We start from the raw sequence: 252,120 nt of genomic DNA, 5'->3' as shown, positions 1-252,120 counted from the left end.
GGGGGGCTGGGAGGGCTCCTGCCATTTTTATCTCACATGAAAATATTGCCTGGGTGATTCCCCTGGGTGACCTCGATCAAGTCCCTATGGTTCCCCTGGGGATAGGGAGTGGGGGGGAGCAAGGAGCCCAAGTGTGTAACCCAACATCGGGTGTGTAATATGAAACTGGATGCAACAAGATCATTATCTCAGCTGGAACCAGCAGTGTATTCATACTCAGATAGCCTGGATAATGGTTGGGTGGATCCATCTACACAAAAAAATCATGGATAATAATTTATATGGGTCCACCCACATATGATCCAAGGTATCGTCTGATAGCCGATATGTCTGGAATATAGTTGGAAAGGAGCTGTGACGAGTAGATATTGGGATAGAGGTGATGCCACAAATAGCGATAAAAGAACATCAGACCATGACTTCTACAGGGCAGGAGATTGCCACAGAAACAGCAGTCTGATTGTGGACAACAATGAGGTAGTTGAAATAGTTCAAAGTGAATGACCTTCTACTGTAGAGCACAGATGTATCATAAATTTACTTGTCTGATCACAAGCCCAGACATGAACAAATTTACTGATAACCACCTTATAGATTCTATAAAGTGTCCAGACATGTAACTATGAGGAGCTTTTACATACTTCTTGGTCAAAACTATTGTGTTACTAGACTGGAGTCTGCAATATACAACTGTGGAATGGTTCATGTGGTCAACACAGTGTAAGACTAACGAACAGCATTTACAATGAGCTCCGCTGAACTCTCATCCATGTAAAGCCAGCTAACAGAAAACTTCCAGAACAGCTGCAGTTTGTCTACTGGAGGTGGTAGGAATACCCGGAAATTGCCGTAAACTGTCCTGAGACTCAAGACCAAGGAAAGCGTCTTAATTATGTTATTTCTGCATACAATTTTAATTATCACCTACATGGAGATTCTATACACTGGTTTGAACAAAGGCAACGTAAATCTTATACAGAAATCAAACAATGGAAAATCCGGGATGGAATGTAACATTACAAGAGAAGGAAAGTTGCTACTCACCATACAGTGGAGATGCTGAGTCACGATAGGCACAATAAAAAGATTCACACAATCATAGCTTTCGGCCACTAAGGCCTTTGTCAGCAGTAGACACACACACACACACACACACACACACACACACACACACACACACACACACACACGTCTGCAGTCTCAGAGAGCTGAAACTACACTGTGAGCATCACCATCAGTGCATGATGGGAGTGGCGACTGGGTGGGAGTAAACAGGAGGCTGGGGCGGGGAGGGGGAGGGATAGTATGGTGGGAGTGGCGGACAGTGAAGTGTTGCAGTTTAGACGGAAGGTAAGAGAGAAGGTGTGGAGGGGGGGGGGGGGGGGGTAAGTAGCGGAAAGGAGAGAAATAAAAATAAATTAAAAGACTGGGTATGGCAGTGAAATGACGGCTGTGTAGTGCGAGAATGGGAACAGGGAGGGGGCTGGATGGGTGAGGACAGTGACTAACGAAGGTTGAGGCCAGGAGGGTTACAGGAACATAGGATGTATTGCAGGCAGAGTTCCCACCTGCGCGATTCAGAAAAGCTGGTGTTGGTGGGAAGGATCCACATATGGCACAGGCTGTGAAGCAGTCATTGAGATGAGGGGTATCATGTTTGGCAGTGTGTTCAGCTACAGGGTGGTCCACTTGTTTTTTGTCCACAGTTTGTCGGTGGCCATTCATGTGGACAGACAGCTTGTTGGTTGTTATGCCTCCATAGAATGCAGCACACTGACTGCAGCTTAGCTTGTAAATCACATGACTGGTTTCATAGGTAGCCCTGCCTTTGATGGGATAGGTGATGTTAGTGACTGGACTGGAGTAGGTGGTGGTAGGAGGATGTTTGGGACAAGTCTTGAATATAGGTCTATTACAGGGGTATGAGCCGTGAGGCAAGGCATTGAGAGCAAGGGTTGTGTAAGGATGGACGAGTATATTGTGTAGGTTCGGTGGATGGCGGAATACCACAGTAGGAGGGGTGGGAAGGATGGTGGGTAGGATATTTCTCATTTCAGGGCACGAAGAGAGGTAATCGAAACCCCGGCAGAGAATGTAATTCAGTTGCTCCAGCCTCGGATGGTACTGAGTTACAAGGGGAATGCTCCTCTGTGGCCGGACTGTGGGACTTTGGGAGGTGGTAGGAGACTGGAAAGATAAGGCACGAGAGATTTGTTTTTGTACACGGATGGGAGGATAATTAAGGTCAGTGAAGGCTTCAGTGAGACCCTTGGTATATTTAGAGAGGGACTGCTTGTCACTGCAGATGTGACGACCATGGGTGGCTGGGCTGTACGGAAGGGGCTTCTTGGTATGGAATCGGTGGTAGCTGTCTAAGTGGAGGTATTGCTGGTTGTTAGTAGGTTTGATATGGACGGAGGTACTGATGTAGTCATCTCTGAGGTGGAGGTCAACATCTAGGAAGGTGGGTTGTTGGGTTGAGTAGGACCAGGTGAAGCAAATGAGGGAGGAGCTGAGGTCTGGAGGAATGTGAATAAGGTGTCCTCACCTTCAATCCAGATAGCGAAGATGTCATCAATGAATGTGAACCAGGTGAGGGGTTTAGGATTCTGGGTTTTTAGGAAGGATTCCTCTAGATGGCCCATAAATAGGTTAGCATAGAATGGTACCATGCGGGTGCCCATAACTGTACCGCAGATTTGTTTGTAAGTAATGCCTTCAAAAATTGTGGATGAGGATATAGTTAGTCATGGAGACTAGGAAAGAGGTTGTTGGTTTGGAATCCATAGGGCATCTGGAAAGGTAGTGTTCGATAGCAGTAAGGCCATGGGCATTAGGAATGTTAGTGTACAGGGAGATGGCATCAATAGTGAAGAGCGGTAAAGGGAAAGGAACTGTGGAGAGTCAGTCGAGGAAATGATTGGTATCTTTCATATAGGAGGATAGGTTCCGGGTAATAGGTTGAAGGTGTTGGTCTACAAGAGCAGAGATTCTCTCAGTGGGGGCACAGTAACTGGTCACAATGGGGTGTCCTGGGTGGTTGGGTTCATGGACTTTAGGAAGCCTGTAGATGGTGGGAGTGCAGGGAGTGGTAGGGGTAAGTAGAGAGATGGACTCTGGGGAGAGGTTCTGGGATGGGTCCAAGGATTTGAGTAGCGACTGGAGATCCTGCTGGATTGCTGGAATGGGATCATTGTGGCATGGTTTGTAGGTGGAAGTATCTGACAGCTGACGGAGTCCTTCGGCCATATAATCCTTGTGGTTCAAAACTATGGTGGTGGAGCCTTTGTCTGCAGGTAGGATTATAAGATCGGGATCAGTTTTTAGATGGTGGACTGCGGTTCTTTCTGTGGATGTAAGGTTAGTACGCAGAATCATGGTAGAATCTTAATATTCAATGTCAGCTGATATTATTGTAACAAGTACAACTATGGGGGGCGCAGAGGGGTGTTGTCTACCCTCCAGCACGCGACATGACTTTCAATGGTTTTCATGTGATACTGGATGCCTCACTTTAGAGGTGTGCTACAAATACAATTTCTTTGGCTGGAAGCATCATAATTTTTCTATGACTTCACATAATCTTGTAACATAGTGTAGTATTTATTACAGGTGATGTTCAAAAAGTCTCTCCGCAGTGCCATCTGATTGTTAGCCACGCGTGCCGTATGCCGCAGTGAATACACCGAAATGAAACTCAGTGAATTACAAGTTATTAATTTATTGAATATTAATTTTTACTTACAAATTTTCACATTAAATGTTGAATGTGTCCCCCCTGTTGTTGAATACACATTTCAATTCATCTAATCATGTTTCCACACACGAGCTGTAACATTTCTTCTGTAACTCATCTATTCATGTTTCCAAACATGAGCTGTAACATTTCTTCTGTAACAGAAGCAGTGAAAGTGGATATTGCAGTTTTCAATTCAGCAATGGATTTTGGATGGTTTTTATAGACAGTGAAGCAGTCATTGAAATGCAGGATATCATGTTTGGCAGCATGTTCAGCAATGGGCGGACCACTTGTTTCTTGGCCACAACTTGTCGGTGGCCATTCATGCAGACAGACAGCTAGTTGGTTGTCATGCCTACACAGAATGCAGCACAGTGGTTGCAGCTTAGCTTGTAGACCACATGGCTGGTTTCACAGGTAGCCCTGCGTTTGATGGGATAAGTGATGCTAGTGACTGGACTGGAGAGGGTGGTGGTGGGAGGATGTATGGGACTGGTTTCGTATCTAGGTCTATTACAGGGGTATGAGCCGCAAGGTAAGGCATTGGGAGCAGGAGTTGTGTAAGGATGGATGAGTATATTGTGTAGGTTCAGTGGACAGCAGAATATCACTGTGGGAGGGGTAGGAAAGATAGTGGGCACGACATTTCTCATGTCAGGGCACGATGAGAGGTAATCCTGGCAGAGTATGTAATTCAGTTGGTCCAGTTCTGGGTGGTACTGAGTTATTTGGGGAATGCTCCTCTGTGGCCAGATAGTGGGGCTTTGGGAGGTGGCGGGAGACTGGAAAGATAAGCCACGGGAGATTTGTTTCTGTACAAGGCTGGGAGGATAATTACGGTCAGTGAAGGTTCCAGTGAGACCCTTGGTACATTTCGAGAGGGACTACTCATCACTGCAGATGCGATGACCATGGGTGGCTCGGCTGTATGGAAAGGACTTTTTGGTATGGAACGGGTGGCAGCTGTCGAAGTGGAGGTACTGATGGTGGTTAGTAGGTTTAATGCAGATTGATATACTGATGTAACCATCTTTCAGATGGAGGTCAACATCTATTAAGGTGGCTTGTTGGGTTGAGTAGGACCAGGTGAAGCAAATGGGGGAGAAGTTGTTGAGGTTCTGGAGAATCCAGACCCTCAGATAGGAAAGATGTCACCAATGAATTGAACCAAATGAGGGGTTAAGGATTCTGGGGTTTTAGGAAGGATTCCTTTAGATCGCCCATGAATAGGTTGGCGTAGGATGGTACCATGCAGGTGCCCATAGCTGTACCCTGGCTTTGTTTGTAGGTAATGCCTTCAAAGGAGAAGTAATTGTGGGTGAGGATATAGTTGGTCACGGTGACTAGGATGGAGGTTGCTGGTTTGGAATCCGTCAGGTGTTGGTGAAGGTAGTGTTCAATAGCAGTAAGGCCATGGGTATTAGGATTGTTAGTGTACAGGGAGGTGCGTAATTAGTGACGAGTAGGTCACTGCGTTGTAAAGGGACAGGAACTGTGGAGGGTTGCTGGAGGAAATGGTTGGAATCTTGTATATAGGAGGGTAGGTTCCAGGTAATAGGTTGAATGTGTTGGTCTACAAGAGCTGAGATTCTCTCAGTGAGGGCACTGTTAACCAGCCACAATGGGGCGTCATGGGTGGTTAAGTTTGTGAACTTTAGGATGCATGTAGAAGGTAGGAAGTGTGGAGAGTAGCAGGGGTTAGTGTAGAGATTGACTCTGAGGAGAGATTCTGGGATGGGCACAAGAATTTGTGTATTGAATGGAGATCCTGCTGGATTACTGGAATAGGGTCACTGTGGCAAGATTTGTAGGTGGAAGTATCTGACAGCTGGCAGAGTCCTTCCACCAGGTAACCCTTGCAGTTCAAAATAACAGTAGTGGGGCCTTTGTCCACAGGTAGGATTATAAGGTCGGGATCAGTTTTTAGATGGTGGACTGCGGTTCTTTTTGTGGATGTAAGGTTAGTTTGCATGTTGAGGGATTTGGGGAATGACGATGAGGCAAGGTTAATTCTGGAAAGTTAATGGGGGGAGATCACAGTTGGATGGAGGAGTGAACTGAGTCAGGTAAGGCTTAATATTTGGCTCTGGTTGAGTCCGAACAGTAGGGTTGGTGGTGAAAAAGTGTTTCCACTATAGGGACTGGGAGAAGGAGAGAAGCTCTTTAACAAGTCCTGCATGATTAAATATGGGAATGGGGCAAAAGATGAGGCCATTGAAAAGGACTGATACTTTCGTGGGGCTAAGGCTTCTGAAGGAAAGGTTCATGACAGTATTGCATCTCTGTTTAGGTTCTGGATTCTGTGTGGTGGTGGGAGGGAGATTTGGAGAGTGTGGTAAGTGTAGTGGGTCTGTGAGACAGGGTTTGTCAGCTATGAGGGGACAGAGGGGAGGTTTTGAGCTAGTGGACAGTGGTAATCCAAGGGGTGAGTAGGAAGCGAGCAGGATGGAGAGCTTTCTGAAGTGGCATTGTGCATGTCACTCAAGCTCCTCCAGGCCAAGAGTTTCAATGTGTGTTACGGGTTCCAGGAATTTAAGTTTCCATAGCACAAGAACTTTGCGGATGGATAGAACGTACTGCAAGGAGGTTTGAGCTTGGTTGATATGGTTTTGCAGGACTATGTTGGTGAGGGCTAAGGACTGGCGGATTCTGAAAAGATGGAGGTCATTGTGGAAAGATGGGTGGCAGCCAGAGATGGGTAATTTGATGGTAAGGCCATCAGGAGGGATTCCACAAGCCAAGCAACAATGCAGGAACAGTATGTGGGAGTGAGATCTGACTAGGGATAATGAGACTTTTCTGTATTGATGCAGATGGAAGGAGCAAGGATCCACTGCAGCGGAAAAATGCGAAAAATTACATAAATAATGTAGAATTACGTCTAAAAAAAATTCACATAAATACACCCAGGTATGTGTGAAAATTCACGGAAAGGGTGAAATGGATGAAAAAGGGGGAAACAAGATGAAATCTGAGGGAGTTGACGAAAGCGAAAGGCGAAAACTCACTAAAATTAGTCAGAAGTCACAAGGATCAAAGTAAAGAATAACTAATAAAAAATATATATATTACTGTGGGTAGCAGTTCTGAGGGTGGATAAGTGTGAAGAATGGGGACTGAAGATGTGACTGGATGGTGGAATTAGTGGATGCAAACTGGGATATAGCGGGGAAAATCTGGGACGTGTCGTACTCAACCCAACAAGCCACCTCAAAGATGGCTTCATCAGTACCTCCATCCATTTCAAACCTACTAACCACCAGCTGCTACCCATTCCATACCAAGAAGTCCCTTCCATACTGCCTAACCATCTATGGTCGTCGCATCTGCAGTGATGAGCAGTCCCTCTCAAAATATATCGTAATTATCCTCCCAACCTTGTACAAAAACAAATTTCACATGCTTTATCTTTCCAGTCTCCTGCAGCTTCCAAAGCCACACCGTCCGGCCACAGAGGAGCATTCCCCTCATAACACAGTACCAACCAGAACTGGACCAACTGAATTGCATTCTCTGCCAGGATTACCTCTCATCATGCCCTGAAATGAGAAGTGTCGTGCCCACTATCTTTCCCACCCCTCCTACAGTGATATTCTTCTGTCCACTGAACCTACACAATATACTCATCCATCCTTACACAACTCCTGCTCCCAATGCCTTACCTTGCGGCTCATACCCCTGTAATAGACCTAGATACAAAACCAGTCCCATACATCCTCCCACCACCACCCTCTCCAGTCCAGTCACTAGCATCACTTATCCCATCAAACGCAGGGCTACCTGTGAAACCAGTCATGTGCTCTACAAGCTAAGCTGCAACCACTGTGCTGCATTCTGTGTAGGCATGACAACCAACTAGCTGTCTGTCTGCATGAATGGCCACCGACAAGTTGTGGCCAAGAAACAAGTGGTCCACCCATTGCTGAACATGCTGCCAAACATGATATCTTTCATTTCAGTGACTGCTTCACTGCCTGTGCCATATGGATCCTTCCCACTAACACCAGATTTTCTGAATTGCACTGGTGGGAACTTTCCCTGCAATACATCTTTCATAGTCACTGTCCTCAATCATCCAGCCCCTTCCCTGTTCCCATTCGAGCACTACACAGCCATAATTCCACCACCAAACCCACTCTTTTTATTCCTCTCCTTTTCTGCCACTTCTCCCCCCTCTTCACACCTCCCTTGCCCCCCCCCCCCCCCCAATCTAACTTGCAGCACTTCACTGTCCGCCACAGCCACCGTACTATCCCTCCTCCTCCCTGCCCCAGCCCCCTCCTTACCCTATCCAGTCCCCTCTCTCATCATGCACTGGTGCTGCTGCTCGCAGTGTGGTTTCAGTTGCCTGACACTGCAGTCATGTGTGAGAGTTGTGTTTGCGTGAGTGTGTGTGTGCGTGCATACGAGTGTCTATTGTTGACAAAGGCCTTAATGGCCAAAATCTATAATTGTAAGAGTCTTTTTGTTGTGACTATCTGCTACTCAGCGTCTCCACTATATGGTGAGTAGCAAGTTTCCATCTCATAATATTGTTACGTTCCATCCTGGATTTTTCAATGTTTGATATTATGTTCTTGAAATTGATTTCAAAGTACATCTATGCAAGATCAGCATGTTGTATCCTTAAAAAATTATGTTACAATATTCAAATGGCCACATAAACTTTATTCTAATGCCAATAATCTCAAGCTTTCAAAATGACAAAAAGCCAATGAGCCCCTTCATTTCTGATACTTTTTACATGCCAAGGATTATAAAAAGAAAGCTACAGTTTCATTCCTGAATCTAGATTTTTGCTCATTGTAGTTGTCAATTAATGTAGCTTATGATGTACTTTCTTCAGCTATATCGTCTATATTTGCACCGTTTGGACTACACGCAATCTCCACAGGGTCTTCAAAATGGCTCAACAACTGATTTCGAAATTTATTTTTCATATAGTTCATTTTTAAAAATGGAACTACACAAAGGTACGTTGAAGGACTGCCCGCCAACAAGTGAGCAGCCACCTAGGTGCAGCACTTTTGATATGTGGCTCGCATTGTTAGCAGATAGCATATGGGCAGTATGTTGATGCCATTAGGCACTGCAGTTTGCCAGAAGGTGGCTTTTTCTGCTTAAATATTTAATGTATATGAAAGTGATTATATTCACTTACCCTAAGTTCTTCCCCAATTTTTATCATAACTTTAGTCTTTAGTATGCAGTGCCCTGCAAACAAAAGTACCGCTATTGGCAGACAATTCTTCTGGCAGTAGATACTTAGTGCCAAAATACAGCTGAGAACCATGGGCCCATGAATACTTCAGGCCAAATGCGGCCAGGACCACAGTTTGACAACCACTGCTCTAGAGTTTTCATTATTCATGCCATGTTGAATAATGTCACAGTAGAGGAAGTTCACCAGATTAAATGGTCACACACTGGAAATACATCCAAAACTCGTTGAGGGCATAGAGGTAAGCAGAAGTCTTCCTGCACATAGCAACAGTATGATATGCCCAGTTAAGGTATTCATCCGAAGTCACACCCACATTATTTTCCATTTTGTGATGTGGTACTGGGGTACTGCCAAGAACAATAGGAGGCACTTTTCACAGAATTCAGAATAATTTAAGTTTTGATGAGCTACTAAAATTATTTGTGACGTCTTATTTAGTTTAAGTCCTAAGTTTTATGGCCATATGATCACTGAAGACAGGTCATCATTCATGTGGGTGATGGCAGCTGGAGGTAGTCGGTATTGAAATTATTTACAGGTGGACAGAAACGATGATACGCGTGAAAAAACATATTTCCAGGATGACTTTTCATTCCCATATCACACTGCTGTCTTCTGTTTTTTTCAAGTAGTTTTCAAACAAATACAGTGTACTGTCTAAAAATCTTAGCCGTCACATTTTTCTGAGCAGTCTGTGAAACATTTTGCTGCAGTCAAGTAGTTACAAGGCCACATCAGACAACCATCAACTTTAGCCCCAGGAACTACTTAAAACCCTTCTTTGTCTCTTGAGGAATTATATGTTAATTAGACCTTTTCCTTCGAAGTGGTTGCACCTATGGTACCATTACCCGTATTGTTACAGCATGCAAGCCACCGCACCTTGGCAACGTAAGTAGTCCACAGGCATTTTTTAATTTTATGTAGATGAAAAAGAGAGAGTGATGGATACTGTGTCCCTGTCTAGTACACACAATAGAGATTCTCAGGACTCAAAGAGTCTCACCAGTGACGAGTCAAGGAGGCTCATCAGTCAGCTAAATTATGAACAAATGAAGACTTCTGTTTGTATGATGCAAGATGATTGTTCTATATAATGAATCTGACAGCATATAGTCACATCAGTTTGTATGAGAGGTTGATTGAGAAGCTCCTCGTACAGAATCTGTCAGTGATGAGATATGCCAGCAATTATCTGATGCCATTCAGTCCAAGACAGTACTTTGTGTGAGGTGTAGCAAAGGCTGTGAAACTTAGGACCAGCCACACATTTCATTTCATTATCAAGAAAACAATGAGTCACAGTTTTGTCACCTACAAATCCTGCCAATAAGCTGAATCTCTAATGGTCTCAACGAAGGAGCCAAGCAAAGTATGCAACTACTAAATTTACTTGGTGATTCATTGGGAAACAATGTAGATTTAATTTCCCAGCAGTATTAGTAATAAAGCTTAGTATACAGAGATTAGAATGAAATAATTTGCATGTAACTGATTATTGCAGTTTGTTATTTTGTCCTTCAGTACTGCCTAACTGAATCCAATTATTGCTGACAATATTAGTCATCTATGCAACTGTCACACCTGATGCCTGTTCTCACTTGCAATCTGGAGTCATTTATATGTTGTACTTTCTCAAACATTTATGCCAGCTCCAATATGGACTGCTTCATCTGAGTTTGTAATATAGTGTTAAAAAATTCAGTGAAATCTTGCATAACATTTTTAGTGATTGAGTATCACCATTCTACCACTTAACACAAAGATCTAACTGCATGTAAAATTGTAAACAATTAATCAGATTTCTCTGTACATTATCCACATGGAAATGCTCATTTGAGAGACTAGCTTTGGAAGTGACAACAATGAAAAATAAAAATAAATTTTATTTCTCCATCAGTTCTGTATTTTTTCACATTATGGCTGTTTATACAATGGCTTCATTTCTCACCTGTAAACAACATTTTTCTGTGAATGTGTTGAGATATACTGAGTGTTAGATTTTAAGATTTTAGTTGAATATCAGATTTTAAGATTTTGGTCTAATGTTTTTGTTTGTAATCTGTATTCTCTCTTCTTTAAATATGAAACATTTATGTAAGTGCATAATAATAAAAAACTAGTTAGTATGACACATGAACAATAATTATGTCTAAGAGCTCAGACACTATACTGAAGACACTGACAATATTACCACTATAAAACAACATCACACTCCACAGAAATGTAAAAAGTGGTTTAGACTGGGCGGCGGAAATCCTTTCCAGCAAACCTAGCAGTGTGCCCCAGTTCCTCCTCAATGCGTAATAGCTGATTATATTTAGCTAATCTTTCTGAACGACATGGTGCACCAGTTTTTATCTGCAACAAACAATTTTAACAAATTTGCATTACATTAATTAAAATTAGTGTTGTTCAAGACAGTAAAACCATATCAAAATTACCAAACAACTTAAATTACAGAATTCTTCAATCAATTCTCTGTTAATTTTAGACAGAGACTTTTAGGTATATTTATGTATGTCCAGGCAACCTGAATAAAAAATAAGTACTATGGCAACAACAATACAAACCTGGGGCAACACACTTACCAGATGTCTTGTATTACTCAGATCATTCATTGCATTCCCATAAGTGAACTATGAACTGGTTCTCATGTTTCAGCTATATATCCTTATTTTTCAAAACAGTTCAGCTGTTTTAAATTTCAGATCATTGAACAAACTGTTATTCTGACAATGTATCTCCCAAGACGAATATTATACTGACTACTATGTTTCATCTATTTCATGGGTTTTTTCAGGCAAATTTCAGCAAAAAACTCAGTGATATTGAACTGCATTAACTGAATTTTGTTATGAAATCCAATTAATGCAGTTCACTGTCATGAGTTTTTTGAATCCTCTACTTCAGTTTGTCTTTGCCACTGTCACTTTCCTGCTAATTATATATTTGTTCTTTCTTCTTTACCTTCCTTCATCCTGCATTTCCTCCTTATGTAATTACCATCTCACACAACTTCCATTTTCTCTGCAGCTACCAAAAAAGTCACAAGTTAATTCCATGATTTGTTCATTTTATTCATTATCATGGATCCCTGTTAACCATGCCACATACTCTGCATTTTTTAAACAAAGTATTAGTGTCTATTTTCCTTCACACTTAGTAATTGTAATTTATTACAGAAGTAATTAATACCTTTTAGAGCACTACTATCATCAACAAAATCTCCATGTTCTTGCGTGCACTGATGAAGATGATTATATTTTTGTTTAATTGTGCCATTGTGGAATTGTTGCCATACTGCTATTTCCAAGTTATTTTGAATTTCACACCATTCTGAAGATACAATATTTTGTTAATCATTTGTTTTATTACTCCTTTTCTGCTGTTTCATGGCATATTGTCTCTTTTGTAGTACAAGTGCAACATAATTTCTGAGAAGTAATGGTTTGTGTTTTACATGTATTTGTTTCCTTTCAGAGCGTGCTGTGTAACAGTAAAGATTAGCTTCCTTCTACACAATTTTGTATACTTCTGTAGATAATCTGATATCTTTGCATAAGTGTACTTATCAAAAACATGATCTTCAGCTTTTGTAAATCTACACCTTCCAAGAACCATAAAAAAAAACTTTCTGAAAATTTGAACTAGTGTTAGTCCGGCTCATTTATTTCACACAACTGAGATACATCACTCTAGTGGCATAACTTACAATCATCACATCATTAGTGATTGTCCTGCAATGAATAGGAAAAAGCATTGAAACATCTTATGGTCAAAGTATTTTGATATCTTCACTTTCACAGGGCTAAATTAAAATAAGAACTGTGCACTCTCTTGCCGAAGTCTTTTTATTGCAAAATGCTGTACTTTGTTACTAGTATTCACACTTTTTAATGCAAGATATTTCCAAACTAGGGGACTTTGTTCATCCAATGAAAAGAATTTTTTCATTGATTTTTTAATTATAATGTTCAATGTCCCCCACTCTGTTTGTTCAGCAAGGTTTCCTTCTTTAAATAATTATTTATTTATTTGCCATGTCCACTTTAATTCTTGTTCTTCGTGTTCCTACTACTCCACGGACATTAATATTCTTCACATAATGACATTCACTTATATCTGATTGTATTCTATATTTGGAAAGAAAATTATTTATTTTTCCTTATATTCATTAATATATCAAAATTTATTCTATAACTTGTTATCAAAATTTAGGAAACACAAAACAACCAATATGGTTAATACAGCATTTGATAAAATATTGCTTGCTGTAAAACTGTGATTCATTGTAAAATTGTTGCACACAACTTGTGAAACTTGCTAGAAGAATTTTGCCATGCATTTCAGTTCCATCAGTAATGATGGGGCAGAAACAATCTTTATAGTGGGGAGGGAGACAAAAATATGGAAACACCAAAAACATAACAGATTACCATGGCTAATATAATGTAGGAAAACTGTTTCATTCAACAGCTTCCAGTAATCTTAGAATGGATAAATATAGGTCCTGCATAGTTTTGGGACAAATATTATACTATGCTTCCTGCAAAATGGTGGTCAAGCTCAGTTAACAATGACAGAGGTGAACAGCAATCACAAACCCTTCTCTCCAAAGTAGAATACAAAGGCTAAATAAATACTGAGATCTGGTGACTGCGAAAGCCAGGAGAGATGTGGCAATTCGTCCTCATGCTCACAGAATCAGTCCTGGATGATACGAGATGTGTGAACAGGGGCCCTGTCATCTTTGAACCCAGCATCACCATTGGGGAACAAAATTGTACCATGGGATGGACCTGATTAGTCAAAATAGTCACATAATCCTTGCACAGTGCCCTTGCAGGGTAATCATGGGGCCCCTGGAATACCTCAATATGGCTGCCCTAATCCTCACTGAACCCCAACCATGTTTCACTCTTGGGATGTAAACTCAGCCAGAAGTTGGAAGAAGTGTGATATAGGACTCATCCAACCAAATGACTTCACTCCATTGCTCCACAGTCCAGGTTTGTGGCTTCAGCACCATGTTTTCCTGTTATGAACACTTGTGTTGCATGTGTGGTTTTGGATTTTCCGCTCACCCTGCAATTCCCAGCTTATTTAGTTCCCATCGTATTGTTTTGGTTCTAGCAGTGTCCACAAGTGAAACATTCAGTTCTGCTGTGACTTTGCTACTGTTGTCCTGTTATTTTTTGTCACAGTCTTCTCCAATGACCATCTGTCACAATCACTTAGGACACACGTCTGTCCATGTTGTGACTTAGTAGATGAATTTTGTCCATTTTCCCTGCATGCACTACAGACATTCAATATGGTGCCTCTTGAAACACCAAACACTTTGACTACCTTGGTTACCGAAGCACTACCATATGAGCATCAATAATTTTCTCACATTTGAATTCATTTTGCTCTGATATAATGCATTCAAAACTGCACAGAACACTGATCTGACCATGATTGACACTTGGACTATATTGAGGAAACTGCATGGGTGTCGTTTGTGACCAAATACGGCAGTGCAACCTGCAGGCTTGGCTAACATTTGCATTTCTCGTGATGTTTCCAGGTTTTTGTCCAATCCCTGTAGTTAATTATGCTAGCAAGAATCATTTCCTCATCTTAGTGTACAAAATCATTGACTGAAGTATGGAGAATTAATACCTCAAGATATAATCTGATGTGACACCCTTGGTCTAGAGGTAGCATCTTTGACTATTGATCAAAACTTTCTAGATCCTTCTTTCGAATGTTGTTACTACTTAAATTTTGAATAATAATCATCAGCAATGGTGGCCAAAGATTTCTGGCATAAGAAGTCACCCTTGCTCTGTCAATGGCGTCGTCAAAGAGGGTGAAGAAGTGGACAGAGTTTAGGGCATTCAATTGCCCTTTGGGTAAGAAACTGCCCCTAAAAGGCAAAAGAACCAGCAATGATCAATGACACGTGTATAAAGAAGACAATAGGAACCACAGGCTTAAAGACACACAAAATTATCCATGTCACATATGGCCTTCAAGTGAACAAGTGAAAGAGAGTCATGATGATCCGTCCATAGGCAAATGATTCTGGATCAGACCCCATTTGGATCTTGGTAAAGGGCTGCCAAGGTGGAGGTGACCATGACAAAAAGATGGCATAACCAATGAAAGGGTAATGCTCTGTGAATCAGAGCATGGAAAGTCAAAAATTTGAATATGATAGAGAAGCTAGAAAATCTGAAAAGGGAAATGCAAAGGCTTAGTCTAGATATAGTGGAAGATGGATGAAGGAAAATGGAAAGAAGATAAGAATTTCTCATCGGATGAGTAGAGGGTAAAATCAAAACCAGCAGAAAATGGTATAATGGAAGTAGGACTCATTATGAATGGAAAGGTAGGACAGACAATGACTTACGGTGAACATTTCAGTCATCATATTCAACAGCAAATCAACACCAACTATAGTTCAGGTATACAAGCTGATATCACAAACAGGAGGTGAATAGACAAGAGAGAGGACATGGGGATACTGAACAGGTAATTCAATGGAAAAAGATAAATAAAAAAATCTACTCACCAAGTGGCAGCAGGGGAACACACACACAAAAGGGTTTAACTTTTACAATCTTTTTGAGCCAGTGGCTCCTCCTTCTGGCAGAAGAGTTGAAGGGGACGGAAGAGGGGTGAAGGACAAGGACTAGAGAGGTTTAGGGAAAGGGTATACAATTCAGAAAAGTCACCCAGAACCCCAGGTCAGGGGAGACTTACCGGACAGGCTGAGAAGGAAAGACTATCCATTTACATTATAGTATCAATAAATGAATATTTTCATTGTTATATTAGCCCAGTCGGCCATCATTTCATCTTATGTAACCCCCTGAACAGATAATTCAGTCGTAAAGAGAAGATGAGAATTTATTAATCATGGGGGGATTGGTGTACAGTTGTAGGGGAAGGAATAGAAAAAAATGGTTACGGGAGAATATGGGCTTGGTTTAAGTATAAGAGAGGAGAAAGACTGAGTCCTGCAATAAAATTCAGTTATAAATAGCAAATACACTGTTCAAAAATCACAAGAGGAATAGATAGATTTGGAAAGGCGTGTAGGTACAGGAAGATTCTGTTAGATTACCTCATGGTCAGACAGCGATTTCAAAAACAGATACAGGAATGCAGAGAGTCCCCAGGAACAGATGGAGACTCATATCACAATTTCATAATAATGAAGAATAGACTGAAGTTTAAGACAATCATACAGAAGAATTAAGTGTGACAGGAACTGGGATATTACAGTACTGAGGAATGATGAGACGTGTTTGAAGTTCATTAAAAATATGGATTTTTTCCGAGGGCATACAGCTTTACTGTATGGTTAAATGATGATGGCATCCTCTTGGGTAAAATATTCCGGAGGTAAAATAGTCCCCCATTCGGATCTCTGGGCCAGGACTACTCAAGAGGACGTCATTATCAGGAGAAAGAAAACTGGCGTTCTACGGATTGGAGCGTGGAATGTCAGATCCCTTAATCAGGCAAGTAGGTTAGAAAATTTAAAAAGGGAAATGGATAGGTTAAAGTTAGATATAGTGGGAATTAGTGAAGTTCGGTGGCAGGAGGAACAAGACTTTTGGTCAGGTGAATACAGGGCTATAATTACAAAATCAAATAGAGGTAATGCAGGAGTAGGTTTAATAATGAATAAAAAATAGGAGGGCAGGTAAGCTACTACAAACAGCATAGTGAATGCATTATTGCAGCCAAGATAGACACGAAGCCCATGCCTACTATAGTAGTAGAAGTTTATATGCCAACAAGCTCTGCAGATGAAGAAATTTAAGAAATGTATGATGAGATAAAAGAAATTTTCAGGTAGTGAAGGGAGACGAAAATTTAATAGCCGTGGGTGACTGGAATTCGAGCGTAGGAAAAGGGAGGGAAAAAAACATAGTAGGTGAATATGGATTGGGGGTAAGAAATGAAAGAGGAAGCCGTCTGCTAGAATTTTGCACAGAGCATAACTTAATAATAGCTAACACTTGGTTCACGAATCATAAAAGAAGGTTGTATACATGGAAGAATCCTGGAAATACTAGAAGGTATCAGATAGATTACATAATGGTAAGACAGAGATTCAGGGACCAGGTTTTACATTGTAAGACATTTCCAGGGGCAGATGTGGACTCTGACCACAATCTATTGCTTATGAACTGTAGATTAAAACTGAAGAAACTACAAAAAAGTGGGAATTTACGGAGATGGGGCCTGGATAAACTGACTAAACCAGAGGTTGTAGAGAGTTTCAGGGAGAGCATAAGGGAACAATTGACAGGACTGGTGGAAAGAAATACAGTAGAAGAAGAATGGGTAGCTCTGAGGGATGAAATAGTGAAGGCAGCAGATGATCAAGTAGGTAAAAAGACGAGGGCTAGTAGAAATTCTTGGGTAACAGAAGAAATATTGAATTTAATTGATGAAAGGAGAAAACATAAAAATGCAGTAAATGGAGCATGCCAAAAGGTATACAAACATCTCAAAAATGAGATCGATGGGAAGTGCAAAATGGCTAAGCAGGGATGGCTAGAGGACATATGTAAGGATGTAGAGGCTTATCTCACTAGGGATAAGATAGATACTGCCTACAGGAAAATTAAAGAGACATTTGGAGAAAAGAGAACCACTTGTATGAATATCAAGAGCTCAGATGGAAAACCAGTTCTAAGCAAAGAAGGGAAAGCAGAAAGGTGGAAGGAGTATATTGAGGGTCTGTACAAGGACTATGTACTTGAGGACAATATTACGGAATTGGAAGAGGATGTAGATGAAGATGAAATGGGAGATACGATACTGCGTGTAGAGTTTGACAGAACACTGAAAGACCTGAGTCAAAACAAGGCCCCGGGAGTAGACAACATCCCATTAGAACTACTGACAGCCTTGGGAGAGCCAGCCCTGACAAAACTACCATCTGGTGAGCAAGATGTATGAGACAGGCGAAATACCCTCAGACTTCAAGAAGAATATAATAATTCCAATCACAAAGAAAGCAGGTGTTGAGAGATGCGAAAATTACTGAACCATCAGCTTAATAAGTCACAGCTAAAAAACACTAATGCGAATTCTTTACAGACGAATGGAAAAACTGGTAGAAGCCGACCTCGTGGAAGATCAGTTTGGATTCCGTAGAAATGTTGGAACACATGAGGCAATACTGACCTTACGACTTATCTTAGAAGAAAGATTAAGGAAAGGCAAACCTATGTTTCTAGCATTTATAGACTTAAGAAAAAGTTTTTGACAATATTGGCTGTAATACTCTCTTTCAAGTTCTAAAGGTGGCAGGGTTAAAATACAGGGAGCGAAAGGCTATTTACAATTTGTACAGAAACTAGATGGCAGTTATAAGAGTCAAGGGACATGAAAGGGAAACAGTGGTTGGGAAGGGAGTGAGACAGGGTTGCAGCCTCTCCCCAATGTTATTCAATCTGTATATTGAGCAAGCAGTAAAGGAATCTAAAGAAAAATTCTGGGTAGGTATTGAAATCCATGGTGAAGAAATAAAAACTTTGAGGTTCGCCAATGACATTGTAATTCTGTTAGACACAGCAAAGGATCTGGAAGAGCTGTTGAACGGTAGGCAGAGTGTCTCGAAAGGAGGATATAAGATGAACATTAACAAAAGCCAAATGAGGATAATGGAATGTAGTCGAATTAAGTCGGGTGATGCTGAGAGAATTAGATTAGGAAATGAGACACTTAAAGTAGTAAAGGAGTTTTGCTATTTAAGGAGCAAAATAACTGATGATGGTCGAAGTAGAGAGGATATAAAATGTAGACTGGCAATGGCAAGGAAAGCTTTTCTGAAGAAGAGAAATTTGTTAACATCGAGTACAGATTTAAGTGTCAGGAAGTCGTTTCTGAAAGTATTTGTATGGAGTGTAGCCATGTATGGAAGTGAAACATGGATGATAACTAGTTTGGACAAGAAGAGAATAGAAGCTTTCGAAATGTGGTGCTACAGAAGAATGCTGAAGATTATACGGGTAGATCACATAACTAATGAGGAGGTTTTGAATAGAACTGGGGAGAAGAGGAGTTTGTGGCACAACTTGACAAGAAGAAGGGACCGGTTGGTAGGACATGTTCTGAGGCACCAAGGGATTTAGCATTGGAGGGCAGCATGGAGGGTAAAAATTGTAGAGGGAGACCAAGAGATGAATACACTAAGCAGATTCAGAAGGATGTAGGTTGTAGTAAGTACTGGGAGATGAAAAAGTTTGCACAGGATAGAATAGCATGGAGAGCTGCATCAAACCAGTCTCTGGACTGAAGACCACAACAACAACATGGATACTGCTATAAGGAGTCCACAGTAGGCAGTTCAATTGATGAGGAAAAGAAATCTCTAAACAGAGCAATCACAGATGACGGAAAGACAAGCATAGGTACTTGGAAGGTAACTGTGAAGAAATCTTGGGCAACAGATGAAATACTTCAGCTGATCAACAAGAGAAGGAAGTACAAAAATGTTCAGGGAAAAACAGTAATACAGCAATATAAATCACTGAAGAATGAAATTAACAGGAATTGCAGGGAAGCCAAAGCAAAATGGCTGCAGGAAAAATGTGAAAAAATCAAAAAAACAATTATTGTTGGAAGGACTGAATAAGCATGTAGGTCAGTCAAAACAACCTATGGTGAAATTAAAAGCAATGGTGGAATCATTAAGAGTGCAATGGGAATTCCATTGTTAAATGCAGAGGAGAGAGCAAATAGATGTAACAAGTACACTGAAGAGCTATATGAGGGAAGAAAATGTCTGATGACATGATAGAAGAAATTCAAGTTGATATGTAAGAGATCCCCCCCATGAACCATGGACCTTGCCATTGGTGGGGAGGCTTGCGTGCCTCAGCGATACAGATAGCCGTACCGTAGGTGCAACCACAACGGAGGGGTATCTGTTGAGAGGCCAGACAAACGTGTGGTTCCTGAAGAGGGGCAGCAGCCTTTTCAGTAGTTGCAAGGGCAACAGTCTGGATGATTGACTGATCTGGCCTTGTAACAATAGTCAAAACGGCCTTGCTGTGCTGGTACTGCGAACGGCTGAAAGCAAGGGGAAACTACAGCCGTAACTTTTCCCGAGGGCATGCAGCTTTACTGTATGATTAAATGATGATGGCATCCTCTTGGGTAAAATATTCCGGAGGTAAAATAGTCCCCCATTCAGATCTCCGGGCGGGGACTACTCAGGAGGATGTCGTTATCAGGAGAAAGAAAACTGGCGTTCTACGGATCGGAGCGTGGAATGTCAGATCCCTTCATCGGGCAGGTAGGTTAGAAAATTTAAAAAGGGAAATGGATAGGTTGAAGTTAGATATAGTGGGAATTAGTGAAGTTCGGTGGCAGGAGGAACAAGACTTCTGGTCAGGTGACTACAGGGTTATAAACACAAAATCAAATAGGGGTAATGCAGGAGTAGGTTTAATAATGAATAGGAAAATAGGAATGCGGGTAAGCTACTACAAACAGCATAGTGAACGCATTATTGTGGGCAAGATAGATACGAACCCCACACCTACTACAGTAGTACAAGTTTATATGCCAACTAGCTCTGCAGATGATGAAGAAATTGAAGAAATGTATGATGAAATAAAAGAAATTATTCAGGTAGTGAAGGGAGACGAAAATTTAATAGTCATGGGTGACCGGAATTCGAGTGTAGGAAAAGGGAGAGAAGGAAACATAGTTGGTGAATATGGATTGGGGCTAAGAAATGAAAGAGGAAGCCGCCTGGTAGAATTTTGCACAGAGCACAACATAATCATAGCTAACACTTGGTTTAAGAATCATGAAAGAAGGTCGTATACATGGAAGAACCCTGGAGATACTAAAAGGTATCAGATAGATTATATAATGGTAAGACAGAGATTTAGGAACCAGGTTTTAAATTGTAAGACATTTCCTGGGGCAGATGTGGATTCTGACCACAATCTATTGGTTATGACCTGTAGATTAAAACTGAAGAAACTGCAAAAAGGTGGGAATTTAAGGAGTTGGGAGCTGGATAAACTGAAAGAACCAGAGGTTGTACAGAGTTTCAGGGAGAGCATAAGGGAGCAATTGACAGGAATGGGGGAAAGAAATACGGTAGAAGAAGAATGGGTAGCTTTGAGGGATGAAGTAGTGAAGGCAGCAGGGGATCAAGTAGGTAAAAAGACGAGGGCTGGTAGAAATCCTTGGGTAACAGAAGAAATACTGAATTTAATTGATGAAAGGAGAAAATATAAAAATGCAGTAAATGAAGCAGGCAAAAAGGAATACAAACGCCTCAAAAATGAGATCGACAGGAAGTGCAAAATGGATAAGCAGGGATGGCTACAGGACAAATGTAAAGATGTAGAGGCTTATCTCACTAGGGGTAAGATATATACTGCCTACAGGAAAATTAAGGGGACCTTTGGAAAAAAGAGAACCACTTGTATGAATATCAAGAGCTCAGATGGAAAACCAGTTCTAAGCAAAGAAGGGAAAGCAGAAAGGTGGAAGGAGTATGTAGAGGGTCTATACAAGGGCGATGTGCTTGAGGACAATATTATGGAAATGGAAGAGGATGTAGATGAAGATGAAATGGGAGATACGATACTGCATGTAGAGTTTGACAGAGCACTGAAAGACTTGAGTCGACAACATTCCATTGGAACTACTGACGGCCTTGGGAGAGCCAGTCCTGACAAAACTCTACCATCTGGTGAGCAAGATGTATGAGACAGGCGAAATACCCTCAGACTTCAACAAGAATATAATAATTCCAATCCCAAAAAAAGCAGGTGTTGACAGATGTGAAAATTACCGAACTATCAGTTTAATAAGTCACAGCTGCAAAATTCTAACATGAATTCTTTACAGATGAATAGAAAAACTAGTAGAAGCCAACCTCGGGGAAGATCAGTTTGGATTCCGTAGAAACACTGGAACACGTGAGGCAATACTGACCTTATGACTTGTCTTAGAAGAAAGATTGAGGAAAGGCAAACCTATGTTTCTAGCATTTGTAGACTTAAAGAAAGCTTTTGACAATGTTGACTGGAATATTCTCTTTCAAATTCTAAAGTTGGCAGGGGTAAAATACAGGGAGTGAAAGGCTATTTACAATTTGTACAGAAACCAGATGGCAGTTATAAGAGTCGAGGGACTGAAAGGGAAGCAGTGGTTGGGAAGGGAGTAAGACAGGGTTGTAGCCTCTCCCCGATGTTGTTCAATCTGTATATTGAGCAAGCAGTAAAGGAAACAAAAGAAAAATTCGGAGTAGGTATGAAAATCCATGGAGAAGAAATAAAAGCTTTGAGGTTTGCCAATGACACTGTAATTCTGTTAGAGACAGCAAAGGACCTGGAAGAGCTGTTGAACGGTAGGCAAAGTGTCTCGAAAGGAGGATATAAGATGAACATCAACAAAAGCAAAATGAGGATAATGGAATGTAGTCGAATTAAGTCGGGTGATGCTGAGAGAATTAGATTAGGAAATGAGACACTTAAAGTAGTAAAGGAGTTTTGCTATTTGAGGAGCAAAATAACTGATGATGGTCGAAGTAGAGAGGATATAAAATGTAGACTGGCAATGGTGAGGAAAGCTTTTCTGAAGAAGAGAAATTTGTTAACATCGAGTATAGATTTAAGTGTCAGGAAGTCATTTCTGAAAGTATTTGTATGGAGTGTAGCCATGTATGGAAGTGAAACATGGATGATAACTAGTTTGGACAAGAAGAGAATAGAAGCTTTCGAAATGTGGTGCTGCAGAAGAATGCTGAAGATTAGATGGGTAGATCACATAACTAATGAGGATGTATTGAACAGGATTGGGGAGAAGAGAAGTTTGTGGCACAACTTGACCAGAAGACGGGATCGGTTGGTAGGACATGTTCTGAGGCATCAAGGGATCACCAATTTAGTATTGAAGGGCAGTGTGGAGGGTAAAAATCGTAGAGGGAGACCAAGAGATGAATACACTAAGCAGATTCAGAAGGATGTAGATTGCAGTAGGTACTGGGAGATGAAGAAGCTTGCACAGGATAGAGTAGCATGGAGAGCTGCATCAAACCAGTCTCAGGACTGAAGACCACAACAACAACATGTAAGAGATTTGGATTTTCAGTATTAGAGTCAGAATTTAAAAGAGCTGTGGAAGACTTGAAATTAAATAAGGCAGAGGGGACAAATAACATTCAATCAAAATTTCTAAAATCACTGGGGGACAGAGGACAGGAGTTTGCAGTCAAATGACTATTCAAGTTAGTATGTAAAATCTACGAAACTGGCAACTTTCCATCAGATTTCTGGAAAAATATCATCCACTCAATTCTGAAGATAGCAAGAGCAGATAAGTGCAAGAACTATTGTACAATCAGTTTAATAGCTCATACATCCAAGATGGTGAAAAAAATAATACACAGAAAAACAGAAAATAACATTCATTACATGAGGATCATTTTGCCTTTAGGAAAGGTGAATGCACCAGAAGCGGTTCTGACATTGTGCTTGATAATGGAAGTAAGACTGAAGAAAACCAAGATGAGTTCATAGGATCTGTTCACCTAGAAAAAAATTCAACAACATAAAATGGTGCAAAATGTTTGAAATTCTGAGAAAAACAGGGTAAGTTACAGGGAAAGATGGGTAATATACAATATGTCTGAGAACCAAGAGGGAACTACAAGACTGGAAGACCAAGAACGAAGTGCTTGGATTAAAAAGGGTGTGAGACAGGGATGCAGTCTTTCACCCCTACTGTTCAATCTGTACATCAAAGAGCCAATGGCAGAAATAAAAGAAAGGTTCAAGATCAAGATTAAAATTCAGAGTGGAAGTATACCAATAACAAGATTTGCTATTGACATTGCTATCCTCGGTGAATGTGAACAAGGATTACAATATTTGTTGAATGCAATGAATACACTGATGAGTACAGAATATGTATTGATAAACTGAAGAACAACAAAAGTAATGAGGAGTAGCAGAAATGAGAACAGCGAGAAACATTAGAATTGGGGATCAAAAAGTGGACAAAATTAGGAATTCTGCTACCCAATCAGTGAGGGGCGAAGTAAAGCCAACATAAATAGTAGACTAGTACAGACAAAGCAGGCATTTCTGGCCAAAATAAGTTTACTATTATCGAACATAGGCATTAATTTGAGGAAGAAATTTCTGAGAATGGATGCTTGGAGAACAGCATTGTACATTAGTGAATCATGGACTGTGGGAAAACCAGAAATGTTTGACATGTGGTAGTACAGAAGACTGAAAAATTCCAACAAGAAGAAGCAACAGAATGATTGGTCATGTGTTAAGACATCAGAGAATAACTTACATGGTACTGGAGTGAGCTGTGGTGGTCAAAACTGTAGAGGAAGACAGAGATTACAATATGTCCAACAAATAATTGAGGACCTAGGATGCAAGTGCTACTCTGAAATGAAGAGGTTGGCACAGGAGAGGAATTCATGGTGGGCCACACCACACCATTCAGAAGACCAATAAAAAATAAGAAATAAATAAATAAATGAAGTATTACCAATCTCATACCAGGTTATGAATAAACCCAACACCACATAGAGTAATTCATTCCAACTACCACTAGATTACCATTCACACTGATGAAGGAGGTAATCACATTTGGAGATGTTTACTTGGTATGAAACTGAATAATTAGAACATATTCCACGACTCTCAGTGATAAATGCTACAGGAACTGGTGCACAAGAATTATCATTTGTGGACATCTACTTGATATGAAATGTGGCCCCAGTCATGTTACTACCAACTCTCACCGGCAAATTATACGGGATTTATCATCCTAATAGGTGTGTGTGTGTGTGTCTGTCTACAGCACTCCTCAAGTTACTTGTACTTACAGAAAGACACCGCACTACTGCATCAATCCAGAGTTGTGAAAGAATATTCCTAGGAACATTCTATGCGTATTAGAGTGTTTACATGGCACCTCAGATCACATGACCTCCAGTCTGTTGAGCATATCTGTGATGACATTAAGCAAGATGTGTGTGTCTTGGATACAGCTCTCACTAACCTGTGTGTTTAGAAAGTGGAAGTTTAATAGTTTTGTATTAGAATGGCTCCTGATGCATGGGCTGTCTCATGAAGTCCTTGCAATGACACATTTCCATTATCATCATGGCTTAATGGAGTGCTACAGAATATGGGGTCTCGCACTCATAAATTTATATCCTACAATGTAATCAATTAGCAAAATAGCATACATTTCCAAAAGCTTTGAGATTATGACAATTATGCTGCATAAAATAAAGGGAAAGAACCCTTCAGAAGTAGAATGAATAGTAAGAAATAGATACTTACTGTTAGAAAGAGAACTACATGGAAATCCAGGCTTTCTTGATGAATTTCATCAATGAAATCATGTTGGGTTAGCAGATGAGTCATGACATCATGTTGTCACAACATTCCGATGAGGTCATTACTCCTCACCTTCTGGCAAAGTGTTGAGTTCATGTGTCATGACATCATGTTGTCGCAACATTTCAATGAGGTCACTACTCATCACCTTCTGGTAAAGTGTTGAGTTCATGTGCAATCATTGTTTTACTGCCTCTGGACTGCAGACTCCTCTGTCGAGGGCCCAACAGCTGGCCAATCACAATTCTCTGGAAAAGATCTAAATCTACATCTGTACTATGCAAAGCACCGTGAAGTGCATCACAAAGGATATGTCCTATTGTATCAGTTGTTATGGTTTCTTCTCATTCCGTTCACATACTGAGCACAGGAAGAACAACTGTTTAAATGTCTCTGTGTGTGCTGTAATTAATCTTGTCCTCATGATCCCTACGTGAACAGTAAGTAGGGGGGTTGTAGTAAACTGATGGAAAAAAGTTGGTATCCATATTTCTACATCTGAAAGATGATGTCTATTCACCAGTCAGATAAGAGTGGCACTAGTAGCACAACTATGAGGATGCAAATCAGGTTTGCTTTAGATACACACTCTAAAGGTCATAAGAGTTAGCTACTTTTGAAATTGGATGTGGTGAGTAGATGTTAGCCAAGAATGTCTTTAAGGCAACAAAGATGTCATTATCACTACCTCGCTGAGTTTGACTGAGGTCCTGTAACAGGGCTATAAGAAGCTGGATAGTCCTTCTGCGATACTGCACAAAGACTCAGCAGGAATGTAGGTACTGTCCATGTTTGCTGGCAGCAGTAGCCATGAGAAAGTCCGGACACAAGAAGATTGGGCTCTAGACACACACATGGAAATACCAAAAGGGAAGACCATCGTGTTTGGCGTATGGCTTTGACTCATAAAACTCATCTGCAGCAGCAATTTGAGCATCAGTTGGCACCACAGTCTCACAATAAATTGTTAAAAATTGATTACTGCAGAGACAGCTCCAACCCAGATGCCCTGTAGCATGCATTCCACTGACCCCAAACCACCGACATTTCTGACTCCACTGGTGTCGAGCGAGAGCTCATTGGAGGTCAGGGTGGAGGTCTGCTGTGTTTTCTGATGAGAGCTGGTTCTGCCTAAGAGCCACTAACGGCTATATCTTGGTGGGAATGAAGCCAGTTGAGCACTTGCAACAACCTGTCTATGGCCTAGACACACTATATGTACTGTACACCTGGAGTTATGGTCTGGGGTGATATTTCGTATGACTGAAGGAGTGCTCTTGATGTTATCCCACACACCTTGAATGCAAATTTGAATGCCTATTTGGTTATTTGACCTGCTGTGCTGCAATTCATGAAAATCATTCCAGAGGGTGTTTTCCAACAAGATAAGGCTCACCCACATACAGTTTTTGTTAAGCCAACATCCTCTACAGAGTGTTGACATGTTGCCTTGGTCTGATTGATCACCAGATCTGTCTCCTATTGAACATATATGGGACATCAGATGAATCATTTCAAACAGCATCAACTGTCCCTGTATTGACCGATCAAGTGCAACAGCCATGGAATTGCATCCCACAGACTGACATCTGGTACCTGTACAACACTGTGCATGCATGTTTGCATGCTCACATTCAACATTATGGAAGTTACACCAGTTATTAACGTACCAGCATTTCACATTTGCAATGACTTACCTTGCACTTACATTGGCCTGTGATCTTACTATGTTGATCACTTAAATATATTACCTAGAAATATGTATTTCAGAAATTTCATTACTCTAAGTTAATTATTTTTTGGGGGGTTGTGATTTTTTCCAACAGTGTATATTCTTAAAATCATCATTTAAAGCTGGTTCTTGAAACGTTGTAAGTATGTTTTCTCAGGATAGTTTACATCTATCTTCAAGAGTCTGCCAGTTCAATTTCTTAACCATCTATGTGTCACAGAGATGTGATTTTTCTCCCACAGATGAAACAAACTTATGACCATTCGTGCTGCTCCTCTCTGTGTACATTCAATATCCCCTGTTAGTCCTATCTGGTACAAGTCCCACACATTTGAGCAGTATTCTAGGATGGGTCACACAAATGATTTATAAGAAATGTCCTTTGTAGATGGATTGCATTTTCTTAATATTCTGCCAATAAACTGAAGTCTACCAGTTGTTTAACCCATGACTGAGCCTATGTGATCATTCCATTTCAAATACCTACAAAGTGTTACACCCAGGTATTTGTATGAGTTGGCTGATTCCAAGAGTGACTCACTGATATTATAGTCATAGGATACTATAGTTTTTCTCTGTTTTGTGAAGTGCACAGTTTTACATTTCTGAATGTTTAAAGTGAGTCGCCAATCTTTGCACCGCTTTGAAATCTTATCAAGGTCTCGCTGAACATCTATGCACTTCCTTTCAGACAGTACTTCATTATACATAAGCATCACCTGCAAATAGTCTGAGGTTAATATTGCCAGCAAGATCATTAATACACAACATAAACAGCAAGAGTTCCAACACATTTCCCCGGAGCACCACTAAAGTTACTTCTACATCTGATGATGACTCTCCATCTGAGATAACAAATTGCATTCTCCCTACCAAAAAGTCCTCAATTCAGTCACAAATTTCACTTTATACTCTATACAATAGCACTTTTGGCAATAAGTGTACGTGTGGTACTGAATCAAATGCTTTTTGGAATTTAAGAAATACTGCACCTACTTGACTGCCTTGATCGAAAGTTTCCAGTGTGTCACGTGAGAAAAGCAAGTTGGGTTTTACATGACTGATGTTTTCTGAATCCTTGATGGTTGGCTTGGAAGATGTCATTCTTTTCAAGATATAGCATTACGTTTGAGCTCAGAATATGTTCTAAGATTCTACAGCAAACCGATGTCAAAGATAATGGACAGTAGTTTTTTGGATCACTTCTGCTACGCTTCTTATAAACGGATGTGACCAGTGCCTTCTCCCAATTACTCGGCATGGTTTTTTGTTTGTGGGATGTACAATAGATTGTAGTTAAGGGAGGGGCTAACTCCACCACAAATTCAGTACAGAATCTGATAGGGATTCCATCTGGCCATCGAGCTTTGTTCAGTTTTAATTATTTCAGCTATTACTCAGCTCCACTGACACTAACACTTATTTGACCCATCTTGTCCATGATACAATGATTAAATCAGGAGGGTTCTCCTGGATTTTCCATTGTAGAAGAAAATTTGAAAATGGAGATAAGGATCTCAGCTTATGCTTTGCTACCCTCAATTCAGTTCCTGCCTACTGAGGCCGTGGTCAACTATTCTTTTAAACTTGAGCCATAGATCCTCTACAAGCTCCTGTCCTGTGCTGAAAACTACTGCTTTTTATGCTACATTACTGAACATATATATGTTGCTACTTGTTTTAATTGTCCTTTGTACTTTGGTGATCACTATTGCCAAAACCACATCATTGTCACTGTTATCAGTTTCAATGTGGGCACCCTGAAAGAGGTTAGGTCTACTTGTTGCCATTAGATCAAATCGTGGATGGTGGTGGAGGAGCCCCCTGGAGGGGTAGAGAAGGGTCTGGGCATTGACGCCTTGTGCTGCCCATCTGTTTCTCTTGCTGCCCATACCACTTTCACATCAGAGCACTCCTGACACAGTTTTGCTAAACCCACATCCTATGCAGACGTTGGATGGAAATTGCTGTCCTGATTGCAAAGACCATAAAGTACTCTTTTTTCCAATGCCTCTTTGATAACTGAATTTCAGAACCTGCTGTCACAGCAGAATACTCTTGTCTGTTCAAAACAAACATACAGTACTGGCCATTAAAATTGCTACACTAAGAAGAAGTGCAGATGATAAACGGGTATTCATTGGACAAATATATTATACTAGAACTGACATGTGATTACATTTTCAAGCAATTTGGGTGCATAGATCCTGAGAAATCAGTACCCAGAACAACCACCTCTGGCTGTAATAACGGCCTTGATACACCTGGGCATTTAGTCCAACAGAGCTTGGATGGTGTGTACAGGTACAGCTGCCTATGCAGCTTCAACATGATACCACAGTTCATCAAGGGTGGTGACTGGCGTATTGTGACGAGCCAGTTGCTTGACCTCCATTGACCAGACGTTTTCAATTGGTGAGAGATCTGGAGAATGTGCTGGCCAGGGCAGCAGTCTAACATTTTCTGTATCTAGAAAGGCCCATACAGGACCTGCAACAGGCCGTTGTGTATTATCCTGCTGAAATGTAGCGTTTCGCAGGGATCGAATGAAGTGTAGAGCCATGGGTCGTAACACATCTGAAATGTAATGTCCACTGTTCAAAGTGCCGTCAATGCGTACAAGAGGTGACCGAGACGTGTAACCAATGGCACCCCATACTATCACGCCGGGTGATACGCCAGTATGGCGATGATGAATACACGCTTCCAATGTGCGTTCACCACGACGTCGCCAAACACTGATGCAACCATCATGATGCTGTAGTCAGAACCTGGATTCATCCGAAAAAATGACGCTTTGCCATTCGTGCACCCAGGTTCGTCATTGAGTACACCATCGCAGGCACTCCTGTCTGTGATGCAGCATCAAGGGTAACCACAGCCATGGTCTCCGAGCTGATAGTCCATGCTGCTGCAAATGTCGTCAAACTGTTCGTGCAGATGGTTGTTGTCTTGCAAACGTCCCCATCTGTTGACTCAGGGATCAAGACGTGGCTGCACGATCCGTTACAGCCATGCGCATAACATACCTGTCATCTCGACTGCTAGTGATACAAGGTCTTTGGGATCCAGCACGGCTTTCCGTATTACCCTCCTGAACCCACCAATTCCATATTCTGCTAACAGTCATTGGATCTCGACCAACGCGAGCAGCAATCTCGCGATAAGATAAACCGCAATTGTGAAAGGCTACAACCCGACCTTTATCAAAGTCGGAAACGTGATGGTACGCATTTCTCCTCCTTACACGATGCATCACAACAACGTTTCACCAGGCAACGCTGGTCAATTGCTGTTTGTGTATGAGAAATCGGTTGGAAACTTTCCTCATGTCAGCACATTGTAGGTGTCGCCACCGGCGCCAACTTTGTGTGAATGCTCTGAAAAGCTAATCATTTGCATATCATAGCATCTTCTTCCTGTTGGTTAAATTTTGCGTTTGTAGCACATCATGTTCGTGGTGTAGCAATTTTAATGGCCAGTAGTGTATGTCTTTTGAGGATGCTGTGCTCTTCTGCCGCACCCTTGTTGGTTTGGCCAAAGTGAAGGCTCCTTTCATGTTCTGAAAAGTATTGCAAGATTCTTCACTGAGTCTGGCCAAAGTACTGCACGCAGCACTTGAAAATTGAGCTGTGATGTTGTAAGCTGGTAGGCAGACTCCCATTGTCGCTTATAGCTCGTGCTCTATGTTCCAAATCATCAGCATAGATTGTGCTGGATGGTAGCAGCTGTTGGACTTAAGGTACAGATCTTCTGTACATGGAACATCCCAGCATAGCATCAAGGTTCTTCTTTATCAGAATGTCTAGGAATGGTAGGCATCTGTTTATCTCCACCTCCATGGTGAACCTAATTCTCTTGTGTATGCTGTTAAGGTGGCACAGCAGTTCTTGCATGTTTTCTTTGTAAGTAACCAAACCACAAATGTGATATCCACATATGTGTAGAGTGGCTCTGGTTTCATGCATGCAGATTTGAGAGGATTCCTTGAAGTGTACCATATATAGGTTAACAATGTCTGGTCCCATGGGGACTCTTATCTGTTCATAAAACTTCACACTTCAATGGAAGTAGGCAGCAGTGAGCACATGTTTAGACAGTTCACTGTGTTGCTGTCAAAGAGACACTCTAGTAACAACATGAAAGAGAGATTGATGTTTAAACTGACTAGAGCATCTTTGTCCAGACATATCTCTTTGAAGCACTTTCACAAATTCCATCAAGTCCCTGACATTCTGTGGACAGTGGCTAACAAGAGGTTTTAGCAGCTTTCTCAATTTTTTAGCTATGCTATATATTGGCAAATTTATAGTGTTCACTATGCAACACAGTGGAACTCCTTCTTTGTTTATTTTCAGGAAGCAATAAAGCAGTGATGGTGCTGGTGCAGTGGGGTACAGCATACTGATCTTACATTTGTCCAGTCCTTAGTTGTTAAGGAGTGTGATGGGATTGGGTGGATGTGAATCCCTTCACAACAAGTGAACTCTGAAAGCAGAAACCTACCGCAAGAAAAAAAAAATGCAAAAAGTTTAACCAGACTCCAGGGACTTGCCTGCAGTATATCAACACTAGTAATCCAAGGATTTTCATCAATCTGACTGGAAAGGAACTGGATGAGATGACAATATCAGTGGTGACAAATTGTCTGAATTAGGCACCACTCCCAAGAAAATTACCTAAATGAGAGGTCAACAGCAGCACCAAAGAAGCCATTCATGAGGTCCCTCTGATACTGCTGAAGCCTGCTTAGATTGTTTGAAGATAATGCTTTGATTAGATTAGCTTAGATTAAATTAGTTTTTCGTTCCATAGATCCATGCTGAGGAGATCCTCGTGGATGTGGAAAATGTCCATTATATATGATGAGTATTCCCGAGTAGTGGACTCCTTTTTGAACTAAAGATCCTCGTGGATGTGGAACATGTCCATGAATAAAATAGAAAGAAACATTCCACATGGGAAAAATATATTAAAAACAAAGATTCCATGACTTACCAAACGGGAAAGCGCTGGTAGATAGGATGGATATGTGTGTGTGTCTGAGTGTATACCTGTCCTTTTTTCCCCCTAAGGTAAGTCTTTCCGCTCCCGGGATTGGAATGACTCCTTACCGTTTCCCTTAAAACCCACATACTTTCGTCTTTCCCTCTCCTTCCCTCTTTCCTGATGAAGCAACCTTTGGTTGCGAAAGCTTGAAAATTATATATATAATAGAGGGAAACATTCCACGTGGGAAAAATATATCTAAAAACAAAGATGATGTGACTTACCAAACGAAAGTGCTGGCAGGTCGATAGACACACAAACAAACACAAACATACACACAAAATTCAAGCTTTTGCAACCAATGGTTGCTTCATCAGGAAAGAGGGAAGGAGAGGGAAAGACAAAAGGATGTGGGTTTTAAGGGAGAGGGTAAGGAGTCATTTCAATCCCGGGAGCGGAAAGACTTACCTTAGGGGGCTCGCACACACACCCATATCCATCTGCACATACACAGACACAAGCAGACATTTGTATATAAACAAAGATGATGTGACTTACCAAATGAAAGTGCTGGCAGGTCGACAGACACACAAACAAACACAAACATACACACAAAATTCAAGCTTTCGCAACAAACTGTTGCCTCATCAGGAAAGAGGGAAGGAGAGGGAAAGACGAAAGGATGTGGGTTTTAAGGGAGAGGGTAAGGAGTCATTCCAATCCCGGGAGCGGAAAGACTTACCTTAGGGGGAAAAAGGACGGGTATACTTAATAAACTGATAGTAATTTTCACATCTGTGAATGCCTGTTTTCTTTGTGATTGGAATTATTATATTCTTCTTGATGTCTGAGGGAATTTCGCCTGTCTCATACATCTTGCTCACCAGACGCTAGTTTTGTCAGGGCTGGCTCTCCCAAGGCTGTCAGTAGTTATAATGGAATGTTGTCTACTCCCGGGGCCTTGTTTCGACTCAGGTCTTTCAGTGTTCTGTCAAACTCTTCACGCAGTATCGTATCTCCCATTTCATCTTCATCTACATCCTCTTCCATTTCCATAATATTGTCCTCAAGTACATTGCCCTTGTATAGACCCTCTATATACTCCCACCTTTCTGCTTTCCCTTCTTTGCTTATGACAGGTTTTCCATCTGAGCTCTTGTTATTCATACAGGTGGTTCTCTTTTCTCCAAAGGTCTCTTTGATTTTCTTGTAGGCAGTATCTATCTTACCCCTAGTGATATATGCTTCTACATCCTTACATTTGTACTCTAGCAATTCCTGCTTAGCCATTTGCACATCCTGTCAATATTGTTTTTTAGACATTTGTATTCCCTTTTGCTTGCTTAATTTATTGCATTTTTATATTTTCTCCTTTCATCAATTAAATTGAATACCTCTTGTGTTACCCAAGGATTTCTATTAGCCCTCATCTTTTTACCTACTTGATCCTCTGCTGCCTTCACCCATTTTATCTCTCAAAGCTACCCACTCTTCTTCTACTGTATTCCTTTCCCCTGTTCTTGTCAATCGTTCCCTAATGCTCCCTCTGAAAGCCTCTACAACCCCTAATTCTTTCAGTTTATCCAGGTCCCATCTCCTTAAGTTCCTGCATTTTTGGAGTTTCTTCAGTTTTAGTCTGCAGTTCATAACCAATAAATTCTGATCAAAATCCACATCTGTCCCTGGAAAAGTATTACAATTTAAAATCTGGTTCCTAAATCTCTGCCTAACCATTATGTAATCAATCTGAAACCTTGCAGAGTCTCCAGATCTCTTCCACATACACAACCTTCTCTCATGATTCTTAAAACAAGTATTACCTATGATTAATTACGCTCTGTACCTACCAGATGGCTTCCTTTTTCATTCCTTTCCCCCAGTCCATATTCACCTACTACTTTTCCTTCTCTTCCTTTTTCTAGTATCAAATTCCACTCCCCCACGACTATTAAATTTTTGGTTCCCTTAATTATCTGAATAACTTCTTTTATCTCATCTTACATTTCCTCAATCTCCTCCTCATCTACAGATCTAGTTGGCATATATACTTGTACTACTGAGATGCGTGTGGGCTTCATGTATATGCTGGCTACAATAATGTGTTCACTATGCTGTTCATAGCAGCTTATGTGCATTCCTATTTTTTTACTCAGTATTAAACCTACTCCTGCATTACCCTTATTTTATTTCGTATTTATAATCCTGTACTCACCTGACCAGAAGTCCTGTTCCTCCTGCCACCAAACTTCACTAATTCCCACTGTATCTAACTTTGAGCTATCCATTGCCCTTTTTAAATTTTCTAATCTACTTACCAGGTTAAGGGATCTGACATTCCACCCACCGATCTGTAGAACACCAGTTTTGTTTCTCCTGATAATGATGTCCTCCTGAGTAGTCCCCACCCAGAGATCTGCATGCCCTCAGGAAAAATTATGGTTGTAGCTCCCCTTGCTTTCAGACACAGCAAGACCGTTGTGGTTTATATTACAAGGCCAGATCAGTCAATCATCCAGACTGTTGGCCCTGGAACTACTGAAAAGGCTGCTGTCACTCTTCAGGAACCCCACATTTGTCTGGCCTCTCAGCTAATACCCCTCTGTTGTGGTTACATCTAGGGTGCAGCTATTTGTATTGCTGAGGCGTGCATGCCTCCCCACTAACAGCAGGGTCGATGATTCTTGGGGGGTGGGGTGGGGGAGCAAAGGGTACTATAGGTATTAGAATCTGAACAGTGTAACATTGAGTGAGACAGCGCAGTGGCCAAGAGACCGCTGTATGAGTGAAGTCAAATCATGTCTAGAAACCTTCTTTTACATTAGCATGCTTAAAAAAAAGTAGGCTTGTTTTTCTGTCTGTTGATCACTGATATTCATTTGAAAATTACAAGTTTTGAGCAATATCTCTCCTTCGATCTGTTAAACAATAAAAAAAATTACAACTGGTTTCTAATCCTATCCTATGTGACTTGAATTAAATTTCACTCTGCAGTGAAGTGTATGTTAATTTGGATCATCCTGGCAGGTGAAAACTGTGAGCCGGACTGAGGTTCAAACCTGGGGCTTTGCCTTTCAATGGCTAATGCTCTTCTGACTGAGCTATCCAAGCTGTCAGAGCAGTTTTTGAGTTGTGCATTGATAGCTCAGGAAAAGCAAAGGCCCCAGGTTTGAGTCCCAGTCTGGCACACATTTTACTGCCTGGAGATTTCAAGAAATGATCAGTTTCACGACTTTTCAGACCAAGTGTGTATATGCTGAGTGTTTGTTTTAATGGATGTCAGGAAAATGATTAACTCCAACTTTCTGCTTGGAGAGATTCTACACTGGACAACAAAAAGTAAACTTGAAAATTCGAACAATGGTAACTCCAGGTTGGATTATAAAAAATATAATGAAAAAGACATTGATACCGCAAAGATGACACATGATGTTACCGATATGTACAACTAAAAGAAACTTACATTAACTTTCAGCCACAGTCTTTATCACAAAAAGAAAGAAACACATACCCATAGACATTCATTCACACAAGTAAGCACACTTCCCGCACACATGACCACCATCTCCAGCAGCTCGGACTAGTATGCAACTGTCATGTGGAATGGAAGCAGCAATCTGGAGAGGGTGGAGAATGGGAAGGGAGAGGAGCATGGTCTGGCAGAGTGTGTGGGGACTAGACTGCCAGAAGATGGAGTGTCAAGAGGCTGTAGGGCAGGGAGGTGGGGAGGGTGGAAATGGAGTGAATAGAGGTTAGGAGTGGGGAAGATGGGTGGGTGCAACAGAGGAGTGGGGAAGATGGGTGGGGGCATAAGCAGAGATTGTCACACAAAGGGGGTGGGAGGAGGTGATAGAAGAGAGAGGGTGGAAACTGTTGGGTGGAGGGTGTGGAGACATTATGTTACCATAGGTTGAGACTCAGTAATATTGGGAATGGAGAATGAGTTGTAAGGATAACTACCTTCTGCTCAGTTCAGAAAAGCTAGTGGTGAAGGGGAGGGAACCAGATGGTTTGTCTAGTGAAGCAGCCATCAAAGTAAAGCATGTTATGTTAAGATGCATGTTGTCACACAGAGTGGTCTACTCTGCTCTTGGCCACAGTTTGGTGGTGGCCATTCATCCTGGTGGAGAGCTGCTTGGTAGTCACACCAATATAAAAAGCTGTATAATGACAGTAGTACAGCTGGTATTTGATATGACTGCTTTCACAGGTGGCCCAGCTTCTGATGGGGTACAATAAGCCTGTAACAGGACTGGAATAGGAAGTGCTGGTTGGGTGGAATGAGTAGGTCTTGCACCTGGGTCTTCCACAGGGATATGATCCTCGTAGTAGGAGGCTGGGATTGTGAGTGGCATACGGATGGACAAGGATGTTGTGGAGATTGGGTGGGCAACGGAACACCAATTTAGGAGGGTGGGAAAGATATTGGGTAGGATGTCCAACATGGTGATAGGTAATCCAAGTTCACGCGAATGATGTGGTTCAGTTGTTCCACTCCGGAGTGGTACTAGGTGATGAAGGACGGACTCCCTTGTGGCTGATTCTTGGGGATGGTGGTCGGATTGGGGGTGTGAAGGGAAATGGCACAGAAGATCTGTTTGCACCCTAGCTCTAGTGGGGGAGAGTGCCTGTCTGTGAAGCCCTTGGTGAGATACTCAGAATACTGGGCAAAGGAGTTCTTATCACTGCAGGCTGTATGGGAGGGATTTTTTGGTATGAAAGGGCTGACAGCTGTCAAAATGCAGGCACTGTTGGTGGTTGGTGGGTTTAATGTGGATAGAGGTGTGTATAGAACCATCAGAGAGGAGGAGGTCAATGTCAAGTAAGGTGCCACACTGGGTTGAGGAGGACCAGGTGTAGTAGATGGGAGAGAAGGTGTTTAGGTTGTGAAAGAATAAAGATAGGGTGTCTTGCCCCAGAGTCCAGATAAGGAAGATATCATCACTGAATCTGAACCAGACTAGGTGTTTGTCACTTTGGGAGGCCTCCTTAGATGGCCCGTAAACAGGATGGCATCGAAGGTGTTACGCTGGTGCCCATGGCTCTGTCATGGATTTGTTTGTGTACCTTCCCTTCAAACGAGAAGTAGTTGTGAGTTACAATAAAATTAGTAAGATGTATGAGGAATGAGGTAGATGGACATTAAGAGAGCTAGTGCTGGTGTACAAGGGTGCAGTGTCGACAATGACAAGCAGGGATCCAGGAGGTAAAGGTGCACATGGTGGAGAGTCAGTGAAGGAATTAGAAGTAGCTGGTATCTTTGAGATGGGAAGCTAGATTATGGGCAACTGGTTTGAGGTGTTGATCAATGAGGGCCGAAATTCTTTCAGTATGGACGCAAAACCATCCACAATGAGGTATCAAGGATTGTTGGGTTTGTGGATTTTGGTGAGCATGTAGAAGGTGGGTGTGCAGAGTGTAATAGGAATGATGAGGGAAATGGGCTCAGGGGAGAGTTTGGAATGAACCTAAGGCTTCAAGCAGGGACTGGAGGTTGTGTTGGACTTTTGGGGTGGGATCTTTCTGGCAGAGTTTATAGGTGGAGGCCTTCGACCAGGTGGTCATTGTGATTTATAACAACAGTGTTGGAAGCTGTTCCTGCATGTAGTATGATTAGGTAAGGATTTGTTTTGATGTCGTGAGTGGCTTTGGTGTTCTGAGGAAGGGTCCTGGGGAAGGATGGTGAGGCCAAGTTGGAGGTAAGGAAATCCTGAAAGGTGACCACCAGTTGGTTAGGAGGGAGGAGGGGGGGGGGGGATAACGATGGGATGGCAGTACGAACTGGGAAAGGCAGAGTTCTATGTTGGAATTAGGTTGGCTTTTGGTTGAACAACTGGTGGCAAAATAGTGTTTCCATTGCAGGAATCATGAAAAGGAGTGTAGGACTAAAGGTGAGGCTTTGGACAGGACTAAAAATTCTGTGGAGCTGAGGGTTTCAATGGAAAGGTAAACAACACATCCCCACCCCCACACCTGCGACCAATCTGTCTGTCTCCTCTTGCTCCCTGTCTTTGACTCTGACCCTTGTTTGTTGTTATTGCAAACAACAATGACTGAGAATTGAAGTCACTTAGAATGTATGGGCAGATCAGTTGGGATCAGTGGTTTCACATTGTGAGAGAGACCTCCACAGCTGCTGCATCTGTGAGGACAAAGGCTTGAATGACAGTATTTTGCATAGTTTTCATCTGTGAACACATACGATTACATCAGACAGTTCCGATTCCATAGTGGTATTCTATTCAGATGGTGATAAACCATAAATGCAACTTCCCTGTATCCTGTTAAAAGTGATTGTGATGAAGAAAACAAAACAGTATGTTTTTTTAATGTATCTTGCTTAAAATTATATGTAATGAAAACAAATATGCAGGATGATTATAATTAAAATTTCTGTTTCAAAAGGCTCTAAAATAAAGAAACATTGTTCAGAATGACATCAAATTTGAATAGAACATTATCAAAGAAGGGGGAAATGTTATGAAAATAATTGATGCTTTAAGCAGCAGAATATGCAAAATAAAAGACGTTGAGCACGTGGTTGTTTCTGTTGGCATTTGAGAAGCTTGGCATGACTCTCTCAATGCAGGAACATATTCTGCTCATAAAGCTCTTTTACAAGAACAGTGTCTGTGCACCAGTAGCTCCGCAGAAGTTCTGTACAATCAAGAGTATGAAAATAAAGGCACTGGTCCAATGACTGCTAAGGATCTGGAGAAAATGAGTACAAAATCTGAAAAGTCAGGTTCTTTCAAAATGCAATGTGGCAATTGATACAATGTCAGTAGAAGGTGTGCCCACAGCATTGCATGATGGGTCGAGCAGTGGTAGGCAAACATGCAGTGCATGAGAAATTGCCAGAACTTGAGACATACCTGTGAGCAGGGTGCATAAAATTCTGCAAAACATCCTACATTGCTATCCAAACAAAATTACCCATGTTCAGCAGTTGCTTCACGCTGACCTGCGAGTAAGACAAATGTTTGCTCTAGAATTTCTTGCTCACATGGAAGTGGACCTTGAATGGCCATGAAACGTTCTGTGGACAGACGAAGCCCACTTCCATATCCAAGGACATGTCAATACACAGAATTGCAGAATAAGAGCAATGGAAATCCACATGCTCATCAAGTGGCATCACTTCATTCTGCAAATATAACTGTAGTGCAAGTTGATGGCATCGTTTATCGTGGGGCCTTATTTTTTTGAGGAGTTGGATCCTGCAAGTCATGTTACCTGTACCATCACTGGTAAATGCTGTAAATGCACTGGTGCACACCATCATTCCAGCCTTCAAACAGCATGGATATGTGAGTAGGATCATATTTTTTTGAAAGATGATGTTCCTCTGCACACTGCACCATCAGTTTAGTGGTTGCTGCAGAGGCAGTTTGAAAATACTGGACTTATCAGCTGTCATTTCCCACAGCCTGGCCTTCCGGATCACCTGATCTTAATTTCTGTGACTTCTGGCTGTGGGATTATGTGAATGATTCTGCATTCAGTACTCCAATTACAAATGTAGCTGAGCGGAAGGCACACCTCCACAACACATTCTGAATGTTACCCTTGAGACACTCTGACCTGTTGTGGAATGTTATTTTTTTTATTTCAAGTTGCGACGGGAAACAGCTACAGCATACTGAACATGTCTTGTGCCAGTCTCATGATAATTAAAAATTGATTTCATTGTTGCTTTTTATGCAGTTTTTGGTCTTGGGACAGTTAAAAGCCAATTTTGATATTGGTTTTTATGCAGATTTTGGCTTCTGGTCAATTAAAAACCAATATCATTATTGTTTTTATGTGGTTTTCAGCCTCAGGACAAGTAATTCGGATGTCATTGTTGCTTTTTATGCAGTTTTTGGCCTCAGAACAATTAAAAACCATCCTAAGTGATATGACCTTGCCACAGTGGATGGGCTTACCTAACTAACAGTTAGTTAACAACTGCTAAATGCCAAACTTGTAGTCATACACATTGCACAGAAAGGTCGGTTTAATGTGCAACTCACACCATAGCCATCCATATGTCATTTGTAGCTGAATCCATTTACGTTAAGACACTTACAGCACCATGTAGTACGAAATTTTTCATTAATTTTTTTTTGTTCCTTAACATTTCCCCCTTCTTTGATACACACATAAAAAAAGTTTTGCGTCCCACCAGTTCCAAGAATTCCGGACCCTGTACAGAAAATTACAATAGAGATTAACATAAACATCATTCCCGCTCTTTTTATTGCTCATGAAAACCACACATTGCATGTTGTACCACCGTACAGTGAGACCTTCAGAGGTGGTGGTCCAGATTGCTGTACACACCGGTACCTCTAATACCCAGCAGCACATTCTCTTGCATTGATGCATGCCTGTATTCATTGTGGAATACTATCCAAAAGTTCATCAAAGCACTGTTAGTCCAGATTGCCCCACTCCTCAATGGCGATTCAGTGTAGATCCCTCAGTGTAGTTGGTGGGTCACATCATCCATAAACAGCCCTTTCCAGTCTATCCCAGGCATTTTCAATAAGGTTCATCTCTGGAGAACATGCTGGCCACTCTAGTTGAGTGATGTCATTATCCTAAAGGAAATCATTCACAAGATGTGCAAGATGGTGGCGTGAATTTACATCCATGAAGACAAATGCCTCGCCAATATGCTTCCGATATGGTGCCACTATTGGTCGGAGGATGGCATTCACATATCGTACAGCTGTTGCGGCACCTTCCGTGACAACCAACGGCATACATCGGCCTCACATAATGCCACCCCAAAACAGCAGGGAACCTCCTCCTTGCTGCACTCACTGGACAGTGTATCTAAGGTGTTCAGTCTGACAGGGTTGCCTCCAAACACGTCTCCAACGATTGTCTGGTTGAAGGCATATGCGACACTCATCGGTGAAGAGAATGTGATGCCAATCCTGAGCGGTCCATTCAGCATATTGTTGGGCCCATCTGTACCGTGCTGCATGGTGTTATGGTTGCAAAGATGCATCTTGCCATGGATGTCAGGAGTGAAGTTGCGCATCATGCAGCCTATTGCACACAGTTTGAGTCACAACATGATGCCCTGTGGCTGCGCAGAAAGCATTACTCAACATGGTGGCATTGCTGTCAGGGTTCCTCTGAGCCATAATCCATAGGTAGCAGTCATCCACTGCTGTAGTAGCCCTTGGGCGGCCTGAGCGAGGCACGTCATCGACAGTTCCTGTTTCTCTGTATCTCCTCCATGTCCAAACAACATCACTTTGGTTTACTCCGAGACACCTGGACACTTCCCTTGTTAAGAGCCCTTCCTGGCAAGTAACAATGTGGATGTGATCGAACCATGGTATTGACTGTCTAGGCATAGTTGAACTACAGACAACACAAGCCGTGTACCTCCTTCCTGGTGGAATGACTGGAACTAATCAGCTGTCAGACTCCCTCTGTCTAAATGGCACTGTTCATGCATGGTTGTTTACATTTTTTGGCGGGTTTAATGACATCTCTGGACAGTTAAATGGACTGTGTCTGTGATACAATATCCACAGTCAACATCTATCTTCAGGAGTTCTGGGAACTGGGATGATGCAAAACTTTTTTTGATGTGTGTAAATATTCTGTTCAGATTAGATGACATTCTGATTTGAGGTTCTTTTCTACAGTGTTTCAAAACTGAAACTTTCATTATAATCACCATGTACATGGAAGAAATAATTTGTCAGATGGTTTAAATGCTCTGCTATCATAGTTAAAACTAACTGCAAGAAAGAAAAGAAAATCCCACATATTCTTGGCACAGCATTTTCTTTCTTGTTGTTGGTTTTAACAGAAAACCTGTAGATTGTTGCTTAAAAAAATATACAGCATCTATCTGTCTGATTGTTTATTAGAGTGTTGGGTAAATATGCGAAGTAAGTCAAATAGAGTGTTTTAAGATTTCTGCTAACACTGTTTCTTTGTTATATAATGTTCAACAGATGGCACTCCAGTAGGTATAAAAACACACATATATTCAAATGCAACATTGTGTTAAAATTTTAAAGCAATTGGTGAAGAAATTTCAGAGATTTAAAATTCTGAACAAATAAATAGTTACATTTTTATTTATATGATTGTTTACTGCTTATAAGAGGTCCATATGATAACTTTAATTTATAGTAAGACAAACTGTTATTGTCACAGGTGGAAAAGAAAACTGAAATAACTTTTCTGAGAAAAAGTTCTAGTTGGTGACTTGAAAAATAGAGAAGAACATTCTATCTACTCTTAAGTTCAAGCTAAGAGAAATAAAAGCAGAACCTGTATGACAGAGTGATTAGATTAGAAAGTATAATCACAAACAGCTGTGGATTCTGAGCATAGTGGACAAAGGGTACAGGTTCTGAAGATTGACTTAAATGAACATTGTGGGAAAAGTGAAATTAGTAAATAAAATGGATTTAGCTGAGAAATAGAAATAAGAATGAAAAAACTGAAAAAGGCGACAATGGTGAAGAAGTGGGATCTAGAGAAGATAAGGTCCAACAAAGAACAAATTACAGAAATGCTGTCTCGGGACTTTCTAAACACCTTACGAGACGAAGAAGCACTTGATAATGCGAACAAGTACTGGAATATGCTGAAAGAAGGAATCATTTAAGCAGGACAGCAAAATATAGGATATGTAAAAGGGAAAAGGCCAAAAAAACCATGGGTTACACAAGAAATGATTTCCAAGATGGAGGACAGAAGAAAATTGAAAAACAAGAACACTGAAGATGCAAGAAAGATATACCGAAGGTTAAATAACAAACTGCGAAGAGAAACAGAGCAGGCTAGGAAAAAATGGCTAAAAGAGGAATGTGATGAAATTGAAGAACTGGTCAGGAAGGGAAGATACGACTTACTATACAACAGAGTAAAGACTATGACATGGGAACAAAACAGAGCAGGAAGTGCTACTATGGAAATTTTGAGTAAAGACGAAGAGGTAGTGTACAAAGATCATGACGATGTCCTCCAGAGATGGGAAGAATATATAAAAGAGCTATATGACACAAATAGCAAACCAGAAACTCTGGAACTTGAATCACACAACAGTGTAAGTGATGAAGAGAAAGGACCGACCATCATAATGGAAGAAGTAAAGTCTGCCATTGCTGCAATGAAAAATGGCAAAGCAGTAAGTACAGATACAATACCGGGAGAAATACTAAAATGCTTGAACCACATTGGAATAAGAGAAATATTGACGTTATGTAATAAAATATATGACAGTGGTGAATGGCCTGAGGACTTTTTGACAACAGTAATGATTCCATTACCGAAAAAACAAGGAACCAAGAAATGCAGCAAGCACAGGACAATCAGCCTCATTTCACATGCAGCCAAAGTGATGTTAAGAATAATTAATAAAAGACTTGAAAAAGTAATAGAGGAGAATCTCGGCGAGGAGCAGTTTGGCTTTAGATGGAATACGGGCACCAGAGATGCAATAGGGCTCCTACGAATCTTGGGAGAAAGGTTTATTGAAAAGGGAAGAGACCTATATATGTGCTTCATCGATTTAGAAAAGGCATTTGACAATGTGGTTTGGGACAAGCTGGCGACTATTATGAGGGAAAAGAGAGTGGACTGGAAAACCAGAAGACTTATGAACTCATTATACCTTAATCAAAAAGTTTCAGTTAAAGTGAGAGGAGAAAGTACAAACTGGATCAGAATAGGGAAAGGAGTAAGACAAGGATGCTGTTTATCACCTACTCTTTTCAACCTGTACTTGGAAAATATGATTGACCAATGCTCATTAAATGACAAAGCAGTAGAAATTGGAGGAAGAAGAGTAGGGTGCTTGAGATTTGCTGATGACATGGTCCTTCTAGCCACAGGGGAAAAAGAATTACAGGATTTGGTGGACACCATTGCAACTAACGGAAAAAAATATGGAATGAAAATTAACACAAATAAAACAAAAGTATTGGCAATAGGAGGAAATAAGGAAATAAAAATTGTGCTGAATGGAGAAACACTAGAACAGGTGCAAAATTTTAAGTATCTTGGAAGCAGGATAGACACCGACTGGAAGTGCACCACAGAAATTAAAACAAGGATAGCAATGGCAAAAGAGGCGTTTTATAAGAAAAGGAGAATCTTCTGCAGCGGTCTGGACAGAGAACTCAGAAAGAGACTCATAAAATGTCTTGTATGGAGTGTTCTTCTATATGGTGCTGAAACATGGACTGTGAGGAAAAAAGACGGAGAAAGGCTGGCGGCTTTTGAGATCTGGACATGGTGGAAGATGGAAAGAATAAGTTGGATGGACAGAGTAAAAAATGAAGAGGTACTGAGAAGAGTGGGAAAGAAAAGACAGTTACTAGATGTAATAAAGAGAAGAAAAAGAAATTGGATTGGGCATATATTAAGAAAGAATGACGGACTGATAAAAACAGTTTTAGAAGATTATGTAAGGGGAAAAGGAAGCGAGGAAGGAAGAGATTCCAGATACTGGTTGACATGATGGATGATACAACATACAGCAGCCTTAAGAAGGAAGCAATGGATCACAGAAAATGGAGAGGTAAAGGACCTGCTAATATAGCAGATAACTGATGATGATGAGCTGAGAAAGAATTTATAAGATCTAGGTGGTAAACTTTTGGAAACTGTACCAACAGAAGTACTATTGAAAAGTGAGGTTAATATTTTGAAAATAGTTAGCAAGAAGGCTGGATGAGAGCTAAGAAGTGAAGGTGCACCCTGGGAATCCAAGTAAGGCTGCAAGTATAAAGTGAGTCTTGTATAAAAGGCTTTTTGATACCCAACTGCAACTCTAAAATCTAGATTTTTTATTTTAATGGACAAAGTAGGAGAGATACATCAGGAAGTTCTAAACATGGATATTAGTTTAAAATGGCCTTTAGTCACATACTGAAACGCATCAGGTGAAAACAGATTATGTGAAGAGTTAGAGAAAACTTTAACCAAATAAAACTGATTCTTAAAATTCAGAAGGTAAGTGCAAGTCAAATGATACTGGTAACAGAACCAGTTTTTAAGTATTTGTAATGTACCTCAACACTCCCGTAGCAACCACCTGAGGATCACAATCATTTTCATGAACGTACACTATGTGATCAAAAGTATCCTGACACCTGGCTGAAAATTACTTACAAGTTTGTGGTACCCTCCATTGGAAATGCTGGAACACAATATGGTGTTGGCCCATCCTTAGCCTTGACGACAGCTTCCACTCTCTCAAGCACATGTTCAATCAGGTGCTGGAAGGTTTGTTGGGGAATGTCAGTCCATTCTTCATGGAGGGCTGCACTGAGGAGAGGTATTGATGTCAGTTGGTGAGGCCTGGCGTTCCAAAACATCCCACAGGTGTTCTATAGGATTCAGGTCAGGACTCTGTGCAGGCCAGTCCACTACATGGATGTTTTTGTCGGGCAAGCACTCTGCCACAGGCCATGCATTATGAACAGGTGCTCGATTGTGTTGAAAGATGCAATCACTATCCCCAAATTGCTCTTCAACAGTAGGAAGCAAGAAGGTGCTTAAAACATCAATTTAGGCTTGTGCTGCGATAGCACCATGCAAAACAAGAAGGGGTGCATGCCTCCTCCATGAAAAACATGACCACACAATAACACCACTGCCTCTGAATTTTACTGTTGGCACTACACTCACTGGCAGATGACGTTCACCAGGCATTCGCCATACCCACATCCTGCCATCGGATCGCCACATTGTGTATTGTGATTCGTCACTCCACACAACGTTTTTCCACTGATCAATTTTCCAATGTTTACACTCCTTACACCAAGCGAGGTGTCCATTGGCATTTACCGGCATGATGTGTGGCTTATGAGCAGCCGCTCGACCATTAAATTCAAGTTTTCTCACCTCCCGCCTAACTGTCGTAGTACTTGCAGTGGATCCTGATGCAGTTTGGAATTCCTGTGTGATGGTCTGGATAGATGTCTTCCTATTACACATTACGACCTTTTTCAACTGTTGGCAGTCTCTGTCAGTCAACAGATGAGGTTGGCCTGTATGCTTTTTTTCTGTACATGTCCCTTCACATTTCCACTTCACTATCACATTGGAAACAGTGGAACTAGGGATGTCTAAGAGTGTGGAAATCTTGTGTACAGACGTGTGACACAAGTGACACCCAATCACTTAACCAGGTTCAAAGTCCGTGAGTTCCCCGGAGCACCCCATTCTGCTCTCTCACGATGTTTAATGACTACTGAGGTTGCTGATATGGAATATATATATGGAATATATATATGCACAATGCACCTAATATGAAAACATATGTTTTTGGGGGTGTCCAAATACTTTTGATCACATAGTGTATTTGATAGGAATTTACCGAAGTCCCAGGATGATAAACTTAAGAGTTAGATTGGTCTAAAACTGATCTGATGAAGCTCTCTACACCAGTTGTCCTGTACATGCCTCTTCATCTATGCATAACCCATATGACCTACAACATCCATTTGAAACTGCTTACTGTAGTCAAGCCTTTGTCTCCATCGACAATTCAGAGCTATTATTAGAAACAGGTGATGCACAATGGAGTGTCCTCCATTTTGAAGATTTACAAAACAAGGTAGTATTTGAGAAAGGTTTAAAAAGAAATCTTGGTCTGAAAGTGCTCAGTCGAATCTGGGTTTAGACTTGCTTAAGCCTGGCACTTTTAGATTTGTGTTAGATACATAAACTTCTTCAGGTGGTACTTAAAACCAAGTCATGTATTTAGATGACTCAGCCAGTAAAACCTACCATGTAGGTATATTAATAAGTCGTTTACCACTGGAGTAATGGAAAAATTTATTCAGATTCATTGAAGTGTTGTAAGTTGGCTTTCTTGAACAAAGAGATTTCTTGAACCATTCAAGAAGTTGAAAGAAGAAAGGCAGAAATAGCAAAAGGGGAAGACTGCAGGCAAAGCATGAATAAGAATCAGGGATCAAAGTTTGGAAATGGAAGCTGGAGTTTTAAAAGCAACTACACGAAGGAGATGATAGGAACTGTAAAGATTAATCACAATGAAGAGAATACAAAGAACACAATACAAACAGATGATTCTAAATGACAAAAGGAGAAGGGAAAGAAGGTGGAATTGCCTTGGATCACTTTGGTTAGTTGGGCTCAGTAACACAAAACCCAGAGCATTTTATAATGGCTTAATCCATTATCAACAGGACCAAGATGTAAGGGACATATTATTGAAATTAGAGATGCAGAGATTGAGGGCTATATTCCAATATTTTGTTAGCAGTTATGTGTTTGAGTATTTCCTCACTTCCTGTGTCACCAGAAGATATTTTCTGAGCTGATCTTTAGAGGGCATATCATCTGACAGAAGAGAAAGCTGTACAACCAGTGGAGGCTGTAGAAATCATTTTGTCTTGATAAATGTGGCAGAGCAGCGAGTGTGTGAGTATCATCTGTATGTTCACTCCTGAACATTCACTGTTGACCATCATCTCAAATCTGCTACTACTATCTTGCTGGCCAACCATTGTCTTCTCACATCACAGGAGTCACTAAGGAAGAAAATATGGCAAATCTGGAATAATTAGCAAGAATGCAATATTTGAAAGTGCAAATTTTTGCATGCTTCACACACATTGTGGACAACACAAGAATTAGGCTGACTTCCCCAGCCTTTCATGAACCTGATTAATTATCCATAAATTCACCATAGATACAGCAACATGTATCGGCTCCAATGAAGCAACTCTGCAAGAAGACATTCCAAGCAAAGCCTTTGACTGCATCTCACACACAACACTAATTGCCAAGTTAAGATGCTATGGTGTTGGAGGTGTTGTCCTATCAACACTCCAATCGTATTTGGAAAACCGAAAGCAGGTAGTATCAGTGCACAGAGCAACTTCTCTTGAACAAAAACTGGAACATGGAGTGCCCCAAGAATCAGTCTTAGGACCTCTCCTATTCCTCATATATGTCTATGATATGAGCTGTAATAGTCAAATGTTGCAGTTTGCAGATGACACTACCATTATTGCCAAAGGACATACAGCTGTAGAAGCTCTTGGTGCATCAAATTTGATGTTTGAAGGAATAAAAGAATGGTTCATCATAAACAAAATGAAGATCAATGAAGAAAAAACCCAACATTTGATATGCACTCTAACCAGCATTGAAGACCAAGAAAACATGGAGACTGTCAGACTACTGGGCTTCAAGATTGACAGCAAACTCTCCATGAATGATCACACTGCATATGTATGCACCAAACTTTCTCATGTGATATACCTCCTGAAGAAGCCGAAGAGGGTAATAACTGACCAGTTTCTCACAATACTCAACCATGCACTCTTTCACAGCCACTTTAGCTATGGACTGTTGTTGTGGGGACGCTCCTCATGCTGCAAAGATGTGTTGCTATTACAAAAAAAAAAAAAAAAAAAAAAAAAAAGCCATCAGGATCATATCCTCTAGCAGAAGACTGGACCACTGTTAGCCTATTTTCACCAGGCTAGGCATAATGACTATTTTAACCAGTATGTGTTTTTCTGCCTCAATTATGTAAAAGAAAATCAAAGGAATTTTAGCATAAGACAAGAAATACATAATCATGACACTCGCTGTAAGAGGAACATTGAAGAGGCAAGGTGTTGCCTATCAAGTACACAAGACAGCTTTCCAACTGTCGCCCTAAAAATGTACAATCAACTGCCTCCAGAAGTGAAATCCCTGCCACCTGAATTATTTTGGAAAAAAATTGCTCAGGACCTGAAACAACTTCCACTATATTCCTTGGAAGAGTTTTCCAACAGTGGTTCTAGTGAATGGACAAAATAATAAATATTGTTATGTTTTATATAAAATTTTGCCTAAATTTAATCTTCTTTTTATGTTATCAGTTAAATGCACATTTAATTTTGTGTTTTACTTAAAGTACATATTTTGCCAAAATGAAAGTTTATGTGTGTGATCTATGTGGTTTTGTAAACATTTTGCTTTATGGTATTTTCATTTGCTGCTACAAAGTTTTACTTTCCTGTTTCGTTATATTTCATTTTCTCTATGTTCTGTGTGTTTTTGTGCACTGCATAAATATTTTCTTTTATGTGTAATATAAATTTTGTATATGGTGTTGTATAAATGTTAGTTGATAAACATTGCATTTGTGATGCAGTGTGTCCAGCCATGGCTGGTAAACGACAAAGATATAGTAATACAGTAATAAAGTGCCTAATGGATTCCATACCTGGGAAAATTCTCATGTTTGCTGCAGAGAATTTGATAATTTGGTATCTCTTGGCAAGTGTCCAGTGAAAAAGAAGAGACTGGTAGAGAAAACATATGCGCAGAAAAGGTTTGAGCACGTGTCTGAGGTATTCCAAAGTAAATACATACCTAGTGTGGAAAAATGCAGATTATGAAACAAATGTTGAATCTGAAATGACAAAGCAATTGAAAGGGAAATTCAGTAACAGCTCCACAAGCCATGAGAAGATCCAAATTTTGATACTTCTTCCAAAAAGTTTGAGCATTTGAAGGATTGAAAATGAATTTGGAGCCTCTAACTATTTAGTGAGAAAAGCAAAACAATTAGTCAAAGAGTGTGGCATTTAGAATCTCCAAACCCAAGACCTAAACCAGTCTTAAGTGAAATAATTGTGAACGGTCTCATAGAATTCTACAACAGAGATGATAAAAGCTGATGTTTGCGTGCGAAGAAGGATTTTGTTTCTGTCAAGGAAACTGGTTCCAGGATTCACAAACAAAATAACTAGTGTTCAGAAACCTGCATGAACTCTATCAGGCATTCAAAGATGAAGACCCAGGACTGAAAACAGGATTATCAAAATTCTGCCAGTTGTGACCCAAGAACTATTTTTGACTGGTGCAACCCATCCCTATAGTGTGTGTGTTTGCAGTGTTCACCAAAATGCGAAGCTTGTGTTGGAAGGTTCCAGATCAAAAGAGTTGACACATGATGTAGAATGTCAACTTAGCACCTAGAAACACTGTCTTGCTCAGATAATTTGTAATCCTGTACAGCCAAAATGCTGTATGTCCACATTCAAAAACTGCCAAGGTACACATTTTATCATGACACACATGCAAGTGTTGTTTGCTGAAAATGAATGTTGTTTGCTGAAAATGGAATTACTGAAATAACATATTAACTATGGACATGCACAGATATAACTACTCTATAGACTTGTGTATCATCAGTGGAAGACTCCTTGGAAAACCTTGCAGGCAAATTAAAGAGGTTTCTGTTGCGTTCCTTCATAGCCACCCAACAGTCTGAATTTCTCCAGCATCTGAAAGAGACACTTCGTGCCAAAGAATACATTTCAGTATGTGATTTTGCAGAAAATTATGCACTTGTCCTACAGGATGAGGCACATTCATTGGAACAACATCCAGAAAACTATACAACTGATCAAATTTCCTTTGTTATAATATCAGAATGCCTTCAACATGACACAGTGAGTGTTCATCTTTTACAGTGTCATTTGATTAGCTTCATGACATGCCATTTTCACAGAACACCCAAGTATGTATACTACTTCCCAGGTGGTGCTGCAGCCCAGTAAAAGAATCACAAGAATTGTGCCTTCATAACTTTACATCAGGCTGATTTCAGTTTCTATGAGAGTGGCATTTCTGTGCCACATCACATGGCAAAGAATCATGTGATGCAGTGCATCTACTACTGTCAGATAATGACAGATAGACAGTTGTTAGAATGATGCTCCAAGAACATTGCACTTTCATTTTACAACTAAACTGTGAGTATGATGAAGAAGAATATCTCCTTCAAGAGTGATTTGCACAAATTCATGCAATTATAGGTACCCACAATTTACATTGTGTTATTCATGCTGGCCATTACAATATCAAAACAGAAGTTTTCTCCAGTTTGCCAGATGTCAGGAATGAATCTCTTACTACGGCCCAGCAAGACTCGTACCTCAGTGATATCACAGCATTTGTTGCATGCATGTATGAAGGTTAGTGATGGCTTGGATGTGTTTAGAATGTTAATGAAGACACCAATGAGGTTTCAGTTAGCTTCCTCTATCCTTATGGGCCTTCACCTTCATGTGTACACCCTGAGAAACCTGACAACTATGAACAAGAAGGACAAAGGTTGATGTGAGAACAGCAACAGGATGAATGTACTTCCTTTCACCAAAAGATGCACAAACAGTGTTGTATGTTGCTTCCCAGTATTGAGGCAAAGTAAGTCTAGATGATACATTTGCCATATTTGTTTTTGTAAATCTGAATCTGTTTACCATGCCTTCCAAGCATGTATTTGGCTGGCCTTCCAAGCGTGTGTTTGGCTGGGATGGCTATATCATGTTTTGCACCACTGAAGGTGACCTTGCATATTATAAATGCTTAACATGTAAAAAATGTGTGCTAATGGTAACATCTATCTGGGAGTCTAAGACTACCAAATTTTAATGAACATCAAAAATTAATAACAGTTTAAAAGTGTGATGAAATATTAATACTAACATTTTTATTGTGTTTAACTCATAATTTGCCTGACAGCGTGAAAAATTACATATCCTTTGCTCATGAAAGTGTTTATAAACTTCATTATTCTTTTGCAAAATTCAAAAAATTACAAACTAACATTTCCAATGAAATAGTTTGGAAAGTTGACATATTTTTTCAGATATATTGACAAATATTGAAGTAAAGAAAAAAATTACAAACTTACCTTATAGCGGAGATGCTGAGTCGCAGATAGGCACAACGAAATGACTCTCACAATTAAAGCTTTCGACCATTAAGGCCTTCGTCAACAACACACACACACACACACACACACACATGACTGCAGTCTTAGGCAAGTGAAACCACAGTGAGTGAGTGTGTGTGTGTGTGTGTGTGTGTGTATTGCTCATGCAGGACTTAATCGCCAAAAGCTTTAATTGTGACTGTCTTTTTGTTGTGCCTATCTGCTGCGACTCAGCATCTCCGCTGTATGGTGAGTAGCAACTTTCCTTCTCATAGTATTGTTACATTCCATCCTGGATTTTGAAACTTACTAACTTTCTGCACATATTTTACAAATTTTCATGGAATACTGCAAGCAGTAGGGTTTATCACATTTCATGCACTCATGGAGGCAAAGAAAAAATTACAAACTCTCTGCACATATTTCACATATGCTCATGGAACACTGTAAAGAACTGGGTTCATCAGATTTCACACACTTGTATTCCATTGTTCTGTTCAGTTTGTATGGATAGTAATGACAGTTTTTTCTCTTTCCTAACTTCTCGTTCTTTCTCTTTTTACTGAATCACCATCTCACTGCTCTTCACTCAAAATATCTGAAATAGTTTTCCTAATTTCATCTGGTGACTTTGGAATCTGGAGCCTTCTTTGTACATGTCTTCTGATTAAATTTATTCCTATGCTCTTCATTAACTCAAATCTTCACATTGTACCCTTGTGTTAATACATAACATAGTCATTTTTGCACTTCAATGATATTAGAAAGTAAAATATTGCCATTGGTCACCTCCTCATTTGCCGATTAGCAGATTACTAGCTGCACTTCATGTCCAGAACATCTAACCAGATTTTGTGGCATTATAGAAATTAATAATTTCTGGTTTGCTCACTTTTTTGATTGGCATATGCAGAGTGTTGCATTGAAGAAAGCATTATAACTGTCCTAGGTTTTTTTGGAAGAAAAGATAATAGTGTAAGATCCTTACTGAAACCATAAACACTGGAGCCCAGTTCTTTCTTTGGGATAGAAAGAAACTCTTTTGGGATTTCTCTTTTGTTGGATTTTCGAGTTACAACATACATCAACACACAATTAAATGGAGGGGAACCAATTGTCTGCTGTGATATTCCTGTTTGTTCCATATATACGAGGTGTGTTTTTTAAGTAAGGTCTGTTTTGTTGTAACACTAGTAGTTCATGTGCATACTGCAACGAGCGCATGCGTTGTGTACTGGCATGCCTCGGGAACAACTGTGCTCAGTTTCAGCTCTGTAGCTAACCTGTAAAGTTCCGTTCTGTGCTTTCAAAATTTTTAAGACTATCAACTCGCCCGCTGCGTGTGAGGTTCGCTCAGTGATACAGTTTTTGTCAGTAAGGAACCTGTCTGCTGCAGAAATTCATCGACAGATTTGTAAAGTGTACGGTGACACTGTTATGAGTGAAAGCAAAGTGCGTAAGTGGGTACGAGAATTCAAAGATGGCCGTGACAACATCCATGATGAGGACTGCTCTGGTCACCCTTGTTTGATTACAGATGATTTGGTGGCTTCAGTTGGAGTGAGGATTCGTGAGAACAGGTGCTTCACAATAACAGGTCTCTCAAATGAATTTCCTGACGTGTCGAGATCAGTGCCTTACAACATTGTTTCTGAACACCTAAAGTTTAGGAAACTGTGCTCCTGTTAGGTGCCGAAACTCCTAACAGAGGACCACAAAAACCAAAGATTTAAGTGTGCGATGAAGTTCTTTACTTGTTATCACAAAGAAGGTGACAGCTTCTTGAGTCAGATTGTAACTGGAGACGAAACATGGGTTTTGCGTATCACACCTGAATCGAAGCAACAGGGCATGGAATGGAGACACACACACTCGCCTGCAAAGGTGAAAGCCAAACACTCTGTCCCAGTGCAAAATCATGACGTCAGTGTTTTGGGATAGGCACGGTGTTTTGTTGGTCAACTTATGTAACAATGAACCACTATGAATGCAGAAGCATACTGCCAAACCCTGAGAAAGCTATGCACACCGATTCAAAACAAAAGACGTGGCATGCTGACAAAGGGAATTGTCCTTCTCCATGACAATGCAAGACCTCATACTGCAGGTCAGACCCACGGTTTATGGGAAAGTTTTGGCTTGGAAGTTTCAGACTACCCACCCTACAGTCCTGATCTTGTGCTGAGCAATTACCATTTGTTCCTCCACGTCAAACACCACCTCAGTGGCAACCGTTACAATGATAAGGCCGATGTGAAAATGGCAGTGAACTCTTGGTTATCGGAGCAGGTGGCAGGATTTTATGAAGAGGGTATTTTAAAATTGGTTGAGAGATATGATACATGTTTGAACAAACTTGGCAACTATGTCAAAAAATAGAGTGAAATATGTACTTTCTGAAAATAAATTTACTTTTTTGAAATAACCTTTTGTTGTGTACTTATGTTCAAACAGACCTTACTTAAAAAACATGCCTCATACATTTGGAAAGACAAATCATGGACTGAGTTGGCTTTTGGAACTTTTTCTCTTCTTCTGTTATTGTTGCTCCATCACTATCTTTCCCCACATAAATATAAGCATTATATAAATATGATGAGTATGCATCTGGGAGACACAAGACCTTAATGCCATATTTAGCAGGTGTCTTGGGCATATATATTTTGAATTGGTATCTGACTCTAAATGGGTTTAGACTCTCATAAATACAATCATAAACTTCAATGAATTGTACCTTCTTACAGTTAGAAATAAAAGTGTTGAAAATGTTGGACATAGCTGCTGCAGGATCATCTATTTTCCTTTGTTCACGAGTAGATGCATCATCAAATCTGAGAGCCACCAGTAAAACTTCACATCATTTGAGAGACATGGTTGCATGAAAAATGGGACGTTCAGTACAATTATTTCCAAAAAGTGATGCCAATTTTTCATACTGAGACTTGAAAATGGAACATAGAACCATCAGACCAATCAATGCTTCAATTTCCCATGACAAGCTATGTCAGTTTTGGTGTCACCATTTCCGCTGTTCTGACAGAGTTAACACTGTCTTGTTCATTCTCAGATGAGTTGAGAACTCATTCACACCTGACCACCTGACTCAGAATCTGAATGATAATCTCATTGCTCTCCTTGAACTGCTCTAAAGCCACCAGCATCATTCTTTTGTTTCTTTTGTGACACATCAGGTATCCCTCCACTAGTAGCCACCTCTAAAGAGATATTTGGAAAGTTTTTCACTTAAAGTAATATCTGTCAATCAGATGGAGGCAAACTATTCCCTTTACAGTAATATCTGCCCGTAGATGATATGAATGTGTGAGTAAGTAAAACAACAGAATTGTGGAAATGAAACAATTACGCCCACACAATAATAAATTCAACTCATAACTGAAGCATAGTCAAAACATCAGATCAAATTAATAATGCGTGTGTGCCAACAATGCGTTGAAAAATTTTATATCTGCTTATGAGATCACTGTTACCAACTAAAGGATAATTTACTGTGCTATGTTATAACACCACTTTTTTAACAATGAACATGTTCTTCAGTGCTACATGTCATACTGTGGGTGCCTGAATACAATTTATTTTGCATTAATGCAACACTTTGCTGAAATAATTAATTTATATCTCCTAATCCCATTGATATCCCAACTTGATATTTTTCTATGTTGTACAATGTAACATCAAGAAGCAAATATATTTTTACTGTCAGTTTCAAAGGTGACATGTTTTGATATATTCAAGGTGAAAGGACAAGGTCACTGACCTTAATTGTGTACAATCTGCGACTATGACAAAGTTTTATATCACTGAAAATCTTGTTTCAAGATCTTTCCACAATTACATGGCTCACTCTTCTATCCTTATTAGAATAGAAGTCGCAGCCATTTTTGTCAGCAGTGTTTGTCAAATTTTCTGCACATTTTTTGAACTTTGAGTGGACATTACTCTTGTCTTACGTGCACTAAAAATCTGTAATCTGATAGTTTTCAGTCTCTTGTCAAGTGCAATGAACACATGCATTTTATGAAAATCAAAGAGGGTCAGGTTGGCATCTACATTGATTTGACATGGAATAACTCATATACAAGATTATGACTTAAGATATAATATGCAAAACAACAGAATAATGTTGGAACTAATGTTCTTACATGACTTTCATAAGGGGTGGAAAAACAAAAAGGGAAGAAAATGGAGAACATTCATAAAATTGCATTTCTGAAAGCGGGTTGCTTTGAGTTTCCCTCAAGCATTAATTCTGTCATTTGAAATTAGAAGTTACTTTTCCTTCAAATGAGTCCACAGTAGTCCTCACTAATCCGAATGGAGCCCATAGCAGTCCCAGTACCAAAGTAAAATTACTTAACAGTGCAAGAAATTGAACCTAGTTGTTTATGTGGCAGTTAATCACTATAACTGCCAACTGACAGAGCTAAGCATTTTACAAATAAGCTGCACAACAAAATTAAAGGGTCACTTTTTTAAAACCCTATCATCTTCTCTCATTGCACCTTAAAGCCTGAAATTTGGCTTGAAGGTGCCTACAACTTTCCTCTGTAATATGCAGAAGTGAGGTGTCTTCCAATGTCACCTCAGACTCAGCGATGCTTCAAACAGCAAGCTGTTAGAGCTCAGAAGCCCATTTGAATTTTAAGGTGGGTTATGATGTTGCATTGGAATCACATTTTACCACAATTCTCCCCAACACCACTGTGAATGTTTCCACCATGGGAATGTCACCATATCTCCCCTTGTCCACTTTTCACCCCTTTTCGTGATACCTCTGAGATGGTCAAAACCGCAACGTCCAGCATGTATTGAAATCACACTGTTTTCTTATGTCTTGCTGAGGAATCATACACATTGCTACATAAAATTAACACCAAAAGGCCTCGGGAGTTGTCATAAAGGGCAGGAGTGACACCATCTCCTCTGGGATGTTCATTTTCAAACATATCACTGTCAAATATGACAGGCTGGAGCATAAAGTGCAACAGAACAGTGTTCTTGAGAACCTTTGATACTGCTGACATGTTGGATATTCAATCCTTCTCTAATGATACCATGGGGCTGCAACCCCCTGAACATGATCTTACACCTTTGGGGTATAGAATGACTGGAATTTTAGCTCTGATATACAGGATGGACCCACTCTGGACCATTCAAAACCACTCAAACAAATCTGAATGTGATCTAGTTCAGAAAATGGTGCTCATGTTTTTTCATCCCTCCTTTTTCACACTCACCTATAATGTGTGCATGGCAGTATGGGGGGCTGCCACACTTACACACCCATCAATGAAACAGCAAACAGTCCCTCTAAGACCCCACATTTTAGTGACACCCTCAGATGTGCACCTTAAAATGTGCATGAACAAGGACTCTCATTCACCAATTCCTAGGCACCGGCAGGATAGGCAATTTTTTTGGCACCCCTCACACTTTGAATGCAACCAGCAGGCGATAGTGCAGTGGCATAGTGCCACTCAGCTGAGGAGTGTCATGTGGTGCCACACTTTCGTATCACTGCAGAGGAAAGTTGTAGGCACCTTCAAGCCATATTTTAAACCTCCATATCACAATGGGACAGTTTTTAACAGCATAGAATTCATCACAGTCAGATTGTTAAATTCTGAACTCTGTATACATAGCCTAGTGTGTCTGTGTGTAACTCTTAATGAGAGAAGATTCATCTTTTCAGTCTTGAAATATCAATTACATGACTAAGATGTGAGTTTGTAGTTACGCACGCTTGATATGTCAACAACTATTGTAAAATTTCGCAGAGCATAACAATATTCTCAGCATTCAACAGCTGTGAATTTCAATCTGGGTCACAGTGTTTCTTGTGATTCATACTTTATATCTCCAATACTCTGTTTATTTACCTCCTCTATTTAACTGATTTAAAAAAAATAGAAATTGTGAGAATTTATCATACCTGTCCAGTTCCAAGTCCTACAACAAGATCAGCTATGAAAAAGTCTTCTGTTTCTCCAGATCGATGAGACACCATTGTACCCCAGCCATTCGATTTTGCCAAGAGATGGGCTCGGATGCTCTCTGTCACAGTACCAATCTGATTCACTTTTAACAACAAACAGTTGCAGGCTTTCTTCTCTGCTGCTAGTGCAATACGTTTTGGATTGGTAACAGTGAGATCATCTCCAACAATCTGAATATTTACTTGTGATGTAAAGGTGGTCCAAGCATCAAAGTGATCTTGATCAAATGGATCTTCAATAGACACTAATGGGTACTCTCTAATGAAATCAGAATATATATCTGCTAGTTTATCCATACTGGCCCACTGGCCCCTGTCTGAGTTTGGATTTTTAAAATCAAGATCATACATGCCCTCCCTAGAAGATTAAAAAAATATACATCAGAATGTTATTGCGAGGTGTCTATACGAATACACACATCAGTAATCCATCAACAGCAAACAGTAATGTAAAAATACATAAGCTTGAGGATATATTATGGAATAGAGTCTTTTTGTGCTTCAAGCCACATCAAGTGGTTCAAAGTCTGTGATTTTTGGAGAAGTACTCCCCAGGCACTTAGATTAGATTAGATTAGATTAGTACTTGTTCCATAGATCATGAATACGACACTTCGTAATGATGTGGAATGTGTCAGGTTAATAAAAGGTGTCTATACAAGATATTACATTACATAAAATATTACATGACACTTAATATTTTTAATTTTTTTTTTTTTTTTTTTTTTTTTTTTTGTGGGGGGGGGGGGGCGGGGGGAGGGGGGAAATTACCCACTTAATATATCCAAAAATTCATCTAATAAGTAGAAGGAGTTGCCATTAAGAAATTCTTTTAAATGCTATATGGCTATATGTCAGACTTTTGATGCAATTAGGTAAGTGACCAAAGGCTTTTGTGGAAGCATAATTTAACCCCTTCTGAGCCAAAGTTAGATTTAACCTTGAGTAGTGAAGATCATCCTTTCTCCTAGTGTTGTAGCCATGTACACTGCTGTTACTTTTGAATTCGTTCAGATTGTTAATAACAAATTTCATAAGGGAATATATATATATATATATATATATTGTGCGGCAACAGTGAAGATCTCTAGCTCTTTAAATAAGTGTCTGCAGGATGATCGTGGATGAGCTCCAGCAGTTATTCTGATTACACGCTTTTGTGCAATGAACACTCTTTTACTCAGTGATGAGTTACCCCAGAATATGATGCCATACGAAAGCAGAGAATGAAAATAGGCATGGTAAGCTAATTTACTGAGATGTATATCACCAAAATTTGCAATGACCCTAATAGCATAAGTAGCTGAACTCAAACGTTTCAGCATATCCTCTGTGTGTTTTTTCCAGTTCAACCCCTCATCAATGCATACACTTAGAAATTTTGAATATTCTAGCTTAGCTACCGATTTCTGATCGAAGTTTATATTTATTAATGGTATCATTCCATTTACTGTGTGGAACAGTATATACTGTGTTTTGTCAAAGTTTAGTGAGAGCCCATTTGCAGAGAGCCACTTAATGATTTTCTGAAAAACATCATTTACAATTTCACCAGTTAATTCTTGTCTGTTGGGTGTGATAGCTATACTTGTATCATTGGCAAAAAGTACCAGCTTTGCATTTTCATGAATATAGAATGGCAAGTCATTAACATATATTAAGAACAGCAGAGGACCCAAGACCGAACCTTGCGGCACCCCATTCTTGATTGTTCCCCAGTTTGAGAAGTCACCAGTTTTTTGCATATTATGTGAACTGCTTATTTCAAGTTTCTGCACTCTTCCAGTTCGGTACAATTTAAACCATTTGAGCACTGTCCCATTCATACCACAGTACTTGAACTTATCTAGAAGTATTCCACGATTTACACAATCAAAAGCCTTTGATAGATCACAAAAAATCCCAATGGGTGACTTCCAGTTACTCAGAACATTTAATACTTCATTAGTGAAAGTATATATAGCATTTTCCGTTGAAAAACCCTTCTGGAAACCAAACTGACATTTTGTTAAAACTTTTATTTTTACAAAGGTGTGAAGCTACTCTGCAATACATTACTTTTTCAAGAATTTTGGATAAGGCAGTCAGAAGAGAGATTTGGTGGTAGTTGTTGACATCAGACGTATCCCCTTTTTTATGCAGTGGTTCTTGTTAGCTGCTAGCTACTAACTGCTACAGGGTTCACAGTACTGATCTTATGCAGTTATACTGGTCATGCTATTAGTGGCGCCTATTAAATTTTCATATAAGGCAATGTATTCACTATATAATTGTTCTGCCCTTTTTGACTTCACAATTGCTGAGTCACACACAATACTCAACTGCAGCCCATCCTATTTAATGAAGATAATAGATGTAATTTTGATTTATATTACTTAAACAGCATACATTTCATGCGCTGTCATCTTATTTAAGTGTTCTGTGATGGTTTTGTAATAGGAAGACCATTAGTTCCACCTTTGTTAATTTACATTTCCCATACTATCTAAGAAAGGATATACAAGATAAAAATATCACCAAGAAGCACATCCCTCCTCTTGAGTGCTTAAGTGATGGTAAAGATAAACCATCAAAGTCAAAGCAATAAAGATCACCTCCAAATCTTTATCAAAAATTTGACATATTCCAAGTCCTATGAAGGATGACATCAACCCACAAACTCAGCCCTTATAAAATACTTTGTGATAGTGGGTATTCTTACAGCAGGTAGACTATGCACACTGTTTTAATATACGTGAATACCGGAAAGAATATTGGGGGGGGGGGGGGGGGGGGGAGGGGGGCGGGTTGTGCCTAAGTTACCCACAAGTGAATTCATTAATAATAATAAAAATGACAGTACAAAAACAGAAAAAAGGGAACCACACAATCAGGCCATGAAGCCCATGTGATAGTCAACTAACTGTCATGTCATCCTCAGTCATTCATCATGGAGGGGTATGGGGTCAGATGCAGTCGTTATTTGTGCATCATTTGCTAGTTAAAGACTAGCCCTTCTCAACACGTTTTATAGTTCCTCCCAAACCATCACACACAGATTTACCGTAGCTAGTAGCAAAAAAGGAATGCTCAGCATCAATAAAATAATCATATTTGTGCTGACACATATTTTTCAAGCTTTTTCTATTCTTATATTGAGCAGCACATCCATCAGTCAAATAATGCACTTTTTTCACTTGTGTGTAATGGGCTGCCAGCCACTTAACCATTTCTTTCTGCACAGCATTTACAAATCCTACATCATGTTGCATATCAGCACTTATAAAGCAATGGTTCACTATTAATGAGTTACTTTCTTCATTTACCACATAAGCACACACAGGATGGATTGTACAGCTGCTTTTTGTCCAGTGGTAAATCTGAATTTCATTCTGAATTACAAAACTGTAGTTTTCAGCAAAGTCCATTAACAGAATTGCTTTTTCCAGGGTTAGATTTTCAATTTTTTCAGTGATTTTGATTCACACTTGGATATAAATGAGTGTGTTTTAAGTACCTGTAATTTTGTTACCAACAAGTCCATGTACTCACCAACAGTTGCAGACTGCTTTATCAGTTCACTGGTTTGTCATTCAAGTACGGTGATGATATCCTTAGCTTTCCATTGGCCGGTACCTCTCAAGCTTATCTGCTGAAATTCTTCTCTGGTAGGTCTTGAATTTCAATTCCTTCAACTATTTTTAGCAACTGTTCATTAACTTTCAACTTCACTGTAAACACTCACTTTGCATAATGTCTGCTACTTGAATAATCTTCTGGTCATTTGTCTGTTTTACTGAGATTATGGAGTGCACATAAATAACAGTTCTTCAGACAATGGCCACCACATGTAAGCTTGCATACCTAGAACTCTGTCTTCGATGGTTCCATAACACTGAATAAGATCTTCCCAGTTTGTTAGCTTCGGATTCGGCAAGGAAAAACTGCAAAAGCTTCAAGTGCCACCGATGAAAGACACCTTGTGAATCAGTGAAGGATGCTAAGCTGTTGCATTCCTTCCATGCTGTGGAGCAGTGATTAGCAAAATAGTATGCATGCAGAAATGATGTGGACTGGGACCAGTGTACCAGCCTGCCTCCAAGCCCATGAGATATGTTCTGCTCCGTTAAAGACAACATAAGTCTTTGAGTTCCTGGCATGTATAGTGTCTGGTGCCCTCTGCAAATGTGGTAGCATTTAGCACAAAATTTTCCACTTGCTGATTTCTGTGCAGAGCACCCATGACATATTAGGCAAAGGGAACTAGAGAATTCAGATGTGGCTCAACAAATGCCTACAAAACGAACATAAAAAACAATTTGAAAAGATGACAGTTTTGGCTCTAACATCATCAAATTGGGATTCAGATATAAAAGGAAGGTCTGAAATTAGAGTAAACAGCAATAATTTTAACAGAGGTCAGTAGTACACACTTAGTAAGGCATTTGTCAGGCTTTGGACATCAATCAAAGCACAGATGGTGGCCTGGTACTTGTAGGGAATGGGAGCAGCAGTTTCAAAAGTTTCACCAGCCCCTCACGCCACATGACATCACTCGGTTCCATGGCAGGATGCAGCTGCTATGAGCTGCCCTACTTGCCTTCTGTGCATATGTAACTTTAGTCCTCTCTGGAAGGTTCTAAACACTGCTATTGCATCTATGTAAGCATAACACTGACCCAGCACCAACAGTCAGTGATTTTGACTCCTGATGATGGTGGCGGAGTCAGCTGTCAAAAGCTTGAGTATTTTTCTCAAAGTGAAGAGGGCTTGTAAACCAAAATGATTTTCTTGAAGCATGCCATCACAAAAGACTCCAAGGGCAACACAAGCCACAAACTGTTATGTTGAGCCATTCTCCTGCTATATAGGATTGACGGATGTTTGTAAAAGAAACTACGCAACACTACAGCAACTGATTTTCAGTCTCTTAATATTTATTGCCACCAAATGTTCCCTTGTTGGTGAACAGCTTTGAAACTTTCAGGAGTCTCAATATTTGACATAATCAGTCACTTACACTGATTAACAAAAATCTACAAACTTCACAGGTGGCAGACTAATATATTCCTTTACACAATGTTGACGGACATAATGCTTTCACATTTTAACAGTTTGGCACTAGCTAAATGAAAACTACATGATACTTATGAATGTTATCCTTCATATTGTCCCATAGATGGTTACATCTTGGTCACAGAACACAGACCACTTACATGATATTTACGAACGTTGGAACTTTGGAACTTTAATAGTGGCAAATATTTTTTAACAACTTATACAAAATAGATAAATGTTTCAAACTTTTACTGTCCTTCAGAGTATTCACCAGAATTGTGTATAACCAGTTGTCAGTGATGTGGAACTCGTAGGATAGCTTTAGCAGTGCCAGTTGTGTTGATAGTTCGAGAGGAGACGTTTACTTCCCAAATCTCTGTGACAGTTCTGAAACGAATGCAAAGAAGTGCTTCCTTCATCTTAGGAATCAAGTTGTAAGCACAAGAGCTTAAGTCCTGAGACTGTGGTGTATTGCATGCTGTGTTCCAAAAATGAACAGCTTAGAGAAAGAACCAGTGACACTTTCTGTAGGATCCGCCCATCATTTTGTAGGACAATGCCAGGTCTCGTGTGGTACTAACTTGCAACTGCTTTGGTTGATCGGTGGGGCTTGATTCCTGAAATGAAGGAACCACTTTATGGAATTCATTTCAGAACTGTTACAGAGATTCGTCAGGAAGTAGACTGCTCCACTTGATGTATCAACACATCTGGCACTGCTAAATGTGTCCTACGACTTCCACATTGCTGGTAAGGAGTTATACACAATGCTGTGAAACTTTGAAACATGTGTCTTCTTTGTGTAAGTTGTAAATAAATATTTGCTACTATTAAAGTTCCAACCCTCGTACATAGTGACAGCTAACATGAACTGAAAATTACATTTTCTCCCTTGAGCATAGACTATGTGAGACTTTGCATGCTATACTTACTTTTAGATGAGCATAATTTGGAAAATTACAATTTATGAAAATTACAATTTACTGTAATACAAGATTGTTACAGTGAGACAACTATTTCATGTTTTTGTGTGATCCAGACTTAAAAAATGCAAAAACATGGAAAATTCAGAATCAAGGAAAATGTTATAACCCCAAAAATACGGGCAAAAGCATATGTAATTGACACATATGATTGAAAACTGTAATCCTCACCATTACATTGTACAAAATCTGTAAAAGTGAAGGAAATTAAATGTATAACACAATGTTTAAACAATAATTTTAGGTAATGAATTTCATGAGTTCTTAAAAATCACAAATGTTTAACAGCAAGTAAAACTTGGCAAAAAACTGTAGTTGGTATCTGGGTACAAGATAATTGAGCTATTTTCTGACGTGCTACAACTACAAATTATATGTCAAAACACACACTTTTGAGAGCTCTTTCCTTTGTGATCATCCAGAAAAAAGCAAAAAATGATGAACATGGTGAATTAAACTGAAAGCTGTAAAGTATGGTGAAAACTGTCGGAATCTAACACGGGGGTGTGTATGTTCCTTCTGTAGCCAATGGCAGTGCAGTATACTCTGGCAATGTGAGCGTAGTAACCTCTAGTGTATTGCATGTACACTTTCCTTGTTCACTGTGCTGAGTAGTCGAAGTGGAGCAATTTGCAGTGTTGTCAATGTGTGCCATTTGCACATACGGTACTTTTTTATATCAGTGAATATGAAACAATATAACAAAAAGGACAGATACTACTCACCATGTAGCAGAGATGCTGAGTCACAGAAAGGCACAACAAAAAGACTATTGGAAAGTTAGCTTTCACCCAACAAGGCTTTTATCAAAAATAGACAGCATACACACCTATATACAAACAAACATAACTTACACACATATGACAGGCTGGCAGCTGGAGCCAGTCTAGCTGCCAAAGACTGTGATCAGGTGTGTGTGAGTTGCGTTTGCATGAGTGTGTGTCTGAGTGTGTATGCTGCTATCTTTGACAAAGGCTTTGTTGGCCAAAAGTTAACTTTCCCACTGTCTTTTTGTTATGTCTTTCTGCGGCTCAGCATCTCCGCTATATGATGAGCAACAACTGTCCCGTTCATTATATTGTTTCATTCCACCCTGGATTTTCCAATGAATATGAAATAAAGTTACACCTGCTGTGATTTCACTGTTTCTCTGTCACAGCAACCTGTTACTTTATAACATTCTGTCTGCCATCACAATGCATTAAACACCACTGAAGACTGCAATAAAGACACACAAGCCATCGCAGAACTGTTCACTGAACATGTCCTGTTAACTGAGCTGCTGAATGTAGCATATGGAGTAGCCTACGATGGCTGCAATTGGTAGAGGCATGATACATTCCAGATTCTGTTGACAGGCTCTGACCAGAAAGACTGAAAGTAAAATTAGTTATGATAGTGAAGGGTATATGAGGTATAACTACTGAATTGAACCTAAATAGAACCCGTGGACACTTCATTTGCTATACACTGATCACATCAGCTGTACTTTGCAACAAGCTGCCAAGTAAGCTTGCTGTTTTTTACCTTATATGCTAAAAGCCACTGCACTAGAGTGATGTCACTGTGCCTTACTGGTTGCTAAACATCCAGGATGTTGTAATCTGGCAGTTTTCACTATATTTCACAGTTTTCAGTTTGTTTCACCATGCAGCCTATAAATTTTTGCTGTTTCTAAGGGGAATATAAAATGAAAGAATCCTCAAAACTGAATGTTGTAAGGTATAATTTGTGGCAGTAGTGTGTTGGTAAATGGCTCAATTACCTCATACATCATAAACAAAAGTGTTAGTCTTTCCAGTTTCATATTCTACAGTATCACTAGTGGCAAAACCCGCTTTTTCCCTAGTGGGTCTATTACATGATGTAAAATTTTGAAATTTCTTTCTTGTTTGGTTATGGATTTGTGATTTGGTTATGTCAGTTGACATTACGAGTTTTGGTAAAATTGCTACCTAGGAGAAGAATGAAATTCTCACAGCGACTTTGATTTATAGCATCTGTGCCTGTTTACACTTTATAATCCAGTACTTTAGGAATTTTGAATGTTTCATAGGGTATGTAAACTTATTATGTGTGTTAGTGTGGTGTGGTGGCTGTACTGGCTGTTGGGTGATGTAACAAGTCCCCAGTCAATAAAAGCTCACTAGCTGTAAATGACTGTTCCTTGAGTCTGACCGAGCATATTCTTCGAGCCTCAGTGTTTGAATTTAAAAGGTTGATGATCAATCTTGTTGCTGAATACAGTACATTGCAAATACATGCAAAAAATGGATTGAGTTATATGTGGCACAAGAATAGGTGGCAGCTAGGCCCCTTCATCACATATTGGATCTGTCCAGAACATTTTGAACACTTGCTGTTTGCATGTCCTATTTTCCTATAGTTGCCGCAACCTAGCAGTAGCTGTATCAATACTGCCTAGTTAAGTGAATTGTTGCAAATTGTGTTGGCAACACTGAACGTGGATTTTGTCAGCATTTCCTCTCTCATGTCTCTCCTCTCCAAAACAGCCTACAATATTCCCTTAACTCTGCCACCACTCGCAGTGTGAACCATCTGTCTTTCATGCCACTTATGACTTGTTCAGTCTCAACACATATTAATAGGAAGAAAACAGGATGAAGTCAAGCAAGATGTTGAGTAAGAATGTAAAATCGAGGCAATCCTTACTAGGAAGAAAAATAAAATTGAGGAATTTTCAGCAATTATCTCATGGGTTTTTCACAGTGGTTATAAATTTATGGTGTACAATCATGAAAAACGTAAAATCGAAATCCCACTGCAGGTATGAATATAAAAATCACGAAAATTAAACGGAACAAAGGCACAATATGCAGCTAAAAACAGAATAATTAGAAAATGGCAAAATTATTGCTAAGATACTATGTTATAGGAGAGCAGTTAACTGTAAAAGGGGATTCCCAAATTTTACATGAAATTCTCAAAGCTAACATGTCATTTTTGAGAAAAAATTACATTTTTGGAAACTGAAAAATCGGAGCTGTCAAACTGTGGTAATGCATTTTAGATAGAACTACATTTTAACATTCAAACATTCTAGAAAACAAAATTTCTGAATACAAATAACCTTTTAAATACAACGTTTTTGGAAAAAGTAAAATGCTTGTTAAAAGAGGGGAATGAGGGCTTTCAAATGAGCTATACCAATTAAGAACCAAACGCCTGCTTGCTCGGTGAAAATTTCTCCTTCATGTGGTTTCCTCAATAGTAAATCAATAACATTTCATTAAATCAAATATTTTTAGATAAACTAACTATAAGATTGTTGTTGTTGTTGTTGTTGTGGTCTTCAGTCCAGAGACTGGTTTAATGCAGCTCTCCATGCTACTCTATCCTGTGCAAGCTTCATCAACTCCCAGTACCTACTGAAAGCTACATCCTTCTGAATCTCTTTAGTGTATTCATCTCTTGATCTCCCACTATGATTTTTACCCTCCATGCTGCCCTCCAATACTAAATTGGTGATCCCTCAATGCCTCAGAACTTGTCCTACCAACCGATCCCTTCTTCTAGTCAAGTTGTGCTATAAATTTCTTTTACCCCTAATTCTATTCAGTACCTCCTCTTTAGTTATGTGATCTACCAAACTAATCTTCAGCATTCTTCTGTAGCACCACATTTCGAAAGATTCTATTCTCTTCTTGTGTAAACTATGTATCGTCCATGTTTCACTTCCACACATGGCCACATTCCATACAAATACTTTCAGAAATGACTCGATGTTAACAAATTTCTCTTCTTCAGAAACGCTTTCCTTGTCATTGCCAGTCTACATTTTATATCCTCTCTACTTCAATCATCATCAGTTTTTTGCTCCACAAATAGCAAAACTCATCTACTACTTTAAGTGTCTCATTTCCTAATCTAATTCCCTCAGCATCACCCAATTTAATTCGACTACATTCCATTATCCTCGTTTTGCTTTTGTTGATGTTCATCTCATATCTTCCTTTCAAGACACTGTCCATTCCATTCGACTGCTCTTCCAGGTCCTTTGCTGTCTCTGACAGAATTACAATGTCATCAGTAAACTTAAAAGTTTTTATTTCTTTTCCATGGATTGTAATTCCTACTTTGAATTTTCCTTTTGTTTCCTTTATTCCTTATTCAATATACAGATTGAATAACAATACGGATAGGCTACAACCCTGTCTCATTCCCTTCCCAACCACTGTTTCCCGTACATGCCCCTCGACTCTTATAACTGCCATCTGGTTTCTGTACAAATTGTATATAACCTTACGCTCTCTGTATTTTACCTCTATCACCTTCAGAATTTGAAAGAGAGTATTCCAGTCAACATTGTCAAAAGCTTTCTCTAAGTCTACAAATGCTAGAATCATAGGTTTTCACTTCCTTAATCTATCTTCTAAGATAAGTCTTAGGGTCAGTATTGCCTCACTTGTTCCAAACTGATCTTCCCCGAGGTCAGCTTCTACCAGTTTTTCCATTTGTCTGTAAAGAATTCGTGATGGTATTTTGCAGCCATGACTTAATAAACTGATAGTTCGGTAATTTTCACGTCTGTGAGCATCTGCTTTCTTTGGGATTGGAATTATTATAGTCTTCTTGAAGTCTGAGGGTATTTTGCCTGTCTCATACATCTTGCTCATCAGATGGTTGTTTTGTCAGGGCTGGCTCTCCCAAGACCATCAGTAGTTCTAATGGAATGTTGTCTTTCAGTGCTATATCAAACTCTTCACGCAGTATCATATCTCCCATTTCATCTTCATCTACATCCTCTTCCATTTCCATAATATTGTCCTCAAGTACATCGCCCTTGTATAGACCCTCTATATACTCCCACCTTTCTGTTCCCTTCTTTGCTTATGACTGATTTTCCATCTGAGCTCTTGATATTCATACAAGTGGTTCTCTTTCTCCAAAGGTCACTTTAATTTTCCTGTAGGCAACATCTATCATACCCCTAGTGATATATGCCTCTACATACTTACATTTGTCTTCTATCCATCCCTGCTTAGCCATTTTGCACTTCATGTCGAGCTCATTTTTGAGACGTTTGTATTCCTTTTTGGCTGCTTCATTTACTGCATTTTTATATTTTCTCCTTTCATCAATTAAATTCAATATATCTTCTGTTGCCCAAGGATTTCTATGAGCCCTCATCTTTTTACCTACTTGAACCTCTGCTGCCTTCACTATTTTATCTCTCAAAGCTACCCATTGTTCTACTGTATTTTTTTCCCCCATTCTTGTCAATTGTTCCCTAATGCTCTTCTGAAACTCTCTATAACCTCTGTTTCTTTCAGTTTATCCAGGTCCCATCTCCTTAACACTTAGGTGCTGACGCCCGTAAAAATACGGGCATGCGCGACCTGCCCGAAAGTCCGGCGCCCGTAATTTTACGGGCGCGTGTTCTTGTTCTTCCCCTTCTTTCCTTTGTGTGTTCTTACGGCTCCCGCTTGTCTGGGAGGCACTGTGTGGACTGTAGTTCGAGTATTGGTCACTATTGGTCACTATTGCAAATAGTACTCTTCTGATAGACTAAGAAGAGGAGAGCAGATGTCCAAGCACTTCAGCAGCAAGTAATCCCGTCAATATTGTGTCTGAAGAACGAGTGAGACTAACTGCGAGGGGGAAGCCGACACGTGCGCGCTGCACCGATTCTGAGGAAGGTTGGACGACTACTGATCGTGCACCAGATATCGATCTATTCTCAGGACAATTTAGAATATGCAATGTTGTCAGTTTGGACCAGAACAGTGCACCTCTAGAATTTTTTTCATATGTGGAAGGGTGTGCTTCCCTTTTTATTTGTCGGGTTTTGTGAGCAGTGATTTTTTCCCACGCGGTCTCAGTAGTGTCGACATGGTGGCTTGATGGACGAAGAAATTGCTCGCAAGTTATATCGTGATTTAGAAGAAATTGACGTTGATTTGTCAGAGGAAGATATTGTAGATGACTCTGATGATGATGTGGACTATGTTCAAGAAGAAGTTTCTGACAGTTCAGGTAAAGAATTCTGACAACAAATCATCTATAATTTTTGTTCAGATTTTCACTGAAAAAACTCTCAGTATGTAATTATGATTTTATTTGCAAATAGTACTCTTCTGATAGACTCAGAAGAGGAGAGCAGATGTCCAAGCACTTCAGCAGCAAGTAATCCCGTCAATATTGTGCCTGAAGAACGAGTGAGACTAACTGCGAGGGGGAAGCCGACACGTGCGCGCTGCACCGATTCTGAGGAAGGTTGGACGACTACTGATCATGCACCAGACATCGATCTATTCTCAGGACAATTTGGAATATGCAATGTTGTCAGTTTAGACCAGAACACTGCAACTCTAGAATTTTTTTCACATTTCCTGACAGACAGTATGATGAAACATATAAAGGAACAAACTAACCTGTATGCTCAACAATGCATCAGGAAATTATGAAGCACAAATTCCCTTTCACCCACCTGCTCATTATCAAAGTGGAAAGGAGTTACACTTATGGAAATAAGGAAGTTTCTGGCAAAGTGTGGCGAAAAGACACAAGCTACCAGTGTAGTGAATGTAAAGTAGCACTGTGCAAAATGCCGCGCTTCAAATTTTACCACACAAAGAGCAAAATTGCATCCTAAAATAGTTACAGGAGGTTACTGTAGATAAGACATACTGTATCCATCATAATTACAATTTTTGTGTAAAATAAAAAAAAAATCCTTCTAGAAAATACAGGAATATACCTTTGACCAATTTTTCCTTTTTTCAAAAACAATGTTATAATAATAACACTTGTCAAAAGTATGTATTAATTCAAGAGAAAGGTATTATATATGGTTTTAAACAAGAAAGTCTAGGTTTTTCAATAAGAGTAATTTTATTGCTATAACTGAAACCTTTCATGAGTTGTAGTAGTTTAAAATCAGCCAGTCTTTATGGTAGACACCCACGCGCAATGGCTCAGGACCCAAAGTGTTAAATTCCCACCTTTTTGTAGTTTCTTCAGTTTTAATCTACAGGTCGTAGCAAATAGGTTGTTGTCAGAGTCCACATCTGCCCCTGGAAATGTCTTACAATTGAAAACCTGATTCCTAAATCTCTGTCTTGCTATTATATAATCTATCTGAAACCTTCCAGTGTCTCCAGGCTATTCCATGTATACAACCTCCTTTCGTGATTCTTGAACCAAGTGTTAGCTTTGATTAAATAATGCTCTGTGCAAAATTCTACCAGACGGCTTCCTCTTTCATTCCTTATCCCCATTCCATATTCACCTACTACTTTTCCTTATCTTCCTTTTCCTACTATCAAATTCCAGTCACCCATCACTATTAAATTTTTATATCCCTTCAATATCTGAATAATTTCTTTTATGTCATCCTACATTTCATCAATCTCTTCATCATCTGCAGAGCTAGTTGGCATATAAACTTGTACTACTGTGATAGGCATAGGCTCCATGTCTATCTTGGCTACAATAATGCATTTACTATGCTGTTCGTAGTGGCTTACCTGTTCTCCTATTTTTTTATTCATTATTAAACCTACTCCTGCAGTACCCCTATTTGATTTTGTATTTATAACCCTGCATTCACCTGACCAGAAGTCGTCTTCCTCCTGCCACCGAACTTCACTAATTCCCACTATATCTAACTTTAACTTACCCATTTCCCTTTTTAAATTTTCTAACCTACCTGCTTGATTAAGGGATCTGACATTCCATGCTCCAATACATACAATGCCAGTTTTCTTTCTCCTGATAACAATGCCCTCCTGAGTAGTCCCCACCCAGAGATCCGAATGGGGGACTATTTTACCTCTGGAATATTTTACCAAAGAGGACGCCATCATCATTTAACCATATAGTAAAGCTGCATGCCCTCGGGAAAAATTATAGCTGTAGTTTCCTCTTGCTTTCAGCCGTTCGCAGTACCAGCACAGCAAGGCCGTTTTGGTTAATGTTACAAGGCCAGATCAGTCAATCATCCAACTGTTGCCCCTGCAACTACGGAAAAGGCTGCTGCTCCTCTTCAGGAACCACAAGTTTGTCTGGCCTCTCAACAGAATACCTCTCTGTTGTGGTTGCAGCTAGGCATGGCTATCTGTATCGCTGAGGCACGCAAGCCTCCCCACCAATGGCAAGGTCTGTGGTTCATGGGGGGGACTATAAGATTATCATTGCAATTATTGTAACGTGTATGTACTGTGTATGTATTGTTAGCAACCTGAGATGAAATGAGGGAGTGTTATAAGAACGAACTGGATAGTCACTTCTTGCTGTTTCACAGCTCATTAAAACATTTCTTTGTTAACTTTGGTTTATGAACCAAATCTAGAATGGATTAAGACTGACTATAATGTATTAATTGAATTAAGAGAATGAAATTTTAGTTTCACAATTACAGGTCATTTTCCTCTTTTAAAACATGATGCTGCACAGAGAAGCAGCTCATATTCTGCACACTAATAAAATGTCTCTTTTCAAAGGCCTTTCTTGTGTGGCTGGCAAAAATTCTGGAAAATATCTGGCAGTAATACAAAACACTTTCAGTATTCAAGGTAGACATCCAAATGATGACCTTCATTGTGGAGAGGATATGGGCAACTATTCTCCAAGACTAATCATGAATTCTAATCTGCTTTTTTCATTACAATATTTTTTGTACAGAGTGTGTGCATTGAAGCATGTTTCTTACTGGTTTATCCCTCAGCCCTTTTTTCAGAGACTAGTAAACAGTTATTGTGCATCTTACATCAATATGGTCAATATCTCTAAATTATGTACAGATACCTTAAAAAGATTTTATTTATGATAATACAGCAAAGCTTACTTATAAAACTCTGATGCAGCAACATCCATTCCAATTTCCACAAGTCCAGTATATCCAGCTTTTGTAATAGCCTCTGATATAAGAGACAGAGCCTCCTTATTGTTCTGTATATTTGGTGCAAATCCTCCTTCATCCCCTACAGCAGTAGCATCAAGGCCAAAGCGACTCTTTATCACACTTTTTAAGTTATGATAAACTTCACTACCAATTTTCATGGCTTCTGTGAAGTTTTTTGCTCCAGTTGGTAATATCATAAATTCCTGCATTGCTAACTTGTTACCAGCATGACTTCCTCCATTAATCACATTAAAAGCTGGCACAGGCAGTATGATGTTAGAATTCCCTGCCAGATCTGCAATGTGCCTGTAATATCAGAAACAGATATATTCTAATTATATTCTTCCATTCAAGAATAAAAAGTTATTTAACTCACATTTGATTTCCTACTGGAAGTAGTGAATGCGCATACACACACACACACACACACACACACACACACACACTGTTTCTATCACAAAAGAATTTATGAAATACAGTATTTCACTGACCTTGTTAAAGCTAACAATAAATGCACTATTAAAGATTACTTCAACAGTGTGGAAAGTAAAGATTACTAGTCACCACATGGCACATGGGAGGGGAGGGGGGGGGGGGGACACTGAGCCACAGACAGGCACAATGGAAAAGAACAGTAGAAATATTTTCTGCTTTCAGACTAAGTCCTTCTTCAGAAGTAGAACTGTAACACCTTTGTACTACAAAAACTCACACACACATGACCACTGTCTCTAGGCAATAAGTGCTTTGCATGAAAGCTGAAAATATTTCTATGTTCTTTCTCATTGTGCGTATCTGCATCATTGTGGTGAGTGGTAGTCTATCCTTTTCATATTGTTTTTATTCAATTGTGGTCTTTGCACTGTTTAAATAATAATTAGGTAATTTAAAATAATTAAGCACAAAGCATGTTTATCACCATTTATTACCATATCTACATCGTTCACCAGTCACAAATGGATAGACTGTGTAAGTCTTAAAAGATTAAAATTGCACAAGCATTATAATATGAAAACGAATTAGCACAAGTATGCATAATAATAAAGAACAAATTTGCGTAAGTACAGCATAACACATAATGGCATACACAGTGAGAAATTTTAAAAAAGTATATGTTCACTTCATTTCATATAGCAGTGAATTGTTTAGGGAGTTCAATTTGTTGTTTGACTGTCAAAGAACTCTTTTAAACTGTACAGTGTTTTTGGAGTAAATTTTGTGACATCTGTCCTTGAAATTTCACCACCTCCAATGACTGAATTTTAGTACATAGATGGTTTGAGACTTAATGTTAACAGCTACTGCTGGACAACTGTCCTGTGTCATGCATCATGCAAAGCATCTACTTGTTCTTGAGCCTTACTGACACCAATGCCTTTCGAGCACAGAACTGTGTCTTCTGCGAATTGCAAGTCCTGCCCATGAGAGCTTAAATCATTTATAAATATTAGGAACAGGAAGGGACCCATTACTGATGCCTGTGGCACACTGTATTCCGACTTCAGTTCATGTGATAGTGCTTCTTGAACTGATGCAATCTGTCTTCTGTTTTCCAAATAAGATTTGAAGGTTGCCAGAACAGTACCACCCAATTCCATATTTACTGAGCTTGTTTAGGAGTACCTTATGAGGAATGCAGTGAAATGCCGTAGTAAGGTCACTAAGTGTCAGTGCTACAGATTCTTCATTCTCAAAACTACGCTTTCTTCTAGTAACCAGACCTACTGCTGCTGCTGTTGCAGATTTGCCTTTCCAGAGTCCATGCTGTGCATGTGTGAAGAGTAATTTGATATTTGGACTTTCACTGCAGTCTCAATGACTTTAGCAAGGACCAAAATAATTGAGATTGGTCTGAAGCTTGCTGCCATGGCTGGGTATTCCTTTTTATAAACCAGTACTGTCCATGCAAGTTTCAGAGAGTCTGGAAAGACACCAGCAGTAAAACATTTGTTAATTACCACAGTTTATGGCTCAGCAATTTCGTACATCATTTCCTTGAGGACATTAGTGGACATCCCGTGTATATCCTAATTATCAGAAGGTCTATAAGATTTTGCAATCTTTATTATATCATTTTTGGTAATTCTCTCCAGTTTATCATGGTGTATCATTTGTCATTTATTACCGCAGCTGCAGGACCTACACTATGGTCTGGGATTGGATTTACAGCGTTTTCCACAATGTCTATTAAATAACTATTAAAGTCATCTGGTCTATACAAGCTTAAGGGACATAGGATACTCCAATATCACTGACGTGCACAAGGAGCAAGGGATATACAAGAAATAACAGTCTTTGAAATTGTGATCTGTGTAATGAAAAGATTATGTGTACTTTTAATAATGTGGCAAAATAACTGTTCAAAATCATTAACAATTTATGCAATGTCCCGAATAGTCAAAATGATGCAGATGACAGTTTGTAGGCCATCAACAGCAAAACTTTTTGACTTCATCAGACAAAGATATACACTCCTGGAAATGGAAGAAAGAACACATTGACACCGGTGTGTCAGACCCACCATACTTGCTCCGGACACTGCGAGAGGGTTGTACAAGCAATGATCACACGCACGACACAGCGGACACACCAGGAACCACGGTGTTGGCCGTCGAATGGCGCTAGCTGCGCAGCATTTGTGCACCGCCGCCGTCAGTGTCAGCCAGTTTGCCATGGCATACGGAGCTCCATCGCAGTCTTTAACACTGGTAGCATGCCGCAACAGCGTGGACGTGAACCGTATGTGCAGTTGACGGACTTTGAGCGAGGGCGTATAGTGGGCATGCGGGAGGCCGGGTGGACGTACTGCCGAATTGCTCAACATGTGGGGCGTGAAGTCTCCACAGTACATCGATGTTGTCGCCAGTGGTCGGCGGAAGGTGCACGTGCCCGTCGACCTGGGACCGGACCGCAGCGACGCACGGATGCACGCCAAGACCGTAGGATCCTACGCAGTGCCGTAGGGGACCGCACCGCCACTTCCCAGCAAATTAGGGACACTGTTGCTCCTGGGGTATCGGCGAGGACCATTCGCAACCGTCTCCATGAAGCTGGGCTACGGTTCCGCACACCGTTAGGCCGTCTTCCGCTCACCCCCCAACATCGTGCAGCCCGCCTCCAGTGGTGTCGCGACAGGCGTGAATGGAGGGACGAATGGAGACGTGTCGTCTTCAGCGATGAGAGTCGCTTCTGCCTTGGTGCCAATGATGGTCGTATGCGTGTTTGGCGCCGTGTAGGTGAGCGCCACAATCAGGACTGCATACGACCGAGGCACACAGGGCCAACACCCGGCATCATGGTGTGGGGAGCGATCTCCTACACGGGCCGTACACCACTGGTGATCGTCGAGGGGACACTGAATAGTGCACGGTACATCCAAACCGTCATCGAACCCATCGTTCTACCATTCCTGGACCGGCAAGGGAACTTGCTGTTCCAACAGGACAATGCACGTCCCCATGTATCCCGTGCCACCCAACGTGCTCTAGAAGGTGTAAGTCAACTACCCTGGCCAGCAAGATCTCCGGATCTGTCCCCCATTGAGCATGTTTGGGACTGGATGAAGCGTCGTCTCACGCGGTCTGCACGTCCAGCACGAACGCTGGTCCAACCGAGGCGCCAGGTGGAAATGGCATGGCAAGCCGTTCCACAGGACTACATCCAGCATCTCCACGATCATCTCCATGGGAGAATAGCAGCCTGCATTGCTGCGAAAGGTGGATATACACTGTACTAGTGCCGACATTGTGCATGCTCTGTTGCCTGTGTCTATGTGCCTGTGGTTCTGTCAGTGCGATCATGTGATGTATCTGGCCCCAGGAATGTGTCAATAAAGTTTCCCCTTCCTGGGACAATGAATTCACGGTGTTCTTATTTCAGTTTCCAGGAGTGTAAAATACTAATAAAGCTTATTAGACAAAAATGGGGTGTCATTTTAAGTGGTGATTACAAAATAGATTTCATTTCCAGCAAGAATATTATGACAAAGTGGAACTGCAACTGATAATTTATTTCTAAATCCATTTATCTTTCATGAAGAAGATGAGAGCCTCGTAATGAATTGTTTGTCTGCAGAAATAAAATGTCCCAAATGATCTGGTTTAGCTAAAAAAAGTGAGAAGTACACACTCACAGAATCATAAATGGCAACTCAGCCACAGCATTCACAGATGGGTGAACAATGGGTAGAAATTTTCTTAGAGGTCACAGCAGGAGATGAATTCTTTCTTAAAATTGTTCTTTCAACATTAAGAGCCCATTGTTCCCCTGTAGTTGTTTACGTACAAAACCAAAGAAGCTGAGAAAAAGGGTTGCTAACATCTGGTATCAAAGAACCTCTTGCCAGGATGAGAGAGCATTATGTAAAGCAGAGATTTAGCTCCAAACAAAACCTAACTGTGATTTACAAAGTCACAATACAAGACACAACAATAATTTTCATGTGTAAGGTACAGAATGGTTGTATGTATTCCTGTGAGAAAATACTCAAAAAATTTCTAAGTAATGTAAAGTAAAAAATTGGGAATTCCAACTCGTTCAAAAGAAAATTAAAAATGTTCACCATAAGCAACCATTTATATAAATTATCTGAATACTTAGATTCAAGGATTGAAAAGTTCTGTTATCTGCATGTCAAATATCAGTGTTGTAAAGCTTCATGACAACTAATGTACTGTAAATAGGACTCAATAAATACTGATGCAGGTAAACTTTGCTTTGAAAAATACCATTGCAATCAAGTATATACTAAGCTGCCAATAGCAGACAAACGGCAGCTGTACAGTATAACTGAGGAGACTGCAGCTTTTTTCAAAGTAGCAGTTTTCTTCCTAAATTCCTTCTTTAAATAAGGATGTTTTAACCATTAATAGCACTTAGCAGTATAGTGTTAGTTTGCTGTTAATACAGTATATAGATTAAGTTTCTATGATTTCACTGTCTTTTTTAAATGAATAAGTTGACTTATTCTACAATACTGACAGTTCTTATCCTTTACTATATCATCAGAACACAATGGATGAATGACAATGTGTCTCTTCATATGAGGATAATACTAGCTGCTGGAAGTCTGCTGTGTGCATGTGTTCTGTGATACATATTCTGTAGTTTAAAGGCAACCGTTCTTCTTCAAACTAGTAAGCTATGTTATTAATTACCTGCATCTGTCGAGGGATCACTGTTAGACATTGTAAATTGCAATGCTACTTGTCTTTGTGATATCTGATACCTAATGTGGATAAGTTTTCGTATTCTGATGTTGCCAGAGATGTTCCTTAACTGGTGGAGATGTTCCTAAGTAGGCACCTATTCACGTGATTTATCTTTAAAAGGCTATTTTTCCTACCAATGACAAAAGATATTTGATTACACATGCCCAACAACCCACTCCATAAGTTTTAAAAATCAATTAATCCAGGCTCCCCTTCTCAGTTCTGTTCAGGTGCAGTACATACTTTTCCAAACCCATCATACTCAATGTCAGCCACTACAGCTTTGGTTTTGTGATAAATGTCAAATTACAAAAATTTTCTGTTTGTATACCAAACATAACATCATGATCTGAATAAGGAACATTTTTAGCTGAACACTTATTGTTTTTATTTGTTCCACACATATGAGAGTGCTTTGTACAGGAGAAACTAAGTTAAAAAGAAAAGTTAAAAATAATCCTCTAAACAAAAAAATTGACAAATTTTATATCATAAATACCCCTGTAAATTACATAAGTCACATCATTTAAGTAAAAGTAAGCATTCTCTATTAATTCCACCACCAGTTGCTTTCAGTACCATAGTGAAAGTGCATTTTACCTGTAGAGAGGTACACCCTTCTTGGCTGCTCCTGCTTTGCACACAGCAAGTGAAACCCCCAGGATAGCATTGGCTCCTAGCTTTTCCTTATTTTCTGTTCCATCCAATTTAATCATAAATTCATCAATGTCTTCTTGCTGAGTTGCTTCAAGGTCCTGGGGAAAAAATATTCAGAAACTGTGATTGGACCAGTCAAAAATATTTAGTTTGTGTATTGTTTTATAACAAGTTGTTAACATTAACAATTCTTAATAAATCAACATTGCAAAAGCTGAACTGACATAATGGTCATAGTAATAACTGATCCCTTGTGGTGTGGTGAGAGGCATGGACCAGGATTAGTCTCTTCACTGATTTAAAACAGCAGAGGTGTACACTTCTGAATTCCTACAATTTGTCATCTGTTCCACGAATGTGCCATTTCCAGAATATTTACAAATGAATTGCAGTTGAACTCTCAAAGTGCTGTCTTGTGTTTTGTGTCCAACATCTTGAGACCAAGATGGGTTCTACAATTCAACATACGGACAGGGGGGATCCAATCATAGCTGTATATTCTGTAGTACAGTAGTATTAAGATAATCTTCAATCCCTCATTTTATGAGTAAAATTTCTGAAGATGGTCAGAAATATGTTCCAAGGGCAGTAAACCCACTTGAAGTTAGAGATAAAAGGTCTTTGACAGTTTCCACCAGTAAACACCCAATTCTTTGAAGAGTCTAACTCCAATGTATAAAACAGCTTCAAACGTCTGATTACTTTACAAATGAGTTAATGTGTTAAAAATTTGATTTTGAGCACATAAGCAAGAAAAAATTTGGAAGAGATCTGGCAGTGTATTTAACTTTTGTTGAAAGTTGCCAAAAGTTCTCATTACAAAAGACTGGATGAATATAATCTCGATAATTTGCACTCCATTTTAAGCAAAAGCTAGTTTCTCACAAATCTCAATGTTAATGACGTCATATCTCTGAATATGAGTCATATAATGACACGAAGTCTCATATAATGACACAAATTTGCAGCTATAGTCAATGATTTACGTAGATACTGTTAGCAGTGTGAGTTACAAATGGAGTTAGTAGTAAATAAGTAATAAATTAAAATCTAATGCATGATACTGAAGTTTTACTGTATACCAGTTAAAGCAGAAGCTAGTTTTTCACTCAACTAAATGACTGTGATGACGTTATCTACAGAATTATGTGTTGCACAGTCATATAATTTTGCAAGTATACCCAATGGTATATGTGGATACTATCTGCTAACTGTGTTGCAAATAGAGTCAGCAGTAAAGCATAATAAATTAAAATATCATGGCTGACTCTGAAATTTTAATGCATGAACACCAAAAATCTGCTAAGTGATAAACTTTTTGCTTCCTATCATTTTGTGTGGCATTTACATTAGATTAGATTTACTTTCATTCCAACTGATCCATAGTGAGGAGGTCCTCCAGGGTGTGGAACATGTCAAAAAAACAATAATTCATGACAAATATTTACAACTAAAACAAATAAGCTAATGTACCTTCCACAGGTCCCAAGTGGAATGATCGTCATTTTTTTAATGAAAACTATAAGAAAGAATCATTTTACAAACACTAATGCACTGAATTTAAAATAAATATATGGTTATTTTTTTATTTATGAGGTGATAAACATGTAATAGAACTACTAAAATACTTATTTATAATGAACGCATTACTGCACTGAAATGGTGCAGAAGTTAGATTGTACTTACACACACACACACACACACACACAAACACACACACACACACACACACACACACACACACACACACACACACATACATTTACAGTGAACACATTACTGCACTGAAATGGTGCAAAAGTTATATTGTATACATGGTAGTTCTAGGCTTGTTCCTCCTGTTGCCTGTTGCCACTTCCCACCCCTCTTTACCCTTCTCTCTCCTTAACCTGTCAAGATCTCCTTTGGCCTTGTCTAATTCACCCTGAAGGGCGGAAATTTTCCCCTCCTGTTCTAGTATCTTCCTATCTCTACTACGTATCCTACAAAACCACTGATGAGTCTCATTTACTTCCCCTATTCCCATGCCACTATAGTCACCCACATGGAAAAAAACTACAGCATTCGTCACACCAAAGCCCCGACCTAACAATTCTACGGCAAATCAAGCACTTTTCATTCATGATAAATGTAATAGTTTATTAAGAATAAGTCAGTTAAATTAACAGATAAACACGAAAATATGTTCCACAAATTTGGCCTATACGTAACTGTGTGCAAACAAAAACAGCAGTGCAAAGTTTCTGAAACAACAACTTAAACTTTATGCTACTTTACGGAAATGTGAGTTAAATAATTAAGAGGTACGCTACAGTTAAATTGCTGGAGAGAGTAAATAACAACTAAACGAAATTCTATGATTTGCTGTGGAAAAACGTAAACAGATAATACGACTGTACGATCTTTTTGAGTTTTTTGCTATATTACGTAAAGTAAAGTGAAACCATTAATGGTACGCTTAAAAGGCAGACTAATACAACTATTTACCACATAATCAGTACTAAACTATATGTTTTTATAATCTAAAATGACTTATCTTTAAGAGAACACCAAAACTCACACTAGTTGCCTGGCTGCAGGGCTGCCAGCGAGAAAGTTTTGCTAAGGTTAGAAATCAAGTGTGAAGTTTGGTGGTAGTTGCTAAGTGCTCTCATTCTCAAATACTGGATGAATTAAGTCCATGTATCTGCAAACCGTCAGTTATGCTGCCTCAGGACAAAAACTCACAGTTTTAACAGTAACAACATGTCTTATTGTGTTAAAATTTTAATACAAGAATATACTTCTTTATGAGTAAATTATGGCAACTTTTTAAATTTGATCAATAATTATGCAAAATAATGAAAATAAAAATTTTGTTGCTCCTGGAAGCTATAAGATAAGAAACTTACAACTGGTACAAGGTCCTGGGTTCTGGGACAGTGGCTTAGTAATACAGATGATTGAAAGCACAGTTGAGGACACACTTGTGTGTAATAGTATTGTAGCTCCACATTCAAAGAGGACAGTGAGCTGGAGCACCATCATGTAGTAGCCACATTACCCTTCATACCACCAAAGGCACATCTTCCATCAGCACAAGCAGGGTCACTGAGTCACGCCAGCATATCTTTGGGAATCGATATTGGAGAGGTCTGCCATGAGAGCATTGTGCTGCTTTTTGTCTCTGGTTGAGGTGGACAGGAAGCAGTACTGGCTGGTGTGGTATCACAGTCACAAGTCAGCCTACAAATGAGGAAGGGAAAACAAGAAGGAGTGCTTTGGGTAGCAGCCAGCCTGTCAAATTGTGTTCTTGCTGATTGCTTGTAAATGTCTTCCATAATTCACAAGGAAAAGGCATCACTCATTCCAAAAGTATGGCCAAACTTTCAGGAAACATTCCTCACACACAAAGAAAGAAAATATGTTATGTGGACATGTGTCCGGAAACGCTTACTTTCCATGTTAGAGCTCATTTTATTCCTTTCTTCAAATCACATTAATCATGGAATGGAAACACACTGCAACAGAACGTACCAGCGTGACTTCAAACACTTTGTTACAGAAAATGTTCAAAATGTCCTCCGTTAGCGAGGATATATGCATCCGCCCTCCATCGCATGGAACCCCTGATGCGCTGATGCAGCCCTGGAGAATGGCGTATTGTATCACAGCCATCCACAATACGAGCACGAAGAGTCTCTACATTTGGTACCGGGGTTGCATAGACAAGAGCTTTCAAATGCCCCCATAAATGAAAGTCAAGAGGGTTGAGGTCAGGAGAGCGTGGAGTCCATGGAATTGGTCTACCTCTACCAATCCATCGGTCACCGAATCTGTTGTTGAGAAGCGTACAAACACTTCGACTGAAATGTGCAGGAGCTCCATCATGCATGAACCACATGTTGTGTCGTACTTGTAAAGGCACATGTTCTAGCAGCACAGGTAGAGTATCCCGTATGAAATCATGATAACGTGTTCCATTGAGCATAGGTGGAAGCAAATGGGGCCCAATCAAGACATCACCAACAATGCCTGCCCAAACGTCCACAGAAAATCTGTGTTGATGACGTGATTGCACAATTGTGTGTGGATTCTCGTCAGCCCACACATGTTGATTGTGAAAATTTACAATTTGATCATGTTGGAATGAAGCCTCATCCGTACAGAGAACATTTGCACTGAAATGAGGATTGACACATTGTTGGATGAACCATTCACAGAAGTGTACCCATGGAGGCCAATCAGCTGCTGATAGGGCCTGCACACGCTGTACATGGTACGGAAACAACTGGTTCCCCCATAGCACTCTCCATACAGTGACGTGGTCAAATTTACCTTGTACAGCAGCAACTTCTCTGACGCTGACATTAGGGTTATCATCAACTGCACGAAGAATTGCCTCGTCCATTGCAGGTGTCCTCATCGTTCTAGGTCTTCCCCAGTTGTGAGTCATAGGCTGGAATGTTCCGTGCTCCCTAAGACGCCGATCAATTGCTTCGAACATCTTCCTGTCGGGAAATCTGTCTCGATACAAATGTACCGTGCCACGGCTATTGTCCCGTGCTAATCCATACATCAAATGGGCATCTGCCAACTCCGCATTTGTAAACATTGCACTGACTGCAAAACCACGTTTGTGATGAACACTAACCTGTTGATGCTACATACTTATGTGCTTGTTGCTAGTACTGTAGAGCAATGAGTCGCATGTCAACACAAGCACCGAAGTCAACATTACCATCCTTCAATTGGGCCAACTGGCGGTGAATCGAGGAAGTACAATACTTACTGACGAAACTAAAATGAGCTCTAACATGGAAATTAAGCGTTTCTGGACACATCTCCACATAACATCTTTTCTTTATTTGTGTGTGAGGAATGTTTCCTGAAAGTTTGGCCGTAACTTTTTGTAACACACTGTATACACTCACACTCACACATACACAAATCAGATGGTCCTATTGAGAAATTCATCAACGGAGTAGAAGGAGTTGGCCACCAATAAATCCTTTAGGCTTCTCTTAAACTGAATTTAATTGGTTGTTAAGCTTTTTATGGCTGCTGGAAAGTTATTGAAAATGTGTGTTCCTGAATAATGCACATAATGTACAAGAGTAAGTGACTTTAAATCCTTGTGAAGATTATTCTTATTTCTAGTATTGATCCCATGAATTGAGCTGTTGGTTTGAAAAAGTGATATATTTTTAATGACAAATTTGATTAAGGAGTAAATATATTGGGAAGCAGTAGTTAGTATCCCTAGTTCCCTAAACAGGTTTCTGCAGGATGTTCTTGAGTTCACACCATATATAACTTTTACTGCACGTTTTTGTGCCCGGAAAACTTTAGCTTGGCTTGATGAATTACCCCAAAAAATAATCCCATATGACATTATGGAAGGAAAGTAAGCATAGTACGCCAGCTTTTTCATTTTTATATCCCCTATGTCTGACACAATTTGCATTGCAAATAGAGATTAAGCGTTTAACACTGTCCAATTCTTCTATCTGCTTGTCATTGTATGTTAGGCATATACTCGTGGGACACCCCTTACAAGTTCTGAACTGCGTGTAGTGTGTTTTTTCAAAGTTTAGTGACAAAGAATTGGCTAGGAACCAGTGATTAACGTCCACAAATATTTTATTAGCCGATCTTTCTAAGACTACACTTGATTTGCTATTAATTATTGCAATGTTTGTATCATTGGCAAACAAAATGAACTTGGCATCTGATAATGTGACTGATGAAAGGTCACTGATATACACAAGAAAAAGCAAGGGCCCTAAAATGGAACCTTGTGGGACCCCACATGTAATTAGTTCCCAGTTGGATGATGCCTGATAGCTTAATATTTATTCAAAGGGTACCATTACCAGTTTCGAATTGTTGTGATTCATCCTCAGATGGTTTACACGCTTTCTTTATGACATGTGGTGTGTTTTTTACAGATTAAACCGTCTGAGGATGAATCACAATGATTCAAAACTGGTAACGGTACCCTTTGAATAAAGGAACTGAAAGTAAATTTGTGGCTGGTTGCTGTCCCAACACCATCAACATTTGTCTTCAAACAACAGCCACGGTCTTAATCATGTCATCATATGATAAAATTGCACAGAGCTGAAATACCTGCTGATTGTTGAAAATTCTTAACCAATAGCTGTTTATGCTGGTGTAATAAGCTAGAGTTTTTTTTTTTTTTTTTTTTTTCTCAAACTGAAGGTTTGTCTCAGTCTTAACCTCTCTTAAAATTTGGTTTCTTTCTGTCCTCCCTACCCTAAAAAAGGGTCTTTTCTGAACCCTATAACCACTGGTATTTTATCACTCATGACAGTGCCTCACCCCTTTAACTTTCCTGCTATTTTCCCAGCCAGTTTACCCTTCCCTTTCCTGTTGAGGTGAAGGCCATGCCTAGTATAATCCCACCTACTGAGAGAATCAACAGGAACCACACCAATGTGTGACCCTGCACCCAACATAAGCAGCCATTCCAACTTCAAATTAACTCTCTTGACAGAAGAGTTCAAATGAGGTCGGTCATGGGGCCCAAGAACAGATACAAACTCATCACTAGTATGCTTCAATACTGACACAATCTTTGTACCCCAGATCTGTCAATACTATTACCTGGCCCACCCACTATAACCACAGTGTCTTCCTTAGTGAAATCTTTGCAAAGTGATCCTAAATCCCCTGTAACCTGCTCCAGACCAGCACTAGGTTTAAAAAAATTGCTGACATGGTATTCTGATCCTAGTTCATCCTGCAAAAGTTGGCGAACACCACTTCCATGGGAACTGCCTAACAACAACACTTTCTTTCTCTTTACTGATTTCCCTACATTCTTACTTTTCAATTTGCTGCTGAAAGTTTGTTGTGCCCTGTCTACACCTGCAACTGCTTGAGGCTCACCAGCTTCTAACTGAAGCAACTGGTCAAATCTATTTTCCACATTCACCACGAAGCTGTCAGACAAAGTTCTAGGCCTGTTCCTCCTGTTGCCTGTTGCCACTTCCCACCCCTCTTTACCCTTCTCTCTCCTTAACCTGTCAAGATCTCCTTTGGCCTTGTCTAATTCACCCTGAAGGGAAGCAATTTTCCCCTCCTGTTCTAATATCTTCCTATCTCTACTACGTATCCTACAAAACCACTGATGAGTCTCATTTACTTCCCCTATTCCCATGCCACTATAGTCACCCACATGGAAAAAACTACAGCATTCGTCACACCAAAGCCCCGACCTAACAATTCTACGGCAAATCAAGCACTTTTCATTCATGATAAATGTAATAGTTTATTAAGAATAAGTCAGTTAAATTAACAGATAAACACGAAAATATGTTCCACAAATTTGGCCTATACGCAACTGTGTGCAAACAAAAACAACAGTGCAAAGTTTCTGAAACAACCACTTAAACTTTATGCTACTTTACAGAAATGTGAGTTAAATAATTAAGAGGTACGCTACAGTTACATTGCTGGAGAGAGCAAATAACAACTAAACGAAATTCTATGATTTGCTGTGGAAAAACGTAAACAGAAAATACGACTGTACGATCTTTTTGAGTTCTCTGCTATATTACGTAAAGAAAAATGAAACCATTAATGGTACACTTAAAAGGCAGACTAATACAACTATTTACCACGTAACCAGTACTAAACTATATGTTTTTATAATCTAAAATGACTTATCTTTAAGAGAACACCAAAACTCACACTAGTTGCCTGGCTGCAGGGCTGCCAGCGAGAAAGTTTTGCTAAGGTTAGAAATCAAGTGTGAAGTTTGGTGGTAGTTGCTAAGTGCTCTCATTCTCAAATACTGGATGAATTAAGTCCATGTATCTGCAAACCGTCAGTTGTGCTGCCTCAAGACAAAAACCCACAGTTTTAACAGTAACAACATGTCTTATTGTGTTAAAATTTTAATACAAGAATATACTTCTTAATGAGTAAATTATGGTAGCTTTTTAAATTTGATCAATAATTATCCAAAATAATGAAAATAAAATTTTTGTTGCTCCTGGAAGCTATAAGATAAGAAACTTGCAACTGGTAGAAGGTCCCGGGTTCTGTGACAGTGGCTTAGTAATACAGATGATTGAAAGCACAGTTGAGGACACACTTGTGTGTAATAGTATTGTAGCTCCACATTCAAAGAGGACAGTGAGCTGGAGCACCATCATGTAGTAGCCACATTACCCTTCATACCACCAAAGGCACATCTTCCATCAGCACAAGCAGGGTCACTGAGTCACGCCAGCATATCTTTGGGAATCGATATTGGAGAGGTCTGCCATGAGAGCATTGTGCTGCTTTTTGTCTCTGGTTGAGGTGGACAGGAAGCAGTACTGGCTGGTGTGGTATCACAGTCACAAGTCAGCCTACAAATGAGGAAGGGAAAACAAGAAGGAGTGCTTTGGGTAGCAGCCAGCCTGTCAAATTGTGTTCTTGCTGATTGCTTGTAAATGTCTTCCATAATTCACAAGGAAAAGGCACCACTCATTCCAAAGGGAATGCTGTCATAAATTTAAATATTTGTCATTGCAATTTGGATTTCAATATCAAGTCATTAGTGCTAAGTTTATCACCTTTTTTGAATCATTGTGCCTTAATAATGCATGTATGTTTGTCATAATTATTATTAAAATAATGGGGATGATATATTACAGTCATACATTATTCTAATCAGTTTTAAGGTCAAATATTTGTTGTATTACAGCCAAATGTGATCAAATATATTTTGAGATAAAACTGTTGTGATGCACCAGGGTGAATCGCTCTTAAAATGTGTAGTTTAGATTCGGTTGCTATTAATAAATTACGAATAGGGATTTGTCCAGTAAAACTACTAGTGCCTTCCGCCTTCTGCCTTCCACCACTACCCCCCCCCCCCCCCCCCTGCTAATGCTCCCTGTCATTTCAGTCATCTGCAGGAAGTGCAGATATGTCTCATCTGTGAGACATTATGGAAGGATGACTGGTGCAACAAGGCAGTATCCAATAACTCCTGTCCACACGTTGAGGCCAAACTGGTACTGACAGTCTGCTGCCACCATATCATGGGGATTTTCCGTAGACTACAGGTTGGTGTTGTGAAGGTTGATGATACCACCCCTCTGTGGATAGGATGGATGACAGAAATCCCAGCACGATGGGGGCCTGTGTGACATAACTGTTTCCACAGAGCAAGGCCTGTACATGTTACAAGTGATGCAGAAAGTGGCAGTTCTCTTGGAGAATGTACTACACAGCTGCCTGGTTCACACTATGCTGGCAGGCCAGCTACCTGTTGTTGATACTGGGGTCACCTTCAAAGATACTTTACTCTCATCCTTCAACTTGGTATACCTATCTGGAAATGCCTTTCCAACCATATGACCTTTTTTATCCTTTTTCTCTCAGGGACCATTTTCTGCACATTGTCTCCCCCCCCCCCCTTTTCCACCACCTTCAGCAAATCACTCTGCATAATCTTTCACAATTTTAGCATGTCTCAGTTGGTTAAAACTGCAGCTTGGGCGACTAAAATCTCAGTACTGGTGGTCAGATACTTGAGAATAAATGTACAGGGTGAAACAAAATGGTACTTAAAATTATAAAAGGATTTTATGGGGTGCATTCAAGAACAAATTGAGGATAGGAAACCCCCTCTGGAAGTACCACTTACAGGTCACTGAAGTTAAAAGGGTTCAACATCTAATGCTAGCTCATACCTTCGGCAAAATATGTATGTACATTGATGGACAACAAGCGAAACTCCTCACAATGGGCCTGACAGCATTCAGGACATTTGGTGACATTTAATGTGGCCTGCCCATTATAACAACACTGTGTAGAGCATGTAACCAATGGGTGGCCTATCAGTGGCACTGGCCTCTGAAATTTTGATGCTTTGTAGTATTGTTGGGTGAGATTTTAAGAGAGAATTCTCTATTCTCAATTTCTTCTGCAGACACACTCTACAACATCTCATTGAAGTATGTCAGTATTGTTTTGTAACACCTGTAAACAGGTTGTGTATCTCTAAAAGATATTAAACACTCAAGTCATTACAACAACAAAAAAAGTTGGTTTGGAAAAACCCACCTAACCATAAGCCTGAAAAAACACATTTTTCAAAACCCAAAAAGTAGGTTTTTTCTTGTTTGTTGTGAAACCAGAGGCTTAAGCACATATTACAAGGAAAAAAGCAATTGCAACCCTCATCATAAGTCATGTGTCTACTGACCTGGTTAAAAATCACCTCTACACTTTCCCATCCAAGTTGTTTGTGTATGTTTTCTTATGCTATCTACACATCTTTCATTACCTCATCACCACTTGGAATCCAGCAAAGAACTACTACGGCTCACCTATCATCCATTCACTTGGTTGCTTCACTACTTCCTATCATCTGTTTATTTCTTTACACCCAGTCTAATTATGTCTTCATCTTGTGTGTGCCCTGGCCCTGATCCACTAGTTTGTTTTCATGTCTCACCTAATAATTCCCAACATAGCTTACTAACAAGACTTAGTTCTGAATCAGTTTCAAATTAAAAGTTAATGTCTCACTGTCGTAAGTCAAAAGAAGAAATAAACACTGCCTGCAAACTTTCAGTTCCATACTCATAAGAAGCTTATTTTAGAAAACTTAGTTTAGTTTGCCAAAAGCACTCCAGGAGAATTCTTCACTTTGGTTCTCTTAGTGCCCAATCAGTTGTTGTCTTCAATCAACAGAAATTCATCAACTGATTGTATCATGGCACAGATAATCTGTAGAGTTACATCTTTTATGGGTTAGCTGTACATTACTTAGTTTCACTGTAATTCGTTTTCAGGACAGGCTTCAAACTTGCCCTATTAAGTGCTTCCATTAGTTGTTGAAGTTTATTTACACTAAAAGCAAACAGTACAATGCCATCAACAAATTGAAAGCAGACAGTCATGTTCCTTCATCTTTTTTTCTAGTTCAGGGATCAGAAAATTCCCTCTAGGACGGTTAACAATAGTTTTGGTGACACAGAATCTCCTAACCCCTCTCAATTCTGAAATCCTGCCTAACCTAATGAAGTCTTTGGAAGCTGCTGATGAATATGTTCTTCAGTATACAAATAATCTGAGTCCTTGTCTTGTTTCACAAGAGCTGGAAGTACAGAGTTTGTTGATTCAAAAGCTTTCTTAAAATCTATGAATTCCAGAGAAAATGGTATTTCAAACTTGGTGCTCTATTTATAATCCATTCATATATTATAAATGGCCCACTGTGGTATATATTTGTAAAGGCTAATTCTACCTTTCTCAGATTAAAATCCAATCATTTTGCTGTGTAAATGGTGATAATTTAAAAGGTCCTCTGACAAGCATATGTCATTCATATATCTTTAACAAAGGTTATAGAGAAACATAATGAAAACTCTTATTAAAGTGATCTGGAACACATTTCTTGGTTGCAACATCCAGATTTCTTGTAGTAACAATCTTGTTCACATAATCAGTTTCCTCAAATAAAAAGATCATTTTGTGGCAGGCATTTTCAGAATGACAACAAGGTGATTTTTGAGGTGGAATGTTTTCTGAACAACTTAAATGCAGTCTTCTACAGCCAAGTCCTCTATCACTGGGGAAAATGTGTTGCATTGAAGGATGAATATATAGAGAAAGACTAACATCATCACCTAGATCATCACCTAATTTCATGGTTACAACTTGATGTTTTCAAGGCGATAATTAAAACTTTATGACTACCCCTCATATTGGAAAAAAGGTTTCTGATAAAAAAAAAAACCTTCACAAACTATGCAGATTGGTCTGGGGAAAAATCTTTTTGGACAGTTATATTACAAAGTATAAATTTATCAAGACGGTGTAGCAAATGATGGGATAGTGGTATGCAGATACACAGATGCAGTTATTATTTTGTATAGAAGGTATAAAAGGGCACTGCATTGACAGAGCTGTCATTTGTACTCAGTGATTCATGTGAAAAGGTGTCTGGCATGATAATGGCTGGATGACAGGAATTAACAGACTCTGAACGTGAAAAGCTAGTCGGAGCAACATGGGTGGGGCATTCCATTTCAAAAATCATTAGGTATTTTAATATTCTGACATCAACACTGTCAAGAGTTTGTCGAAAATAGAAAATTTCAATCATTACCTATCACAATGGAGAATGCAGCAGCCCCCTGCCTTCACTTAACAACAGAACTGCAGAGTTTGCATTGAGTTTTCAGTGCTAACAGACAAGCAACACTGCATGAAATAACCACTGAAGTCAATGTGAGACATACGACAAATGTATCCGTTAGGACAGTATAGCAAAATTTGGTGTTAATGGGTTACGGCAGCAGATGACGACATGAGTGTGTTTGCCAACAGCTGGTTGGTTGCTTGGTTTGGGGTATAAAGAGACCAAACTACAGAACCATCAATCCCCTTTTCCTCATGTAAACAAGGCTCAAGTTAAAATAGTTCCCAAAAGGCGTAAGGGAAAGGAAAATGGTGGAAAACTAATGGAGAATCACACGGAAAGAAAACACAAAAGAAGCTAGCCAAAAGGGGAAAATGTGCTCTAAAAGGAAAAGTAATAGAAGGTATTAAAACTATACAACAGTTGGCCAAGACTGGCTGATCACAAGAATAAAAATGGATGAGCCAGCCACTATGCAACACACTAAAATCTCCAGCCTAAAAGAGAAGGCAAGATGAACATACGTAGGAACAAGAACACCAAGGCAAACAAATAGTAAAGAAAGAGTGAAGAAGAGTTAAAATGGAGGAGGGGGTGGAGGTCTGGGAGAGAAGGCCAGACTCCCAACCTTAGATTGTGTTATAAAAACCCCCCTTACGAATAAAACGTAAAACAACTTCAGCCATTGAGGTGTTGTCGCCCAAAACCTGAGGCAGGGTGATGGGAAGGTTAAAAGTCGGTCACAGAGTGGTTAAAATTGGGCAGTCCAACAAGATGTCAATGACAGTCATATGGGAGCCACAGCGACACAAAGGAGGGTCCTCATGATGAAGGGGGTGACTATGTGTTAGCCAAGTATGGCCAATGCGGAGCTGGCAAAGGGCAATGGAGTCTCTGCGAGTGGCTTGCATGGATGATTGCCACATATTAGTTGTCTCCTTGATAACACATAGTTTATTTGGTGTACTGAGGGTGCACCATTCAGTATCCCAGATGCAAAACCTTTGCAGCCGAAGACCAATCAAAGATCAGTCGCCGGCAGGGCAATCTCCGGAGTTGGTTTATTGGTAGCCGGTTTGGCCAGGCAGTCAGCAAGTTCACTGTCCAGGATCCCAACATGTCCTGGGGTCCACAAATGAAGGTCACTGAACGTCCACTGTTGCTGAGGGCATGAAGAGACTCCTGGACAGTCATTACCAAAGGATGAAGAGGGAGGTGCTGGTCGAGAGATTGTAGGCTGCTTACAGAGTCACTGCCAATGACAAAGGACACCCCAGTGCAGCAGTGGATATGCTCAAGAGCGTGGTAGATGGCTATCAAATATGCAGCGAAAACACTGCAGCCAGCTGGCAAGGAGTGCTGTTCAATGTATCCAATATGAGTGTTGGTGAAACCAACAACATCTTCGAACATTGAGTGATCAGTGCAGACAATTTCTGAGCCCTTAAACATGCCAAGAATCAAGAAAAATTGCCGATGGAGAGCCTTAGGTGGAAGTGAGCCTTTTGGGTGTTGCAACAGGACCAGACGAAGCTGTGGTTGAGGTATGGACCATGGAGGGGTATGTAAGTGGACCCACATGTAAGGTGGTAGTGAGAAAGTGTCGAGTTCAGTAAGAAGCGACCAGACACAGACTGGAAGGGGGTGCCCTGTTCTGGGCCGCCATTGTGGGATATAGATCGCGATATTAGGAAAAAGGAGACGGTAATTGGGATGGTGAAGTGAACTATGAATATGGGCATTATGATCTGCAAGCAGTAGGTTCCATCAGAGTTGCAATGGAGGAACGCCAGCTTCCATGAGGAGGCTGTTCACTGGGCTCATTCAGATAGCTCCCATCGCAAGCCCAACTCCACAGTGGTGGATATGGTCTAGCACCTGCAGCAGAGAGGATGATGTTGAACCATACACCAGGCTCCCATAGTCAATACGGACTGCACAAAGGCTCTGTACAGCTGCAGCAGTGTAGGGCAATCAGTAACGCAGGCAGTGTGGCTCAGACATTGAATATTATTAAGATGCCACCAGCACTTTTCCTTAGGCTGACAAAGATGCAGGAGCCAAGTTAAGTGGGTATCGAAGACCAGTTCCAAAAAGCGGTAAGTCTCCACTACATCAAGTAGTTGCTCATCGACGTAAAGTTCTTGTTGTGGGTGGCCAGTACGATGACGACAGAAGTGCATGACGCAAGTCTTGGCGAAAGTCATGAGTGAGGGTCCATGACTCTGCCTTTTGTATGGCTACCTGCAACCAGCATTTAGCCACACCAATAGGTGAGGAGCAGAAAGAAATATGAAAACTGTCAGCATATAGGAGGAGAGATACTGAGGACCCTAATGCTAGTGTGAGACCATTAATAGCAATTAAAAAGAATGGGACACTCAGGACAGAGCCCTGTGGGACCCCATTCTCTTGCATATGGGGCGAACTGTAGGAAGCACCGACACGAACTTGAAAAATCAGTATAAATATCAGGGACAGGCCCCAGAGACCCCACTCATGAAGAGTAGCGAGGATGTGGTGTTGAAAAGTGGTCTCGTAGACCTTCCTCACATCAAAAAGGACGACAATAAGGTGCTGTCACCAGGAAAAGGCCAATTGAATGGCAGACTCCAGGAGAATCAGGTTTTCAGTGGTGGAGCACCCTTGACAAAAACCACCCTGGGACAGAGCCACAAGGCCCCAAGACTGCAGCAGCCAACACAATCAATGGTACACCAAATGTTCAAGCAGCTTGCACAGAATGTTGGTGAGGCTGATAAGACGATAGCTATCCACATCTACCAGGTTCTTACCAGGCTTTAGCACTGGAGTGGTGATACTTTCCCACCATAGCAACAGGAATTCGCCTTGATGCAAATGCGGTTGAAGAGGGCAAGGAGGTGGCACTGGTAATCTGCTGACAGATGCTTACTCATTTGGGAATGGATACGGTCTGGACCAGGGAATGTGTCAGGACAGACAGCAAGTCCACTGAGAAATTCCCACTCACTGAAGGGAGTATTATATGGCTCAGGGTGGCATGGACAGAAGATAGGTGTTGTCGTTTTACCCGCTGTTTGAGGATTCAAAAGGCGGTGAGGTTATTCTCAGACGCAGAGGTGCAATCATAATGCTTGGCAAGATGCTCTGCGATTACATCTAGATCAGCAGACACAGCTCCAAGTGTGGAAATTCCAGGTACACCTGCAGGGATCTGATAGCTGTAAGGTCATCGGAGCTTGGTCTAAACCCAATGATGGAGACGTATCGTTCCCAACACTCCTGTTTCCATCGTTTGATGAGTAGGTGGACTGGGCCAGAGCTGATTGAAGGCAATGAGGTTCTCCATGGACAGGTGGCCCTTGTGACATTGGAGGACCTGCCTATGGTCTCGAATGGCCACAGTGATTTACGATAACCACCAAGGCACTGACTTCTGCAGCAGGTAACATGAGGAATGAGGAATTGCCAATTCAGCTGCAGCAACAATGGTAGTAGTGACACTGTGGATCACTTTGTCTATGTTGCCATGCAACAGAAATTCAACAGTCATGGCAGCAGTGAAAGTGGTCCAATCAGCCTTTGTAAGAGCCCATATGTGCAAGTGTTCAGATGAGTGACGCTGGGAGAGGAACAGGAAGAGTGGAAAGCGGTCACTGCCACACAAGTCATCATGAGCTCTCCAGTGGACAAACAGGAGAAGGCCGAGACTGCAGATCAAGAGATCAATGGCCGAGTATGTGCCATGTGTCACACTGAAATGTTTGGAGGCACCTGTATTGAGGAGGCAAAGGTCGAGTTGAGTTAGTAGGCCCTCAACATCTTTACCATAGCCGGTAATCTTGGTACCACCTCATAAAGTGTTATGGGCATTAAAATCAACCAGAAATAGAAACGGTGGGGGGGAACTGGAAAATTATTCAGCCAATCTGGCTGCGTTGTCCGCACTCTGAGAGCCACAGCTTCTAAACGTGTTTGATGGGGCACAGGTTCGCTATAGACAGAGGTAATGACATAGATACAAATGCCACCTGACAGTCTGTCACAGTCAGTATGGTTTTTGTAGTTCCTCTGATGGCCACTAAGTGCAGGAGTCCACATCACAGGAAACCAGGTTTCCTGAACGGTATTGCAAAAAACAGATGTAATGCTTGAGTTGTCATAACTCAGACAGGTGGGAGAAGAAACCACTGCAATTCCATTGGAGAATGCCGCTTCCCTCTGGGAAGGCATGAAGTGACCAAGGAGGAATATTACACCTCAGGGTCACCTGCCACCACTGGCTGAGTATTTGCAACCAGTACCGTTGCATCCAAGGTGTCAGCAAGATCTAGGTTCTCAGGGAATCCCAGAATCTGTATCTCGTTCTTGGACGCAGAACTGTTAGGGCGTGGTGGTGTGGGGGCCACCAAAGTCTCCTGTTTCGTAACAGACTTCTTCTATGTTTGTTTGCTCTCTCACAACTCCATAGGCGCTTGTTGCTTCTCAAAAGTAGCTTCAGGGGCAGAGGAAGACTGTGAAGCCCTTCGGCTAGCAGCTAGGGGCTCTTTCAGCCACCGGCTGGTGTCCACTTGACCACAGGGGAGACTATGGAAGGTAGAGTCCAAAGGGATGCCTTCCATGTGAGAGGAGCCAGGGAAGGCTGTTGCTTCTCCAACTGGGAGGAGGGGACTGATGTCTCCGGCATTTGGTGGGGCAATGCTCCCGAAGTAGAAGATTTGGGAGCAACAGAAGAAGACATGCCCCCAGTCAGCAGGAGAGAGGATGAAGATGGGCAGCCTTGAGTGCCCACTGGAGTAAGCTTAGATGAGGAGTGTAACAATGTCATGGCAGGTGATGCCATCGTAGAGGCAGCATAAGACAAGAGCATTTGAACAGCATTCAACCTTTCATATTTTAGTTTAGCCTTGTGGTAAGACAGCCTGTCCAGGGTCTTGTACTCCATAATTTTCCACTCCTTTCGGAGTACCGCACAGTCTGGCAAGCAGGGGGAGTGGTGCGCTCCACAGTTAACACCAGTGGGAGGAGGTGCACATGGAGTATTTGGATGCAGTGAACGTCCACAGTCTCTACACATGGCACTGAAATTGCACTGGGAGGACATGTGCCCAAATTTCCAGGATTTGAAGCACCACATAGGGGGAGGGATGTAAGGTTTGACGTCACATCGGTATACTATCACCTTTACCTTTTCAGGTAACGAATCACCCTCAAAGGCCAAGATGAAGGCACCAGTGGCAACCCTATTGTCTTTAGGCTTCCTACAGAGGCGCCGAACAAAGAAAACATCCCATCATCCCAAATTAGTGCATAGCTCATTGTCGGATTGCAACAGGGGGTCATGATGAAAAATAATTCCCTGAACCATGTTGAAGCTTTTATGGGGAGTGACCAAAACAGGAATATCACCCAGCTAGTCACAGGTGAGTAACACCCAGGACTGGTTTGGGGATGCCACCTGAATCCAAAACCAACCCATTACACATTTTGGACAGCACTGTCATTTCCCCAAACTTTTCCTCGAGGTGCTCAACAAAAAACAGAGGCTTCATATCCAAAAAGGAGTTGCCGTCAGTTCTGCTGCACGCTAGGCCTAAATAATGAGGTGAATATGGCACTTTCATTCTGTAACGCTACATTCCTCCCATGGTGTTGCTAGGGAGGAGAATGATTTAGGGTCATACCTATCAGCAATGTAATCAACCTTCCCTTTCTTAGAGACTGCTGGGGCCATTCGGTCCCCAGCAAAAGATGACTTGGTCCACTTCATTGTGTGTCAGCCGCCCAGGTGCCACCCACTCCAATTAGGGGCTCTCCCCACAGGCATCGCCCAGCCACAGCAAAGGCCACCTGGCACGATGGCCGTTGCCAGGAGTCCTGATGCCCCAAGAAGATCGGCATTTACTCCTTGGCATACGTGAAAAGTTTGCAGCTCAGGAATCGGTAGTGCGATTCCTGTGTTGTCAATGGACCTCCATCGAATGGGTAAATGATGGCCCCATGACAACTGACGGACTACTGTGCTAGATATTGGGTGCGGAGAAATCCAATAGAGTCATGAGGGCAAAAGAGGACAGTAGACAACAGAAGAAAATGACATACTCTGGAACATGTCCTCACCCAGATTGTTGAATTGCAGGTGGAGATGCAAAGCCACGACAATAAGAAGTGCAGGAGATCTAATCTAATGGCACTATGGATAACTAGTGCAACAAGCAAGGCATCCTCCCCCAAATGGCCCGCACTTTGGATAATGAAAGATGTGTAGGTCGAACCTTTAAAGGGGAGCAGAACTGATTAGGCTGAAAAGTGGGAGACAGCTTTTAGTCACCTCTTATGACAGGCAGGAATACCTCAAGCCTATTCTAACCACTGAACCTGCAGGGGGTTTTGCCAACACCACAACATCACCTACAGTGCCTCTCCTGGGCTTGTGACCATATCAGTTGGGCCCTAGATGACTGAAAACTGTGTCCTGGTTAGATGAGTCATTTCAGTTGGTAAGAGCTAATGTTAGGGTTTGAGTGTGGCACAGACCCCAAGAAGCCATGGACCCAAGTTGTCATGGAAAGCACTGGCTCCTTTGGTCCAACTGAACTCATCATTGACTGGGAATGGTTTAGTATGTCTTAACCAATAGGAATGGCCCACTAGTGCGAAGACCCGAATTTCATGAGCATCAATGAAATGGAACTGCTGTTTACAGATGATATACTGCCTTCCTTGATGAGTCACATTTTCTACTTTATGGGACAAATTAAAATCATTGTATCTGGTGGTAAATGTTGAAAAACAAACACTTTTCAAATATGTTTGGAAGATAAATTTTATGGAGGCACTATTGTTGATTGCAAACTTTTATTTTGCCTCTGAACGAAAGATGCTGGGAGGGGGAGCTAGCATCCGGCTCAAGTGCTATGCTGTTGGGGCAAACCTGCCTCTATCTCCCAGGGCAGCCAGCTTAAAGCTTAAGTACTCTTTGAATGACAGTCTTCCTTTTTCACACAGGAGTAGTTGGAATACATAGAGTTCATGGAGAGCCTAGAGAAGGACCATGTACAGTCTGTTCACTCATTTTTGTAAATGATATTGTAAATCATAACAAACAACACTGCAGACAAATCAACAATGGATTCATAATGGATTGGTGCACAATACTGTTACAAAGCCAAGATAGCCAAAGAGCATAAACATTCCAGAGTCACACAAAGTGAGCAGATCTCTCCTGACCACAGAGGAGCCAAGATAAAGTGTGTGGGCAGTATGGTTTGAGAAATGATTAAAAAGCATGTTTTAGGCCTGTTAACCCACTCTTGACCGATTTATTTACATATCCAGCCTTGGATATCACACTGACCCATGTATGATTATTTTCTTACCTAAAGGAATAACTCCTTCAGCAACATAATACATTTTGCCACATGGGTAGAGGATTTCAGAAAAGCCTGGATAACCATGATCAGAATTTCATTGTACTTCGCTTGGTGCTTGATTCCCCAGCTGAAATTTTGTATGATAATTTCTATCATCTTGTTTGCTCTGTAAATCCTCTACAAACCAGTCTTCAACAATTGTGAGAATCACTACACACAGCGTGGCTCTAGGTATCTGTGGAGGCCTATCAGCACCCCAATGCTTCACTTTCAGCTAGCTCATCTTCAGTTCGCCCCTAAAAGTTCACTTGGGTACAAGTATATGTATATAATAAAATGACTGCAAACTATAGTAAAAGATAAAGCAAAGTGAAATTAGAAATATACTGAAATTACATGAAGCAATCCGGTCTTTGATATTTTGTCGTGAGACAACACACTTCTCCAACATTTAATAATATAGTTATTGCAGTATGTTTTGTTTCAAATTCAATAATCAAGACTGCATGTGAAAGTGTTAAAGTATTATCTTTCATGGTGTCTTCTTTTTCTCTTCTATCTCTTTGGTATCTCACCTGATACGGGTAAAGAAAATACATCGTAAATTTGTGTAACTGTTGCCAGCATCTCACAGGCATCCTGTGATCCATGTGACATGACGTCTGTGTCAATACAATATGTGATCCAGCTGCTGGGGTTACAAAAGGGTAGTCACAGCAGGCTGTAAGCCACTTCGGTATTCACCTATGCTACCTTTCCACAGTGGTCTCAGTGGTCTTTTACAAACAACTGTGTAATTCTTTGGATTAATTTGGCTTGCTGCTCTGACTTTGCCTGTATCCATTGCATAAGACTTGGACTGTGATATGTTTTCTTCTTGTGGCTTGTCTGCTTAAGCTTCTGCTGAACGTATTCACTGTCCAGTTTATGATGCCCCATTTATAACACGCTTGTGTCAAGTTTACTGTGGAAAAAATATTGAGTGCTGTCTACGAAAACTGAACGAGAGGCTGGACAAATCACATCAGATGAACTTCTGTCTAAGAAATGAGGAAGTCATTCAAAGTTACTGGGACTGCAGTAGTAGCAGACAGTATAAATATTGCACTTCCTAGAGCCCATCACGGAAATTTCAGCAGTGGCATCATTTCCAGGCATCTCGGTGTTCCCATTATTTTACAAACCCAATGAGAAATCAGACATGTGCCATAGATGACTGACACCAAATTTTCAGGCAAGTCAAATTACTGACCCTCAGCAACAATGGATTTTTGCTGTCAGCAAATCTGCATCTGTATAGTTGGTGAAATGTTAGTACGATTCATGGCATCAGCACATGCTATGGTCACGTGGTGGTTTTATGAGGTGAGGGAAAAAGTTGGCTTACACCTCAGTGTTCATATCGCTTGTATGACTCCATTTGGAAAACATTTAGTGAATTGTACACATAAGGCACTGAAGCACAAAGCTGATGTAAATCAAGAAATTAATTTGAAAATCTTTGAATCATATGTCACTGATGCTTTGATGCATACCTTAAAACACAATGTGAGTGTGGAGAAACGAAGACATTCACACAGAATGGCTTCAGTATTTCCAAGTCACTGAGAAGAACAGCAATGGTGGGATTTCTGTTGTATATGCTAATATTTATGTGCACTTGTTACATGCTAACTGTAATTTTTTGAGTGGTGGTAAGACAAGGACTTCGTGCACTGGTTTCTAAGGGAAATTGAACTATTATGATGAATGCTGGAGTTGAAAATCACTTTGTGCCAAATGCAAATACAGACAACTCTCATAATTGCTATATCTGTGATTAGCCAGATATCAGCACACACAACAGAACTCCCACCATTGCTGTTCTTCTCAGTGACTTGGAAATACTGAAGCCATTCTGTGTGAATGTCTTCGTTTCTCCACACTAACATTGTGTTTTAAGGTATGCATCAAAGCATTAGTGACATATGATTCAAAGATTTTCAAATTAATTTCAGATGACAAAATGGTAGATATCGAAATAGACGACAGAGGGATAGAGAAACAATTAAAATCGCTCAAAAGAGGAAAGGCCTCTGGACCTGATGGGATACCAGTTCAATTTTACACAGAGTACGCGAAGGAACTTGCCCCCCTTCTTGCAGCGGTGTACCGTAGGTCTCTAGAAGAGCGTAGCGTTCCAAAGGATTGGAAAAGGGCACAGGTCATACCCATTTTCAAGAAGGGACGTCGAGCAGATGTGCAGAACTATAGACCTATATCTCTAACGTCGATCAGTTGTAGAATTTTGGAACACGTATTGTGTTCGAGTATAATGACTTTTCTGGAGACAAGAAATCTACTCTGTAGGAATCAGCATGGGTTTAGAAAAAGACAGTCATGTGAAACCCAGCTCGCGCTATTCGTCCACGAGACTCAGAGGGCCATAGATACGGGTTCACAGGTAGATGCCGTGTTTCTTGACTTCCGCAAGGCGTTCGATACAGTTCCCCACAGTCGTTTAATGAACAAAGTAAGAGCATATGGACTATCAGACCAATTGTGTGATTGGATTGAGGAGTTCCTAGATAACAGGATGCAGCATGTCATTCTCAATGGAGAGAAGTCTTCCGAAGTAAGAGTGATTTCAGGTGTGCCGCAGGGGAGTGTCATAGGACCGTTGCTATTCACAATATACATAAATGACCTTGTGGATGACATCAGAAGTTCACTGAGGCTTTTTGTGGATGATGCTGTGGTGTATCGAGAGGTTGTAACAATGGAAAATTGTACTGAAATGCAGGAGGATCTGCAGCGAATTGACGCATGGTGCAGGGAATGGCAATTGAATCTCAATGTAGACAAGTGTAATGTGCTGCGAATACACAGAAAGATAGATCCTTTATCATTTAGCTACAAAATAGCAGGTCAGCAACTGGAAGCAGTTAATACCATAAATTATCTGGGAGTACGCATTAGGAGTGATTTAAAATGGAATGATCATATAATGTTGATCGTCGGTAAAGCTGATGCCAGACTGAGATTCATTGGAAGAATCCTAAAGAAATGCAATCCGAAAACAAAGGAAGTAGGTTACAGTACGCTTGTTCGCCCACTGCTTGAATACTGCTCAGCAGTGTGGGATCCGTACCAGATAGGGTTGATAGAAGATATAGAGAGGATCCAACGGAGAGCAGCGCACTTCGTTACAGGATCATTTAGTAATCGCGAAAGCGTTACGGAGATGATAGATAAACTCCAGTGGAAGACTCTGCAGCAGAGACGCTCAGTAGCTCGGTACGGGCTTTTGTCAAAGTTTCGAGAACATACCTTCACCGAAGAGTCAAGCAGTATATTGCTCCCTCCTACGTATATCTCGCGAAGAGACCATTAGGATAAAATCAGAGAGATTAGAGCCCACACAGAGGCATACCGACAATCCTTCTTTCCACGAACAATACGAGAATGGAATAGAAGGGAGAACCGATAGAGGTACTCAAGGTACCCTCCGCCACACACCGTCCGGTGGCTTGCGGAGTATGGATGTAGATGTAGATGTAGATCATAACCTAGGAGAAAATGGGTGAAGCCACAAGACAGAATGGCTGCCTGCAGAAGAGAACACAATACCAAGAGGTAGTCGAACTAAACAAAACTGACTGATGGCAGACAAGACATAGACTAGGCCAAGCCCAAAGCAATCAGATTTACTTAAAATTTTTACCCAGTACTCTAATGAGCATTCAAAAAGATGTAGGCTGCATATTTTTGTAAAATATATAAAATATAAATATATAAGTAATACATAAAGTCCATCATCCCAGCTGAGTGTGTCCGAAGGTCCGTCGGATGGTATGGAAATCAATGACGGCTGCTAATTTTCGAAATGTTTGGTAACAAAAATTCCAAATTACATGCTAAGTATATATTTATATAATATGTATATTAAGAAAATATATAGCTTATATCGTTCCATGTGTTTGTTAGAGTACTGTGTAACATTGATCAAGACCATTTTGTGATTTTTGGTAACAACTTCTCCATTTTATATATTATATATGCAGGATGACCAGAACCGAGGTGAAAAGTTTGCAAGTGTGTTGCAAGAGATGTTTGCTGAGAAACAATTACTAAGATAAAAATTTGATATGTTAAACTTCCTGGCAGATTAAAACTGTGTGCGGGACTGACACTCGAACTCAGGCCCTTTGCCATTCGTAGGCAAGTGCTCTACCAAACTGAGCTACCCAAGCACAACTCATGCCCCGTCCTCACAGCTTTACTTCCGCCAGTACCTCGTCTCCTACCTTCCGAACTTTACAGAAGCTCTCCTGCAAATCATGCAGGACTAGCACTCCTGAAAGAAAGGATATTGCGGAGACATGGCTTAGTCACAGCCAAGGGGATGTTTCCAGGATGAGATTTTCAATCTGTAGCAGAGTGTGCGCTAATATGAAACTTCCTGGCAGATTAAAACTGTGTGCCGGAACGACACTCGAACTCGGGACCTTTGCTTTTTGCAGGCAAGTGCTCTACCAACTGACCTACCCAAACAAGACTCACGCCCAGTCCTCACAGCTTTACTTCCGTGAGTACCACGTCTCCTACCTTCCAAACTTTACAGAAGCTCTTCTGCAAACCATGCACCACTGGCGGAAGTAAAACTGTGAGGACGGGGCGTGAGTCGTGCTTGGGTAGCTCAGTTGCTAGAGCACTTGCCCGCGAAAGGCAAAGGTCCTGAATTCAAGTCTCGGTCCGGCACACAGTTTTAATCTGCCAGGAAGTTTCATATCAGCGCACACTCCGCTGCAGAGTAAAAATCTCATTCTGGAAACATGCCTTAGGCTGTGGCTAAGTCATGTCTCCACAATATCCTTTCTTTCAGGATTGCTAGTCCTGCATGGTTTGCAGGAGAGCTTCTGTAAAGTTTGAAGGTAGGAGACGAGGTACTGGTGGAAGTAAAGCTGTGAAGAGCGGCCCTGAGTCGTGCTTGGGTAGCTCAGTTGGTAGAGCACTTGCCAACAAAAGGCAAAGGTCCCGAGTTCGAGTCTCAGTCCAGCACACAGTTTTAATCTGCCAGGATGTATTGTATCAGCGCACACACCGCTGCTGAGTGAAAATTTCATTCTGTAAACATCCCCTAGGCTGTGGCTAAGCCATGTCTCCACAATATTCTTTCTTTCAGGAGTGTTAGTCCTGCATGGTTTGCAGGAGAGCTTCTGTAAAGTTTGGAAGGTTGGAGACCAGGTACTGGCGGAAGTGAAGCTGTGAGGACAGGGCGTGAGTCATGCTTGGGTAGCTCAGTTGGTAGAGCACTTGCCTGCGAAAGGCAAAGGTCCCGAGTTCGAGTCTCGGTCCGGCACACAGTTTTAATCTGCCAGGAAGTTTCATATCAGAGCAAACTCCCATGCAGAGTGAAAACTTAATGCTGGAAACATCACCTAGGCTGTGGCTAAGCCATGTTTCCGCAATATCCTTCCTTTCAGGAGTGTTAGTCTTGCATGTTTTGCAGGAGAGCTTCTGTAAAGTTTGGAACGTAGGAGACGAGGTACTGGTGGAAGTAAAGCTGTGAGGACTTGGGGTGAGTCGTGCTTAGGTAACTCAGTTGGTAGAGCACTTGCCTGTGACAGGCAAAGGTCCCGAGTTCGAGTCTTGGTCCGGCACACAGTTTTAATCTGCCAGGAAGTTTCATATCAGAGCAAACTCCGCTGCAGACTGAAAACTTAATTCTGGAAACATCACCTAGGCTGTGGCTAAGCCATGTTTCAGCAATATCCTTCCTTTCAGGAGTGTTAGTCCTGCACAGTTTGCAGGAGAGCTTCTGTAAAGTTTGGAAGGTAGGAAACGAGGTACTGGCGGAAGTAAAGCTGTGAGGCTGAGGCATGAGTCGTGCTTGGGTAAATCAGTTGGTGGAGTACTTGCACGCAAAAGGCAAAGGTCCCGAGTTTGAGTCACGCTCCGTCACACAATTTTAATCTGCCAGGAAGTTTGATATCAGTGCACACTCTGCTGCAGAGTGAAAATCTCATTCTGGATTTGATATGTTGCACCATTTCCAATTTATTTAACACTGAAATTAGCCAGTCGGGTTGAAGTGCGCGCATATTCAAGCAGTCTGCCAAAGGTGGTGCTGCCCATCTTCATTCGGATAGTTGGAACTTGAATTTGCATGCATGATGAACACTGATGATGACTGACAACCGTTCAAAATTAGATCAAAATAAATTCACTGAATGCTAATAACTAAGTCATCTGTATTCGGTACAAACATTGTACCTGTTGGTGATGTATGAAAATTTGTGTCAGATCAGGACTCGAACCCAGATTTCCCCCTTATTGTAAGTGGTCCCCTTACCATTAGGCTATCAGTGTATGCCTCTGGGAGTTCCCCTTACTTCCACGTGTCATACTTCTTACTCTCTATACGACAGTATCTTACATTTATCACTAAATGCTTACAGCCTAACTCTGTATTCTCGCATTAATGAGAATAAGACTGTGGGGAATCAAGACATATGACTTATCATCTAGTGCCAGCCTTGGAACATAATATTTACACTGACGATAACTGACAGCCATTTGAAATGAGGCTGAAGTAAGTTCACTGACTGAGAGTAAGTTGGTGTCAGTTGCATTAGGTACAGATGTTCTAGCTAATGGTGACATGGAAATTTGTGCCAGAGTGGGACTCTAATCTAGATATCCCGCTTATCATGAGTGCCATTAGACTATTCGTGCACAACTCCCCAACCGACCCAGACTTCCACAGGTCACACTGTCTCCAACTCTGTAACATGTTAGAGTCACAGACTGGTACAAATTTTCAAATGTCATCAACAGGTAGAAAATCTGCACCTACTACAGCTGATGCCATGTAATTCACATCCAGCAAATTTATTTTGAACATCTGTCAATAATTATCAACATAAATATTGTATGTTAACCGGGGGCCTAGAAATGACAGAGAGACTCCGTCCCCAACGCAGCCACAGTGGTCCACAACCCCACGACGACTACCACAGTCCACTTCACTCCTCTGCTGCCCAACACTGAACAATTCTTTCAGGGTTATTGTGCGGTTCGGTCCCCGGTGGACTCCCCCCCAGGGAACATCACACACCAGACGAGTGTAACCCCTATGTTTGCGTGGCAGAGTAATGGTGGTGTACGCGTACATGGAGAACTTGTTTGCGCAGCAATCGCCGACATAGTGTAGCTGAGGCAGAATAAGGGGAACCAGCTCGCATTCATCAAGGGAGGTGGAAAACTGTCTAAAATCCATCCACAGATTGGCTGGCTCACTGGACCACAACACAAGTACACTGGGCGGATTCATGCCGGGGACCAGGTGCTCCTTCCCAATCCGGAAAGCTGTGCGTTAGACCGCACGGCTAACCAGGCAAGCAACGTAATTATTACATGATCAGGTGGGAACTGATTGATAATTCATAGGTCTCAATTCCCCATAGTCTTATTCTCACTAATGCAAAGATAATATGGTATAAGGATGTAGACATTAATATAAATATTATGTGCCGATAAGGGCACTAGATGATAATTCACAGGTCTTGATTCCCCATAGTCTTGTTCTCACTAATGCAGGAATACAGAATTAAGCTGCGATCATTCAGTGATGAAAGTAAGAGATTACAACATAGGGATGTAGACAGTGTGACATATGGAAATTTAGGCAACTGCTCGCGATAAGCAGGAAATCTCAGTTCGAATCCTGGACCCCAAAAAATTTTCACATGTCACCAACAGGTAGAACATTTGTACCTAATACAGCAAATTTACTTTGATCAAAAAGTTTCCACTTGAAAGCATTGCTGCAGTGTATATGCAACATAGCCTGACTCCAATGCGGATATATAAACACTGACGTGCAGGCAAAAGATTAGTGTGGCATTCATGTCTTTATGACATGCACACAGTAAATGTGGAAATGTGATCTATGGCAATGTTACTATCACACGTGTCCAAACAGGACCAAAAGACTGTTATTCTTTTCCTGGCTGCTGAAGGACAAACACTTGTAGGCATCCATCAGAGAATGAATAATATGTATGGAGCAGCATGTCTGTCAAAAACCACTGTTGTGGAGTGGTACATCAAGTCCATGCTGGGTGCTTTGCACACCATAATGCACATACCCATATCGCAAATGTCATAAACCATAAATTATACCAACTTAAGTGGGGGACACTCAAGCACCCATCTCACAGTCCATATTTATTGTAATGCAATTATCACACCATCAGTTCCTTAACAAAGGCATTGAAGATTTCACAACTCATCTCAGATGAGGATGTGGAGCAGGCATTTACAGACTTCTTCACAAAACAGGACCTGGTGTTTTACTAAATGAGTATCATCAACCTGGTTCACCAGAAGGATGATTGCCTCACTGCTCTCAGCAGTTTTACCTGTTATGCTTACCAATTCTAGACTGTACAGTCTTTGAATGGTAACTTTTTATTGCCCCTTATAAATATTAAAAAATATACGGGGTGATTCAGCTGCACCTACTGATGTCATTTTATGCAATCCCACATGACAGAACAATGTTGTTGGCCAGTTTGCTCAGCAGATGTGAAGCACACTGTCAAAATGACAGAGAGTAACGGATAAAGTATACAATGTGTTATACCTATTGCACAATGTTTATTTATGATACTGCTTTAGCACATTAATGCAGTGAGGCATATGTTATTCTTTTCACTGGGTTATATACTGGAATGTTGTCACTTCCATGCTTCCTTTTGATATCTCCTGTTGTTTCTGATTGTGTTACATACTGTATACGACAACATTTCTGAACCGTCAGCAAAAGATTAAGCACTGTAAAGAGAGACATTCAAACCCCACAACTTTTTGAGGACAACTACTTCCTGCATCAGTATGAGATTAGACGTAGGACAATGTGATGTTATACTCAGTGCAAGAACGACGCTACACAGCATCTCCAAGGCAATGATGAAGTGGGTATTTTCCCGTATGACCATTTCAGGAGTGTACCATGAATGTCATAAATCGAGTAAAACATCACATCTCCGGCATCTCTGCGGCCGGAGAAAGATCCTGCAAGAATGGGACCACCAATGACTGGAGAGAATCATTCAACATGACAGAAGTGCAACTGTTCCGCAAATTGCTGCAGATTTCAATGCTGTGCCACCAGCAAGTGTCAGCATGCTAACCATTCAACAAAACATCATTGATATGGGCTTCCAGAGCTGAAGGCCCACTCGTGTACCATTGATGACTGCCCTGCCCCCCCCCCCCCCCCTGTCCCCTCCCCAAACAATGAAACTGAACTGTTGATGATTGGAAACATATTTCCTGGTCAGACAAGTCTCGTTTCAAATTGTATCAAGCGGATGGATGTGTACGGGTATGGAGACAACCTCATGAATCCATGGACCCTGCATATCAGAAGGGGACTGTTCAAGCTGATGGAGGCTCTGTAATGGTGTGGGGCATGTGCAGTTCGAGTGATATGGGACCCCTGGTACATCTAGAAATGACTCCAACAGATGACACGTACATAAGTGTCCTGTCTGATCATCTGCTTCCACTCATGTCCATTGTGCATGCTGACAGACTTGGGGAGCAATTCCAGCATGACAATGTGACACCCCACACATCCAGAATTGCTACAGAGAGGCTCGAGGAACACTCTTCTGAGTTTGAACACTTCTGCTGGCCACCAAACTCCCCAAACATGAAAATTATTGAGCATATCTGGGATGCCTTGCAACGTGCTATTCAGAAGAGACCTCTACCCCTTTGTGCTCTTACAGATTTAAGGACACCACTGCAGGATTCACCAGCACTACTTCCGACATAAGTTGAGTCCATGCCATGTCATGTTGTGGCACTTTTGCATGCTCCTGGCCCGCCCTACATGATATTAGGCAGGTAAACCAGTTTCTTTAGCTCATCGGTCTATATGAAAAAACCCCACACCACATGGGCATGAAATTTATAAATAAAATCCAAGCAGGAAAAAGTGACTCAGTTCTAAAAAGTATTGAAGGAAACCTGGAAAAATATTTTAAAAGTAAATGCTGTTATAGTGTAGAAGATTTCTTGAATGATGACCATGTGATATAGTATCTCTCTAAAGAGTAACACCATATATACTATATCCATAGATTTTAATAAATGATATCCATGTTAAGGTACATATATCTATTGTTACCTTACATTAGTTTATTAGTCTTAAAATTGACAAGTTGCCCATTATGATTCCATTTGCTAACACTCATCCAAAGCTTTGAGAGGGAAATTACACCAATTATGTGGCTGTTGCCTGTATGGATACTGTTCCTGATACAGATGTAGTGCAGATTGCACAAAACGACATCAGTAGGGGCAGCTGAATCACCCTGTATAGCATATGTCCACCTGAATATTCATTAGAACCTCATGTAAAAAACTGAGATAAATCAGATAAGAACTTTTCGTGATTTTTGGATACAATGTTCCCGTTTATATGTTAAATATATATTTATAAAGTGCGCAGGGTGATTAAAATTATAGTTAAACTTTCAAAATGCTGTAGAAATAACACCACTGGATAGAATAACGTCAAATTGCAACGGAGTGTTATCGGAGAAGGGAGAAAACTTATGGCAGTAAAAAAAAAATAGTGGGAACATTGATCAATAGATGGTGCTGCAAATGTCAGAATACATAAATGAAGACACCTGTCATGCGCACGGCCCATTGACGTTGGTATAAACACGGCAGGTACATGGCTTTTCCTCCTTTCGCTTCAGTGACTTTTGCCATTACTGTCTCAATGCAGGATCGCGCTCTGCTTGTAAAGTTGTATTACAAGAATGATGAGTGTGCACACATCACTCTGCAGAAGTTCCAGACACAGAAGGGTTTGAGGAAAGGCATTGGTTTGATGACTGCTGTAGGTCTGGAGAAAATGATTCGGAAATTTGACAAGACGGGTTCTTTTGGTGTGCAACCTGGTAGAGGGAGGAAACAAATTGATTCGACGTCTGTGGAAGCAGTGGCCACAGCAATGCAGGAGGAGACGAGTGGTGGTGTGTAAACATGCAGTGCATGGAGAATTGCCCGAACATTGGACATAACCGTAAGCATGGTGCATAAGATCCTATGAAACATCCTTCTTTGATATCAATTCAAAATTATCCATGTGCATGAGCTGCTTCCTGTTGACCAGCCAGAAAGAGAGACCTTTCCTTTAGAATTTCTTCCTCACATGGAAATGGACAATAATAAGCCATGGAAGATTTTGTGGACAAACGAAGCCCACGTTCATCTGACAGGATATGTCAATACACAGAATTGTTGAATATGGGCAACGGAAAATCTACACACTAATCAACCAGTACTACTTCATCCTGAAAAGGTCACTGTGGGGTGCGGGTTTATGGCATCATTTATCATAGGGCCATATTTTTTCTAAGAGACAGGTGCTTCTGGTCCTGTTACCTGCATCATCAATGGTAAGCGCTATGGGTGTCTTTTGCCCAACCACATCATTCTAGCTCTCCAACAGCGTGGATGTATGGATGAGATCATTTTTATGCAAGATGGCACACCTCCACACATTGCAAATCCAGTTAAGCAGCTGCATTTCAGAAATGCTAGAATTATCGGCCTGGCCGTCCCGATCACCTGATCCTAATCCGTGTGACTTCTGGCTGTGGGACTATCTGAAAGATGTTGCATTCAGTGTTCCAAATGCAAACTTAGGTGCATTGAAGGCATGCATTGTGCAACACATTCTGAATGTGACCCTGGAAACACTTCTATCAATTGTGGAACATGCTGTTTGTTGATTTCAACTTGCTGCAGAAAACGATGGACAACATACTGAACATGTTTTGCGCCAGTCACACATAAATAAATATCTGAGTTGATTTTGATTCACACTTTTTATGCGGTTTTTGGCATCAGGATAATTAAAAACTGACTTTTCCCATGCGATGTCATATGACTTTGCCGTGGTGGATGGGATTACGTAACTAACAGTATCACACCTATACACTCATGCACACTGAGTAGTGCAGTTTGTTTAACGTCAAATGTACACCTTAGGCATTGCTGCGTGACTCATTTGTCATTTGTAGTTGACCACTGTTAAATTATAAAGCTTACAGTGCCATCTATTGCTATATTTTGTAACTATTTTTATTTATTTATTTATTTATTTATTTAAATGTCAAGTTCCGTAGGACCAAACTGAGGAGCAAATCTCCAAGGTCATGGAACGTGTCAGTACATGAACTTACAACATAAAAAGTAATAACAGATAAAAATAAATGTTCATGAACCTGAAAGAAAATCAGTCCATAAGTTTAAGCAAACGCTATCAGCAGTACAATGAGAATCATCTTAATTTTTCAAGGAACTCCTTGACAGAATAGAAGGAGTGACCCATGAGGAAACTCTTCAGTTTCAATTTGAAAGCGCATGGATTACTGCTAAGATTTTTGAATTCAAGTGGCAGCTTATTGAAAATGGATGCAGCAGTATACTGCACACCTTTTTGCACAAGAGTTAAGGAAGTCCGATCCAAATGGAGGTTTGATTTCTGCCGAGTATTAACCAAGTGAAAGCTGCTTATTCTTGGAAATAAACTAATATTGGTAACAAGAAATGACAATAAGGAATATACATATTGAGAGGCCAATGTCAAAATACCCAGACTCATGAAAAGAGGTCGACAAGAGGTTCGTGAACTCACACCACTTATTGCCTGAACCGCCCGTTTCTGAGCCAAAAATATCCTTCTAGAATGGGAAGAGTTACCCAAAAACATAATACCACACGACATAAGTGAATGAAAATAAGCAAAGTAGACTAATTTACGTGTTGAAATATCACTCACTTAAGTCTTTGAACAAGAACCTGAACGTGGGCTTTCCACGACAGCTTACTATCTATCTGAACACCTAGGAATTTGAACTGTTCAGTTTCACTAATCATATGCCCGTTCTGTGAGATTAAAACGTCAGGTTTTGTTGAATTGTGTGTTAGGAACTGTAGAAACTGAGTCTTACTGTGATTTAACGTTAGTTTATTTTCTACAAGCCATGAACTGAGGTCATGTACTGCTCTACTTGAAACCGAGTCAATGTTGCACACAACATCCTTTACTACCAAGCTAGTGTCATCAGCAAACAGAAATATTTTAGAGTTACCCATAATACTAGAGGGCATATCATTTATATAAATAAGGAACAGGAGCGGCCCCAACACTGATCCCTGGGGCACCCCCCAATTGACAGTACCCCACTCAGATCCCACATCACAGCCGTTATCAACATTGTGAATAATGACCTTTTGCTGCCTGTTGCTAAAGTAAGAGGTGATCCAATTGTGAGCTACTCCCCTTATTCCGCAATGGTCCAACTTCTGGAGCAATATTGTGTGATCAACACAGTCAAATGCCTTTATTAAATCAAAAAATACGCCAAGCCCATCCAGTACCTCACAGAGAAAAGAGAATATAGCATTCTAAAGCCGAACTGTACATTTGATAGCAAATCGTGTGATATAAAATGATCAATTAACCTTACATATACAGCCTTTTCAATAACTTTTGCAAACACTGATGGCATATAAATAGGTCTAAAATTATCTACATTATCCCTTTCTCCCTTTTTATAAAGCGGCTTTACTACTGAGTACTTAAATCGTTCAGGAAACTGACTATTCCTAAAGGAAAAATTATAAATATGGCTAAATACAGGGCTAACATGTGCCGCACAGTACTTTAATATTCTACTAGACACTCCATCATAACCATGAGAGTCCTTAGTCTTCAGTGATTTGATTATTGTCTCAATCTCCTTCTTGTCTGTATCACAGAGCAGTATTTCAGACGTCAATCTCGGAAAGGCATTTGCTAAGAAATTTATATGATTTCCTGTAGATACTAAATTTTTATTTAATTCACCAGCAATGCTCAGAAAATGGTTGTTAAATACTGTAAATATATCTGATTTATCAGTAACAGAAATATTATTACTGCAAACTGACTTTATATCGTCAACCTTGTGCTGCTGACCAGACACTTCCTTCACAACTGACCATATGGCTTTAATTTTATCCTGTAAATTAGCTATTCTATTTGCATACCACATACTTTTTGCCTTGCTAATGACATTTTAAGCACCTTACAATACTGTTTGTAATGGGCTACCGTAGCTTGAATGTGACTACTTCTAACATTTTGATATAATTCCCACTTTGTTCTACATGATATCCTTATCCCACTAGTCATCCAACCGGGCTGTCCATTACTGCTAGTACTCCGTTTAGAATATTCTAATGGAAAGCAACTCTCAAAGAGCATGAGAAATGTGTTATGGAAAGCATTGTATTTATCATCTATATTATCGGCACTATAAACATCTTGCCACTCTTGTTCCTTGACAAGTTTTGAAAAACTCTCTATTGCTGTTGGATTAACTTTCCTACATAGTTTGTAATTAAATACGACATTGGTTAGAGTACAAAAACCTTTTAGTGTTAAAATTTGTGCATCATGGTCTGAAAGACCACTCACCCTTTTACTAACAGAATGCCCATCTAGTAATGAAGAATGAATAAAAATATTGTCTATGACTGTGCTACTGTTCCCCTGCACCCTAGTTGGAAAAAACACAGTTTGCATCAGATCATATGAATTTAGGAGATCTACCAACATTCTTTTTCTTGCACAATCATGTACAAATTTAATACTGAAGTCACCACATAGAACTACTTTCTGGTACTTCCTACAAAGTGAATCAAGAACCCTCTCTAGCTTAAGCAAAAATGCTCTGAAGTCGGAGTTAGGGGACCTATAAACAACAGCAATTAGAAGTTTAGTTTTACTAAATTCAACTAATGCTGCACAACTTTCAAATATCTGTTCAGTGCAGTGTCGTGATATGTCTATGGTCTCCAATGAAACACTGTTTTTTACGTACAGAGCCACTCCCCCACCCCGCAAGGAACTCCTTGAGAAACAGCGAGCTAATCTGTAGGCTGGTAAAGGAAGCCTCTGAATTATCAAATTATTTAAGTGGTGCTCAGATATACCAATAATTTCAGAGTTAGCATCTATTAGCAGTTCACTAACTTTATCTCTAATACCTCTTATATTTTGATGAAATATGCTAATTCCTTCTCTACTTGGAAACATTACATCCTCTGGAGGTGAGCCCTTAGTTAGAGGCACTTCCTTTAAGCAGGTATACCTATCAGCTGACATCAGTCTAAAAAAGGTGCAGCTCTAACACCAACTACTATAGGAATTTTTCCATGAGTGATGCCACTACCACCACCACCCACTACACTGTCACCTATAAGCTTAGCCAGCCTCCCCTTCCCATACCTATTGGGGTGCAGGCCATGCCTAGTGAAACCCCATCTACTGATAGACCCAACTGGCACCACTGAGATGTGATCCATGCCCTCCGCCATCAGTGCCCTCCCCAGCCCCACATTGACGCGCCTAACAGCCGCATTAAGGTGAGGCCGATCATGACGCTGAAACAGTTGCACGAAATGCACATTAGTACCACCAGTTTGAGTAGCTATCTTAACCAAGTCACCACTGACATCATATTCCCCGTCCCTATCGAGACTGTTCCCTGCTCCACCCACTATCACTACCTGATCCTCTTTCGTAAAATTCTTACATAACTCCCCTATGCTTTCAGTCACCTGAGCCAACCCTGCACTAGGCTTCACAATGCTGATGACCTGGTACTCACTCCCCAACACTTCCTGCAACTGCTGGCCCACACCTCTACCGTGGGAACTACCTAGCAGCACAACCTTCTTTCTGCTAGACTTTGCAACTAACCTAGGCCTCCTAATTGCTGAGGACTGCTGCAAGTTACCTACATCTACGGCTTTCTTCTGCCATACGTTTTCCCCCTTCTCCGATAGTATTCCGTTGCAGTTTGACGTCATTCTGAAAAGTGGTATTATTTCTACAGCAGTTTGAAAGTTTAACTTTAATTATAATCACCCTGTATACGCTACAAAGATATACATCCTATGTTAATTCAAATGTTCATTAGAGTATCATGTAAAAATCTGAAGTAAACTGGTCAAGAACTTTTCGAGATTTTTGGTAACAATGTTCCACTTTACATACTACACATACAACTACATTTTATATGTATTAAGACAAAATAAGCCTCTATCTATCCAAATGTTAATTGTAGTATTGTGTAAAATTTTTAAGTAAATTAGTAAAGAACTTTTCCAGATTTCTGGTAATGTTTCCCCATTACATATTACACATATGTTTATACATTACATATATTAGAAAATCATAGCGTATGTCCGTCTGTATATTCATTAGAAAACTGTGTAAAAATCTGAAGTAAGCTGGTCAAGATTTTTTCGAGATTTTTGGTAACAATGTTCCACGTGAGTCAAAAAGCACTTAACAACTTTGGAATGATATAGAAATTTACTGAGATTACTCACAGAACTGGCAGGTGTGTCATTTTGTACCAAACAATCTCAAGTTTCACATAAAAGTTTCAAGTGCCATTTTGCTTTGATGTAACTACCATTTGTGATACAGCAAACATCCCACTGGTAATCAATTTCTTACCACATAGACTGCAGAAAATCAGGTGTAACTTGTGCGACAGCAACGTAGATTCGATTTTTTAGGTCCGCTAAATTGGTTTGGTAGGGGAGAAACATACACATGGTCTTTAATGAAATCCCACAGAAAGAAATCCAGTGGTGACAAGTCTGGGGAGCAAGGTGGCCATGTAATTGGCCCTTGATGGCCAGTCCACTGAGCTGGGAACCAACTACCAAGGAAACGTCAAACTTCCATGAGAAAACGTGGTGGTGCACCATCTTGCTGGTAATAAGCTATCCCATCTCAGTCATCTTCATTTGTCTGCAGAATTAAAAAAAATTCAAACATACCCAAATACACACTACCAGTGACAGTTTTCTCCAAGAAGAAGAAAGGGCCATACACTTTCAGTATGCTAATGGCACAAAACACATTAACTTTGGGGTGTGCTTTCACCATGCCACTTATATGAAATGTTGACTCATCACTGAAGAGTTCTGCATCCAGGAATGTCTATCCAATGCAACATTTTGGCATGGAATTTCCCACAAGTAACCTTACCTGCATTACTAATGTGCTGTGCCTTTGTGAATCTGTATGGTTTCAAGTCTAAACAACTACACAGTACGCACCAAACACTCTTCTGTGGAATGCTAGCCTCGCGAGACAAATGTCATGTTGATTGTTGAGGAATGCAGGCAATGCTCTCCCTAACCTGTTCAATATAATCAACATGCGGGTGACCTGTTGATTTATCATATCGTAGTGAACAACCCACCTCAACAAATTTCTTGTGCAACAGTACATTGTAGGCCCACTTGGAGGTTCTTTAACATATCTGGTGCAAAATTTTGCTGAACAGTTATTGCAGAGTTCACTTCATGAAAACTAAAACGCATGGCAAGCATGCTCCACAGCAGTGAAAGTAGCCATTTTAACTGTGCACTACAATGGCACTTCTGGTGGCTGAATGTCATACTGATGCACTTCGTGAAACAAACTTGTTGTTTGCTACATAATGACACATCTACCCATTCTGTAATTTATCTCAATAAATTTCTATATCATTCCAAAGCTGTAAAGCACTTTTTGACTCACCCTGTATATGAAGAACATATATAGCTTACATATGTCTGACTGTTTATTAGAGTATTGTGTAAGAATTGGAAGTAAAAAGTATTTTTCAACATTATTAGTTATAGTGACTTGTCTTTATGTAGAAGTAATAGATATACTTATGGAGAACACACAAATCTGTATGTACCAGCAATAAATAAAACATTTCCTTACAGGAAATGTTGAGAATATCCTCTTGGTTATGTCTTGTTAGAATGTACAGTGAATGGTTATTCTTAGATTCACCACCATTGTTTGTTGTTCCTATGCAACAAAGGTAATGTTCACACATTACTCACTTCTCTGCTTCTGTTTACATGTGACTAACCTCACTGATCTACTTGCATCAGCTGTTTAGTGTCCATCATTGACTTAGTTTCCTGTACACTTCAATGGAAGTATACTCAACCGTGGAGTTGGCAGATGCTCATTTGCTGTTTGAGTTAGCAGATGGCAGTGGCTGTGGTGCTCAATGTTTGTATTGGGAGTGATTTCCAGAACAATGGTACCCTAAGAGCAGGACATTTGAAGCAATCTTAAGGAGAATGACAAGTTTAAGCCTACAGCTCACATCTGCGAGAGGCCTAAATGGATGAGTATACCTAACTGGAGAAAGAACTTCTTCATGCAGTTGATAATAGCCCTAGTGTCAGTGCAAGATAATTAACTGAAAATAATGCTGACCACATGACAGTCTGGAGAGTGCTATAGGAGAACCTGCTGTATCCCTACCATTTACAGCACATGCAGGCACTATGTGTAATTACTAGTTTATTTTTGTAAATTCTTGCATGTTTGACTGCTTCCTAGGCACAACATCTTATTTTAATAACATTGTAACACGGGGCACTGCTGTTGTCATCGACTCTTGTATTGAACCTCGTATTGTACAGGCTTTTGTTTTGTTTGGTTAGAATACTTCACTGTTGGTTAGACCATCAGTGAGAGAGCACCATGAGTTTCTACTGGTGATAATTCGAGTACACCATTCATTTATTACATATTTTTATGAGCTTCGAACAGGAACAGCTTCAGTAATGGATAGGAACTGTGATTGCTGTGTACAGATGTGACCTGAGTTGTTGATCCTTTGCTCAAAGATCCAGGCTGTGTTGGCTTCTGTCACACACCTTGAGGCTACTGCCAAGGGGCATCGCTGTGGGGGGTCGGAGGCAGGTATGCAAGGAACATCAAGCACATCCCACATGTCCCCCGATCAGTACACTGCTGTGGCCACTCAGGGTACTGCATGCACTGAGGTTGATCCCTCAACTGTGGTCGACTGGGAGATCATTCCAAAGTCTGGCAGGCAATGAAAGACTTTCTGAGGGGCCGATTGTAGGGCCTCCCCGAATTGTTTGACGAAGAGGTTTCGGGCATTATATGTGGCTGATGAAGTCTCTGAGCCGGATGCAGTCATCCTCCCTGTTCCAGAGGAAGCTTCTCAGCCTACAAGATCTGGGCATTCACAGAAGGTGTGTTTGCTGGTAGTTGGGAGCTCCAATGTTACACACGTGATGGGGCCCCTTAGAAACATGGCTGCCAAGTAGGGGAAGGAAGCCAATGTGTACTCCATGTGCATACTGAGGGGAGTCATTCCAAATGTGGAAAGGGTGCTTCCGGATGCCATGAAGAGTACAGGGTGCAGCCAACTGTTGGTGGTGGCCCATCTTGGTACCAATGACATGTGTCACTTTGGATCGGAGGAGATTCTCTCTGGTTTTGGGCAGTTAGCAGAAATGGTAAAGACTGCCAGTCTTGCTTGCAAGATTAAGGCAGAGCTCACCATCTGCAGCATCATTGACAGTACTTACAGTGGTCCTTTGGTGCAGAGCCAAGCGGAGGGTCTGACTCAGAGGCTCAGGCAGTCCTGTGACCATGTAGGTTGCAGATTCCTTTACTTGCGCCACCGGATAGTGGGTTTCCTGGTTCCACTTAATAGGTCAGGAGTCCATTACACACAGGAAGCTGCTACATGGGTAGAGGGGGCTGTGTGGAAGGGACTGAGTGGTTTTTTAGGTTAGAGGGTCCCGGGAAACCACAGAAAGGGCGTACTTCTAAAAGGGGACAAGTAAAGCACAGTAAGGTAGTTGTAGAAACAATCGGTATTGTAGTTGTAAATTGTCATGGCTGTGTTGGAAAAGAACCAGAGCTCCAAGCTCTGATAGAAAGCACTGAAGCTCAAATAGTTATAGGTACAGAAAGCTGGCTAAAGCCAGAAATAAGTTCGGCCAAAATTTTTTTAAATAACTTAACAGTCGGTGGCGACATCAATCTATGCTCAATATGCTGGAAAAACTATACATTTAAAGGCAGTGACAGGCATAAAATGTCATCCGAAATTGTACTGAATTCTTTCTCAGAAAATTATTTTGAACAATTAGTTCATGAGCCCACTCGAAGTGTAATTTGTTCTGAAATCATACTTGACCTCTTAGCAACAAATGATCCTGGACAAATAGGGAGTATCATGACGAATACAGGGATTAGCAACCACAAGGCAGTTGCTGCTAGGCTGAATACTGTAACACCTACAACCATCAAAAAGAAACGGAAAGTACATCTATTTAAAAAAGCTGATATAAATGCTCTTAAGGCCTTTTTAAGAGACAGTCTCCTCTCCTTCTGATGTGATCACATAAGCATAGAAAAGATGTGGAATGATTTCAGAGATAGTATCAACAATAATTGAGAGATATATACCACATAGATTAATAAGTGGTGGTACTGATCCCCCACGGTACACAAAACGTGTCAGAATGCTGTTGCAGAAGCCATGAAAAAAGCATGCCAAATTTAAAAGAATGCGAAATCCCTAAAACTGGCAAAGTTTTGCAGAAGTTTGGAATATAGCGCATGATTCAATGCAAGATGCTTTTAATAATTTCCACAATGAAACTCTGTCTCAGAATCTGGCAGAAAACCCAAAGATAATCTGGTCATATATAAAGCACATCAGTGCTAAGACGCAATCAATACCTTCACTGCACAATAACAACGGTGAATTCACTGATGACAGTGCCACCAAAGCAGAGTTATTAAACACAGTTTTCCAAAACTCCGTCACCAAAGAAGATGAAGTAAATATTGCCGAATTCCAATCAAGAACAACTGTGAAGATGAGAAACACAGAAGTAGATATCCTTGATGTAGCAAAGCAGCTTAAATCACTTAATAAAGGCAAGGCCTCTGGTCCAGATTGCATACCAGTCAGACTCCTTTGAGAGTATGCTGCTACAATAGCTCCATATTTAGCAATTATATACAACTGCTAGCTCACAGAAAGTTTTGTACCTAAAGACTGGAAAATCGCTCAAGCCACACCAATAGCCAACAATGGAAATGGGAGTAATCCGCTGAATAACAGGCCCATATCACTAATGTCAATTTGCAGTAGGGTTTTGGAACACATACTGTGTTCAAACATCATGAATTACCTTGAAGAAAATTATTTATTGACACATAGTCAGCACAGATTCAGAAAACATCGTTCTTGTGAAACACAACTAGCTCTTTATACCCATAAAGTAATGAGTGCTATCGACAGGGGATATCAAGTTGTTTCCATATTTTTAGATTTCAAGAGGCTTTTGACACTGTTCCTCATAAGCACTTTCTGATCAAACTGCATGCCTATTGAATATCGCCTCAGTTGTGCGACTGGATTCATGATTTCCTGCCAGAAAGATGACAGTTCATAGTAATAGATCGAAAGTCATCGAATAAAACAGAAGTAATATCTGGCGTTCCCCAAGGAAGTGTTAAAGGCCCTCTACTGTTCCTGATCTGTATTAATGACATAGGAGACAATCTGAGTAGCCCTATTAGATTGTTTGCAGATGATGCAGTCATTTACCGTCTTGTAAAGTCATCAGACGACCAAAACGAATTGCAAAATGATGTAGATAAGATATCAGTATGATGTGAAAAGTGGCAATAAAGATGAGTGTGAAGTTAATCACATGAGTACTAAAAGAAATCCACTAAATTTCGATTATGCGATAAGTCACACAAATCTTAAGGCTGTAAATTCAACTAAATACTTAGGGATTACAATTACAAATAACCTAAATTGGAATGATCACATAGATATTGTTGTGGGTAGAGCAAACTAAAGACTACGATTCATTGGCAGAACACTTATAAGGTGCAACAGGTCTACTAAAAAGACTGCTTACACCACACTTGTCCACCCTATTCTGGAGTATTGCTGTGCGGTGTGGGATCCGCATCAGAAGGGACTGATGGATGACATCAAAAAAATTCAAAGAAGGACAGCTCGTTTTGTATTATCACGAAGTAGGGGAGATTGTGCCACAGACATGATACGTGAATTGGAGTGGCAATCATTAAAACAAAGGCATTTTTCGTTGCGATGGGATCTTCTCATGAAATTTCAATCACCAGTCGTCTCCTCCAATTGCGAAAACATTCTGTTGGCACCCACCTACATAGGGAGAAATGATCAACACGATAAAATAAGAGGAATCAGGTCTTGTATGGAAAAATTTGAGAACTCGTTTTCCCACATGCCGTTCGAGAGTGGAATGGTAGAAAGACAACTTGAAGGTGGTTCATTGAATCCTCTGCCAGGCACTTTATTGTGAATAGCAGAGTAATCACGTAGATGTAGGTGTAGATGTAGATCAGCAGCTGATAGTCCCGTGTGGGTACACTTCTGTGAATGGTTCATTCCACAATGTGTTAACCCTCACTTTAGTGCAAATGTGATGTTCATGGATGAGGTTTCATTTCAATGTGATAAGACTATGAAATTTCACAATCACCATGTATGGGCTGTGGAAAATTCTCATGAAATTGTGCAACTGCATCATCAACAAAGAATTCCTGTCAACAATTGGGCAAGCATTGTTGGAGACTTTTTGTTAGGACCTTGTGCTCTTCCACGCATGCTCAGCAGAGAAAGGTACCCTGCTTTCTTAGAGAATACTCTTATCTTTTCTGTTAGGGCACGTGGCTTCATGAGTGATGTACTTCATACACAATGGAGCTGCTCCTCATTTCAGTATTAATTTTCGTAGGCTTCTAGATAACAGATTCCATGACAGAGGGATAGGAAGAGGCAGACCAATTCAGTGGCGTATATGCTCACTGGATCATAACTCACTAGGCTGTTAGTTGTGGGGGCATTTGAAAGCTGTTATATACAGAAACCCAGTATAAGACATACAAAGTCTTCATGTCATACTGTGGAAGATTGTGAAGCAATATGCAGTTCTTTAGGGATATACCATCACATCAGGGATCAATGATGAAGAGGCAGATGTAGATCAGCAGCTGATTGCTACAGGAATCCTTAAAAATAGAGGACATTCTGAACATTTCATTTAGGAAAGGGTTACATAATGTGCTGAAATGTTCTTTTCCTCTGTGTCAGAATGTGGAAACTGAGCTATAACATGGAAATAAAGCATTTCTTGACTCATCTCCATGCAACATTTTCTACCTTTACACATCAAGAATGATTCCTGAAAGTTTGGCCACACACTTTTGTCGCGCCATTTAGGTAATCATGGTTTGCTTATTTTTGTGTCAAGTGCTTCTGAAGGAGGGAAATATTGTAACATCTAATATAAATTTACATGCTAGCTAATCTTTTCAGAAATTATGTCTGGAATGTAGCCTCATATAGAAGTGAAATGTGGATGGTATGCAGTATAGAAATGTGGGGCTACAGAAAAATGCTGAAGATTAGATGGATAGATCAGAGAACCAATGAGAATATACTGGATTGAACTGACATTGTCTGAAAAGGAGAACTCCCAGATTTTAGTTTATAGATTTTATGAACAACATATGTGCTTTAATTTTCATGTCTCATTTCTTCATTACATTTGTTTTACAATTTAATTATACATATCAGTTGTGAGTTAAACAAAATCATCATCAACTTCATACTACCGCATGGATCATTTGCTGGATGTAGATCTCCAGTGGCAAGAAAGCAACACCACCATCAGCAGTCAGTCACAACTCACAATATTTTGAAGGAGTAGGCCCATTTCCTGTTGCTTCAACTGGAAGGCATCACTCAATATCATTGAAAGATACTGACCCATTTGTACTTATATTTGGTTAACTTAGTTAACAATTTCAGTTCTGAGTAGAGTACACAAAATTGCTATTGTTTGGAACTTATTTATTTTGAAATTTACACACATGTTTTGGTAGCTTTTGGTATTTTTGAAAACTGTGACTATTACAAATCCTTAAGAAGAATTTGAATATTATGTCAAATAATACAAGATTTTTCTTGTCATGAGACTAATATCTAAAAATATAATCAAAACTACTTCAATTTCTAGAAAAATTTTCGAGTTTTTATAAAACCTGTTAAATTCAAAAGTAGAAGTTCTCATTTTCAAGCAATCTAGGGATGTATGGTATTGAACAACAGGAAAGAGAAAAAAATATCTTTTAGGATTAGCATTTCTGAAAATAAAATAATATTTTTCATTCAAAATTATGGAGAGCAGCAATTGGTTGTTTCCTTTCTGGCTTTATTAAAGCAAATCCAGATTTCAGTTAGTAACTCATCATTATCAGTGCAGTAATTCAGGTTTTGAACACACTATGGCATGTATCGAAAATCTGAAATACTGCATTGATAATGGCTAGTTACTAGCCAAAATCTCGATCTGCTTTAATAAAGCCAGAAACGAAACAACTGATCACTGCATTAATTCGGATTTTGAATACACCATGGCATATACCAAAAATCTGAAATACACACTGATAATGGATAGTTACTAGCCAAAATCTTTATCTGCTTTAACAAAGCCAGAAAGGAAACAACTGATTGCTGCTCTCCATCATTATGAATGTCATCTCACAGTTGTTGAGTGCATTCCACATTCCCAAAGGAAGGTAATTTGATAGTTTTCAATTCTCACTGAGGTTATCATTTTAATCAGAAAATTAAATCAAGCAATGGAAAATCCAGGATGGAATGTAACAGTATTATGAGAAGGGTGATGATGATGAGGTTTGGTCTGGGGGGTACTCAACTGCATGGTCATCAGCGCCCGTATAAAGTCCCAATTTTTACACAGTTCAATTTTTTTACACAGTCCAATCTAGCAACTGTCACAAATAATGATGATGATGAAATGATGAGGACAACACAAACACGCAATCCCCAGGCAGATAAAAATCCCCAACCCGGCCAGAGACAGCAATGCTAGCCGCTAGACCACATGTTATGAGCAGGAAAGTTGCTACTAACCATACAGTGGAGAAGCTGAGTCACAGATAGGCACAACAAAAAGACTCTCACAATTAAATCTTTCTTATAATCAGATAATTATTATCTTTAAAATAAAAGAGCAACGAAATATCTAATATTTTACATATGTAACGAATGTTGCCCAAGGCACCCCCTTAGTGGCCTGCACCTTAGGCCAGGAATTTTATGATGCAGAACAAAAAAATAAGGATCTATTGCTTTGTCCTGAATGTTAACACATTTTTAGTTCAGTAACATCTGAGACTATTTCTTGGCCTGCCTAAACCGAAATGGGCAATGACAAAGACACACCGAACAATCTAACAAGGTATTCCACAATGTGTAAATTGCCTAGATAATATTATCATCACATGTAAAACAAACATTGAACATCTGTGAAATTTGCAACTTCTGTTTCACAGACTTTCACAGTGTGACCTTAAATATAGTCTTTCCAAATGTTCATTATTTACTTCCAACTGACAGTCACTCACACAGAAAGCAAGAAAAGTCTCCAACTAAACAAAGACTTGTGAGTGTCTGTGGGTAAAATCAGTTATTATCCTTGAGTAATCCTTTTGAGCACCAAGATCTCACGTCCTTTTAATTTATTAGAGAAAAGGCGCCAAATCCGATTGATCCCAGGCCTGTCAACAGGCATTTAAGCAACTAAAAACCTTAGATAAGCACCATGTCTAGCAACATATCAACAAGGTGTGATCTCAGTTATAGCAACTGACACCTCTGCATGTGGAATCAGCCCAGCTATGCATACTATCATGAGATCCAACACTTTACTGAAGATGATATCCACTGTACCCTTATTACTGACAGTGGGTCACAGTTCATGGTAAATATCTTTAAGCACATCAGTATCCACAGTGGCATCAATCATGTAAAAAAGCCTATATTTTAGTTTGCTTGCCGGCCAAAGTGGCCGTGCGGTTAAAGGCGCTGCAGTCTGGAACCGCAAGACCGCTACGGTCGCAGGTTCAAATCCTGCCTTGGGCATGGATGTTTGTGATGTCCTTAGGTTAGTTAGGTTTAACTAGTTCTAAGTTCTAGGGGACTAATGACCTCAGCAGTTGAGTCCCATAGTGCTCAGAGCCCCCCCCCCCCCCCCCCTTAGTTTGCATTCAATGGCACTATGGAAAGATGTCTGCATATTTTTAAAACTCAAAAGCTTAAACAATTATGTGTGGCTACTTCTGAAGGGTATTTCAATTGTTTTCTAGCAACAAAAATAGCAACACTCATCAACAGCTGCAATCTAGCCAAGCTGCTTCATGGCCCCTCTCAGCTCTCAATGGATGCACCTCACTCTGCTGTTCCTCCACTGGAGCTAGGTGAGGACAAAGTTAGCACTCCAATTAGGGCAGCATGTTTGGTGGCACAACAGGCTGGATCTGAAAACCCATAATGTTTCATCAGTCCATCAAATGGTGATGGTTACAACAACTGGTGTCAATTACAAAAACAGTGGAATCAGCTATATTGGAACTGTCTGCATCAGATGCCACCAGCTCTTGCCACCACATTCCAAGAACAACCATGGTCAGCACCACCAATGAGCCCTCAGGGCAACCAGGAACTGCCCTTCCGAGGGTTTCTGACCAGCTGTCCAAACATCCCACTCTGAGACAATGCCCACACCAATGGAAATGCCCTACTTTGCCAGCGTCTCCACTGCCTTCTCCCTTCAAGGGATGACATGGAGCAGAAGATGGTCAACCACTCACTATCAGCAGCCTACCTGTGCCGTACAGTGGCCAGCCACTCACTATCAGCAGCCTACCTGTGCCGTACAGTGGCAAAAGCACTTTGACCTCTAACACCAAGTATCCTTCCCCGTATTGGCCAGGAGAGGGGGAAATATATCATCAATTTGGGCAATTGCTGTGATGCCTGGCAGGGAAGCTGCAAGCTACTGGCAGGGATGCTTTGCTACTGGCAGCAAAGTTTGGAGCAGCATATCACATCCACCGATAAAACGCTGGCTACGGCGGCCAGAGATAGTGGTCATATGTGCATGAAGTGTGTCTGCTTGTGTGAATGTGTGTGTTTTTCTTTCTTTTCTGAAGAAGGATTTGGCCGAAAGCTCAGTGTGCAACAGTCTTTTCATTGTACTTGTCTGTGACTTGATGTGTCATCTTTAAGGTGTGTAGAAATCCATTCTTTTCATAATTGTTAATATTCCAACCTATCCTTTCCATTGCTTATGTCAAGTTAAGTGTTGAAATAAATGTTCAGTGGGGCTTACAACATCTCTATCTATTAACTGCATAGCACACCTTCACCTAACACATCAGAGAAGAACATATTAACCATTTATTTGGTTAATTCAAATCATATACATGTGGCGACATGCTGCAGTGCATGCATGCTCGCCACCTTTTAACTTCAGCAGATAACAACAGCAGACGACTTGGATCGGCTTTGAGCAAAGCGGACCGACATAGTGAAATCTCTCTCCACCATGCACTGCCTTGTGGCAGCTCTGGGGTTTTTCCTGGAGAGAAGCATGCAATGGAAACAACTCCCTGACTAGCACTTTCCATGCCAACGCTCAATGATTGACGTGCTCATTTAACTGATATAGTGTTTTACAGTGAGTGTCCTTTATGTTGTTTGAACTTGAAGATGAGACTTGCCACAAGGCACAGTGACTGCATTCTGGACATGTACAGCTACAGAGAAGACGACACTGCTGAGTCTGAATCACACGCTTCACCTGAACAATGATTCCAGGCACCTGCAAAAGCCTTGCTGAGCGCTAGTGGTAGAGCATTAGAAATTTGTTCATATGGACCAATTTTAGATTGATGTTTTTCATGCCATCCCCAACAGTTTCACAGGATCAGTAGGCTACTTTTGTATCACAGAATTCTCAGGAATGAGTGCATCACAGTGGATAGTGTGCTGTATGTCACCTGATTGCCAGTCCACCACTCCCATGCCCGTAAGTTTTCCTTCCTTGTATTTGCAAGTTGGGGAATAGTCGTGCATAACTGTTGACACTTTTACTTGTCACTTGCTGAAACTTTAATTCTGTGAGGTTACTGTGTGCTACTGGAATCATATCAACTGGGTCCATTTTTATTGCTATGTGATTTTGCTTTGGTAATGTCCCATGTTAATTTTTATGTAATTGTGTCCTGTTCCAATAAAGGAACTGAAAAATCAGAAGTACTTTCCATGTCATATTTTCCTTTTTTTCCCGCTAATGCCCACACATACTAATGTACCACTGGGTTACGTGTGCAAGGTTTGTGAGGAAAGTATTTCCCACACTCAAAACATTTGTAGAGAAAATGAGGAGGGTCTGTTGACAGTTCCTCAGTATTATGGGCAACCTTGATGAGTTGATCTTTTAATTTCAAGAGTCAGACTAACACTTCTTAACAGTTGTGTTTGTGTTCAAATATTAAATTTTTCTGCTGTGTGGATATTTATTGACTGATGACACTTTGAAAAATTAAACATAACACAATGGGAAAGTTCTATGGTTCAATCCTCAATTAGTCCTAGGATTTTTCTGTGATTTTTTGCTTCCTTCACCTCTGACAATGATCTATTAATATGAAAAATACCAAGTTGTAACGTGATTTGTAGCTCACATCAAACTGTAGGTTCTCCCCTAAATATCCTGACAGATCAGTTCAAAGGTGATAGGAGGCAACAGGAACATACAATTTCCAATAAGATCATACCTGTGGTGTCCATGACAACCTTCAGATTGTTTATACCTCCTTTTTCACCCCTATGTTTGGAATACAAGCCCTCATTTCTAGTGATACTAAACAGCAATTAGAAACACCTTCCACAACTTGTCTGGCCAAGGTTTTTTCTTTCTCAGAAAACCATGAATTGACTGAAAGCTGGTAATATGTCACATTGTATTAGAATAAGGGCTACAACAGTACCGATTTAGAAAGTGCAGGCCAAATGATTTTGTTGATGTTGTCAACAGCAGTCCTAACTCCTTTGCCCATGTAATTGTTTTTCTCCTCATCTCTAAGTTCCAAGGCTTCATGAACACCTGTACTTGCCCCTGATGGAACAGCAGCACGGAACAGGCCTTGATCTGTCAACAAGTCCACCTATTACAAAATAAATTGAAAAGAAAAATGTATTCAGTAACATAAAAATGCATAATTTCTTCACATTCAACATAAAGGCAATAACTAGCCTACAAGATTAATCCACAAACAAAAATTATTGCAAAACTACCTCATTTCATGTACCTCAACTGTAGGATTTCCTCTTGAGTCAAAAATCTGTCTTGCATAGCAATTCTGAAGAGGCATACTGATGCAAAATTTATTTGCTTATGTCAGTAAACAGCTGAAACAACATCATTCTGCAATCAGATCACACAAATAATATTCAAAAATATACAGACAGCTGCTGTAATGTCAAATGAAATATTCACAAATGTGTAGGCTCCTTGTGTAAAGACAGGTGCAATTCAAAACTCTAGCTTCTTACACTTTACCATTCGTGTCATTTGTCCTTCACATTTCACTGAATATGTTAAGATATTTGTCTACTGCCATATATAAGGGAATCTGGGACATTTTTGAGTGACATGCAAAACTGCTACTGTATTGTCAGTCGTAAAATACATCTGTGTTTCCTAGAAATTTCGGCAACAGCATCCTTGTTTAGATAACCATTTCCTCTAATTTCAGTGTATATCTTTGTGAGTAAAGGTTCATTTCTGAGAGTTACTGGAAGCTTACAAGGATTATGCATAAGGTATTTCATAGTAAATCAACAGTTGTGTGCTGCAGTTGTGTATTCTGCAAACTTTGACTTTTTGGAAAATCATTTCCCTTATTGGAGTGTAGGTACTCATGCAATAGTGCAATAGTTTCACCTTTTCTGGCTGCCAGCCTTTCAGCACTGTTACATAAGTCTGCTAACAAACACAAACCTCCTAAAAGTCAAGACAAAAAGTAAGCTTCGAAGAATCAGTTATCCCATGTTTTTCTCTCATTATAACGTACACCACTTTCTTGAGCACTGCTGCTTCAGCTATGAATGGGAATTTGCAATCCTCATTAATGTAATGTGTCATGAAATTAAAAGGGAATAAGCAAAGTTAATTTAAAGTTGCCAGTATTTGTTTACTACCCAGATCAAAATTGCACCAACCAAATGAATTAGTTGCTGTTTGCAAGTAGCTAAAAGTCACCCTGACTGTTGACAAGTGAATGGAAGCTGCAGTAAAAGGGTGTGTTGGGCAACTACCAAGAGTTTTTACCAGAAATACCAAAATTATCTCAGGTACTATCCTCTCTTTGGATACTACCTCCTGACTAAAAAAGATCTGGCATTACTTGACAATTAGACTGTGAGGATCGAGTCAGTGGTAGGGTTAGGGGGTTCAGTACAAAGAGCCAAATCCAGGACCTTGATCTGGAGGGGCTGAGCTCATAGAAATTTTGTTTTGAGATTAAGAAGAAACAGGTAAGCAGCAACCAGGAAAAATTCAGAGTACTACATTCGCCCCACTTACCAACAGATCTGAGGCGCTATTTCCCACTGAAAGTGACGCAGCAATTGGGTCACACTTAACCTGCAGAGAAGTCTGCTGTGTCCCATGGCAGAGGGAAGCAAACAGAAAAGTACAGGTTCTGTCAGTCATTAAGAATTCAAACATTTCTTAAATGGTATATAATTTTTATTTTGGCTGAAGTGACAGTCATGGTGAATTTTTTTAATGATGCTGTCACCATTTGACTGTAATAATTTTTATTTTATTGTTAAACAATCCAGATTTTAGCCTTAGGCCATTTTCAAATACAAAATATTATTGATATGTCAAGTACCAAATCTTATTTGTATTTTGACATATAAATAATTTTGACATATAAATAATTTTATGATACATTACATTAAAGAGGATTGCAAATTATCTTTCAGAGCTGTAGCAACAGCACCGAAGAAAGTGGTGTATGTTACAATGAGAGAAAAGTCTGGGATAAATTTATTGATTCTTCGAAGCTTACTTTTTGTCTTGACTTTTATGAGTTATGTTTGCTAGCAGACTTATGTAGCAGCACTGAAAGGCTGACAGCCAGAAAAGGTGAAAATATTGCACTATCAAATTAGTACCTACACTCCAATATGGGAAATGATTTTCCAAAAAGTCCAGATTTGCAGAATACACAACTATAGCTCACAACTGTTGATTTACTATGAAATATCTTTATCTTTACATATAAATAAGTTTTTGTACTTGAAAAATGGCCTAATGTCAAAATTTGGATTGTATAACAATAAAATAAAAATTGTTACAGTCAAATGATGGCAACACCATTAAAATGTAAAATAGTAGTTTCCCTTAGGCGAATGGCAGCAAAGGATGGGAAGGATCATCTTCTACATTCTGTGTGTATTTCAGGAGGCCACATTCAGCTGTTCTGGCAGCCACTAAGGGATCAAGATGTAATAAACTGCAGGTTGTGGCACACACTGGAATGATCAATGCTCGCTGTCTGGGCTCTACCAACTACAAGAGAGGATGGCAATAGATCAGCTCATCTCAACAGAATTTCACTGAAGCTGCTACATTATCCCCAGAACTGATTGTAGCCCTCTGGTTCTGAACAGAAGCTTTTTAGGTTAGGTGACTCTTCATCCAGTCCGTGTAATGACAGCTGTAGGAGACACTATATTATTGGTGTAAGATCCAAAGAAATGCTATCCACATATGAGACAATTAAAATTCCAGAGTCAGAAACACCACTAAACAGTAGTGCAGCTCACGTAATGCCAGATACACAGAACTGTTTATACCTTAAATTCACAGCAATAATGTTTTTAGCATAAATCTATGTGAATATCAAAAGGATACACTGAGGGAAACTGTAGGTGTGTATTCATTTCACTAGACAAGAAATTCAAGTCCACCAACATAGAAACTGAAGCTACCATATAAGACTGTTAAGCAAAGTCTCAGCAGCAAGGGTGGACATACACTTAAAATTGGATTCTTCTATTGTCAAACATAACACCCCCAAATGTAACCAAAAGCTCTAGTGAAACTTTGTCTTTTTGATAGGCTACATATATTCACCAGTCATATTCTCATCATTGGAGGAGACATAAATCCTTCAACTAGTAATTGGGATACCATAAAATGAGATGAAGTTGACTGATTTTGGACTTTAAACTCAAATATTTCTGAAACCAATAAAATTTATGTATTGGTTTTTGTTTCAGAGCATGGGTACTGCATTGTAGCAAGAAAATTCTTGGGCTTTACTGCGTCATTCCATGACAAATCAATGAGAAAATAACAACTGACAGATATTGTCTCATGTTTTGATGTAACTTGGCGTATCGTTCCCTTTTTTGAATCTAATTAAGGAACCAAAATATTTCTATGCTGCCTCAAACCATTTAGATTTTGTAGTGTTTTGAAGTTTTTGGAATTTAACAGATTTTGGTTGTCAAGTGAAGAAAATACAGTGTGTCCAAATATACAAAATAATTTATTTCTTCCTTATTTACCAACAAATGCTGATACAATTTTATTTGTGTGTGCATCAATATATAGAGTTCAGAGAAATGTTAATTAAAACATCATGAAATTTTCATGGCTGGAAAAAATCTTTAATTGCAGTTTTCACTTTTTTTTAAACCAAATACAGAACCCATGCTAAGAGCAATATCACTGAAAGGGAAAAGGTTAATCAAGTAACTCTTTTTTTATATTCCTCTTCTAAAAGATGTACTCTATCAAATAAGAAACTAAAATTAATGAGTTTTTCACTCATTTGTTGTTTATTACTTCATAGACAAAAACTATTAACAAAACTCACATGTTTACCCACAGAGTGTAGAGTTGCTGAGTTTACTCTTCTTTTGTTTAACAATGTCCATCTTGCTACCCTTCGAAAGTAAAAGTAATGTGTAACAAAAATAAAATTAAACACTTTGCTTAATGTGAAGGCATTAACTCTGTTTATGTAATGCATTGAACACTCTACTGCTTCTTTCTGCATGAGTTATGGAATCAATAATGGCATCATACTGTTGTTACCTTATTTCTCTAAACTGTTGAATAACATTCCCTTGTAGTGTGTACAGGTGAGTATAGCTCAACTATTTTAATAAGTAATTCTTCAGTTTCTGATAGAAGGAAAAAGATGTTGGTCAAATTTTGTTTCTTTTCCAGATATTACAACAGTGTGAAAATAGCTGTGAATGACACACTTCACCCAACAATTTATCTCAGCTTCTAAATAATACAGTGGACAATAATTATTGTGATAAGTGTAACTAGCTATAGTGTTTTTTAACATTTTGCTGTGTAATGGAGAAATGCAGTGTCAGGGAGTTACTGACAGTAATTGTCATTTATTAAAGTATATCAAACAAAAAGCCATACACTCTATTGAAGAACTATTTGAAACTAATTTAAGTATCTTAAAAGTGCAAATGGAAGCTGGTGTCAATTTAAAAACTATTTGTGTTCACCATCAATGTAGGTTTCTGCAAAAGTATGAATTTTTACAAAAGATTGGTTGCAGCCCTTTGAAGAAATATAAACCACCAATTTAAAAAAAAAAGTAAAAAGCTTTATATTGTAGCCATAGAACAGAGCAGATTTCTTTTTTCCAAAGGGCTATAAATTAAAACCACGTCAAAAATTGTGAACATCTTGCAGGAAACAGCTACTTCAAATAAAGTAAAAAAATTAAAATTGATGAGTGTAGCACTGGAGCTATTTTAAATGCCAAAGATGAGGTAGCAGATGTCAGATTACCACCTGACAAAGTATTTCAATTACAGAAAAGTACATTTAGTGGTAAGCCATGTGCTCCACTCCTCCCATGAAAATTACAAAGAATACCTACATGAAAATGTAAAATTCAAATTGTTCTTGAAGTTGATTAATTATCTGAGGAAAAAATGACTTGGAAATAAGTTTGGGGGAAAAGTCTGAAGTTATGGACAAGCCTATTGATTTAATTAAAAATGAATTTAGTCACTACATCATGAAAAAAACAGATTCAGATGCTGACAATTCCTGCTGTGTTACAGTGGTCTAGGAGAAAAATATTCTAGACATTCAATGTATCTGATTATTCTGTTCATATAACTCAAAAATTATTCAAAGAGAAGGGTTTTACAGTAGAACTTGATCACAGACATGTGACAAATTTTAGCCCTTTTACAATCAAAATTTGAGGATAATGATGAACAAGATTCAGTCGAGTACAGTCAGTGGGTTTCAACTGACTGAACTCAAATGATACGGTGCTCAAGCTCACTTGGGGAGTTTGCTGGGGCATCTGAACAACTTAATACCACATTAGTACATAGCCAAGACAAAGATGTTTAAAAAAAATAAAAAAAAAAAGGAAAGGGGAAATGGCTTCATCACACACAGCAGTCATTTCGATAGATGTCAATGAAAACTATGCTTTCATAAAACAAGAACAGGTTCAAGGTTATGTACTGAATCATCCTCCTCCAACATTACCTTTTCTTTTTATAGAGATAACGGATATCTTGTAAGCTATATATGCTTGCATAGGTTAAAACTATCTCAGCTGTTTCACTAAAAGAATTCACAAGATTTTGTATGTGATGTATAATATTTCAGGCTAAAATGTATAAAAAAGAAATTAATGTGTTATAATCAATATGTAATAACAGTTAAAATTACTCTTCTTTTGAAAATATTTAAAACTACAAAATTTGAAACTAAAAATCCATATTATTAATTGCACAATATAACAAAAATGGTTCAAATGGCTCTGAGCACTATGGGACTTAACTTCTGAGGCCATCAGTCCCCTAGAACATAGAACTACTTAAACCTAACTAACCTAAGGACATCACACACATCCATGCCCTAGGCAGGATTCGAACCTGCGACCGTAGCGGTCGCGCAGTTCCAGACTGTAGCGCCTAGAACCGCTCGGCCACTCTGGCCGGCGCACAATATAACACTAATTATTAAATTCATTCCTGGATTAATTTATAAAATAATGAAATATTTTAGCGATGATTCATCTTGCTTTGTAAACTCTTTGGAATAATGTGAACACCGCAGAATGTAGGTACTGGTGGGCATTGCCTCTGATGGAAACAAATGTATTTTGCTAAACTTGTCAACAACAATGTAATTATTAGGTTTTTTTGAACGTGGAAATTGTAAAGTCAGTGTGATTTAGAAGAATGTGATAAAATAAAAAGATATTCATACTAACAGACAACTTTTCAGTGGTTATTTTGTCATCACAAACCTAAGAAACCGAAATTTTCAGCTGCAAGAAAATACTCCGAGACAAGACTTAGAGCCATTGACAACAACAATGAGATAATGAAGATAAGTAGAAAAGTTCTTCTTTTGTAACCTTACTCCCCTCATAATTTTCAAGATTTGTGCAAGGAATGTGACTTTAATGGTGATGTGTGGTGGGAGGGTAAGATTACATTTTACACTGCACTTCAGATTCATGCACTATTCATCCTGTCATGATTTACTGCAGGGATGCAAGCTATGAAAAACTTGTTTTACCTCTATGTATTATTTCTGATGACCTTCAACATGATGTGTCTATGGTATATGACATCCAAAACACAGTAACAACATTTCCAAAAGGAAACTACTCACATGTGACAAACATTCACTACTTCAGTAGTGGTTGTGCTTGCCAGTATAAAAACAATTTAATGATCTGTTTTTGCATCAGAAAAACTTAACTCAAACCCCAGTGATTATTTTTTGCAACCAATCATGGTAAAATAGAATATGAAGGTGTGGGGATATTGTAAAATTCTTAGCTAGGAAGGAAAGCCTACAGCAACATTTTGGCAGATAAATAACAACAACAAATGAACTATTAAAATGTTGAAAAGTCAATATTACAAATATTAATTTAAACTTATCTCCAAAGAAGTGGTTAGTTGAATTCGCCAGACTTAGCAAAATCACATGAAAAACATTGAAACTCTTCTAGAAACAAGAATTTTTCACAACTTCCAACCAATCTATGACTTGGGAATAAATGAGGCCAGAAGACTTAGTGGTGATGCAAAAGCAGCTCTCATGAGCAAACTTTATTTGTGAAACTAGGTCATTTATATTATGGATGTTTTATGGTTTGAATTTAAGATAAGTTACAGTATTTTGGTATGGTTAGTGATGTAAATGCCAAAGAGAGAAGATGTGTCTATAAAATTTTCCTCATGGGCCATCAGAGTTATTTTTCTAGCTCGAGAAAGAAGGTTCATGTGTGAAACCCATCCATCATGTCATTACAATTGTGGATCCTTCAAATGCAATGACTAGGAGGACTTACAGACTAACTCAAGAAAGCAAGTCTTATGTTAATATTCAAATTTCCAAAAATACTGAAGACACTTAAAGAACAATGACCTAGAATTTAAATGAATTTTAATATTGATTTTTGTAACAATATGTGAAATATAATCATATATTGATATGTGTTTGCCATGTCAGTTTTTTTCTTTAAAGTCATGTCCCCTCAGGCAATGTATTTAATCTTGTTTTAAATACTCTATACTGTTTACTTTTCAAGTTTTTAAAGAAAAATACTGAAGACACTTAAAGAACAATGATCTAGAATTTAAATGCATTTTAATAGCGATTTTTGTAACCATATATGAAATATAATCCTACATTGATATGTATTTGCCATGTCAGTTTTTTGTTTAAAATCATGTTCCTTCAGACAATGTATTTAATCTTGTTTTAATTAGTCAATATTGTTTACTTTTCAAGTTTTTAAAGCAAAATGGATACGGTTAAGCAAAAAAAAAATGTAAACACAACACACCGTAAGCAAGCATATAAATTTTCTTGATTATTTTCATCTATGAAGTAATAAACAATAAGAAGTAAAAAACCTCATATTTTGTTATTTGGGAGAGTGCATCTTTTGGAAGAAGAATAAAAAATATTATTTGAGTATTCTCTTCCTTTCAATGACATTGTTAGTGTTGTTCTCTGCGCTTGGGTTTAAAAAAAAATTGAAATCTGCAATTAAGGATTGTCTCCTTGCTGTGTGAACTTTCATCATGTTTTAATCAACATTTCTTGGAACTCTTTGCTTACTGATAGATAGGCTTACACAAAAAATATTCGTATATAAATAAGGAAGATATCAATTATTCTGTATATTTGAACACATTGTATTTCCTCTGCCTGACAACCAAAAGCTGTGAAATTCCAGAAACTTTAACTGGGTGTAAAACCCAAACCATTTGGGAGAAATAATATGTTGAATTACTACTTAAATCCATAAATGGAAGAAATATGCTCAGTTATATCAAAAACTCAGACCATGGTGGTTGGACTGACATGGAATGACCCCACTACATTTGCTCTCAGACACCGGAAAGAAAAGCTGCGTTATGGACTTTACCCCACCTGGGCGTGAATTGATCAATTACCTGTTATGTAATAATTGTGGATTGTTCATGACTCTTGGGTGACTTTAATTGTTCTGAAACTTTATCAACAATTGAAAAATAAATCTGGCATAGTACCAGTACTGGTAACTAAATTTTAATAATAATTTCAGAGTAACAAAGAAACTTTACGGACAAAAAAAATTTGATCTATGAAATTCCAGAGAAACGTACACAAAAAACATGTACAATGTATAGTCAACCCCAAGATGTTAACTTCAAAAGAAAAATCTCCCCCCCCCCCCTCCCCGGCACCCCCTTTTCTCCCAACTATTGGGTATGGCAATTTCTTTTTCTTTTGTACCATCTAAAACCTTGATCATATCTGTATTATCAATTACAGGTCACATAAAATGAGACACATTTCCACATAAGAAAGTAACATCTTGTTATCCTTGGCATTTCATAAGACCATCCCTCACATGGGCCTTCTATTCCAGGGTTTTTTTGGAGCAGGAATGCAAAGGAATGCTGTTGCTACACATCAAAGATCCATGGCAGAAAGCAAAAATCCCCAGTTTCCACAACTGAGCAAGTCCTATCAATAGAACCTCTTCTTCTTTAGGACTAAAAACTGCCTGACCACCTTGTGTTTTGCCTTGACAACCATCCTGTTTATCAGGGTCCCTTTAGGAATTGTATACGCTCTGTTAGCCTTGTTAATGCTTATCTTTCCATTTAAAAGCTCTATAAGACAGTTCTAAAACATCCAGGCTCTGTTTCTTTGAAGAACTCAATTTATGTCTGTATGCACAACTCTTCGATCTCACCTTTATGATGCAATAAATAGAACTGCGACCTACATGATGAATTCAGAAGTTAACAAACAACCATTTGCAACTATGACTTTCCCACTCCACTGTCAGATTGTTATAGTAGTAGTAGTAGTAGAGGGTTTTAAGGGCGCATGACAGCAAGGTCTTCAGTAGAGTCCTGCATGACCGAGTAAGCGAGCACAAAATACGAGATGGGGCGAGCACACCCTAACTGGATAGGCTGCCCGCACTAGTTCTAGTGACCGAGCATAGAAGCCGTGACCGAATACGTAGCGCGCAACTTCAAACACATTACAAGTGTCATTATCCATGTGAGACTGCAGCCAGTACGGGCTTCTCATTTGTGGTCTCTCTCTCTCTCTGCAATCATGCAGTGCGAGGAAACCAGTGCAGTAAGATGTAAGATTGAAATCAATGTTTGCACGTTGAAGAGAGGGGAAGGTCTAAAAAGCCAAGTACGGAGCATATTTTTGGTGGTTGTAGACGAAAACAGTGCGTCTACTGGGTACGTATCGTGCATAAACTGCTCCACATTATTGTGTTTCCAATCGCGAACCACTCTTTTAAAGAAACACAGTTGCAAGAAACCTCACAAAGATACAGCTCCTTCAGGAATACCGGCAGTAATAAAAAATAGTATTACAGCAAAGTGTGTTGCAATGTGTGCTAAAGATATGAGACCTTTTAATGCTGTTTGCGGTGAAGGTTTCAGAGAACTAGGGCAAGAATTAATACATCTAGGTGCGCATTATGGAAAAGTTAACGTGGCAGATGCCATGCCACATCCCTCTACTATAAGCAGACATGTCAAAGAACAAGCTGATGCAATACGAAACAGTATAATGCCTTCTGTTATTGCGGAAGTTATTAATAAAACATGTGCTGTGACAGTTGATATGTAGACTGATTCGCATAATCAGGTGCACTATTTGACGCTTACATTTCATTACATTAACACAGATTGGTCTCTTGTGATCAATGTTTTATTTACAACAAAATTCCTGGACGTTAGGAAGACGGGAGTAAATATTATAAAAGAAAGTGCTCTATGAATTTAGCTGTGTAACGTACCCGTTCTTGGAAACGTTACTTTTGTATTAAAAGAGAGAGAGAGAGGCGTTGGATTTGTACAGTACAGAGCAGCGAGCCGTGGCGAGGCGAGGTGAGACGTCAGCGGTGACCGGTCATGCTCGGTTATCCGCGTGTCCGGAATCCGGACATCAGACATGGGGCGAGTACGTGACCGAGCCGAGTCGTGTGGGGCCGGACACGAGAGGCTCGGTCCCCCTGCTCAGTAATATAATGAGACGGGTGTCAAGAAAAAACTCAGAACAGTAATATAAAACAGAACAGAAAACACAGGTATCAAGCTTTGAAAAATATGTGCATAGACAATTGTTGCTTCATCCAGAGTGTCACACTGTTGCTGCATTCATTAGATCACATACACAAACATTTGTTCACAAAAGAACATCTAGAGTCAGGTAGTCAGCCTTAGCCCACTTCCGCCAAGAAGTAGAAGAGTTTTATTTCCGTGTCTATAAATAGATAAGTCCCCCATGAACCATGGACGTTGCAGTCGGTGGGGTGGCTTGCATGCCTAGCTCTGCCATAAACACAACCACAACAGAGGGGTAGCTGTTAAGAGGTCAGACAAACATGTGGTTCCTGAAGAGGGGTAGCAACCTTTTCAGTAGTTGCGGGGATAGATGATTGACTGATCTGGCCTTGTAATATCAACCAGAATGGCCTTACTGTGTCGGTACTGCGAACGGCTGAAAGCAAGGAGAAACTGCTGCTGTAATTTTTCTTGAGGACCTGCAGCTCTACTGTATGGTTAAATGATGATGTTTTATGGATTGGGGCATGGAATGTTAGATCCCTTAATTGGGCATGTAGATTAGAAAATTTAAAAAGGGAAATTGATAGGTTGAAGTTTGTTACAGTGGGAACTGGTGAAGTTTGATGACTGGAGAAACAGGACTTCTGGCCAGGTGAATACATGGTTATAAATACAAAGTCAAATAGAAGTAATGCAGGAGTTGGTTTAATAATGAATAAGAAAATGGGAATGCAGATAAGCTACTATGAGCAACATAGTTAACACATTATTGTAGCAATGACAGATATGAAGCCCATGACTACCACAGTAGTCACATCTACATACCAATGAGCTCCGCAGATGATGAAGAAACTGAAGAAATCTATGATGAGATAAAAGAAACTATTCAGATAGTTAACAGAGATGAAAATTTAATGTAATTTGATAGTAGACAGAGGAAGAGATGTAAAAATATTAGGTGAATATGGACTGGGGGGAAGGAATGAAAGAGAAAGCCGCCTGGAAGAATTTTGAACAGAGCATAATTTAATGGTCGCCAGAATGTGGTTTAATAATCATAAAAGATGGTGGTATACATGGAAGTGACTGGAGGACACCAGAAAGTTTCAGATTATTATAATGTAATGGTTAGACAGAGATTTAGGAACCAGATTTTAAATTGTAAGACATTTCCAGGGGCAGATGTGGACTCTGGCCACAAATTGAAAAAAGGTAGGAAATTAAGGAAAAATTTGGAAATTTGTGGTAAGGTCTTATGGGATCAAACTGCTGAGGTCATCGGTCCCTAAGCTTACGCACTACTTAATTTAACCTAAACGAACTTACACTAAGGACAGCAAACACACACCCATGCCCAAGGAAGGCCTCAAATGTCTGACGGGAGGAGCCACGTGGACCGTGACAAGACGCCTCAGACCGCATGGCTAACCCATGCGGCTAAAATTAAGGAAATTTGACCCAGATAAGTTGAAAGAATCAGTCACTGTGGGGAGCTTCAGAGGGAGCATTAGGCAATGATTGACTATAACAGGGGAAAGGAATACAGCAGAAGATGAATGTGTAGCTTTACGAGATGAAATAGTGAAGGTGGTAGAGGACCAAATGGGTAAGAAGACAATGCATAGCAGAAATCCATGGATAAAACAAAGAGATATTGAATTTAACTGTTAAAAGAACAAAATTTAAAAATGCAGCAGGTGAAGGAGGCAAAATACAAATGTTTTAAAAATTAGATTGGCATGAAGTGCAAAACTGCTAAGCAGGATTAGCTAGAGGACAAATATATGCATTCAGAAATTTATTCCATTAGGGGAAAGATAGTTACTGCCTACAGAAAAGTTAAAGAGGCCTTTGGGAAAATGAGAAGCAGCTGTATGAATATCAAGAGCTCAGAGGTAAATGAGTCCTAAGCAAAGAAGGGAGAGCTGAAAGGTGGAAGGGAGATGAACTTGAAAGCAATATTATAGAAAGAGAAATAGACGAACATGAAGATGAGATGGAAAATATGTTACTGCAAGGAGAATGTGACAAAGCTCTGGAAGATCTAGATCAAAACAAGGCCCTGGGAGTAGATGATATTTCGTCAGAACTACTGATAGCCTTGGGAGAGCCAGACATGACAAGACTCTTTCCATCAGGTGTTCATGACATATGGGACAAGCGAAATACACCTAGACTTCAAGAAGAATGTAGTAATTCCAATTCCAAAAAAAGCATTTGCAGATAGGTGTGACAATTACTGAACTGTCAGTTTAATAAGTCATGTATGCAAAATACTAACATAAATTCTTTACAGAAGAATGGAAAAACTGGTAGAAGCAGACCATAAGGAAGATCAGTTTGGATTCCAGAGAAATGTAGGAATACGCAAGGTGATACTGACCCTATAACTTATCTTAGAAGATAGGTTTAGGAAAGAGAAAGTACATTTATAGCATTTGTTCACTTTCAGAAAACTTTTGACAATGTTGACTGGAATACTCTCTTTGAAATTCTGAAAGTAACAGGGGTAAAAAAACAGGGAGCAAAAGGCTATTTATAACTTGTACAGAAACCAGATGGCAGTGAAAGGAGTCAAGGGTCATGCAAGGTGGGCAGTGGTTGAAACGGGAGTGGGACAAGACTGTAGCCTATTCCTGATGATATTCAATATGTACTTTGAACAACTAGTGAAGGAAACCAAAGGAAAATATATGGTTGGAATTAAGGTTTGGTTCAGGGACAAGAAATATAAACTTTGAGGTTTGCCGATGACACTGCAATTCTGTCAAAGACAGCGAAGGACTTGGAGAGAGCCACTGAATGGAATGGACAGTGTCTTGAAACGAGGATATAAGATGAGCATCAACAAAAGCAAAACAAAGATGATGGGATGTAGTCAAATTAAATCAGGTGATGCTAAGGGAATTAGATTAGGAAACAAGAGACTTAAAGTAATAGATGAGTGTTCCTTTTTGGGCAGCAAAATAACCGACGGTGGTCAAAGTAGAGAGGTATCAAATGTGGAATGGCAACGGTGAGAAAAGTGTTTTGAAGAAAAGAAATATAGCCTTGTATGGAAGTGAAACATGGATGATAAAGAGTTTAGATAAAAAAAGAAGAGAAGCTTTAAAAATGTGGTGCTACAGAAGAATGCTGAAGATCAGAAGGGTCTATCACATGACTAATGAGGAGGTACTGAATAGAGTTGGGGACACAAGAAATTTGTGGTACAACATGACCAAAAGAAAGGATTGGCTGGTAGGATGCATTCTGAGACATGAAGCGATCACCAATTTAATATTGGAATGGAGTGTGGGGGGTAAAAATCATAGAGGAAGACCAAGAACAAATACAGTATACAAATTCAGAAAGATGTAGGCTACAGTAGTTATTCAGAGACAAAGAGACTCGCACAGGATAGAGTAGCAAGGAGATCAGGATCAAACCAGCCTTCGGAATGAAAACCCCAACAACAACAACAACACAAATAGATAAGTATAATAGAGTAACTTTTGTTATTGCTCTAGTTGTCATTGCGAAGGGTCAGTGCACAACACACATAATAGACATGAGTTGTTTTATGCCAGTCACTCGAATAAAAATTTTAGCTCATTAAAAAAGTTAAAAATCAGTCCGTCTGAAAATTATTGATATTCAAATGGAAGTTCAGGATACTAATATTTAGCCACTACCACGAATTAAATACTTTCAAACAGTAAGTATACTAACTAAAATAAAAGAAAACCTTAAATTTTTTTAAATATTATTTATTGCGCAGAAGTGGTACAAAGCTGTATCGCTTTTCAACATAATCTCCCTCACACTCAATGCAAGTCCTCTAGCGCTTACAAAGTGCCTAAATTCCTTTAGAAAATAATTCTTTTGGTAGTCTGCGCAACCACTCATGCATGCACCGTGTGGCGTACCTCTTCATCAGGGTCCAAACATATGGAAAACACTTGGGGCAAGGTCTGGTGAGTATGGTGGATGAGGAAGACACTCAAAATGCAGGTTTGTGATTGTTGCAACTGTTGTACGGGCAGTGTGGGGCCTTGCATTGTCATGTTGCAAAAGGACACCTGCTGACAGCAATCCATGACGCTTTGATTTGATTTCAGGCTGCAGATGATTTTTTACGAGATCTGTGTATGATGCACTGGTGACAGTGGTCCCTCTAGGCATGTAATGCTCCAAAATGACATCTTCTTTATCTCAAAAAAGAAGAACCTTCCCTGCTGATGGTTCTGTTCGAAACTTCTTTGGTTTTGGTGATGAGGAATGGCGCCATTCCTTGCTCACTCTCTTCATTTCCGGTTGGTGGAAGTGAACCCAGGTTTCATCCCCAGTAATGATTCTTGCAAGGAAGCCATCACCTACTCATTCAAAGTACTGAAGTTCTTCATATGCATCAAGACGTCGTTCTCTCATTTCAGGAGTCAATTGCCGTGGCACCCATCTTGCAGACACTTTGTGAAACTGCAGCACATTATGCACAATGTGGTATGCTGACACATGACTAATCTGTAAACATGCTGCAATGTCATTCAGTGTCACTCAGTGGTTTTCCTTCACTATGGCTTCAACTGCTGCAATGTTCTGTGGAGTCACAACTCGTTGTACCTGACCTGGACGAGGAGCACCTTCCACTGAAGTCACACCATTTGCGAACTTCTTACTCCATTCATAGACTTGCTGCTGTGACAAACATGCATCACCATACTGAACCTTCATTCGTTGATGAATTTCAATAGGTTTCACACCTTCACTGCGCAAAAACCGAATAACAGGACGCTGTTCTTCCCTGGTGCAAGTCGCAAGTGGGGTGGCCATCTTTATACTGATACTGCAATGGTATGTGTGCATCTGCACTATGCTGCCACCTGCAGGCCATTCTGCAAGCTGTTTGTAGCAACCTTACCAACTTACAGGATAACGGTGTGAAATTTCGATTTCTTATTACAAATTTAAGGTTTTCATTTGACTCACCCTCATATACCTAGTTACTTAACATAAAATCTTTTTTGAACTTTTCAGTCAATTTCACATCTGCTGTCAGCTTCACCTTATTTGAGGGTAATTACAGATTTTTAAGTCGTGAGAGCGATAAAGCTTTCTGCGAAACAATACTAAATGCTTTCTCTCAAAACTGCCTAGAACAGATAGTTCTGATGGAAATATGTTAGATCTAATGGTGACCTACAAACCGTTCCTCTTCGAGGATGTTCACCCTAAGCTGGTATCAGTGACCATGAGGCAATGTATTAAAATTGTAGATAAAATAAAAAGGAAACTAAAGGAAGTACAAAGGTAAACAAGACTAAGAAGTAGTGTCATATGACAAGAAGAAACTTGAAGAAATGTAGCTATACAGGTAGGTCATATAGAGGAACTATTCCTTAAGTTTAGAAGAACAGCTGGTGAATCTTGGATAGATACAACACACAAACTGGTAGTAGGATAACCATGATGGGAAGCATCATCCCTGGTATACAGTCTCTCTAAAGAAACGTCAAACAGTAGCTACTGCATTGCAGACGATAATTTAAATGTAGAGCTACAGATAGAAAAATGCTGAATGAAACATGTTCAGCTGTAAAAATGGCAATGTGTGCAGTCTTCAAGGTCTACGGTATTACAAACTTTCCAAAATATCTTCCACAACCCAAATAAATTCCTGGTCATATGTAAAGGCTCTCAGTGGTATCAAAGTTAATTTCGATATGCTCATGGATGGCATAGGAACCAAAATTGAAGCTATTAAAGCACAAGTAGGAATGCTGAACTTCATTTTCAAACAGTCCTCTACAAAGGAGAACAAGAAATACTACCTCAGTTTTAACTCTCACAGCACTGCAAAAATTAGTATAGATATTACCATCAGTGGTATTAAGAAACAGCTGAAATCACTAATGTGGAATCCCTGTTAGATTTTGCACAGAATTTGCAGCTGAGTTAGTCCCCACTGTAGCCACACTATTCAAAAAAAATGGTTCAAATGGCTCTGAGCACTATGGGACTCAACTGCTGAGGTCATTAGTCCCCTAGAACTTAGAACTAGTTAAACCTAACTAACCTAAGGACATCACAAACATCCATGCCCGAGGCAGGATTCGAACCTGCGACCGTAGCAGCCGCGCGGTTCCGGACTGAGTGCCTAGAACCACTAGACCACCGCGGCCGGCTTCAGTGTGGGGCAGTGAAGTGAGTGGACTGCTGTAGCCTGTTGTGGGGTTGTATACCACTGAGGGCTATGGCAGGGATGAAGCCTCTCCATTGTTTCTAAGTCCCCAGTTCCATACAGTACAACACAATACAGTACCACACTAACATTTATTAAAGACAGTATCATCATAAGGTGTATCAAATGAAATCTGGGACTGGATTGAAGATTTACTGGAGAATTATTGACAAAAATAACTCCAGGCATACCCCAAGAAAATGAAACTCTTGCAGTTGATGTTGTATGTTAATGATCTCATAGAGAATATTAACAGTATCAATAACTGCAGACTTCCTACAGATGATGCAGTTACCTATAATGAAGCACTACTTGAACCAAAAATAGCATAAATATCCAGGCAGACACTGAGAAGATTACAAGGTGGTGCAAAGACTCGTTACTTGCTTTAAATACCATAATCATAGTTGTAAAACTGGATGCAAAAAGCAGACACATGGAAATATCTTTAAACTTTTAGTCAAAAATGAAATGAGTCAACTCATGCTTGTGAATAAAGTAGGTGGCAGAATTTGGTTCATTAGCAGAATGCTGGGAAAATCCAACCAGTATACAGAGGATACTGCTCACAAAACATGCTTCTGAGCCATCCTAGAAAATTGCTTGTGTGTTGTACCCATGTAATATAGGTCTTAGAGAAAATATTGATTATTTTTAAAAAAGGGGGGAGCAGTACAAATGGCCACAGGTTTATTTGTATCCTGAGAGAGTGCATTGGACACTGGACACTGAAAAAAAAACAGTATTTTTCAGTGCTTGAAGAGAAGTCAACAACTACCATGCAAAACACTTTTTACAAAGTTTCAAGACCTTAGAAGAATCTAGGAATCTAGTACTGCACAAAGAATGTATCTATGGATTGAGCTCATTGTGGTTGTGATATGTGGGGGAATTCGCAATAACTACACTTTGAATAACAAAATAGTTTTGAGATTCTATCATAAAATGGCTCTTCCTACTTTTGCTGTTAGTCAAAATCCATTACTATTCTGGCTTTCTTAGCAGGGAGCAGGGACAAAGAAGATTACATATTATGTTTATATTAGATGTAAATGTATTACTCTTGTGTCTGTCAGAAATAAAAATTTGCATCTGTAAATCTGTAAGAAATTTTAATTGTTTGATGTAACAATAATTAACCTGATGTTTTAACACCTAGAAGAATGACAAAGTACAAGAGCTTGAAGTGCTCATCAAAAGCAGTGAAGCTCACATAATACTAGACCTAGTTCAGAAAGCTGTTGAAACCTGAAATTGACAGCAGTGAGATTTTGGGGGAAAATTTAAGAGTATATCAAAAGGATAGGCAAATGGGAAATGGAGGTAGTGTATTTGTCGCAGTAGACAAGAAACTCAAATCCACCAAGGTAGAAATTGAAGCTGCATGTGAGATTGTTTGGACAAGACTAAGTATCAGGGGTGGCCATAAAATGATTATTGGATCCTTCTATAGCCCTCCAGACTCATCTCCTGATGTAACCAAAAACTTTACAGAAAACCTCACCCCCTTGTACATAAATTCCCCAGTCTTACTGTAATCATCAGTGGAGACTTTAATTATCCAACGATTAAGTGGAAAAACTACACTTTTGTTAGTGGTGGGCACAATAAGACATCCTGTGAAACTTTACAAAACATCTCCTCTGAAAACTACATAGAACAGCTAGTTAGGAGCCCCACTCATGATCGAAATATACTGGATCTAATGGCAACAAATAGACCTTTCCTCTTTGATGAGGTTGACATCAATATGGTATCAGTGACCATGACACAGTTGTGGAAACAATGATTAACAAAGTACAAATGACAACTAAAACACATAGAAAGTTATATATGTTCAGTAAACTAGATAAAAAATCAGTAATGTCATATCAGAGGAACTCTGGCTCAGGTTTAAAAGAATAGTTGAGCATGCACTGGATAGGTATGTAACTTGGAGAACAATTATAGTGGTAGGGAAACTCCATGGTATACAGTCACTGTAAAGAAACTTCCAAGGAAGCAGAGATTGCTGCACAATAGGTGTAAAACAATGCATAGGGCTATGGCTTGAGATATGCTGAATGAAACGCATCTGACTGTCAAGAAAGCAATGGGTGATGCCTTTAATGACTACCATAGCAGAATATTGTCAAATGATCTTTCACAGAACCCAAAGAAATTATGGTCATATGTACAAGCTGTTAGTGGCACCAAAGTTAGTGTCCACCCCCTAGCAAATGAGACAGGAACTGAAATTGAGGGTAGTAAAGCAAAAGCTGAAGTGCGTAAGTCCGTTTTCAAATGTTCCTTTACGAAGAAAAACCCAGGAGAATTGCTACAATTTAATCCCCATACCACTGAAAAGATGAATGAAATAACTATTAGTGTCAGCAGTGTTGAGAAACAGCTGAAATCGTTAAAACTGAACAAAGTTCTCGGCCCTAATGGAACTGGTGTCAGATTTTATACTGAATTTGCAGCTGAGTTAGACCCCCTTCTAACTAGAATCCAATGTAAATCTCTTGAACAAAAAACCATACCCAGTTCCTGGAAAAAGGCACTGATCACATCCATCTACAAGACAAGAAGTATAAGGGATCCACAACACTACCGTCCAATATCCTTGACACTGATTTGTTGTAGAATCTTATAACATATTCCGAGCTCAAACATAATGAAGTACCTTGTCATGTCCTCCTCAGAGTTATACAGCATGGATTTCCAAACCATATCATGTGAAACACAACTTGCACTTTTCTCATATAACATACTGAAAGCTTTGGATCAAGGCAACCAGATAGATGCAGTATTTCTTGATTTCCAAAAAGCATTTGACTCAGTACTGTGTCTACACTTGTTGTCCAAAGTACAATCATAAGTGGGATCAAGTGAAGGACTTTTTGGTAGGGAAGACACAGCATGTTATCTTGGATGGAGAGTAATCATCAGATGAAGATGTAGCTTGTAGAAGTAACTTTGGGTATGCCCCAGGGAAATAAATTGGGATTGTGGGTGTTCATATTGCATATTAATGACCTCACAGACAATATCAATAGTAAAACCAGGCTTTTTGCAGATGATGCAATTATCTATAATGATCCAAAAGAAGTTGCATAAATATTCAGTCAGATCTTGATAAGATTTGAATGTGGTGCCGAGATTGGCAACATGCTCTAAATGGTCAGAAATGTAAAATCTTGCAATTCACAAAATGAAAAAAGTAGTATCCTGTGACTACAACATCAATGAATCACTATTAGAACTCATACAAATAGGCCTACCTGGGTGTAACACTTTGTAGGGTAATGAAATGGAACTACTGTACCTTCAGTCGTGGATAAAGCAGGTGGTAGAATTCGGTTTACTATTAGAATGCTGGGGAATTGCAATCAGCCTACAAAGAAGATTGTTTACAAATCACTCGAGCAAAGGCTTCTAGAATATTGCTCGATTGTGTGGGGCTCATTATACCAAATAGGACTAATGGGTGTACAGGGAGGGGCAGCACAAATGGTGACACGTTTGTTTAAGTCAGTCAGAGAGTGTCATAGAGATACTGAAGGAACTGAACTGGAAGACTCTCGAAGCTAGACGTGCTCTACCCAGAGAAAGTCTATTAACAAAGTTTCAAGAACCGGCTTTAAATGATTACTCTAGTTATATACTACAACCCCCTATGTATCGCTCACATAGGGATCCTGAGGATAAGATTAGAATAATTACTGCATGCACACAGACATCCAAACAATCATTCTTCCCGCGCTCCATACGTGAATGGAACGAGAAGAAACCCTAATAACTGGTAGTCTGGTATAATGGGTCGTACCCTCTGCCATGCACCCCACTGTGGTTTGCAGAGTGTAGATGTAGGCCTGGTCGATATGGCAGTAATTATTAATACCCAATAATGATCTATGCAGTATAAACCACATAGTTAATCTCAGTCAAACGTGTAAAGCAACTGCGATTGGATCTTCAACATATGAACACAGATTTCCACATAATTTTCGCGGGGACTGAATCAAAAAGACGATTTAATCCAGAAACTGTATTAAATTACGATCGAACATGGAAGCAGATCACTATACGAGTAAAATCCATTGCTTCTGTGGCAACGAGTTTCTTTGTCAACAATGAAATTATACGTATTTAGGCTACTCGCGCAATTACTGGCGAGTCAATACAATGGACAAAAGTTTGCGTCTTCTATTGCCATTACGTTTTATTATTAACTGCCAAGCCGCTTCATCGAACACACTGCATTGCCAACAGTCTTCTAGCTTTGTGACTCTTGGAATTAAGCACCGTTAACTGTGTGCAAAACATTAGCTCTAAGTAAAAGTACTTACCAGTAACAAACTAACACAAAACTGCTACACTATGTTTATATCTCAGTACTCAAGCAGGTTACTTCATTTGCCAATATTTTTCTTGTTTACTACTAATCACTCTCTAAACAAACTTGGAAACAGAAGAAGGGTTCAGAGACTCCGTCGATACAAAATCCGTGAAGTAACGTAACAATGTCACCATCAGCGGCACGAAATAATTTACTCTTTGCCAGAAAACGAGCAGTACAGACATTAACAAACAGTGCTTAATATGAAACTGGGGACGGCTTCATTGTACTTTGCTTATAGGCGAGTCTAGAACTTTAGCAGTTGTTTAACACTTACACGTGAATGATCAGCTTAGGTAGCTAGCAACCAGGAAAACAGAGATGCAGTGAAAACCCAAGCACATCGCAAACTCAGGTCTTAATAACGCACAAATAACAATATAAAATAGGCGGTGCTCAGTGACCAAAAACGTGCACAAGAGGCCCACCTGGAATGTTAAGCAGACACAAATTGATGAGCTTCGAATTTCTATAATTTGAGTGATTGTGAAACGAGAAACAAGTGTTTAGAATCCATGTCTGAATCCAATAATAAATAGTGAGCGGTATCGAGATAGTTTCTTTGGATCACGAGGAATTTATGCTAGGCCTGTTCTTTATCCATTTATTCAATACTGACACGCACGATTTGTTCACACATTATTCCTAAAAGTGAGCTAATGCTCCATTTCTAATAGACTGGCATTTATTACATCTATACCCTGCGAACTACTGTGAAATGCATGGCAGAGGGTAAATTTCATTATAGCAGTTATAAGTAATAGTAATAGTAGTAGTAGTAGCTTTATTCATCTGTAGATCTATTTTAGAAGGATATAGGACATGTCAAAGTATTTAGAAGTTTAGATCAATTTAAAATAAGCTAATTCGTATACACATATATTTACAGACTTCTAGTTAAGGACAATCATTAGATTTACTACTGGTATACAATAGTTTTTTTACAAATTAACGTACTTATTAAATAATGTAATGCCACACTTCACTCATATCGCACTATCAGTCACTGCACACACTATACACACATTGTTTCATAACACACACACAGGTGATCTCTGGGCCATTTTCTGTACCGCAACTTCCTATTTGCTGTCCTGAAATACCGAGTCAGCATCACTCCATAATGAGTGAAATGTTGAGCTCAGAAAGAGGAAGAGGGTTTAGTATTGTGCTATGCATTGGGTAAGTATTTCTAGAAAGGACATAGGAAGGAAAAAAATATAAAGTGAAGGTGTTACGTGGAATGTGGGATGTTTTATAATCATTATAATTAGTATTTATTTGTATAACATTTTTTTATCAAACCCCTACTCTGTTTTATCTATGTAATCCTTGTGGTAGGGTTTTAGTGAGGTTGGATTTGATTTACGATATGCGAGCATACCCGCTAGTACCAGGTACACAGGTAGGCATTGTTGCATGTTCAAATATGAAATTTGCGCTGGACCGAAATAAAAATTTGTTAATTTCTTTCTTTGTAGAGTTAGTGTGTTTGTTACTACTTCACGCTGAAGCCGCTGCACGGATTTGGATGAACTGTGGAACGGAGACAGCCTAATACACGGAGGCTAGGTTATTAATTAACACAAAGGCTAATTTTATTCCGGAAAAGTCACTTCGCACGTGATGGTCAAAGTGACTGCTGTTCCTGTGGGACGAATTCCTGTCATCCCAACAAACTCGCCTTTCCAGTTCGGATGCTTGCAGTTCCCTTTGTAAGTGGCCTTCTCGGCGCTGCCAACACAGAAAAATTTATTCCGCGAAACTGAAGTTAAAATTCCGCTAAAATCCGCTAAATGCTTATCATTGTTATTTACGGTACCCTCCTAAAAACGAAATTTCAATGCACTGATAATTTATAAAGAATTTTTTTGTTATCATCTTGGCATATTATTACTACTACTAAAAGGAAGTTCTCTAAGTTCAGATTTCACTCACCACATTAATGTAGTTCAAGCCACAATATTTCATTTTCCTCCTCATCCTGGTAGGTTGTGTGCTGAAGTACTGGGACCGAGTGAAGGTATTCCTGGGGCCGATTTCTGGGAGAACATTCACCGGCAGCTCGTAATCGTGACAGCACTTACAAATATGATTAAGACAAACTCTTATTGTAATTATGGCGTTTACCACAATAATAGTCTGTTCCGGAGAGATGTTTTTATCAAATTTAGTTGGCCAAAGGCCCAAACCTCTGCATCGGACCATTGTAAAACCAAAAGCATAATAGCCAGATCTGAGAGTTCTCGGAAAGGATTGAAGCCGCTGGCATCTCTGTATCACCTAATTTCATTCCAAAACGCCGCAGTATTGTTGATTTGTTTCCATTGGAAAGTAGTGAGCCTGTACCACTGAAAATCAATTTTTGTTACTGTACTGTCTGACAAGCCGATTTCCTTAGCCAGCGATACCATTGGTTCTTCTATCACTCTCAAGCATTCTCTTGGAGCAATTAAGGATACTTTTTGCAACACTTTTACACTTTGGGGCAAGCGGCGTTGCAGCTCAGAAGCAAGAGAAACAAGAAAATGTTCACATCTTTTCCTTATGGCCTTCTCGACCTCTGATGAAATTTTATTGGAAGTATTCATATACTGCAGTAATACTTCGACTTCATGTCGCAAGTACGAGGGTTGGATGAAAAGTAATGCCTCCACCTTCGGTAATTGGGTTTGGATGGGAATATTTTAATAAATCAAACCCAGAAATAATCCTTAGAATGTGATCTTTAATTACCAATATTCACTTTTCCACATAATCATCAGCCCATTGGACACATTTCTTCAAACGATAAACAAGTTTTTTGAAGCCATCACAGAAAAAGTTGGCACTCTATTTCCGCAACCACAGTCTCACAGTTCTCTCAGTGTCTTCATCAGAAACATAATGATGTTCCCACAGATCGTCTTTCACTATCGGGAATAGATGGAAGTCAGACAGTGCTAAATTTGGACTGTATGGAGGATGCCGTACAGTGGTGAGATTCAGTCTCTGAAGTTCTGCTGTAGTGGCACGTGAAGTGTCTGGTTTGGCATTGTCATGCTGTAGGAAAACATTTCTCTGTTCTTCTCGGACCCTTGTTTGCCGTCGTTCCAGAGTTCGCAGTGTTATGATGTAACGCTCTGAAATTATTGTTGTTCCACGATCAAGGGAATCAACATGGATAACACCATCTGCGTCCCACAATACTATGGCCATAATTTTTCCAGCTGAGGGCTGCGTCTTGAATTTCTTTTTCTGGGGCGCGTCCTTGTGTCGATATTCCATAGGCTGACGTTTCGTCTCCGGGTCGTAATGGTGTACCCATGTTTCGTCTCCTGTCACAACTGAATGGAGAAAGGCGTCACCTTCATTCTCGTAACAAGAGAGGAGTCCTAGCAAATTTCAAGTCTGTGCGTTTTCATTTCAGGAGTCCGCATCCGGGCTACCCATCGTGCACAGTTCTTCTGATAGCCAAGCAAAGCAATAATCTGACCCACACATTCTTGTGAAAAGCCGATTGTGCTTGCAGTTTCTCTCTGAGACATACGACGATCGTCCTGAATCAGACTGTCAACATTTTGGTTGTGAAACTCGTTGGTTTCTATCACAGGACGTTCAAGTCTTTTTTTGTCACGCTGGTCAGATGTTCCCGCCTCAACATCTTTAAACATACTCGTCCAATGAGGCACAGTACTCATATCAACACAATCACCATAAACTGCTTTCATTCTCTGATGACTCTCCTATGGGGTGACACCTTCTGCTGTCAAGAATTCAATGACAGCACGTTGCTTAAATCGCATTTACCGACCGTCTGCGCAGGGTTCCATACTTTACACTGTAACAACACAACCGTTCAATGCTTAGGCTTTCCGCCAACTGGAGCTGTAGAGAAGAGGATACGGAACAAGCCAGTACCTGCCGCGTACCAATGCTGCCTACTGTTGAAGAGATACGAAGGTGAAGGCATTACTTTTCAGGGATCAATTCTAGTGTCCGATTCTACTCGTCGGCTTTGAGCAATGACGTCATACCTAAGGCAGAGACATTACGTAGAGGCAATCTTTGAAAGCAACTGATCATATTCGTAAACAAACAAATGTATCATACGATAAAATTACAAACACAGTTCACATGATTTAATTTCTTAGCCACAAATTATACCGAGAAGAATTAAAGGTACCGAAAATAAATAAGAACAGAAGAAGAGAGTATAAACGTCTGAATAAAATTATTATCGTAATTTATGCGCGTAAGAAAAGCACATGATGAAGTCATGATATGGTGAAATAGCGTTAACTTTTAATACTAGTTTTAAACTAATGGGACTAGTACACAAGTAACGAAAATTGACAAAAAGTAGTGTGCAACAAACACGGGAATCGGTAGCCGGAAGTGACGTATATAGGTTAATTGTAGTTTCCGATTCCAACCATTCCACGGTTCGTTATTTAGACCGTTTTAATAACAAGTGTGTGCACTAACGTGTTACAGATGTTGTACGTATGGTATTACTCTCTTTACTGGTACGAAAAAGAGAAAAATTTGGAAGCTGTACCTACAATATTTATTTGTTTTTCGTAGTAGTTTTGAGAGCAATAAGAAATCTAGAAAACGTACAAAAACATAGTCTTTTATTTGTCCACAGATTTACTGCAAATATGTCCAAAATTATAACTCATCGAATAGTTGGAATCAGTAATTGGAATTGACCTCCTATATAGATCAATTCTAGTAATTGGAATTGACCTCCTATATAGGTCAATTCTAGTTACCGATTCCAGGCATTCGATGACTCATTAACTATATGTTTTTTCAGCACATGTTTGCAATAAAATGTAGGCTAATATGATTTCTGCACTTGTAATTATTCTCTGAACTACTGCAAAAAAAGTTACTAATTTTGGAGTCGGTAATCAGAAGTGACCTATCTAAAAGGTCAGTTCTAATTACTGATTCCAGTTTTTTTTATACAACACAGTAGCTTTAGAAAGCAATTACGAATGTACAAATGGTACTAAAATTCAGTGCATACAACTGCAAAACTAGTTTACATGTGAATCAAGAAGCGGTTGCAACCTGTGACCTACATAAGTTGATTCTAGTTATCTATTCCAACATTGAAAGGAAGATATAAGATGAACATCAACAAAAGCAAAACGAGAAGAATGGAATGTAGTCGAATTAAATCAGGTGATGCTGCGGGAATTACATTAGGAAATGGGACGCTTAAAGTAGTAAATGAGTTTTGCTATTTGGGGAGCAAAATAACTGATGATGGTCGAAGTAGAGAGGATATAAAATGTAGACTGGCAATGGCAAGGAAAGCGTTTCTGAATAAGAGAAATTTGTTAACATCGAGTATAGATTTAAGTGTCAAGAAGTCGTTTCTGAAAGTATTTGTACGGAGTGTAGCCATGTATGGAAGTGAAACATGGACGATAAATAGTTTAGACAAGAAGAGAATAGAAGCTTTCGAAATGTGGTGCTACAGAAGAATGCTCAAGATTAGATGGGTAGATCACATAACTAATGAGGAGGTACTGAATGGAATTGGAGAGAAGAGAAATTTGTGGCGCTGCTTGACCAGAAGAAGGGATCGGTTGGTAGGGCATATTCTGAGGCATCAAGGGATCACCAATTTTGTATTGGAGGGCAGCGTGGAGGGTAGAAAATCGTAGAGGAAGACCAAGAGATGAATACACTGAACAGATTCAGAAGGATGTAGGTTGCAGTAGGTGGTGGGAGATGAAGAACCTTCCACAGGATAGAGTGACATGGAGAGCTGCATCGAACCAGTCTCTGGACTGAAGACCACAACAGCAACAACATTCCAATATTCTTTATTTTTATAGATATTCGTTAGCCTTGTACTGGCTTTTCTTTTAGAATTTAATGTGTCATTTTCTCCACATTTCATGCTACTGTTTCGTATTTATTGTCATGCATTTCATTTTCCCGTTTTTCTGTTACATTTTAGTTTCTCCCCGCCCAAAACCCCAACTTTCCTGCACTTCTTCCGTTAGATTCAATAATTAATAGTAAAATTAATGCTATTTTATAACAATATGACTCACCATGCGCTTTACAGTAATGCAATTTAAAGGTTCTCTGTGCTTTTCTACTCGCGTAAATTAAGAGAATACTTCTTATCATACATGAAAGTTTGTTTTAAATTCTTGTTCTTAACTATTTTCGATATCTTCGTTTAGATATAATTCATGACTAAGTAAATAATTGCGTAAATGTGGTTGTAATTTTATGTTACGCTACACTCGTTTGTTTACGAGTATGATCCGTTGCGTTCATAGATTGACTATACATAGCGTCTTTGCCTTACGTAGGACGTCATTACTCAAAGCCGACGAGTGGAATCGGACCCTAGAATTCATCCCTTTTCAGTCAAACCTCGTATATTCTTGGCGACTTATATTTGCGAACATCTGCTGTTAAAAAGATTACCTCTATACCCTGGTACAACAATTCTCCTTACGAGCCCACTGATTAGTAAAACAACATAGTTTAGGAGCCGTCATTGGTCTGCAGAATTTGACTGAAATTTCTTATTTACTACCTGACATTCTTCCAATTAAGGTTTCAGAAAAGTAAGATAAATTTTGTTTACGTCATGACTGTACATATTATGGAGGACTCTGGCAGTATAGCACTTCTCATGAAGCGCTGCTATCTCAAATTGGGTTTTTAGTTCAAGCCACTGAGACAAAGCACGAGAAACAGCCTCTACAATAGACTTCCAATGTGTATTGCACTTATGGAAAGTTTCAGCTGCGGCAGAAGATATCGCCAGCTGCACGGAATGGCCGACACAAGGAATTAGGATAAGATGACGAACTTCTCTGCCTACCATAACTGCTGCATTGTCAATACCCAAACATTAAATGAATGTTCAAGCCGTACTCATTAAGCAAAAATTACGTTGCCTTCCTCTAACTCTTCCATTCCCAAGAATGTGGAAACAATGCGACCTTGGGCCTTAGAAAAGTATATCACAAACGCAGCTAACAATTTACTGGCACTAATGTCTGTAATTCATCCAAAAGTGCACTGAAATGGCCGTCTCCTATGTCCTTTTTCAGACTGGCCTATGAAAACGCATCTGTGAGACATTGTCAGCAACTATAGAACACCTTTTTGAAAGGCTGCAGAGTGGTCCACTGATCTTATTGCGTAATGGTTAGTCACAAATAAACATAATGCAGCTTCTGTAACAGAAACTTCATTGGACTGTCTAACTACATGTGCATCTAGTTTCAACTGGCCCTGTGAAGAAAAGGGTGCCGCAGCTTTTACATGCTTTTTGCGTTTTGAATGATTCAATAAATCCGACAGACGCGAATTTAAATTGCACTGGCAAAACCGATATCGCACACAGGAATGATCGGCGGGGATCTCAAGAAGCCAGTCTTGCAATTGTTTGTTGCTAAGCCACTCTTTTCTAAACTTTTGGGTGTATTTTTTGTCCTTTTGCTTCGACATTTTGATGAGAGAACTAATAAAAAAGTAAAGGAAATCACTGATTACAACGCGATTAACTGCGTCATAAACATTAACAATTCAACACTGTGCACTGTACCGACTTCGTCCACGGTAACTTGTAACTGCAATGCTAAAAGCAAAGAACTAAGTCTGGAAAGGATTGTTCTGTTGTGTTGAGGCAGGGGAAACACGACTTGCACTTGGCGACCGAACTTCCCCGGTTGTGGCCTCCTGGCCAACGATGCCATACGCTCATTTCATTTAGGGGAAACACTGTATCGAAGTCTAATTATTAAGAGTTAGCTGGAGCCATATTGTTGCCAGTTCAGGATTTTTCACGTTAAATATAATTTCAAATTGTAAAATGGAAAGACTGAATTAAACGGAAAAATATTGTTGCAGACATCAATCCACAAATCCGTTAAAAAATCCGTTGACCGCTAAATGCAAAATTTCACCCACTGACAGTGTGTAAAATCCGTTAAATTTAGCGGAAATTCCGATAATTTTGCAACCCTGGGCCTTCTCGATCACTATAAACAAAGAGTAATGGACAAACGTCGCAAGTGGCAGGTATTCATCTGGGTACAACGTGGTTTTCGCACCGACAGATCTACGTTGTCTGCTTGCGTGTATCGAGAGCTAGAGCCCTCTTTATATACACAGAGAACAAGAAATCTCGGAACGTTGTTTACAGAGACGTGCTAAACAGTAGACTTCTGGCTCTCCATAAACACCAGACAATTATGATTTTTTTCCGTTCTAGGCATGTCGCAAACAGTCGTGATTCCCGTCGTCTCAAAATTTGGCGTGTTTTCTACCGATATCGCCCGTTTTGCTGGGCCGCAAGTGGCCCACGCCTCAGTACCTCTAAGAGACGACTTTTGTAACGGCGCACACGCGTGGATACTGAGTTCCAGCAATAACATTTATTTATACATAACTATTTAAGAGTTGCACTGGCCTAATCCAATGGGAGGGGTCAGCGACTGACCCCACAACCATCACACATTCTCTATCTAGGATAAATCACATTACTTATGTATTTCCATAATTCTGGCGGACTAGAAGATCAAAATGTTGATTATTATTACTGGGAAAGGGTTTCTGGGACCTTTTTAGTAAAAAATAAATAGTTTTTATACATTTATTTGTATTAATTTCACAATTACAAGGATTGCTCAGATTCACATTCAGAACACCTTACAATACGAACTACTTTTTCTTTCTTGGTGTGTGCAGGGCAGGTATACATCCTGCAAGAAGCCTTCGTGTGCTTACGGTCTTTGCTTCTGGCGCATAAGTAACAACGTCCTATTTTTAGCAGATTATGCACAGCTGCACGTGTTACTTTCTGTCGCGGCTCCGTAACGTTGTTTCCTCTACTCACAGCACCTTGATTTTGATTACACTCATACCCAAAAGTTGATAACGCTGTAGTGTATTTTGAGTGTAGGCCTACAGCATTTTGAGGCCGTCTTTTCATGTTGAGGTCACAAAGTTCACGAGCAAGATCTTTCAGGTACTTCTTTCTTCCACAACTCTTTGTCGGGTATTTCTTTGCCCATTCCTTGTGTGTATCTTGAAATAGAACATATGAATTGCATGCTGCAATGTCAATCAAGTTGAATAACACCGCCATTGACCATCGACGCGTTGCTCGACGGCAGCTGTACGTTCTTACACACTTATCGAATGTATCCACTCCTGACTTTGTACAATTGTAGAATAGGATGATGTCTGGCTTCTCTTCCGTCACATTCATATCATGATGTTGGGTTGACAATAGTGTAACAACCTTTCCTTTCTTAGGCACGTAACTGACTAAAGTGGCGTGATCACTAAAGGCAAATCGGATTGTTCCCGGTGTAGCTTTTTTTAGAGAAACAGTAGGAACATCGCGTTTGTCACTTCGAATAGTACCAACTGTAGTTATTTTCTCTTTCAAAAGATCAGATGCAAGTGGAACGGTAGTGAACTTTCTGTCCGTGGTAACATTTCTTCCAGATTGTTTCAAGTTAGACATTTCAATCAATCTTCTAACTATTTCAGGGCCACTGTTATGGTTCTTCTCATTAGCGTGCTTTCCAGCGTAGGGATCCGCAGCGAAGCAGTATTTCGTACTGAATCACACAACAGGCTCACCTCTATTCCATATTTTCCTGGCTTTGTTGGAATATATAACCTGAATGGTCATCGCCCATGGAAGGTCACAAGTTCTTCATCCACTGTGACTGACTCACTAGGATTATGAAACTCAGGAAATTTACTAACTATTATGTTTCATATATCCCTGATAGGAGCAAATTTGTCGGTCTGTTTTCTAGCTGCTCGAGTTAGAGCATCATCAAAACGCAAGTACTTCTGTAAGAGCCTCAGTCTATGCTCCGAAAATGAAGCTCGGTATATCGGAAAGGTTTCTTTACTAAATATATCACGTAAACTGTCCTTGTTCTGTCTATGGACTCCACAATTCAATAGAATTCCAATTGCTGACACAATTTCTTCCCTTTCAAATGCTTTCGAATTTTTTATGAAAATATCTTCAGATGATTCCCTAAGATTTCCAAGCTTTTGATTGGTACACATCAAAATGTTATCCAGGATGTTATCATCGAAGTACATGAGAAAAGCTTTACCTGGTGTATCAGGTTTTATCCTTGGCTTAGTTCCTTTCGGGGTTCTCATTACGTTAGCAACAGACCTCCTCCTTTCTTCCATATCAAACTTGACGTGGCCACCATGTCTTTTCCAAGTTAATCAATTTGTGCTTTCGGCCTGGGTCGTCTTCTTGTTGGTTGGATATCTATAAAAATATGAAAACAGAACCGAACACTAGCAAACTAAGGACTCTGCTGAGACACACAACCCAATATACTCCAAAATGTCTGCAAAAAGTAATAAAAATCAATACTTACCCTGTTCACTTTCATCCAACTCCCTGCTGTCAGAAACTACTTGATCTGGAATTTCCATGACTACATCTTCAGTTTCACTGCTTGAGCTTTCGGATAGTTCACCACTAAATTCATTGTCTGAACTCTCAATCAAATTTCTAATTTCGTCATCTGCCAATTTCATCTTCTTGTACATTCTGTCAAATGCCACGAAGATATTACCTTCCACTCACCACACTGTTTACCGGTTGACTGCGAGTGGTGATTGTTGACCTGCTACACCTTCAGTTATAACAATCGCTATAACTCAACAATGAGTGTAATCCAAAGCTGTTCTTATTGTCGATTGTAGCAATTATAATTACGATAAATGTCATGTATTTATTAAATAAACTACTGAACACGACAGGAGTTTTAGCCTTAAAACTTCGTTAGGGTCAGTTACTGACCCCCCCCCCCCCCCCCCCCCCCCAATTGGTATGCAACTGTTAACGCGGGTGCAGGGCGCAGCTAGTTCTCTAAATAACCGAAGTTTGCTATCTGTTTTACCCACAAATGAGCCAATGTGATCGTTTTATTTCATGTCCCTATTAAGTGTAACATCCAGGTACCGCCGTATTTCTGTGACTCACTGATAGTGTATTCCTAGGATACTATGCTTTTTTTCATTTTGTGAAGTGCACAATTTTACGTTTTTGAACATTTAAAGCAAATTGACAATCTTTGCACCACTTTGAAATCTCATAAGGTTTGACTAGATATTTGCAAGTTTCATTCACACTACATACAACATGAGCAGCAAGAGATCCAACACCCAGTACACTTCCCTGGGGTACACCCGAAGTTACTTCTACATCTGTCGATGACTCTTCATCCAATATAACATGCTGCGCTATCCCTAACAAGATACTCTCAGTCAAGTCACAAACTGTGCGTGATACCCCACATGATCGTTCTATTCTTAATGAGAATAGGTGCAGTACTGAGTCAAATGCTTTTCAGAAATCGAGAAATACTGAATACTGCCTTCATCTATGCTTTTCAGATTATCAGAGTGGGAGTTTGGTTCCACGTGATCTATGTTTTCAAAATCCATTATGGGTGTTGGGGAGCAAGTCGTTCTGTTTGAGATGCCTCATTACGTTTGAGCTTGGAGTATGTTCTAAGATTGTACAACAAATGGATGTCAAGGATATAGGACAGTAGTTTTTTGGCTCACTACTGCTACCCTCCAGTGGACAGGTGTGACCTGTGCTTTGTGCCTGTGCTTTTTTCAATTTACTGGGCACGATTTTTGGTCCGAGGAATCTACAATAAATTATAGTTAGCAGAGAGGCTAACTCAGGCGCAAATAATTGGGTATAGAACCTGATAGGAATTCCATCGAGCTCTGAGGCTTTGTTTAATTTTAACGATCTCAGCTGTTTCTCTATGCCATTGGCACTAATACAGATTTCACTCCTCTTTTCAGTGGCATGAAGATTAAATTGAAGCAATATTCCTGAGTTTTCCTTTGTAATGGAACATTTGAAAAGCCTTTACATACGACCAGAATTTCTCTGTATTTTGTGAAAGGTCTTTCGACAACATTCTCCTACATAAGTCACTGAAGGCTTCACACATTGCTCTCGTGACTGCCAAACGTGGTTCATTCAGCATCTCTCTATTTATAGCCTTGTGCACTGTTTTATATCTATTACGGAGTAGCCTCTTTCCCGTTAGAAGTTTCTTTACAGTGACTGTATACCATGGGGATCTCTCCAATCATGAACTGTTCTACTGTGTACATATCTATCCAGTACATGGTCACCTATTCTTTTAAACTTGGCCGGCCGCGGTGGCAGAGCGGTTCTAGGCGCTTCAGTCCGGAACCGCGTGACTGCTAAGGTCGCAGGTTCGAATCCTGCCTCGGGCATGGATGTGTATGATGTCCTTAGGTTAGTTAGGTTTAAGTAGTTCTAAGTTCTAGGGGACTGATGACCTCAGATGTTAAGTCCCATAGTGCTCAGAGCCATTTGAACCATTTTTTTTAAAGTTGAGTCGTAATTGGACCACATGCTCCTGTCCTGTGCTACAAGATTTGAATTGCTCACTGAGATACAACACTACTGCTTCTTTGTCTAGTTTACTGAACACATTCATAAAAATCTTTCCACCTGTTTTGGTTGTTCTTTGTACTTTGGTATTCATTGTCGCTATAATTGTCTCATGCTCACTGATACCAGTTTCGATGGGGGCATCCTCAAAGATTTCAGGTCTGTCTGTTGGCGTTATGTGTAATACACAAGATGTATCAAAAAGAATCATCCGAGTTTTAAAAAATCATAACTATTATGTTATTTGAGATATGTGCTTGCGCAACGTACTGTTGGAAAGAATAAACTCTCGAGTTCTACTTGTTTCCCGCTATTTATAAGAATGTGCACCCGCTTCAGTTCTAGTAAAAATGGTGTCGGGACAACAGAAGGCGTTGTGTTCTACGTTTTGCTCAGTGCGGGCCAGTAACAACTGTTAGCGCGACTTTCGTACTAGGTATGGTGTGGATCCTCATACAGCACAGAGCATTAGACGATGGCATGAACAATTCCGAAAAACAGGTTGCCTGTGTAAAGGCAAATCGCCGGACCGTCCCCGAGTGTCTGACACTGTCACCGAAATCATCTGCCAGTTTCACAAGAAGTCCGCAGAAACCCGTTCGCCGTGCAGTTCGACAGCTCAATATGCGCCCGATGTCCGTCTGGTGTGTACTGCGTCAACGTTTACACATGAAACTATATAAAATTCAGCTACTGCAAGCTCTTCGTGAAGGTGACAACCAACAACGTGTGGATTTCCGTAATTTCGTTCTTGGCAACATGGAGGATGACAGTTTCTTTCACGCTTAGCGTTTAGTGACGAGGAAACATTCCATTTAAATGGAAAGGTGAACCTTCATAATGTGAGAACATGGGGCACAGAATAACCACATGAAGTTATACAACATGAGAGGGACACTCCAAAATTTAATGTCTTTTGTGTAGTTTCACAGGAAAAGGTGTATGGTCCATTTTTCTTTGCCAACAACACTGTTACAGGACCACATATCTCGATATGCTTGATAACGGTTGGAGACTGATACGAACGCCTTCATTTACCAAGCGGATTGGACACCGCCACACTGGCATCTGGAAGTGCGGGAATTTTTAAATCAAAGGATTACTGAACGATGGCTCGGTCAAAATGGGCCAAATGAGTCAGCCTTACATTGCTGGCCTCCAAGGTCACAGGACCTGACTGTATGTTATTATTTCTTGTATGGCTTTACAAAAGACTCTGTTTATGTGCCTCCATTACCAACAACAATGAATGAACTGAGACATCGCATAACGGCAGCTGTGGAAGCTGTAACTCAAGACATGCTCGCTGCAGTGTGGGAATAATTTGAATACCACTTTGACATACACCATGCATCTCAGTGGGGGCATATTGAACACATATGAAAATGTATGAAAAAACCTTTTTGAGTTTCCAGTTCAACAAAAAGGAAATTCATTGTATGTGTTTATTAGTTTCAGAAATATAGACGTGCCAAATCGGATGATTCTTTTTGATACCCCATGTATTTCCAACATGGGTGAGGTTCTGAACTATCTGTTCTAGGTAGTTTTCAGAGAATGCATTTAATAATTTTTCACAGGATGTCTTGTCACACCTCTCAATAAGGTTTTCTCTAAAATTTTCGGTTCCATCAGGCAGTGAGCCTGGTGCTTGATAGAAGGATCCTGTTATAATTTTAAGCCCATCCTTCATACTGAGTCTTTCCCAAACAATATCACATGCAACTTCAGTTTATATCTTGGTGGATTTGAATTTATTGTCTACCATGTCACATACATCATCTCTGTATCCCATTTCCCTAAAAACTTAAATTTTCCCCAAAGACCTCACTACTGTCAGCTTCAAGTTTTAACCAGCTTTCTGTGCGTAGCATTATGTGAGCTTCAGTGCTTTTTGGGGGTAATCAAAAAACGGGCAGTTTTTTACCAATGCTTTAGCAGTTAACCAATAGGATTTCAATACTCTCACCTATGAGGGGCTTTTCTTTGGATCTCACATTGATATTTATTGGTTTCTTACAGGTTTCGTTATCTGGATTGGATGGAGAGCTTGCCTAATCTAAAAAATCTTTATGTGCACTCCACACACAACAGCTACCTAGTTAGCTGCCTCTGATGTGTAGTGCACAGCTGGTCAATTTAGTGGGACCCCACAACAATCAATCCTACTCGCAAGTCTAGGAAATCACAGCCTAGCTTGTCATAGAACCTTTGCAGCCCCTCGTTCAAGCCTTCTGTTCGGCTTAGCATCATGGAGCCACGATCCATTCTCAGGATAATGCTACAGACCATGAGCTTTGTTGAAACTCTGTGAGCAAGAATGGTATTCTCATTCTCCTCTACTAGTCGCTGGAATGATCTAAGTAAGACCTCGGAGTCCAGATGACAGGCGTCAGTTATTCCAACGTGCACTACAATCTGCAGTTGGTTAAATCCTGTTCCTCAAGGGCTGCTAGAATAGCCATTCAACATTCTGAATGAGGCCCTCATGGTTACACATTAAGTGTACCTGGTGTTGCTTCCGATCCCGTGCTATCATTTCCCTTAGAGGTATCATTTTTCGCCACACGTTTAAACTGCCGACAATTAATATATCCCTGCCCCTTTGCGTTCGCTGCCGCCTGTCACAGGTCACAGAAGGTTTCCCAAAATGTGAAGTTGTTCTCATTGGCCCAGTTTCTGTTTCAGTGGAATATAGCATATCGAAGTTGTTGGTTAGTTGGATGGATGCAACATCGTGAGTTCTTCCTGATCTCCATCTCCCCTGTATAGGACCAAGACCTATCATTATCAGTCAAGCACATAAGTAAGGCGGGTCCTGTATTTCCTGCAGGAGAGACAGTATCCACAAGAGAACTCTTGGTCGCCATTCCAACATACCTTTTGCAGCAGCCTCTAATCGCTTGACAGTAGTCAGGGCGATTTTCAGCTTATTACGAATGGCAACCAACACGTCCTCTACCTGCGAACAGTAAACACAGTGGGGCTGCATTATGCTCGGTGCAATATTATAATGAACAGTAAACAAATAACTTATGTCTGGTGCAATGTTTTAAAGAGTAGCAGACATATATGAGTCTGATTGCTACAAGTATTTCCAGTAGCTTTTCGACACTAAAGCAATTTATAGCCAAATGCGAGATATTTACTACGCCATCAAGAGACTTGGTACAAGTTTTACTGTACTGATTCTCTAAAGCGTTTTTAACATTGTGGTCCCTAAGAAAATTCGGAGTAGTGTTAATTTATGGAATGTACAGACAATATACAGTCCTGTGAAAAGTGAGAACTAATATAATACGATATGTTACTTATTTACAGTAACTGTATATTCAACCACCGATTTATTACGAAATAGGTCATACAAAATACTAGCGATTTACGTAAAATCATTGCAAACGTCCAAAACTTCTCAAAAATAATCCTTCTCACGTAAATATATAATGGAGTTTGGGAACTGTTAGTTGTGAATAAGGATACTCTGACCAAAGTTTCTGAAAATGGCAATGGAAGGCCTGTCTCCACATGCGACATGTATGACCCCACTTGGCCGCCACTCGAATGGCATTGCCGAAGTTACCTGTGGAAAAACCCGAATTCCATTGGCATCACTCGAATGATGTAACGTTCAGCCATGCCTCAAAAGGTAAAAACGCTGTAACTTTGTGACGCCACTTTTCTTCTATCACCACCGATTAGCATTAGAAAGGGCCATGTTTGAAGCTGCAGGTTCTAGTAAAAACATTTATTTCGGATCACACAAAGGAAACTACCGAGAATGTGCACAGAATACATCGTTTTTAATAACAGTTGCAATGGAAACGATAAACAGATAAACAAAAGACTAATTACTTCAATATGTATCTATAATTTTTACAGAGTTTGCATTTCACCGTGTCCCTTACAGCAACATATTTCTCCCGCGCCAGTGACAATGCCGAGGTATTTCTTTGGGAAGTGCATTGTATGTCCAGAACATGAAGCTCATTGAGTTTGCTGATGACACACTGGAATTTTGGTGACTGGAGGTGGTTGTTTACATGGCTCTGACGTAGGCTTCTGGAACCCATATTCTTCAGCAGGAAGGCTGGCTTGAGTAGTTAATGGAGATGGTCTTCTGACCATGATGTGTTTCAATAACGGAGTGTACACTCCTGGAAATGGAAAAAAGAACACATTGACACCGGTGTGTCAGACCCACCATACTTGCTCCGGACACTGCGAGAGGGCCGTACAAGCAATGATCACACGCACGGCACAGCGGACACACCAGGAACCGCGGTGTTGGCCGTCGAATGGCGCTAGCTGCGCAGCATTTCTGCACCGCCGCCGTCAGTGTCAGCCAGTTTGCCGTGGCATACGGAGCTCCATCGCAGTCTTTAACACTGGTAGCATGCCGCGACAGCGTGGACGTGAACCGTATGTGCAGTTGACGGACTTTGGGCGAGGGCGAATAGTGGGCATGCGGGAGGCCGGGTGGACGTACCGTCGAATTACTCAACACGTTGGGCGTGAGGTCTCCACAGTACATCGATGTTGTCGCCAGTGGTCGGCGGAAGGTGCACGTGCCCGTCGACCTGGGACCGGACCGCAGCGACGCACGGATGCACGCCAAGACCGTAGGATCCTACGCAGTGACGTAGGGGACCGCACCGCCACTTCCCAGCAAATTAGGGACACTGTTGCTCCTGGGGTATCGGCGAGGACCATTCGCAACCGTCTCCATGAAGCTGGGCTACGGTCCCGCACACCGTTAGGCCGTCTTCCGCTCACGCCCCAACATCGTGCAGCCCGCCTCCAGTGGTGTCGCGACAGGCGTGAATGGAGGGACGAATGGAGACGTGTCGTCTTCAGCGATGAGAGTCGCTTCTGCCTTGGTGCCAATGATGGTCGTATGCGTGTTTGGCGCCGTGCAGGTGAGCGCCACAATCAGGACTGCATACGACCGAGGCACACAGGGCCAACACCCGGCATCATGGTGTGGGGAGCGATCTCCTACACCGGCCGTACACCACTGGTGATCGTCGAGGGGACACTGAATAGTGCACGGTACATCCAAACCGTCATCGAACCCATCGTTCTACCATTCCTAGACCGGCAAGGGAACTTGCTGTTCCAACAGGACAATGCACGTCCGCATGTATCCCGTGCCACCCAACGTGCTCTAGAAGGTGTAAGTCAACTACCCTGGCCAGCAAGATCTCCGGATCTGTCCCCCATTGAGCATGTTTGGGACTGGATGAAGCGTCGTCTCACGCGGTCTGCACGTCCAGCACGAACGCTGGTCCAACTGAGGCGCCAGGTGGAAATGGCATGGCAAGCCGTTCCACAGGACTACATCCAGCATCTCTACGATCGTCTCCATGGGAGAATAGCAGCCTGCATTGCTGCGAAAGGTGGATATACACTGTACTAGTGCCGACATTGTGCATGCTCTGTTGCCTGTGTCTATGTGCCTGTGGTTCTGTCAGTGTGATCATGTGATGTATCTGACCCCAGGAATGTGTCAATAAAGTTTCCCCTTCCTGGGACAATGAATTCACGGTGTTCTTATTTCAATTTCCAGGAGTGTATTTCGGAGTGTGAATGTACCAGATATGGGTCATCATAGGTAGGTTGCAGAGGTTTTCCTTGTGCGTCGTACCTGATGAATAGACATGAAGAGGCTATGCGTACAGGATGGATGAAGCCAGGTATTGTAGCATGATGTCGAGCATTAATTGCCTTAAGTGATGCCATGCGCTGTCTCAAGCTCAAAATGGAAGTTGGAACGTCATGTACACCTGGTATAGGAACAAAGTAATGGGCTAGAAGTCTAGTTGTCATGAAGTAAGTCATTTCTGCGCCAGGGGTGTTATATTCTGGAATCACACAGGCATCTGAAAGCCATGATCTTAATGCTGTCTTGATGTTGTGACACCACTGCTCAGCTTTGCCATTCTACTCTGGTTGATAAACATTGGTTTTAATGTGATGTATATCCAGGGTCTTTGTGAGGTGACTGAACGACTGAACAACTGAGACTCAAATTGCCGTCCTCTGTCAGTGGTACTAAGAGAATGCTGCGAACACTATCTGCAGAGAATTCCTTCAGTGGAACTGCCTCTGGCCAACACGTAAAACTATCTATCAATGCTAAGAGATAGGTGAAGCCTTGAGAATAAGATAATGGTCCCAGTAGATCAACATGTTTATGTGAGAAGCGACTGTTAACTTCACTGAAAGCTCCAAAAGCACTGGTTGTATGTTCTGAAATTTTTACTCATTGAGAGCGAACACATGTTTTTGTCCGTAGCTTTGCATCTTGTTTCAGTGAATGCCAAATGAGGCAAGTCTACTACGTCTTAGATACCAGAGTGAACCAAGTCATGTAATGCATGGAAGACTTGTCAGAAGGATGGAGGAACATAAGGTCAGAGTTTACTTGTAGAATTATCAAAAAGTAGCTGTTCTTCATCAAGTAACAACATTGTTACAAATACTAAGGAATAGGAACTCTTCACTTTTGCCAATTCTGGGTAATTGCTGTGTGCATTTGAAATGCTTCTTATGAAATGCTGGGTGGTAACATGATAACGGCAACTCTGGAACATGGATCAACAGGTATGTTCTCTCCTCCAGGAAGGTTTAGAATAATTATAGTGAATTGACTGAGCAATGCCAGATGGGGCAGTTGGCTGGGTGTTGCTTTTATCTATTTTTTTAAGGCAAATCTTAAATGTCTTGTGGTCTGTCGGTATTGTAAATATTCTGCTTTCCAAAAGATAACGAAAATACTTGACTGCCAAATATGCTGCCAATAATCCGCAATCGTACGCATTAGAATGACATTGTGTGTTTATGAGAGACTTTCACAAAAATGCAAGTGGTTCAGGTGTATCTTAACACAATTGGTGTAAAGAATCACCCGTAGCATAGTCTGAAGCATCAACCATCAAAATTATGGCAAGACCTATTGAGGTATGAGCAAGCTGATTTGCATTAGCCAATTCTTCTTTCAACTTCTTGAACAGGCGACAGGAAGGGCATCCAGCCACCCCTTAAAATTAACACGCGAATTCCGGTTAACCGTAACAGCAGACCCCGCCAGTCGGGATAAATGCTTTGAAAGAGAGAGAGAGAGAGAGAGAGAGAGAGAGAGAGAGACGGTTTCCTCGTTTCCAAAAAGAGATTGCAAAAGTGCTACAATATTTCGATCGACATATGTGCTTGAAAGACCTTCCTTCGATTATGAAACTAAATAAGTCACGATTACATAGCAATCTCAGTGCAAAAATCTGTCCATGTGTCGATAGTTTGTATCATATAAAAATTTTAATATGTCTTCGGCGCGCCAAAAATAATTACATATTATGAAAATTTGTTTTGATTGTGTTCATCTGCTGAAACTCACGTTTTGCTTGCGCTAATTTTCCTGGTGCAAGTGTCTGGTTCGTGCATGCAGTAGAGGTCCTATTTTTGTGGTTGTGTTTTGCACTTTAATTTCAGGAAGATCGTTATTAAGTTTCTAGTACATTTATTTAGCAAGTCTCTACATTTATGCTGTGGGTTGATCAAAAACAATGTCAGTACGTACGTCTACAGACTCTATACTAGCGATTATTTTATTTCTCGATCGGGTAACTTTTTCGACTTACCTTACGAGTAATAGACCACAATGGCTCAAGAAATCGTCATCTATGAGGGTAAGTCAATTATTATCAGCAATTTAGTTCTATTTTTGTTTATATTGGTAGTACTGTCGTTTTACGTTGTTGACGCAAGCTTTGTTTATTTGTTGTTGCATCATTGCAATTTTCAAGCTGCCTGGTTAGTTTCGTTATCGCTGCCGTGCTGGTAATTAAGGCTGCTCCGCTGTCTATTTGCACCAAAGAAGAGCAACATTCAGTGATACGTTTTTTGTGGTCGGAAGGCGTATCAGGGGCCGAAATTAATCGAAGACTTCCCATACACTGCATGAACAGTGTTTTGCCACAACGGAGTGTCTATGAATGGATTGAAAAATTCCGAAATGGTCGCACAAGTGCTACATGCGATGGAGGAGCCGGACGACCGTTTACCGCCACAAATGAAGAAACCATTGAGCGTTCACGTGAAATGATTCTCTTAGACAGACGATTAACTGTTGACGAAGTGGCACATCGTCTGCAAATTAGTCACGGTTCTGCCTTCGAAATCATCCACAACAGCTTGGGTTTCATAAAGTTTGTGCAAGATGGGTCCCAAAACAACTCACACAGTTGCATAAACAAACGCGCTTGGACATCTGCAGAAAACATTTCGATCGCTATGGTAACGAAGGGGACAACTTCTTAGAGAGGATCATTAATGGTGACGAAACATGGATCAATCATTACGAGCCGGAGGGTAAACGGCAGAGTATGGAATGGAAACATCCAAATTCGCCGAGCAAGAAAAAGTACAAGACCCAGCCGTCCGCAGGAAAACTGATGCTTGCGGTTTTTTTTGGGATGCACAAGGTCCAGTACTGGAAGATTGTGGGGAAAGGGGCACAACAATAAACAGTGTACGTTACAGTGAGATGCTTACTGCCAGGGTAAGGCCTGCAATTCGAAGCAAACGCCGAGGATTGCTGTCAGGAGTTGTGTTGTTGCATGACAATGCCCGTCCGGGATAAATTATAGTGTCCGATACCATCCGTCGGCTTTGACCAATGATGTCATACGTAAGGCAAAGATGCTGCAATGGACAATTTATGAACGAAACCGATTATACTTGTAAACAAACGAATGTAGCATGCCATAAAATAATACGTTTAACGCGACTATTATTTACGCGCGAATTTCATTTAATCGAGTTGCAGATGACTGAAATAAATCAGAACACGAGAGCAATTACGAGTGCATATATTATATTACGTTTTCCACACGTACTGCAAAACCGATGTAAGTAATGAACCGTCGAATAGTTGGAATCGGTAACTAGAAGCGACCTATGTAGGAGGTCATTTCTAGTTATCGATTCCAATATTACTGTTTCTTCCGCAAAAATCTTATAACATATCAGAAACGTGCTTAAAAAATGATCTTGTTAGTGAACTACAGAATACGACTAGACTTTCAAAAAATGAAAACCTTTACACGCATTAGTGTACACGCAAAGAAATAAAACGCAAAAAAGAGCAAACCTTGCAACCGATAATTATACTACCCGAAAGTCACACTATCTACAGTAGCTGGAAATAACACTCACTAAAATCGATATACCAGGAGTGACAGTAAAAATAAGACAAGTGTAGCAGAAACATCGAAAACGAAAACATAAAAGTGGCTAGATAAGAAGAAACTTAACGCATATGAACTTCCAAAGGAGTCAAAGATCGAGACTGACAAGAGCGAAATAAGGGCATACCAAGAAATAATAATGCTTGAACGTCAAACTGTAACGAAAGAGGCAAAATCCAGAATAACTATTGAAAAAAATAATAAGAATCACAAACTGCCAGGTACGAATGAGGTACCATTCAAATCAGTTCTTCCCTACCACCCGCCCTCAATCGGAAGCAAAATTTTAAAATAATAAAAAAAATGAAACCATGACTCAATCACATAAACCCTCCAGCAAAAACACAGCAATACCCCTTGGCCCACCATTGTAACCAGAAAATATTAAAATGACAGAGAAACCTATCTCCAGAGAAACCACTTGTGCACTCGCACAATACAGTAACATAAAAAAAACGCAACGTAAAACAAGAAAAAAGTTTCAGACCCACCAACACCTAGCTAACAAAACGAGGCTTGTACATTTTGCTGACTACTTTCATAAATGCAAGAAATAAACAATAACCTTTAGGAATACTCTTTCTCCAACAGTATTCATCTAAATGGCATTAAAAAACTGAAATCCTTCTCTTTCCCCGCCCGACAGATTTTGCATCCCCCCCCCCCCCCCCCCCCCAATACCCCACCATAGTATTAGTTCATGCCCCCATCTTATAATCTTTAAACTGAATATTGTGAATCACGACCATATGATGATAACCCCTTTCACCCAACCCCTTGTACGAAGCAAACCCATCCGACATGACTACAGAACCTTCTTCCAAATAATCTTCTATTAAAGATGTCAAGACTTCCTTTGTCCGATTTGGTACAACCCTAAATACAACATCAGCACAATCTCCTCCAGAAACTACTACTCCACCAAAGTCCAACAACCTCGTGCCCCCTTTCGTACTTTCTCTATGTGACTCATCTACTTCAACTATAACCCCTGCCCCCTTCCCTCCCCCAATGACCCACTATACTTATAAATTCCCCGCAGACACCTCTAAAAAACGATATCCAGTCGACTACAGTGCCACACGAAACTCCAGCTTCATGCATGACAGATTTGCAAGAATAATCATAGCAAAAATAGTAGGTTAGCACGACAATTACTTCTAAATTCAACCCCGATCTTTGGAACCACGTCCCCCTGCGTATGGATCTCAATATGTTATTTTTTCTGCACCTCCACATGTATTCGTCGGAAGTTCGTGATAACGTAACCTTCGTCAAAACCATATAATTTCTTTCCACAGACACTGCACTTGCAAAATTCAGCAATAACGCCCAATGATTGCAAAAATTTTGTAGTTGATTTACTGTCACTCATTTTCTGAAGCAAAATTTTCGCAGTAAAAACAACTGACTCATCCATAACAAACAGCGTGAGAAATCAAGACCTTATAAATCACGACTACTTATAAATCACGACTACTTCCATTAACAAAAGATGCCGAAAACAAATTACGAGGTGAAAACAAAACAATCTACATCGAATTTTTAGTATACGCGCGTAACGAGGAAATTCAGAGAAATCATTTAACGTTCATCGACAGCAATCTGCGGCACAAGCAAAATAACGTCACACATTACGTCATTGTCAAAGCCGACGGGTGGTATCGGACACTAGAATTGACCCCCCGTCCGAATACTGCTGGAATTGTTTGCAGCGCTGATATGCCGTTTCCGAAAATTTTTGCGATCTAGTTCTGTTGCTGGCAATGTGGAAACATCTGCTCCGGAATCGACTAAAAATCGAATATGTCAGTTGCGATCCGTTATGAACAGGCAGCAAGATGACTCAGCCTCCTGCCGGCGGTTGCGGCCGAGCGGTTCTAGGCGCTTCGGTCGCAGGTTCGAATCCTGCCTCGGGCATGTGTGATGTCCTTAGGTCAGTTAGGTTTAAGTAGTTCTAAGTCTAAGGGACTGATGAAAATTCAAATGGCTCTGAGCACTATGGGACTTAACTGCTGTGGTCATCAGTCCCCTAGAACTTAGAACTACTTAAACCTAACTAACCTAAGGACATCACACACAGCCATGCCTGAGGCAGGATTCAAACCTGCGACCGTAGCGGTCACGCGGTTCCAGACTGTAGCGCCTAGAACCGCTCGGCCACTCCGGCCGGTGGGACTGATGACTTCACATGTTAAGTCCCATAGTGCTCAGAGCCATTTGATCGATTTGAACTCAGCCTCTTCACTCTGTGCCGTGTCAAGTGAGTAGCGCACTAGTTTTTGGTCTGAGTGTTCGCGGACTGTTGAGAAATTAATGAAAAAACGCTGTGCATTTCAGCTCTATTATGTTTTAATTCATAGTGATACCAGCATACGAAATGTTCCTACGCACACCGCAGTGATCTCAATCTGCTTCCCTATCTGCTTATCGATCTTCTCCCAGTTCATAGTTTCTGAATATGTGCCGTTAGTTCCGAAAGCTGGCTTTCAGATCGAAACGTCTGTCATCTTGAGATGAAGCTGGAATAGTTTCTGTACTATATACAGAGTGACTGGGCGTCATAATCCCTACGATTTTGTCGGCCGTATAACCCTTTGCTACGACATTTAAATCTTGACTTGCTCCTAGTTCAGAACGTGCAATGGTCGGTAGTCTTTGAACAAATACAGTTCTTAAAAACAGTGGTTTCTTGCGTTCCGGCAAGAGGTTGAATCTCTCGGAGTAAAGAAGGTGGCTTTTTGTCTCCTAGTTCAAACTGTTGCGATGGTTTGGACATGAAATCTGAAATCAGATCAGCAACTTCACTATCAGGCGATCCCAATAATCAATGATACTTTGTCATCTCGTTGCTAATATTTGCAGTAATAAATAAGCGCTCCACAAGCAAAAACCATATCTTTAGATTTTTCCGCCAGAAAGGTGGTATTTTCGCTGCCCATGCGGTATTTACATACCAGTACCGTTCAATGAGTTTACCATAAAAAACGCATTAAATTGCTGCAGTAAAAATTGAAATAATGGTTGCAGTGATTCTTGTGTACTATCACACTGGGGTCACCAGTTGTGGCTTCTAGTAAAATTAGTTATTTATTTCTCACTGAACAGAGGAAACTGCCAAGAATGCACACATAATATATCTTTCTTAATAATAGTTCAGTGAAAACTAAACGCAAAAGACTATTTACTCCCATGGAAAAGTGAAATGTACTATTTACTCCCATATGCACCTACAATTTTTACAGATCTGACATTTCACTGTGTCCCTTACGGCGGCCATACAAGTAACTGTATGCTTGACAAGCACGCTTGCGCAAACTTACTTGAGCAAGCTTCCACAAATTCCTGGCGCCTATACATGGTTCACGTACACTCTTGTACAAACATTAGTTTGTTTATCAGAAAATGTCGTGTTCAGACGACGGTGCGCTGGCATTGGTAACCTTTATGGTTGTGTTAAAAAAAAGACAGATTGTGATATGTCGAGAAAAGATTGTTAAACGAATTAAAACATTATTCCCATATTAACGATACGTGGTAGACACGCTATGGAAACTGTCTCACAGTACTATTGACTTTCTTCTCTGTACCTACGTGGAATATGTGTTGTGTTCTTTGACTTGACCTACAGTACAGTACATTGTTTCTACAGAATGTAATTTGACAGTTGTTGTTGTTGTGGTCTTCAGTCCTGAGACTGGTTTAATGCAGCTCTCCGTGCTACTCTATCCTGTGCAAGCTTCATCAACTCCCAGTACCTACTGCAACCTACATCCTTCTGTATCTGTTTAGTGTATTCATCTCTTGGTCTCCCTCTACGGTTTTTACCCTCCACGCTGCCCTCCAATACTAAATTGGTGATCCCTTGATGCCTCAGAACATGTCCTAGCAACCGATTCCTTCTTCTAGTCAAGTTGTGCCACAAAATTCTCTTGTCCCCAATCCTATTCAATACCTCCTCATTAGTTATATGATCTACCCATCTAATCTTCCGCATTCTTCTGTAGCACCACATTTCGATAGCTTCTATTCTCTTCTTGTCCAAACTAGTTATCGTCCATGTTTCACTTCCATACAAGGCTACACTCCATACAAATACTTTCAGAAACGACTTCTTGACACTTAAATCTATACTCGATGTTAACAAATTTCTCTTCTTCAGAAACGCTTTCCTTGCCATTGCCAGTCTACATTTTATATCCTCTCTACTTCGACCATCATCAGTTATTTTGCTCCCCAAATAGCAAAACTCCTTTACTACTTTAAGTGTCTCATTTTCTAATCTAATTCCCTCAGCATCACCTGACTTAATTCGACTACATTCCATTATCCTCGTTTTGCTTATGTTGATGTTCATCTTATATCCTCCTTTCAAGACACTAACCATTCCGTTCAACTGCTCTTGCAAGTCCTTTGCTGTCTCTGACAGAATTACAATGTCATCGGCGAACCTCAAAGTTTTTATTTCTTCCCCATGGATTTTAATACCTACTCCGAATTTTTCCTTTGTTTCCTTCACTGCTTGCTCAATATACAGATCGAATAACATTGGGGAGAGGCTACAACCCTGTCTCACTCCCTTCCCAACCACTGCTTCCCTTTCATGCCCCTCGACTCTCATAACTGCCATCTGGTTTCTGTACAAATTGTAAATAGCCTTTTGCTCCCTGTGTTTTACCCCTGCCACCTTCAGAATTTGAAAGAGAGTATTCCAGTCAACATTGTCAAAAGCGTTCTCTAAGTCTACAAATGCTAGTAACGTAGGTTTGCCTTTCCTTAATCTAGCTTCTAAGATAAGTCGTAGGGTCAGTATTGCCTCACGTGTTCCAATATTTCTACGGAATCCAAACTGATCTTCCCCGAGGTTGGCTTCTACCAGTTTTTCCATTCGTCTGTAAAGAATTCGCGTTAGTATTTTGCAGCTGTGACTTATTAAACTAATAGTTCGGTAATTTTCACCTCCGTCAACACCTGCTTTCTTTGGGATTGAAATTATTATATTCTTCTTGAAGTCTGAGGGTATATCGCCTGTCTCATACATCTTGCTCACCAGATGGTAGAGTTTTGTCGGGACTGGCTCTCCCAAGGCCGTCAGTAGTTCTAATGGAATGTTGTCTACTCCCGTGGCCTTGTTTCGACTCAGGTCTTTCAGTGCTCTGTCAAACTCTTCACGCAGTATCGTATCTCCCATTTCATCTTCATCTACATCCTTTTCCATTTCCATAACATTGTCCTCAAGTACATCGCCCTTGTATAGACCCTCTATATACTCCTTCCATCTTTCTGCTTTCCGTTCTTTGCTTAGAACCGGGTTTCCATCTGAGCTCTTGATATTCATACACGTGGTTCTCTATTCTCCAAAGGTCTCTTTAATTTTCCTGTAGGCAGTATCTATCTTACCCCTAGTGAGATAAGCCTCTACATCCTTACATTTGTCCTCTAGCCATCCCTGCTTAACCATTTTGCACTTCCTGTCGATCTCATTTTTGAGACGTTTGTATTCCTTTTTGCCTGCTTCATTTATTGCATTTTTATATTTTCTCCATTCATCAATTAAATTCAATATTTCTTCTGTTACCCAAGGATTTCTACTAGCCCTCGTCTTTTTACCTACTTGATCCTCTGCTGCCTTCACTACTTCATCTCTCAAAGCTACCCATTCTTCTTCTATTGTATTTCTTTCCCCCATTCCTGTCCATTGTTCCTATTGCTCCTTTATGCTCTCCCTGAAACTCTGTACAACCTCTGGTTTAGTCAGTTTATCTGGGTCCCATCTCCTTAAATTCCCACCTTTTTGCAGTTTCTTCAGTTTTAATCTACTGTTCATAACCAATAGATTGTGGTCAGAGTCCACATCTGCCCCTGGAAACGTCTTACAATTTTAAGCCTGGTTCCTAAATCTCTGTCTTACCATTATATAATCTATCTGAAACCTGTCGGTATCTCCAGGCTTCTTCCATGTATACAACCTTCTTTTATGATTCTTGAACCAAGTGTTAGCTATGATTAAGTTGTGCTATGTGCAAAATTCTACCAGGCGGCTTCCTCTTTCATTTCTTAGCCCCAATCCATAATCACCTACTATGTTTCCTTCTCTCCCTTTTCCTGCTACCGAATTCCAGTCACCCATGATTATTAAATTTTCGTCTCCCTTCACTATCTGAATAATTTCTTTTATTTCCTCATACATTTCTTCAGTTTCTTCGTCATCTGCAGAGCTAGTTGGCATATAAACTTGTACTACTGTAGTAGGCGTGGGCTTTGTGTCTATCTTGGTCACAATAAGGCGTTCACTATGCTGTTTGTAGTAGCCTACCCGCACTACTATTTTTTTATTCATTATTAAACCGACTCCTGCATTACCCCTATTTGATTTTGTATTTATAACCCTGTATTCGCCTGACCAAAAGTCTTGTTCCTCCTGCCACCGAACTTCACTAATTCCTGCTATATCTAACTTTAACCTATCCATTTCCCTTTTTAAATTTTCTAACCTACCTGCCCGATTAAGGGATCTGACATTCCACACTCCGATCCGTAGAACGCCAGTTTTCTTTCTGCTGATAACGACGTCCTCCTTAGTCCCCGCCCGGAGATCCGAATGGGGGACTATTTTACCTCCGGAATATTTTACCCAAGAGGACGCCATCGTCATTTAGCCATACAGTAAAGCTGCATGCCCTCGGGAAAAATTTGACAGAACCAAATGAGAGTAAATTCAAGTGAAATCACTGACAAATGCTTGCACAAGCCTCCCTATTCTTGGTACACTCGCTCAAGCATACGCACGCTTGAACGCTTGCACAAGCAATCATAATCGAAATTCGATCAAGCATCCAGCTGCTTGTACAGTCCTGCCGCTTGCACACATTTATCCTACGCAGTCTCAAGCATGCATGGGCGATCACGCTTGCGCAAGCCTGCTTTTCAAGAATGCAATTACGGGTGGGGCCCCCTTTACAGCCACAAAGCTAACATGCCATATTTGATCGTTTTCATATTTATGCTTGTGTTTTACGAAAATATGTAGTTTCGTGATGCACTGGATTAAAGATCTCTCCTAAGTGCATTGTTTTGAATATGGCTTATAATGATACCATGATAATATGTGTGATTTTGGTGTATTAAGGTTTTGACATATCACAAATGATTGATTTATGTGGCGAAAGTATATGACCTTCTATTATTTGACGTATGAATAAAATTTGTGTGTGTGTAAGCAAGTATTGTTAAATTATTGAAAGGCGTTCTGTGGTTTCACAGCAGTTCACAGTATTCTAAAAAAAATACTGTCTGTATAATCAGATAACCAGATTCTAGTACTGGTAACCTCAATGCTGATTAAACACTTGCCCAGCAGATTTGAAAAACGAAATAATAAGGTTTCTGGTGGCAGTATTATTTCAAACTGACTGCAACTTTTAAAAAAGGCAATCAACTATATTACAGTGTCTTTTATAGTCTGATCAGAATTACTTGGTGGTTGACACTTCAAGCATTGGGGCTGGTTTCTTCCAATCAGAGAGCTAAACGTCATGCCCGAACTGTTCATTGTTGCCAAACTGCTACAAAAATTGGTCATTTTATTTCAAATTCCTTGCCCGGCATTTTTTCTTGATGTGTCTGAATCCCGAATCATGGCTCTGGCACTTTTATTTCGTATATCATCACACATGATAACCGCATCAAAAACAACTTACACACATAAGGATGTTAATGAAACACACACGTTTCATAACAGCACTAACTAAACACTACTCGACACTTCCACACAAGATGCGATTCAGAGTCACATATGCGGGTATCATAATCACACATATCGGCTTACATTAGATAAAAATTCGTACGACATTGCGTGAAACCGTCTTTTTGACTGGATGATCGTAGGGAAAAATCTAACAACTTGACTGGTTGTAGTACCTTAGCGCAATGGTTAACGTAGTTAACGTCCCATGTTGAAGGTTGTAGGTTCGAATAAGTTTCGAATGAGTTTGATTATCATTTTTATTCAATTAAGTGGTTTAAATGCAATTTTTTATTTCCAGTTCTTTTGCGAAGTTATTTTCATCATCGTATTGACTTTTTTATTCTTTTTTCGTCTGGAATCTGCCTGTGTCGTTTATCATCTGCATCCAAGTGCCAACGAGGACTGCTCATCAGCTAGTAACGCGGCAGCTCATGTAGCCGGTGAGAGGATGGTTTCAGGTAACCAACGATAGCAAGAAATTACGGTTTGTTTTAACGCTGAATTTAACTTGTTCTGTCTTGAGTTTGCTCATAGAGATTAACTTTAATAACTGTGAACAAAATGATTGTGATTTTAGTTCTGATGCAGATTGTTGATCACGGCTTTCTCAGGTACATTACACATCACGAAGTTATCGTTAGTTTAGGACATGTATTTGAATTCAGGGCTACAAAACGCGTCTCCCGCCGCAGTTTATTCACTTGTTACTTAAAATTAGCTGTGAACAGAGCATCTCGCATTTCTGACATACCTTGCGACGGGCACTTCCAACATTTGCTGCACGTTACACATTAAAAGCATTTGTGAAGTGAGTTGCCCCGTTTGTGTGTTATCTATAACCGAGTGGTAGCCTGTGGCGCACGGGACTGCTCAGCCTGTGGCTCGGGTTCGATCCTCACTACCGACCCATTTCCAATTCTTGTATCGCTCCCTTGTTCGGTTTTAGGAAACCAAACGAAGAATACGTTCAGGGACATCGTCTGTGGCAGGCCGCTTGTCTTTGCACACGCAACGGGCTAATTTGCTAACTTCAATGTTATTAACTTGGAAACAACGCAACGTATCGATTTTTTTTTCTTAACAGTTATTTCTCAGCAGAACCCGCACCACCCTTACAAGTTTCTCAAGCTGTTCCTCACCATCCTGTACAATGGTCTGTAATACTTTTTCGGGCATTACAGAAGCTACTTTTACGTCTGAAGATTTCTCTCCTTTTAGAGCGACATGCTGTGTTCTACTTGATAACTCTACAATCCAGTCACAGAGCTGATCTGATAGTCCCTAAGATGGTATTTTGTTCGTTAGGCGCCAGTGTGGAACTATATCAAATGCCTTCCGAAAGTCAAGGAACATTGCATCAACTTGGGAGCCGATATCCGCTGCCTTCTATGTTTATGGACGAATATAGCGAGCTGAGTTTCACAGCAACTTTGTCGATGGACTTCATATTGATTTCTTCAGGGAGATTCTTTTTGTCACCAGAAAGATCATAATATGTCAGCAAAAAAGGTGCAACATACTTACGTTAGCGATATAGGTCTATAGCTGTGTGCATCTGATCAACGAGTCTTCTGGAAAACAGGAATGACCTGTGCATTTTTCCAATCACTTGGAATGCATCATTGCTCCGACGATCTCCGATAGAGTGCTGCTTGAAGAGGAGTAAATTATTTCTGATATGCTATTTACAATAGAGTAGTATAGAGTAGTAAAGCTATCTCACCAAGTCCAGTCGCCTCTTCTTTGTTGAACGATTGTAGTCGATTTTTTGTCTCACCTTTTTTGTCTTACCTCGATATAAGATATTTCAGTATTCGTGCAAGCTAGATTTTCTCCAGTGACACAATTTCTGAAAACGCAAATTAGTATTTCGGGCTCCTCTCTGTCAACCTAGTTTCCGGTGTCAATATGGTCACTGAGTGACTGTGCATATGTCTTTGAACCGTTTACTGACGTCATGTAGGACCAAATTTCTTAGATTTTCAGTCAGATGAACGGACATAATTTTACTTCAGAATTCGTTGAATGCTTCACACATGTACACTGCTGGCCATTATAATTGCTACACCAAGAAGAAATGCAGATGATAAACGGGTATTCATTGGACAAATATATTATACTAGAACTGACATGTGATTACATTTTCACGCAATTTGGGTGCACAGATCCTGAGAAATCAGAACCCAGAACAACCACCTCTGGCCGTAATAACGGCCTTGATACGCCTGACCATTGAGTCAAACAGAGCTTGGATAGCGTGTACAGGTACAGCTGCCCATGCAGCTTCAACACGATACCACAGTTCATCAAGAGTAGTGACTGGCGTATTGTGAGGAGCCAGTTGCTGGGCCACCACTGACCAGACGTCTTCAATTGGTGAGAGATCTGGAGAATGTGCTGGCCAGGGCAGCAGTCGAACATCTTCTGTATTCAGAAAGGGCCGTACAGGACCTGCAACATGCGGTCGTGCATTATCCTGCTGAAATGTAGGGTTTCACAGGGATCGAATGAAGGTTAGAGCCACGGGTCGTAACACATCTGAAATGTAACGTCCACTTTTCAAAGTGCCGTCAATGCGAACAAGAGGTGACCGAGACGTGTAACCAATGGCACCCCATACCATCACGCCGGGTGATACACCAGTATGGCAATGACGAATACACGCTTCCAATGTGTGTTCACCGCGATGTCGCCAAACACGGATGCGACCAATATGATGCTGTAAACAGAACCTGGATCCATCCGAAAAAATGACGTTTTGCCATTCGTGTACCCAGGTTCGTCGTTGAGTACACCATCGCAGGCGCTCCTGTCTGTGATGCAGCGTCAAGGGTAACCGCAGCCATGGTCTCCGAGCTGTTAGTCCATGCTGCTGCAAACGTCGTCGAACTATTCGTGCAGATGGTTGTTGTCTTGCAAACGTCCCCATCTGTTGACTCAGGGATCGAGACGTGGCTGCACGATCCGTTACAGTCATGCGGATAAGATGCCTGTCATCTCGACTGCTAGTGATACGAGGCCATTGGGATCCAGCACGGCGTTCCGTATTACCATCCTGAACCCACCGAATCTATATTCTGCTAACAGTCATTGGATCTCGACCAACGCGAGCAGCAATGTCGCGATACGATAAACCGCAATCGCGATAGGCTACAATCCGACCTTTATCAAAGTCGGGAACGTGATGGTACGCATTTCTCCTCCTTACACGAAGCATCACAACAACGTTTCACCAGTCAACGCCGGCCAACTCCTGTTTGTGTATGAGAAACCGGTTGGAAACTTTCCTCATGTCAGCACGTTGTAGGTGTCGCCTCCGGCGCCAACCTTGTGTGAAAACTCTGGAAAGCTAATCATTTGCGTATCGTAGCGTCTTCTTCCTGTAGGTTAAATTTCGCGTCTGTAGCACGTCATTTTCGTGGTGTAGCAATTTTAATGGCCAGTAGTGTATATCCCTCGGCTCTTTGTGGCTTCGTTTTGTTTTGTTTGTCAACTAGGCTTTGACTACGTTTAAAGTTTTAGCCCTATGCTTCCGGAGTGCTCTATAACGTGACAGCGGAACCACGAGGCGTCTTTTCCGTCCAGCACAACTTTGTTCAGGATGTACCTTGTAAAGCAGTTTGTGTGATACTCCTGAATTTTGTTCGTTTACTTTCCAAATCTTCGGTCTCTATGAATGTTTGATGTTGACTGCTCATTTAATCTGAGATCTATTTCTTGTTGTGTTCACTAAGCAGAAATAGCCTCCCATCTTTTTTTACGTGCCTACTGGCAGCCTTAGTCAGTGATGCTATAATGGTCGGATGCTCAGTGATTCGAAGTTCTGCGTAAACTGAATGGAAAAGCGCGAGCCTGTTTGTGACCAGGAGATTTAAGACGTTACCCTATCGAGAACATTTTGTGACTGTTTAAGGTAATTTTCGGATAAGGCATTTAGACCAATTCATCTCATGAATCCAGTTCCATACCACTCTCCCAGATCACTTGAATCTCCCAGACTGCAGCTGGTAAGCTGAAATCTCTCTTATTACCGTAACTTGACCAGGAAATTTACGCGTATCTTTCTCCAAGTTTTCTACGAAATTTTTTGCCGCTATAAGAAATTGGATCTGTAGAAGCACCCACATTTCGAGGGCTTCCTCAAAGTTACATCACCATATCACGAAAGTGGGGTGACCACGACACTGAGGAAGATGTTCTCGCGCTATTCGGTCTACCTGTGCAGTCAGTTCCAAATGGTTCAAATGGCTCTGAGCACTATGGGACTTAACTTCTGTGGTCATCAGTCCCCTAGAACTTAGAACCACTTAACCCTAACTAACCTAAAGTCATCACACACATCCATGCCCGAGGCAGGATTCGAACCTGCGACCGTAGCAGTCCCGTGGTTCCGGACTGCGCGCCTAGAACCACTAGACCACCGCGGCCGGCAGTCAGTTCCAGCCCCGTATGTTGTATGACCCATTTTCATCAGTGTTTGTGACAGTCTTGTAATATCACTCTTTTCCTCTGAGTAATGTATCATGCCCGTATCTGTGTTTTAGGGGATGAATGTCTGTGCAGTGTAGTGTTATGTTTGTGTTGTTTTTGATAATCATGTAAATAAAAGAAGGGGGCAAGGTGGAACTCAGTTCTTGCACAAAGCATACGCATGTTGCGTAACACCAACACTTCAAAGTCCCAATCCGTGGGTGGATCGTTATGTATAGAGTCACGTTGTTGACACCATGGGACGAGCTTTGTGATGTAATCGAGAGTACAGAATTTTGGTCATGGTCGTCTGTTAAATGTAAATGTAAATGTCGTGTGACTAGGTGCATGTCTTTCGATTTGACGCTACTCCGGCGACTTGCGCGTCGAGGTCGTCTGTTGTGGACATTATACTCTGATCATAATAATAAACATGAAGTAAACATTACGTCAAGCATCCTTCTGCGTTTGCTTGAATCTCATTGGATTTCGTCTCACGTGGAGCGGAAACCTAGCTGTGATCAGTACAGTTAAGTACGATCATAAGGATACGTTATATGCTGTACTGCATGCACATTGCGCGATAATGCGGGACAACAGCTTTACCGGAGCATTAAACTTGGACGGTACTGGCCAGCCGGCGATCCAACTAACATGCAATGATGTAAGCAGTTGCAGTTCCGACGTAAAACGAGACGAGCAAAGAAACAATATAGCTTCGAATGTCATTTAATTCTTAAAGAGAATGAAATAATATTCAGCAAAACTCCAGACTACCGCGCGCTTCTTAAATGACCAGATTGAAAGCATAAAACGCTCTCGTTCTCACCTGACGTAGTATTCTAATTACAAACAAGAGTCATGAAAATTCCTCAGTTAAACACAGAGTAATTTTTCAGAGTGAACTACGTGCAATGAAAAAGCATACTGCAGGGATTGAAATCTCTGTACTGTTTAATACTGAAGGTATTGATTACAGTCAAATGTTTGATAATCTCTTAGCTCCTTATTATCCGAATCCGAGGAATAGGCCCTACATTTCAGTTGTGGAATTGTCATCTGGTACGTTGATAACGAGTCTGTCAACAACGGAGTCCACGAAGCCAACCAGGCGCCGCATTTTCTTCTCTTCTTTTATGACGTGCCTATCTATATCCCTCCAGCGTTCGGCAGTGACGTGTGAAAAAGCTGTGTGCGTTCGTTCCCGTACCTCTGGCACTGAAACAAACAGTCTTGTTATTTCTCGAGCCAAATCCCTCATCTTGGCTCCAGATCAGTTTCGTTTGGCTCATATCATAATGGTACAGTGGCAAACGTAAAAATGCAGCGTATGCTGTATTCGAGGCTGTCAAAATGATTGTTTTTCATATTTTTACGACACCTATCTACATTTGTATTTCCTTCAGAAACTAAATTGTTGTTTTATTAATTTAAGCAATCTTTATTAACAGTCTTTTATAAAATATCGATAAGTAAGGATTTATATTTGAAATGAAAACATGTATTTTGCGTGCTATATATAATAAGAAAAAAAGAAGACTTGCATTATTTGTGAGAAATAATGATGAATTTTACAAATACAAGATGTAGATATTTCAGATTGAATGAGAAAAAAAAATGACTCAGGCAACACTTTTTTATAACAATACGTAAACTTTTTTATTTCATTATTTATAAAATAAGTACAAGGTACGTTTTTGAATTCCATTACATTTCGTTTTCAATTTCCCTTTTACACAGTTTTTGTTTCAAAGTCATCATTGTGTATAGAGTTAGTTTGTTTCATTTCTAGGACGTTGTCCTCTTTTCATTTAACTTTTAATAGAAGTAGTCTTTGTTTTTATGCATTTGCCATGATGGTTGACTTGACCATTTTTACTTTTAAATGAGCTTTTTCTGGGCAATGATAAATGTGAACAAAGTTTCTACTACACACATCAAAAAAAGCTTGCATCATCTCAGTTCCCAGAACTTCTGAAGATAGATGTTGACTGTGGATATTGTATCACAGACGTAGTCCCTTTGACTGTTCAGAGATGTCGCTAAACCCGCCCAAAGATGTAAACAACCATGCATGAGCAGCCCCAATTAGACGGAGGGAGTCCGACAGCCGATGAGTTCCAGTCATTCCACCAGGAAGGAGGTTCAAATGGTTCAAATGGCTCTGAGCACTATGGGACTCAACTGCTGAGGTCATTAGTCCCCTAGAACTTAGAACTAGTTAAACCTAACTAACCTAAGGACATCACAAACATCCATGCCCGAGGCAGCATTCGAACCTGCGACCGGAGCGGTCTGGCGGTTCCAGACTGCAGCGCCTTTAACCTCACGGCCACTTCGGCCGGCCAGGAAGGAGGTACACGGCTCGTGTTGTCTGTAGTTCAACCATGCCTAGACTGTCAATACCGCGGTTCGATCGCGTCCGCCTTGTTATTTTGTGCCAGGAAGGGCTCTCAACACGGGAAGTGTCCAGGCGTCTCGGAGTGAACAAAAGCGATGTTATTCGGGCATGGAGGAGATACAAAGAGACAGGAACTGTCGATGACATTCCTCGCTCAGGCCGCCCAAGGGTTACTACTGCAGTGGATGACCGCTACCTACGGATTATGGCTTGGTGGAACCCTGACAGCAATGCCACCATGTTGAATAATGCTTTTCGTGCAGCCGCAGGACGTCGTGTTACAACTAAAACTGTGCCTAATAGACTGCATGATGCGCTACTTCATTCCCGACGTCCATGGTGAGGTCTGTCTTTGCAACCACGACACCATGTAGGTGTAGATGGGCCCAACAACATGCTGATTGGACCGTTCAGAATTGGCATCACATTCTCTTCACCACTGAGTGCAGCATACGCCTTCAACCAGACAATCGTTGGAGACGTCTTTGGAGGCAACTCGGTCAGGCTGAACGGCTCAGACACACTTTCCAGCGAGTGCAGCAAGGTGGAGGTTCCCTGTTGTGTTGGGGTGGCATTATGTGGGGCCGATGTACGCCACTGATGGTCATGGAAGGCGCCATAATGACTGTACATGAATGTCACCCTCCGACCGATAGTGCAACCATATCGGCAGCTTATTGCCGAGGCATGTGTCTTCATGGACGACAATTCGCGCCCCCATCGTGCACATCTTGTGAATGACTTCCTTCAGGATAATGACATCGCTCGACTAGAGTGGCCAGCATGTTCTCCAGACACGAACCCTATCGATCGTGCCTTGAATAGATTGAAAAGGGCTGTTTATGGACGATGTGGCCCACCAAACACTCTGAGGGATCTACGCCGAATCGCTGTTGAGGAGTGGGACAATCTGGACCAACTGTGCCTTGATGAACTTGTGAATAGTATGCTATGACGAATACAGCCATGCATCAGTGCAAGAGGACGTCCTGCTGCGTATTAGAGATACCGGTGTGTACAGTAATCTCGACCACCACCTCTGAAGGTCTCGCTGTATGGTAGTACAACACGCAATGTGTGGTTGTCATGACCGATAAAAAGGTCGAAAATGATGTTTGTTGATCTCTATTCTAATTTTCTGTACAGATTCCGGAACTCTCGGAACAGAGGTGATGCAAAACTTTTTTTGATGTGTGTGTATTAGAAAACGCAGATTTGATTATGGACTTGTAATTGACTTTTTTTTTCAAGTTAAAAAAGGGTAGTATTTGTGTTGTTTGTGTGCATCTGGTGAACGAGCTCGTATTTTTCGGCGGAATGGGGGAAATGTTTGCTCTTTGATTTCACTTGTTATTAACTAATCCAGTGGCGAGGGCATTGATAAAACACTGAACACAAACAACACGGCACTCAACACTGAAGGAAAACTTCACTGATGCACTTTGTCAGTTTTGCTGGGACGGCTGGTGGGCGGGGGGGGGGGGGGGGGGCGGTGCTGCAGCTTTGTGGGGGGGGGGCCTTGCCTTGGGCCGCCGTCCTCCCTCAAGCTGGGCTCCGTCCATGGTGGTCGGGCAGGCGGTGACGTCAGGGCTCTCTGAAACGCTGCATAGGGCGATTACGAAAATTCTGTTTTGTGCTTTTTGGATCTCATGGCTTTATTGTTTGCCTCCCATAAGTGCGAAAGGTATCCGATAACGTCTTTTTGGTTCTGTTCTATTACTGCATACACTGTTTGGCCCAAATCCATGTGGTGGTTTGTTTCTTTGATCTGGGGAATGATTTTATGTCTGAGACGGTTAATAATTCGATGTTTATCGGTTCTGGTGTACTTCTGTTTTTCTGTGCCAACATAGTTTTGCACACCTCTAATATTTGTTTACTTTTTCCACATTGGAAACCATGTTCCCAGGTGTCGTTTGGATTACAAATGTGACATTTTCGTGATAGTATGAGGTGAATTGCTGTTAAACTTTCATTTGTAGGTACAGTGTTGTTGAAAGCCTTGTAAGATGTTGATCTGGCATTCGTACTGAGTGCACCTTAGTGTAGATTGAGCCATACTTGTCTCCAATAGTGCTCGGGTTTCTTTAATTCTATCTTGTCCCGTTGCTCCTCTCCTCTCAATTCTGCATACAGCTTCTTGGTCGTTCTCGTTCTTGGATCTTCTGCTGTGTCTAATACTCAACCTTTTTGTACAAAGTATTCTCTCAGGTGTTTTAGTTTGTAGGGTATGGTTTTTATGTTCACTGGTGCTTTTTCTGAGCTGGCCGGTACGTATTTATCAGAGCGGCTGTCAGGCTGTTTTGGTTGTTCCCTGCTATGGTGTTCAAGCGGTGTATCAGCAGTGCGGCGCATTTTCTCTCGACGTCGTGGTTGCGTACCGTGCACGTGGAGCGCTGCACTTTGAATATTTTCCGACGCCAGAGGAGGTAATGTATTGCTACTTCAGTGGATCTTGCTATTTCCTTTGAGGGGTGGGGCACCTGCGAGAGGACCCATACTTTAGACAGAAGTTGCTCGTTAATGAGAATCGCCTTCTGGAATAGGTCCAGCTCTCTGTGGTCATTCGTTCTGGCGAGACCTCTAATTGTTTGCAACACTTCCCTCCAATTTTGTGCCATCATTTTCGTCAGGCACGAGTGTAGTTTCAGTCCTAGGCCCTTATGCATTTCGACAACTTTGTACCAGGTACTTCTCTCGTGTAGCTTTTCGCTGCCAATCGGTAATAGGGCAGTCTCGTTTTTAAATGATATTGCTGGCTTTCTCAGCGTGGTCCATTGATGGACTCTTCTCAGGTGATCAGCCGAGTGGTGGTGTCGTCTTGTCGCAACGTTTCGGTGAGTTTCGCACCCATCATTCTCAAGCGAGAATGATGGTTACAAAACTCACCGAAATGTTGCGACATGGCAACGCCACCACTCGGCTAATCATCGGAGAAGAGTTAATCAAATTTTTGTTCTTCTTTATTTTGGCTCCTGCTGATTGTCCGAATGGCTGAAGGAAGTAGTTTGTTTTGTTGAGGTCATCTTTGTCTCCCACAAGGAAACCGTCGTCGTCGGTGTACACATTCCATTTTAGCATAGTGCGACGTGATTCCTGGTGTGGTGTCGTCCATTTTTCTTAGCACAAGGCCCAGTGCGATGGTGGACAAACTCATCGAGAGGGCGGCATCCTTGCCTTACGATCTCTGTATTGGTTGGGTTTGAACCAGCGAACCCTGAACTGCAGTAAGTTGTCAATCTACTACGCTACCAATTGCGCTATACATCCAATGTGTATTTGTGTCTCAAGTGTAGCTATACAGTCCCTCGGAAAAACTTCAAAACTGATTATCTCCGGAAATTCGTGAAAAAAGTTATGAACAAACTATTTATCGGCACGTTTTAACCGTGTTTTACTACGGTACAGGAAGGAGCCTCAGCTATTTTCATACTGCGTGTTAACAGCGGGACAATCAAATCACAAAAGTGCAGAGGCCATGAATGAAAATAATTTTTGAAATAAAAACTATGTAGCTAAAGTGTGATTAAGAAAAATGTTGATGGCTGTTAATACATTTGAATATCTTAAAGTTTTATTTAACGTAACTTAGTAATAAAACACTTGTGGAAAATGAAAAAAGAACACTTTGACGCAAGTGACTAAAGAATGTCATACTTGCACAGGACACTACGAAAGGGCAGTTAACGCGATGATCAAATGCACAACGCTGCTTACAAACCAAGAGCCGCGTTATCAGTTGTGGAATAATCAAGCTTCGCAGCAGTTGTTCATCTCCAAAGCCAGTAGCAGCCAGTTGTCTCTGACTGTAACACTGTTAGCATCCCGCGACGGCGTGGACGTGAACCATTTGTGCAATTGACGGAGCTGGAACTGGTGCGGTCTGAGGGATGCTGGGTGGTTATACCACAGAATTGCGCTACACGTGCGGCGAGAGGTCGTTCTAGACGGCTGCAGGTCATCAGTGGTGGCTGTTCTTTCGGACATGTCCGAAAGGACATACACCATATCCATATAAGTATATAGATCTGGCAACACCGACCATGACCTTCTTCTTCTGTGCGGATGCACACATATTCCCCGAACACTTACGGGATTTGGTAAGAATGTCTTCCACGAGTAATGAGTGTGCTGGGGTGAGACACTACGAATGTAGTTTGTGGACATACAAGGTGAGAATGTGGGTCTCGCGGAAGGCGTGAGCGAGATAGTCCCTGCAGTCGCTCTATCCTCTGTGCCCTCGGTGGCTCAGATGGATAGAGCATCTGCCGTGTAAGCAGGAGATCCCGGGTTTGAGTCCCGGTCAGGGCGCATATTTTCACCTGTCCCCGTTGATATATATCAACGTCCATTTGCAGCTGAAGGTATTAATGTAATTCTAATTTCGTATTAGACACACCGTCGCTCCGGGTGTATCACCGAGGACCATTCACAACCATCTCCGTGAAGTAGGGCTACGATCCTGCATGCCTTAAGGCGTCTTCCACTCACAACCCAACATCGTGCAGCCCGTCTCCAGTTGTGTCGCGATAGGCGCTTATGGAAGGGCGAAAAAAGACTTATCTTCAAATGGGAGTCACTTCTGCCTTGGTGTCAATGATGATCATTTGCATGTGTGACATCATGCAGGTGAGTTCCAACCTCTGTAGTGTATATGAGAGTGGCATACAGGGACAACACATAATGTGCAGAGCCATATCATACAATGGCCATTCTATTGTGATAATTGTAGAGGAAACACTGTTCAGTGTACAATTCATCCAAAACAGTATTCAACGGATGTGCTACCGTTCATGCACCAACAAGGTGTTGTGGTTTTCCAACATGACAATTCACAGCCACATGTAACCTGTGCCACCCAACTTGCTCTCCGAGGTGTAGGTCAAGTACCCTAGCCAGCACGATCCCCATATCTGTTCCCCACAGAGCATGTTTGAGTGTGGATGACATGTCATCTTGCACAGTCTGCAATATCGCCGGGTATCTGGCCTAATTGAGACACCAGATGGAAACTGTAATGCAGGCCATTCCGCAAGACTACTTTCGTCACGTGCACGATCGTCTCCATGGGAGAACTACAGCTTGCATTGCTGCAAAATGAGGATCTAGAGGCTACCAGCGCCGAAATTTTACACGCCCTGTCCAATGCGCTCAGACGTTTATGGGGCTGTCGTTGTGATTGTTTGTTGTATATGTCCTCAAGAGTGTGTCAACAAAATTTCCATCTGCTGAGTCGACGAATTCATGGTGTTCTTCTTCCACTTTCCAGTAGTGTATATCTAATACACAAGTAGGATCTACTTCCAAGAGCGTAACAATACCACTGTGTGTGTGCTACATCTTCTGACCAATCATTGCATTTGTGTTTGTTTACATAAGGTTTATCCTTATGATGATCAGAGTATAGTACCTCTTCCCCCATTGATAACCGCAGCCTGCAGTTCGAGCGAGATTGTGGCTCCACATTGTAGCGTCTTTTACGATGGTGGTTGCTGAACTCAGCATTAGGAGGAAGGAATTTATAGAATAATCGTCTGGCAGCACTGAAGGCAGAGAGAAAGAGAGCCGTTTTACTCTTGTTCATTACCAAGGATGACAGTGAGAAGGAACACTAATGCCGGATACAGTGGCGAGATTGCCAAAGCTTAAATTAGGACGTGCGAAAACTTCAGGCAGAGGCGTAATAATAATGTGAAGAAACGTGAAGCTAGAAGCTGCATTCAGTTGGAGGGATTTGGGGGCGGGGCTCACCCAACTATTAGTCAAACGACATGTCATTGTAAAGCTTTACATATTTGTTAATAATTACCATTTTAGTCAGGAAAGGATAGGTATTGTACGGTTGAAGAACTGCTTTTTTTTCTTTAGCGGAACAATATTTATCGATTCGGAGACAACTGAATGCCAGCTTGAATGCCAGCAGTTTTCCTTCACCATATTAGGCATAGTAATGTGTTGTGTTTTTGGTGTTTCCGTATTTTTGTCCACTCTCTGTATATAACTATCCACTCAGCATTAACAGATATCGGGCGAGTCAAAGACATTGCACAGTAATGTAGAAAAACTGTAAAATGAAAACACTGTGAAATTTTATCACATGCTTAAATGGGCAGACGACGACAGAAGCTGAAAATCCGGGTTTTATTATTGTTCTGAAAATACGTTGTTAAAAATCAACCATTGGTGTGGATTTTTTTCAAGAAAATGGACGATAATAGCCATTTTGTGAAATGTGCCTTGGGCAACAAAGAATATAAAAATTCAGGGAATACGACTTATTTAAGGGACTACTGAAAAAGAAAGCCTGGGGAAAAACTAGAGAAGCTGTTTTTCATTTGAAACACCTGCTCAAAACAGCCGATGGTTTATCGATATATCAATCGTTTTAAGAAATAGTATCGATATAATCGGATCTTAATAATTACCGATGTTGAAGGAAGACGTAGTAGTAGTAGTAGTAGTAGTAGTAGTAGTGTAGTACACTGTTGTTAACAGACTAAATCCCAGCCGTTGACGTGAAGTGCTATTGTGCAAACATTCTCACAGACCAACGATGTCACAGCCGCAGGGAAGTGAGCTGCTTTTTTTGAAAGTTGGTAAAGGTATCACTAATGGCACTGTTATAACATGCAGAGTTCTCAGGAATAAATGAATTAATTACTGAGTACAGAGACATGATTACACAGTGCATTTCATACCATATCATGCCAAGTCTTAGTTCAAAGCTGAATATACAACCCTCCGCAAATGTGTCCAAAGACAAAATCCACAAGCACTGCCAGAGTCATTCTAAATAAAATGTCGGTGGGTGTGAAGTAAGACAACTTTTGATGACACAAGTACCCATATTTAAAGCTGGGTTTCGGGCAGTGTTTGGTAGGCAGAATCTCAACGACCATATGAAGTCAATGTGTAGGCCGCCTGTGTCGGGGTAGCGAGCTGCCCACCTTGTCTCTCTGCCGTGCGGCAGCCTCCTCATGTGGTGCATTTCACAGGCTCCACATCTGAATTCAGGCAGGGTGGGACATTGAACATGCTGGCCTCGCACTCCATATCAATGCCACTGTCTTATATACGCTTATTGGTCTGTTGACTGTGCTGCGGGATTTCGAAGTCAAGACCAAATTTATATCTTTGACAACCTCCCGTCCCTCCTCCCCGTGAAGTCATTGTTGTGGTGATGACAGACTGATCTGTAGTGCCACTGGAGATCTAGGTTATGTTGGAAGGTGATAATTCTGTTAAGAGCTGGCGAAGCCAACTGATTTGAAAGCAGAAACTGATTGTGGTAACAAACTGACCGATAGCGCAGCCTGATGTTCACGTCGGCATCATATTGAAAAATATGAGGTTGGTCCAGTACATTACTATAAACCGAATTCACTGCGCCAAATGCTGTGATATTCAGGTATTACTTACTGTTGTTCAGTCTTTGACTCCACCTCACAGTTTCAAGTGCCTCTTCCAACCTGAAATCCTAGGAATGACAAGTAGCAGATTTTCTCGTATATTTTTTGAGGGTATGAGCTTCATGCTGAGTTTTTGAATGAGGTCATACCACTTTAGGTTGTTAAATGTTATTTACTGTCATTGCTGTTTCGACACATCGTCACTGTCAAGCACAATATTTAACAGACTATGGCAGTACGACATAATTCAAAAATTACCAAGTCTGAGCACTTTGCATCTACATCTGTTACAGGGACATGAGCCATGAGGTACAGGGTTGGGAGCAGGGGTTGTGTAGGAATGGACAAGTGTGTGTATATATTTTGTGTAGGTTCGGTGGGCAACAGAATACCACAGTGTACAGGGTGGGAAGGATAGTGGGTTGGACATTTCTGGGCACAATGAGAGGCAGGCAGAACCCTAGCAGAGAATGCAATTCATTTGCTTCAGTTCTGGGTGGTACTGAGTCACAAGGGGATGCACTTCTGTGGGCAGATGGCAGGTCTCTGGGAGGTGAGTGGTGACTGGAGAGATAGGGTGCAGGACATCTTTTTCTGTACAAGGTCGGGAGGGTAATTATGGTCTCTAGAGGCCTCAGTGAGACCCTTCGTGTATTTCAAGAGGGAATGCTCATCACTACAGGTGCAATGATCATGGGTGGCTGTATGGAAGGGTCTTCTTGATATGGAATGGGTGGCAGCTGTCAAAGTGGAGGTTGGTAGGTTTGATATGGACAGATATAACGACGTAGCCATCTTCTGGGCTGAGGTCAACATAGAGGAATACAGCTTGTTAGGTTGGGGAGGACCGGGTGAAGTGAATGGAGGTCAAGGCCTTGAGGTTCTGGAGGAACATGGATAGGGTTTCCTCACCCTCAATTCAGATCATGAAGATGTCATCAATGAATCTGAACCAGGTGAGGAGTTTGGTATACTGGATGACTAAAAGGTTTCTTCTAAATGGCCCATGAATAGATTGGCATGAGATGGTGCCGTGCGGATGCCCATTGCTGTACCCCAGATTTGTTTGTAGGTGATGCCTTCAAAAGAGAAATAATTGTGGGTGAGGATGGAACTGGTCATGGGAACTAGGAAGGAGGTTGTAGGTTTGGGATCTGTTGGATATTGGCAAAGATACCGTTAAATAGTGGGAAGGCCATGGGCACTGGGGATGTTAGTGTAAAAGGAAGTGGCGTCAATAGAGATGAGCAGGGCATTGTGTCGTAAAGGAACAGGAACTGTGAAGAATCAGTGGAGGAAATGGTTGGTACTTATATACATTCCAATGAAGGTCTTTTTGGCCAAAAGCTTACTTCTTTGACAGTCGTTTTATTGTGCCTATCTGCATGTCAATATCTCTGCTACCTGGTAAGTAGCAATATACCCTTTTCGTAATATGGTCATTATTCCATCCTGGATTTTCCATTTTCAGATGGTATTCCAAAGCTCTTAAATTCTGATTCTAATACTTGAGCTCCTATCTCTTCTATACCGACTCCTGCTTCTTCTTCTTCTTCTTCCATCACATCATCAAACTAGTCTTCTCCCTCATATAGGCCATCGATATACTATTTCCACCTATTCACTCTCTCCTCTACATTTAAGAGAGGATTTCCCTTTGCACTCTGTTTTGACTTTTCTATATGTTGAGTCAGTTCTTTCGACAATCACATCTTCACATTTTTTATGCAGCCATTTAATCTGAGCTACCTTGCACTTCCTATTTATTTCATTTGTAAGCGACTTACTTATTTCTGTGTTCATGAACGTTTTTGTATTTCCTTCTTTCATTGATCAACTGTGTATTTGTTCTGTTACCCAGTTTCTTCCCTATTTGTATCTACTTTTTCTTTCCAAATTCTGTGACTACCCATTTTGGATGTGACCCTTCAACTGAACTGCCAACTGGGCTATTCATTATCACAGTATCTAAGCCCCAGAGAACTTCAGCCATATCTCTCCATTCCTTAGTACTTCCACATCCCACTTCTTTGGGCATTGATTCTTCCTGCCTAGTCTCTTTGAGTTCAGTGTTCTTTTCATCATTACTACATTGTGATCCAATTCTACATCTGCTCCTGGGTAGAGTTACAATCCAATATCTGATTTTGGAATCTCTGTGTAACCATTATGTAATCAAACTGGAACATTCCTGTACTTCCTGGCCTTATCAAGTATATCTCCTCCTCTTATGGTTCTTGCACAGAGTATTCACTATTACTAGCTGAAATGTATCATAGAACTCAGTCTTTCTCCTATCTCATTCCTTTTGCCTAGCCCATAGTCTGCCATAACCGTATCTTCTACGAGCCGGCCGCGGTGGCCGTGCAGTTCTAGGCGCTGCAGTCCGGAATCGCGAGACTGCTACGGTCGCAGGTTCGAATCCTGCCTCGGGCATGGATGTGTGTGATGTCCTTAGGTTAGTTAGGTTTAAGTAGTTCTAAGTTCTAGGGGACTGATGACCACAGATGTTAAGTCCCATAGTGCTCAGAGCCATTTGAACCAACCCTATCTTCTACTCCTTCCCCTACAACTGCATTCCATTCCTCCATGACTATTAGATTTTCTTCTCCTTTACATACTGAATTACTCATTCAGTATCCTCATGGTACTTTATCTGTCGATCTTCAACTTGCAACGTAGGCATGTATACCTGAACTATCATTGTCGGTGTTTGTTGTCGATTCTGATGAGGCTAACCTTATCACCGAACTGTTCACAGTAACCAACTCTCTGCCTTAACTTCCAATTCATAATGAATCCTACTCCAGCTACACAGTTTTCTCCTGCTGTTGATATTACCCTATACTCACCTGACCAGAAATCCATGTCTTCTTCCCATTTTACTCCAGGTTTATGCCAATGATATTGAAGAACAGGTAAACTCAGAACTAAGATGGCTCTTGGTGACAAACTAATTTAAAAGAAAGTAAACAACTTTGAAGACAGATTCTGGAGAAAGATCTATAAGCCATATGAACCTGGGTCCAGAGAAATGGGTTGTTGGCAAATGTGGGGATGAATCCTCTCATTAGATTCTGATATAGCAAGAGTGGTATAAGATACAAGTACAAGCCAATATCTGACATCATCTCAGTAGGCCAATAATGCCAATACCTGTCAGTCTGAGAAATTATGTTGGTGACTACAAAAGGAGAGACAGTAAATGAGGCACATAAATCTCTGTATAAGTGTATGAGGATTGTGAAGGGAGCAAGCTAGAGTCCAAAGCAGGAGGAGAGCCAACATGTCTCTTAAGAACCCAGTTGGAGTATGCTGCAAGGATATGTAATTCCCGGCAAAGATACCTATAAAATCAGATAAAAGGAGTGTAATGTAGGTCAGCCAGATACAAACAATAGAACAAGTAGTATTAATTGAAATGGGCAGGTATCACACGAAGAAGATCAAGACTTAGGCTTGTGGGAATTTAACAACCATATGTGGGTGAAGGGGCATGGGAAGATACAGAACAAAGATTGTTCACTAGTGAAGCATGTAACACAAGGAAAGACCATCAGTACAAAATAAATGTGCCATCATGGAACAACAAAGCACATAAATGCTCTTATGTTGGCAGAGTAGAACAAATTACCAGGGGATATCCTCAAACCCATTCCTAGTACACATCACTAAATTTAAATACCTGGTACAACAGTGTCAAAACATGAAAGATTTGGGCTATTTATTGCAATACTTTTATCATCTGCAAATAAAACAAAATCTCCATCTGGCGATGCAACTCATCAGAAATCACCAAAGCATGCAAGAGAAAGCAATGGCATTAAGATAGACAACTGTGGGACACTACATGTAATTACCTCCTAAACTGATGACACACAGCTTAATTCACTACTTTTTAGACATGATTGACTATTTTGCATCATAGCCAGTGAAATCTTAGTTTTCTAATTTATGCTAAAGGATGGTATTTGCAGTCAGTTGCCTTTAGAAAATCACAGAAACTACCTGCAGCTTGTAATTTATTATCTAACTAAGTACAGTCTCACTATATGTGCAAATAATGCTTTAATATCAGAACCCTTCAGAAATCAGAACTATCTGACAATGTTATTTGTGTTCAGGTGCCACTTGAACATTATCGATTCTTTGTTGTCCACAGTCCAACAAGCCTCCGACTTCGATTCTGAACAATACAATATTTTGACAACTTTTTTTGTTATGTTCATTTACATGTAGATTGAAATCAGGAAATATTTTCATTGCCTACCACAAGTTTTTGCAGCAGAAAGCAAATATCTTGGATTATGACCAAACATATCTGTAATTATACCCATCTATCCATTTATCTCTCTCTTCCAATATGAATCATGCAGGGGATTGGCAGGCTAATGTTGGAGTATAGCCATGAGGCTTGCTTAGATAAAGACTGTACAAAAACAGACATAATGTCTTATGGGATAACAGCAATCAGTGATTTTTATAATGTTACTTAATATCCGTCTTGATTGCAAATTTTTTTTTTATTATTCATATGACCGGTTTCGGTTCATTCAGAACCATCTTCAGATCTGATATTTCAGTTACAGGAGTAACCCGTCCAAATCCAGCAACTTTCACATGCTACGTCACATAATTTTTTTTTTTTTTTTATGTGACGTAGCATGTGAAAGTTGCTGGATTTGGACGGGTTATTCCTGTAACTGAAATATCAGATCTGAAGATGGTTCTGAATGAACCGAAACCGGTCATATGAATAAAAAAAATTTGCAATCAAGACGGATTTTAAGTAACAAAGACTAGCCTGTAAAATGCAGATTTTGACCCTAGTCCAGAAAAGTTTTAAGATCAGGTGGCTGGACAAATACTAGGTCATGATAAGTTATATTGGTGCATCTGAATTTTCTGAGTAATGTGACTAGTACTACATTTATTATTGTGACAACTGAGTCCACAGCTCCTTTTATGTGGGCCATAACAGCTCCCCCCTGTCCTCACTATAGGTGGGTAATGTGCCCCTCCCCAACTGGTGGGTCAGGTGCCCTGCCCTTCCTTCCTTCCTTTCTTTCTGAACTCAACCAATCCTCTCCTTGAGGAAGGAACTCAATTCTGAAAGGTAGGTAGCACATCACTTATGTGTCCGACAGCTGCTGCCTCATGCTGTCTCAGTTTATTGGTTTATCTTTAACATTCCACAATGTCACGGTAATGACTTTTAATGGATGCAGTGTTTCCCAACTACTGATCTGCATATCTGTGATAGCTGTTATTTATGAATAAGAAATCATAAATAGTTTTATCTTTTATTGTCAGAATTTCACATTCACATACACTTTAGTTTCTTAAGGGAGTGTACAAAGGAACACTGAGGTGTTATAAATATTGCCACTACAAATAATAAACATTTATCAACTTCTTACATTCAGTTATACACTTCTCACTGATGACATTCAAGATAGTATATTAATCTGCTCACTTTACAACAGAAAACTAGTTGTACAGGAATGAACACCATATTGCAACAAAATGTTCGAACATCTGACTTTGGAAATGTCAACAGAAAATGTTTTACATTCCCCTACAGATCTGAATTCTCACTCTAAACATACTGTTCAGTTAACAGTTTTCCCCATACAACTATTGCTAACACCTCAAGTTTTAGTGATTCAATAAATAGGGCAGTACATTTCCTGAAAGCCAACACATCAAATTGCTCGAACAGGCATAAGGAAACCTTTAGACAGGATTGCGAAAATTCTTGCCGGCATACTTTGCAGCAGATCCCAGCTCTTCTTCAATGCGCAGCAACTGATTGTATTTGGCCAACCGCTCCGAACGACATGGAGCACCTGTTTTAATCTGTAACGAAACAGAAATGTATAGCTCTCTGATATTTTTAATTATATCACAAATGTGCTCTCAGACTGTACACATACCTGTCCTGTGCAGAGACCTACAACAAGGTCAGCTATGAATGTATCTTCTGTCTCTCCAGATCTATGAGAGACCATTGTGCCCCAACCATTGGACTTTGCCAAAAGGTGTGCTTGTATACTTTCTGTCACAGTACCAATTTGGTTTACTTTCAGTAACAAGCAGTTGCAAGCTTTCTTTTCTGCAGCCAGGGCAATACGTTTTGGGTTAGTAACTGTTAGATCATCTCCAACAATTTGAATCTTGACTTGTGATGTAAAATGGGTCCAAGCTTCAAAATGATCCTGATCAAATGGATCCTCAATAGATACAATGGGGTATTCCTTGATAAATTCAGTATACAATGCTGCAAGCTTTTCCATGCTCAGCCACTGGCTTTTATCAGAGTTAGGGTTCTTGAAATCCAGGTCATAAGAGCCATCCCTGTAAAACAAAATTCATACAGACATCATAAAATGGTACTGCCTTGTAAAATCAGGCATGAAACAGCAGTATTTGTTATTACAGAATATCATTCCTGGACGTTCTTTTTACTTTGCGAAGGATATTAAATTATAAAGTTACGAGAAAATAAATTTACTTTGCACTCTTGCCACTTTTAAGTACTCTGTGTTTAATTTATTTAACAGGAAATTAATGTAATACAAGAGACCAGCTCTGTTGCTGAGGGATTGCACTGTTCCTCTACATAGTCAACATTTAGGACTGTTGATGTTTAGGAAATGGAGAGTTACAGAAAGTCACTCAGAACCCTTGAGCAGGGGAGACTTACCAGATGTGATGAGAAGGAAAGACCGACTGTTGCGGGCAGTACCAGTACTGCATGATATTTGAAAACCTGATAGCTTAAAGGTGGAAGATCCGGTAATAAACGAGAGAGAGAGAGGGAGAGAGAGATGACTGACAAAACAACATGCAGGAGTTGATAAAAGTGGAAAGCTATGTGCATTATACATGGTATATAGATGAGTTGTGGGGGAGGAGGGGGAGGGAAGAGAAAAAGACAAGTCAGAAAATAAGACATAGAAACTAAGATGAAAAGTTATGGGGGAAAAAAAAAATTGCGAGACTGATGAAATCAATGTAAATTAGGCTAGGTACATGATGAGAACCATGGACATTTTGTAATACCAGTTCCCACCTGCAGTTCTTAGAAACTGCTGTCAGGAGGGAGAATCCAGATGGTACGTGTGGTGAAACAGGCACCAAGGTTCATGACTGTCATATTGTAGAGGATGCTCTGCAACAGGATATTGTGTGTTGCTAGTATACACCCTCTGTCTATGCCCATTGGGCACAATGTTTTATTTACCAGGTGGCTCTCCCTTTTATAGTATGTGCTTTGCCAGTTACATAGTTGGTATAGGTGGTGGTAGGAGGATGCATAGGGCAAGTCTTACAGTGGGGCACACAGGGGTAGGAGTCACAGGGTAGGAAATGTGTGCAGAAGGGATCTGGCATTACAACATGTTCTTGGTTCCACCACCCACCTATTCTTAATTTACATTAATTTCCTTGGCTACAGCATTTCTTTTCAGTAATTATACCTTTTCTTCACTCCCTTTTAGTTTTCTATATCTTTTCATTATCTGATTTTTTCCCCACACCCTAGCTCACTGATCTACCATGAGTAATGTACTTAGTTTTCTATTCTGATTAACTCTTGCATGATGTTTTGCTAGTAATCTCCATCTTGGTTAATACCCATTTTCCACCTTTAAGCTCTCAGGTTTTCATCTCCCCTCCAGTGCTGTCCATAGCCATTAGTCTTTTTGTCTCATCCCATCCAGTAAGTCTCTCCCTCCTCTATGTTCTGGGTGACTATTCTGCAACACTACCCATTTCTCAAACCTCACTAGTTTTTTCCCTTCATCCCTTTTACATCCTCTTCAACCCTTCCACGAGAAGGAACCACTGGTTTCAAAAGCTTGCACAATTCCATAACTATTCAATGTTCTCTCCTACTGCCTGGTGGGCAGACAGTTTACCTATCCAATTATATCTTCAAAAATTGATTATATTGCTCATATATTTTCTAGTAAATATTATTTAAAAGAAAGAGTCAGCTAATTTGGATATTGTTAAAATGTTTACAATTTGAAAAAGATACTAAATAAAAGCTAAGTCTCCAATGAATAAATTTTACATGATTATTTGAACAAAATAACTTTTCTCTCATGATGAAGTCATTGAAATGGGGGAGGGGGGGAGGAGGAGGAAAAAGAAGTTAAAAACTAGAAGAAACATCATAAACCACATGCTTTTTGAAAGTAGGAAATTTAGTGTCCATGCCAACTCAAATAGTTCTAATGAAAATAAGTGAAAAGGAAAAAGGAGACTGAGAATCTACACACACTACTAAATTGAAGTCTCCCCTGACTTGTTTTTCTGTATGCATGTTTGTAAAGGCTAATCTCTGGAACTGTTTGTAGGGATTTTGATACTTTTTCACTAACAGACAACCTGACATATGAGGAAGGTTATGTATATAAATTTATTATCCTATTGCCAGACCAGTTGTCTGACAGTAGATATCTTGTGCAACCCATATGAAGCTGGAGCCAGCCCCATTTTTTTAGTTATTAACACTTTGCAGTCGACACCTGCAAAAATACAAGGATGGTTAGCATGCCCGATAGACGGCCACCATAATTCAATGAGTGCACTTTATCACTGTTCTGCTGTCTGCATATTCTTATTACCTGTCTGATGGGGCTCTTCAGTAGGTACTGTAGATCAAGAATTGATTGCTGGATGATGAGAGCACACTGAAGAAGCAAGTTACACTATCAAAGTGGAAGGGAGTTGCTCTCAATGAAATGATTAGTGTGCTCTTAAGAGTAGCAATATGGTGACTGGGAAAGTCAATACCAAGCAAGCAGTATAGTGAGTGGAAAGTTCGACTATGTTACTTACACTGCTTGAAAGTTTATCATACAAAGCAGGAAAAAGTTTCACAGGTCCTCAAATATGACTACAATACACAAGACAAGCTTTATGATCCATTATTAAATATTAGCTTTAAAAGAAGCATGTTGGTTCCTGAAAAGATTGTGTTAATGTACAGTTTATCAATTCTCTTCTTTTCAAAAAACAAAATTACAGAAAAATAACATTAAGGAAGTAAATGTTGATTCAAAAGTATAACACACCACTTTAAATTAGAAAGTCTGAATTTTTTTATTAATGTAAATATTAATGTATTATAGACTTTCTAAGAGAGATTTTCCAATTTAAGTTTCAGTGTTACAGATCAGGGCTCAGTGTTCAAGCAAAAAATCTTACTTGTAAAATTCTGATGCTGCAACATCCATCCCAATCTCTACAAGACCAGTATAGCCTGCTTTCTCAATAGCTTCTGAAATAAGAGCAAGGGCATCCTTATTGTTCAGAATATTAGGTGCAAAACCACCTTCATCTCCTACAGCTGTAGCATCGAGACCAAAACGGCTCTTGATGACACTCTTCAGGTTGTGATACACTTCAGTACCAATTTTCATGGCCTCTGTGAAACTCTTTGCACCTGTTGGTAATATCATAAATTCTTGCATAGCTAACTTGTTGCCAGCATGGCTCCCACCATTAATGACATTGAAAGCTGGCACAGGCAGCAAGACATCAGGGTAGCCTGCAAGGTCCGCAATGTGCCTAAAATAGTAAGACAAAAATTAGTATCTCAGTTTACAGATTTTTTTCTAGAAAAAGCAAACTGTAATTTTCATCACATCTCATTAAAAAAAATTGAAAGTTTACATAACAGATGAATTTAGTTACAGGTTCCATAGAGCATATGCAAAATACACAGATAGGCCACATAACTAAAAAGTGACTCATTAATATGACTTCTAGAGTCAACTGATACTGCAAGCATGACTCATGAGACAGAGCAGGCAGTAAGTGGTATATTTACTTTGTTTTGTTTTCTGCAAATAGCATATGTTATGTTATTTGCACTAATACAATAAGCATATTTGGGAGCCAACATGCAGTCTCTAATCATTTTGCTCAATACCGGCACACGTACATTAAACAATACAGGTAAGTTGCAAAATGGGATAATCGGCGTTACAAGTTTTAAGTTGCAATATTTCTGAAGCGTACATTTGTGAGCTTGTGCTCTATGGTTCTGTAGTGAAACTTTACAAGTAAATCATAAGTGGATTAACAGGACCATTACGGAAACAGCTGAGATGACCATTATGGAAACAGCTGAGATCCACGTGCCATGTATGTCCTGGGTCTATGTCGTTTTGGTGACACATGAACCCTCCTAACTTGCTACACCATAATGGCTCACCATGAGGGAGCTAACTTTTTCCTGATACTGCAAGCATGACTCATTATGAGACAGAGCAGGCAGTAAGTGGTATATTTACTTTGTTTTGTTTTCTACAAGTAGCATATCATTTAAACTAAGAAGGAAATAGATAACAACTCTATGCAATGTTTTAACTCTCAATAAATGCAGAGCACCCAATAAAATGTAATATTGCAGTTGAGAAGTCAAAGTTTCCTAATGTGTATGTAAATACAAACTTCTGGTGTAAAAATCATACTGTAAGCAGTCTTTAACCCTGAAATTCGGCAACTGTTTCTTATTCATGAGGTTTTTTTTAAAATTATTGTTGGCGGAAAAGTCAGACCATTACCTACACATTAATTAGCACAAGGTCTAGAATATGAAACTGAAGAACTCATATAGAGTCAGTAAACCTACTGAGATAATTTAAAAGTTGTTCAAGTTTTGCACACAACTTTGAAACTAGAGGTTTTAGACCAAACTTACCAAGAGGTTATTTAAGCACCATTGAGGTAAGGTTTGAATGGATAAATTACCTTTTACAAATTCAACATTGAAAGTTTATAATAAGCTTATTGGTTTGGGGGAGACAGCAAGAACTTGGCACCTGGATAGCTCACGTGGCGACCAAAGCATGAATAATTCCAGCTAGTCCGTTTCTGTACCACAGTATTCATGGGTTGTCATGTGACCGTGCATACCAATGTAATTTATCAAGGCAGTATGGTTATGTACCCAGCAATACAGAAAGCTGTTAATGTGCTTTCAGGTTGAAATTCCTTAATGGCACATGATCATTAGATTAACAAAACTCTTTTCTTTGCCTTTTGCAATGGAGTTAAAGGCACATTGATATTCCCAATGTAAAACTTTTAACAGTTACTTTACAATGACACAGATTGCTGATGTCATTGAACAATATTTTGGTTAAATTCTGCAAAAAAATATTCCTCATATAACTGAATGCAATAAGAACACGTAGTACACATCCTTGAACAATTAATAAGCAACTATAAGCTAGTAAACAATAATACCAAGAATTTCATAATTCCCTTGCTCTCTTATTAAGTTAACTACCGTATTTACTCGAATCTAAGCCGCACTTTTTTTCCGGTTTTTGTAACCCAAAAAACCGCCTGCGGCTTAGAATCGAGTGCAAAGCAGAAGTTGTGAAAAATGTTGGTAGGTGCCGCCACAACTAACTTGTATCGTCGAATATATGTAGTGTTTTGCAGACACAAAGATAAATACTAGCACCAAAACCTCTGCATCAGTAAAAAAAAAAAAAAAAAAAAAAAAAAAAAAAAAAAAAAAAAAAAAAAAAAAAAAAAAAAAAAAAAGGGTGGAAGACGAGCTTTTTTTCCTCCGCCCTGAGTTTCGACCACTGCATTTTCATACATTATCCAACAAAGTAAATACAAATTCCGTATTGTTCATCTTCGAATGTAGCAGCATTTCAATGCACTACGAAAATCCGACTGACAAGACTGTTTCGGATGTTTGACAATATGGCCAACTCTGCGTTCTGAATTTTTTCCTACCTGTGAGAAGAGATTGTTGCTAATAGGAACTTTTATGAATTGTGAATCACATACAGTATTCTCTCCACCATAATAATACGAATATAAACATTTTGCCACGTATTATTTCATGTTTGCTGCTATCTCATTTAAATCCTGTCTGCCTAATAAACTATGAAACTAGAGTGAGACAACAGCAAACACTGAAGAATATACATGTCATGTCATATTTATATTCGCATTATTCTTATGCCGAATAGTGACAGTCAGAAATGAAGCACGGCAATTGACTAGATTTTTAAATCTAAGATGACTAATTTCAGTGCAGAATGTAATGTACTGAAGAGGCGTCTGCAAAGATTTTCAACTGGAGAAAATTTTTCGCTAAACTCTCGTTCCGAACACCTTTTATCATACGCAGTCTTATTTGGTTCTTGTTGATCATTATCAAAGAAAGCAGCAATGTAAGTAACAACAAAGCAGTCTCTTGCCATTGTTTTGCAAGTGAGATGATTCCTCTCTTTCTTTTTAAATTTTAAGCGGCGGTAGCGTGCACAAAAGTAAGCTATGCCGCGAGTGGCGACAGACCATAAACACTCATTATCAGAATGCAACAAACAATGCATGACACAGTACAGCAATTCATTTTCAGCTTTGAGTGGCGTAAACACCTTTAACAAAGAGAACGGCACTTATCAGATCAAAGAAAAATAAGCAATCAATTCAAACCAGATGAAGCACGTGAAAAAGGAAGGGTACCCGTATAGATACGGACAGAGCGCCTGACGCATAGCAATGGCTACCTGGTAAAGCTTAACTGCTAAGCTTACGACTCGAACCAAACTACTAAAGCTGTATCGTCATTCATTCGACCTAAATTGTGTCTCGTATTACAATGGACCTTGTTTCGATTTGGAGGTGCGGCCTAAAACTTTTCTCTTCCCTTGAATTTCAAGTCTCAGATTTCAGGTGCAGCTTAAGATTCGGGAAAATTTTTTTGCCTTGATTTCGAGTCATTTTTCAGGTGCGGCTTAAATTTGAGTAAATACGGTATTCTCAATATGAAAGCAATGGTAGCAATTATACTAGTAATAAAAATATCCTTCATTATTCACAGCTTCACCTTACCTCATTTCAGTAAGGGAGAAAGTATACAGCCATAACAAAATTTAGCAGTGTCCCAAGTCAGTTGTTGGTAGTAACAATAAAGAAAAGGAAACTGAAATCAATTTACTCTTCCACCACAGAAGTGTTTCACATATTTGCACATAGAGTTGCAAAAAAGGGGAGAGGGATTAAATTACCAGTTTAAGTATGGGACCGAGTTGAAGGTAAATATAATAAGAAACTTCATATTTGGCTAATTGCACAGGGTACTTCACCTCAAATTATATCAAAATAGTTAATGCAATGTTTTAAGAGTAAAACTTATTTTAGAAAAACTATGGGTGAAATCCACTGAAAAATTAATAAAACAAAAATAGCTTCATAATTTCACATAGAAACATAGCACAAAAGTATTACTGCCGAATATAGCTCTGAAATGTAAATACTTTTATCCAATAAGTTTGAAAATGAACCACAGTCCGGCCATCCTTCCGCCTCAAAAACGAATGAAAATGTTATGAAAGTTCGCGACTTAGTGTGATCTGATCGTAGACTTACAATTGGGGAGATGGATGATGAACTTAATTTACATTTCTATGCAGTTTAGTCAATTTTAACTGAAGACCTGAACATGCGTCTAGTGTCCGCAAAATTCATTCCAAAAGTGTTGTCAAGTGACCAGATACAATACCAACTTGAAGTGTGCCAAGAACTGATTAATCAGACTAAAAATGACCCAGATTTGTTAAATACGGTAATTACAGGTGACAAATTGTGGGTATATAGATATGATCCTGAAACCAAATAACAATCTGCAATGGAAGACTGGTTCACCATGACTGAAAAAAAAAGCACGGCAAAGTCGGTTGAAGGCGAAGACAATTTTGGTAATTTTTTTCACTTCTGCTGGTATTGTGCATTATGAATTTACCCCTGGAGGACAGACAATTAACCAGGAATACTACAAATGCACCCTTGAGCATTTGAGCGAAAGGTGCGGAAGAAAACGCCTGCACTGTGGCAATTGAATCTCAATGTAGACAAGTGTAATGCGCTCCGAATACATAGAAAGAAAGATCCTTTATCATTTAGCTACAATATAGCAGGTCAGCAACTGGAAGCACTTAATTCCATAAATTATCTGGGAGTACGCGTTAGGAGTGATTTAAAATGGAATGACCATATAAAGTTGATCGTCGGTAAAGCACATGCCAGACAGATTCATTGGAAGAATCCTAAGGAAATGCAACCTGAAAACAAAGGAAGTACGTTACCGTACACTTGTTCACCCACTGCTTGAATATTGATCAACAGTGTGGGATCCGTACCAGATAGGGTTGATAGTGTAGAGAGAGAGAGAGAGAGAGAGAGAGAGAGAGAGAAGATCCAACGGAGAGCAGCGTTCTTCGATACAGGATCATTTAGAAATCGCGAAAGCGTTAGAGAGATGATAGATAAACTCCAGTGGAAGACTTTGCAGGAGAGACGCTCAGTAGCTCGGTACGGGCTTTTGTTGAAGTTTCGAGAACATACCTTCACCGAGGAGTCAAGCAGTATATTGCTCCCTCCTATGTATATCTCGCGAAGAGACCATGAGGATAGAATCAGAGAGATTAGAGCCCACACAGAGGCATACCGACAATCTTTCTTTCCATGAACAATACGAGACTGGAATAGAAGGGAGAACCGATAGAGGTACTCAATGTACCCTCTGCTACACACCGTGAGGTGGCTTGCGGAGTATGGATGTAGAAGACAGGAGTTGAGCGCTACACCATGACAATGCTGCGGCTTATCATGCCTCCTCCAGCATTGAATTTTTGACGAAATTAAAAATTCCTGTGCTTCCACAACTGCCATATTCCCCTGATTTGGCCCCTGCAGACTTCTACTTGTTTCCTAGACTGACATTTTCACTTAAAAGGGAAGCGATTTGACTATTGAGGACATCCAGGCAAATACGGAGTGTATCCTTAACACACTTCACGAAAAAAATTTCCAGGAATGTTACCAAGAGTGAAAACACCATTGCAGTTGTTGTGTTCAGTCAAAAGGGGACTATTTTGAAGGAGATGCATCGCAGTAGCATGTAAGTGCCACAACTGTACAATTACAAGCCCATTCTTAAAACTTTCCAATCACATCTCGTATATTACCAAAAATAAATACAATATAATAATTTGATTATTAAATTTAAGTATTTTGGAAGGCACTTCCACCTGGTAGAAGAGACAGCAACTTGGTTCCCAGGGCAAGTTATTTGCTATGCAGATGTTTCATAAATATAAGTGGGGAAAAAAAAGAAAAAGTTAGACATAAAATCTTTAAGGCAATGTCCATCATGTTAACGGCACCTGTGAGCTCTAACATATTTTTGTAAAATTTTTGAACCAGTTGTTAGTTGATGCACAAACTATAGGTCGTGCAGGATACGGTGGCTGATGCACAGTGACCAGTTTTCGTCCAAACAGCTGGGCGAGTTCATTTGTTTGCTCAGAAAGGAAGGCCGCCAAACATTTGCCACCTTTCGGCGATGACAGAATCAAAGTGCATGACTTGAGATCTTTCTCAAACGATTTTACAGAAACTATTCAGTAAAAATAAATTCATTTTTGCTTTACTTGTAGCTTTATATGTCAGGTTCATTATGAGGTGCCCATCATTCCGTTAGTGGTCATAGTTATTGGGATATTTACATTGAAATAAGACACTGCGAGAAATTTGAGAAAGTTCCCAATGAAAAATAGGGGTCATTATGATTTTGTATTTGGTGCATATTACATAATACGTTCCTGCATATGAAATTTAGTTGTATCTATCACCATTCTCAGGAATATTGATTGGACATAGCACACTAATTTGCCATCACATCGTGCCAGTGATAAAGCCAGAGTGAAATGACTATAACATTAAATGTTTTTCTCATATTTCATAAATGGTTTTCTCATATTTCATAAATGGTTTGAGATATCAAAATGAGATCTGGCAAATGAAAGCACACAAAGAGGAGAGTTTTGTCGCATGGTTATTATGCAAAACTTAATTATCCACTGTGTTATTCCACTAGCTACAGACTTTCCAATTGAAGAATGTAATTTTTCAGGGCCATCAATAACTGGTCAAATGAGAATTGGAAAAACATAATTGAAGTCCTTGCACATTTACTGTCTGGTCCCTTCAACCCCCACAAACCAACCAACCAACACATTTATTTGTACCAAGGATGTGCTTTTTCCGAATTATTTCACAACTGCCTTTGTATAACATGTTAGTGAAGTGAGACTGTGTAAACTCCACTATGATTTGGCAAAAGAAGCAAATTTTAATATGGCAATTCCTCACTTGTGACTCTTCTCTGAAAGTTACAAATATTTAACAAAACGGGTGAAAATAAATCGCTTCATTTTTGGTGGAATTCTTTTTAGATACTAACCAAAGAAAAGCTGACAGATGTTTCTGAATGGCCACCATGCAAGTGTGGGCATGGAGGGGCCCCATTTAATATTTACCAAAACGTGAATGCATGCTTCAGTTTAGAACGGCACTTGTTCTCCAGTGCTCTGCACTTGCCCTACAGCACTCTGAGCAACCCTTCACCACTGCAGCTCTCCCCATGTTTCCCCAGCCGACTGCATATATAGTGGCCACGACATTTTGCATGCACTATACGTATGGTCTTTAATACTGGCTCGCAGGCTTTAAGTTTTTTTGTCAGTGAACTTTTTAAAAATATTTACCTTTTTCATTTTTTGGAGCTTAATGGTGTACTGGTCTAAGGAACACCTGTCACTCTTTATGTTTATTTCATCGTATTTCCAAATATCTGATGATGGTAGCAGTGAAAACATTGTAATAAATAAATAAATAAATTTTACTTAGTGATCTAGAAGGTTTTATTCATAAAATAATCTTCATGATCTGACTCTTAATGGAAATTTGTTTCACTGCCTAATATATTAACAACTGGTTTCATATGCCAAGCATATTTTCAAACAGTCGTGAAATTTTAAAATGGATGCTTGATGTTTGATTAACATATTAAATTTTAATGTGGAAGTAGGACAGCATGCTACATACAATATTCCAACTATCTGCTATTGTTCCATGACAAACAACCAAGAAGATTAATCACCTTTTTTTTTAATGTGGCTAATTGCCACAGTCATCTTACTATGGGTGTAACAACATGTGATAATGCAAGTAGTTATGTAGAGGAATTGAAAACCAAATGAAATATCAAAATGTGTGACAATGTCTCAAAAACACAAATTGAGCACTATCACCATCAGATTCCCCTATTATTTAATTGGACAGATAAAAAGTCTACTCACCAAGTGGCAGCTGAACACACATAAAAGACAGTAGTGATTGGCAAGCTTTTGCAGCCAGTGGTTCCTTCAGGTAGAAGGGTTGAAGGGGAAGGAAGAAGGGTGGAGGGAAAGGACTGGAGAGGTCTGAGAGAAAGACATATATATTGAGAAAGTTACCCAGAACCGCATTTTTTTTTTTTTTTTTTTTTTTTTTTTTTTTTTTTTTTTTTTTTTTTTTTTGTTGGGTTTAAGGGTGCTCAACTGCTGAGGTCATTAGCGCCCAGTCACTGTTGTTAGAGCACATGGAATCTGTTAAAACTCAAGGGGATGGGGGACACCAGAAGGACCTGACAAAGATGCAGATAAAATAAGTAAAAAGGTTAAATGTCTTTGGACAAGCCAGTTAAAGTTATAAAACGCAGAATACGAGCAGCTGCTCGAGCGTCATCAGCTAAAACATCCGGTAAAGTAGATGGCAGGGACAGGACAACACGAAATTGACTAAAACGGGGACACGACAATAAAACATGGCGCACTGTTAATTCCTGACCACAAGGGCACTGCGGGGCCGGGTCACCGGAGAGCAGGTAGCGGTGGCTAAACCGGCAATGCCCAATCCGCAACCTGGTCAAAAGGACCTCCTCGCGCCGAGATGGTCGGGAGGATGTTGTCCAAGCAGTTGGGAGCGGTTTGACTGCCCCGAGCTTGTTTCCTCGGAGGGATGACCAAGCATCCCACCACAACGACACAAGCCTCTTACATACATCCCCACGAACGTCAGATGACGGGACACAGTGGGAGGCTGGCCGAGGCAGGAGGACTGCAGCCTTGGCTGCAGCATCCGCAGCCTCATTCCCAGGCACTCCTACATGTCCGGGAACCCACAGAAAGCTGACAGAACCACCATTATCAGCGAAAGAATGGAGGGACTGCTGTATCCGTTGAATCAAGGGATGGACCGGATAGGGAGCTCCAAGGCTCTGAAGAGCACTGAGTGAGTCAGAGCAGAGTACGTACAATGAATGGCGGTGGCGGCGGGCATACTGAACGGCCTGATGGAGAGCAAAAAGCTCGGCCGTAAAGCTTTAACATTGGTCGAGGAGCCGGTATTTAAAGGTGGCGGCCCCGACGACAAAGGCACAGCCGACACCATCGTCAGTTTTGGAGCCATCGTGTAAATAAAGGTGTGACCGGCAAGGCGAGCACGAAGTTTGACAAACCGTGAGCAATACACTGCAGCCGGAGTACCCTCCTTCGGGAGTGAGCTGAGGTCGAGATAAATATAACCCGGAGCCTGGAGCCAAGGTGGTGTCTGGCTCTCACCCTCTCTGAAGGTGGTAGGGAGGGCAAAATCCAATTGTCGAAGCAGGCGACGGAAGCGGACTCCGGGGGGCAGCAGGGCAGACACATACAACCCGTACTGACGGTCGAGAGAATCGGCGAAGAAGGACTTGTAAGAGGGGTGGTCGGGCATAGACAACAGCCGGCAGGCATACCGACACAGCAGTACGTCGCGCCGGTAGGTCAACGGTAATTCGGCAGCTTCAGCATAAAGACTCTCGACAGGACTAGTGTAGAAGGCTCCGGTCGCAAGGCGTATCCCCCGATGGTGGATGGAGTTGAGCCGGCGTAAGAGGGATGGCCGAGCGGACGAGTAGACGAAGCTCCCATAATCCAGCTTCGACCGGACTATGGACCGATACAAGCGAAGCAGGACAGTGCGATCCACTCCCCAAGATGAACCGCTAAGAACTCTGAGGACATTAAGGGAACGTGTACAACGGGCCACCAAATAAGAGACATGTGGAGACCAACACAGTTTCCTGTCCAACGTGAGCCCTAGAAACTTAGTTGTGTCCACGAATGGGAGAACAACGGGACCGAGATGTAAGGATGGCGGAAGGAACGCTTTATATCGCCAAAAGTTGATACAAACCGTCTTCTCTGCAGAGAACCGGAAGCCATTTGCCACGCTCCATGAGTAGAAGCTGTCTAGACAACGCTGAAGGCAGCGCTCCAGGAGGCATGTTCTCTGGGCACTGCAGTAGATCACGAAGTCATCGACAAAGAGAGAGCCGGAGACATTAGGTGGAATACAATCCATAATTGGATTGATCGCGATGGCAAAAAGGGCTACGCTCAAGACGGAGCCCTGAGGCACTCCGTTCTCCTGGAGGAAGACGTCGGACAATACGGAACCCACACGTACCCTAAACTTTCGATCCATTAAAAAGTAATCAATAAAAAGGGGCAGGCGACCACGTAGGCCCCACCTGTGCATAGTGCGGAGGATACCTCCTCTCCAACAGGTATCATAAGCCTTCTCCAAGTCGAAGAACATGGCTACCATTTGGCGCCTTCGCAAAAAGTTGTTCATGATGAATGTCGACAAGGTCACAAGGTGGTCAACAGCGGAGCGGCGGCGACGAAAACCGCATTGGACATTAGTAAGTAGTCGTCGAGATTCAAGAATCCAGACTAACCAAGCATTAACCATGCGCTCCATCACCTTACAGACACAGCTTTTAAGAGAAATGGGGCGGTAACTAGAAGGAAGGTGTCTATCCTTCCCGGGTTTGGGTATAGGAACAACAACAGCGTCACGCCAACGCCTGGGGACTTGACCGTCGGTCCAGACGCGATTGTAGGTACGAAGAAGGAAGCTTTTGCCCGCCGGAGAAAGGTGTGCCAGCATCTGAACGTGAATGGCATCTGGCCCCGGAGCAGAGGATCGGGACAGTGCAAGCGCACGTTCGAGTTCCCGCATAGTAAAGGGGGCATTATAAGTTTCTAGATTCAGCGAGTGGAAGGAAGGTCGCCGAGCCTCTTCTGCCTCTTTCCTGGGAAGGAAGGCAGGGTGGTAATGGGCGGAGCTTGAAACCTCCGCGAAAAAGCGGCCAAAGGCGTTGGAGACAGCCACAGGATCAACAAGGACCTCATTACCTGGGGTCAGGCCAGGTACCGAGGAGTGGGCCTTAATGCCCGACAGCCGGCGCAGGCTACCCCAAACGACGGAAGAGGGAGTAAAACTGTTAAAGGAGCTGGTGAAAGAGGCCCAACAAGCTTTTTTGCTGTCTTTGATGATTCTACGGCATTGCGCTCGGAGTCGTTTGTATTCAATACAATTCGCCAATGTAGGATGGCGGCGAAAGGTGCGTAAAGCACGTTGTCGAGCACGGATAGCGTCCCTACAAGCCTCGTTCCACCAGGGGACGGAAACGCGATGTGAAGAAGAAGTAGTACGAGGAATGGAACGTTCGGCAGCATTGATAATAACAGCCGTGAGGTATTCGACCTGACTGTCACAACTGGGAAAATCGTGGTCCGGAAAGGTCGCCAGGGAGGAGTAAAGTCCCCAGTCAGCTTTCAGTATGTTCCAGCTCGAAGGACATGGGGATGGGGTGTGGTGCAGGGGACGAACGACACAGGGGAAGTGGTCGCTCGAATAGGTGTCAGAAAGGACATTCCACTCGAACCAACGGGCAAGAGTGGTAGAACAGATCGAGAGGTCCAAGTGGGAGTAGGTATGAGTAGAGTCCGAGAGGAAAGTTGGGGCGCCGGTATTGAGGCAGACAAGATTGAGATGGTTGAAGACATCCGCCAAGAGTGAGCCTCTTTGACAGGATGCAGGAGAGCCCCAAAGGGGATGATGGGCATTGAAGTCGCCAAACAATAAGAACGATCAGGTGCATCATGTCAGCCCGACTAACAGCAGATGACGGTGGAGTGTAGATGGTACAAACTGAAAAAGTAAAAGCAGAAAGAGTAATGCGGACAGCTATTGCTTGGAGTGGGGTGGTCAATGGGATGGGATGGTAATAGACATCGTCCCGAACGAGCAACATGACCCCACCATGAGCTGGGATACCGTCCACAGGGGTGAGGTCATACCGCTCCGAGGTATAGTGGGTAAAGGCAATACGGTCAGTCGGGCGCAACTTGGTTTCCTGGAGACCAAGGACGAGCGGACAGTGCAGGCGGAGGAGCAGTTGTAATTCCTCCCGATTAGATCGAATACCTCTTATGTTCCAATGAAACAACGCCATCGCTAGTCAAAAAGTTGGGGGAACGAGACGGGGGAAGAGCTGGTCACCTCGACGGCCGCGGAGGGCCAGGTTGCGAGGGAACAACGCTACAACCGACGGGAGGCGGATCCGGTTCCATCGACTCATCGCCAGCTGCGGCCGCTGTCCCTGATTGTGTAGGAGGGGCCGCATCATTTGCCGACGAAAGGCCGGCGGAGCGCCTGGCAGCAGAGCGTCCCGGCGAAACTGAGGACGGCCGGGAGCAGCGACTCACGTATGAAGCGTCAGACGAAACGCGCCGGGGTGGAAAGGGGGATAGATACTACTTCTTTGAGGCCTTCTTGGAAGGCCGAGGAGGCACAGGGATGGTGGGCTGGACCCGAAGAAGGTCCTCATGCGCGGGGTCGGTTTTGGAACGCCGGACCTCGGAAGCTGGGGTCCGGAACGTTTCCCCGATGGACGCCTGAGAAGAGGATCGCTTCTCAGGTGGCGTGGGGGGAGGAGGTGGAGGAAGGGTGGCCCCTGGGGCAGAGGGGGTGGGGGCCACGGGGGAGGAGGATTTGGAAGGGAGGGATTTGGGAGGCGGAGGCAGAGCCCCCTGATGGGCGGAGGAGGTGGAGGGGGGACAGGATAGGGGTGAGGATACCGCGGAAGGAGTGGACACAACTGAGGCAAACGAAGTGGTCAATGGCACGGGATGAAGGCGGTCATATTTCTTCCTGGCCTCGGAATAAGAGAGCCGATCCAAAGTTTTAATTTCTTGTATCTTTTTCTCCTTCTGATAGGCGGGGCAGTCTGAGGATCTAGGCGAGTGGACGCCAGGACAATTAATGCACCGAGGTGGTGGGGTGCATGTATGTTCCTCACGAAGAGGACGTCCACAATCGCCACAAAGGGGCTCAGCCTCACACCGTGATGACATGTGCCCAAAGCGCAAACACCTAAAACAGCGCATAGGAGGCGGGACGTAAGGTCGCACGTCGCACCGGTAGCACATCACCTTGACCTTCTCCGGGAGAACGTCCCCCTCGAAGGCGAGGATAAAGGCCCCGGTGTCGATGCAACGGTCTTTGGGGCTGCGCTGGACTCGCCGGACGAAATACACGCCGCGGCGCTCCAGGTTGGCCCTGAGCTCCTCATCAGATTGTAGCAGGAGGTCACGATGAAAAATAACCCCCTGCGTCCTATTTAGTGCCAGATGTGGGACAATGGATACTGGGATGTCCCCTAGGCGGTCGCACACCTGGAGCGCCGCCGACTGTGTGGCGGAGGTGGTCTTGATAAGGACGGACCCGGATCGCATCTTGCTGAGAGCCTCGATTTCCCCGAAGACGTCCTCAATGTGCTGAACAAAGAACATGGGCTTGGAGGTGGCGAACGTCCCCCCATCGGTTCGAGAACAGACCAAATAGCGGGGGAAGTTCTTTGCCCCAAGCCGGCGGGCCTGTCCCTCCTCCCATGGAGTGGCCAAGGGGGAAAGGGCAGGGGAACCAGAACTAGAACTAGAAACGGTACCTTTTCTTTTGAAAGACTCGGCCGCAGAGCGACCTGATGTGTGTTGACATTTCATCTGCGAAACGTCCGCCCCGATACCACCCACTCCGACCAAGGGCTCTCCCCACGGGCGCCACCCAGCCGCAGCAAGGACCACCTGGCAGGATGACCATTGCCGGGAGTCCTGATGCCCCAAGGAGACGGGCATCTACTCCTTGGCCGACGTGGGGAGGGTGCAGCTCAGGTATCGGCAGTACGATCCCTGTGTTGTCAGGGGGCTACAACCTAGAGGGTACATGACGACCCCACCACAACGGGCTGGCTACCGTGCTGGATTTCTGGTGCCATGGAAAGTCCATCATGATCGCTGGTGCAGATGGAGATGCATTATGGGCGTAACTTGGACAACCCATCAGGCGTTTAGGCCCAATTTGAGGAATAGTGGGTATGGTTACAACGCCGGTGCAAGGCTGAGTGCCAAGGTCTTAGTGCACTTAGGACCAGTGGTACACCATGTAAGGTGTCCTTCCCCAAAAGGCTCGTACTTCTGTAGACTTTTGAAAAATGGAGGTCAAACCCCAAGGGGGACCATTACATGGAAGGCCGAAACGGTTGAAACTCCTTTTAGTCGCCTCTTACGACAGGCAGGAATACCTCGGGCCTATTCTTACCCCGGACACGCAGGGGGGGCCCCAGAACCGCATGTCACGGGAGACTTACCATATGGAATGAGAAGGAAGTATCCCCTGATTGCGGTTCTGGACAACTTTCCCGATATCTATCCCTTTTCCTAGACCTCTCCAGTTCTTTCCCTTCACCGTTCTTCCTTCCCCTTCAACACTTCTGCCTGAAGGGGCCACTTGCTCCGAAAGCTTGCCAATCACAACAGTCTTATGTGTGTTCTGCCGTCACTTGGTGCGTAGATTTCTTATCTATACAATTAAACAATTTTATCAATAACTGATAGATTCCCCTGTTAATACCTTATGTACAAATCAAAAATGTTTCTCCTTACCACAATAATAACAATAATTGTTTTTCTTTACAAACAATTTTCCCTACAGCAAATACTGGTTTGCTCTCAGGTTTAAAAAAGGTGGAAAAAGTAATGAAGAAAGATATTACATACAAATTTTACTACTCACTGATTCACTGTGCTTTTTTAGTACAATAGTAGGCTGCATCCCAAAGAAGTTCCCTACCCTAACTGCCATATCTACAAGTACACTGGACCGATATATTACATAGCACCAACAGAATGTTAAAGAACTGAGAAACAGTGGAAATGGTAAGACCAAGGCAATATAATTCTCTCACCAATGAGTAGAATGAATAAGTAAAGGTGTTTGACAATTTTTATCAAATAGTGTCAAAATTCACCTGTGGAAAGATTTTTGGTGGAAAAAAGTTAGGAGAACCTGAACAATTTGTACCTGTAGAGAGGAACGCCCTTCTTCGCTGCTCCTGCTTTGCATACTGCAAGTGAAACACCCAGGATAGCATTAGCTCCCAATTTATCCTTTTTATCTGTTCCATCTAACTTCAGCATAAATTCATCAATTTCTTTCTGCTGGGTTGCTTCAAAATTCTGAGAAAAAACAATTTACAAATTAATACATGCATAAAAAAGATGGTATCACTATGATTTTTGGCATTAGCAAGTATCTATCTCGTCACAAACCACCTAAATCAACATTTCCTTTCCCGCCAACATTTGTAATATCAACTTCAGGAAAACTAACAGTTTAGCTGGGGATTTTCAGAGATGAAAAATTTTGTAGTAAAGAATAATATATCCAGTTTACTGAATTACTGTGTTAAACAAAAAATTATTTACAGCTTCTACTGTAATTAAAATCAGAATTCGATTTTTAATGGAATTATGTCCAATAGTTTAAGCACACTGTCACTACTAAGTAGCATTACATACAATTAAAAATTAATGGTAAGTTACAAGCCCTTTTCCACAGTAAATTTATTTCTTCTGAAACTATTTTATCACAGTTACAATGGAAAACATTACAGTGTGTTAAATATGTTCATTTTAATTAAACTGATGCTGTTTTTTAGTATGCTCTCTAGCACACAAAGTACAGATTTTATTTTGCATTACCTGTTTTGAAAGCTCTGGCCATATGATCTTATTGATGTTATCAACAGCTTTTTTCACTCCCTTGCCCATGTAGTTATTTTTTTCACCATCTCTAAGTTCCAGTGCTTCATGGACACCAGTGCTAGCTCCTGACGGGACAGCAGCACGGAAAAGTCCCTGATCTGTTACCAAGTCTACCTGTGAAGAAGAACCAAATTCAATAAGTATCAACATCACATCCTGAACAGGAGCTCATGGCAGGTAAGTAACTGGGAAAGAACGTGCTGGTGACCACACATGAATGTATATGCCCAAAATTAACACTTGAAATAACAACTGAGCAACACAACCACAGAGTAAGTTGGAACTATTGTATTTTGAAAATTTCTCTTCAAATGTAATTTTAGCAAAACTAATGAAATATTTTGGCCCGATTTTTCTTAATTATACGAAGACAAATCAAGGTAAATAAGTGCATTCAAAGCCATGTATTAACTAACAAAAAATGGACAACACTGGATTCTGAGTACCGTAAGCCACACTTGAATCTAAGCCGCACCTGAAAAATGATACTCTAAATTCAAGGGGAGAGAAAAGTTTTAGGCCACACCTCCAAATCGAAACAAAGTTGGTCCATTGTAATAAGAGACACAATTCAGGTCAAATGAATGACAATGCAGCTACAGTAGTTTGGTTCGAGTCGTAAGCTCAGCAGTTAAGCTTTACCAGGTAGCCATTGCTATGCGTCAGGCACTCTGTTCGTATCTATACGGGTATATGGGTACCCTTCCTTTTTCACGTGCTTCGTCTGGTTTCAATTGATTGCTTATTTTTCTTTGATCTGATAAGTGCCGTTATCTGTGTTATAGGTGTTTACATCACTTTAAGCTGAAAATGTATTATTGCACTGTGTCATGCATTGTTTGTCACATTCTGTTGAGTGTTTACGGCCTGTTACCGCTCGCGGCATGGCTAGCTGTTGTGAGCTTTACTGCGGCTTTTTTTTTTTTTTTAAAAAAAAAAGAGGAATTGTCTCATTAGCGAAACAATGGCAAGAGACTGCTATTTGTTGTTACTTACACTGCTGCTTTCTTTGATAATGATCAACAAGAACCAAATAATAGACTGCGTATGATAAAAGATGTTCGGAACGAGAATTTAGCGAAAATTTTTCTCCGTTTGAAAATCTTTGCAGACGCCTCTTTAGTACATTACATTCGGCACAGAAATTAGACTCATCATAGATTTAAAAATCTAGTGAATTGCTGTGCTTCATTTCTGACTATCACTATTAGGCATAAGAATAATACGAATATAAACATGACATGATATGTATATTCTTCCGTGCTTGCTGCTGTCTCACTCTAGTTTCGTAGTTTATTAGGCAGACAGGATTTAAATGAGATAGCTGCAAACACGAAAGAATACATGGCTAAATGTTTATATTCGTATTATTCTTATGGTGAAGAGAATACTGCATGTGATTCACAATTCATAAAATTCCTATTAGCAACCATCTCTTCTCACAGGTAGGAAAAAATTCAGAACGTAGAGTTGGCCGTATTGATGAACATCCCAAACAGTCTTTCCAGTCAGATTTTCGTAGTACATTGAAATGCTTCTACATTCAAAGATGAACAATACGTAATTTGTATTTACTTTGTTGGATAATGTATGAAAAATGCAGTGGTCAAAACTCAGGGCAGAGAAAACGCTCGTCTTCCACTTTTATTTTTTTTATTTATTTATTAACTGATGCAGAGGTTTTGGCGCCAGTATTTATCTTTGTGCCTGCAAAGCATGCCTGTATATCGCTACATATATTCGACGGCAGATGTTAGTTGTGGCGGCACCTACAAACATTTTTCATAACTTCCACCTACTTTGCAATTGATTCTAAGCTGCAGGTGGTTTTCTGGATTACAGAAACCGGAAAAAAGTGCAGCTTAGATTCGAGTAAATACGGTAGTTGCATCTTTATATATCAAAAGTAACCTGTGGTCTCCAGACATGTTCTGATTAGTGCAGGATAAAAAAACCATACATAAATTTACAAATATGGTCACAGACTGATATATTTTATAATTGGGCTTGTTTTGCTATTATTATTTCTGCAATGTCCCTGAATTTATCACCATTATAAACCAGCCTGATTTGTCACGTTTTCATTACATTCTGCTCCAAGTTTGTCAACCTACATTTAGAAGCTCCTGACATTTTCTGTTTGTAATATAATGTAGAAAATTGTTTCAGTGCTAAATTTGTAGAACACAATACTGGTACAATCTAAAGAGATTAGCATATTTCCATTGTTTCAAAGCTTGAAAAAAAATTCACATAAATACTTAAAAACCAAATAAGAAACTTTTTAAATACCTCCACAGTAGGGTTTCCTCTGGAGTCAAAGATCTGGCGTGCATGGCAGCTCTTAAGTGTCATTTTGAGAGAAAAATTCTGATGGCAACTGAAAGGAAATCAAAAGATCATATTCTAGATCACAATCAAAGGGATATTTTATACTAATGTATGACCCATATACACTTATATCACGTGTTATATTAGCAAATGTAAAATGGCTTTTCTATCCCAACATCAGCTTTAGAACCAATTAATTGATATATTGGTAAAAACTGATGGAGTGATTTAACTACATCTACATATATAATCCACTACCCACCAAGCAGTGTTGAAGGACTGCATCGCTTCAGGAGTCTACCAATAAACTGCAATCTAGAGTTTGCCTTACCTGTTACTTGTGTAATTTGATAGTCCCATATTAGATCATTTCGAATATTCACACCCAGATACTTGACAGATGTTACAGCTTCCAAAGACTGGGCATTTATTTTGTACTCTTACATTAGTGGGGATTTTCACTTTGTTATATGCAGTAGATTACATTTACTAATATTGAGAGGGAACTGCCACTCATTACACCACACATTTATTTTCTGCAAATCCTCATTGATTTGTTCAAAACTTTCGTGACACTACTTTCCTGTAAACTACAGCATCATCGGCAAACAGTCCAATGCCACTATCAATACCATCAATCGGATCATTTATGTAAATCTTAGAAAGCAGTGGACCTATTACGCTGCCCTGGGGCACACCTGATGTTCTGCTTGTTTCTGTTGAAGTCTCCCCATTTAGGCCAACATACTCCTCTCTGTCTCTCAGAAAACTTTCTATCCAACTGCATATGTCATCAGATAGACTGTAAGCGTGCACTTTTTGGAGCAAGCGACAGTGCAGAACTAAGTCAAATGCCTTTCGAAAGTCGAGGAATATGGCATCAACCTGGGAGCGGTATCTAGAGCCTGTTGTTTATCATGCACAAAGAGGGCCAGCTGTGTCTCGCATGACAGCTGTTTCTTAAAACTGTGCTGGTGTCTGCAGATGAACTTCTCAGAGTTTAGAAATGCTATTATGTCCGAACACAAAATATGTTCCACGATTCTACAACAAATTGATGTCAGTGAAACTGGCCGATAATGAGGAACATCTAATTTCCTACTCTTTTTATAGATTGCTATGACCTGGGCCTTCTTTCAGTCCTGTGGAACTTTGCGCTGTACCAATGATCGATAGATGACGGATAAGAATGGTGCTATATTCGTAGCTTAGTCGACATAAAATCTTACAGGGATACCGTCTGGGCCAGATGTCTTTCTGGCGTCTGAGGATCTTAACTGTTTTACAATCCCTGATACACTAAACACTATGCCAGCCATCCTTGCATTTGTTTGATAATTGAAAAGGTGAATGGTGCTGCAGTCCTCTACCGTAAACGAGTTTTTGAACACTAGGTTTAGAATTTTGGCCTTCTGTTTATCATCATCTGTTGCATTACCCATACTGTCAGCAACAGAAGGTATTAAATTATTTGTAGCCTTCATAGATTTTACACATGACCAAAATTTCTTGGGGCTATTTTTAGAATCTGTAGGTAAAATATTGCTGTCAAATTCGTTAAAAGAATCTCTCATTGACCTTTTGACAGCTGCTTTCATTTCGCATTATTTCTGTTTGTCAGCAGGGCAGTGACTACGTTTAAAACGACTCAGCAACTTCCTAATATGCTTGTTGAACCAAAGTGGATCCTTTCCCTTCCCTATATTTTTTGCTAGGCACGTATTTCTCTAGCACATGGTGGACAATACCTTTAAATTCCGACCAAAGATGCTCAATATCTTTGTATCCCACGGTGAATGCTTGGAGCTGACAATGAAGACATTCATTAATGACACTTATTTGCTTTCTCAAACAATGTGTTATGTTAACTGGTATCAGCATGAATCTTTCATCCTGAAGTGAGGAATATGGTGTCACAAAATTTCATGGCAGTTTAAAACTCAACCTTGTATTTAGCAAGCAATGTTGCAAATACTGAGTTACCACACAATTTATACTCTACTTAAGAATGACCAATGCCAGTAAACTGATGAGTTACTAATTCACAATTTTTTTTCTCATTTCAAGTGACTGCACTATTTTTATACAGTTCAAACAGAAAAAATTAAAAGTAAACTGTTCTGGTTTGTAGAATTCTCAGGTGTCCCAGTAGGTCATATCATAATTACTCCATGATATTTCAGCAAAGAACATGTAGCCACCTTTGGTGGTCCCTGATGAATGTTGCTCCCTTTCTGTCGGTGCCCTATATATGCTGGCTATTACCCCCTCCACACTCCAATCTATTGCTATCCATGCTGCTGCTATGGTGGACAGTGGAAGTTGTGAGGGTAGTGGCACCCAGCTCCAAACTCTGGTCTCCAGTGGCACGTGCTATCACAGTCTGAACCCGACCTCACCGAACAGGAACAGTCAGCATATATAGGATGCAGAGAGGAGGGGAGCACCTTTCATCAGCAACCACCTGAAGATGGCAACAAGTCAGTGTGCTGATATAATGTGGAGTAATTGTGATGTTATCCAGACAGACACCCGATAATTCTACAAGCTAGAAATCTGCTGTGAAAACACCAGATCACATATACTGTTTTGGAATTACTTTTCATGGTAGTTATGTTAAGCTATAATGAATTTCACTATAGCCCAAATGCCCTATGCTGTGAAAGCACAAATATTTTTGAAATATAAACAGCATACCAATTACATCAGTTGTATGGAATATGATTTGAAGTTCAAATTATAAACTGTTATAAAGAAAAGTCCAACTCTCTTTATAGAGTGAGTAAACTTCTGTTTGTTTATACATTATTTTATTACCAAATACAAAATGAAAATCATATAGTGTTAATATACAAAATCTACTTGTGAAATTTGTGCTTACCACCTTACTGAGAATTTCATTAATGTTCTCAGAACACATTTGTTCATTTTAATACTTCTACACAACATCTTTTTGTATTCTTAAAGATTAAATCCTGTTCCAAAAGAACTGATTCATTATTTGGTTTGTGACAACCTTCCCCATAACTTCCTGTAATTACATTTTCCATCTTTATTAACTGCCACATAACATTACAACATATAAATCAGTAGTCATAATTCAAAACTGCTACGAGCTGAGTACACTCAAGAATGTACTTAGTTCATTTGCCAGCACAGTAATAAAGACTGCTTGCTACACAGTATCTAAAAGACAAAATGGCATGTCATTTGACACAATACTGAATTTTTTTAAATTGTAACACAGTAAAAGAGAAACAGAAATACCATTTAATAAGAGTAATCACCCCATCTACTGACCAACATATTTTATCTAAATGCTGGTATTATATCCACAAACTCAAATAAATGCTGGTACCACATCAATAAACTCAAACATGGGGGAGGGGGGGGGGGGGGGAGGAGAGGAGAGGGAGATATATATATGTGTGTGTGTGTGTGTGTGTGTGTGTGTGTGTGTGTGTGTGTGTGTGTGTGTAAGGAATGTGTGTCTAACAGCAAAGCAATTGCAGTGTTGTAAAGGGGAGATAAGATTAAGATCAGGAGGTAAAATTATGTCAACATTGAGGTCATTAGTGACAGTACACATTTGGGTTGGGAAAGGAAATTCCTGACATCTGCCTTGCATCATTTACAGAGGCCACTGAAAACCTTACTCTGGATGTCCACACTGGGATTAGTAACTTGGTCATGTTGACAGCATGTTCAATGTCAACAAAATGGGATAAAGGAGGTGGTTTAACTGAGAAAGGGTAATATACAATCAAGTGTTGTCAAATGAAAGCTCACTGTTGAAGTTATGTTGCCGAAGATTTAAGTGGGGGTCCACATCCATTAATTAATGCAACCAGTAACCAAGGATACAGACATGATTGTTAACATTGCCTATTTGTACCATAAATTTGGCCTGTGTTAATATCGGTTGTATGGGTGAGGGAAGGAACAAGAGGGGAAATAGTTAAAACAAGTAAGAAATATAAAACAGCTAAGACACCCTGAGAGAAACTAAGTAATAAGAGTTATTTGGAAACTGATGGGAGCAATGTTAAGGTACTTTTTTATTATGGTATGAGGAACTCTCACCTGAATCTAAGAGCGTTATCATGAAAACTGTGGCTCTTTTACAGTAGCTATAGCTATAGTACAGACTAACATACAATGACTATGTAAGCATAGTTTTCCAACAGATTGAACAGGCATTTGTCAAGAAATGGTTGCAGAGGGAGCAGACACTTTCAAAGTGAACTATAGGTAAACATCATTTAAGAGAAAACTGTAAACAGTTTTGAAAGTTTCTCTGGGGCCTTTGTATATATTAAAGATAAAATGTAGGGAAAGAATCTACAAAGAAATTTTGAGATATGTTTAAAATCAGCACAAACTGTCACTACACTAGTATGATGCAGTGGTGTAGCTCAGCTGTTAAAATTAACAAAACCAATCACTACAGCAGTATGGTGTACTGGTGTGGCTCAGAGGGCAACAGACTACAAATCCAAAGGTCCGGAGTTCTATTTGCACTTAGTCATAGGGCTTTTTCTGTTACCTATCCTCCTTTCAGCTGATTTGACAACGTGAAAAATGACAAATTGCACTGTTGTTTGAGGTCCACACAAACTGTAGTTCCTCCTATAATTGGCTAGGTAATCAAGTTCAAACATCAGAGATAGACAAAGCCTTTAACAGGATCATATCTAGTAAAACACTGCAATAGTAAAACCATTGTATTGTGAACAGTTTTACTTATTGCACACCCAGTTTAAAATCAAAACAACAAAATTAGCAAGCAACATCACTGTTTTGAAAGGATCCTACAAACTCCTCAGTTATAGTTTTTTAAATTATTATCTACTACCTAGTTCATATTTACTACACTGACATTTATAAAAATAACAGTTAATTAGGCACTGCAATAAAAGAAGCCACCTAATTACAATGAATATTTCAACTAGTCATGCAGCTAACAGGGCTCTTCAAACTGCAAACAGATACTCAAATTTTAGAAATAGTGGTTACAGAAGCTGGACTTTTAATTCTCCTTTTAAGTTGGAGATATTGCAGAACAAACTCTCACCCTACACAACAAAAATGTCTACATGGAAATTATTTTTGGCTTCAGCTGTGGCAGTATAACTCAAAGATCATTGAATTATTATCATTATTTTCAATAAATATCACTAATGAACAGGCGCAATGAGAAATGAATGTATGAATATCAAGATGCTTTAAGAACAAAGGATGATTAGGGTTTAACATACCAAAGGTAACAAAGTAATTGGAGACAGAGCACACACTGATTGCTTAGGGAAGTCATTCCTGCCCTTTCAAAGGAATTATCCTGTTATTCACTTTAAGAAATTTAGGTGAAATCACAGGAAACAAACTACGATACAATTTGAACTGCTAACTGTCTTACCATTGTGCCGTATAACTTCATAAGATTTGTGAGAGGGCTGTAATCAAATGATACACAGTTTTCACTTTGTAAATTGCTATTACTTGGGAATACATTTTTCTAGTATGTTTAATTTAGTTTCATTTTCATATATTATAAAGCCAAAAGTGAAAAGACACTGGGAGTATGCAAAATAAATTGCTGCTTTTGTTAAAGGCAGCACGAGAGAGAGACTTCAGTGCAACACACGCTAAATTAAGGATCTTTATTAATGGTCTCAATGGCATTTTACATGGTGTTTCATTTAACGTGACTATATTTCTGCCACCGTCATGTCGTTACTTGCTTGAAATTGCAAGTTGTGAATCTATGGGATTAGGAATTAAAGTACTTGATACAGACCTGTTGCAGTTTGACAGGTCATCATATTAAGTGTTCAGCAGGCTACAGATGAGTTGTGCCATTTAACTAGTAAGTTTGTTATTGGCAAACATTACAGATTTTTTAAAGATTCTGTAAAGTCATTGGAAATTAATTTAACTAGATCAAGAACAGTATTGGACACAGTACAATGTCCTGTTGGATTCCGTAATTTGCAGTCTTCCATTCTGAGTCCCTATCTATTCACCGAAGTCCGTCAATATAATACTCTGGTTCTGTAGATGAATGTGGTTTTTACCACAATACTTCAGTTTCCTCGATAGATATGGTTCAACTAACAAAGCCCTTGACAAGGTCAACACAATCGGAAGGGTCTAGTGAATATGAGCCAGCAGTGTTTACCCTGAAGTGTGATTGCTGCATTGACTATATCCTCAGTGCTTTTTATCTGTAAATGCTGTTTGTCTAGTCGAGATGATGAGTATTTAAGACTGAGATACTGTCTACTTGCTTTGACCAGTCACATTTATACACGTGCTTTCTTTTGAAGTGGTAGTTGTGGTGACAGCCTTAACTGTAGCATAGCTCAAGGCTAGGTAAATTGCAAGGTGACTTAGTTGGCAAAGTCAATAAATGTGTTGCAACAATATAATTTCTCTGTCATACATACTTAATCATTTACATTCCTGATTAAAGGCTATTTTTGCACAGTGGTTCGAGATTTTCAAATTTTTAATATATTTGAAGCACCCAAATGGAAATTTACAAGCTATAGCTAGCAGACTTGCATACACTATAATAAGGTTACATGCATAGGGATCTAAAGTCTGTGCTAATCTAGAATTATTTCATCTGAACATAAATATGCCCAAATATTACAAAAAGAAAAATAAGAAAACAGAATGGAGATGTTTCTACGACTGCATCCATACAAAAAAGGTGCCATTAATGCCATAATATTCTAGTTTACTGACTAGAATTTGATGGTCCACGCAATTGAAGGTCTTGGCAAGGTCAACCCAACACCCCAACAGAACAATTTTTCTTTTTTAACCCAACCAACACTTAATTTGTGAGGTAACGTGGTTTTACTACTGGAAAGCCCTCTGCAAACACTAAAGTTATAAGCACTTAATTTTGGCTCAGAAAGGTGAGCCAACAGTGTTTTATGTCTAACCCTGAAATGGATCCATAATTAAGTGCTCTGCTTAACCTATATATATTGTTTCTCCTGTATAGGTTTGTCAGAAAATAGATCTTTCCGTAGGTAGATTACAAAAGTAGCTCAAGAGCAGTTCTACCAAACTTAAGTATTCTGCTAAAAACAAGGATATCTGGCCAAAACTGTTTGTTTGGAATATGATTTCTCTGACATCTTGGTTGTTAGTTTTTCAAACAAACAACAAAAAGTGGTGTGCTCAGTACTGCTGGGAGTAAATAACTCCTCTGTATTTGGCGGGTTGTTACTACACGCAAAATATGCAACAATTGTCACAAAACAAAATTTAATTCAGTGGCCAATGATACCACCATGTCACGTCAACAGCTACTGTCTGGCAACTCTGTTTCATTGACTTCATTGTTTTTGTATGATGAGTACCAAGAGTCAAAACTTAACCTAGGGAGAAGCTTTTTAGCCTCTGCATTACCACACACTACAACTGGCAACTGAACAAGGGAATTGAACACATTAAGTACATTCTGACTGCAGTGAGGGGATGTATTTCAGAAAATATTACAGAGGACCTGTAACACTGGAGGTTATTAAAGCAACATAAGATTTCATTTACACAAAATAAGAAAATGAAAAGCATAATGAAATCACAGCATACTGAGCCTGATAAGAACACTACTAAAGACCGTTATTAACAGCAGCCAACACAAAATAAATAAGATTCATAAGACAGGGAATAAACTTGAATAATGTCAATGGACTGCTTTACATACGAAGATGGAAAGCTAAGGGTAACTATGAGCATAGCTGCATCTTGTATCAAGTTTTAATAATGGAAAAGAAATAAGTTAGCTTTTGTATAACATTGGCATTTTTAACCGAAAGTGGAGTGTTTTTCTCAAGTGTCACATAGAACATCAAAGTAGTTCAGTCTGAGTTGCAATGTGGTATTGAAGGCCAAAAGCAGTGAGACCATGAGAAAAATCTAATGTTCAGAGAACAAGATTGAAGGGGTGTTGGAAAAAGTACTGGTAGTGGGAGGGTGGGAACGGGGAGAGAGGGAGAGAGAGAGAGAGAGAGAGAGAGAGAGAGAGAGTGGGAGGGGGGGGGGGGTTTACACGTAGTTTTCAAGCTTCGGCTATTGTCTGTAGTCTTCATTTACACTTCGTATCTTAAATAGGAAAACCACTGCTGAAGTGAGCACATAAGGTTTTCGTGCATTCGTGATCCGATTTACACGAGTTATATTCTGCAACCTGGTCTCGTTGCCAGCCAATCGGTCACGATTAGAGGTTGCCGTCAATTATTCTGTACGTACAATGCTCCCCGTAAGTGTATGTCGTATGATGTAAGCCTACGGTTTCATCTTTCATAGACACCATTTTATTACGTGTAAAGCCAGGAATATTACATTCCACAGCATTGAAAAAGTTTAATGACGAATCTACAATCAGTTTTATAACACAATTAGCCACAGGATAAAAAAAGAATAACGTTTTCGAATCACCGGACTTTTATATTAACTCTGGATTAGGGCGAATGGTGTCAATGCATGCTCTGTCGATGCTTAGTTATGACAGCTATGACATTAACTCTTTCCGACTACTTCCGCACAAAGACTAACTACGCCACATAAATTGACGTGACCGCGTTTAAATGACGAAACTGAACAAGTTATGTTTTAGTTAACCTTGTCATGTTACCGGTACGGCTTTCCCACCTGTTTCCGGAGCGTGACGTTCATTTTGAACTTGTTAGTTATATAATTGATATGTAATGGGTTTAAGATTATAAGAAAATAAATTTAGGATGGAAGGCCAAATTTACAACTTGTGTGCCACTCCTCTAATAGAAATCGAATACTATACGAAGACCGGCTTAAACTCAAGGGCATCGAAGGTGACTGTATTTGCCACTGAGAGGAACGAGAAAAAAAGGACTAAATTATTGACATAAGCACAAAAATATTCTGTAGTACATATATCCTGCAGGTAAAAAACGACTTTTAGCATGAAACTTGTCCACCTACACTTTCGAACCAAGCTCACCTTACAGCACAGCAGTATAGCGACTCTCCGACTCGAACTCCAATCTCCTACTGAATTGACCTTCAGGAAAGGGCGGAATACCACCTAGACTGAAACGTCAAAATGCAGCCCATTACTTACAAACTGCAATATACATTATAAATGTGAAACACTGAAATAATATTACAGATAGGAGTTTTTGATAGCATTTTCTCGTAGTATCGAAAGCTTTAGACGGAAACAGAAATTCTAAAATCAACTCGCAATATCCAACGCGGCTCAATTGAATTTCCGTTACCCGCGAAATTCAAAATAATGCAAGCTAACGGCTGGCTATTGCAATTATTACGTAGTACTAGAGCTATTAGTCAAAAATCTGACCCACTTTTGAAGCATTGATGGGTAGGGAAATAGGACAGATTATATGATGCCATGAGATTTATTCATTATAATCTTAAAAATTTAATACAATATCCCTCTGATTTGCCACAAGAAAAATGCCGAAAATTGTGTTTAACAAGTTTTTCAAAAATATATAAAGTCTTCACAAGATGTACATATATTCATCGTACTTCAGCAGAAAAATCTCTGATCTTTTATTTCTCCCATAAAATCCCAAGGCCAATGTCAACAGGCACACTGTCTTACATACCATATTACTTTGTACCAGTTGGTAGATACAACTATCATAGTATTTAAATCACAAAATGAAGTCATCAGTACCAGTTTATTCATTTCTAAAATAATGCATTAACCCTGAGCTGCTACTCTGTTCGTTTGTATCACCGTTGCTACGAGGGGTCTCTCAGACCCGACCTGCGTATCAGTCTGATTTGTTACAAATAGGGAGCACAAAAGGGCTTCGCATTCATGTACGTTGTCTAGATGAAGTAAACAAACACGTTTTTCTTTGGGTTTGAGTAAATTGTTGTCCTTTATTACTACGTAAGCAAATTTGACAGCGATTCTAACATTTACATAACGTATAGGACAAAAATGGTTGAACGATGTGACTGTCGTGTGTCATAGCACACAAAATAGAACAATGAAAGCTACAAAAACCAAACTCAGGTATGAACAGATAAGTAGAAAACAAGTACGAAGACGTTGTAAGCAGATGGAGAATCTCCACAATGTCTTTTGAACGTACTGTTTCCACATATAGTTTTACCGTACCATGCCACTACGTACAGTCTTTACAAATTAACCATAGAGCATTTGTAATAAATATATTGTGTTTTACTATCTTCATACCCATAGCACCGTCCTCTCTTAGGCACAGTACTCTGGTTCACACTCCCATTGTCTTGCTGTTCGGCCCCTGCCAGTCTATTGACAGATCTTATGAGAGGTCAGTTGATATGCTTACTGCCAGTCCTGTATAGTAATTGGCCTCTGACAAGAGCCTTCCCAACCGATTTCAGAAAGACTCTCCTCTTGGTCTCCCCTGGTTTTTAGCTCTGAAGATGACGAGACTATTTATGCCTGCTACATTCAGTATGCACTTCTACTTGTCCTTGCTACATCATAGGTGGCACACATCTGATCTACTAAATCTACCTCACCCTTAGGAGCATTATACAGAGTTATCATTTCCGGCTTCATTTCCTCTCCAGTTGTTGCATTTATTTTGTTGTCACAGTGCATAGTACTCATTAGAAGTAGGCACCTGTTTTCCTTTGGTACATAACTCAGTAATGTACACATTTTCTGAAAGCCAAAGATACTTGTCAAAGCATTTCTACCTCTTGTGTTCACGAATTCTGGGGGAATTTTGGTCTTGTTCTTCCTTACTGTTCCCAAAAGTGTTAATTTATGATCTTTCAAAAGTGTAGGGCCAGTTCATAGCTCGTAAACCAGTTATCCATCATTATGTTCCTTGATGTTTTGGAAATATGATTACACAACCTTTTGATGACATCAGCTGCACAATTACTCAACTTACACGGTCCATCTGGCTGCTCACCTAAATAAACTTCCAAATTTGATGTGTATGTTGTTCTTGCATTGGTTAGATTGAACACTTTTATTCCGTATTTGCCAGGTTTGGAAGGAATTTACATTCAAAAATTACATCGTCCTCGAAATTTGACAAGCATTTCATCTACAGTGGCATATTCTCCAAGAGAATAGTGTGCTATGCAGTTTTTGGTGAACAAAACAAATATATTTCATATAGGAGCCAATTTATACTCTTTTTGTCTGTCAAACCTTGCTGACTTATTGTCAAATCTCAGACACTGTGCCAGAAACATGAATCTCTGTATGGTCATTGCAGAGTAGAATAATTCCAATCCTATTCCATCTCTCTCCCAGAGTTCTTCTAAATTAACCTGTGGGTATTACGTGTTGTAGTACCATAATAACACATTTTTGGAGTAAGAATTAACATTTATTTCGGCACTGAACAGAGCGAATAAAGAAATGGATGTCGAACATGGCGCGAGTGAATAAAGATCAAAGACTAAACCAAAGAACATAATCAAAGAAATGTTGCTTCGCATCAGAGATGCCACAGACATCCCCCCCTCCCCCCCTCTGGCAGTGCGGAGCACGGCGAGGCGGAGCTAGCGTCCACAACAAAATCCTAATGCCAGCTTGGCAGGTGGGGGAGGCATCAGGCACGTGAAGTGTGCGCCTCAGCTCGTCGTAGTCAGGGTCCCGTGCATCGGACGGCTGCACAGGTGGCCCGGTGTTGGCGTCAGCGTGCGAGGTGTCAGTGGTCAGCAGAGGCAGGCAGCAGCAGGGAATGGCTCCGGGAGGAACCACACAGGCTTTACTCATTGAACAGAAACTGTACTCACTTGTAGCAATGTTGAAGCGTTAAGACGTTGAGCTTTGTGATGTACAGGCAGGCTATCTGTGGTGCAGATACGGTGACCAGTGCTATTGCTGACTGGCAAGACCCGCAAATGGGGGCACAAGTGGTGGTGGTTGACTGTCCTCGGCATGCCGGGATTGCGTGTACAGAGTGTCGGCACCAGGCGATGACTGAGGATGCGGCGCGGTAGCCACAAAATGTGAGGGATCCCACGAAGCGAGAACATAATCGTCTGTGCCAGGCCTGAGTGAAGTAGGTGGGGCATTGGCAACAGACGACGACAGAGGGTGTGGTGTGGTGACCATGTTATGCAAAGGGTCCTGTGAAGTGAGAACAGGAACAGCCTGCCAATCTAACTGCATCAGCTTGGAACCGGCATCAGAGAAAGTGCAGCTCGACAAAGGAGCGAAGCAGAGTGAAGACACAGTAGGAGAGGGAGGTGGCGTTGAAAGAAGCAGCTGTGCAGAGAGGCTGCATAAGGTACTCTGTGCTTGAGCCAATTCAACGGAGGCGGTAGCAATGCGGCAGTGTAACTCAACTTTATGTGTGCGGAGCCCATTGATCTGTTTGCAGATTTCCGGTAAATCAGAGAGACGTGCCGTAATACCTTTGAGCAGAGTTGCACATGTGGAAAGAATTGCCAAGGAGGTAGAGAGTATAGACGTGTCTAGTTCGTTCAAGCATGCAACGGTAGAACGAGACGCTTGGTGGAGCGTAGCAGTCTGCAGGTCTGGCGAAAGTTCATAATGGTGTAGAAAGTGTAACCCAAGCACAGGTTCATCCACATCGATGATGTGGAAGGTCCAAGGAAACATCGCGCTCGATGATACATGAAGCATCTTGATGGAGCCAAGGACCACGATAGGAGAGTGATTTGCAGCGATCAAATTGAGGTTAGCAGGAGAAAGCATATTGCCCATGTGCTTGGCCGGGATAACACTGACATCAGCGCTGGTGTTGATGAGAAAGTAAGTGCCCGATGACAAGTCAATGACGTAGAGGTGACGTGCCACTGGAGCAAGTGGTGCAGCATGGTAGGTGCCATGAAGAATCATGGCAGGAAGTGGTGCCTAAGCGTGCCCACCGGTCTTCATTGGGAAAGGCTCAAGGCATGCAACAGTTGCGGGTGGCATCCCCATAAGTAGCGTGGAACTAGCACATTGCAGCTGACTGCGTTGGGGCAGGAAGCCGATCAGGTTGCTGCTCGGGTGAGGTCGGCAGCTGTCGCGGGACCGCAGGCAGTACCTCCTGCAGGCTGCTAGGTGGCAGCTCCTGACAGGCAGATAGGGCACTGAGGTGAGCGTGCTGGTCTCTGTCAGCAGAGCGCACAACCAATGGTGCAAGCAAGCCAGCTGATGGTGACTGGGATGTCATCTGTGACAGTCAATGTTGGTGATGAATGATTGTGTTTGACCAATCGGCCATTTGTAAGTGAACCTCGAGAGGATCGGTGACCTGAGATAACAGGTGAAGTTGCAGGTCAAATGGTAGTTTGGCCAACTACAAAGTCCAAAACGTCACAGCTGGTAGTGTTTGATCATCAACTAATGCACGAATGTGCTGCCAAAGCTGTGAAGGTGTGGGGTCGTCGAGGTGCTCGCCATGGATGATATGTTGGATAACCTCTGCTGGAGAGAGAGAAAGGCATTTGATAAGTAATGTTTTTGTGGTTAAACACTTGGATGAGGCAGGTGGCGAGAGTAGCAGATCACTGATGAGTTCTGAAAGGGCGTGGAGGTGGCTCACTAGGCAGATGAAACGTGTGTCGTCGTCCAAAATTCCGTGGATATCCAGTAGACGGCTCACCAGTGTGAACCAAGTCCTGGGGTTGTCCTTTTGCAACACAGGCAGCTTAGGAAATCTGCCGGGTAACACATGTTGATGTAGCACTGATAGGCAAAGATCTGTGTCGGCAGTGGAGGGAGCCCTGACGCCAGGAGTGCAGTTGCGGTGAACAGCGCATCGCCCGAGGTCTGTGTGGGGGGCTGGCCTCAAGCAGCACATGATGTGGAGTGAGCCAGTGTAACTGACGGCACAATGGGTTCCAATTGCGGGCCCAGAGGTGGGTACAGCACGGGTGTAACAGCCGGTGCCATTGCAACAGCAGGTGAAAGGCAATTCCGGAGCAGCCAAGGGGGGGGGGGGGGGGTGATGTGGAAGCTGGCACAGAAGAAATGGCCGGTGCCTCTATGGGAGCGGGTGGAAGGCAATCGTGGTGTGGCCACGGAGCAATGGTAGCAAAGAGCAGCGTGGCAGAGACGACTGATGTCACCGAGACAGCATGCATGGTAGGGCGGGGCATATAAGAATGTGCAACTCCGTGCGTGTGATCATTCAAAGTACAGTTCTCAAACTGCGTCTGTACATCAAACCAACCAGAAGGCGACTGCTTAACCAGAGAGTGAAACACAATGTCCTTCATACGATATTATCATTCACAATGTTGGTGAACGGGGTGCACGTGCACTGTCTGAGCGGCGGGCCTTGCTGCGTAGTAGTATTTGATGGTGGCTGTGTTGGGCTGGCAATGATTAAGTGGCACTAGCACAAAATGGCGCTGGTAGATCCATTGTTCCAATGTGGACTGGCACACAAAGTTCATTAATGATGAAAATAAGCACAATATAATTCCTGCATGCACAACGTTGAAATAGGTTTCACCACTGTGGATATTACGTGGCATAGAACCATAACAACACACTTTTAGAGTAAGAATTAACATTTATTTCGGCACCGAACAGAGCAAATACAGAAATGGATGTCAAACATGACTCGAGCGAAGACCAAAGACTAAACCAAAGAACATAAACAAAGAAATGTCACTTCGCATCAGAGGTGCCACAAACCCTGAGAACCTTGTAGATTCCACCCAAATACAACAGACCAAAAAATGCTTCAATTTCACCTTTATCTGTCTCATGAATGAAGATCTGAGACGAAGAGTATCTCGACTTAGCAGATTTGATACGTTGGTTGGTACGTATCACTATTTCATCCATTATTCCATCCATGACAAACAGCTGCCACATTTCTACATGTGCCCTTTTATTCTTTGCCATTCCCCTCACACTAGGAATATGTGACACAATATTATGTGACCTCATTCTGATACATTCTGATACGAGGAGTAGGTATGTGTTTCATCCATTTAGTACGCTTGTCCTTACCAACAAAATATTTCTTATTGTTCTGATATCTATCACTGTCATCTGCACTTTTGTCACTTTCCGTATCATGTTCACTATATAGTTTGACATCTATGTCTACACCTTCGTCACCTGATTCATCACTAACGATTTCATTTCACAGTGCATTGTTACACAGATCTTCTGGTACATCCATTATAGCTCCTGTCTGAAATAAATAGACTGATTCAGCAATTTGAATGTGTGCTACAAACGTATTTGTGTTGGGACAAATGATACCATCATTGCTGCTCTGGGTCCTCTAGCCCCACCAAGTACTTGCCTAGTTGCTATGGTTGGTCTGGCAGACGCAAACAGACTACAAGCACTCCTAGACAGTGGACTTCCACCATCGCTTGATGAGTAAATGGCACAGCTGTGTAAGGTAGGAAGCTACAAGGAATGCTGCTCATGTGTGGTGTTGTGAACCTAACAACAATGAATCACTCAAACAAGTCAGGGTCTGGGAGACCCACCAGTAGCAATGCTGGGTTAATTCATCATGAGGGAAAAATTCAGGGATATGAAAATAGTCAAGATACATCAAATTCAAATCCTTTTATTTGCCTGAAGACAACATTGCTGTTGCATGAGACATTGTCAACTACAGGTTATGCCTTTACAGAACATAATGTTAGGTATTTAACTTACATAATATCAGTTTTCCTACCCCCATGAACCATGGACCTTGCCGTTGGTGGGGAGGCTTGCATGCCTCAGCGATACAGATGGCCGTACCGTAGGTGCAACCACAATGGAGGGGTATCTGTTGAGAGGCCAGACAAATATGTGGTTCCTGAAGAGGGGCAGCAGCCTTTTCAGTAGTTGCAGGGGCAACAGTCTGGATGATTGACTGATCTGGCCTTGTAACATTAACCAAAACAGCCTTGCTGTTGTGGTACTGCGAACGGCTGAAAGCAAGGGGAGACTACAGCCGTAATTTTTCCCAAGGGCATGCAGCTTTACTGTATGGTTAAATGATGATGGCGTCCTCTTGGGTAAAATATTCCGGAGGTAAAATAGTCCCCCATTCGGATCTCCGGGCGGGGACTACTCAGGAGGACGTCGTTATCAGGAGAAAGAAAACTGGCGTTCTACGGATCGGAGCGTGGAATGTCTGATCCCTTAATAGGGCAGGTAGGTTAGAAAATTTAAAAAGGGAAATGGATAGGTTGAAGTTAGATATAGTGGGAATTAGTGAAGTTCGGTGGCAGGAGGAACAAGACTTTTGGTCTGGTGAATACAGGGTTATAAATACAAAATCAAATAGGGGTAATGCAGGAGTAGGTTTAATAATGAATAAAAAAATAGGAGTGCGGGTTAGCTACTACAAACAGCATAGTGAACGCATTATTGTGGCCAAGATAGACACAAAGCCCATGCCTACTACAGTAGTACAAGTTTATATGCCAACTAGCTCTGTAGATGATGAAGAAATTGATGAAATGTATGATGAGATAAAAGAAATTATTCAGGTAGTGAAGGGAGACGAAAATTTAATAGTCATGGGTGATTGGAATTCGTCAGTAGGAAAAGGGAGAGAAGGAAACATAGTAGGTGGATATGGATTGGGGGGAAGAAATGAAAGAGGAAGGCGCCTTGTAGAATTTTGCACATAGCATAACTTAATCATAGCTAACACTTGGTTCAAGAATCATGAAAGAAGGTTGTATACCTGGAAGAATCCTGGAGATACTAAAAGGTATCAGATAGATCATATAATGGTAAGACAGAGATTTAGGAACCAGGTTTTAAATTGTAAGACATTTCCAGGGGCAGATGTGGACTCTGACCACAATCTGTTGGTTATGAACTGTAGATTAAAACTGAAGAAACTGCAAAAAGGTGGGAATTTACGGAGATGGGACCTGGATAAACTAACTAAACCAGAGGTTGTACAGAGTTTCAGGGAGAGCATAAGGAAACAATTGACAGGAATGGGAGAAAGAAATACGGTAGAAGAAGAATGGGTAGCTCTGAGGGATGAAGTAGTGAAGGCAGCAGAGGATCAAGTAGATAAAAAGACGAGGGCTAGTAGAAATCCTTGGGCAACAGAAGAAATATTGAATTTGATTGATGAAAGGAGAAAATATAAAAATGCAGTAAATGAAGCAGGCAAAAAGGAATACAAACGTCTCAAAAATGAGATCGACAGGAAGTGCAAAATGGCTAAGCAGGGATGGCTAGAGGACAAATGTAAGGATGTAGAGGCTTATCTCACTAGGGGTAAGATAGATACTGCCTACAGGAAAATTAAAGAGACCTTTGGAGAATAGAGAGCCACTTGTATGAATATCAAGAGCTCAGATGGAAACCCAGTTCTAAGCAAAGAAGGGAAAGCAGAAAGATGGAAGGAGTATATAGAGGGTCTATACAAGGGCGATGTACTTGAGGACAATATTATGGAAATGGAAGAGGATGTAGATGAAGATGAAATGGGAGACACAATACTGTGTGAAGAGTTTGACAGAGCACTGAAAGACCTGAGTTGAAACAAGGCCCCGGGAGTAGACAACATTCCATTGGAACTACTGACGGCCTTGGGAAAGCCAGTCCTGACAAAACTCTACCATCTGGTGAGCAAGATGTATGAGACAGGCGAAATACCCTCAGACTTCAAGAAGAATATAATAATTCCAATCCCAAAGAAAGCAGGTGTTGACAGATGTGAAAATTACTGAACTATCAGTTTAATGATTCACGGCTGCAAAATACTAACGCGAATTCTTTACAGATGAATGGAAAAACTGGTAGAAGCGGACCTCGAGGAAGATCAGTTTGGATTCCGCAGAAATGTTGGAACACGTGAGGCAATACTGACCCTACGACTTATCTTAGCAAATAGATTGAGGAAAGGCAAATCTACATTTCTAGCATTTGTAGACTTAGAGAAAGCTTTTGACAGTGTTGACTGGAAGACTCTCTTTCAAATTCTAAAGGTGGCAGGGGTAAAATACCGGGAGTGAAAGGTTATTTACAATTTGACAGAAACCAGATGGCAGTTATAAGAGTCGAGGGGCATGAAAGGGAAGCAGCGGTTGGGAAGGGAGTGAGACAGGGTTGTAGCCTGTCCCCGATGTTATTTAATCTGTATATTGAGCAAGCAGTAAAGGAAAAAAAAAGAAAAATTCGGTGTAGGTATTAAAGTCCATGGAAAAGAAATAAAAAGGTTGAGGTTCGCCGATGACATTGTAATTCTGTCAGAGACAGCAAAGGACTTGGAAGAGCAGTTGAACGGAATGGACAGAGTCTTGAAAGGAGGATATAAGATGAACATCAACAAAAACAAAACGAGGATAATGGAATGTAGTCGAATTAAGTCAGGTGATGCTGAGGGAATTATATTAGAAAATGAGACACTTAAAGTAGTAAAGGAGTTTTGCTATTTAGGGAGCAAAATAACTGATGATGGTCAAAGTAGAGAGGATATAAAATGTAGACTGGCAATGGCAAGGAAAGCATTTCTGAAGAAGAGAAATTTGTTAACATCGAGTATAGATTTTAGTGTCAGGAAGTCGTTTCTGAAAGTATTTGTATGGAGTGTAGCCATGTATGGAAGTGAAACATGGACAATAAATAGTTTGGAATAGAAGCTTTCGAAATGTGGTGCTACAGAAGAATGCTGAAGATTAGATGGGTAGATCACATAACTAATGAGGAGATACTGTATAGAATTGGGGAGAAGAGGAGTTTGTGGCACAGCTTGGCAAGAAGAAGGGAGCGGTTGGTAGGACATGTTCTGAGGCATCAAGGGATCACAAATTTAGCATTGCAGGGCAGTGTGGAGGGTAAAAATCGTAGAGGGAGACCAAGAGATGAATACACTAAGCAGATTCAGAAGGATGTAGGTTGCAGTAAGTACTGGGAGATGAAGAAGCTTGCACAGAATAGAGTAGCATGGAGAACTGCATCAAACCAGTCTCAGGACTGAAGACAACAACAACAATATCAATTTACACTTGAATATTACACAGCTTATGTTGTGAAGCATTTAGTCACATAATAATTGAATTATTAAATCATTTACAGCATTATGTATGAATTCTTCAACATTGTAGAAGGCGATTCTTTTTAACTGTTTAAATTAATTGTGTGACAGTTCCTTAACAATTTGTGGTACTTTGCAGAAACACCTTGCCAATGTGTGCAAAATTGTTTTTGATCTTGGATAGTCTAGTTCAGGGGAAATTCATCAAATTTCTGTTTTGGGTTTTGTAAGAATGGACACTAGCCCTAGTTTCATATATATTGGCATTCTGTTTGGTGTAGACAAGAACTTCAAATATGTAGAAGCTGAGAACAGTAAGTATTGTTTATTCACTAAAATACGGTATTTCTTGCAGGAATTCATGTTTTGTAGACGTAAAATATGCCTAATTACTTTCTTCTGTCAGAGGAAGACATTATTACCACCAGCAGAGTTTCCCCACTATAATAGTCCATAGTTCAAATGTGTATGGAAAAATGCACAGTACACCGTAATGAAAAGGTCTTGATTGACCCAACTTTCTAATTCTCTTATCAGGTACACTATTCTTGATAATTTATTGCAAACTTTTTCTGTCTGGGTATTCCAACATAACTTATCATTCACATGAATGTTTAACAATTTCACTGACTTTTCCTTAAAATTGTGCAGCTCGTTATCAAGATTCATGTGTGAGAAAAGTATGTATCCACTTTTATTAACATTTAGCTTTAATTTGTTGTTAGTGAACTAATGAGTTGCCCCTTTCATCAAGATGTCATCCATTTGAACCACAATTTTTTCATCTATGTGAAACGTGATGAAAATAGTGTCATCTGCACACATAACTGCTTTACTTGGCACAAGGCTTGGCAAGTCATTTGCATGTATAACAAACAGAGGAGGCAATGGCTCAAAACCTTATAGGGCTCAATGCCCTACATCTAGAAAATCAGATTTTTTGCTTGTATTTGTGATCACCAGTTTTTTCTGTTAGCTAAATATGATTTCAGACCTGAGAAAGTAATAACCATTGGCCTTTTTCTTAGCAACACAGAGATCTTCTCTGTACATCTGTTTTAGTTTGCTGTAAGCAGGTTTAGAGCGAATATCTCTGCAGAATTTTTCAAAATATACTCTTGGTAGGATCTTTAATTTATGGAGGTACATTACAAACCAGTTAATGGAGCCTTTCTTCTGCTTCTTAGTATGTAACAAATTTGATTTTATTTTGACTGGGAAGCACTCATTAAAGATGTTTATAATTGTATGTGGGAAATACTCAGATGCCCCAGTAAATGAGACAATTTGCATCACAGTGGTACACCAGTCTACAGCCATAATTCTACGTGTAATATTTATTATGTTTGCATCATTTAGTTCTCTCAGTGCCACAGATTCTTTTGTTTGCTCAAGGCCTTTACTGAAACCAGTTAGTTTAAGAAATGTGCCATCATGGTCAGACAGCATGGCTTTTATAACATCCAAGACAATATTCTTTCTGCAGACATCTGAGCTAACATTATGTAGACACGCTTCATGTCTTGTCGATTTCAAAGTGTACCAGGAGACTAGTTTTAGAATTATGCACACTCACATCCATATTAATATCACCAAAAATAATCAAATAATAGAAAATCCAGGGTGGAATGTAACAATATTATGAGAAGGAAAGTCGCTACTTACCGTATAGCAGAGATGTTGAGTCGCAGATAGCCACATCAAAAAGACTCTCACAACTATAACTTTCAGTCATTAAGGCCTATGTCAACAACAGACAGGCGTGCATGCATGTGCAGTGCTCCTGTTTTTTGCTTGATGTGATGGTCCTGAAAGCTTTTTTTGGAGTATTAGCACCTTGTTACAACCTGCAGAGTGCCCTACAACAGCAGACTATTGTTAATATGGCTATGAAAGAGTGCATAATAAACTGTTAATAGGTACTGGTCAGTTAATACACCTTCTATTTTTCTTAGCAGGTATATAACATGAGAGATCTTGGAACACACATACTCTGTGTACTTGTTCACTATCAGTTTGCTGTCTATCATGAAGCCAGTAAGACTTGAGTTTATCCTGGCATATACAATTTTCAAACAACTTCCCTTTCTTGACGTTTTGGTTAGGAGGAAGGATAATGGATCATTGGGACATGCAGTTTACAGGAAACATACTCACACCAACTTGTATTTACAGGCTAATAGTTGTCACCATCTGGATCAGCGTGAAGAGGTGCTTCATACCTTGATATACAGGGCACGTGTCGTTTCCGACGCAGAGACTTTGCCAGCTGAGCTGTCCCATCTTGACGTTACATTTCATCAAAATGGTTATAGTGATAGACAGACTGAACTGTGTTGCGCTATCAACTAACTGTGCACAGGGTGACTGATGATAATTCTGAGTCAACACCAAAGTCTACTGCCTTTTTGCATTATGTAGGAAGCACTTCCAACAAGATTGATTGTATTTTATGGAAATACAATGTGAAATGTGTTTTCCAACGTCCAACTAAAATTAAAGTGCTTTTGGGTTCTGTTAAGGATGATCTTGGTTTGCGTAAGACAGGTGTATATCACACTCCTTGTAGCTGTGACATGGCACATACTGGTAAGACTATCAGGACAGTGGGGGACCAATGTACTGAGCATAAATGGCACACACGCTTACAGGAGCCAAGTAGATCTGCTATTGCCGAACATTGCTTGGATAATGGTCACCCCATGCTATATAACAACATCGAGATATTGGTATGCACATCCAGCTATTGGGACAGTGTTACTAAGGAGGCGGTTGAGATTAAATTAGCGAGCAACCTTGTAAACAGGGATGGAGGTTTTTGTTTAAACTGTGTTTGGAATCCTGCTTTCTCTGTCAAAAAACAGAGGGATAGAATCAATGTGACCTCACCTGCTAGTTCATAGTCTCACTATCAGTATCTCTGACTTTGGCCATCTTTGGTGGCACTAGCATTCAGTGTGTGTTATCTTTCCTGCATCAGTCTAAGAACCAAAGTTTTAAATTTGCCTGTACATCGCCTATCCATTGCAGTTTGCCTTGGAAATGGTGGGGTGTAAGCCCACCAAACTATCGGTGGTCGCTGAAAATATTATGTGGCTGAATACCTGTAAGTTGGTTGAAAAATGAAGCCTAGTAGTTTGACAGCCTCCATGTTATTCTGGCAGCCAACGTTGCCGAGACTGCATATCATACGTAATGTTTTTTCTTGATTCATTTTCATTTTATTTTCAATGAACCACTCTTTAATGCTTTCAAAGAGTACATCTGCTGCCAAGGGAGAATGTTATAGATACAACCTATATTACAGACATAGATAAGGAACAGGAGAGGACCTATGATAGATCCCTGGGGTAAAATAGTCAAGATACATCAAATTCAAATCCTGTTATTTGCCTGAATACAACACTGCTGTTGCATGAGACATTGTCAACTACAGGTTATGCCTTTACAGAGTATAATGTTAGGTATTTAACTTACATACATATCAATTTACACTTGAATATTACACAGCTTATGTTGTGAAGCATTTAGTCACATAATAATTGAATTATTAAATCATTTACAGCATTATGTATGAATTCCTCAACATTGTAGAAGGCGATTCTTTTTAACCATTTAAATTAATTATGTGGAAGTTCCTTAACAATTTGTAGTACTTTTCAGAAACACCTTGCCAATGTGTGCAAAATTGTTTTTGATCTTGGATAGTCTAGTTCAGGGGAAATTCATCAAATTTCTGTTTTGGGTTTTGTAAGAATGGACACTAGCCCTAGTTTTATATATATATTGGCATTCTGTTTGGTGTAGACAAGAACTTCAAATATGTGGAAGCTGGGAACAGTAAGTATTGTTTATTCACAGAAATACAGTATTTCTTGTAGGAATTCGTGTTTTGTAGACCTACAATGCACCCAATTACTTTCTTCTGTCAGAGGAAGACATTCTTACCACTAGCAGAGTTTCCCCAGTATATTAGTCCATAGTTCAAATGTGTATGGAAAAATGCACAATACGCCATACGGAAAAGGTCTTGATTGACACAACTTTGTAATTTTCTTATCAGGTACACCATTCTTAATAATTTATTTCAAACTTTTTCTGTTTGGATACTCCAACATAACTTATCATTCACATGAATGCTTAACAATTTCACTGCCTTTTCCTTAAAATTGTGCAGCTCATTATCAAGATTCTTGTGTGAGAAAAGTATGTGTTCTCTTTTATTATCATTTAACTTTAATCTGTTATTAGTGAACTAATGAGTTGCCCCTTTCATCAAGATGTCATTCATTTGAACTGCAACTTTTTTATGTATATGGGATGTGATGAAAATAGTGTCATCTGCACTCACAACTGCTTTACTTGGCACAAGGCTTGGCAATCTCTTATATCTTCACACCCCTCCCTTATCTTCACGATTAAGTCCAATATTGCTGCAACTGTTGACTTTTCTTTGTGAAAACTATGCTGTGCATTCTGGAAGAGTTTATTGTTTTCAAAGTAATTTTGTATCTGAAGTTTGATTATAGACTCAGTAGCAGTTCTGCCTGCTTTATTTATTTTGTTTGCTGTCCTCGTTGTCGACATACCACATTGCTACACTGGCTAAAAAATGGGGTTTGTAATTTGGACACTGACTACTGTAAATAATGTAGCTGACAGGGCACAGTTGCGTTTCACTCTCTTTTACTTTCACTTTTCACAAACTCCCCATATACACATTTATATGGCCAGTGCACTATTGTTTAACTTTCCAACTGGAGGGCCACAGGAGCCACTACCAGAGGCTGTGAAGTCACAGGCTCATCAGGTGGAAGTGCTGGCACAGGCAGAAGAAGAGACTGAAACACTGGTGGATAGGTGGCACCCAGCAACTGGGGCATGGTGGAGGTGGTGATGTGGTTGGGATGGGGGCTGGTCGCTCACCTGGACCTGGAGTTGACTTTGATGGTGCTGGACCTCCCGGCCTCTAGTCTGGAGATGTAGACATGATGGCCATTCTGACACACGATGATTGCTGGCAAGTAGTGGAGGCACTCACCAAATCCACACATCCAGACTGCCATCCCTGGCAGGAAACTTGGTACAGTGGAACACAATGATGGGTGAGAAACCAGATGGAGGAGGCAGAGCAGCATCTGTGGCTGATGCCTGTGGAGAAGCTCAGCACGGTAATGGGAACCAATATGGGTCATCTGGTAGGCCACCATAAACATCTGCAATGTCTCCTTGGTGGGAAAGTCTTGCAGATATTTTTTTATACAGATCTTAAAAGAGCGAACCAAGTGCTTGACCTACCTGTTAAATTTGGAGTGAAAGGGAGGGGAGTGAAAATTGCGAATGCCTGACCACACACAGATATCAAGAAATGTCTGGGACAGGTACTGAGGTCGGTTGTCAGAGATGAGAGTGACTGGGAGACCTCCAACAGAAATTTTTTTTTGAGAAAGCCTGACTAGTGACTGATAGTGACCAAGGAGCACTGGACCATGTGTGGAAAATGTGAAAACATGTCAATGAGAATCAGCCAAAATACATTCAGAAATGGACCCACAAAATCCACATAGATGTGTTCCCAGGGCTGGGTTGCTGCAGGACATGGGATGAATGAAGCTGCTTGTTGACTACTGCACTGGAGACATGCAGCAACCAAATGCTCCACCTTCTTATCAATGCATACACTTGTCTGCTAGCAAAGGCCTTGGTGCACAAAACACCCCAGTGACCCTCATGTAACAGCTGTAAGACATCGTGCTGCAAATTCCTGGGAGTAACCACTGTGGGAGCTGCGTCATCTGTGGAGAGGAGGAAGACCCTGTCTAAGACTGAGAGACAATGGCACAAGACAAAGTAGTTATGAAGTGGATCAGAAGCAAGGCTTGGACAACAAGGTGTCCAAATGTGTTGGATAAGGTGGATGATCTGTTGAGGACATGGTCAGATGATGTGGCCTTGGCAAACCAGTTACTAGTGATTTGGAATCTGTCTACCACTTGGCAAGGGGTGATATCAAAATGAAAACACACAAACATCTCTTGATCAGACTCTGGGTCCGGGCCAATGGGAGTCAGGATAAGGTGTCTGCATTGGAATGGCACCCAGTGGGCTGAAAAAGGACTTTGTAGTAGTATTTGTAGAGGAACAAGGCCCTCTTCTACAGCCTGTGGGCTGCCTTATTGGGAACCTGGGCAGCAGACTAAATTATGAAACTAATGGCTTGTGGTCTTTAATGAATTGGAATTTGGTGCCATACAAGAGAACGTGAAATTTGAGGTAGAGAGGGTGAACAGTGATTGACAACCTGGGAATAAACCAGTGGTAATAGGCAGTTTTGCACAGGAAAGCTTGCAGTTTTTTGTCACAGCGAGGGACATGGCAGGTCTATAATGGCCCTAACAACACTCGTCAGGGGTTGGATGTCTTGCTGTGATATGGTGTAGCCCATATATTCAAGAGATGGATGGAAAAATTTCGGCTTCTGCTGATTGCAATGCAGACGCATGGCCCAGAGATTTTGAGACAAGGCCTGAAGATTGTGCAGGTCACTCACAGTATATCCAGTAATGACAATGTTATCCAGGTAGTTGAAACAATGAAAAATTGTGGATGTGAACTGTTCCAGATAGAGCTGAAAAATTGCAGGGCCACCTCTCACCCCAAACATCAACCATTGGTATTGATATAGCCCGAAATGTGTATTAAGAACCATTATACTCTTAGACTCCTTATCCAAGGGTAACTGGTTGTATGCTTCAGAAAGATCAAGTTTAGAGAAGAATTGGCCCCTGATTAGTGTGTGAACAGCTCATCTTGACGTGGCAATGGGTATCTAGTGACGTTAAAGTCACAATTTATCAGAGGATTTCCCCATGATGTCAAGGGGCATGGCCCATTTATTAGAGGAAACAGGAACCACAACCCTGAGAGAAGTAAGTTGATCAAGGTCCACCTTGGCTTGGAATAGTACGGCTACAGGAATCTGCCTAGCATGAAAAAATCTAGGACTAGCTGATTGCTTAAAGGTTATAAGGGCTCGAAAGTCTGTGGGGCACCCTAGGCCATCTGCAGAGATATCCTGAAATTCTGAGCAAAGAGAGTCCAGTGATTGATAGGGGACTTTGGCAGGTACAAACTTTATGCAGTGTGTGACTGAAAAACCAAATGCCTGAATGGCCTCAAACCTGAACAGGTTTGCTGAACTAGCATCATGGATGACTACCAAGGTAAAAGCCCAACTCACTGATCTATAGGTAACATCAGCAGAGAATTGGCCAAGCAAGGGGATTTGCTGTTTACCATATCTCCACAGGCATCTGTTTATTTGCAACAGTGGTGGAGACCCAAGGTCTGAATATGCTTGAGCATTAAGAGGGAAACTGCAATGCCAGTGTCTACCTGCAGGTATAGCTGTTGCAAGAGAACCAAAACATCAACAAAAAGTTTGTTGGAATCCTGATTGAGAACCATCCCTAATGATGACACTTCCTGGATATTCATATTCATGTTCTCTGATGCTGCATTATGTGCATTTCTATGGCAGACTACCGAATTGTGGCCTTCTTTTCTACACTGGCAACAGACAGCCCAAGACTGGGGACACACTGATCTGTCAATATGAGAATAACAAGATGCACACAGTGGCAACAGGGAGCAGCAGCTGGAATGCTGTTTAGATGCTGTGCAGAAGCCACTGGATTCACTGGCTTGTACAACCATGGCGTCATCCTCCCAGGATGCAGTGGGGACACCCTGTACCGCTGTGACACTACACCACACTTCCAGTGGCATGTGAGATCTCAAACGATTGGGCAATATATGAAACCTCAGTGAGGGAAAGGTTTTCTTATGAAGGGCCACTGCTGTCTTTCCTTATCTGGGGTGAAGCAGATGATACATTGTGAACATTGACATACATGTATGACTCCTTTGACCTGGCCATGACAAAATAGCACTTGTAATTAAGACTGCAGCCCATGCACAACAAGACTGATGGGGCTGGTTCTTGTATTGGCAGAATTCAACCCTAGCAGCCATGATGTGTGTGCAACAGTGACAATAGGGAGACAACAATGAGTATAAATTGTCAGACAGCAATGAGGAAGGTTCCTGCAACAGGGCCAACTGCCGCAACACCAGATACAAGGTGGGAGAAATCAATGACAAAAACAGTGCATGACGTACCTCCACATCCGTAATGTGGATTGTGTGGAAATGTTGACATAGGTGGTATTCATGCACTTCCCAGTCTTCTGCCACTTTGTCAGATGGTGGGAATGGAGGAGGAAACATAGCCAAAGACAAAGAGGAAGAGAGCAATACTGGCACAGCCTGTCACATGACCATAATAAGTTCCATCTGTTGTTGCACCAATTTTTAAAGCAGAAACTTCATTTCACCACAAGAAGCAAAAAGCGACTATGCAAGAAAATACACAAAAAAGACCCTACTCATCACCAGTATGTTCTGACCACTAGAACACACAGATAATAAGAGACACAACACTTTACGACATTTAGAATACTTCTACAAGAAGACACTTGCCATGGGGTGGCTGCACTACTAGTCCAATAAACATAGGCCGAATGTCAACATATGACTGAGAGCGAGGCTGGCTGGCTCTGACTCTATAGGCCATTGGCTGGGCAGTAGAACACACTGTGGAGAGGCTACACAAACATCCAAGAGTGGCAGCCTGTGTCAGTGCTAGCATCTTCTGGCTTCCATGGCGCACCATACAACTGGACACCCAGATCGCAGATAGGGCATCTACATGGGTCATTACACAACAGGAGTGTGCAACTAACTTTCATTTATGTGAGCTAGCATTCTTTGAGACACAGAACATTATTACATAACTCTTCTAAAAACAGTTCCAATTCAGACATATTATTTCATACTGACTGAATTTGATATTTATCTCAGGTAAACCTAATCCATATTTTCCATTACATAGTAGCTGCTCAATATGTCTGCTTTCACAATTATCTTGATAGCTTTGGGGTATTTCGTTTCACATCTCAAGCTAGACCCAGTACTTTGTAAATTAGGTGGACACAATATATAAATTGTATGGGCCCTTTGCACATTTCCCTGATCTGGCTGTGGAAGCATTTTGTGCCTACAGTGTTTCCTACTGCTTTAGAGATTAATATGTTTATGAGACCACTGATAAATTTCTGTTTACCCAGTCTGTTCATACGCATGCCTTGAACAATGATGAAGTCTCTGTCATAGCCACTAATATCTAATACACAGTCATTATTGTACTGTACTTCCTACAAAGATTGAAGAGCCTCAAAATAGCATATCCAATTTGTACATTTATACCTGACATACATTTGTACATGACCAGTCAGGGGGAAGTTTGCAACTACTGCTTTTGAGTTTCATAACAGTTTCAATTTCACTCACCTGAGTAACCACATTACACGATTCATTGCACTAAATATAATTTAAACCAGCAATAATAACAACATTGGCTTTATTACAGAGTTTAGTGTTAGACTTATTGACATCTTCTATAACATTTCTGAATTTGGCACTGCCTTTTACAGTGGACCTAATCTCAAAGTCCTTGCTGTTCTGCAGAATTTTTGAGGCAGTTTTACTTTAACACAGGAAACAACTATAATAATCTGCACCAACATTTAACTATTGCTATACTGCTGTAACCTGTCTGGGCTACAGCAGCTAAATTTGACATGATAGAACTGACAAGAATACCATTACTTTGGGAAAAGCTGCTGCTTCCTCAGATGGCTGCTGTTATATTCCATTACTAACTTAATAGCTACTTACTTCGCCTCAGAACAACAATTACCTATGAACCATGAGGTTAGATGCATGAGCAACGTGATCCTGGCTGCTTGATGTACTGTTAACAGGATTCATCACTCTCAGAATAATTTTTAATAGTGGCTAGTCATGTATGTTTATAACATTTTTTTGAACTTATAGGTCCTTTCAAATCCTGTCCAGCTTCAAGTATAAAAGCATTCAATAAACTTCCTGTCCATATCAAATCAGTCATTGGGGATCTTACTAAATTCAAAACAGAGCTAAAACTTTATCTTTTGGATAATTATTTCCATTCTTCACAGGAATTCTTTGATAACGTGTAATACTTCTTGAATTTGTGTTTAATTTCATGCATTTCTAATAGAACTGATTACGTAGATTAGCATATCACTTGTTGGCAGAATATTTTTTAGATGAATTACTTTAAATTTGTTTATGTAATCATCTATGTCATTACTGCACTATTATTTATGCAATCATCTGTAATTACTGTACTATTATCTGTGTTGTTATCTGAATTTCTGTGTGTGTAATAATTTGACACGTGAATGTCCTTTTTCATGTATCTGCTTATATATGCTAAATTGGTTGCCTCATGATCATCTACATGGGGCTATTACTGTAATAACCAGACATGTTCTACAGCCTAGTGATATGTTCGCGTCAAGGATCCACGGAACTCGAAAATAAATAAATAAATAAAAAGAAAGGTAATCACATTGGAATAAGAGAAGGAAAACATTTTCTTCTGGATTGATACTATATCTGTTTAACTCACAATTGTGATTTTGGCATGTGTGCCATTTTTGAATGACATGAAGAGAGAGAAACACCAAAATCACTATTGTAAGATAACTGAACTCAGCAACTATCTGGGCAGAACAAGTCATATCTTAAGTACCATAGGACTGTGGACCCATGAAAACAGAAAATAATAGAATAAGATAAACTTGCTGTGGCCCCAGACAAGAAGAAAGCCCATTTCTCTACACTATGTTTCTGTGGTGTAAATTAGAGGTGAGTTAAAATTGTTTTTTTGTTGACAGAAACAAATATTGTTCACAAGTAAATTTACTGGTAAGTGAGTGTAAGAACTCCAAGACCTGTGAAGGAAAATATGCAAGATCATACAATGTAACCTTTCACAGCGGGTATTGTCTTCACTTAAAACTTCTGGGCTGACAGGCCATGGGCAAAGTATAAAACTCTCCCCTAACATTTCGTCCCTGACTGCAGGAGACATCCTCGGAGTATAGCGGCGGACTGCGGAGAGAACTCAAGGAAGCGCTGATTATGTAGGCAGTACAGAGGGCACCACTGTCAATCATGTGGCGTCAGCTATGAGATTGTCTCTGGTAATGCCAACATTCTCGATTGAAAGTAATCGATCATTATGCTTGCGGTGCAATGCTGGCATCCAAATTTTATCCAGTTTAACACCTTTGTCTTTCCTGTTAAAATTATTAAGCTGTTTATCGATCTCGATAGCCTCTCTATACATGCGTGCATAATAATGCGAGGTTTTTGATATGATGCTCGCCTCACTGTATTTTATTTCATGATCACCTTCCTGGTAAACATGTTCTGCTATGGCCGATTTATCTGTGTGACTCAGGCAGCAATTCCTCTTATGTTCAACAAGATGGGTTTTCAATCTTCTCTTTGTGGTACCGATATAAAACTGTCCACAACTACAAGGAATTTTATATACCCCCGGTGTAGCCAAAGGGTGTCATACATCTTTTAGCAATATTAAATATTCTTTTCTATTCCTGGTACGTCTGAAAATAGTTTCTACCCCATACTTGCTTAAAACTTTCCCAATGCGATCTGTGACCTTACTAATGAACGGAGGAAAAACTTTGCCCTTGGGCGACTGTTTGTCATCATTGCTCCTGATTCTCTGCCTAGAGTGAATTGGTCAATCTATGTCCTTGCTAGAATAGCCATTCTTCATGAAAGTTGACCGTTGATGTTCAATCTCATCTTTTAAATAAACAGGTTCACAAATTTTGTACGCCCTGTCTATCAAGGTTTTCATTACGCCTCTTTTTTGTCTATGGTGGTGGTTTGAATCTTTACGCAGAAAACGATCAGTATGTGTGGCCTTTCTATACACCTTATGGCCCAACGTTCCATCCTGTTGTTTAATCACAGACACATCCAGGAAATTCAATTGTCCATTTCTTTCCGTCTCCATAGTAAATTGGATTTTCAGTTTAATGCTGTTTAAATGTGTCAGGTCGGCATCAAACTCCTCTGCTCCATGTTTCCTTACTACGAATGTGTCATTGACATAGTGATACCATCTGGCTGGCCTCTTACTGACAACCTACAATGCCTGTTGTTCAAAAGTCTCCATAAATAAGTTAGCCACAGCAGGACTAAGAGGACTGCCCATAGCCACCCCTTCAATCTGTTCATAAAAGTTATTAGTGTATTGAAAGTAGGTTGTGGTGAGGCAGTGTCAGAATAATGCCACAATATAGGTAGGAAAAATATCCGCTTTGCATAAGATAGCTTCGTTTACTGGAATCATGGTAAATAACGACACAATATCAAAACTGACGAGGATATCATCCAGGCCCACACTCATTTCCTTTAACTTGTCAATGAAATGAGCTGAATTTTTAATATGACTGTCCATCCTACCAACATAAGGTTGCAGCAATGAGGAAAGGTGTCTAGCTAACTCGTATGTTGGTCCGCCTATAATGCTGACAATTGGCCTCAACGGAATCTCATGTTTATGCACTTTGGGTAAGCCATAAAGTCGCGGTGGGTACACTTATGATTTACAAAGCAGCTTCTTATTGTCGAAGGCAAATGAGGATGCTTTCACCAGTCGATTTGTCATTCTTAAAATCTTCATAGTCGGATCTTTCTGAAGTTCTTTGTAATTGGAGGGAACCAAAATATCATTGATTTTTCCATGATAGACCTCACTGTTCAGTATGGTGGTGGCATTACCCATACCTGCATTAATAACAGTAATTTATATCCCTCAGTGCCTTCCTTTGTGCCTGTGACAAATTACTGTTAGGTGGCTTACATGTACGTGCTCGCCACATCTGATGAATCCTCTCACGTAGCATTTCAGATTCCATATGATTGTAAATATGATGAGCCTGAGCTGAGCAAAACGTTCTCTTCACCTTCAGAAATTTCAGAACTGTCAAAGTGTCCCTGCAGTGTAACAGGAAGGCAGTGGTACACAGTTGTTGTGCTTCCTTCTTGTGCATTCCTTCAAATCGTCGAACCAATGCTGACATATCCTCCCTGTAAAGGTATTTGATCATACAATGTAGGCTTTCACGGCCGGTATTGTCTTCACTTAAAACTTCCGGGCTGATAGGCTGTGGTCAAAGTATAAAACTCTCTCCTGACCTTTCGGCTCCAACTGCAGGAGACATCCTTGGAGGTACAGCGGCGAACTGCGAAGAGAATTCGAGGAAGTGCTGATTATATAGGCAGTACAGACGGCACCACTGTCGATCATGTGATGTCAGCTATCCAGTTTAAATTGGAAGAAACCTTGCATTATTATGCACGCATTTATAGAGAGGCTATCGCGATTGATAAACACTGTAATAATTTTAACAGGAATGATGAAGGTGTTAAACTGGATAAAATTTGGATGTCAGCATTGCACTGCAAGCGTGATGATCAATTACTTTCAATCGAGAATGTTGGCATTATCAGAGACAATATCATAGCTGACGCCACATGATCGACAGTGGCGTCCTCTGTACTGCCTATATAATCAGCATTTCCTTGAGTTCTCTTCACAGTATGCTGTTGTACCTCCAATGATGTCTCCTGTAGTCAGACCAAGGATGTCTCCTACAGTCGGAGACGAAAGGTCAGGGGAGAGTTTTGTACTTCGACCATGGCCTATCAGCCCGGAAGTTTTAAGTGAAGACAATACCGGCCATGAAAGCCTACATTGTATGATCAAATGCCTTTTCGGGGGGATATGCCAGCATTGATTTGACGATTTGAAGGAATGCGCAAGAAGGAACCACAACAACTGTGTACCATCACCTTCCTATTACGCTGCAGGGACACTTTGACGGTTCTGAAATTTCCGAAGGTAAAGAGGATGTTTCGCTCAGCTCAGGCTCATCATAATAACAACTGTATGGAATCTGAAATGCTACGTGAGAGGATTCATCAGATGCGGCGAGCACTGGCTAAAACCAG

General features: G+C 40.5%; 2 protein-coding genes and 1 non-coding gene across 3 annotated transcripts; 1 reads left to right on the top strand and 2 right to left on the bottom strand.

The window, feature by feature from the left end:
• Positions 1–11,201: 11,201 nt before the first annotated feature.
• LOC126475314 (enolase-like) lies at positions 11,202–127,336 on the bottom strand. The gene is made up of 6 exons (XM_050103092.1): positions 127,274–127,336; positions 126,953–127,129; positions 78,532–78,686; positions 72,665–73,027; positions 57,773–58,193; positions 11,202–11,324 (listed from the first exon to the last, which is right to left on the bottom strand). Exons 1-6 carry the CDS (start codon positions 127,334–127,336, stop codon positions 11,202–11,204), a joined length of 1,302 nt encoding a protein of 433 aa, XP_049959049.1.
• Positions 127,337–188,778: 61,442 nt separating this feature from the next.
• Positions 188,779–188,853, top strand: Trnat-ugu (transfer RNA threonine (anticodon UGU)). The gene has a single exon. It is a non-coding gene; the product is annotated as a tRNA-Thr (tRNA).
• An 8,387-nt stretch (positions 188,854–197,240) lies between these two features.
• Positions 197,241–228,215, bottom strand: LOC126475313 (enolase-like). The gene is made up of 7 exons (XM_050103091.1): positions 228,147–228,215; positions 219,110–219,197; positions 216,755–216,931; positions 216,075–216,229; positions 201,171–201,533; positions 197,888–198,308; positions 197,241–197,810 (listed from the first exon to the last, which is right to left on the bottom strand). Exons 2-7 carry the CDS (start codon positions 219,170–219,172, stop codon positions 197,688–197,690), a joined length of 1,302 nt encoding a protein of 433 aa, XP_049959048.1. The 5' UTR covers positions 219,173–219,197; positions 228,147–228,215; the 3' UTR covers positions 197,241–197,687.
• Between the last annotated feature and the right edge of the window lie 23,905 nt (positions 228,216–252,120).

Source organism: Schistocerca serialis, chromosome 4 (genome assembly GCF_023864345.2).
Source record: "Schistocerca serialis cubense isolate TAMUIC-IGC-003099 chromosome 4, iqSchSeri2.2, whole genome shotgun sequence".
Taxonomy (NCBI): Eukaryota; Metazoa; Arthropoda; class Insecta; order Orthoptera; family Acrididae; genus Schistocerca; species Schistocerca serialis.
The sequence above is the reverse complement of the archived record's forward strand: the minus strand, read 5'-3'. Positions and strand labels throughout refer to the sequence as shown.

Bases quoted from the DNA above. Each gene is read 5' to 3' on its own strand.
- LOC126475314 (XM_050103092.1), bottom strand. From the start codon at position 127,336: ATGCCTCTTCAGAATTGCTATGCAAGACAGATTTTTGACTCAAGAGGA. The intron at 78,687-126,952 runs GTACTGTTGTAG...TTTTTTCCCCAG, and splicing joins GGCCTGCACTTTCTAAATCG to GACCTTGAAGCAACTCAGCA. The intron at 73,028-78,531 runs GTAAAATGCACT...CTGATATTACAG, and splicing joins AAGGGTGTACCTCTCTACAG to GCACATTGCAGATCTGGCAG.
- LOC126475313 (XM_050103091.1), bottom strand. From the start codon at position 219,172: ATGACACTTAAGAGCTGCCATGCACGCCAGATCTTTGACTCCAGAGGA. The intron at 216,932-219,109 runs GTATTTAAAAAG...TCTTCTTCACAG, and splicing joins GAGGAAACCCTACTGTGGAG to GTAGACTTGGTAACAGATCA. The intron at 201,534-216,074 runs GTACAAATTGTT...TTACTATTTTAG, and splicing joins AAGGGCGTTCCTCTCTACAG to GCACATTGCGGACCTTGCAG.